This window comes from Acinonyx jubatus, chromosome A3, assembly GCF_027475565.1.
Source record: "Acinonyx jubatus isolate Ajub_Pintada_27869175 chromosome A3, VMU_Ajub_asm_v1.0, whole genome shotgun sequence".
Taxonomy (NCBI): domain Eukaryota; kingdom Metazoa; phylum Chordata; class Mammalia; order Carnivora; family Felidae; genus Acinonyx; species Acinonyx jubatus.
Window position 1 is genome coordinate 54,277,827 of NC_069388.1, and position 288,358 is coordinate 54,566,184.

Genomic DNA, 288,358 nt, shown 5'->3' on the forward strand with positions numbered 1-288,358 from the left:
GTCTTTACCTTCCTGGGACTTACCTTATGGTGGGAAGCAGGATACTAACTAGATAAATTCATTCGGATGGTGAGTTATAATTAAGATGAGGGGGATCTTCTCTAAATTGGGTAAAAGGTGAAAGAAACAAGGGAGGCTTTTCTGAGTAAGTGACATCTGAGTTCAAGGATGAAGAATGCATAAAAGTCATATGCACAAGACATGGAACAAAGAACATTCTGGAAAGCTGGGAAGGGGGCGGGGCAACAGGCACAAAGCTAGAACAGACTAAGCAAGGAGAATAGCACTGAATGAGGTCATCAGGTTGAACAGGGATAAGATCATGCAGGGCTTTGGAAGTTCTGCTAAAAATTTTTTATTTCAGCCAAAGTGAAATGGAAACTTCTGAAAGCGTTTTTTTTTTTAAGTTTATTTTGAGAGAGAGAGAGAGAGAGAGAGCAGGGGAGGGGCAGAGAGAGAGGAAGGCAAAGGATCTCAAGCAGGCTCCACACTGGCAGTGTGGAGCCTGATGTGGTGTTCACACTCACCAACCATGAGATCATGACATGAGCCGAAATCAAGAGTTGGTCTCTTAACTGACTGAGTCAGCAAGGTGCCCCGAAACTTCTGAAAGCTTTTATTTTTATGTGTTTAAAATTTTTTAAATGTTTATTTATTTTTGAGAGAGAGAGACAGACAGAGCATGAATGGGGGAGAGACAGAGAGAGGGAAACACTGAATCAGAAGCAGGCTCCAGGCTCTGAGCTGTCAGCACGGAGCCAGACGAGGGGCTTGAGCTTACGAACCGTGAGATCGTGACGTGAGTGGAGATCATGACCTGAGTGGAAATCAAGAGTGGCTTAACGGACTGAGCCACCCAGGCGCCTGCCCCTTCTGAAAGCTTTTAAATAAGAGAAGGGGGTGATCCAAAGCTCGCTCTGACTGCTTTAATGGAGAATGATTGGAAGGGGACAAGAACAGGCTGATGATGTAGTAATAGGCAAAAGTAATTACACCTGGACTGGGTTGTGGCAGTGGACGCAGACAGATGGCTTAGGGGTGCACGTGTTCCTGCATAACCGACTAGAAGCAAATGAGAAGAGCCGCCCACACCTTGATAACGCCCTGCAGATCTCGTATGATCTGAGGAGGCACGTCCCACCACCGACGTGCTGATCAGAGGAGAGACCGCAGACAGGAGTCCAGTCATCCGAGTGGTGAGTGAGTCAATACAGCTGTCTTCCTTTTTGATGAGCCCATGTTCATGGAGATCATTGTCCCCATGTTCTTTTAGAACAGAAGCACCCGGAGAATGACTGTGATGGGTAGATCCATTTCAACTTGGCACTTTTGAGCCACTCTGCTGGCCTACACCGTCTTCCTCAACACCTTTCCAGGAACCACCCACATTCTAGCCCCACCTTCCAGGCTGGCATAGGCGTGTGTGTGGTTCCCAAGGCTCGGCCCCCTTCCGCTCTCACCGCGCCTCGAGTTTTTCTTTCGGTATTGACCCAGGGAGGTCAAAAAGATTCCACTCTAAGAATTTGGAATTGAAGGCAGGGAGAAGTCAGAGTGAGGCTGTGAAAATACCCTGCTAATAGTAGGAGAAATGTAAATGAAAAACACTTACCAAAAGATGGCTTTTATAGTATCTACATTATTATACTAACAGAAGTAAATTGTATTTTGATTGTGGCCGGTTGAAAACCACATCCTACATGTATGAGGTATATAATCAGCTTAATCAGTTGCTGATCCCAGGACAATTTCATCCCAGTGTATTGGGAGAGTGCAAATAACATAGAGTTTATTCCATTCTTCTTAGTAATTTAAATGTCACTTTGTTAAATGAACTTGAAGACAGATTTGCATTACTTCAATGCAGGGTTTCCAATAATAATGTAACACTTTTCCCCCCCTCTTCCCGTACCAAGGCAATGGCTTAATATAAAAAGCAAGTGATTAAATTCAAAACATTTTCCCAAATGAGTGTCTGTTAGTGTTGTGATTTTTGGGGGTGTGTGGGGGGGTAAGGGATGGCATTCTGGGGTCAACTGTATTTTCGAAGTCTCACTAAATGTGCCAGTTATTAAGCTATTGTTTCTTGATCCATTCTCTAGAACCCACTTGCATAATATTTACGATACCGGGGCTGGGAATCAGCAAATCACACTCTGCCAGTTGGGGGTGCTAGTCGGGGGAGGTGCGCTTTGGAGGTGGAGGGGGTTACTGGTCCTTTTGCGGTTGCCTCCCGCTCCTGTAGCCTTGCCAGGCTCACCTCTCCGCTCACACAAGCAGTGTTCATTTAAATGGTGGCGTTGAACCAAGTCAGTGGCTGTGCCGAGGCTCCCAGGACCAGCTTTGTCCCCCGCAGTGGGCGGTGCCCGCACCTTCTCAGACAATCAGGGCCCAGCTCTGCCCAGCCTCTTCTTCCGGCTTCTAGCTGGGGGAGGGGGCTGCTTCCTGCACCTGCTACCCCTGTCGTATCTTACTGTTTCCCTTTTGCCCTTGCAACTCTCGCTATCTAGCCAACGGTTCTTTATGTTCGATTATCTCTGTGAATGTGAAATGACCTCTGATGTGGTTTCCCTCTCCCAGCTGGACACCGAGGGATGCATACGTATGGTGCCGTAAAGTCACAAAGATGACTACCTCGCGTGGGGCTTTGAGATTTCAGCCTCCTTCTGATGCCCGAGATGACATGGACCAGGACTTGGTGTCGCTGAGATGTGACCTGTGTGGATCTGTGAAGATAGAGACACTGCAGCCTGGTGTGGTTGCTACTGGCTGAGAAACTTTGTTCCCCCCAAACCTTGCTTTATATCGAACAGGTTGAAAAAGTCCGTGCAATACGAGCCCTGTAGGAATAATAGAGATGGGAGCCACAGAGGTGGCATTTGCTGATTTTTTTTTTTTTTTCCAGCTGGGCACTGCTGAGGATTCTTAAATTCTCTGATGATAGAAAAGAATTTTTAGCTCTGGGTTTGAGTGACTGCAGCTCAAAGCCCCAGATTAGCTTTTAGAAGCCGTTACTATACTTCTTGTGGCCAGAGTTGCATCTGCAATTCAGGGAACTATGGTCAGCTGTAAGGTCCTTTCCTTCTTCATTTATAAACACTCTGGCAACAGGACGCTAAAGAGGAGCTTATAAAAAACCCATATAGGGACACCTGGGTGGCTCAGTCGGTTAAGCGGCTGACTCTTGATTTCAGCTCAGGTCATGATCTCATCGTTTTTGAGTTCGAGTCCCACGTCGGGCTCTGTGCTGACAGCGCAGAGCCTGGAGCCTGCTTCCGATTCTGTGTCTGCCTCTCCCCCACTTGTGGTTTACATTTTGCATAGTTGGTTTCACATTCCACTTTGTTTCCAACTGTTCTCCATTTGTTGGCTTCCTCTGGGACATTAGGAAGTTACACTGCAATGTGGTAGAGAGAATGTAATCCTACTGAAGCCTCTCCATCCCAGCAGCGCTGACTGCCCCATTTATATGGGCCGAGACTTTCTGCTTTGGGGGCCACGGGGTTTCCAGCCCTGAGCCTTCTCTAGGCATTTCAGAGATCTCCAAGCCTCCCCATATAACCACGGTGTCACCCAGAAGAGAAACAGGCTTCTGATCTCGTCCACTGATCCCTCCTGATCTCGTCCACTCTTCCCAGAATCAGTGTTTTAAACAAAGCTCAAATGAAATCTCGCTCCTGTTTAAAAGCCTCCCATGATGCCACATTACCTGTAAGGTAATATCTAGGCTACCATCTGATCTTCCGAGATGTCGCCCACGTCGGCCATGTCTCCTGGTAGCCATGCCCTTTTATGGGCCCTTTGGTGCTGAATCTGGGTTGCCAGAAAGCCTTTTTTTGAATTTTTTTTTCAACGTTTATTTATTTTTGGGACAGAGAGAGACAGAGCATAAACGGGGGAGGGGCAGAGAGAGAGGGAGACACAGAATCGGAAACAGGCTCCAGGCTCTGAGCCATCAGCCCTGAGCCTGACGCGGGGCTCGAACTCACGGACCGCGAGATCGTGACCTGGCTGAAGTCGGACGCTTAACCGACTGCGCCACCCAGGCGCCCCAACCAGCAAGCCTTTTAAGGCGAGGTCATAAGAAGCTTTGAAGCTTCTATCTTCTCCTTTTGGGACACCCACTCTGGGGGAAGATAGCTGCCGTGGAAAAAGTCCAACTCCCCTGATGCCACCGTCCTATGAGGAAGGCAAGGGTAGCTGCGTGGAAAGGCCCTGATATTTACAAGGAGAGGGAGAGAGGCCAGCCACCCCCCGTGTTTCTGTCAAGCCTTCGGATGACTCCAGCGCCAGCTACCTACCGACTGCAAGTATAGAGAAATTCCAGCAAGACAAGCAGAATAAGGAGTGGTTGCAGATGGAAGCGTGAGGGACAGAGAGGTGGGGGCACTGGCCAGCATATCTCACTCTTCCTCTCCTCTCAAGTCTGAAGGCCTCCCAATTCACGTGCTTTCTCTAGGAGGGCTACTTTGGGCTTCCTTCAGGCACGGTATCAGCTTTGAACAGCAAGCGACATCAGAGGCAAGCAATGGAAGCTACCAGTTCCTTAAGGCTTGGGAACCGGCCGTGTCACTTTCACCACATTCTCTATCAATCAAGTAGTCCCGGAGCCCATTTTCTTTCTTTTTTTTTTTTTTTTTTTAACGTTTATTTATTTTTGAGACAGAGAGAGACAGAGCATGAACAGGGGAGGGGCAGAGAGAGAGGGAGACACAGAATCTGAAACAGGCTCCAGGATCTGAGCTGTCAGCACAGAGCCCGACGCGGGGCTCGAACTCACGGACCGTGAGATCATGACCTGAGCTGAAGTCGGACGCTTAACCGACCAAGCCACCCAGGCGCCCCTGGGAGCCCATTTTCAAGGGCAGGAGACACAGACATCTGCTCTCACTGAAAGGAGTCTCAGGATTCAGGGCCACATTTACAGACTGCCACAGTCTGACCCGTAGCTGCAAGTTATTTCTGTTTCTCTTGTGCCCAAAATACTTTCCCCCTTCTCTCTTTTGCACACACCCTACCCTCGTCGCAAGCTTTTATTTATTTATTTTTTTAATTTTTTTTTTTTAACGTCTATTTTATCCTTGAGACAGAGAGAGACAGAGCATGAACGGGGGAGAGGCAGAGAGAGAGGGAGACACAGAATCAGAAGCAGGCTCCAGGCTCTGAGCCATCAGCCCAGAGCCCGACACGGGGCTCAAACTCACGGACCGCGAGATCGTGACCTGAGCCGAAGTCGGACGCTTAACCGACTGAGCCACCCAGGCGCCCCGCGTCACAAGCTTTTAATTAGTGGTTTACGTGTTCGCCTGCCCTCCGAACTTTCTTCAAGGCAGATAAGGTGTCTAATTCATCTCTGGATCCCTTGTGGCCGCTATGCTTATTACCCAGCATATAATCTATATCCAGTAAAGGTTGAACCATCATAAATTACTTGTCCACACATACAGTAAGTGGATTGCAATCAACATAAATTGAGAAAGGAGAATATCAGCTAATGGTTAGATTAAGTCCTGCATTTATTTACATATTTCCCAAACAGGTATCTCCTTCTTTTCAACTCGTTATGATCATCTTGAAAACGAAAAGTAAATTTGAAAAACTTGGGGAGTATAAACGAAGCTACAGAAGGCTGTTCGTAAGTCTTGCTAGGGGAATGAATAATTATCTTAATATTCACCATCGTGTTCTTACTGCTCATGCTTTATCTTTATTTTTGCCTTCCTCTCCTACTGAGCAAGGTCAAGGAAAGGGCAAGAGTCAGAACGGTCCAACCACCTGGTGTGACTTTACTCAGTAGGCAGGTAATTCACCAGCTCCTTCAACCTCTCCCATCAAAAGCACTTCGATCTAACATATCAGAAGTACACTGAAGTCAGCAGGTCAGTCCTGGCTCTGAGCCATTGTGGACAAGGGGCAGGAAAGGAATGAGGGAGTAGAAGTGGGGTTGGGGGAGAAGCTTTGATTTAGATTAAAAAAAGTCAAACCAAACCTAACCCAGGAGGATGTCCCCATTGGCAATGTGTCTTCTCTAAATGGGTAGCAAAGGGGACTCAGGGAGAAGTTTTGCTCTCCAAATGTTGTGATGTCCGCCCCACATCTGCATTCTGGAATTTCTTAACCAGTCAATGCAGAACCTGGTGCAGGATTGAGTTTCCAGGAGGACCCTGGAAGGGGATAAGGGTTCAATGATGAGGGCAAGGAGATAGCCAGGAGGGAGCCATTATTCATTCATTCATTTTGTCACAAACAAGTATCGTTGTGCAGCCCTATTCTGTGCCAGGCACCGAGCCAGGCTCTAGGAATAAGATAGAGCCCAAGACAGTCAGGGTTTCCAGCATTGAAGAGCTTGAGCTCCAGTGAGGGAGACACACGATAAGGGTTAAGTTAAAAATCCATGCACTGCTTGTGTTGTGGTGAGTTCCGTAAAGGAAATCAACAAGGGGATATTCTGGACAGCAAGCGGAGGGGGTGGTATTTTAGGCAAGAGAGTCGAGAGAGATCCTTCTGAAGAGGAAACATTTCAGTTAACATATGAGGGGCAAGAAGGAATCCTCCATACACAGCTCTGGGGAAGGAGACCCTGAAGCTAGAAAGAGTCCTGTGGGTTCTAGGAACTGACAGAGGTGGGCAGGGCCAGATCCTGCTGCCCTCGTAAGCCAGGCTAGAGAGTGTGGGGTTTATTTTTCTTTTTCTTTTTTATTTTTTTTAAATGTTTTTACTTATTTTTGAGACGGAGAGAGACAGAGCATGAGCAGGGGAGGGGCAGAGAGAGAGGGAGACACAGGATCTGAAGCAGGCTCCAGGCTCTGAGCTGTCAGCCCAGAGCCTGACACGGGGCTCGAACTCACAGACTGTGAGATCATGACCTGAGCTGAAGTCGGACGCTTAACCGACTGAGCCACCCAGGTGCCTCTGGGGTTTATTTTTAAATGCAATAAGTAATCATCATAGGATTTTAAGCTGGGGAGTAAAATAATTATGTTTTAATAACATCAGCCTGGATGCCATATGAATAGACTTGGAGAGGCCAGTTGTCAGACGATTCCAATGGTCCAGACAGGATACGAAGGTGGCTTAGTCACAAGTGTGACAATAGGGATGGAGAGAAATGAATGGATTTAAGGACTTCAGAACTGTGTGGCCCTTTCTTGAGAGCCAGTTTGGGTGGGATCATCTTACAATCCATATGGAAATGTCCAGGCAGGGGGACCTGGGTGGTTAGGTCAGTTGAGCGTCCGATTTAAGCTCAGGTCATGATCTCATGGTTCATGGGTTCAAGTCCCAGGTCAGGGTCTGTGCTGGCAGCTGATAACCTGTAGACTGCTTCGGATTCTGAGTCTCCCCTCTCTCTCTCTGTCCCTCCCCAGCTTGTGATTGTCTCTCTCTGAAAAAGAAATAAATAAAACTTAAAAAAATTTTTTTTAAAAAAGAAATGTCCGGGCAATGGTTAGATAATAAGCCTGGAGCACAGAAGAGAGTTCTGGAGATACCAACACAGAGGTTTAAATGCACAAAATCAGGGGCGCCTGGGTGGCTCAGTCGGTTAAGCGTCCGACTTCAGCTCAGGCCACAATCTCGCGGTCTGTGAATTCGAGCCCCGCGTCAGGCTCTGGGCTGATGGCTCGGAGCCTGGAACCTGCTTCCGATTCTGTGTCTCCCTCTCTCTCTGCCCCTCCCCCGTTCATGCGCTGTCTCTCTCTGTCTCAAAAATAAATAAACATTAAAAAAATTATAAAAAAAAGTAAATAAATGCACAAAATCAGATGAGCTTACTGATGAGAATATGTGATAGAGGAGAGAAGAAAACTCAAGACCCAGGCCCAAGGTCCAAAAGCCTCCAATGTTTGGAGGTTATAAAAGATAAGGACCAGGGATAGGTTGGCTGAGGCAAATCTTTGTCTTTGTTCATACTGTTCCCTTGGTCCGGAATGCCCTTGTCTCCTTTCTTTGCCTGGTAAAATCCCGAGTACCTTTCAAGACCCAATGAAAATGTCACCACCTCTGAGAGCCTTTTCTGACTCCCTATCCCCAGCCCCACCATGGCAGAATTGGTTGCTCTCTTTCCTGTCCCCCCACTGCTCTTTGTTCCTGGGCTCTCTGGGTGCTAAGAACACTGTGCTCCAGGCAATTGTCGACTTTTCCGTTTCTTGAAGAGAGTTGGAGCTCTTTGGGGCACATACCGTGGCTTTATTAATTCTTATAAATAAGTACCGTTCCAGTACCTAGCTAGCCACAAATATTTGTCAAGTGAGTAAACGAGTGGAAGAATGGTCTACATAGTGTACTTTAAAACAATATCTACAATCACCTGGTGGCTCTGGGCTACTTGAAGAGATTGCCTAATGTAGGTTAGAAAGAACGTACTGAGAGAAAGCTCATTCATCTGTTGATGAATGCTCACCGCTGAGTCATTGACCTCACGTAAGAGCTCTAAGGTGTCTTGTAGAAGTCCGCGCAGAGGCACTGGAGAGTCCTGTTGAACGTGAGGCAGTCAATGATGTGCCAACCTCCAACAGAGATCCAGATTCTAGAATGTAAAGATGCAGAAGGATGCCGGAAGAGGCTGTCTTTCCCTGGCCTGCAGATCCTTTCCACTGAGCTGACTTCCCGCAGGCAGGTGATTGCTGGTGGCCGGGAACCCACCCTCCCAGGAAGAGGGAGAAAGAGTTTTGCCAAAGAGGGCTCGAACAGGTCATGCAAAAGCAGCAACAGATCGTGGTTCTGCTCACTCTTAAGTTGTTGCTGTTCTCTGCACTTCCTGCAAAACTGGGTCCCCCCCCCCCCCCCCATGAACTCACTGTTGCTGTCCCACTGAAACAGCTTTGAGGCAGGAATGGACCGGCCTGACCATAGCAGTGTGTATGCACACCTCCTGGTGACACGTGTCCAGGCTGATTTTTCTTGTTAGCACCGTGGCACGGTGCAGAGGCAGGGGGTCGTGGCCCTCTGCTCAGCCTGCAATCACTGCCATCCACTGACTCCCACAGGGGGGTCATCTTGCCCTTTCTGTTTCATCACAAGCCAGGAGATTGCCTTACCAACTCCTCTAAGACTTCATCCTGCAAGCAAAGAAACAAAAAACCAAGTTTATTGACAGTGGTTAGCACGGAGCCGTAAGAATCCCGTGTAATGGCACATCCAGAATTGAGCAACGGAGCGGAGCTTAATAAAAGGATTCTTTACCACCGCGCGGGCAAAGTTTAGGAAAAGCAATAAGAGCCGGTGCAGTATCTGTGGCTACGAACAGCCGGAGCTTCACCACACCTGAACTTGACCAGGGGCACGGGGAAGGAATGGTTGTCAGATGTGTGTGTATGCATGCGTCCATGTGTGTGTGTGTGTGTGTGTGTGTGTGTGTGTGTGTGTGTGATGGGGGCGCATAGGAAGTATGGGTGTGAGTTGGTTGAATGGAGTATGCTGGGAGAAGTTGTGGCCTTTCTCAGAAGACAGGGACTTCGGGAAGCTATTGAGGGAATAAATGCCTTTCTTCCATGCTCTGCCTTCCCTCTGACCTCCTACCAGCATCCTCTCGTGGCTGAACCAACCAGAAGCCAGAAGCCAATGGGGCCCGTGGGTACAGTCCATACAGGTGAACCTCCCTGGCCGTGGGGCAGGTTGAAGAAGGAGGAGCAGCGAATTTGGAGGGGCACGTGGAAGATTTCCCAGCCCAGACCTAGCCGAATGCTTTGTCACATTTGCCAGGAATTTCACAGACCAATCCCATACATGTTCTCGCCGTAAGGATTTCAGGGTGAAAAGCTGTCTGCTCTAGTCAACGTCCAGGACTTTAAGGCTGAGAGAGAGGCACTTGTAAGTGTCGGTGCCTTCATGGTTGGTCCTCTGGCAAATAGGCCTCCGTTGCATTTACCTGTTCTGATGGAGGTAATACTGATCCTTGCCCTTTTTCTTGCTAGGGCCCAATGACCTTGATCTTACCTTTCCCCTGGACCTTGTCTTAAGATTATTCTTGTAAGGATTTGGCTCCCTCTAGTTGGTCATTTGAGTCGTTAGCCCCTTCCTGCATCCCTTCTGCCACTGAACTTTGGCTGCTGTCTTGCTCTCCTGGTGTCTGACATGGGCACTCTCATGTCTACCCCCCTAAATCGCTTGACTCTACTAAACAGGGAGACAGGAACTTTCTATCCATAGACTTCATGCTCGGGGAGGCTTGACTCATCCCAGGCCTCACCCGTTCCTACACTGACCGCCTTTTGTAGGTCACGCTGGGCCCGGACCCCGGAAAGCAAGGCCGTTTTCTTGGGTGTCCAAGATAATCACACTGGGGTCAGGTAAAATCGATTTCAATCTTAGAGCCGCTTCCTCATCTTTTCTGGGCCTCCATCTGTTAACCCCATTCACCGTATCTCCCGGGACCACACATGAACCCTTTCCTCTTTTTCAAGACATCTTGGATGATGGGTCCTACGTTCGGTCTTTGATTTGATTTGCTCCGGGGATGCTGGGGTCGGCTTTTGTGCTTCATCTATGGAGCCAAGGCCTGGTTCCTACCCCCACATTTTTCCCTCCATTTTTTTTACATTCACGTCCACAACTCTATCCTGGTTTGACTCTTTCTCTTCAGGTGGATGAGGTCCCTCCCGGCACGGAGACGAATTGTAATGTTTTCTGCTAGGTGACAGTTTCCGGTACACCACTGTATCCAGCCTGGCCTCTCAGACTGAGGCCCCGTAATAGTATTTTGGAGGTCTAAGCATTTCCTGAAGCGCTTTTAGTGCCATTCTCTTCCATTCTCCCAAGTACACAATTTTACATCGCAATCTAAGATGAGGGGATGTCGTGTATACGTCAGATGCAAGCTTTTGTGTAGACAGGGTATTTCTGGGACTTAAAGACATCTTCTAGAAGATACGGTATTTTGTGTTCTAAAAAGAAATGTTTTTCAAATGAGAAAGGCATTGTACATTCTAAAGTACCTTTGGCAGTGTCTTATGAGCTGTGGGTGGGAAGTCACAATATGGGGAAGTCATCTAGCAGTTTCCTAAGGTGCAGCTGAAGTTAATGCTTCGGGTAAAGTTATTACCCTTCAAAGAGACTTCAAGATTTAAAGATTAGAGAGGATACCCAATTCAAGAAGGACCACGAAGTCATTCGCGGATACCATTTCCCGGCGTGGAAATCAGTCCTGACATCTTTTACCTAGGAATTATGCGTATGTCATTTCTGGAAGTCTCTCTGCTTAAAATTATACTAGCATTTTGTACAGGGCTTTATACAGAATCCATATACAGTCAGTGTTGACTAACATTGAGTGTTTACACGCTTAAATTCTACTCCACACCTCTAATACTCACTTCTGCTCGGTGCTTTTCTTACACTGCTATATTCACCACCATCACCGCCATGGTCATTCCTGACCTTCTTTACTAGCTAGGATGATTTTTCGTTGCAACAGAAACTCCAACTCAAACTGGCCATCAACAATGCATATGCTATGTCTCCTCAGGAGATTCTGCAGATGGCTGGCAGGGTTGACTGACTCAGCAAATTAATAGTGTCGCCAAGGATCCAGGCGCTCACCATCTCTCCTCAGGGGGGTCGCAAATAACGGCACCCATTCCAGGTGACATTCCAGATATGACGTTGTTTAGGGGAGAAAAAGAGCTACTGTCTCTGCCTGTGGCTCCATCTGAGAAGAAAGGACCTTTCCCCAGAGCTTCTTGGGATGCTTCTCCTCACGACTCATCCATAGGGTGGAGTCACAAGCCCCTTCCCAAGTCAGTGACCAGCATGACTATTGTTTATGCTTCCTCTAAAGTGGAATGGCTCTTGGGGGGATCAGCCATGTCTACCACACATTTGTATAGTGACTTCTGTTTACCTCATGCTTCATGTATCTACCCGATAGCATCTCTGTGAGGTAGGTAAAGCGGGTATTATTGTCCTCACTTTACATATATATAGATGCTCATAGAATAGTAACTTGTTTTTAAAAAATGTCTTTTCTGGGGCGCCTGGGTGGCTCAGTCGGTTGGGCATCCGACTTCTGCTCAGGTCATGATCTCGCGGTCCGTGGGTTCAAGCCCCACGTTGGGCTCTGTGCTGACAGCTCAGAGCCTGGAGCCTGCTTCGGATTCTGTGTCTCCCTCTCGATCTCCCTGCCCCTCCCCTGCTCACGGTCTGTCTCTGTCTCAAAAATAAGTAATCATTAAAAAAAAATTTTTTTTAAATGTCTTTCACAAGAAATGGCAGAAACAAAATATCACTATTTTAAAACCCCAGATAAAAGAATGGATCTAGCTAATTGATCGCTAATGGTGGCTAAATCACTAGGTCAATAGCTGGTGACAAACATTCCAATGGACAGATCAGTTTGACGATGCCTGGACCTATTAATCGCTCTTAATATCACAAAAAAAAGAGAGACAGCCAGATATCATCGCCTCCTGATGTGACGTAATAGGAAGTACACAGCATGAACCTGAGTCTCACCAAGCCTCCAGTTCGGTTAATGGGAGATACAGGAGACAGAAGACTACATTGAAGATCCCATTGGAATGCAACGAAAACCCAAAATGTGGGCAACTCTACGAAACAACCAACATGTTTTCTTCAAGAGATACAGTGTATTAAAAGAAATTTAGGAGACGCATCAGCTAAATGCAGATCGGATCATGTTTCAATCTTAAACAGAGGGTTTTTTTTTTTAAGTTAAATGTTTTATTTATTGTTTTCCTTTTTAAATTACTAACTATCAGGGTTACATTAGTGTCAGGTGTACAATATAGGGATTCAATAATTCTATACATTTTATAACATTACATACACAAAATTTTAATAAAAATTATGAGACCATGTGGGAAACCATAATGGTGATTGAGAATTTGATAGTATAAAGGAGTTTTTGTTAATTTAGTTGCATATAATAATAATAATAGGGTCATATTCTGAAATATTTATGGATACAATTATACAATGTCTGGAATTTGCTTTCAAATAATCCAGTGCAGGTTGAGGAGTGGTGAGTGAGTGGGAAGCAGATGTTTGGCTTTGGGTAAATAACCATCAAGCCTGGGTGATGTGCACGTTGGGGGCTATTTTTTCTACTTTTGTATATATTTAGATATTCTCATAATAAAAAGTAGACTTATAAAAAGAAAAGAAACATTCTCCTGCAAATATTCTTCTACCCACTGTCAACAAGGCAGGTTTACTGCAAGTTTGTTTTTCTCTCAATGGCATTTGCAGATCTGAATTTATGAATTGACTGGCCTAGAAAGGGTATGGCCCTTCTTTTATTCTAAAAAATTTTTGAATGTTTTTGTTTATTTTTGAGACAGAGAGAGAGACAGAGCATGAGCAGGGGAGGGGCAAAGAGAGAGGGAGACACAGAATCCGAAACAGGCTCCAGGCTCTGAGCTGTCAGCACAGAGCCCGACGCGGGGCTCAAACTCACGGAGTGTGAGATCATGACCTGACCTGAAGTCAGGTGCTTAACTGACTGAGCCACCCAGGCACCCCAGGGTATAGCCCTTCTAATAGTGTTTTTCTTTGTGTGACTTATTTGATTGACATGTAGATTTCATCATTTTTACCCCTCCGTTCATTTGTAGACTTACGTTCACTTATGAAATAAATATTTACTGAGTCTCTCCTCTGTTCCAGTTAAAAACTAATCACTGGGCATACAGTAGTGAGGTAAATATGCAAGAGTGAGCCCTCTTAAAATCTACAGTCCCAATCCTGAAGCAGTGGGTGGGTGAGAAGGACATAGCAGGGCCCAGTGTAGTGCTGGGAAGTTTGTATTTCACCAGTCTCCTGAAACAGGCCCCTGATTTGTCTTCCTACGCATAGCCCAATCTCAACTCAAATACCAGATGGGAATTGACGATCAGACCTGAGTTTGCTGAAATCACGCATCTATTGAGGATTAGAGAGTAGATGATATAAAAATGTCCTTTTACAAATGGTCCAGATGTTTTCCCATTTATAATCCCTCACCAGAGGCTGTAGGTTAACTCCTATAACATAAGAAAAGTTGTATATTTTGCTAAAAGTTGTATCACATGCTAATGTGCCAGGAGGTTTTAACAATTTGATCAGAGTAAGACCCGGAAATTCAATTACTGGCTTGTATTTCGTGGAGGGAGAATAACAGAACTGAAGTCTGGGATGTTCTGTTGATAAAACAAAATCAAAATACCAAACTCTATAACCTCGCTTATTATAGTAGCATTGAGGGGCGCCTGGGTGGCGCAGTCGGTTAAGCGTCCGACTTCAGCCAGGTCACGATCTCGCGGTCCGGGAGTTCGAGCCCCGCGTCGGGCTCTGGGCTGATGGCTCGGAGCCTGGAGCCTGTTTCCGATTCTGTGTCTCCCTCTCTCTCTGCCCCTCCCCCGTTCATGCTCTGTCTCTCTCTGTCCCAAAAATAAATAAACGTTGGAAAAAAAAAATTTATTAGTAGCATTGTTTACAACAACGGATCATTTCATTAATGTTCCATGTCTTGTGTTACACATGTATTCAAGTCTTTGCCACCAGATTCATTTATCTATATATCTATCTTTAGGCTAGGGACTCGTTTTTTTGTTGACTACATAAGTTTCTCTCTGTTCTTTTTCTCCCCACCTGGCCACTTGTCGCTTCCCATGTGGAACGATCTCTCAGAAAGTTTTGGTAGGAGGGGCAACTGAGTAGCTCAGTCAGTTAAGCATCTGACTCTTGATTTCAGCTCAGGTCATGATTTCTTTGTTCATGGGATTGAGCCCGCCTTGGGCTCTGCACTGACAACATGGAATCTGCCTGGGATTTTCTCTTTCCTTCTCTCTCTCAAAATAAATAAACTTAAAAAAAAAAGTTTCGGTAAGGAATTCTTGTGAATTTGGGGTATAAGGATCTTCAGAAACAGGAACCACAGGAGAGAAGGGGGTCAACGGTGATGAAATTGGAGGGAGCTCATCAGCAGCAAAAGATCAAACATCCGTCTTGTTTCCCTTCTTCCCACATTCCTCTCTTCCCTGTCCCCAAGTGTCCAAAGCCTGTGGTCCCCATTCATGAGCCCTTCTGCAATGTGAGGCCTGAGCTGTACAGGCAGTTGTCCCAGAACATCGGGTTGTGCAGTGGATTAAATAGATGACATAACGCTCGGAGGGGTTTTCTGTTTTAACACTGGAGCCCTCTGATAGGTCTCTAGAGAGCCCGCCTGGGGATGACTTGGGATCTCATGAGCTTGCTAATGACGAACTGATTTCGTCACCCACCTGAACACATCCTATTCCAGGATGGTTTTGACCACTGCGCAGATTTAATTTTTATTCTTAGTCGCACAGTATGTTGTTTAAACTTGTATTTGGCTGTTTGATGAGACAGAGAAACTTAATAGACATTGACATTGCAAAATGGTTACTAATAAGAAGCATAAAATGGCAATGAGTCTGCAAATTCTCTTAATATTACCCACAGAATGTCTTATATTGCACACAATTATGTCACTAGAGTTTCAAAATTCAATGTTAAAAAGATAAAATATATCCAATTGGGCTTTTAACTTACTGGGAATTAAAAATGTAAAATTATTTAATCAATGTGTGGTTTACAAAGTTTTTACAAATGTTAGTGTGAGATGTTCTCCCTTATCTTATCATGGATAGGAAAAAAAGTGAAAATCATAAACACAAGCCAGTTATTTTTTTTTAATTTTTTAAGCTTTATTTATTTTTGAGAGAGAGAGAGAGAGAGAGAGAGAGAGAGAGAGAGAGAGGAGTGTGAGTGGGGGAGGAGCAGAGAGAGGGAGACACAGAATCTGAAGCAGGATCCAGGCTCCGAGCTGTCAGCACAGAGCCCAATGCGGGGCTCGAACTCATGAACCTCAAGATCATGACCTGAGCCGAAGCTGGACGCCCAACCGACTGAGCCATCCAGGTGCCCCAAGCCAGTTAATTTTTTAAGAGCAATATGCAAGATTTCAAAATATCAGACCATGGACTAGATTCTTAGTCCTTTCGACACAATAACGTGTTGTTAAATTTCAACCTGCATTTTAATATACATTCAGTCTCCAAGGATGGGAAAATGCATCATTTAAAAATTAACTTGGGATGCCTGGGTGGCTCAGTCGGTTAAATGACCGACTTCAGCTCAGGTCATGATCTCACAGTTCGTGGGTTCGAGCCCTGCATTGGGCTCTGTGCTGACAGCTCAGAACTTGAAGCCTGCTTCGGATTCTGTGTCTCTCCCTCACCTCTGCCCCTCCCCGCCTCATGCTCTGTCTGCCTCTGTCTCTCAGAAATAAATAAACGTTAAAAAAATTTAAAAAAGAATTCATCAACAAAATGAATTCATCAATCGGTTCTTATTTATAGTGAAACATCCTACGTCATTCACCTCTTGAAAAAAATCAAAATGTGATCTATTTCATAGGTAATAAGATGTAAAGATTATAAAATATGAACCCTAAGGTAACACTGATCTAAAATATTTTAACGGAAAAATCACACAACAGTGGAATTATTTGGAAGGATAATTCCAGGATATAAGGGATTATATATTACTGTTAAAGGAGTGTGCAGGAAAAAGGCAAAAGCCAAGAACCCCTGCTTGGTAAGAACCCCACCAAATGCCCCCTCTTTGAATATCATTGTGTTACTACCCTTCGAGATTTTCCCTGGGAGTCTGAAGACCCCTTCTGGTACTTCAGAGCCAGAATTGATTAATTGCTAGTGAATTAACAGCTGCTCCTTGGAGCCACCTTTCTGGCCCTCTCAACGCTCTAAGAATGGCTGAACAGAAACCTGTCCTCCTCAGACGTTCCAGGAAGGATGTAGGGTGCACGTGTTTGCCTGAGCAAACAGGTTTGCTCAGCTTTATGGGGAGCACACTTTGCACCCCGATCAACCCAGAGGTGAAGCAGGGCCATCAGTTTGCAAACTGGAATCACGGATGACATTCGCTGGTGGTGAAAATTTACCCAAATCAGTTAGGGGTGGCCCATCTTTTTCCAAATGCATCAAGCGACATTACCGGAAACACTGGGAGGTCCGAATGAAGTCTACCGTTTGGGTGACAGGAAGTGTACTAAGTTTAATATGTAACGTGTTAACATTAGGGGAAGTTGGTGAAGGGTACGTGGAGGTTCTCTGCGGTACTTTCCTGTAAATGTAAAACCACGTAAAAATATAAGGTTAAAAAAATAAGTACGGTCCTGAAAAGATCCCTTTTACGAGAGCGCAAGAGGACAGAGATTCTGACGCCACAGGGAGAGTGTCTGCTTTCCCAGCTCCAATAACAGCGCCTCACCCGAAAAATATTTTGAGAAGCGCGCTGAACAATGCGTTTCGGATGCCGAGCGCACACAGTTCATTCTTCTGGAGCATTCTCCGTCCTGCAGATCAGTCTGAGTGTTCTATTGTAGTCTGTTTGCACCTGGAGTTGGGGAGGCAGGGCCCCCGCTCAGGCGTTTATGTCCTTATAATGCTGCCTTTCCGGCCACCCATTGAATGGGGCCCCTAGTGCATTTCACACTTGGATTAACTCAATCATGCAAATTATGTCCAGCCTAAAAGAAATCAGGCTGTGGGCAAATAAGAAATGCTAATAAACATTGAAAATGTGGCTCATAGCCGCGATGCTCCTTTATGGCCCAGCTGTCCATGGTCCTTGGATGCCCAGGCTCTGGCCACGAGGGAAACGGAGGGGCAAACAGGTTTGAGTTATAACAATAAATAAGAACCACAGGGTGCATTCAGTTCCCCGAATCTTGATTCACCTCTTTGGGTGGAATAAACTGGTTCCGACCAGATTCGCAGGATAAAGCTTCCCATGCGAAGCATTGCTTGAAATGTCTTCGTTTGTCCTCAGGAAGGAAGAGTTCCAGAAGACATTTTGCAGGCTTCCTAATGTCGTTCCTGTATAAACACCCTCACGTCTTGGCCCCAGGCTTCTGCTCTGCCAGTCCCTCTTCTTGGAACGCCCTCTTACAGACACCTGTATTACACTGTCCAATCCTAATCGTCCCTCCCAAGGCCCAGCTAAAACAAAACCTCTCGATTCAGAACGTTTTCGTGACTTCGAGACAGGCTCCCTCTCTGCTCTGTCCTGTTTTGCTGGCTCCCATGAGTCCACGGACATTTGCTGTTTCACGATGTACCCTTCTGTGTATAGGAGGCTCCTTTCTGCCTGGAATGCAGGTTCCCCAGTGGAGGAGCCATACCGTCTGGGTGTCTCCCGCCAGATGGGGCACCATAGTTTTTACTCACCATCCTGGGTGTTCAGTAACTATTTTTGGAAGGATCTGTTTGGTATTTGGGCGATAGATGAAGGAAGTACCACAGTGAAATGGGTGATGAGAGCTTCTAACTTCTAGGTCAGACTTGCTCCTTGCTCAGACGATTTGGTTTCAATTCGCTATTGGCAGAGAATATGAGCCGAAGAGGGGGACCCACCGTGTACATTTCTAAACAAAAGCCAAATTTACAAAGAACCAGGAACACACAAGGAGGTGCTGGGCCCTACTGGAAACCCTTGAGTGCGTGATTCCAGCTTGTCCTTAGCTCCTAGGGGGTGAACCCAAATGAGTAGCAGGTGCTAGGTTTGACCCCCTGCTCCCTCCGGAATTCTTGCCCCGCTTCGCACTGGGCTCCCTTCAGGGGCTTCATCCTACTTTGCTTTCAAGCTATTGACTTAAGATCGCCTGCACAGAAAACTTCCTGTACCCACGAACATGGATTAGATTTAAGTTTATTGAATGCAGAAACTATATTTAAAACTTCTCTGTACAGTTCGCAGCACCTAAGTCAGAGCAGAGTTCAAAATGATTAGTTTCGTAATCGCCCCCGCCGGTAGAGTGAGTTGACCTAGTGGGACCTTTCTCCGACCTCACCCTTCTCCCCTGTCCCCTACTCTTGACAGGTTGCTTGGGAATGTGGGGTGGGGAAAGCGCAGCGGGGTCCATGCTGGTGATGATGGTGTCACCGTCGTTAATTTCAAGAACAACTTTCACTGAGTGCTCCCTATGAGCCAGGTGTTGGCGTTAAAGGGCCTACACTCACGATCTCATTTAATTTTTCCTTTTTGAAAGCCTCTGGGGTGGATGCCCAATTATTGCCCTTATATACCTTTCACACACAAGGGATCTCAGGCTTTGGGAGATTCAGAACCCAAGCCCCAAATCAGTGGGAAAAGCAGTATTCTCCTGCGCCGGTGGCCTTTCTCTGCTAAGGATACACCAGGCACAGAGAGAAGGCTGTGAAACACACATTTTCTTACAAATGATCATTGTTCTCAACAGAAGGGCTGCTGGTTTTTTCTTCCGGGTTGCTGTAAACAGTCTGGACTGACCCATCTAATGTCCATGTCCAGCAGGGAGGCTGATGCCTGGAGGTAAGTTCTTAGAAGACTGTATTTCCATGGCCATATGCATGTAGGAGTCTGCAAAGTTCCCCCGACAATCTCTCTCCACAACCTGCTCTTTTTATAAAAGAGCCGTAATGTTAGACCTTCATCCCACATTCACTTCTACATTTCTGCTTTCCCTGGAGACAGCTTGGTGACAAATATTGGCAGTAAAATTATCCACCATGATCATTTTTCTCTTTAACCAACTCGCTTATATTTAATGTTCACCAAACCAGGTGGGTTAAAAATAAGCTCCGCTTTTCTCCCCTTCGAGGTGATTGGCATCTCCTTTTCCATTCAAAATTAGAGACAGCAACCCATGCTCAGCCACGATTTTACTCCTGGAGGCTTGTTGGAAGTCCACACACACACCCCTGACAGATAAAACAGGGATTAATGGGCCATGGCCAGAAGTTTGATTTTTCTGTCAAGTGCTCCCATCCGTTTTTAATAAACAGAAGAACAACATAAACTCCACTGCCTGCTCGCCACAGCTTAGACCAAGCCGGTTGCCCCTGGTCCATGAGTGTTGAGCTGAGTTATGATTCTAAAACGACTGACAAATGCTTTTACGAGTCCCTTCGGAAGGCTACTCTGGCGACTGGCTTTGCTCCTCTGTTCCCTCGTTCTGCTTCTCTCTCCAGTATGGGCCGCTCGGTGCTTTGCCAGGGGAAACCGTCAAGTGTAATATCACATTTACAACTAAATGGCTTCCATTTATTGTCACTGGTGTAAAAATGCCAAAATACCCACTGTTTTCCCTTTAAGCCACGCTGGGTGCTCTTTTGCAGAAGGCTGTCCCCTGCAAGGACTAGAAGTTGAGCCAAGGTACGGAGGAGTTATAGTAGCAGATGGCCAGAACCAGGTACGATCGCAGAACTCCGCCTCACATCATGGCCCTCGTCTTCTGTTCGGATGAAGCTGTATTGTGTTTCCGTGGATTATCGATCCTTCCCCCAAATACCGATTACCGGGACGTGCCTGGTCCCCGTTCAATGGGAAATCGGGTTGCTCAAAAGATGATGAAGGCTACAAATGTCTCTTGTCTTTTCTGTTTGATTTCGCAAAACACAGTAGGATTTATGTGGGACGACGTTTGCTTCTCTATTCCTGGAGACAGTCGCTGTCTTAAACCGAGCTGACCACAGGATGTCACCAGTGTTCCATGAAAATCCCCTTGAAAGGGCATTTACCTGGTCATGCAAAACCGGTTTCTTAAAGAAGAAAGGTCAGCGCACATACATGCGGTCACACCTACGACTTCAAATAAAATCTGGTTTTGCAGAGGCAGCCCTGGCTTTATCACGCACAATCAAAGCAGATCGGAACTGAAGTTGTCCTTGAAGAAAAGGTGCCATCGACAAGTAAAGCCACTAAACTTAACAGCCCAGCGCTGCTATTTAATTGCCCCTGAAGAGAAGTCACCCTGAGGTGGAGTTAATAACCAATACCAGATCTTTTTTTTTTTTTCCGCTTTAATTTTCTTTGAAAGGTTCATGCTCAAGCCATGTGGTGACCAATATCTAACGGAATGATATGCTGCTCAACTACCTTCCTTGCATGGACATATTTAGCAAATCCCAAAAGGAGAGACTAAAAAGATAAAGGGGGCATGAGCAGACATCTAAACCTACTGAGGGAAAGAAGTTTTAAAACAGAAATTGGTGGGGCACCTGGGTGGCTCAGTCCGTTAGGCGTCCGACTTCAGCTCAGGTGGTGATCTCCAAGGTCTGTGGGTTCGAGCCCCACGTCGGGCTCTGTGCTGACAGCTCAGAGCCCGGAGCCTGCTTCAGATTCTGCGTCTCCCTCTCTCTCTCGCTGCCTCTCCCCCACTCCTGCTCTGTCTCTCTCTCAAAAATAAGCATTAAAGAAATTAAAAATAAAATACAATAAAATTTTAAAAATAAACAAAACAGAAATTAGTTAGATAATGAGCCCGGTCCCCTCTTGCACTATGACAGGGGCTCCCACAGCCATGGTACAAAAGAGAGACTGTGGACAAAGTGTTTAAGGGGCCATTCCCAGGGGAGAACACGGCCGGAAGCCAAGGGCCCATCAGTCACCGACAATTATGGAGGCGAAGTTGCAGACTGCGTTTGTAAAACATTTCTTCGGTCTCTTCATAAATTGATAGGCTGCAAAGTTCTCTATGAAAAAAAAAACAGAGTGACTTTTCAAAGTTCTCTATGAAAAATACGTAGGTCAAGCCAGCCAAAGAGCAAGGCAGCTTGACAGCTTCCTTCCTGGCCTGGGTGAACCCCGTTCCAGAAGATTCCAGTTGGTTTATGTTATCAAAGCTTCACGAGTTGAGACAAGAAGCGTACTGCTTTCATCAGCCCCTGGTGTTATCCGAGCCCTCGCCTTTGCGGAAACCTATTCGTTATAGGCAAACAGTCAGAGAGCCCACACTGGTTCGTCTTCGGGACAGTGTCTCAAGGGAGTTTGGATGGAGGCCGTTTGCCCATTCTTTCATTTGTCCATCCGTGTGTACAAATCCGAACTTCTGTTATTTTTAAAAACTTAAGGCAAACAATGCTTTTGAAGATATGGAGGCCGATGTGTGCTGAATTGCCCCTCCCATATGTTGAATTTCTAACCCCCGGTGTCTTGGAATATGACGGTATTTGGAGAGGGAGTCTTTCAAAAGGAAATTAAGTTCAAATGAGGTCATATGGATGGGCCCTAATCCAGTATGACTAGTGTCCTGATATGAAGAGGAGATTGGGACCCAGACACGTGTGGAGGGAAGGAAGACTGTGTGACCACACAGGGAGAGAACGGCTATCTGCAGCGGAGGAGAGAATCTTCAGAAGAAACCAACCCGACCCACACCTCGATCTCGAACTTCCAGCCTCCAGGGTTTGTAGGAAAATAAATTTCTGTTGTTCAAGCCACCCAGTCTGTGGTTCTTTGTTATGGGAGCCCTAGCACAGTAGTACAGAGGCTAAAATATCTCAGCTTGGCAATACAAGTCATGTAATACTAATCACTCTCTTGGGTTAAACACTGTCTTAAATAATAACAGCTGACACCAACTGAGAACTTGCTGAGTATGAGTCGGCTCAGTGACTGGAGAATCACCCCAACATTGGTGAACAGAGAATCTCTGATTCTCTAATTCACACAGAATCAGAGAACTGGGGGGATGGATGGGCCTCATAAACCCTCTGGCCCATCTAATTTAACTCATGACTCCGTTAGACTCATAGTAGTCTGGACCGATGGAGCATGTGGGTCCCCACCACCTCAGAGGGAGATTCCCCGCAGTGCCCTCAGGGCTCACTCTGCTCAGCAAGCCCGAGGTGCTCCCCAGGAGTGTGGGAACTACTTCGGCGGCTTGGAAACTCTCCCCAGTGCTTTGTACTTGAGTTTGTAACTTGCCACGTTTATGCCGTTAGTGGCTGGACCAACCTAGAGGCTAGCTTGCCTCAGTCCAGGGTTCTTTCCACTACGACGCACTGACTCCTACAAACGCCTGATCTATTTAAAAAAGAAAAGAAAAGAAAAGAAAAAGAAAAGAAAAAAGAAAGACTGAAAGATGATTGTTCTCCCCACAAAAGTATTTACAACCCTAAGAAAAGATTCATCGTGGAGACTCCATTAAATGGGAAGGCCCCCTCATATATTGGAAATATGATTGACTTTATAGAAATCCAACTGACAGCTCTTTAAAACTCACCTATTTTGCAAAATGAAAGGGAGCACACAAGGACTCAGAACATACCAAGGGCAGTCAACAATCACACCCCAGGAAGGTCAGCTAAGGGTAGGTGAGGAAGGGATAACGCTTCACTACCCAAGCACTGCGTGAAACACTCCATGTGCATGATGCCACTGAATCCTTTTCTCAACCTTGTGAGGTAGGCATGATGTTTCTCCCCATTTCCCAGGTCAAGAAACGGAGGCACAGGAAGATTAAGTAACTTGCTCAAGGTTGGGTTCCTCCCTGAAACAGGGGACGTTAGCATCACAAGAAAACAGGGACGTTAGCTTGAACCTGAACTGGAAATGAAAAAATAAAAACCAGAAGCTAGACATTCACTGACTCAAAAATAGAGCACACATATTGACCTTCTGGTTTTGAAATCGTTTAATAACTGGAAACTAGTTTCAAACTTGAGTTTGGCACACAGTTTTGAGGGGTCAGTTGAGAGGAATACAAGGCTTATTTTAAAAAGGGAGTTGCTACATTTTCAAGGCAATGCTTTCAGCCTGAGTGGGGAGGAAATAGGTATGAAGGAGGTGTAGTTTCAACACTTTATAACCAACGTACGTATACAGGAAAATATAAAAGACAATCCTTATAGCTTGACGAGTGTACAACGTTAAAAACATCCTTTGTTAAGGATTAGGGAAAATCTTCAGGTCGTTATTTGTTCAACTCAACCATTTAATTACGTGAATGTCTTTTTCAAAATACCCTACTACAGTCTCAGAGGATACGTGTGAATGTTCCATGCCATGTGTTCCTTACAATAATAATAAGCAAAAAGTAAATACAATTTGGTGTTTAAATAGCGTTCCTCTTTTCTTTGGCCACCCGGGTCTTCATTTCGTTTAATTAATCTGTTCATTGCTGGTGCGTACGACCGCTTTGCAATGCTTTGGGAAGCTTTGAAATCCTGGCGTAGAAAGGAACGATCCGTGTGGTTTGATACTGGGTGGTGTGGTTGCACGTGGGTCTGCGCGCATTCTGGAAACACTCTTCCCCGGGCTTGTGTGATAAGAGATTTCAAGAGCTGTTAGGGGCTTCCGCCCGGGGGAAGCGGCCGCGGTGTATTTCTTTCCATGCTGGATTCACCGGCTTAGGGAGACAGCACAAAGCACAATGCGAGGTAACCCCGCTGGATGTCCGGCCCCCTTTTGCGCTTACGGGATGTCAACTTCTGTAAGTGAATATTTAAGTCTGGTCGCTTGCTCGGTTTTCTGTGCTGGTTTTAATACACAGGGCCGCTACCACTCAGTAAGCCCTTGCCCCTCTGTGTGCGTGCGTGTGTATGTGTGCGCGCGCGCGCGCATGTGTGTGTGTGTGTGTCCACGTTTCCCTCCACGGCTGCCCCCGCATCAGTGCACTCCTTGGCCATCCCCTGGTAGAGGAATCGTAGGGCTGGGGGGAGAGGGGTGGAGGATGGGGGGGGCCCAGGCAGGAATGACTCCCCACCTTTGATGCTTTTTCCAGAGCGATGCTCCGACTAATCAGCAGCGGCCACTAATGAAGAGCCAGGCTGGGTCTCTCCTTTTCCAGAGACTGAGCCCATTACCCTCTTGGTTCCCACTAGCCTGCGGGCGCCCAGCCTGCTTCCCGAATGGATGACTTCTGGCTCACTGTGCGGCTCCCAGCCCTGGTGCCAGTGGCCGTGAATAACCTTGCTTTGGTGCCTATTTATTTTATTTCGAATTTCTCCACCCGGGTTCTTTCCACCTCCACCAGCACCCCCCTTCACCGGCCCCATGTGGTGATGTTTCTTGAAATGTTAGATTCTTTCTTCCTCTGTCCCCCCTCCAGCTCTGGAAGCATTTTGTTTCTGTGCTGCTTTGTGAGGCTGGTGCTGAGTCCAGATCCTTGGGGCTTTAAAGTTGAATTAATTATTAAACAGGAAGGGAGCGGTACTTTCAGCAGGCGCCAAGTAACTATACTTAAACTACAACCTGGCACTGTTTTTCCCACCCTGGTGCTGTGGTTTGCTGAAGGCAACTGGAGATTTTTATTCTAGTTTTAATCAAGCATCTCTGTAAGTTTTCAGGCAGTTAAGATTTGGCAGCGAATGGCTGGGAAGTCAGTCTTCATCACCTCCTGACCATTTTGGCCAAAAAAAAAAAAAAAAAAAAATTTTTTTTTTTTTTCAAATCAGAAGTACTTTGCCAGTTCATAAATCAACCTGAAATTGCCCGCTCCCTACAGTTCACCTTTCCTGAGAACAGGGTGGGCTTTTCTCTCAAATGCGTGTGTGTGCGCGCGCATACGAGACTTCTATCAATTAGTTCCCATTTGTACAGAGTGATGCTTTTCAGAGAAAACCACCAGAACATTGACCTTGTTGCCTTGTGATTATTATATTCATTGCTTTAATCTGGGGGCTAAGTTGATATCAAACCGCGTATTGAAAACTGCCAATGAAGACGTGCCGTGGGATTTCTTAATTTCCTGAATCCAGACGTTGATACTTTTGAGAAATCCACAGCCCGCCGGAGTTGCTGGGCCCACTTGGCCCAGACACTGGGCATGGGTGTTCTGTCCCAGCTACGTGAGTGAGGCAGTGCCAATGTTTTCTAGAGAAACCGAAGCCTATATCAAAGGTATCAAAGTAACAGCCTGAAAGGGCCAGCTGACCCCATGCCGGGCTCCCCGTTTGATTTCCACGGGGCTTCTGGAGTGTGGTGGCCGCCCTTTCCCGGTCTCAGCTGACTGGCTTTCCACAGGAAGCTGGATAGGAAGTGTGATCAGTCTGCTCCATTAAGTCTCCCCTGTGGCTTGAGCAGCGGTGAGGGCTGCGGGGTGGGAGAGAGGAAGAGCTCTCTGGGTGTAGCTGGGTGCGTAGGCAGGAGCGTGAAGCATCCTCAAGAGGCAGGGGAACAAAGATTTGGTTGAAAATGTAGATTCATGCATATACATTTGGAACAGGGCAGAAAAACCATAAGCCCAACACATACAACCCTCCTGCTCTCCTCCGCGCCGGCTTGGGACGAGTGTGCACGTTCACGACTGAGCAAGGTAGAGCCTTCCCACCCTTCGTGGTGTGGGGGGAAACCTTCACCATGCACGTCCTTTCTACCTAAGAACTCGGTAAAAATGACGGATGTTCTGTGAGGCTTGCTATCCAGTATTCTTTTTAAATGCTGATTTCCCTTTAGAGATGTTTACCTACATACTTATTTATTTGGGCTAACAATTCTTATTTTAAAAAACACAGAAAATTCCCACCTCGTGTATATTGTCTACCTCGTGACTGTATACTTTCCCTCAGCCATTCAGTTACCAAATTGAATTACGGTAAGCAAAAATTATGGTCCATGGACTTAATTCAAACGATTAGTTAGAAGAAGCCAGAGAAATTCACACTTCCAAGAATTTTTTTTTTAATATGAAATTTATGGCCAAATTGGTTTCCATACAACACCCAGTGCTCATCCCAACAGGTGCCCTCCTCAATGCCCATGACCCTCTTTCCCCTCCCTCCCACCCCCCATCAACTCTCAGTTTATCCTCAGTGTTTAAGAGTCTCTTATGGTTTGCCTGCCTCCCTCTCTAACATTTTTTTTCTCCTTCCCCTCCCCCATGGTCTTCTGTTAAGTTTCTCAGGATCCACATAACACACTTCCAAGAATTTAAGTAAACTCAAAATCTCAGAAGCTTTCCTATATTTCCCCGAGTCGCCACCTTTCCCACGGACCGACCTTTCCTTGCTATGTCACCTCGTGACACCCCCGTGCGCACGCTGCCGTCAGGTTCCCTCTCTCGTGTTGGGTCCTGTTGTTTAGGATCCTATAAATGGCCACACTGTAATCATCAGGCTTCTAAGTCCAGTAATTAATTGAAAACCTAGATGAAAAATGACGTGCTCCTCATTGCACAATATTTGGAAAATATACTTAATAAACAGATGACTTTGCACAATTTTGAACTGTTCTTCATCTCTCTCTCTCTCTCTCTCTCTCTCTCCCTCTCTTTTCCCCAGAAAACATCATGAGCCGATTTTAAAATTAAATGATCAGGTTTCTGGTCTTTGACGAAGCAAAGATCATAGTCCTTTTTTGCTTGAAAATGGGTTGATACTCTCCTCCCTCACCCGTGGAGAGTTTGCAATACAAAAATTTCAAAAATACTTCATTTAAAATAACCTCTCAGGGGCTGCCCTAAGTCTTTGCCATTTACACATTACAGCCCACTCGAAAAAGTGCGTTCGCTTAGTTCGAAAGGAAAACTGGCCAACGATAATAACAAGACCGTACCAACGATAATAACAAGACCGTAAACGAAAACAATAGAAAGAGTACGGAGGATACAAAACACGCACGCATTGCTTTTTAAACACCTTTTATTCCCCGTCGCTTTGAAGATAACTCTAAAAATAATGTAAACACCGATAGTCTCCCCACGACGTTCTCCCCTGACTGCCAAAAAGAAATAGCTAGGAAATGTTGTGTTTCTGTCTGATTTGTGTCAACTCTGCTCCCAGAGAATAATGAGCCATTCCTGTCGTTATGAGGAAGATTTACTTTGAAAGGGGTCGCCTGGGCATTCGTCACCCGTCCTTACTTGCTATTAGGAACTGCCAGCGCCTGGCGGGGCGGGCTTCTCCGCCGAGTGACGGGCTCCGGTTCGTGGGGGAGTCCAGCCGCCTGCCACGTGGTGGGGGATCTCTGCAGGTGTATGGGCCGCAGCCCTAGGCAAGGCTGTCCCGGCCTTCCCCCAAAGGTCTCGGAGCCCTTCTGCAGTCCAGATGGTTCCAATTTGAGGCCTACACTCGGTGCTGGAGCTGTATTGAGTTTCTTCCCCGAAACCAACAAAACCTGCTTCAGCATTTTGCTTGGATTAAAATATTTGTCCCTTTTTTCACAGGGCAGAAGGAGGACTCCTGAAACCTCCCGAAGGAAGGAAATCATTACAGGGCCCTACAGAAGTAGGTCATGTGCTACAGCTGCTCATAGTTTAAGAGGAAGAAACATAGGACCTCAAACCTGGAACGCAACTCTTTCAAAATGCTTGAGAACAGCCCAAGAAAAACATCCTCCCGAGGCTTATCTAATAACCATGATCTATAATCGTCTCAATGTGTGCTCGCGTTTCCTTCGAAGTTTGCGACCACTTCCCAGAGCTAACGAGACGCTGAAACCGAACACAGAAAAATTTAATGAAAGGGATTTAATAGTTTGTGTTACAGCTAATATGGTCCATTAGAAGCTGTCATTTTCATAAACAATGAAGATATGTTACCCTCTCCTCTGGTGTAAAGTCATTCCCAGCCGGACCTGTAAACACTCGGTAATGATCTGTAGAACATGCATGAAAGACAATTAAGGTGCCACTTGAAAAGTCTCTTTTCCTCACATATTTGGTTTCTTGCTAAATAAACTCATAAAGATCATACATGTGCGAGCGTCCGCTTACATTATACAAAACAGCCCGTGTGTGCGTTGCGTTGAAAACAAAGACGAGACGTCTTCTAGGTGTTGTGGGGTTCTATAAGCTTGGGAAATATCAGAAGCGGTTAGTGAAATTAGGATCACAGTTTCTGTTCTTGAGTTCATACTACGAGAAGAGAAAACCACTAGCTTAGGGAACTTAAAATTAACAGTTCACAATGCCATTAAAGGCACAATGACAACCTTTAAAAGCTGTAAATAAAAAAGTTTCTGTGTTTCTTGCAAAGATGGTATGTTCTGCTACGATCCAGATTCTTTTTCGGAATTGATTTTTTAATTGCGGCAGGCACCGGGCAGGGACAGGGTTTCAGCAGTTGTATACTTTTCTGAGACTAACTGAATGTACTTGAGAAAATGAAATCTACTTGACTCTCTCTGACTTCGTAAATAGAATTTGCTCCCTAGCTCTCCCTTTTCTTTTAAAGACAAATGACTCCTTTTTATAGGTTTTAGGTTTGGCAGAATTTAATGAAAAATTCTTCCAACTCCTTTACATTTCCTTCTGTGGACCAGGGGGAGAGGTGGGGGGCGGGGGGGGGGGGAGTGGGGAGGTCCAGATTAAAATTATTCTAGTTATTCACATAGGCTTGAAAGCTCCGGTGAAGAGTTTTGAGAAGTAGCCTCAGGCAGAATTTGCTATCAATGAAGGCCGGGAACAAAAAACATTTAAAAGCAGATTACAAATCCCTCCTAACAAAGCAAAATCAAATCACTGATCGATAAGTGCAGCTGGGTTTAAATTGTTTCCTTAAAAAGGCTTTAAAAACTTTTTTGAATGATAGGCTGGAGGCTGAACCTTTTATGCTTTGGAGCAAGTTCCTTCTGGAAAAGTCTTTCCTCTCTCTTCCAGGGAGGCCTCTCCTGGGACAAGCCAGAGTTACTCTCTTCTTGCTAAACATGGCCCTGTAGCTGGAAAAGGCTGGCAATGTGGTTTCCAAGAAAGGGATCGACGTTCTTTGGTGTTTGTCAAGTGCTGTAAGATATTTTAGCTACTGGTCCCAACAGCATAGCTGGATTCCCCACTGTCATCTCTGAACTATTCGTAAAATGCCCAAACTGGGGTGCCTACCCCCCCTTTTTTTTTAACACAAAAGGGCCCCAGACACTCGGTCACTTAAGCCACAAAAAACGTGCTGGGTAGATTCCGACTTGCTGTCTAGATCAACACCACGTGGGAGATGTTGAAACACAACCTCCCAGATCCATACTTAACTCAGATGCCTCGCTCTTTTGATGACTGAATTCAAACAGGGTTTTTAAAAACAAGAGGAGAGAGAAAAGAAAGGAAACCAAGGAGCAAGTGATGTTCAGTTTAATCACCTATGCTCCAAATGGCACAGAGATAAGCAAAAAGGGTTCCTGGTACATGTTTTAATGATTTCATTATCACCAGACAAGAATTGAAAGATTGTCCAGATGCTATTGGGAAGATAGAAACATGAGATTAAAATTAAAAAAAAATAATAATAATAATAATACCACCAATGGGTCCCTGCTGCTAGAAACAGCCAGGGCAGACCTGATGTGAACTTTGAAGTTCGGCCTCCGTTGCAAAATCAGTTTATAAAAAAAGGAAGGTGGGAGATCGGGTAGAAAATTTTGATTTGGGCCTGGGCTCTCCCTTTTCCTCCATGAGCATCATTTGACTGGGGTGGGTTGTAACTGGATAAGTGGGGCAGAAAGGTAGAAGGGGGCTCCCTTCACACGGGCCTGGCCAGCCTGGGCGGTGGGCGGGTGGAGGGCCGCCTGGCCAGTGGCCTCAGACAGCCTGTGTCACACACACATACCACGGCGGCGGAGGACAGGAATCACCCGCTGTGAGAGCCAGGGATCACAGACCTACTCCTCCCCTTTCCCTGGGCTCCTCCTGTCCCAGAATAGTCACCTTGAAACAACGCATCCCACACTATTACCTGAGTGGCCTGGCCACTCTCACCTGAACAAAGCTCTCCCTTCTCTAAGGGCTCCTCTGCTGCTGGTGTGGAAATGACTTACTGCCTAGCAAATGGATTTATCATCTCTCGGTGGGGTCGAGTGTCGTCTAAGACGATTGTAAGCTCCCTGCAGGTGCGGACTAGAGTCTTTTTATTCCTGCTTGGGGCTGTGATGGCCCAGCTGCTCAGTAAAAAATCGCTCTGTTACAGGCCGTTGATAAGGAAGCCAAAAAAAGATGACCCATTAACATACCCAGGGAAAGTACGTGAAGGTTAAAAATCTTATCCAGGGACTCGAAGCCTGTTTCGTGGTGAGATTTTTGCAAGGCTCGCTCAAAGCAGCCTCTAGAAGTGGAAGGATGGAAGCAGAATCCTCTTAGGAGAGGAAGCCTCCCTTTGACTGCACGCAGATCCCCAGACGCCCTCCCCCAGAAATCTGAGAGCAACGACTTTGACTCCCGGGGCCCGAATCCAGGCAAGACTGCCCGCCCTGCTGCCCTTTTATTCCATTTATCCCATTTCGCTAACACCTTCCATCACCCCACCGAAGGAGCAATAGACTCTGACGTCGCTGAAAATATTTGCGTTGTCCACTCAGGCTGGCCCACTGCTATCTTCTCGTGGTATGACAGTTACCTTCGGCCGCTCCGCTTTTCTTTGCTCTGCATGCCCCATGCTGAAGGACGCATTTGTCTCATGGCTAAAGCGCTATCTGACCTACTTGCAACCCCAGGAAAATTTCTCGGGCAACAAGAGCTGTTTTCCAAATTTGGAAGTAACCTCTCCCTGCAAAACGTGACACGGAGGCAATAAAATTCAGGATGGCTATCTTTTGTAGTTGAAACATTTTCGAGAATCCAGTAAAACCTCGGACTGTGAGTAACTTGTCCTGCGAGTGTTCCGAGTGCTCCGCAAGACGAGCAAACATTTCTGATACTTTTTAACTTGATAAACAAGTGATGTCTTGTAACTGGAATAGTACATGATGCCAAACGTCACGTGATCATGACTGAGCCCAGGGGTCTTGAAATCTGCTTTGAGGTATGAGTGCTTTGGATCACAAGTGTGTTTCCGGAATGAATTATGCTCGCAAACCAAGGTTTGACTGTACTTGTAAATGAGATTCTCAAAATTCTAAGAATGTCTATTTGTCTTTTTTGCTTATAATTTTTAAAATTTTTTAAAATTTTATTTTTCGGTAATCTCTACATCCAACGTGGACTTGAACTCACAACCCTGAGATCAAGAGTCACCTGCTCCACCAACTGAGCCAGCCAGGCACCACTAGAATTCTTTTTTTAAAGATTTTTAAATGTTTGTTTATTTTTGAGAGAGACAGAGAGAGAGAGGGAGGGGCAGAGACAGAGGGAGACACAGAATTCGAAACAGGCTCCAGGCTCTGAGCTGTCAGCACAAAGCCTGATGCGGGGCTCGAACTCACAAGCCGTGAGATCATGACCTGAGCCGAAGTTGCCTGCTTAACCAATTGAGCCACCCAGGCATCCCTAGAATTCTTGAATTTTTAACAAAGGCACCTATTTCTTGTTTCTGGGAATGGAAAAAAACAATATATAGAAGTGTGGGGGCGCCTGGGTGGCTCAGTCGGTTGAGCGGCCGACTTCGGCTCAGGTCATGATCTCGTGGTCCGTGAGTTCGAGCCCTGCACCGGGCTCTGTGCTGATGGCTCAGAGCCTGAAGCCTGTTTCAGATTCTTTGTCTCCCTCTCTCTGACCCTCCCCCATTCATGCTCTGTCTCAAAAATAAATAAACGTTAAAAAAATTAAAAAAAAAAAAAAGAAGTGTGTTTATCCTGTTAAACGTTGATCCCTGGCCAGGTCTCCCAAAACTTTTGCCTTTGCTCTCAGTGTGGCTTGAAGGATGAGTCTCTTATCCATTAACTGTCTTCCTTAGTTGGTGTGTCACTTACGTTCTTTTTGTGCGCGGTGCAAATCACATTGGAAAGAGCCAAGTTAATCTCTTTAGTTCAAAAACCATTTACTGAGTTCCTCATAGGTACCGATACAGGTGACCGCAAAGCTATACATAGAGCACATTCAGTTGGGAATAGGGTTGTTCAGCTTTTCTTGCTCACGTCGGTAACTGGAAACAGAGTTAGAGGCTCCCGTTTGCACAACTGGGGCGCTATTTCTCTCAGTGGTTCATCAGGTGTTTAAAGGCGAAGTCATCACCAGATGACTGCGGTCTTAGGCAAGCATTCACTACCTGGGGTGGGGGGGATGGGAATTTAAAATGCAAATTAGTGCGTGGGTTTTTAGTCTATATACGTCAGGTGACTGCTTGTTTTCCACCACATTGACCTGCTTTGGGATCCTGGAGGCAGATGTTGAACACCCATCATTATGGTATGTCTCACTTTTACTTATCTGTGGTCGGGTGACCAGCTTAAAGGTGTAAGTGAGAACATACATTAAGGGAGCATGACCAGTGAGGTCTGTTAGTCCCCATGATCCGTTGGAAAAATTCTACATGATATTATATTATATTATTTGTATATTTATTTATTTAGGGGAGAGTGCAAATGGGAGAGGGGCAGAGAGAGAGGGACAGAGGATCCCAAGTGGGTTCTGCGCTGACAGGCTGACAGCCGCGAGCCCAGTGTGGGAATGGAACTCACAAATTGCGAGATCGCGACCTGAGCTGAAGTCGGACGCTCAACCGACTGAGCCACCTGGGTGCCCCTCTACAGGATTCTAAAAAAAAAAAAAAAAAAAAAAAAGTACCCCCTTCTTCCATCAGTGAACTTCATGGAAGGATGTGCCTTATTACCACTCGTTCCAAACAGACGATATGTTTTCATGAACCTCGACATCGTTTTGCTCTTGGACTGGCTCATTCTGGCCTGGAAACTTTCTCTTGGGTCTGTCAGTCACCCTGGAGTCTCCTCAACAGGTAACCTTTTACCTCTTCCAAAACTAACTTTTTAAAGTTTCCATTTAAGTAAAAACTCTAGTAAAGTGCTGGGAAGCGTTGGTCGAATAACCTTTGTGAAGTTAAGGCTGTTCAGTCAAATGTGGGATGACGTCACCTCATGACAAGCTGTTACTTATTTCACTGTGTTTCAAGAAGCTCTCCAGATTCATTCCGGTGTAAATCTGGTCTTTCCGCTTTCTGAGGCCCTCTTGGTTCGTAAATACTCAGCTCTTCAGTTTGGGTCATTTTCATCTACTTGTGTGGAACGCGTGCGTGAACGTGTGCACATGTGCACGTGTTATTTCGGAGCCTATGAATTCCTTCAGGAGGACAGGAGTATGTCCTTTATCATCTTCTTTGTGTTTTTTGTCATGAATCCTATTCTCACTGAGGCCCTACAATCACAGAAGCCCTTCGGTAAGCGTTGCCAACTTACTGGTGATTTTTAAAGACAATATTCTCGTGACTTCAATAAAAACTTTATCTGGGGAAGAAAGCTAGGAGACAGAATGGATCTAATGCTAGACTATCTGTGGACTAGTTCAACTGTATAAAGTACATATTTAGTAAGAAAGCCTAAAAAGAAGAATTAATGGAAAAAAAAAAGAGTAACTCTAAACGCGACTTTTGTTCAACGTTTCTAATTTTAAATAAGATTTGAGATGGATACCAGCACGGCTTGTCCTCAGATAATGTAGTCTGGAGTATAGCTGAAGCATTATTTGTTTGCGCGTGTCCCGTGAAGGTTATTCAACCAATGTTCACCAAAGAGATCACTTGACTCTTTTCTGAATATGGGTAGGATTTTTAAAACTATTTTTTCACTGAAAACTCTCTTGTCTAAGAATTGGACTATCACACCAAAAAAAGGGGGAGGGTGGGGAACACCTCGGTGGCTCTTTCTGTTAAGCGTCTGACTCTTGATCTCGGCTCAGGTCATGATCTCGCAGTTTGTGAGATCAAGCCCTACATCGGGCTCCTGTGCTGACAGCAGGAGCCTGCTTGGGATTCTGTCTCTTCCTCTCTCTGCCCCTCCTTTGCTCTCTTTCTCTCTAAACTGAAAGAGGGGCGCCTGGGTGGCTCAGTCAGCTGAGCGTCTGACTTCGGCTCAGGTCATGATCTCATGGCTCATGAGTTTGAGCCCCACGTCGGGCTCTGTGTTGACAGCTCAGAGTCTGGAGTCTGCTTCGGATTCTGTGTCCCTCTCTCTCTCTGCCCCTCCCTCGCTCATGCTCTGTCTCTCTCTCTCAAGAATAAATAAAAAACATTAATACAAAAAATTAAGTAAACAGAAAGAAAGAAAGAAAGGACACCATCATTTGTCCGACATTCCAGAAAATTTATTTTAATCAGGAAATAAAGAATTTCTGCCTGCATGCATAAGAGATCAGGAAAAAAACCAAAACCCCAAAAACAGTGGAGTTGTCCGTAAGGACATGGTGGACCTAATGTGTTCCCATCAGATATCCTGGGATGGCTTTTGAATTTGATTTTTGCAATTCATTCAGATACACAAAGGCCCAGTAGAGAGTCAATAGACCACTGGGGTTTATCCAGGCAACGGTTCAGTGTCTAGCTTGGGAGGAAAGCAACTTACAAAGTCTGAATGACCTACGGAATGGGTTACCATTAATCCACCAAGAGATTTCTGTAGGGGAATTTCTGCAAGCTTCAGCTCATTATAATGTGGTAGCAAATGCCATTCTTCAGAGATACTTGGTAAAATTCTCCATCAACTAGTAACAAACCCAGCTCCTTGTACATCTGATGCCATTGTATTTACCTAGTAGTCAGCGAAGGAAAAAAACAACAACAATGTACTATTATTTTCCTAAGTAAAAGCGAATGAATGAAAATCTGAATCATCCAAATTGCGCCTTCAAAAGGCACGCTTTGGTAGAGAGTAACAGTGGGAACTGCCTAGTTTGTTGTCTGAATTAAATACAAATTTACACACCCAAATGACTAAAATAACGAAAGTGATAGATTAGCGTATTGATGCATAATCACTGTCTAGAATGCAGAACTTACGAGCAGCCTGATTTCAAGAACAATTATTTGTAATTAAAACTGTGTTGCCTCCAAAAAAAAAAAACCCCAAAAAACAAAAACAACAAAAAACAACGCGCAAAAAACAAAACAAAACAAAAAAACTCCAGAGAAGTCCTTTGTGTCTAACACCAATTAATTACTTCCCCCCCCACCCCCCCAGGGAAGATAGCTCTTAAATATCTGTGCTGCTATTTATATCTGAGCACATTCAGGAGTGATAGTGATATGAAATATGTATCGCCTAGCAGTGTTCTTAGAATATGATTTGCAACTCGTGCTTTTCCGTCAGTTTTCTTCAAACACCTTTATAAAATAATAACCTCCTTAAGACTCTGAGGTAAGAAGGCTATTTAAGATCCCTGCTTTCTTCACAATTAATAAAAACAAATATCTAGACCCAGCTAGACAGTTTGCGAATCAATTTTTCTAGCTATCCGCCCCCCCTCCGCCCCCCACCCCCCCCCCCCCACCACCTGAAGGGTGATTCATGGTAAATGCAATGATACTCCTGTGTGGCAATATTCTTTCCCTTGTAAGCCCACCCCGCTCAAATGACTGTATTTTATTTAGCCTCACCACAGCCCTGTGGTTCAGTGTCAATCTAACATAAAAGGTTGTGGTGATCGCTGTCTGTGTCACCCAGGCCCCCCCAACCCCGCTTCCTTGTCTTTTGGTAATGTGCGGGGGTCAGCCACCTGTGAGGCTGTGGGAGAGGTTCTGCCCTAGGCGTCCAGCCGCCTCCCAGGCTGCCAACCACCTTGTAGGACGGCCCTTATGGGAAGACGATGTGCGGTGACACCTGTCATTTCCCCCTGTACCTTAGTTACCGAGCCAGTTCCGGGTTTTCTAGGAGAGTTCTTCTTTCAGATGAGTGCCCTATGCGGTGGGTAACCAACAGCAGCTGGATTCCTTTCTTATTGGAGAACTTTCTGCATGCCAATACCATCACAAATCAGGCAACTCCACCCGTGCGGGGGGTGGGGGTGGGTGGGAGGGGCAGGTCTATGTCTAGATTTTGAGTTCAGGGGAAAGAGTCCCCGTGGGAAACACCAAAATAAATGAGAATATGGATCTCATTGAGGCGGTGACCTCTGAGGGGGTTTCTTGTATTTTGTCTGTTACCTGAGGTGTCGGTGACATTTCTGGAATGAATGGTGGTCTGTCGCCTTACCAGTGCAAGATGGGAAGTCACCCTGTCCTGGCTTCAGCCCTGACCGCTTGTAAGACTTTAAGAGACGTCTCCAAGGTCTCCATGGGTCCTATCTGAAAAACTACAATACTATCTACTTCATAAGGCTGTTGTAAAGATTAAGTAATAGCCATAAAGGAGGCTTTCCCGTGCCAGATCCGAAAGAATTATAAGTCAGCCTCAGCTGTCGTCATTAATTAGTTGTGTGTAAAAAATTAATAAGAACCCCCACATAAATGATTACTTCATGAGTATTTTACCTCGGATTCTCACAATATCGATCATTCCTTTGGGCTAGGGTATTATGGCAGAACGTCCTTAATAAATATAGACCTGGTTGTGTGCTGAAGACGTTGTTACTAGCAATTTCTTCAGTGGAAAGCATAGGCCAGGAGAGGGAAGAAAAACTCTCCATCACCTTTTACGTGTTTCTGTAGCGTGTGAATGTTTACCGTGTGCAGGTATGTATTTTACTTCACGACAACAGACATTACGCATAAGTGGAAATGCACCTTTCAGGTTCACTGGGACTGCACAGGATTCTGGGGGAGCAGAACCACATCAGTGAGAGGCACTTTGGCCCACTGTACCATGGAGACCCTTGGGGGCCCCACATCCCATCACTGACCTCAGGAAACTCTAGTACAGAGATTCTGGTTCGTATGGTTTGGGCTCAGTCAGACCTGATGTTCAACATCAGGTGACCTGCGTGTCCTTCGGGGAAGTTACTTAATCTCTCCATGCAGCAGTTACCTCACTGGACATAGTTTTAAAAGGAGGATCATAGCGGCGAATTCTCCATTTCTCCGCTTCCACATGTATTGTGAATATTAACAAGCTGGGCCACAGGGTAGGTTGGGAGAAAGCTGGTAAATCCTAGCTTCTTCCTTGCCTCCCCTGATTCCTTTCTACCTGACCCGTGACAACTTTTGTCAAAAATTTAAAAACATGGTATTTTTGCAAGAGGTTGATCCCTATCTCCTTCTCTCTCCTTACCCTCTCATCTCCGTGTGTCTTAAAAAAAGCTACCAATAGGAAACATTCCCGACTTAGTCCAAAATGTTTCTTTGTTTTTAGCCAAAAAAGTACTTTTCATTGGGAAACTCTACCTCGGAGCCGAACCCCATTGTGGTCTAGTTAACGTTCTCTGGTCCTGCCAGAGTGGAGGCTTGGAACAGTTGCTAGAAGTTACTCTTCCCTCTACATCTGAGGAAAGCGTATAGTCTTCTCTCTTTAACCTCTGTTGGAGGCTAAATCATCACAAATCATTTAGCCTTCTTTTGTGGCCTTCCTTTTTGCAGTTTTAAACTGATTTGGGGACTCGGGGGCTTTTCTCGTGTGCCTTCTCTGGGCTCTGCAGGCTCACGGTTAGAGCACCCAATTCTGCATATTCGACAGAGCGTCTGGTCGGTAGGGTCGCATCCTCCCTGCCCTCTTTCGCTTCTATTTTGAAGATTAGAATAGGGTTCAAGTGCAGGGAGCCAGAGGAAGCTTGTGTTCCCTTTCCTTTCTTTAACTTTCAGTCTTTCCGGCACATCCTTCCAACACCCAGGATCAATTCTATGTCTATCCCCATCGAAGACTCTTCTCAGCTTATTATCAGGTAGTCCATCGATACGCAAATCGCCATGTGTTCTCTGATGAAGATATAAAGGCTAACCTGTCCCAGCTCAAACTACCCAACAAAACGAAAATTGGATTGGCCGGTGGAGAAGTTGGTTCTCTCGTTCCTCCAATCTCTTGTACACATGACTACTAAACCCAAAGTGAGAAAAGCCACACTGCTCCAAGGTAGATCAGGAGTAAATATGCACTTTTTCAGAATTACTTTCATATCAAAGGGTTTCATGGGGGAACCCACATATCAAGGTCCTTCCATGCACTTAACATTGCTGGAATACAATACCTCTATGGTGCGAAAGTTGCCATATCTGCAACATTCCTTTTCTTTACACAAGTGTGCTGCACTTAATAGATACACAGGGCTATGTTCACAATATCCTAGGTTTCTGGAAGTGTAGATCTAATCACCTTTTACAAACTGCCAACTTTGGGCATGGATTTTGGAACTGAGTACCATGGGCACCAGGGGCTGCATTTCGTAAGCAAACCGATAGAGTTTATATATACATACACACACACACACACACACACACACACACGTATACATATGTATGTGTATATTGTTGAGATGAGCACAAGGTGATGTATGGAAGGGTTGGATGACTGTATTGTATGCCTGAAACTAATATTACACTGTATGTTAATTAACTGGAATTTGAATAAAAGCTTAAAAAAATCAGACCAACAGATGTGGAACTCCGGGAGAGCAGCAAATCAGTTCAGAGAAAGAGATGGGTGGATCAAAAGAGAGAGAAATGAGGTTATGAAGAATTGGAAGTGGGAAATGAATTGGAGCACTCTTGGTTAAAGATTTGAAAGGGTTTCATATTGTTGAAACGTGGCATTCTGGGAACTGATCTTCCTTTTACCCCGAAGTGATGAGAACAAAGGCATTAGATTGGGTGGGCTGCAGGGAGGGCTTGTCGTAGGCAAATGATCCTTTCTGTGTCCCTTAGAAAAACTTTTTTGGGTATAGTTGACCCATGATATTACATAGTTTCAGGTGTGCAACATAGTGATTCCACTTCTCTATATGTTATGCCCCGCACACCACAAGCAAAGCTGCTGTCACCCATTCAATGCTATTACAGTGACACTGACTATATTCCCTAGGCCGTGCCTTTCGTCCCCATGACTTTTTCATTCCATAACTGGGAGCTTATGTCTCCTACTCCCCTTCACCCATTTTGCCCATCACCCCCTCCCCTCTGGCAACCACCAGTTTGTTCTCTGTATTTATAGGTCTGATTCTGCTTTTTGTTTGTTTATTCATTTGTTTGTTGTTTGTTTTTTTTTTACATTCCACATATGAGTAAAATCGTATGGTATTTGGCTTTCTCAGTCTGACTTATTTCACTTAGCATAATACCCTCTAGATTCATTCATGTTGCCACAAATGGCATGAACTCGTCCTTTTTATGGCTGCATAATATTCCATTACATATATATATATATATATATATATATATATGGCTTCACCATATATGTATATATATATATATATATATATATGGCTTCCACCATATATGTATCAATAAATGAATGGCAACTTAAAAGACGGTCAGTAAACGAATCCATTCATTTATTGACGGACTCTTAAGTTGCTTCCATATCTTGGCTATTGTAAACAATGCTTTAATGAATATACGAGTGCATCTATCTTTTTGAATTAGTGTTTTCATTTTCTTTGGGTTAATACTCAATAGTGGAATTTTTGGATCATACGGTATTTCCATTTTTAATACTTTGGGCCACAGTGGCTGCACCAACTTAACGTTCCCACCAACAGTGCGAGAGGATTCTTTCTTTCTCCACATCCTGGGGCTTCTTGTGTTGTTGATTTTAGCCATTCTCACAGGTGTGAGGTGCTATCTTATTGTGGTTTTGCTTTGTGTTTCCCCGATGATGAGTGATGTCGAACATCCCCTGTGTCTGTTGGCCATCTGGATGTCTTCTTTGGAAAAAGATGTCTCCTTTTCTTTGGAAAAATTCTTTGGACAAAAATGTCTCTTCGGTTCCTTTGCCCATTTTTTAATTGTATTGTTTATAAATAACCGACTGTGTTTGGAGGCAGAAGATTGGGGTTTGAATTTACCCCACCCCCTGTCAACTTTCTCCATAGCAGCCAAAATGCCTTTTTAAAAATTCGATTATGATTATGTCCTTATCCAAGTTCTCATCTAAAAATCCCATATCCATAACACAATCTATACAGAGGAGACCTATGTACAACCTCACCTGGGACAGTCTGGTCTGTGCTTTTATCCCGGTATGATTTTTGGTAGCACAACCTTCACACACACAAGCATCCACTTGGGGCACTAGCTGTCAAACCTGCACCATTGGTCTCCTTTTGTGCCCTCCCCGATCCATCCCAGCTGCATGCTGGAGCAGAGCCTGCTGGTTGCCTCCATGTGTGTTCTCCTCCTCTTTCTCTTAGTAATGGGTCCCCCCAGTTGTTAGACCTCATAGAGTAGAGACAATTTCTCTTCCCTAGCAACTAGGTGGGACCTTGTGATTAAGTGCTTGGCAAAAGGATGTGTGCCTTAGTGATGGATGAAAGGTCCCAGATAAAGTGCTAAAAAGGAGACGGGCGCCTGGATGGCTCAGTCAGTTGAGCGCCCGACTTCAGCTCAGGTCATGATCTCGCAGCTCATGGGTTTGAGCCCCGTGTCGGGCTCTGGGCTGACAGCTCGGAGCCTGGAGCCCACTTCCGATTCTGTGCCTCCCTCTCTCTCTGCCCCTAACCCACTCGCGTTGTGTCTCTGTCTCTCTCAAAAATAAATAAACATTAGGAAACAATTTTTTAAAGTTCTGAAAAGGAGGAAGTGTGTCCATCTTCTTCCCTTTTCCTTATCCTGCTACTTGGAACATGGATGTGGAAGCGAGCCTTCTCGGACCATCGAACCAAGAGACGACGAGACAACTGGGAATGGCCAAAGGGAGCAGAGCCACACAACAGCCTTGGGTCACTTTCCTATGGACAGTTACATGATTGAGAATAAATGTCTACTTAATTTAAGTCACTTTTGTATGGGGTCCCTTTGGCATATAAGCTATACACACAGCACATCCAAATTAAACAGAATTTGGTGCGAGAACTGTCTAAACTATGTGTGTTGGCTTTGTGGTGGAAGCCAGTTCTAAAGACTCAGAAACTGCAGGCTGGTGGGTGGCAGCGACCCTCTTTTTGGCCAGTGCTTGGTGCAACCATCTCTTGCGATAACCTGAGAATGAAGTCACAAATCGGTGAAGCCTTGGCTCTGGGGGAAATGGTGGGGAAACTGAGTGTTCTGGTGGGTATTGGCTGCATCTGTCTCTCTAAGAGAGACAGATGAACTCCAGCTAGAGGTAGTGAGGTGGAAAGCAGTGATGGAGGGGGATTTTGTTCTGCAAATGGCAGGACTCTGTCTGCAGTGAGGAGGAAGGGGGAGAGGAGGGGGAGAGTGAGGGGGAGGAACAGGAGGAAGCGGAGGAAGAAGAAGAGGAGGAGGGGGGGGAGGAGGAGGAAAGGGTGAAGGAGGAGGAGCATGGTGGAGAGGAGGAGGAATGGAAGGAAGAAAAAAAGGGAAAGAGGAGGATGAAGGGAAGGATGAAAAGGAAGGAGAGGAGGAGGAGGAAGGGGAGGAGGGGGGAAGGGGGAAGGAAGAGATTGGGCAGGAGGAGGAGGAGAGGGAGGAGGGGAAGGAGGAAAGAGAGGAGACGAAGGAAAGAGGGAAAATGGCAGTCCAGTGTCAAACACTGAATCGAGAGGGTATGGCCTCCCTCTCAAGCTTATTGTTCCAGAGGATCTCCTATTGGTGCCATTAGGCTGAGCGAAGAATGGGCTAGAACACAGGGCTAGTAAGCAAATCCCAGAGGCCTGGGGCTTAGAAACTGTTGGTAATTGAGGTTGCATGCACATGGCGCTGGCCAGAAGCAAGTCAACCAGGAAATGAGTGGGGTTTTGAGGTAGCTGGGTTGCCAAAGAAGTCAGATGTTTGGCTTGCCAAAACCTGTGACCACTCAACCCCTAAAGCCACCCCTGGGGCCCCGCAATGGCTCAGGCAGGAAGTGGGCTGTGAAAGCCGAGTGGCGGTCAAGAGGGATGGCATCACCAATGCTCATCTCAGATGCTGCCATGGAGGAGAAAGGGTAAGGTGCAGAGGACGGAGCCCGGGAACCCGTGACACCGTGCACGGGGCCCCTCCCGGGAGCGAGAGCAGGCTGCAGACGGATGGGCGACACACGCGCGTGTGCCCCCCTGCACGCGCACACGCGCTCGCTCTACTCCCCGGCCAGGGCAGGTGGCTTTAAAAAATGTCCTACGGGTAAGTGACCACTGGGAACTTCCCATCTTTCTCTTTGCAAGTTTGAGTGGGGGTATAGTGTTATTACGGTTGCTCTGTGTATTTGCTTGCTATGACTGCCTGAAAGGTAGCAAACAGATATTTCCTGTGTCACAGTCCTGGAGGCCAGGAGTCTGTGATCAAGGTGTCCGCGGGATGGGTTCTCTCTGAGAGCTCAGAGGGAAGGCTCCATTCCAGGCTTCTTGCCCAGCCTCTGGTGGTCTGCTGGCAATCTGTGGCTTCCTTGGCATGCAGACTCCCCACCCTGTCTCCGCCTTCATATTCACATGGCATTCTGTGTGTGTGTGTGTGTGTGTGTGTGTGTGTGTATCTATGTCCAAATGTCCTCTTCTTATAAGGACACTAGTCATACTGGGTTAGTGTTCACTATATACCAGGATGTCTATATCTTAATTAATCGTGTCTGCAAGAACTCTGTTTCCAAGTAAGGTCACATTCTGAGGTACTGAGCATTCACACTTCAACATATAAATGTTGGAGGGAACACAATTCATCCCATAAAACCCTACTTCTTTTCCCCCATTGTACAAGAGATGTGTCAAGGACAGATGATTTATCTCTTAGCTCCTGGGTCACCAGAAGTGAAGCTATACGTCTGGACCTACCGGAGGGAACTTAGCGTCACCAAGGGATTTCGGGCTTTCAACTGGATGCAGCATCGGTTAAGATTTTAGGGTGTTATCGCACGGGAAGTGGGATATGTGCAACTCTACAGCCAAAGGAACAGAACGTAGCAGACATTATTGTTATGCTCTCTTAAGAACAGAATCTTCAGGGGCGCCTGGGTGGCTCAGTCGGTTAAGTGGCCGACTTCGGCTCAGGTCACGATCTCGCGGTCCGTGAGTTCGAGCCCCGCGTCGGGCTCTGTGCTGACAGCTCAGAGCCTGGAGCCTGTTTCGGATTCTGTGTCTCCCTCTCTCTGACCCTCCCCCATTCATGCTCTGAATGTCTCAAAAATAAATAAACGTTAAAAAAAAATTAAACAAAGTAAAAAGAACAGAATCTTCAAGTTACACGGCTGTCCAGAAATAAAGCCTCCCTTGTAGCTAGGTGTGTGTGGCCATGTAGCTAAATTTTGGCCAGCGTGCAACTTCTAGGACATATCCCAAAGAGCTGAGTGTGGGCCTTTCTTTTTTCTCTGACTGAATTCCTTAATCCTGTTCCTAGGGAGATGGACGTGGGGCTGATGGTCATGGACTCAGAACAAGGGCACCGCCTTAGCAAGGGAGGAACGAGACCACAGAAGCCCAGCTCCTTGGACACGAGGCACTACCCATCCTGGATGGATTATTCATGTAGCGTTCCCAGAGAGAAAAATAATTCTATGCCACCCAGAGCCAGTGGACGGTTTTATGAAGACATTGACATTCCGTTTAGTTCCTTAGAAAGCCAGGTTTCTTCCCACTTTGGAACCCTTGCACAGACTGTACCCCGCTTTCCCCCCAACTCCCACTCACCCCCAAATTTCATTCAAATATCCCTTCAGAGAAACCTTCCCACTGCTGTGGCTACTTAGGTCCCTTACATATTCCATACTCTTACGTATCCATACTCTTACATATTCCATACTCTTACAACATCCTATGCCTCTCCTTTGTAGCACATAAATCAATTGTAACTAAATGTATGTGGCATCGTCGGTGGAATTTCTTGTACAGTCGTTGTTTCTAGCACCATATTGTAAGCCCCTGCAGGGAAAGCAGTGTATGGTTGCTTTGGCGGGGGGCCTCTGTGACAGCCCCAATGACCCCCAAGGCATGGGTGTTGAGTGTGGGCTGAACCTCCTGACTAACGTTGATGGAACAGGGTAGAGGAAATCAGAGGGCATTTCTGAGATTAAGTAATAAGAAGGTCATGGCTTCTCTCTTGGATGCTTCATCTTCGATCACTCCTTCTGGGGGAAGCGAACTGCCATATTGTGAGGCAGCCTTTCAGAGAGGCTCACCTGGGTGAACCGGGGAGCAGCTCCTTCGGCCCCATTTGTGGTTTACGGTGACGGCAACCTCACAAGAGATTTTCAACCAGAGGCATCCAGGGAAGCCGTGCCTAGTCCCCTGAGCCAGGAAACTGTGGGAAAATTAAAAAAAAAAAAGTTTGTGGTGATAAGTTGCTACATTTTGGACTAATCTAATATCCAGCCCTAAGTGGGCAATACGCTGCCTCACGACGACATCCCGTGTACCTCTCCTGATGTTTGGCTCCGAAGACACTGTCAGTAAATACTAGTTGCATGAATGATGTATAAATTCATGGCTTCTCTAATCAGGGGCTGTCGTAAATCACTCCAGCTCTCTAAATCTTGAGCTCTTCGTTATTAAAAATGAGTTATTCCTCTTAAGACAAGGATTAAATACAGTCTTACACAGGGGTGTCTCATAAACGGTAAGAGAGGGCACAAATGTTGGATTTCTTTAATTATTTGCGTCCCCTGTATGTTCTGGAAATGCCCTAAGGGGACCGATTGCGTGCTTCATGCGATGGCCACCTTGCTGTGGGTGCACACTCTGTCATCTTGCTTGTGTGGCAATTTACGTTAAACACCTCACGATCAACTACACACATTTGCTTTCAATGAAAACCCTATGGTTGCGACTGCCTATTTAGCATTTGAAAGTCCCCACTCAGAAATCCACACCCCAGGGACGATTAGTTATAAGGTGGAGAACTTTTAGCAGGAGCCCACACTCCAGAGGCAAAGGCTTCAAGTATCAGTCCCTGAATCTGCTGGCAAATGTCTGCCAACCAGCACAAGAGATGTTAGAAACACTTTCTCTTGGTTGTTTCTAATGCATGGCGTTTAAGTTTGTGGCTGACTTGAAAAATCTGGGTGCTCTCTGTTGCCCTGTGTCAATAAGGATCTGGAGTGCTTTGGGCCCTCGTCAGCCCCAAACGGAGCACCCTGGGTCCTGAACTGCCCTGGAGGACAAAGGGGCCGCATGGATACTCTGTGTGGGTCGCAGGGTGACCCTTCACTCCGAGTTGAGGACAGAGAGCGGGGACGTCCCTAAGCTTATCGGAACGGGCCTGTAAGATTTTTTTGCAGCTTGTGTTTTAATCATCGTTTGCGTGGCATGATTTGGCCTGGGACTTGCTTTCTGTGTAACAAAGGGTGGTGGGGCAGGAGACAAACAGCCTTTGCCCGCCTTTCATCACGCGACACGACTCAAATGCCCCCAAAGGACCTGACGTTGCCGGACCACTGAAGCGTTCTCGGGCTAGTCCACAAAAACCAGCGTCAGTGTGGCCTGCCTGAACAGTCCGTGTCACTTTGGCCTCACCGTCTGCTACCCGAAACGGGACACTCTGTCAAAACTTGTAAAGACTAATACGATTTGGAGAACGGATGGGTTATTATTTAATTAACCCCACTTGCCCTTGGTTCTCCTCAGGTGGCGAATCCTGGTGGGAATTCATTTGTGAGAAATAACCCGGACTTCCATGGCTCTTGCCTCCGCCTTTATGAAGGACCTCCGCTTACTGGCAATCAGGCCCCTTGGCCGGCTGACCCCCTGGGTATCTCTGCTGTTCGGCACATCCCTCACATCCACTGGCCCCAGGCCACGTCTGCTCCCCCGGGGGCACAGGTTGTGTGGGCGCCTCCCCACGCCCGAAGGGCTCAGGGCTCCACAGAGAGGGGGGGCAAGCTATCCCTTCCCTCAACTCTGTGTCACCCTCTGTCACCCAAGCCCTGAAATGGCAGTGCTTGTACCACAGTCTCAGGGAACCTCTCCCCATTTGCAGCTTGTCTGTAACAGCCATGCTTCTCTCAGGGGTCGGAACTTGTCTTTGGGCAGGAGAAGGGTCAAGAGACAGACATTGTCTTTTGCTCTCCCTTTTCCACTCCCTCCTCCGGACAACCTCACAGCAGAAAAGTCCCTGCACAGCCTGCCTCTCAGTCAGCCTGCCTTCCTTCCGATCACCAGTCTTATCCAGACACACCCATCCCTCACCGTGGACGTGGCCCAGGTTCCTCCCGAAGTCTCTGCTCCTTCCCTGCGCTGACTGGATAGACATTACTTTGAAAACATCAGGTCCAGAAGCGTCCTTGGTTATGCAAAGATAGAGAATTTTTCCCTAGTTTTTCCTCCTAAAAAAAGAAGCTTTACTCCTTGGTCCCTTCTCCTCTCAACTGCCATGGTGTTGGGCTTCTGAAGCTCGGGAAGAAATTATCAGCTCTTGTCATGAATCAACTCAGCACAAGAGTCAGGAAATAGAGTAGAGAAAGTGCTTCAGAAACGTAAATAACACACAGAAATCGTGGCATAAAGATCTGACGTCGAAATTAGCCCTCTGCTGAGTTAACAAGTGGATTAACGCCATTTGCAAGTATGAACCCAAGAATGTGTTGGAAAACAGCCTCTCCAAGATGTATTGGGACAGAGCCGTTACTAACAGATTAACAAATTCTGGCCAACAGGCCAGATATTCTGTTGTTTGACAAACTTAATAAAACAGAGATGCTCGCTGATATTGCTTTCCTACTAAATAGAAATATCCCAAGAACATATGCAGAGAGGATAAATAAGTATGTGGCTTTGACAGAAGACTTGGAAAGAAAGCAGAGTGTGAGGGACAATAGAAAATCCAGCTCGCATTTCTGTACCATAGATAGGTTTCCTAGCTTGAAAAAATGGACATTCACTGTAATGAGACGTCATTCAAAGACAGAGGTTCTGTGCGTGTATATTCAGGAATTCTTATTCTCTGTTAATGATGGATAATCAAAACGTGGCTAGCTTCTGTTTATTTTTGAAGTATATAAAGATCTACTAATCCAAAGAAAAAGAATAAAATAATGATGTGAAAATTTATCAGGCTGTATACTTAAGATACATGTGTATGCATGTGTTTTCTGTAGTATGTCATGCCTCAACTGAAAGGTTTTTTGTAAATTTTTAAAAATATTTACTTATTTTTGAGGGGGGGGAGGGGCAGAGAGAGGGAGACACAGACTCCGAAACAGGCTCCAGGCTCCGAGCTGTCAGCACAGAGCCTGATGTAGGGCTCGAAGCCATGGACCGTGAGATCATGACCTGAGCCGAAGACAGACACCGAAGTGACTGAGCCACCCAGGCGCCCCTGGATTGAAAGTTTTTAAAGAGTGCTAATGTTGAAGATCTCCACTCTCATTTAGACCTTGGTAAGCTAACATTATTCACATCTGCTTTTGTAAAATGCTTTTTCCAGGACTACATCCTGCAGCAGAACTCTTAATGGTTTAATCCCTAGACGGAGTGACTATTTCAGAGCTATCAGGCTAAATGTTCTGATAGTACATGCTTTCCAAACACTACTAGGCATGGAAAAAAGTGACAGTAACATTAATGACAGCCTGGGACTCTATACTTTAAAAAAAAAAAGAAAAGAAAAGAAAACAAGCCCGCCGATGCGCTGCTTGTCACAAAGTCACAGAGCTCTACCTCTGGCCTATGGGAATAAGGCCAAAAAGAGCCTCATTTACACTGCATAGCATCTGGGTTGTTTAAATACCTTTGGGAGGCACATCTTTCTTATCCATTCATCTACTGATGGACACTTGGGCTGTGTCAAATTTTGGAAGCAGCCGAGTGTCCATCAATAGATGAATGAATAAAAAAGATACGAGATGCGCACACACACACACACACACACACACACACACACAGGAATATTACTCAGCCTGAAAAAAGAACGAAATCTTGCCATTTGCAACAACATGGGTGGATCTAGAGAGTATAATGCAAAGTGGAAAACGCCAGTCAGAGAAAGACAAATACCATATGACTTCACTCATATGTGGAATTTAAGAAACACGACAAATGAGCCAAGAAAAAAAGAGACAGAGAGACAAACCAAGAAACAGACTCTTAACTATAGAGAACAAACTGATGGTTACCAGAGGGGAGGCAGGTGGGTGGATGGGGATGAAGGAGAGCACTTGTGATGAGCACTGGGTGATGTACGTAAGTGTTGAATCGCTATATTGTGCACCTGAAACTAATATAACCCTGTGGGTTGGCTATACTGGAATTAAAATAAAATAATAAAAAAAATTCCTTTGAAAGGCCACTCATTAAGCTCTTCAACTCCATTTAGGTAAATGAAATCAAAAAATGAAACTTGGGAGCAATAATTCAAGTATTTGAATACAGTGGGTGAAAAAAGTCTGAAGATGAGTAATGCTTGAACACATTCCAGAATCTTCTATCCAAAGCAAACACAGAGAGTCTGCAAGGTGACGATGGCATTGACACAGTGAATGTCATATACCTCAGAATCAGACGGGAGGCTGACATCATCGCGTCTTTGTCCTCTGGGGCAACGGGACGATCCCTCATGCAGTGTATACTCACTCTGCCGGCAATGATCACTCTCAGCAAAACGGATGGCCTCACGTTTCTGCCCAGGCCTGTGATATTGTGGCTACGACACAGGTTGCGTTCAGTGTTCAGGCCTGGAGTGCCTTGACACCAAAACAAAATCAGATAAGATAAAATAAGAAACTAAACTAAACACACGTCTCGAGTCTTCTTTTCAAATCCTAAAGGGTGGGAAGAAAAACAATCCTTTGGAATCGTGAGGGAGAGGGAGGGTGAGGGTCAAGCTGCCCATGAGCTTGACCTGAGCGGAGGACCCCACTCCACCTGTTAGTGACCCCTATGGAGGTCACCCGCACCACATACTTTTTTTTTAATGTTTATTTACTTTTGAGAGAGAGAGAGAGAGAGAGAGAGCGAGTGGGGGAGGTGCAGAGAGAGAAGGAGACACAGAATCCGAAGCAGGCTCCAGGCTCCGAGCTGCCAGCACAGAGCCCGACGCGGGGCTTGAACTCACGAACCGTGAGATCATGACCTGAGCAGAAGTCGGACGCTCAACTGATTGAACCACCCAGGAGCCCCAGTGAAAGTTAGCTCTTAAATTCTCAATGTAACAATATTATATAACAGCTTACACTTGTATATTAATTTAAACAAAGTCCTGTCCATACTTTTTAATATATTGATTACAGCTTTTCCCTCCCTCCCTTCTTCCCCTCCCTCCGTTTTCCTTCCTTCCTTCCTTCCTTCCTTCCTTCCTTCCTTCCTTCCTCCCTCCCCTCTTTCTCCCTTTCTTCCTTCCTCCTTCTCTCCTTCCTTCCTTCCTTCCTTCCTTCCTTCCTTCCTTCCTTCCTTCTTCCCTCCCCTCTTTCTCCCTTTCTTCCTTCCTCCTTCTCTCCTCCCTTCCTTCCTTCTTCCCTCCCCTCTTTCTCCCTTCCTTCCTTCCTTCTTCTCTCCTCACTTCCTTCCTTCCTTCCTTCCTTCCTTCTTCCCTCCCCTCTTTCTCCCTTTCTTCCTTCCTCCTTCTCTCCTCCCTTCCTTCCTTCTTCCCTCCCCTCTTTCTCCCTTCCTTCCTTCCTTCCTTCCTTCCTTCCTTCCTTCCTTCTTCTCTCCTCCCTTCCTTCCTTCCTTCCTTCCTTCTTCCCTCCCCTCTTTCTCCCTTTCTTCCTTCCTCCTTCTCTCCTTCCTTCCTTCCTTCCTTCCTTCCTCCTTCTCTCCTCCCTTCCCTCCTTCCCTCCTTCCTTCCTTCCTTCCTTCTTCTCTCCTTCCTTCCTTCCTTCCTTCCCCCAAAGTAGGAGAAACCATATTCCCCAAACCTAATGACTGAGCACTCGGCTTGTGGGGCTCTCTGATAAGGCCAGGTTTTCTCAATCAGCTTTGCCTGGATCCAAGCTTGGATTGGCCCCTCTTTATGGTTGCCCTCCCCTTCCTCTTCCACCTTTTTCTGTCCCCTCTCCTCTTGACCTTCAGGTCATGTTACTTGTTTTTGTTTTTAAAGTTTATTTATTTATTTATTTTTGAAAGAGAAAGTGAGAGCACAAGCGGAGGAGGGGCAGAGAGAGAGGGGGAGAGAGAGAGTCCCAGGCAGGCTCTGCACCGTCAGCTCAGAGTCAGTGCAGGACTCGAACCCACGAATCGGGAGATCTTGACCTGAGTGGAAATCAAGAGTCAGATGCTCACCTGACTGCCCTAGCCAGGTGCCTCCCGGCCTTCGTTTTTTTTTTTTTTTTCAACGTTTATTTATTTTTGGGACAGAGAGAGACGGAGCATGAACGGGGGAGGGGCAGAGAGAGAGGGAGACACAGAATCGGAAACAGGCTCCAGGCTCTGAGCCATCAGCCCAGAGCCCGATGCGGGGCTCGAACTCACGGACCGCGAGATCGTGACCTGGCTGAAGTCAGACGCTCAACCGACTGCGCCACCCAGGCGCCCCTCCGGCCTTCGTTTTAAACCTGACTTGAAACACTGGTGGTAAGCTGGAGTTTCCCACTCATTACAGCTAGCTACCACCTGCTGGGAAATGCTCTTTTCACACACTTCCAGGACATGGATCCCACGGTACTCCTCACCCCAAGGCCCCCTCTGCCCCTCTCCACTCCTTGACCATCGTGTAGCACAGGCCCGGCCCCTTCATGGGCTCTCACTGCCAGCAACTCCCTTTCAACATATACGTGACCAGTCAGCATATTTAAATATGTACAGTTGTACTCTTTTTTTTTTTTTTTTAGTGTTTATTATTTATTTTTGAGAGAGAGAGAGAGAGAAAGAGACAGAGTACGGAGCAAGGGAGGGGCAGAGAGAGAGGGAGACACAGAATCTGAAGTGGGCACCAGGCTCCGAGCTGTCAGCACAGAGCCTGACATGGGGCTCGAGCCCACGAACCACGAGATCACGACCTGAGCCGAAGTCAAATGCTTAACCGACTGAGCCACCCAGGCATCCCCAGTTGTACTCTTTCTTAAAGCCAACTGGATCTTATTTTGGTAAAAAAAATAAATAAATAAAATAGAAAATAAAATAGCCATTTGCTAAACTCTGAATATATTCAAAATCCTTCCTCCATTTGGAGAGTTGTATCCTGTCTTTGAAGTGCAATTGTAGGATCAGCTAACGTTTCTGGAATACTGACTGTATTCTGTATTTGGATGTCTACTAAGCATTTCCCTGTCGCACGTGGTGATAAGTAACCTCTCACTTAATCTTCACTTCGGTCCTATGAGGCAGGTACTGTATTTTCAAAGATGAGCGGAGTAAGACCTAGGAAGTGTAAGTGACTTGCCCACATCGCCTGGCTATAAGTGAAAAGGCAGAAGAATGTCTCCCAAGGGCCTGCCGAGCGGGGTGAAGGGAATTTTGAAGGCACTTTTGCTTCCTGCCCACTGCATTCAAACCATTATCCACCCTTGACCTTGACTGAAGCCCCAAAAGAAAGCAGAGGAGCCCAAGGAAGACGAGAGCTTCAGCCTCACGAAGAATCTAGCAGACCCTCTTTACAGCATATTTTTTAGCCTCTAATTCTGTCATAACAATATTAGGATATTGTTCCCTCAGATACTTTATTACCAACAAAACCAAGTTGTTTTGTTCCTAATAATGTATTTTTAGAGCATCCATACAGTAACAAAAATGCATTGTGAAAAATTCAGTCAAGTACTCGGTTGGACCTTTTCTTCTTGTTTATGTAATGTCCAGCAAAGTCAAATCTAATTTTTACGGAATGACCTGAACCGGAGTTCTTCTATTAAAAATAGGATTTTCAGGGAAAATGGGAAATTGACAATTTCCCGGAGAATCTTACATGAAGGAGTACTCTCTTCTAGTTGAATAACGACATGAGATGAAGCACTCCTGTATTCTTTCTTTCCCCTTTATTAATGAATTAGAATACACAATTGATTTCAAATTAAATAAAATTCTCATAAGCATCATTCACGTCTTCATTACTGGTCACTTGTGCTTTGTAAAACTGGATTTCCATTTAAATGGTTTCGTGTCAAAATGGGATTTGGCTGTGGCCTGCCGGGGCCCAGCTGGGAAGCAGCCTGACCCGGCCCAGCCCGCACCAGGGCAGGGAGTGGCCGCGGGGAACTGGCCCCAAGGCGGCTGCAACAAGGTACAGCCATGGCCGAAGGACTAACACAGATCCAGAAGGCCATGGCCAGTCAGGCCAGTGAGAGGGTCAGCCACTTGAGTGACTCTAGATCAAAGGTTCCTGAGACAGTTCATCTATGGCACCTGGCTTCTTGAATTGACTCACACATCAGTCAACTGGTTTCCCAGGCTAGCATCTTTGGGTCATTTTCCACGTGGAAACCATGGACCATGGTTACCCCCTCACCAGGCAGTTTGGAAATTCTCTCTCATGTGGAAGGCAGAAGCCTGGGCTCAGAGTAGGGCTCGGGGCAACCGTTTGAAGGGGGTTTTTTGCCTCGTGATTTACTAGTTGTGTTGAGGATGTGAGAACACAATGTTACATGGTTAATTCTTTTCTAACTCTGATGCTGTTTCCCCAAAGGGACAGATTTCAGAATAACTAAATAATTTCCAGCGTCACTTCTTTTCTCCTAATATTAGTATTACACGTGAAACCTGGTATTTTGAGACTTTCCATCACCCATCCGGTTCTCTAGGAATCTTTAAAAAGTGCAAGCACTAGAAAAGAAAGAGGACAAAAAATGTACTAAGGGATATACTTCTGTCCATTCGGCCAAAGTGTTTTCTAGTATTATCATTAGCCCATAATGAACTAAGCATCATTATCTAGTCTCAGCAATTGAGGAAGTAAGTTAAATATTGTAGCATGACTGATGGCTACAGGCATTGCTTAGATTAGGGATTGATTCTTGCATTCTTTGCTGTAGACCATTGGAAAGTCTTTAGTGAAACCGCATTTAAACTGGATTTGAGCAACCCTGACTGGTTACACTGCAGGGTAAAAGGGAAACCTTCTTCCCTGTTGCTTGATTACATTCAGTCTGAGCTTCCACTCTGTATGTGTACCACCTTTAGCTTATAGAGGATCATGTGATCACAGTGGACCCAGATCACCACTGGGAAAACTATGCCCATGGAGACCACTTGCCATTTCTGTCTCCTTAGACGGGGTGGTCCCATGCACTTAAAAGATCACTCCAGCTTGTCCTCTGCAATCCTGTGCCTTTTCTGTTAAAGAATGATTGTACCTTCTCAGCTTCTGACTCAGAGCCATGTTTTGAAATGAACACACTAATTCAGCAGGGCATTTTATCAACTGTGATCGAACTTTAGGTATTTCGACAAAATTATCAAGTTTTTACCATATTATAAACCTATGTGATGATATGATTCTCAATCCTGGGTTTTTTTTTTTTTCCTTTCTCTATCTTGACTTCACTTCTGGAAATGTTCTTTTTCCAAAGTGCATTCATCAATGACAGCCCTGGAAAGTGAACCGTATACGAGGAACCACCTACATGTATGGGTACTCATGCATATTGCTGCCAAGATTCTGAATAAAATATCAGCAAATAGAAATGGCAGTCTATTTAAAAAAGTCAGGTGGAGACCACTTCAGAATGCAATAGTAATTCAATGTTAAGAAATCTGTTAATATAAATCACTACTTTAATAAATTAATCACCAATCATTGGTTAATCTCAATAAAGGCTAACATGTGTCTTAGAGATAATATCCTATGCTGATTTTTACAAAAGCCTTCCTGTAATGGGCCTAGATTCATACTTCCTTAAAATGATGAAACTACACACACACACACACACACACACATTCATTTCAATGTTAGTATCCTAGTATTGTGGTTTTGGGTAAAGCCCTAAAATAGAAGTGTTTCTGTTAACGTCAATAGCAGGTCAAGGGTCTCTATTATCATCCATATTATTTACAATTATGCCAGAAGTACTAGTCAAAAGAATTAAAACCACAGAATAAGAGGTGCAAATAGTCCACCTAAGAGAGGAGGTGACATTAGTATTATTTGCAGAGGCTATGATTTGACTGTATACCTTGGAAACTCCATGGGAATTAAATAAAATCTTATTTAAAAGCAAAAGAGGGGCACCTGGGTGGCTCAGTCGGTTAAGCATCTGACTTCGGCTCAGGTCATGATGTCACAGTTCGTGGGTTCGAGCCCCGCGTCAGGCTCTGTGCTGACAGCTCCGGAGCCTGGAGCCTGCTTCGGATTCTGCGTCTCCCTCTCTCTCTGCCCCTCCCCTGCTCATGCTCTGTCTCTCTCTGTCTCAAAAATAAATAAAAACATTACAAAAGAATTTTTTTAAATGAAAGCAATAGAAATATGTGGCCACTTACTGAAAAAAAAACAAAAACAAAAACAAAAACAAAAAGCTTTTAACCAGACAGAAGACAGAAGGAAACAAGGGGAGACAACATTCTCTTTATTCAAGACAGTTTTCCTGAGGGGCTCCTTTGCGCCGAGCATTGGGGACCCAGCCCATTTTCCCCAACACCCGCCTGGTAATTTGAGGAGATAAGCAATACACAAACAAGCAAAGACATACGTAGACAAATTGGACTTTTCAGACAGCGGTACGTGCCTGTGAAGGAAGCCAGGACACGGATGGGCTGGGATAACGGAATTAGGGACAGTGGCCGGGATGGTGTCTCCTACGAGGTGGAAGGTGAGCTGGCACATGAAGGAGGAGAAGAAGCCAGTCGTGCAAAGAGCTGGGGGAGGGAATGAAGAAGGAGACGCAAGACGGGGAAGGTGAAAGGAGCTGGAGGCAAAGAGCTTGGCATGTCTGAGAGTGCGGATTCAGCCTGGCGAGGAAGGGGCTCAGAGCAGGAGCACATAGGACAACTTCGAGACACGGAGTGTCTTGTCACTGCAAGAGGACGCCATTGAAGGAAGGGCTTTCAGGGGAATAGCGGTGATGTCATTTAATGTTCCCTTGAGAAGCTGGCTCGGGCTGCTATGTAGAGAATGAATGGCTGGCAGGAAGTAAGGGTGGAAAGAGAATAATCTTCGACCTACATGGGAGGAGATGGTGGCGGGAGGGGGGAGGTAGCGACAGGGAACCGTGCGTAGCTTTGCTATATATTTCCGATGCAGAAAGAATCTCTAGTGCTTGCGAACAGATTGATGTGGAGAATGAGTAGGAGGAGAAATCAGGGTGTAATTCAGAGATCCCATTCACAACAGAAAACAAACAAAACACGAAGCGTCTAAAAATAAATGACACAAGAAATGTCCAAAACCTACGTGAAGAAAACGAAAAAAAATCTGCCGAGGGACTACGGAAGAAAGGGCGGGGGGAAGATGTGCATAAAGGAGAAACAGCTTTTTCCCACAGAGGATATCAGGGCAATCCCAACAGAAGTGGTTTTTTTTTTTTTTTTTTTTCCTTTTTTTAACATGACAAAATGATACCAAAGTTCATCTGAAAGAATAAATGTTTCTCTGGGAATAGCCACGCCATTTGGGGGGAAAAATGGCAGTGGCAGAAAAGAGTCTCTACCAGCTACAAAAAATGTGAATAAAACCACAGTGATTAAAACAGGGAGCTCTTGCAGGTAGAGAGATAGACAAGCACATTAAAGGATCAAATGGACGGTGAAGAAATTGCCCCCAAATATATCTGCACATTTTGTATAGCACAAAAGTGTCATATCCGTGCAGAAAGTTTGGATTATTAAAAACCTATTGTTAGGCTGGTTAACTAAGCCGTTGAAAGAATAAAGCTGCATCTCTATTCTCCTTTTGGCAAAAATAAATTTAAATGGGCCAAAGTTCTATGGGGGAAAAGCGACTATTTCTGTAATCTCAGAGTGAGGAGGACCTTTCCATGGGTGCTGCAATGTTTGAAACCATGCAGGAAATAGTTGTCAACTTAGATGACATAAACATAAAAAGTTGTTTGTAGAAGAAGCAAGAAGGCAAGGGCGCCTGGGTGGCTCAGTCGGTTGAGCATCTGACACTTGGTTTGGGCCCAGGTCGTGATCTCACGGTTTGTGAGTTCGAGCCCGACGACGGGCTCCACTCTGGCAACGTGGAGCCCGCTTGGGATTCTCTCTCTCTTCTTCTCTCTGCCCCTCCCTTGCTCGCTCCCTCTCTTTTTTGAGAGATAAATAGGGGAACCTGGGTAGCTCAGTCGGTTGAGCACCCGACTTCGACTCAGGTCATGATCTCATGGCCTGTGAGTTCGAGCCCCGTGTCGGGCTCTGTGCTGACAGCTCAGAGCCTGGAGCCTGCTTCGGATTCTGTGTCCCTCTCTTGCTCTGCTCCTTCCTCGCTCATGCTCTGTCTCTCTCTCTCTCTCTCAAGAATAAATTTTAAAAAAACATTAAAAAAATTTTTTTAAATAAATTTAAAAAATTAGAAAAAAAAGAAACAAGAAGACCAAGTTAAAGTTTAAAACACAATGGAACTCATTTAGTTCTGTGGGTTTAAATACCACTTATTTTTTTCACGACTTCCAAAGGATATCTCCGGCCAAATGTTTCCACATTGTTGTGGGGTTGAATTGTGTTCCACCAAAAATACATTCAAGCCCTAACCCCAGGAACCTGTGAATGTGACCGTATTTGGAGAGACGGTCTTCGCAGATGTCATCAAGTGAACACGAGGTCCTCCTGGATGAGGGTAGACACTAGTTCGGTGACTGGTGGTGTCCTTTCAAGAGGAGGAAACTGTAGTCCCAAACATCCACGAGAGAAAGACAGCCGTGCAAAAGCAGAGGCAGGAATGGGGTGAAGAAACAACAAACTAAGGAATGCCAAGAATTTCTGGGAGCCTCCAGAAGCTAGGAGAGAGACATGCAACCATCTCTCCTCTAGAACCTCAGGGGACGTGTGGCCCTGCTGACACCTTGATTGCGAACTTCTGGTCTCCAGCACTGCAAGAGAATACATTTCTGCTGTTTTTTTTTTTAAATTTTTTTTTTAACGTTTATTTATTTTTGAGACAGAGAGAGACAGAGCATGAATGGGGGAGGGTCAGAGAGAGAGGGAGACACAGAATCTGAAACAGGCTCCAGGCTCTGAGCCATCAGCACAGAGCCTGACGCAGGGCTTGAACTCACGGACCGCGAGATCATGACCTGAGCCGAAGTTGGACGCTTAACCGACTGAGCCACCCAGGCGCCCCCATTTCTGCTGTTTTAAGGTTTGTAGCAATTTGTTACAGAAGCCCTGGGAAACTGCTACACCCATTAATGTCTAATACCAGGGCATACTGAGCTTTGTGGAAACAAAACTTACCTGCACAAATAAAAAATCTGAAATAACGTGCATCCAGCAGTCACCGTGGTTAACTCTGGAGGGTGAGAAGAATGAGGAGTTTCACTTTATACACACTTGTATGGTCTACTTTACAAGCTGCACGCATGTGTTTTCTTTTTTTTAGTAGGAAGAGATTTTCAAAGAAAGATAATGTACGGGAAAAGCCTGCCATAGTGCCAAGAATGGAATCCAAAAATTCAATTGTGTAAAATGAAAGGTCGTGTTACTGGGGGCTTAATAGACCAGGATGGACGTGAGCTGCTAGCCAGCTAAGAGTTCCAGGTGTTCAGCTGCTCATTCCAAATCCATCTTGGTCCCAGCTGGGCCTTGTTGCCGTGATGGTGGTTGTCTGTATCGCTTAGAAATCCGTGGGGTTGATTTGAGGGCTTGGGCTGGCTGGGATTCCTGGAATCATGGCTCCATTCCTGGAATCTCCCAGTTAGTTAGCACCTGTTTCAGGCACCCAACTGGACAGACTGAGCTTGAGGACCTCGGTGGACACAGAGCTCCAGACTCTCTCTCTCTCCTCCCCAAAGTTCACTTCCTGCCGTTGCCCATTGGCTTGGCTTCCGGATCCCTCCATGCGTCTCCCTGAAACCACGGGTACCACGGCCTTGAGAACTCCAGCCTCTCCTCTTTGGGAACCGGAAATGCATAACAGCAACCAATAGCCAATCTGAATACACATCTGAGTTTGCACTTGTACAGGATATACTAAGGAAGTGTGTGTATTATGTTATATATTGTACCATGAGTTGGATAAGGAATAATGTAAAATAATATTATTGTGTCCCACATGATTCTCAGCCCCAGTCCCACTATCCTAACATTTCAGTATTCTTGTTTTAGACTCACTTTCCACAAATTGTTGGCTATTAACTGGATTAAGTCTACCGGGTTGCCATTTGCCTATATGCTCATTAATACTTTACCATTTGATTTTTTAAAATTTTTTTTTAACATTTATTTATTTTTGAGACAGAGAGAGACAGAGCATGAACGGGGGAGGGGCAGAGAGAGAGGGAGACACAGAATCGGAAGCAGGCTCCAGGCTCTGAGCCATCAGCCCAGAGCCCGACGCGGGGCTCAAACTCACGGACCGCGAGATCATGACCTGAGCCGAAGTCGGACGCTCAACCGACTGAGCCACCCAGGCGCCCCGACCATTTGATTTTTTTTATTAAAAATTTTTTTCTTAATTTGAGAGAGAGAGAGAGAGAGAGAGAGTGCACAAGCAGGGGAGAGGAGCAGAGGGAGCGAGAGAGAAAGGGAGAGAGAATCTTAAGCTCCACACTGGGTGTGGAGCTCGATCCCACAACCCTGGGACCATGACCTGAGCCAAAATGAAGAGCTGGACACTTAACCGACTGAGCCATCCAAGCACCCCTGCCATCTGATTTTTTGGGTCTGTTTTTATATGGAAATACAGTCTTCTGTTTCAGAATTTTCTGTTTATCTAGTTCATTGTGTATGCACCTTACATTGGGCCTGTCAGTGGCATCTGACAGATTATACTCTAATAGGTTTGGATAATTGTGCAACCTACTATTATCAACCTTGAGTAACTGACCCTCCGACAGGGTGTTCTTTTTATGTGCCACGGAAAACACTGAGAATTCCAAGCGCTGGCGACTCACTCTTCTTCTGATGGAAATACCAGTTTTGAAAAGCTCTGCAAATGCTTTGCCACAGTTTCCCACCATGTTTTATGTCACATAGCAGGCCCTCTGGAATCTTCCCCAGCCCCGAGAGCTGAGGTCATTTGTGCTGGTTAATTTTATGTGTCAATTTGACTGGGCTAAGGGATGACCAGATAGCTCGTAAGACATCATTTCTGGATGTGTCTGTGGGGTTGTTTCTGGATGTGATTGGCATTTGAATTAGTGAACTGGGGAAAGCAGATGGCCTTCTCCAGTGTGGGTGGGCATCATGCAATCCACTGAGAGCATGAAGAGACCAAAAAGGTGCAGGGAGAATTCCAGCTCTCTCTCTGTCCGGCACATCGGTCTTCTCCGGCCCTCCGACTGGGACTCACACTGTTGGCTTCCCTAGTTGTCAGGCCTTCAGACTCAGCCTGGAGCTACGTCATTGGCCTTCCTGGGTCTCCAACTTGTAGACGGCAGACCGTGGGACTTCTCGGCCTCCATATTGCACGAGTCCGTTCCTTCTGATACATACGTACCTTCTACTGGGTCTGTTTCTCTGGAGAACCCGGACTCATGCGCCTTCCATAGCTACGGGGCCAAGCCTTCCTAAGGGTTTCAAGGAAGCCTCCTCAGCCTCTCTACAGGGTCCTTGAGCAAGGGGGAGCCTGAAACACTGGCCCCGCCATTCACCAGGCTGAGTTGAGCCTCAAAGCAAAATCAGAGTCACCAAATCATCTCTGGAGGCTGATGCGGGTGCAAGCCAAAGAACCCGCAGAGTCCCCCACAGGCAACTGTTTCTCTAACAGAGAGGTTACAGAAGGGAGAGACTGAATTTATTAGCTGTCTCCTTGGCCTGCTGCTGCCTGACTTCCTTTGGGCTCACCAGACGTAGTCGAGACGCCAGACACATATGCATGCATGCTGCCATTTGTGTGTCTGTGTTAAAGTTGACTTAATTAGGAGGGCTTACCTCAAATAAATGCTTACATGAATTCTCTTAGCGGTGTAACATTTTCGTCGCCTGCCTATCGCGCTGTGCCTTGTGTCTGAAAAAGGACAGGACGTATGAAGAGTGCAGCCGCTATGAAGTCATGTTTACACGCATTGATGTTCCGTAGGAAGAGAAAATGGGAGTGGGGTCGAGCGAACTCCTGTAGGATAAATAGAGATAAATAATTCAGATTCTCATTATAATAGAGGCATATAGCTCTGGTGCATGGGAGCGCCCTGCCTTTGTGCGAATTGGTATGCAGTGCCTGTTCAGAAGCCATAGCATGTAATCTAGCATTAATATTAACATAAATCAGAGGCAGGAATTAGCGATATTTCCAAAGTCTTATAGGATAACTGAATTCACACTATATTGTTTGGTCCTCCTGGGCATTTTAGTAATCGTGTAATAGAAATGTTGAGGTAGTTGAGATACTCTTTATCATACTCTCTGAAAGGATCTTTAACACAAGGTCTTTAGTAGACAGTTTTGATAGAATGCGTCGAACAAAAAGAAATATGCCTATTTTGGTAATATGGGTATGTTTCATTAGCTCAGCCCGCAGCGATATGACATTACATTCTAAAAGGAATACAATTAATAACAATGAGAGATTTTTAGCTCTCAGACTGTAGCTGGAGGAACCGAGCGCGATGCCAGGGCAATTAAGTGGAGACGCTGGGTTACCTTTGTCTGCACACCCTTAACATCACCCTGTCTCAGTGCGTTGAATAGGTATTTCTTTGGTGTAGAATTTGCAATTTATTTTGATGTTTCCTCTAATTCAGGCCACCATGATAAAAACTGGTTTGTTTTTTTTTTTCCTGTCCTTTTTATCCAGGTCAGAAAACAAATCTTTTAAAATAACTAGCTGGTAGAAACGAACGTTTCTCCAGGCGGGCGTAGCTTCCACGTTTCTAAAAGGGAATACGTGACTGCAAGGAAGATGTACACGGCGACTGCCGGGGACTGAACAGGAGGCAACTGCCCTACTGATGCAGGGGGAAACCGTAGCAACACCTGAGAAGCAGGCATAGCCCCTGCCTTACGTAACAGCAATCCAGGGGAAAAAGTTGTACTTTGAGACTATTAAAAGAATCAGCCAGGATATTATTCTATTCAGTGGTAACCTTTATGTTTTATGTTAAATGACAGTGAAGGTTCTGGAACACGGTGATTCCCCAGAGTCTCGGTAGCCGAGATTTCTTTTATTTCTAAAGAGGATTCATTTCACTCTGCAATCCCGAAACTGCTCTTGGCTCCATTCACTGGTCAGTTTTAATAGGCATGGCGAAAGATAAAATGCTTTGAAACATGAAAAACTCTCTGGTTTTTAAAAACAGATGATGAAGAGACTGGTTGAAAATCCCATTTCTGTGCGTCCTGTCTGCTTCAAGCCTTCGGAGTCACAGTTCTGTTTGGGCAGAGGGGGAGGAGGTTGCAGATAATTGGTGCTGAGGAGAGAGTGGCGGGGGAGGGGGAGGCAGAGGGAGAGAGAGAGAGAGAGAGGAGAGAGACCCCCACCAATCATTCCAGCTGCCCCAAATTTACCCTGACGGACTTTTCTTGGCGAACATCTACAGTCTGTAAGCAGGTGTCTAGAAATGTTGCCGTGGAGTGTGAGCCTTGGGGGGATTAATACGCAACTCCATTTCCACTCATGAGTAATGTATTAAAATTTTGTAGCTAATAAATTCTTAATCTGAGAGGCTCCAGGTTATTTCTTACTTACACAGCGACTTGGTTAATGTAACACCAACCCGGCCACGGCTCCGGCTACCTGTTATCCCCTGTGCTGTTTTCCCGAACGCAGCCGGCCGGACCGCCGACTCCCCCTTCCCTGCGACCACTGCTTAGTCCCTGCATATATGCAGCAGCACACGCGTCTTCAGACAATTAAATCACACCAAACTGCTCAGGGACTGCAGACCTGCGAGGGTTATGTGAGCGGGCCCCCTCCCCTGCTAAGTATTATTGACAAATCCATCAAGGGCAGTGATGCATTGGTTTCCACCTTACCTAGAAGGACACTAGGGCAACAGTGACATGCTGTCACCGTGGTAACTGCAGCTGAAGTGAACAGCCTGTTAGGATAGGTGACCTCTGCTGGCGTGGCGCCTGGAGATAGAGGACTCGCCTGGCTGCCATGTCATGGGGACCCCAAGGAGCGGCCCAGTGCCCTCAAATTGATTCATTAGGCCCTAAACGTATCGATCGCTCCAATTTGCAGGAATTTATTATATTGATATTGGACTGATTAACATTTTGTGCCAGACTGGTTCGATATGTGCTTGTAACAGCTTTTAATGATGAATTGACTTTTATGATTCCATCTCAGGGCTGTCAGTGAGCTGTGAACTGTGGGCAGGCTCGCTCCTGGACTGTCTCTCAAGTGGCACAGGGCAGTGATTGAATACCTCGGAAATTAGTGTCCTTGCTGTCTCGTTTTATGAAAGATAAATGCTATGACATTTAATGCAGACCTTAATTTAGAACAGAACTAAGCAGATCATTTTGCAATTTAATCATAAACAGGTAAATATCAAAACTTGTTTAGCATTTTATAAGTAAAGCACACAGAAAACAGAAGCGCACGCGCGCGCGAGAGAGAGCAGGCGGCCGGGGAGCCGGCAAAAGGCAAAATAAAATAATATGGGCTGGAGCTGAGCAGCATTTTAATAATCACGTAATTTATTAGGACCAACGTCCGAGCCCGTTTTTCGGCCCAGAATATACTGCTCTCGTTCAGCGCGTGCTGAGCCCAGGGCGTGCTGTTGGGCACCGGCTGAAAAGTTAGCATTTACCTTCCGGGCCGCAGGCAGCCCCCCGCGATATTGCCTGGTGAGTCGCGGAAAATACATTGAGCGATTTGCCACAAAAGCAAATAGCAGACTAAGGGACCGGCTCCAGTTTAATACGTGCCCCTGACACGTAATAAGGGGGATATCACACTCGGCATGGTTTACGCGTTACCTCAAACAACGGTAAACATTATGAAAAGGCAGCGCGGGCAGACGAGATCTGATTGTGCTCTCTAACAACAGAGAGAGAGGAGGGTGCCGGCTGGGGCTGCCAACTCACACCTTCTCGTATTCATATTTAAAGCGTATTTCCTTCCTTTCATTTTAATTAAAAGACTTAAGTTAGGGAGAAACTGTCTAAACATCACGTCAAATTATTCATGTTTGTACATATAAGGAGTAAAATAAAACGGGTCTCCCGTGCGTGGTTCTTCTCTCTTCTTCACCCAACGCGTGTTTTTCTATCACGTTGCGCACAGAGTAAGGACCCCTTTATCTGCGGTCCGGTTGTCAGTTGCTAATGTGTAACCGCACCTATGCGGTATACATATTTTATGGCCCCGTTCTGAGATACGCTCAAACCACGGCACTGTTATTTCACCCCAGCCCTTCCACTGGTGAAGATCGTGGGGGGGGCGGGGGGGGGGGTCACTGAGCCAGGTGCCTTAGACACCGAAAAGTGCATCTTGTGGCCCTATTCCCTGGTGACAGAGGCCTTGGCCATCCCTTTTCTTGACCTTGCAGGCAGACCACCTGACACCATTCCCACTTGTGTGTGGAGCGATGGTTTTGTTTTCATCATTCTTTCATCTGATGGAAAGCAGAGCTTAATTGGGTTTCTCGATATGTGCCTATCTGTGATCTTTGAATATATGTATTTCTCCTCCGCGGTCTGGAGCGCCTTCCCCTCACTGTCTGTCCCAAATTCTGAGCCTTGCTTGTCATCGGCGGCCGTTGGTTACGCGTGACGTCCTGATCCCCAACCCCCACTGCCCGTTCAGTATCCAAAGCAGAGATGGGGCCAGAGAATGGGAAAACCTCAGAGTGCCTCTCTCCTGTTTGGAAGTTGAGAAAAGCAGAAACATAATTGCTTTTGTTGGATCACAATCCCGAATAGCAAAAGACGTTTTAAACATCTGCCCTTGCTTTGATTGGCTTTACATCTTTTCTCTTTTTGGCCACCGTTCATTATTCTGCATTATATTCATTACCGAGAAATCTCTTCCAAGCCAGTATTTTCGTATGCCGAAGGACGACGTGGATTCGGGGTATTTAACCCGATCCAGCCCCACAGAAACCCATAATAGACTATCACACACCACATATAGATCAATTCTATAGTGAGACCTGTGTTTTTTGTGCTTACGGATCTGGTTCTCGCCATTGTGCCAGAAATACCGTATCCCCAGGCACAGAGTGGGGAAGTGGATCTCTTTCCAGTTTCTCCTTTTAGTGGAAAGGGGAAGAGGAAGAATCTGGGGCTCTCCCCAAGCCCCGCTCTGACTTCATGCTGCTGTGCTCCGCAGCGAAGCCTCCTCTCGGGTGTGTAAACGTACACACTCCGGGCGGGGCACGCACTTCAACCCCTCCGATCCGCCGATTGTGTGGCTTTCACCAATTTTCCTCCATGAGGGAGGGGTTTGTCCTTTTGGTGTCTCATCGGCATCATATGCTCACTATGCTTCTCAGATTAGAACTCAGATTTCTTAACTTGGTCCAAACCCACCGATTTCGTCTGACTTCCATTTGTTCCGCAAGGAGAATTTGCAGGAGTCGCTCACTACGCTCTGGCCTCTTTCCTTCCAATCACTAATCGAATAACTTTCTGTATCTATTTTATCTTCTGTTTCTGCTGTCAGATACCTGTCATACTATTAGCAGGAATTCCATGAAAAATTTAACAGGAAAAAAAAAATGTTGATTTCCCCCACGTGGCCTACTGGAATACAGTCTCTCCGTATCCTGTGGTTACGAGCCTTCAAAATGCATACCTTTTAGTGAGCATTTTCGCTCAGGCAGAGGAAGGTACAAAAAGTGTGGGCCACGGTCTCATGCTACATCTCACACCTAAGGAAAAGATTCAGAAGTAGAAAACACGCAAAGTTTCTTATTAAAAAAATTTTTTTCCTCTGTGTATGTTATTCGTCAGAGCTACCAAAGAATCACTCTGGTATGCTTTACTTCATACATGCAGACAATCCGTATTAGACCGCTTCGTTGTAGTAGAAATCCTAGTACAGAATATTTCACATTTTTGATACTAAAATTTCAACTAGGTATTGACATTTTACTCAACAGTCGTTGCCTTTAAATGGACGGCCTGATCCATCACAATGGTCTGAAGATTTCTTGTTTTACTCTATTTTGTAATCATTCTTGGGGCTCTCTAACCTGAGCAACAATACCTCCAGTAAAAGATGCATATATAGCTTTATCTTCGCTTAGTGTCTCAGTCAGTCTGGGCTGCGCTAATGAAGTACCATAGACTGAGGGGCTTATAAACAGCAGAAATTTCTTTGTCAACAGGACGCTGGAAGTCTGCCGTCAGAGTGCTTGCATGATCGGGTCCTGGTGAGGACCCTCTTCCCAGTTGTAGGTGGCCAACTTCCTGCTCTCCCATGTGGTGGAAAGAGAGTGACGAAGCTCTCCGTCCTCTTCCTGTAAGGGCGCTATCCTAACCACAAAGGCCTCATCCTCATGACCTAATTAATTATGTCCCAAAGCGCCCCCACCTCCAAATACCACCTCATTGGGGATTAGATTTCACTATAGGATTCTGGGGGCAGGGGAGGGGACAGAAACACTCAGACCACAACACGGAGGAAAACATTTTTTTCCTGAGATATTTCAGTAGCCACATGAGTTGGTGTTTTAAACCTGGCTGAGCTTATCTCTGCGACCTTCCTAAGGCCTCCAGGGGGAAGCCATTGTTGGCTTCCATGTTTTTGCTGTGCGAAGGGATACGGAAATGTCAGTACACATCTAGTGTTTCCGAATGTCCACGCGTTCGGTTGAGAGGCATACAGAACATCTAGTTTGAGGCGACGCTTCACTTTTTATCTAAGCGTTTTGGTGGTAGGCAGACAAAAAGGTCCACTTCTGAGACATCACTGACTGACCCACTCTTCCCCTCAAGGCCCAGTGATCTCTTTGCCTGAGGCCCCAGAGCGATTTCGTGACCTCCCTCGTCACCAGGGCAGGGCCATCCCAGCTCTGAGTTCATTCCTGCCTTTCAAGGGCCTTTGCGCTGCTCGCCAAGTGGGTTTGCGGGCTGACCCATGGCACTGGGGGGTCAGTTCGGTGGCTGTGTGGTGGCTTGTCCCCTTGGCTCCCCCCTTCTCCCTCTTCCAGATGGGAAAGCAGGGATGGGGGAGCAAAGGGGGACTTGAAGTGCTCCTTTTGTGCCCCTCTCTCATGTGTGTCTCTACAAAAGTGAAAAATCCTAAGCTTCCTTTCCTCAGCCTTACACTCAAGTCCCATCAGCCCCTAAGTGCTCTGGCAGCCTTGTTGTCCCACTGCTACTCTGGTAGTCAAGCCCTTACTTCCACCTCCATTTCGGGATCATCTGGAGTTTCTGACACAGGGATGCTGAGATTTGAATGGCACGCCTGTAAGGAAAAAGGAGGAAATATTTAGGGCAGGGAGTCAAAAATCCAATACAGATGTAGGTCTGGCCCTAAAAGAAGGGCGGGCTCCAGGAGACCTGACCCTCGTAGGTCCGTTGCATGCCTGCACCCTGGCGAACCAGTCTGGGCACCCAGATTCCGTGGGCCGAGGTAACGCCTGTAGTTTGGGGCGAGACCATCATTATTCTACCCAGGTCCATCTTAGTCAAAACAGGCCTCTTTCCAGGAGCTTCTGGCCACGGGTGGGTGTACAGGCTCCACCCAGGTTCAAGGAGGAGGTGAGGTGGAGAAGGGAAAGGAAGACAGACCAGAGCGTCGAGAGGAGAGTGAGCAGGGGGGACAGGGGAAGAAATGGACATTTACCCAGTCTTGACTGTAAGCTAGAATCTTCTGTGCCACTGACATGATTTCAGTGCCTCTCAACATGTGCTTCTTGTGTCACTGATGGATAAGCTTATAAGGTAATCAAAAAATTAAGTAAACTACAGTTAATACAAAGGTTGGGGGGGCAGGGATAATGAAGGTGTTTTGCAATCGGCTGAACTTTGAGAGCCTTTGGTGTTTTCCCATGTCATTATCAAAGCTGTTGGGGTCCAGGGGTCTTTGACATAGGATCATATGGGGCTCTTCAGTCCAGCTGGAATCTGATCCCATCTGGCCTCGGGCCCACATCCTTTGGACTGCATCCTGCTGCCGGGGCAATCCCCAGGCTGGGAAGAACAAGGGTGGTAAGTGTAGTTGTGCAAGATGGAGACCAGCATTCACACACGACACAGGGCTGAGGAAGCAGAATGAATTCAGGGACTCCCCACCTAGCCATGGTCAGGTCTAACTGGCATGAGGACTGGGGAGGGCCGAGTGACATACACCAGAAAATCCTGAGTCCTTGGGCCACTGATGTCCTGCTTGCTTCCCTGTGGGGCACCTTACTACTTGTTCTCGCCTTGCTCTTAGACTAGACTCTTGCCTCTGCTTTGGGGGTCCTGTTCCCCATTGTCTAGTCTTCCTAATGCTGACTGTTCATCTACCAAGTCTCCCTATGCTGATGGCCAGCGTCCTGGATAATCTGCCAGGAGACACTCAGCTGCCCGCCTGTAGGTCAGGGCTGGCCCCTTGGAGACTGTTCTGGAAGCTTCCTAAAGACACATCCGTATTCCCCAAGATTACCTGGCCTTCAGCCCTGTGTCCTAGGTCAGAAGCTTCACTGCCCTGCTTTTGCCATGGCTGACCCGGTAAACCCTATGTGGCTATGAAAATGCTCAAAACCCCTCAAATGGATAGGCTTTCTCTCCAATGTGTTTATCCAATGGGACCCAACCTTTGCCTCTGAGGTTAAAAGGAAGTGGAATTGACATGAAGAATGAATGGCAGGAGCAGAGTGGCAGAATTTCTCATTTGAGTTTGTTTGTCTCCCGTGGCTCTGCTGCTTTTCCCCGTGTTTGGATATATGGGAAGAAATTCTTCAAATTGCACGTTAATTACCGCCTTTGTGGCTTCCGTAGTATCAGACATTTGCAGGAAATATTACAGTTATAATTTCCAGATTAATAAAACTGAAGACAAAGTTGACCCTGTGGACATAATTTACTGTACTTTGCAGAAGGCTTCTGATAAGGCCCCTCATAAAAGGCTATTAAGGAAAATAAACAACCATAAGGTAGAGAGTAAAATCCTATAAATTACAGCATCCAAAGGAGCTAAACCAAGTGAAGAGATTCAGTGACCCAGTTGTACGTATTGTGTTGTTTACCCAAAAATTCATGGCCAATTGGTAGCGAAGAAATAAAATAAAACCAAACTAAACAAAACAGAAAAACAGCCTTGAATTTCCATCGAGTCTGATTGGCTTTGAAATTGTCAGACCCCGTAGAGAAATAAACAAAACCAAGGCTCTGAGAGTAGCTCTGTGCGGAGGTGCGGCTGCGTGAAGTAAGGAAGATGCCTGAAGGGTGGGGCCAGGGAGAAGGCAACATACACACACACACACACACACACACACACACGCCATGAAACAACAGTAGTCTATTGGAATTTTTTGCTAACACTCTAGATAAAGTCTAGTTAAAGTCACTCAAGAAAATAATGTTAACAAAAAAAAGGAAATAGCATTTTTAGGAGTAAAGATGAGCACAAGCACAGAAAAAAGAAAACCTGAGGCTCAGAAACAGACGAGCGGCCCTGGGGGTTTGTGGGGGCCCCCACACCATTGTTTCTGCACACATCTGGTGAGCCTATAGCTGAGGCGGAGTCTCTAGGACAACACAAGATAAGGCCTGCCCCCCTCTGCTCCTCTACTGTGGCAGGATGTTTGAAACCATATCTCTGTAGATGTTTCAGACAGTCTGTGTCTTACGAAATGGCCAGATGCTGTCATTAAAAGGGCTTTCATTGTCTATATATGTTAATTCTGCCCAGCAACCCAGCCAGCTTCTTGGGGCACCTGAGTCAAGAAGTGACCAAAGAACTGAGGAGGACTAACACCCTTTCCTTGGCCCAGATGGATGCAGATCCAGCGGGTGGCCAACGCAGAGTGCAGGGGGAGGCAGCAGGATCCGCCCTGTGATCTGTGTAACCAGTCAACTCTGTGGAACTCACCATCTTGGATTTTTTTTCACCTGTAAGTGGAAATTCTTGTTCCGTGGATCTCACAAGAGAGACAGGGGGAAAAGTCAATTGATCCTTTCCTAGCAGGATGAGAGATCTCTTTTAAAAGGTAAATCCTTGATTAAAATAATGTGACAGTATGGTAAATGCAGAGAAGGGTGTCTGTGTAGAATTATTCATTGAATAACCATGTCCGACATTTATTGAGTGCTCCCTGTGCACCAGGTACTGCTGGTGTGCTGTATACATCTGATCCCATTAAAACCTCAGAGATTTCCCCCAAATTCCATCGTACACACAAGGATAATGAAGCATAGAAAAGCTGATGAATGGGCCCAAGGCCATGGAGTTAAAATTGGCAGATCCAGAATCCCAGGTCGATAGTCAGATTCTGGAGCCCGCCAGGTAACCCATCATCGTCCACAGCAAACATTTAGCATGATCTATATGCTAATACCTATACCCATGTAATTTCATGTAACATATTATATTATCATATATATAACTATGCCATAAGAGCCAATATTATTTAGGCATTTTTAGTTCACCTACTTGGTGCGTAAATTCCTTTCCATGCACATTGTTCAATCTTCCTGTAACTTAGTGAAGTCAGTGCAATTATCATTATCGAAAGCTGTGTAGACAGGTCCGTTTGGATAATTCTGGCCCAAGGCATTTTCTCTTCCTTAAGTGGAAGGCCAACCATGGCCCTGTGCAGCTTACCCAGGGACTAGTTGATTTCCCCGTGCGGTCATACCCCACCAGCTCTGTTCTGGGCCTGCTCTGTTTTCTGCACAGCCCAAAGAGCCGGTCCGAGAAGCACTCTCTTGAGGTATCGGCCCAGGCCCTTTCAGGGTGAAATCCAGACCCAAGAGCGCATACAAGAACGAGCCACCCCGCTAACCATGGACCCGTCACTGGGGATCACAAGCAGTTTAGGAATACTTCTAACTCCTCTCTGCCAACCTGTGTTTCTTTCGGTTTCAGATAGCGAGTGTGACCGTGGGCACGTGTCACCAAGTATCAGACTCCTGAGCACACTGTTGGGGACTCAGAAGGCCCTAAAATTCAAGCTGCAAGCTCGCACCTGTGCGAGGCGTGTAGCCACTTACACATTTGGAGTTTCCTATGAACAAATGTACCATTTACATGTGACGACGTCGCTCTAACGTCGATGACCAAGTCCTGGATCTACCACAGGGTGAAGATTACGCTTGCCAATAGACTTCTCAAAGACAGTGTCCTCCTCAGCCTTCACTGCCATCTTCCATTTCCTCAGTCAAGATCTTCACAACTGAGAGTACTGAACGCTAAAATGACTTGAAAAACTCAAAAGCTGCAGCCCTTCGCTAATCCTGGCACTGGTGAAACCAACAAGCTGGAGGGAGCCATCTGGCTCAGTGCTATCGGCTCTCCTGGTCACACAGGGAGGTGAACAGGCATTTGTAAGTTCTTGCCCTCTCAGAGAGGCCATCTTCACATAGGGCCTGGTGACAAAATCACAGAGCAAGAACGTTAGAACTCATGACTCGCTCCTCCCAATCTTGCCAGTTGATAGGTGAAGAGTCCACTTGCCCGGAAACGTACAGAAGGCACCGGGCACAGGGGGGCGTCAGGCCCAGGTCCCCATCTCAGCCTCGCAGAGCCCACCAAATGACTACGAACAGAAGTTCAGTGATTGAGAAGATGATCCTTCCTCCCCTACCAGCTGAAGGTTCATTTTCCAAAGTCATGGCCACTGACTCCCGCTTTGGGAATTTGCTCCTAAACCTTTCTTCTGTATTCAGCTGACATCGAGCCCCTTCTACCCCATTTTGGAACAGGCTTTGCAATTGTTGCTACTGTAATTTTGAATAAACAAGCCTGAATATTCTGTCAAAATATTTAAGTCACCGGGGCTGCAAAAAGTAGGCCATTACTGATCTCCGTGCTTTGCATATAATAGACACCCAATATATATTCATTAGGTGTGTATACATTGGATCGATATTAAATATTTACTAATTTTTAACATGCTCCGATATGAACGTATAATTACTTGTGTGGCGTACTATAATACTCGTGCAAATTAATACATGATTAATAATATAAAATACAGTAAATTGAATCCAATTGCATTTCTCAGGGCTAATATAAATGGCTAAGCAAAATGACTCGAAAAGCTCTAAGATCCTCAATGGAATGGAGCCCACATTTACTGACTATAGAAGTAGATGGCTAAGTAGTGCTCAATGCTTCACGAATGATCTCACTTAATCTTCACAAAAACCCAGCGAGGAGAGCCTGCCGTCTCCAGCGTTACTCATCGGGAAACTCAAGGCTCAGAGAGGGGAAGGAACTCACCCAAGACTGCACTGCCCATAGCTGAAGTAGCGTCAAAGTTAGCGTAGGCCGATCTGGATCCAAAGGCCATGTCTTTACGTCCTTAATGCTCCCTTGAACCAACCCTGTCACAGATCTTCCATATTGACTTGTATCCTGCTCTGGGAGGTTTCCGTTAGGCTCCCTGGGCTGGGTGACAAAGCAGGACGTGGAGTGGGCCTCCAGTCTTGCACCTGGGTATTGAGTGTGCCCATGGGCTGGCTGCCCTCTTGCACGATGGCCAACACCCAGCAGGTTGGAACCGATGGGATCCTAACTTTCCAGAGTAATTGAAAAGGTCAGGAATCAGGGGTCACGAGATCCCATCTGGCCAGATGAAGGAACAGTGAAATATCGAAGCATCTTACACCAAATATGACAGACTCAGAAGTCCTCGGGTGGTGGCACTTTTTCTTTTCCACAGGGGTGCTTGCTGTCACTTTCCCCTCTCTTGGGAGACTCAGGCTGTTCCTTAGACAGGGAGCTGGGCTAGTGAAGTCCCTCCCCTCTGACACGTTAGTGTGGCCCTAGAGAGGACAGGGAAGGGAGGAAGGATAAATCTTGAGATGCGAGTCCCCCCAAGAGTCAGCCACTGGTGTAACATGTGCACGGGTGGCACCTCACAAAACGGGGAGGGTGCTCGACACCGTGAGGAAGAGAAGGGCTGAGATCTCCTTGTCACACCTGGACAGGCCACCAAGGTCCAATTTCTTACTTTTCCTTGTGCTCCTAATGGGTCAGTGATTAAAAATCAAAACTCCCAAGAAAACATGATTTAATAATACCATTGACCCTTGAACAAAGTGGGGGCTAGGGGCAATTGAACATTCACATATAACTTTTGACTCCGTGAAAAGTTAACTACGAATACCTATTGTTGACGGTAAACCTTACTGATCGTATAAACGGTTGGTTAACATGCATTTTCTATGTTATGTTATTTCTATGTTATTTTCTATGTTATTCTATGCTGCATTCTCACAGTAAGCTTAGCTAGAGGAAAAAAAATATTATTAAGAAAATCATAAGGGGGGGCGCCTGCGTGTCTCAGTCAGGTGGGCGTCCGACTTCGGCTCAGGTCACCATCTCTCGGTTCGTGAGTTCGAGCCCCGCGTCCGGGCTCTGGGCTGACGGCTCTTAGCCTGGAGCCCGCTTCAGATTCTGCTTCTCCCTCTGTCTGCCCCTCCGCTGCTTGCACTCTGTCTCTCGCATTTTCTCAAAAATAAATAAACATTTAAAAAAATTTAAAAAAAAAGAACATCATAAGGAAGAGAAAATACATTTATGGTTCTGTATTGTATTTACTCGAAAAAAAAATCAGTGTGTAAGTGGACCCATGCAGTTCAAACCCCATGCAGTTCTTGGGTCCACTGTGCATTTGCTATATATTAGAATTACCCATTAGTTAGACATTTCAAACTCCTTCCTTACTACAGACTTCATAGTTTCTGTAAAAGTTGTAAACTAATTTAATTTAGCATGCGTTTCCCTGGCACTTGCTATGTGCCCTCCTGCACACCCCGGTAGAGACAGGAAGGTGAGGAAGATGGGTTACCTGCTGGGCACTTTAACTACAACCGTGCCCCTTTCAATGCGGGTCTCGGGTTCAGAAGTGTGGATCATCTTGTTAGAGGGGAGGCGTGGAAAGGTTCTCAGCTTCCGAGGCACAGACCCTTATGACTAGCTATAAGACCTTGGTCCAGTCACTTAATTTCTTTCTTTTTTTTAATGTTTATTTATTTATTTTTGAGAGAGAGAGAGAGAGAGAGAGCACACGCACACGCATGAGAGGGGGAGGAGCAGAGAGAGAAGGAGAGAGCGAGAGAATCCCAAGCAGGCTCCGTGCTGTCGGCGCGGAACCTGACGCCCGGCTCGATCTCACAAACCGTGAGATCATGACCTGAGCTGAAATCAAGGGTCAGATGCTTAACTGACTGAGCCACCCGGGCGCCCCAATTTCTGACTCTCAATTTTCTCATTTTTAAAGCATACAAATACTATTTCTTTTTTGCACGTGCATTTGAGGATTCAATGAGACCACGGGTGGAAAACATTCAGTAGCAGGCTCTCAGGCTCCTAGTAGGTGCTCTTATTATCACAGCCAAGAAAGGGGGCCCTTGTATGCCAAGTTCCACATGTATCAAACTGAACAAGATTTGAACATATTTACTAGAAGCAGGGTCATCTTGGGGCGCCTGGGTGGCTCAGCTGGTTAAGCGTTGGGCTCCTCGTTTCGCCTTGGGGCATGATCTCACGGTTCGTGGGTTCGAGCCCCGTGTTGGGCTCTGCACTGACAGTGCGAATCCTGCTTGGGTTTCTCTCTCTCCCTCGTTCTGCCCCTCCCCCGCTCACATTGTCTCTGTCTCTCTCAAAAGAAGTAAATAAATAAACTTAAAAAAAAAAAAAAGAAGGTTCGGCTTATTTTACAAGGTGTTATCAGAACTTGATTAAAGGTTACCAACTAGGACAACTGAGCACAAACACGTCAGGCCTTTGCAGTATTGATGCAAAAATTATCCTCTCCCCAACCCCCACCCAGCCCCCCACCTCCCCCGCCTTTTCAGTGGCATAATTTGGGAAGCGCTGACTCAAAAGTGTTTGGATCCGTGAGAGGGAGGGTGGTGTTGGGGGAGAAAAGAGGGAGGTCTCTTAGCCAAGATTTGCAGGTGTTAAATATAAACCCCAAATTGGTTTGTGTGACTGTCCTGAGTTTGGGGAAGGAAGTGCGTGGGTGGACGGGTGGGTAAGGAGTGGCAGAAGCGGCTGGGAACCAAGGAACTCCATATGATGAATCTTAACAGATATTCCTTTCATATTTCCTTCCTTCTCGTGGGGGTGGGATTTACATAAGCATTTTCTTGAGTCCAGACCAAACCATGCCTTAAAAGACGTTTCATTTTCCCTGCCCATGATCGAGGCCAATACCTTCCAAGAGGCAGAAATCCTTGATCAGCAGCAACAAATACACTCTGCTGTGTTCTGAGAGCCTTCCAAACCACAGCACGAGAAAGCATGGCGAGGTGGCAAACCCCACTGCCAGCCTGGCATCCGAGCTGCCCTTGTATCCAGGAGTGTCTGATCTCATCGAGTCTGATCTCACGGTTCATGGGTTCGAGCCCCGTGTTGGGCTCTGCACTGACAGTGCGAATCTTGCTTGGGTTTCTATTCAAAACCCACATCGACTTCTTGATTCCTTGCACGACAGAAAGTGATCTGTTAAGCCTTCCTAATAAACCTTAACCCTTTGAGAAGGGGTTCATGCTTGCCCCCTAAGAGCCTGTAGAGAGATGCCCGTTTTTGCACGCGTAGCAAGGCTGCTGGTGGAAAGGCTGAAGCGTGTGCTTTTCAGATGAACGGTGTCTTTTTCAAGTGCAGCATTGTTACTAAAGGCATATTATACCTGAAATGGATGCACTTTTGGTACATAATGCACGATAGCACGTCCTTATTGTCGGGACCCACTCTCCACTCTTAGGAGAAGCGGGTGCCGTGCCGCTTGGCTGTGATCCTACAAAAGAAAAATTTTAGGCGATTTAAATGCCTAACTGTTCCTAATTGTTATTCAGAATAAAAGGTTGTACTTCTCAAGTGTTCCCCCTTTTAACACTGTTTTGAGTTCCTCCATTTAAAGCCTGAAAATAAAATGCTTTTGCATGTGAATGGAGAGCTGTATGTTCCTGGGTGTCTGTCTTGGTGGTTAGGGGGCAGGTCTGGGGGTCCCCGAATAGTGGGACCCAGGAAGGCTCCGTGGGGGGGGGGTGTGGAGATGTTGGGGGACGGGGGGGGGGGACCAGGCACTTCAAGCCACCTGTCCACATTTACCGGGCACCTATTAAGTGCTGGCTGCTTCGAGGCTCTGCAGGGCACACAAATAACATGAGATGTTCTGCCTTGCCCTCAGGTTTCACTGCTAAGATAATGGTGGAACCAATCCCCTGGTTGTGCCGTCCGATCCGGGCTGGAGCCCAGCAATTCCAGCGTGCATTTCAAGCTCTTGGATGGAAGTTTCCAGAGGCTCTTCGCCCTCACATGGATTCTTCCAGGTGCCTCACCGCGCACCCCTACCCTCAGCCTCTGGAGGGAAAGTGGGCTGAGTCTCTTCAGTCAATATCAACAGGAACTTCACAAAAAAGTGGTTGGGCGGGACGGCAGAGACTAGTCTACCATTTCGGTCACCGGACAGCCAGTTGTTAGTAATACGACATTCACCCTGAATCCCTTATGCTTGATGCTGAGGTCGGCTCTCCTGCCCTAATTAAGGGCAGAAACTCGTGTTTTGTTTCGGTGTGCCTTCTTTCTGCGCCTTGTATTTGTATTGCTGCTCTCCTACCTCTCACGTCTGGCAGTTCTCAGTACAGCCTAGGAATTTAATAAGCGTCATTACGTGCCTTGAACCGCTCAATTTTCAACGATCCCTAGCTTCCTTGTTCTGCAGGAGACAACGTCCTTTTCTGGTTTATTCGCCTCGCTGTGCCTTGGAAAACCTTTCGGTTAGGTCTTTCCTATCCTACTGGAGTTGTGGCTTCCAGAACCGAAGACCCTCCGCAATGAGGTAACGACGAAGACTTCCTACCTGCAGTCCTTTTAATACATCCTGGCATGGGGCTGGATCTTTCTGCCACAATGCGAGGCAGTATGGCCATCTCCCTTTAGCCCTTCCGGATCAGAGGGGAGTTCGTGGTTAGCTTGTGGCACCAAACCCTTGTGGGTTTTTACAGGGATAGACGGTTTTGCCTGATTCAGCTGAGATACGTGTGCCCTGAAATTACCTCCATTAGCTACGGGGTTGGGTATGTGGAAGCTGGGCGGTGCGTTCTGACGTCCTCGGTGAACGGATTTCCAAAATACTTCGAGGGCTGGTTTGAGGCTCACAGAGAAGCTCTCACACGGTCCTCAGTGGGATGCTTGGAAAACAGCAGAGGGGCCGGTTCCCTGGGGTGGAAAGACGTCCTGCTGCCTTCAAGAATCAGGATGAGACACACAGAGAGAAGCTTCCCTCCTGGCCACGTAGACCCGAGAAGGTCTCCTCAAGCAGTTTCTTTTTTTTTTTTTAATTTTTAAAAACTTTTTAAAATTTATTTTTGAGACAGAGCACGAATGGGGGAGGGGCAGAGAGAGAGGGAGACACAGAATCGGAAGCAGGCTCCAGGCTCTGAGCTGTCAGCCCAGAGCCCGACGCGGAACTCACGGACCGCCTCGAACTCACGGACCGCGAGATCGTGGCCTGAGCTGAAGTCGGACGCTTAACCGACTGAGCCACCCAGGCACCCCTCCGCGAGCAGTTTCAAGGTGTGGCGACATTGACTCCCACAAACTCTCACCTGACCTGACCGGGCACTCTCTACCGTTGGGTATTTTCAGCCTCTGGTATTCCCCTGACTTGCCTCCCAGTGGATTTCAGATATCACCTTCAAATAAACGTGTTTGGGTTTTCATCACTGTTCCAAACGAATTTTGAACGTAATCGTATACCGTCTTTTGTATACTCACATTCTTCTCCGTCACCCCTTCCAGAATCCTCTCTCTACTGATCATTCCAGATTGGTGTCATCCCTAACTTAACGAGCGTGATCTCTAGGCCAATCGGCCCCCCCAGGTGAGAGTTCTGCAGCATTGGCAGCAATTTGAAAGGGACCACCGAGGAGTCACCTAGGGAAGCAAGAGCTACAGAAAACGTCCCTTCCACTCTCCTCCCCTTTTCCTGCCTTTTTCTTACCTCTGTCCGTAAGCTGCTGGCAAGCTCAGCGGTGCTGAGGAAGGGTCTCTTTGGGGACCGAGCTCTTTACTAGCCCGAGTATATTCTGACTTCTTATTAGCGGAGAGGCAAGCATCCCCTCACCCGGACCCTCCCTCACCTCCCCCAACAGCGAGAACCCGGACGATCGTCATCCTCCAATGTTTGCAACTTTACAACACAACATGCCGATTTTCTGACAAGAAACACGCGGCCGGTACAGGAGGGTCCGGGAAATATGTTTCCCCTCTGTGCTGGAAGTGGAGGATTGCATTCATTAGAGTCTCCCAGGTGCTAAGAGAAGAGAGCCGGGCTGAGAACGGAGAGCTGGACAGAATCCAAAGCCGCTGTGCTATCTTTCTGACGCTCCTGTGCCAGATCTTCCGCAGGTGATAGGCTCCCACCGAGGGCAGAGCTGCTCCTTCCAGCCCTGCCTAATGACAGACCAACCAGTGTGCATGCCCAATTTGAAGGGAAGAAAAAAAAAAACAACAACACCAACACCAACCCCAGAGCTGTCAGTGTGTGGTTTCTATGGCCCAGAGCTAATCCAGGGTCTTAAACTGTTTCACAAAGCCCCAAGGCCAAGGCTTCAACGGGCCAGGGAAGGTGTTGCGCAAGCACGATGCTGTGTTGCTGGGGCATCACACGCCGGGGGAATTTCACCCCACTAATGGCCCGGGCCCCTGGGGTATGCCTCTCACTGCATGCAGGTCAGAAAACGCAGGCTCTTTTTCTCCACTCCTTCCCCTTAATCCATTTAGGGGTAATCCCTGCCATTCTCCACAGGAAAGACCTGCTTTCCACAAAGAAGTAAAGCTGGTCATCCCCTTCTCTCTGTGAGGGCTTCACCTCGGAAACCGATGTGGGGATAACTTTCCCCCTAGGACCCATCTAGGTACAAAATTACATCTCGAAGGCTCTTATTTTCTGGATAGTCCATCATTCTTGCTGACTACTCCCTGCCATTTCACCTGTTGCTCTGGTATCCAATTCCTCTCTTAATCCGCCTTGCAAAGCCCCCCCCCCCTTTATTCTGGGCTATTTCTTCTTGGTTCTTTCCTAGAGGGAGAAAGTTAAATTAAAATTAAAAAAAAAAAGAAAAGAATCACAGAAGACTGTGTACCCGCCTCCCAAAGCGCTTCGCGTGTGAATTTGTTTCCGAAGTCAGGTTTCCAGTGCTGACATCACACCACGGCAGATGAAGAAGGCGAGATCCACTGGGTTACTCAGGCCATTAGTGAGTAGGATTTCAAAAGTCCGTGAGAACACGTTAGTCCCCACATCCACTCTACAGAGAGATTGCGTGAGGCCGAAGGAAGGAAAGGGTAAACGACACCATGCATGTCTTCTTCCCCGCCAGAAAGATTGTGCTTATTAAGTCAGGCCACTATCTGGAATTTTCAACTCAGAGAAGACTTAAAAAACATACAAACAAACAACCGTTCACTCTGAGACGCCGCATATGTCTTAGAAACCCATTCGCCAGCAGTAGATTTATCCGCTCCAATAAGCTTTTGCTGAGTCAATAGCTCTACCAACGGGACAAGGAGCAAGGTATCGACTTGCTCCCTTATTTCCCTATAAGTGCGGATTTTATTTCTTCGTCTCCCATTTTCCAAGGGGGAAGAGAAGAAAAGCAAGCTTGAGATACAGTGGGGTGGAGGGAACAATGATTATCTAGTGACAAACATCCCAGGCATGAGAACGATCCCACCCAAACCCATAGATTCAGGGGGACCAAGACCAACAGACTGTTCTTTGTTCCTTAGGCGATGGGCATACACCAGCTCAGAGGAACGCGCTGATTCCCGGGAACCACAGGGCCCCTCCCCTTGAACCCTCCCAACAGATCGCTATAGTTCAAATCTATAAACCATGACTATTTTACCGAACTCAGGCAAACGTCTTGGCTTTTACAGACCCACCCAAGGCAATGTCAGAAGAAAGTTAAGGCAACTGGGCGAAGAGCCAGCACGAAATAGAAGTATACGGTGCAATATGTACGTATACAGGGGGATGGGACGCTGAACTTCTGTGTAACCATGTGAAGAAAGAAGATTAGATAGGAACAAAAGATATGTGAATAGCTTCTGTGTGCAGTAAACTCGACGTGTTTCATCTTCGAAAGCTTATAAGAAACTCTTTTCTCCCTATTAATGTAATAAGTGGTTTCCCATACGCACCCTTTGCCTCACTGACTTTTTAGAGCATTTAAGCGTTAAACCGATAAAATTCCACCATCTCTGCACAGGGTAAAGGGGGGACTTGTACCGGTTTATCTAGCGGAACGGGGACCCTCCCCTGCCCAGAACAGATGAATCCTGTCCCAGAGCCTTGGCCGAGGGGAGAGGCAGGTACCCTGCTCACAGGCATCACTCTGGAGCGTGGCGACAGCCACAGCGTTCTCCTGGGACTGGGCCAACCAAATACACTCTGATGTTTAGGAGAAAAGAGGAAAGCAGAGTGTAGAGGTTTTCTTTTGTGGGCTCTGGTCCCCATTTCCTTGGTCTGGAGAGGCGAACAAATCAGAATGGATCTGAGGGCACCGCCTTGAAGAAGCAAGAGTAGACTGATTGGAATACTTATAGGGAGGAAATCCAGGACATCAGCAGAAGATACAAATACAGTAACATATCCATCCAAGGGAGGGCTCTCTCGTCCCAGAACGTTGGAGAGGGCATTGTCATAGACAACGCAGGATGAAGGAGAGAATCTGGCAGGAGGAATCTTTTCCATCCTCCTGGCTGTGGAGTGAACAGGTGGCCCCAAATCTGTGTATGTGGTGGGGGGGGTGGAGGCGGGTGGGGAGAGGATGCATCTGAAAATATAATGTCCTGAAACTGCAATCCGAACCACAGAAAGGAGGGGGAATGTTATAAGGTAGTATTCTCAAAATTTTCCACCAAAATACCACTAATGCCGAAAGGAACTGCATGGGTTTGGATGAGAAGGGGCACGTACGGGTCTGCAGCCACAATCTCCAGCTATAACTTGGTTTTTGGTTTTCGGTTATACGATGACGTTGCGTGCTATTGTGTAATAATAGAACCAGGCTCGTTTTGATAGAAATGCACAGTTTGAGATTATCTATCAGTTAAATTACCGAACTTGCCCCCCAAAGAATCCTACAGTAAACGGATGCTCCAGGAAGACCCACTGAGCTCATCTGTGACTTACTTTCTGTAACCTGGACGCATAGCCTGCACCGCTCGGTAGGTCCGAGTCGAACAAGTGCAGCCACGGAACAGGATTTGTGCTGTGAAAACACAGTACAGGGGCCACGGTGACTGGACAAGGGTACACAGACAGGAGGGCAACACGTGGCTTCTTCCCCAAGGGTTCCTCTCGCTTCGCCATTGCTGCCCTGTTCTGCTCGCCAAAGGACTATCTTTAAATGTCAGGGCCCAAGTGTTTGAGCAACTTCCTTCCAATGATTTCTCTTAGCCTGGCTGAGATGGGTAATTTTTTTTTTTTCAAAAGACTTGAAAACACATGAGAGAACAAATAGGAAATTAAGGATAAGAAACACAGAAAGCCAGCCCTCCCGCCCCTTCTTCATGATGTCACCTGAGGTAACCACACTTCACCTCAGAGGACTGGCAGGGTGTGGCAGCCATTGTGCACCTGTGCCAGCTCACGGCCCCCTTCTCGGACCTGGCCCCCTGGACACACAGACGAGAAGGAACTGGGCCAGAGCTCAAATGTGACTTGAGCCACGTGTGTGTGTGTTATGTGTGTGTGTGTGAGTGTGTGTGTGTGTGTGGTGGGTATGGCACAGGTACACAAATTTGGGGACATGGTGCGGTGAATCTTGAGATCACACAGATGTCAAGCCTACTCTTTGCCACTCATGGAGAACCCTCCCACCTAGTCATGCAATCTGAGAGGTCTATTTTTCATCAGGAGATGGTGGGGGGGGGTGACTGGCAGATTAAAGAATCCCAACTCTTGGGGCGCCTGGGTGGCTCAGCCGGTTAAGCATCCGACTTTGGCTCAGGTCATGATTTCACCGTTTGTGAGTTCGGGCCCCTCAGCGGGCTCTGTGCGAACAGCTCAGAGCCTGGAGCCTGCTTCAGATTCTGTGTCTCCTCTCTCTCTCCCTCCCCGCCCCCATGCTCCTTCAAAAATAAATAAACGTGAAAAAAATAAAAGAAAAAAATAAAAGAATCCCAACCCTTAGATGACAAGTCAACGCCCATATACAGGATCTGCCTCAGCTCTGTATTCTATTTGTAAATGGTACAAGGTTCATGCAATAAATACAGCACTGACATATGAATTCTAACTGTTGCAGAGTAAAAGTGCAGCCTTATTACAAAAGCATAATGCAGAATACAAGCACCCAGTTGCCGTCGAGAATAAGGAGGAGGTTGAGAAGAGTTTGATTTAATTATTTCATTACAGTCTATACTATGGAATATGCGAGTACATAATATTTATATAACAATATCGATGATATTTCTTAGGCTTTTCTTCTAGCACAGTAAAAAAAAAATGGCAGAGAGGAAAAAGAATCCACTTAGTTGGAAATAACTCATTCTTATTTCCAGACCAAACCCTACAATTGAATTCAGTCTCTGAAATTTGGGCAAATTGCATGATTTTGTTTCCACTCTGACCTTTGGAATCTGGCTGATTAAGGCTCAGTCTGCAAGTGCAGCTGGTCTGTCCTTATACTAAACTGATCTACTAGAAGCCAGGCAACCAGCTACTAATCATCCAGTATCTGGTTAATCTTTACTGCTTACGAGTTCCCAGATATTTCAACTGCCTGTATTCAGGTGCTTGAAGGAGCTTTTTCCTTTCGTCTTTGTCCTGAAGCACCAGGACATGAAGGACGGTTTTCTGTGGGAAGGGTCACTGTACAACTTAGAAAAGATTCATTGGCAGCCACTGAGCCCCGGGGCTATGGCCCCCCAGCCAAGCCCCACGCAGAGGGCACACACCAGCTTGTCTCGGTCATAGCTAGATTCTTCTCTCTCCCGTGACTGGAATGGAACCGTAGAAATATGGGTGGCATCACTTCACACACGGTACCATCAGTGGAGAGCCTCATTGTTGACTATAAAAAGACACCACAATGAACCAGGGGGTCCTGTCTGTGGTCTCTGGCTTTATGGGAAGGACATTTTGCAGGGTAACTGTGTGTTAAGGATATACTTTGGCTATCTCCCCTGGCAGGGTCAGTTGGAGGGAGAGCTAATCACACAGTAAACAGAGAGAAGAGAGATGCTTATACTTAATAAGCCATTGCAAATGGAAAAAGCAAGCTCGTACCCAATGCGATTCTCTCTAGAAACAAATGGCTTGGATCCAAACACTACAAAGCCCTTTCAGAATGCTGAGGGGTCTCCTGGTCCCAGCGCCCCCAGGACGTAATCCTTCTGTCTCTTTGCTTTCACATGGAAGTGGCTTTAACAAGGGGAGAGGAAATGATTGTGTGTGCCTGCGTGTGTCACAGTAGTGATTTTTTTTTTCTTTTGTCTTAAGTTACCGAGCTCTTGATGTGCAGCACATCCTTCTCTCTGGGGAGCAGACGCAGCAATTAAAGGGGAGGGCCAGACGAATCCTCGCCTCCTGGAGGTGAGGTGCTGGGAACTGCCTCCCGCAGCACCCTTCCCCAAGGGGCTGCCCAGCCCCCTCCCTGCACTCCCTGAACCCCGGAGAGCAGCAGCACCGGAGAGCTGGGGCTGTTCAGCAAGTGGCAAAGTTGGCCTGGTGGCAGAAGGGAGACCGAGGTCTCTGCCAAGGCTTGCTGCTCTGGTTTCTCTCGTCTCTGTCCTGTGCCAGCCCTCCTGTCAGATGGAAGGAACAGTGTGCTTCAGTGGGCCAAGTCAAGCTCAGGCTAGAAGCCTCGGCCACGACCCAGCCACCGCAGTCTTCACGCAGTATCTTGTGCCCGCTCTAGATATTTCCACTTTAAATGCGGGCAATAAAAACACTAACCTGGGGGCCCCTGGCTGGCTCAGTCGGTAGAGCATGTGACTCTCCATCTAGGGGTGGTGAGTTTGAGCCCCATGTTGGGGGCAGAGTTTACTAAGAAAAAAACAAAAAGAAAACATGAATCTGTTTCCTCGGGCACTACTATATAAAAAAAAAAAAAAGAAGAAAGTATTCTAGAGCATTCTGTAAATACACTACACATACGTACTAAATAAGTTGGCATGAGATCACCGGCAGATCAGGCCGTGGAAGGAAGTGGAGGGATGCTCTGTAAGAGTGAGAGAGCTCCCAAAAAGGGAATTCTGGGAGCAGAAGGGCAGCTGCCCAACACCCCCCCCCCTACTGCTTGCACACTTGCTTCCCCCTCTCCCCCAAGGAGAAAGGATTTCAAAGATTTCCACCAGTCCACATGGCTGATGTCTGGGACCCTAGCATCTCTTTCAGTTGGAAGAAATCAAAGAGTCCAGGAAAAAGACAAGCACCATTTTTTTCCCTCTCTTTCCTTTCTACTTAAGAGAAGGTGAATCTCTGGTCTCCTTAGAATTACCATAGGATCCAGCAATCCCACTTCTAGGTATAGACCCCCAAAGAATCGAACGTGAGATCTAAATGTACACCCATGTTCACAGCAGCATGATTCACGGTAGGCAAAACGTGGACACAACTCAAGTGTCCACTGATGGAAGAATGAAATGAACAAAATGTGGTCTATCCATACCAAGGCTGTTACTCCGCCTTGAAAAGGAAGGAAATTCTAGCACGTGCTACAACATGGATGAACCCTGAGGACAGTAAGTTGAGTGAAATAAGCCAGTCACAAAAGGACACACACTGTATGATTTACGTAAGGTAACTGGAGGGGTCAAACCCATAGGGACAGAAAGTAGAGTGGTTCCCCCAGCACCTGGGTGGAGTGGGGGGGGGGATGGGGAGTTCGTGTTTGATGGGGACAGAGTTTCAGTTCAGAAAGATGAAAAAGTTCTGGACACGGAAGGTGGTGACGACTGTACAGTAATGGGAATGTCCTTAATGCCACTGAACTAATACCCCTAAAAATGGTTAACGTGATCAATTTGTGTGTATTTTATCACAAGAGAAAATATTTGTATGTCTGACATCACGTTCCACCCTCATAATATCCTTGAGGGAGGAACAGGGCTTTCTAATCTCCATTCTCTAAACCCAGGAAGGCAGGGCAGAGGGCTGTCGATGAGATCCATTCCTTCCCCCTGGAATCTGGACTCCAGGACCACCTCTCATCACATCGCCAAGTTCAACCATCCTATCCAAGGCTGTTCTCAGGCCTTCCCTGCCTCTGGCCCTTTGCTTGCAGGCACTGGAGGTAAGTCACCTCCACCGTTAAGTTGCAGGGCATTCGGTCGCTGTGGGATATCAGGAGAGGGTGATTCGGGCCTGCCACCCTTCCTCCTTGTCGTCCTTGTTTCACAGCTGGTCACAGATATCAGCCTCTGCAGATGTCCTGACCTGAAAGGAGTGCGTGCCCCCTGTTTTTATCTCAGGTGACCAAGTTCCTCACAGTGGCTTGGAACCCTCAGGAGGGGCTTAGACCTCCTCAAATTGCCACCCACCTCCTGGGTAGGTGGGTCCCTCTCTTCCACTCTACTTTTTTGCCCTCTTTGGAGACCCTCCCTTCCTGGGCTTCACCACTGGTCAGATTTCTCCCACTTTCCAGGACAGCTCCTCAGAATCCATTCTCTTTCCTCCCTGGGGACATTAAATCTCTCCCGAGGCCATCCCGGACCAAACTGCCCTCAGTTGAGCGCTTCCTTTCTGTTTCATTACCGTTATCCTCTTTCACATCCTTTCCTCAACCCTCTGGAAGCTTCTTTGGCTGCAGACCTCTTCATTATGTGGCTGTTCTTTTGGAAGACAGGTGTGCCCTCCCAGGGCTACTTGGGACTTTCCTTCAGAGCCCAAAAGGAAAAAGAGAGAACTTGAACGACACCAGGGCCCTATCACCTCAGGTGCAAGGCGATCCAACTTCTTCGGTGGCCTGGGGGACCGTGGAAAGGAAGGGAAGAGAGGACAGGGGCGTAGGGGACAGCCCCTGGCGGGCAGGCAGGCCAGACGGGTATCGCTTCCCTCAGAAAGTGGGCTTCAGAGGGGGAATCCGGATTCCGGAGCATGTGTGTACGTGTGTGGCGAGGGTGGGGTGTCTAGCCCCGGAGTGCGAGGAGGGTGGGGGGAGAGAACCCTCCAGGCCAGGCCCCTGCGCCTCTTGGGTCCTAACCTCCACCCAGCGCCAACTTTTTGCTGCTCCCGTTAGATGGCGCTCAAGACTTTTCTAACCACTTGTGAAAGTGAGCCTGGCCCGGAACAAAAAGCACCGCGGGGTGTGAGTGTGAGTGATGGGGAGGGCGCGCGCGAGGCCGGGCACAGGCGCGGGCGTCGCCCCGGCACCACGCGGGGCCCCACGTCGCGGGTCAGCCGGGCTCCGGGTGGAGCGCGCTTCTAGGAGGCCCCTCCGCAGGGCCGGCCGAGAACTTTCGCCATTTCCTTGCCCAAGTGGGAAACCCTCGGGTTCGCTGCTGGGGCCCTGGCGGCGCTCCCCGGGAGCAGACGGGCGCCCGGCCGCGGCCTGGGGAAGCCGGCGCCCGCGGCCCCGGAACGCGGGTGCCGGGTGCGCGGGGAGGGGGAGAGGGGCCGGGGCCGCGCCGCGAACTGGGGCGCAGACACCAGCGTGTCGTGACGCGCTCATTACAACCCCTTCCTCTGTCCCGACTTACCGCCCCAGCTCTCTTTTTAAAAGAAGGGGGCAGGTGGTGGTTTTGTTGTTTTAACCGTTCAAAGGGAACTGTTCGGTGCAAGGCTTAATAAACTTCGTGCGTGCGTGCGTCTCCAACAACCAAGGGCAAACTTTCTTGCTGCCCTTGAGCCCGAGCGGTGCCATATAACAGCCTCCTCTTGAAATAAGCCCCTGGGTACCTTAGGGCGTAAGCTGCGATCGCGAATTTTAAAATAACCCATTAGGGATCCAGGTGGGAGCTTTGTCCCCACACACCAAGTGACTCTCTCCTTCCACGCCCTCCAAGAAGAGTGGCTCGACCAGAGGCGCTCCGGGCCCCCGATCCTCTCCTTAATGCAGTCTGAGTGGGCACTGCGGCGGAGAGGGGATGCGTCGCCCCAACCTCGAGAACACACGGGAGCCGACACCTTCCTTTGTGCCTCCCCTCGGCTCTGAACTTTGCCGCGCGGTCGGTTCTCCTTTAAGAAAGTAGCTATCTCTGAATATGTAACGCCGGCGGCGGCCAGCCGGGCGGAGGGGAGCCCACCGGCCCGGGTCCCCGCGCGCGCCGCGGCCGGGGCGCCCGGAGAGCGCGTCCACACGCGCCGGTCCCGGCGAGAACCCGGGGCTGGGAGGGCGGGGGCTAACGGGAGCACAGGGCTAGGGATCCTGAGCCGGGCGCGGGGTGAGCGGCCCGTCGCGTTCATTTCCATAAGAAAGCTGAAATCGCGGTTGGAGGGAGGATTTCTCGCCCTAACCGCCCTCCCCCTATACCCGGTTTTCGGCAAGAAGCGGGCTCCGGAGCTCAGAGCCCTACGTGTGTGCGCTGGTCTTTGATGGTATTGATAAAATGTGGTTTCAGATGTTGCCCCGACTGAGGCCGGTTTCCTGTCTGTTGTGCGGAGTGGAAGGACCGCGCGGGGTGAGTCCGGGGCGCGGGGGGAGCGGGCAGGAGAGGCAGGGGCAGGGCAGAGGGAGCGCAGCCTGGACCCTCGGAGGAAGTTCTCCGGTGGGGTTCCTAAGAGGACAGCCGGGATGAAACGAAGAGCCCGAGGACAGGAGGGGGGGGGGGGGGCGTGATTTGGGAGGAGGGGTCACGAAGCCCCGAGCCGAGCCGCCTGGCTGGTGGGAAGGTCCGGCCAGCCTTGAAAAGTGCCTCTTCAAACACCCGGGGAAACTTTCCCTCGCCGCCGCAGACCCTCTTCCTGAGAAGGAATAAAGCGAACTTGCTCACACACTCGGTCCCACGGACGGTTCAATTGTTCCTCCTTTCGCCTTGAGCCTCTTTTCGGCTTTCAGTGTGAACAGCAGCCATGTGTCCTCAATTCTATTACATATATATATATATATATATATATATATATATATATTCTCCTAGGTACTTTATGATCCCATCTGGAGAAATTAAAACCCAGATCTGTAATGTTTATTCTTAGTTTACAAAAAGCAGGGCGAAAAATGTGTGAGACACATGTCTGCAAATATAACAAAAGTACTTTCCCTTCTGCTTGAGAAAGTGGCCTGCAAATGGCTTCCCTTTACTGGTTCTGGACCCCTTGTACTTCCCCCAAGAAACTAAATGGGGTCGGGAGGAAAGCACCAATCAGATCAAGCAATTAAATGCCCATTATGACTATTAATGACTTTATTACTAATGGTTGGAGTGAAGGACTCCAAAGCTGCTCGCGGTGATCAAGCTGTTTCCAAATTCTGCTACCTAAGATGTTTACAGCACTCCACCCCAACGGAGGAGGTCAGAAGCTAGAGAGGATGTTTTCAAAGAGTCCATCAGTAGGTATCCCATGCACAGTCAATGCTGAATTTCTCTCTTTCAGTAAAGTTTATTGCTACTCCTGATAAATGAGGGAATCTGTGTTTCTGGGGGGCATCGAGTTATGCGATGAGTTACCAGGCTTGGATGCGGCCCTGGAGTGGGGAGGGTGTGTTCCCTCACCAGTGACTGGGGAAATGCTTAAGCCCTAGAAGATTTTAAGGAACAAGTGTTTGAGATCTTCGGATGGGCTAATGGATATCCAGATGGCTGGGAGGTGAGGAAGTGAGCGATGGTGAACTTGGGGAGCCAAGGAGAAATGAGGAACGGGGCCTACCTTTAAAATTTTTCTTTTTGCTAGTGGGTTGAAATGGTTTCGGCCTGTCAAAAGCTGAGCGACTGCTAACGAAGTAAAAGGTAGCGAGAAGGGTCTGTTGGGGTACTGGCTACTGTGACTGGGTTTGTTTATTAGTGAAGATGGTTTCTCGCTCCTCCCTGCCTCTTTGTGGACACACTTGTGATCCCAGATGGAAAGAACTGACCTGGGAGGACACAAGGGAACCAGCTGCCTGTTGGGATCCCATAGCAAGAAGAGAGGGACGGGGCAACTTGCAGGGGCTCTGGTCAGCCACCATGCAGCAGGGGGAGAAAGGCGGCCAAACCTTTGGAGAGGAGCTAGCAGCTCATTTTGCTGTAGGTCACCTCCGCTCATTGCCCTGGAGTCCAGCCCTTTCTAGTGGCCTCTCAGGCCGCTGGGTGAGTGGGGGGCAATGAATTTCAAGTCTGTCTTGTTTGGGACGTGTCCCCAGCACCCTGGCCCCTGGGTGGAAGCCCAGAGCAGCAGCATACATCTGGTTCTGATGTATTTACCAGGCGGGCATGGAAATGCCCACGCTGCACGGCAGAAACCTGAGCTGCTGGCGACCAGCAGACTCCTCTGCTAAGCAGCGTAAAAGTTTGGATAGTTTCAGAGTGCCGGGTGGCCCCTTGTCTTGACTGGAAGCACATGATCACCCCCTCCCCGTTCTATTTTGTTCGAGTTAATTGCCCAGCAGTGAGGGCATCTCACACCTCAGCCAAGGAATACTGCAGAGAAAGGAGTCCTCCACAGGTAACAGGATAGCGTGGAATCATCTTGGCCACCCGGAGGGTCCCACAACCTCACCTGAATGAAATGGGCCTGGGGTAGTCTCCCTTCACTGGCTCCCAGGGTGCCTGTCTCTCCTTCCTGGCCCTGACTGTTAGCAACCTACATAATACCCTGGGTCCTGAGAGTAAAACTACCATAGCTTCCTTGAGTGGGCAGCCGACCGACCCCAGAGGCAGATCTTCACAGGACAGCTTCATATGTCAACAACAAATTCCCTGCTGACCCTGAGAACATCATGAAAGAGGGGGCAAGAGCTGGCACGAAGCTCCCCTTACTCTCAGCCATTTGTGCCCTGCCTACCACTGAGCCTGGCAGGGGGGAGAAGGGCAGGGCTTGGGAACAGGGCTTAGAAAACCCATTGTTCCCCTGCCTTGGGTCAGCTGCAGACAAGCCTGAGACAACAATACCTATGAGGAGGGGCAGAGGAGGAGGGTGGAGCTGGCCCTCCAGTCCTCTCTGGCTGTACATCAGGACTTCTAGGGGCTCTGTGCTGGGGGGGGGGGGGTGGGGAGGAGGGAAGAAAAGAAAGAAAGAAGGAAAGAAAGAGAAAGAAAAAGAAAGAGAAAGAAAAAGAAAGGAAAGAAAGAAAGAGAAAGAAAGAAAAGGGAAAGAAGGAAGGAAAGAAAAAGAGAAAGAAATAAAGGAAGAAAGAAAGAACGGAAAGAAGGAAAAAGAGAGAGCTCTCCCAAAGCGCCCATGTGAACCACATGAGGTGGCCCTGGGGCAGGACACTGGAGGCTCCTTTGGTCTCTGGGACTCGCCCTGCCCTGCCGTTCTCTCCCTTTACAGGAGGCGTCTATCATCTAGGTCTGACGGGACTTGCTTTCTCAGGAAACCTGGTGGGCGAGTCTGGTCAGAGGTGGAGGCAAGTTTCCGCAACTTACAACTTGCTTTGAAACTGACACAGAAAGAGGGCAGCGAATGCTGTCACCCAGAGAGGGCCTCCACGGCCCTTTTCTCTCCTGGTGGACTCCTGAGACTCCCCCTAAGTGGCCCTTAGACATTCAAGATGTCAGGTAAGCTGGGAGGAGGGTTTGATCTGTCCCCTGCACCCAAGTAAATACAAATACATTTTGCTCCTTGAAAAGAAATGTCACCGCTTTAAACTTTCCCCAGCCAGAGATCCAACTAGTTGCATCAGGGTCTCTTGTCAGCAACCTTAACCCATCCTGCCTCTTGTTTCCTTCTTTGTGGCCTAACGTTGCATTTTAGGGGGGTTTATACAACGCTGCTCATGTCAGCAAACCTCCCTGTCTCCAGCCTCACCCCATCTCCCTGCCCGGAACTGTAGTCGGAAACCACAGACACACAAATTCTCGTTAAAATTTTCTGTTATTCTTCCCGATGGGAAGAGTTGACAAGACATCGACATTAAGTTGCATAAAATACAGTGGACTGATCAGCCAGAATGCATCTCATTTGCACTTGTACGGAGCCAGGGGTAGTGTCACTCCCTCCCTCCAGTTCTCTCTGCCATGCTGGGCTGCCTGGCTGGAATTTCCTAGCCGGCCCCACTCCGGAGGCCATTGGTGAGGTCGGAGCCCCAGCCCAGCCCAGCTCAGGCCAGCCAGGGTTGGGGGGGAGGTGGGAGGGAAGAAGCCTCTGGAGGCCTGGCCCGAGGGTTGAGCCAACTTTGGCAGACCTTCCACTCTGGGCTGCCCCGGGGGGCTGTGAAGCCCTGCTGGGTGGGCGCAGGCGGCTGGAAGCCCCACAGTCTGCAGCTCTTCCGAGGGGCCCCCTCTGGGTTGAATTAAAGGAAGAGGACACCATGAAGGAGAGGGATGGTCACTGAACACAGTTTATACCCACTTCTATCCTTCTTCCCCAATTTTGTTCTCATCACCTCCTTTGTCACCAGTGGAGGGGCACCGCGTCCTGATGGGTTCTTCTCCCTACTCGTCCTCCTGACCTCAGAGTGTGAGGGCTTCTTCCTTTTCTCCCGCCTGGCCCAGCTGCCCTCCTGGGACCCAGAGTTCCCAGAAAAAAAAATGCCTTTCTCATCAACTCTCAAAGGCCCGGGTAGCTGCAAGGGGGAGCCTCGGGAACCCAGTGGGGGCACCAGGGGGAAGTTTGGGGTCTTTATGCTGTTCTGCCTCACCATTCACAATCACTCCCCTGCTGCTTTGGTCTCAACTTTCCCGAACCGGGTGCTGGGGCTTCAACTCCTATCCACCAATACCTACCCAGAGCAGGGGCGCCGGGTCACTGCCAAGGTTTGGTGGTGAAGGGAGGCCTGGGGGCAGCGGTGACAGAAGGGCCAGAGGGTATGGGGGGCTCTGGGAGCCTCAGCGAGGGTGGGGGGAGGACTCGAGTGCCCAAGCTTAGCCTCCTTGAAAGCCTCAAAAGCACGTCCCGGGGCGTCTTTTCCATGGTGTCCTGCTTGCTCTCCTTGCAAAGGCCATGGTGACTCAGACATCCGCCAAACCCAGGAGCTCCCCTTTTCTCCAGCGTTCTTCTTGTCCAGCAGGGAGGCGTGTGGACTGCTTCTGGGCCTCCACTGCCAGGCCTGATCGCAGCCCATGACCTTCGCGGAGGGGTGGGGGGGGGGAGCAACCAAGGGCCAGGGATGTTGCCCAGCAAGACCGCGGCCTCACTGCGCCACCGGAGGAACAGCCACCGACGAGGCCCGGCGGACCCAGGCGCCGCCACCCACCCATGCCCGCGGCGGGCCTGCGGGAGCGCAGGGGCCGAGGCCGTGAAGCCGGGCAGCCAGCCTTGCACCATTGACAGCCTGGGCACGTCTGCGGAGCCCGGGGGAACAATCAACGGACTCTATGTCCCGGGAGCTGGGGACACGCCTGTAAGGTGTGTGATAATTTAAAGATCCTTGGTACTACTTTTGCTTGAATCCTTTGTTACAGCTTTGTCAGCTTGCGCGCCTTCGGCTGCTCCCTCTCCCCGGGCCCGCCCGCCACCGCCACAGCACGCCCCCCCCCCCCAGGCCCCCTCCCCCCAGCCCCGTCCCTCTGCGGAGAGGGCCTGGCGCTGGGGATCTGCCCAGATCAACTGCCCGCTGCAGATCCTCTCCTGCATAATGCTTGTCCCTTGGTTAGGATTTCCCCTTCGCGCTTGGGGCAGAGGAACTCGGTTCGCATCGCCCTTCGCCTTTGGGGGAGGCTCTCCGGGGAAGAACAAGCTTTCTGAATGTGACCTCGGACTGCTGCAGCGGTGGGCTCCTGCTGCTGGCGAATGAGTAGCTCACCTGCCACAGGCCGGGGAGACTGGGGTGGGCACAGCAGGGTGCATGGGGAAGGGGTCACCTGCCCTCCCAGAGTAAGGACGTGAGGATTCCATCAGAAAGAGCAGGTGGGGATAACACAGAGCTTGGAACTAACTTGGCTTCTACTGGCTCCAGGGCCACCGGATCCCAGCCTCCTTGGGTATAATTGTCCTTCCCCCAAACCCCAAATTAGACATGCCTCCTCTTTGGTCAAAGCACACCTCTAGGTAGGGTATTTAAAGGATACTCTGGCACACAAGAGGTGCAGGTAAACTTACATGCTTCGTTGTATAGGGCTATGCATTTCCCCATAGATTTCCTATTTAATTTGTCTTCATTCCTCCTTTCTAGGCCTTTCTGCCTGCTCATAGCCACTGGGAGAAAAATCAAGCGTAAGCACCTCTCCCTATGTTATGTAACACATTCACACAGGGTTCCTCAAGTTACCATTTTGCCACAAATCAGCCGGCACAGGGTTTTCTGGCCTTGGGGTGGGGGTGAGAGTGTCAGGGTGAGGCTAATAGGGGTGGGGGGGGGGTTCCTTCCCTGGAGACTTTTATTCCCCTCCTTGAAGCCCAGTTCAAGGCCCAGGAACAAAGTGGGGAAGTAACTGATCTGTCTTTTGGTCTCTCCCCTCCCTTTCACCCCCTCCCTTGTAGGTCTTCCTCTTTGATAAATAGAGGAAAGCCGGTGGGATCAGGTACATATATAAATAGTGTTGACCTCCTTGGCCCCTCCTCATTGAAAAGCAGAAAGCCCATTACAGGGGCAGGTTGCTCAGTGCCTTTGAGTATCCACCATTACCACCCGGTGGACTTCACTGGACCCCAGACTACTTACTTTGCATCGCCGTCTTGTTGAAAACATCCAGGACAACTATTAAATAGTTCTCGGAAGAATTAAAGACATTCTTCAGGTCTGAAACATTTTTAAAGCCCTGGATGAAATCTTCAAGGAGCACAAAGTATAATCGGTAGGACCACCTGAGGAAGTTTGAAAGCTTTGTCCCCCACCCCTCCCCAAAGTTAATCAAAGATACTGTAGACGTCATTGTGCTCACTAAGGGGTTTTTCCGCATTGTAACCTACAGATTGTCCAGACCAAGCTACCAAGACATTTATTTTCATTTTGTTAGTTTCTGGGCACTACACTTTCTGATTAGACTTGTTTATTTTTAAAAACTCTGCTGGAGAGTTTCCAACCTTGGAGGTGCGAATGAAAACGACTCTCCCTCCCAGGTTCTTACAGGGTGGGGGAGGAGCACAAACCTGTCTGGTCCCAACTCAGACCTGGAGGTTGCCCCGTCTGAACCTGGGTGGAATGAGGGTAGCTGGTTCGGGCACCTTGTATTTCAGTGCTGGCACAAAGCGAGCTCTTTGAAATGAATATCTATTCTATTTCAGTGTGCAATGTTCCGGCCGACTAAATGGGCTTGCCTTCTGCCGAGAGGCAGTCCTGGAGGACACAACTAATGTGCAATCTCCCAGGCAGCTCTTCATCAGAACATCCCTTGTCCTTTTGTTTTTGTTTTCGTATTAAAAGATGTTTTTGCTTTCCTCTCAGTGTCCGTCCTGTTATTTTGTAGCTACAACAATGAAACAGGAACAGTTTATCATTCTTTTTTGTCCTTTGTAACCATGCCTTGTATTGGGATGTCACAAAGCCCCAGATACACCTCAGCGTGCCCTGTGCTTTTGATGTTTACTTGCTACTCCCCGGGTCACCCAGAGACCCACACTTGATTCTGCCTTCTGCCCCTCCCAGATGGTTCTCTCCTCGACAAGGTCCCTCTCCCAGCTTGCAGGGAAAGGGGATTCACTAATTTGCTTCTCAAATTAGAAAAGACCAAACCCAGGTTCTCCAGGTAAGTGATTCTGGCTTATACTGGTGACTAAGATGTTGTGTGGGAGCATCTCCCCAGGATCACGTCTCTCAAGGAGAGAGAACGGCAGGCACGTTTCCACAGACATTTCTAAAACTATGGCAACTAAGTGAGTTTTACGGATAAAATTCTGGTGTATTCCCAGGCAGCTCAAGTTATTTAAATTTTAGTTTTGTTCACATGTATGGGCGCACACAGGCCAACTAGGATTATGTTACCAGCGCATTGCCACTGGACAAGTCTGGTGACAGCAACTCAGATCAACAAACTTATTTTCTGGAGAGTGACAAAGAAAAAAAAAAAGGCTCCCCATACCTTTAAAATTGTTATTTTATACTGTTTAACACCCCCCACAGTCAGGAATTGGCCAGACTTCCCTGCTTCCCTTTCTAGGAACAGGTAACTAACCACTATCCCCTCCTCCAAGACTTGGCTATTTTTAAAAGCTAAAATTTCTCTTTCCAAAGGGAGGAAAAGGAACGAATTCCATTAATGAATTACGTACACGGAATGTGACTTGTCTGGGACAATTGTATTTGTAAATAAATGGCTTCCTGTTGATTATGCACCTTTTACTGAAAAATGAACTCTAATGTCTCTGAGCACTTAACAGAGCACATATTTCAACTTACGGTTTACTTTCCACTTGTTCTTTTTTTTAACTCACTAGAAAGAAATCGGGTAAAAACTGAGTCAGTCGAGGTGTGGGGGTCCTTATCCTTCAGCGTCCATACTGACCTGGGGAAGAGCACTTCTAAAGTTCTCACGTTTGCCAAAGTGTAAGCAAAGGGGGTTGGCTCCCTGGGAATGTTATTGGAACCAATCTGGAGAGTTTCACTTTTGCCCCTGGGTCTTTCTAAAGAGGACCGCGGCCTCCTTTTGCAGCTTCCAAAGCGAAGCCGGCGCGGAATCGTCTCGGCGGGTAGACTGGGCATCGACCGGACGCCTGGCACCCCTGTCTTCCCCTGAGGCCCGCGCTCGCCCACCGCCAGCGCAGTAGCGCCGCGCAGGCCCGGGGCCCGCAGTCTCCAGCCGGGGACTGTGCTCGGGAGGTGACCGTGACGGGGCCGGGCACATGCAGCGTTCCCCGGGCGCTCGAGTTTCCGCCTAGGCGCGGGCCGAGTGCCCAGGGTGACCCAGGCACTCCACTCCCCAGTGCGGCGCGCAGGGCCTGGAGGCCCGAAACTTCACAAAGCCACCAGCCTCCTCCAGCCCTGCTCCCCCCCCCCCCCAACCCGCCTCCCCAGCCTCGGCTTCCTAGATCCAGGCGCGTTCCCAAACAATGCGACCTACCCGCCTGCGTGGCCAGTCCTCTGTGACCCCTACTCCCCCCACATTCGAACTGTAGCCAAGCGTTAGACCCTTATTCTGAGCCAGCGCGCCCCCTTCCAGGCACAGCACCGTTCGGGAATGGACGCAGAGTGCCCCCCTTCTGTAAATCCCAGACTCTGGGCCCTGGGCTGGGCCAGAGTCTTTGAAGACCCAGGGGGTCCAACTCCGTGGTTGCTTTTCCTCCAGGGCTCCAGGGCTTGGGGGCAGCGGGGAGGTGGATCTCGGAGAAAGCCGGGGTCAGCAGGCCCTGAACTCAGGCCCTCTGAACTCTGCGGTCCGCGGAGGGGGAGGCTGCAACCGAATCCCGGGGAGAGGAGGCTGGACCCCAGCACGGAAAATCCGCAAACGTGGAACAGAGGTCGACAGGCATTTCTACCTTTAATTCTCCCAGGCGTTCCAAAAAGTGTTCGTCAGTACCTCTACGACCTCCAGCCGACCCACCTTCCAAGGAAACTTTCGCAAGTTTTCATTTCTCTCTCTCTCCGCAATTTCTTAGGTTTTCTCCAGCCACCGGCCTTGTCGATCGCTCTACCAACTGCCCGTCAGTCCCCAGGGCTCCCAAGGCCTGGGTATTTCCTGAATTATGATAATAATTGTCATTATCAGGCTGGGTACGATCGAAGGATCAGAGAACAGGGGACTGAGGGGGAGAGCAGAGATGTTGATGAAAGGAGATATTTCAACCTTGTGTTTCAAAAAAGTTTCAGTTGACAATTATCAGTAACCCCGATAGACAACTCCATTAAAAAAAAAAAAAGAATTTACTACTGCTCTTGAAAAGCCGTTATTTTTTACATCGCTTTTAGGAAGATAGATGAACAAAACATCGCGTTTCAAGCCATTTTGATCTGTAATTAAATGGCAGGATCGGTTTGTATTCTCCTACGGCTTTTACAGAAGTTGCAGTGATCCAAAGTCGGGTTGCTGTGTCAGAGTGGCATTTTATTAATGAGAATACAAAAAGCTTGCATATTCTTAGCCCTGCTTGAATTTAGTTGCTAAGCAACCGGTGTATGGTAATTCATCCGCGAAATTTAAATCTTTGAGAAAGGATCGTGCGTTTTGCTGAATGGTCGCCACGAGGAAAACAACTTGTGGGACTGGCAGCAGCTGTTACGGCCGGGCCGCGGGCCGGGCCGGGCCAAGCAGGGATCGGGCCACCCCACCGCGACCGCCACCGCCCCACCTCGGCGCCCCGCCTGCCCCGCGTCCCAGAGAGAAACCGGGCTTCTGCCGCCCACTGCCCCGGCGCTACCCTCCTCCGCTTCTCTGATCCCCATTTCCACTTGAGGCAGGCCCTGCACCTGAGCAAGCCATCTGCATCCCCAGGGCTTCGGAGTCCAGGCCGCGAATTTCCGCAGCCCCTCCCCTCACCCGCACCCACAGGCGCGCAGGACACACACACACACACACACACACACTAGCGCACACATCGTGCCGCCGCGAGAATGCCAGTTGCCCTCTTCCCAGACCCCTCTGAGGTCACTTCCAGAGCCAACTCTTCCTTGAGGAAGACCCGACTCATAAAGAACGCAGCCCACAGCCCTCCAGAAGGCCAGGCGGCCGCCGCTGGCCGGCAGTGACATCATAGGCTCCTGCTCGCCACGCTCGCGCCCACATTTTAGGATACAGGAACAAACACGGATGTGAAATCAAGAATGAGAGAGAGAGTAATCTAATTAATAGGCCATGAGCCAGGCTAACAAAATCAAAGAATCTGATTACACAAGTACCCCTCTTGCTATCTCCGCTCCCCCACCCCCACCCATGCCTTCCAGCCTCCGCACTGTTTCCTTTTCTAGACTGGAAAGTTCAGGCAAACCCAGAGCCCTCTGATCTCCTTATTGAAATCAAGATCAAGCCCACGGTGGGGCTCCTGCAGCCGGGAGGTCACGTGGGTGAACTTCAGGCCCTCGGAACAGTCGCCCTGAGGAACTGAGAGGTGACCAAGTGACCTACAGAACCGGAGAGCTGGAGAGGTGGCCCCCACACTTCTGACGCGCATCGCTCTTACCAACATCAGCAACAGCAACACCTGTACTGACTGCTCATGCTGTCTGACCAGGACTAGGAGGGAGAGGTTCTTATCACAGCCATTTTAGGAAGAACTATTTTTAAAAAACAAACATAACACAACTCTTTCTTCCTACATCACCTTGTTTCTGAGTCACTGATAGCCTCGCAGTCTTAACTCAAAACTCTCAACACCTTTCCCCCCAGCATAGATGTCTGAGCACAGCCAGGTATTAGGTTTTATCACCGATACATAGCATCTGTTCTAATCAGTCCGGTCAGCCACGTGCATTTCATGAAAGAAGAGAATTCTTTCGATTCTATCCTTCTGCCTTGAAAAAAACCAGGTCCACCACCTAAATAATTAATTTCAAGTCTGCATCCAGTGCCAATACTTGTTGCATCCATTTTAGAGTTTGATTAATTACCCTGGAACTTGGGCAAACTAAACTCCATGTGGAGAGAATGTTTCTTCCTTCAATTTAGTTCTGAAAGCTACAAGTTATTGATGGCTCTTGCTCTATTTACATACAAATTGGTGCAAATATGCCCATATCCTAAAAAGCATTTTGTATAAATATATAAAAGTGTCATTTTTGATTTAGCTTGAAGAGGTTGATCATTTATTACAAAAATAAACGAATAAATACAACAATATATTGTTGCTTCCAACAGGATAAATACTTTACAAATATATAATTTAAAAAACAAATTTAATTGTTAAAATTATTTAAAATATTACACTTATCGATAAAACTATCAATAGTATATACTGCATTTAATATTAGAACCAATTATTCTCTGAATGTTGAAAACCATTCATACAAAACAGATTATGAGCATGGTAATAAGCGAACACTGGAGGCTACAGGGAAGCAGAGGGAAACTCTAAGATCAATAATGAACAGTTCTATTTTGGAACAAAGAAGTAGTCCTTGGCTAAGTACTTTAAAAAAAAAAAAAAAAGGCAGAGCAACAACAGTAAAGTGACTATTTTAAATACACCTTGAATGATTTATCGCCCAGACTTGCAAGGGAAGATGGTTGGATGGTTGAGGTGACAAGGGCTTGGACAAGTGATCAGGAGCCACAGGACACTGCGAACTATAAATGGGCCTAGCTCAGGATTAGCCAGATTGATGGAACAGAACTTTGTCACTTTCCTTTGGGTTGGAAGGGGAGGAGGGGTGGATTGAAATGGAGGAAACAAATGGGCACTTTACGAAGCACAAGACACTTGCGCTGCAAAGGAACACAATGACCAAATTCATTAAAAAGATCTGGTGATATATAACAATATTTTCATTATTTACATGTGTAACAATATAAGCCTTAGCACAAAACCTCTCAGTTATAGCTGCCCTCTTTTGTTTTTCAAACATGAATTTCATTTTGTAAATACATTCAAAGGGTTGATTTTTTTTTTCAAAAATATGGAGTGCAAGCATGAGCTCACTGTAAAAAATGCAAAATGATGAAATAAAATGGGCTTGCTTTCTCTTCTTCGCCAATGAAAAGTTACTCTGCTACCCTTAAATCTGGGGCTCCTTCCAAAGTAATCAGCAAAAAAGGTTGCTTTTTAATAGAAAACAGTGTGAAATCTAATGTTAGTTCTTTTGTTGTCAGCCAAATCAAGTAAGCAAATACCTCCTAAAATTTTAAATAGACCTATTCTCTGTCTAATCAACCACTACCATTCCTGTAGGGAAAATGGGATTTCATCTCACGTGCCAGTAGTATTCACCAGATAAAAACAACCACACCCAATCCTCAGCTTTCTCATGAGGCCTGTTTTGCTTTTGCTTGCCCCTGCAGACCCTCAGAAAATGATAAAGTTTGTCCCCACCCCCGACCCCCCTCCAGGTTGTAAATTTGCTGGGCAGAGAGATTACAATAGCAAGAGAAGGAGGAGACATGAAGGCAAAGGAAAGTAAATTGTGGTTTCTTGTTTTCATTTTTTCCCTTCTCTCTGTTTAATAAATGTGGCCTTTTTCAGATTTCACAAATCAAAATGATTGTGATTTTTAGTACGATTTGGTGCTTAAAATAATGCAACCCAATACACGGCCATCTGGCTGGGCTTGATTTATGAAAATGACACAGGGTCTGTCTGGAAGAAATAACTGTTCCTGTTGCTCTCACAGTTTTCCGGGTTTTTTAACCCCTGCATCGATATCAGAGGAAGAGAGAGGAAGATGAGAGAAGGCAAAGAGTGAGTGACAGCTAAATGAGATTAGGAGGAAATTAATCCATAAAATCATTGCTGTGTCACTCCCAAATACTTTTTTTAAGTACAAGACGAAGGGACTCAACTGAGCAGAGCCTTTTGCATCGGTAGGACTCACAACCTGAGGCATTACACTTTCATTTTCCCACATGGTAAATATTGATACATTGACTTGATAAATGTGACCACTCTGCATGGTGTATCTGAGGAGTGATCAAAAAAAGCTCAACCCCCCAGCACCAGTAAAGTAGATATGGAATCATACTGGGGAAAGACAGGGACATAGAAAGTCTGAGCTGGTAATCACACTGGGGGTAATGCAGTGTGGACCCTAATCAGGATTTTAGAACTACATTCTTTCAGTACAAGGCAAACAACTAAAACAGAAACAGAAAACCCAAAACAGCTTAATAATTTAAACTGAACTTCATATAGTTATTAATGGGAAGTGATTAATATAAAAATATCTTATAGACTTGTAAGCTATTCTTTACAACTATTAGCCTTCAGAAAAAGAGGAAAGAGACCTAGCAATATGGTGGGAGGAAGGGAGGGAAAAGAGAGGGTGAACTTGGGTGGGTGGGTGGGGGGGGAGCTATGTATTAGCCATTAATAACCAGTTGGCACATTTTTACTGGTGATGTAGTCCAATCTTCTGGTCAAGATGATAAAGGACACAGGTATCTCCGAGAAAAGAACTAGTATTTAGACAATCTCACCTAGAAACACTAAAAACACCCACTAAAACCAAGGGAGAGAAAAATGTTGTGAAATTTATGGATTAACGAGGAGTGACAACTATGTTAAAGTACTAGCAGTTTCTGTCACGTCTGTCCTTTACTCCGTATTTCGTGGAGCAGGCTGTACTTCCTCAGTGCTACCACTTAAGGATTTGCATTAGTAAAAAAATATTTCCTAAAGCACTCTTTTCTTCCCACATAGTGTGTATGCATCAGACACAGACTATTTCATTCTAACAAATTTATTTTCTCGATCAGCTCTTACGGAATCACTACTCAAATTAAATTACAATCAAATGATCACATCAAAAGATACCCTTACTACCTAGCAACTGTCCATATTTTCATTTCATTTTGATTTGTGCTCGTCTGAAAAAAACACGTAATACAAGATCTGGGGAAAAATAAATTACCGTTTTGCAGCAGTTCATAAGTATTCTGAATAAAATATTAAAAGAAGTCATTTAATGAAAATATAAAGCAAATATTTTTAGATCAACAACGGATCTAACAATTCTATATTGCCGTCTTTTGAAAAGTCTGTTTATTAAAACCTACCAAAAACACTGCTTGGAAATGGCAGTATTATATAATCACATCCACAGCACCCATTCAATCAAAGTTGGCAACGGATTGAGGAGAGAAGTCCAGAGGAGTGCAGCGGCTGGTGCTCAGTCCTTCTAAATCTCTTTATCTGAGTCAGTCCAGAAATAAAAAATAAAAATATTAATAAAAAAAATATTCGCGGTGGAATCTTTAGGCCTCATCCACCCGAGTGCCCGCCGTTAAAGCCGGGGCTGGTGGCGGGGCCTTGCTCCTAGCCCAGTCCACCCGCCCTGCCCGACTCAGCCTGGCCTCCCCCACTCCTGGGTAGCCGTCCCCTTCTCCCTCGCCCATCCCTCTGCTCTTTCGTGATGCTTTATTTCCAAGGTTACTTTGAGAAGACTTTTTCTTTTGGCTTTGCTATTCAGTCTGTTAATTTCAAAAGCTGTGAATATTTTCTTTCTTGCTTGCTTTCTTTTTTTTTTTTCCTGAAGACTGTTCTTTGTTTTCTCCTTCCTATTTCATAGTCCATTTGTCCCCAAATGACTTTAACATGGCCAACTAAAACAGGGTGCCTCTGCTTTCTTGCACGTCGCTCCCAGGAAAGAAAGTTTCGGTAGATCACTTTAGTCAGCCCTTTGGATGGGGGGAGTGAAAAGGAGAGCGGGGGCGGAGGGGGGGGGGAGCCGCTTTTTTTTTTTTTTTTTTTTTTTTTTTAAGAGGCGAGGACGAGGCAGGTGCTAGGTGCTGTCCACTGTTGCCATGTAGGACTTCCTAGGGTGGGGAAAACCTCACGAGTGCAGTTTTGGTGCGCTAGGCATCTTCACCCTTCTTTAAAAAGAAAACAGAAAAACAAAAAGGAAACACCACCACAGTATAAACGAGATCTCATGATCGCCTCCTTTTTCTCTTCCGGTTTTGTTTGTTATATATACGTATATAAAACAGTCTGGTTATTTGTTACGCTTTTGTTTTGTGTTTTGCCCCTCCTTCCTTGGACTTCAGAAATGTCTTCTTGGTCCGTCTCTCTCTCTCTCTCTCTCTCTCTCCTCCAAGGGCGGGCATGTTTGTCTTTGGGCGGAGGGGAAGGCGGCGGACTGGCCTGGGCCCGGTGCGGCCCCGGTGCGGGTCGGCGCGGCGGCGGCGGCGGCGGCGGCGGCGGCGGGGGTTGGCGGCGGTGCTGACAGCGGCTGCGGAGGCGGCGGCGGCGGCGGCGGCGGCCCTCTTCGCGCTGCGCCCCTTGCCTTCACTGCACGCTCGTCTGCAGTCCGTGGTGCGGCGGCGGCGTGTCGGCGCTCACGGTGCCCACCTGCGAGTAGACGTCGTCGGGCGTCTGCTGTTGGATCCCGGGCGGCGTCATGCGCTTCTCCTTTTGGCGCCGGTTGCAGAACCAGACCCGCACCACCTCCTTCTCCAGCTGCAGGCTGTCGGCCAGGTTGGTGATCTCCTGCGCGGAGGGCTTGGGGCACTTGAGGAAGTGGCTCTCGAGCGCGCCCTTGACGCTCACCTCTATGGAGGTCCGCTTCTTGCGCTTGCGGCCCTGCGCCGCGATCTTGTCGATGCTCGTGGGGCTGCCGGTGCTCGAGTCCGCCTCCTCCAGCCACTTGTTCAGCAGCGGCTTGAGCTTGCACATGTTCTTGAAGCTCAGCTGCAGGGCCTCGAAGCGGCAGATGGTGGTTTGCGAGAACACGTTGCCGTACAGCGTGCCCAGAGCCAGCCCCACGTCGGCCTGCGTGAAGCCGAGTTTAATGCGCCGCTGCTTGAACTGCTTGGCGAACTGCTCCAGGTCGTCCGACGTCGGTGTGTCCTCGTCCGAGTGCGGGTCGTGACTGTTGAGCCCGGGCCCCGCGCCGCCGCCGCCGTGGTGCGGAGGCCCCTGCGCGTGGTGCGGGTGCGGCGGGTGCGGGTGCCCGTGGTGGTGGTGGTGGTGGTGGTGCTCGGCCAGCTCGGGCGTGTCCCCGCGCACCAGCCCCGGGTGCACCAGGCTCTGGGCGCCGCCGCCCGCGCCGCCGCCGCCGCCGCCCGGGCCCGGGGGCGCGCTCAGCATGCCGTTCACCGTGAAGCCCCCGGGCTGCGAGTAGAGCAGACTCTGCGGCGGCGGCTGCTGGCCCCCGGCCATGGACGGGAGGTGTGCGGCGGCTGCGGCGGCGGCGGCGGCGGCGGCTGCGGCGGCGGCGGCCCCCCAGCCCCCCGGGTGGCCCTGGTGCGGGGGCGGCGGCGGGGGCCCGAGGTGCGGCGGCCCGCGGTGGTGCAGCGCGGTGCCCGCGTGCAGGTCGTCGCGACCCGAGCCGCCCTTCACGTCGGGGCCCTGCGGCGGCGGCGGCGGCGGCTGCGGCGGTTGCTGGGGGCTGCCGGCCATGCCCACGGCGCTGCCGGACCACGGCGAGCTGGCCTCCACGGCGGCGGCGGCAGCGGCGGCGGCGGCGGCGGCGGCGTGGGGTAGGGCCGTGACCCACTGATGCGCGTGGCTTAGCATATGGCCGCCGTTGCTGGCGGCCATGGCCCCCTGCATGAAGTCGCTCTGGACCATCTTGACGGAGGACGGGTCCCCTCGGTAGGCGCCTGAGGTCACGGCGGCGCTGCCGGGCTGCATGCCGCCCCCGCCGCCGCCCGCGCCGCCGCCGCCGCCCCCGCCGCCGCCGCCGCCCCCGCCGCCGCCGGCTCCCGCCGCGTCCGAGTGTACAATGGAGCCGGCCGCCAGCAGGCTGTTCCCCGGCAGGTAGGGGTTAGAAGCCGCCGTGGCCATGCCGCTCCGCTCCCGCCACCCCACCGCCGCCACCACCGCCGCCGCCGCAGCAGCAGCAGCCGCGGCCGCCGCCGCCGCCGCCGCCGCGCCCCCCCGCCTCCCGCCTCCTCCCCCCCCTCCTCCCCCGCCCCCGCCCCGGGCCCCGGCCGGCCCCGCCGCCTTCGCCGCCGCCTCCTCCTCCGCCGCCTCCGCCCCCGCCGCCGCCGCCGCCGCCGCCGCCGCCGCGGCCCCCGGCTGCAGCTGCAAGGCCGCTCGGCAGGGCGCGGGGGTCGCCGGCCGGCCTTGGTCAGCAGCAGCAGCAGCAGCAGCAGGAGCAGCAGGAGCAGCGCTCTAGGGAGGGGGGCTCGCTTCTCGGGGCGCGCTCCGTGGCCGCCCCCTTCAGGGGGGGTCGTGGCCGCCCCCCAGCCCCGGCGCGTTCCGCTCGCTCCAGCGGGGCTCACCGGGCAGGGCGCGGGCCTGCGCTCCGGGCTCTTTGGCGGGGCGCGCCGGCTCCCGCTCCTCTTGCCGTCCTCCGCCGAGCGCGGACTCTGCCCGGGCGCGGGGCTCAGTCCACCTGCTAAGTGAAGATTTCACGGGAGACAACAAAGAAAGCAGCCGTTCCTTTCTTCCTTAACCAAATTGTGGGTGACCAGCAACCGGACCGCTGCTTTCCTTGCCCGCTCTCTTCTCTCCTCCTCAGGAACACATTTCACTCGTTTTCCCTTAGAGTAGTAAAACTTTTTTTCCGTCCTTGAAGGCGTGGTGATGCTGGCTGCTCGCGTGTGCGGAGAGGAGAGGCTGGCTCCTGCTCTCCTCCTCTGGTCCTTTCGTTTCAAGTTTTGTTCTGTCCTAGGAAAACTTCTTGCGATGGTGCATTTCTCTGAAGTTGCTATTGCCGGAGCTCTTGGTTGCCTCTGAAACAAGAGTCCTTTTTCATTCTCCTCGCAACAGTCACAGTCTGATGCGACATCTTTCCTTTTGGGCAGAAATTAGGAAACAAATATAACAAGGAAAAAATTGAACAGGAGAAAAATGAGGTCGAATGGCTCTGTTACCTTGTTGCTGACGGTTGGGGTTGGTGTTTTATTTTTTTCCCAGCAGTTGTCTGGAGGAGGAGGAGGAAGAAGAGTGCATTGGTGGAGGTGGAGGTGTGTGTGTGCATATAGGGGATCCTTGATACACAACCAACTCCAGTGGGCACGTTGCACGGCTCGTAGAGTGCACCGACGGCGCTGGCGCTGGCCGAGCCGGAGCGGAGTTGCAGCGGGAGCTCGCTCTGCGCCCTCGTTCGCGCTCTCTCCCTCTCTCACTTTCCCTCTCCCTCCCTCTCTCTCTCTCTCACTCCCTCTCCCTCGCTCGCCCGCCCGCTCTCGCAGGGATCTGACAGTTCGCTCTCTGTCCCTCCCTCTCAGAGCAGGGACTGTCGAATGTTTACCCTCCGCCGCGAGCGCGCACCCACCACCACACTTTCCCAAATACAAGGAAGTCGAGCACCAGGGCCCCCGCTGATTGGCTACCCGCTGGGTGATTGGCAGGCCCGGAATGACTGGCTCAGGACGCGCGGCCCCCCTTCCGGCCGTTCCGATTGGTTGCTTTTTAATTTAGGCAGAGCGTCGTAGAAGCTGGAAATCTGTCGTCCCCCCGGCCCCCCCCCCGCCTCCCTCCCCCTCGCCACTTTCTCCTCTCCGCCCCTCCCCCGCCACCCCCTCCGCCACATCTTAACTCTTAGTGTCCGGCCGAGGCGCAGGCGTTCCGTCCGCGGCGCTGTGGGTTCGCAACCGGTCTGGGAAGGGGGATGAAAGGGGAGAGAAAAGGGAGGGAGGCATGGAGAAAGGGGGGAGGGGGGGAGTTAGAAGGAATATGAAGAGGGGGAAAAATCATGAAAAATACCAACCTACCCACTTCACCTAGTACTGCGTTGTGTTGCCGCCCTCCCCGCTCCCCACCCCCATGCCAGAAATTTGTAAAGCGCGCGGCAAGAATGCACCATTCACGCTAATACCTATAGGCAGCTGTATCCCCAGTGGTTTCAAAGTTTCCTTTTTCTTTCACCAGCAGGCCCCCATTTCTGTCTCGGCGGGGGTGGAAAGGGAGAGCTCGCATCGCCAAGGGCTCGGGTCGTGGCCACGCTCCTTGGAAATCCGCCACCGCAACTTTCCGCAGCCGCTTTGCGCCGGCGGCGTCCCCCTTTGTTTAAGTTCTCGGATGCCATCATCTGGGAAACCTGCAGCCCAGGACCAGCGCGGTGCCCGCGCGTGCGAGACGGACCGCTCGCTGCCGCTGCTCGCTCGCTCCCCCACCCCCTCTCTGCCTCTCTGCTCTCCCTCCCTTCTTCCCTCCCCCCCCTCCTCTGGGATTCTAGCAAGTAGCGTGCGTGTCCTTGTGTGTTTGGAGGGTGCCGGTCAGCAGAGCCCAGCGATGTATTTGAAAAGCAATCAGTCGACCTTTCCCTATAGATCCAGCGTAAGTGTATTCCACCCCAAAGGCTCTAGGAATTCCCACTGCAGCAGGAGCCGGCCTAAAGAACCAGGATCCACTAGCCGCGCCCTCCACCGCTTACATTGTGCGTGTGTGTGCATATATATGTATTTTTTTCCACTCTGGTTATTAGTGGTGTTCTGCTTGCTCGCTATTCTTAGACACATTGGTGCTTTTTCTTTCTCTTCTGTCTCAGATGGGCTTGCGTAGTGGATGGGTTGGCGGCGACAAACGCTTTCTCAGCCCCAGCCCGGCTGAAAGAGTTAAGGGGGACGGGAGGGGGCGCGCGCAGGGTAGGCGGGAGAAGCGGGGGTGGGGGGACGCGGCCAAGCGGAAACGCTGCACAGAGGAACCTCAGCGAACCAAGAAAAAAGAGAAAGTGGCAACGAAAACAAGGGCAAATTGAACCCTCCTCGGGGATTTCCAATGAACTAACCCAACTCGGACATTCAATAAATACATCGTTCCTAATGAGTGTGCGTGGGCGTGCACCCCGCACCCCTAGCTGTGGGTGCGCCTTCCCTGCGCTCGCGGCCCCCAGCCTGCTCCTGCAGCCGGCAGTCCCGAGTTCCAGCGGCGCCCGCCGCCGAGCGGCGGCCCTGGAGGTAGATGCGGAGCCACCGGTGTGCTCCGACTAAAACGTGAGCGGGGCTGCCCTCTCCCGATGAATAATTCCTCCGGCTGAACGCACTTAGGTGAACTCAGTTAAAGCCAGAGCTCTCCAGCCCAGCCGCAGCTACGCAGCCTTTGCGTGATCTCAAGATTAACAGTAGACGCGTAGGATTTATGTAGGATCTCGTCCAGCTCCTGCTTGCCGGGTGAGAGATACCGTCGTAGGTAGGTTTTAGCAAAGCCATGATTGCTAAGGTATAGATCTGACAGGCATCGGTAACCAAGCCCCAAACAGAATGGATTTTTCCCCCCTCTACGTCCCCCTAAGGTTCCTTTTTATATTTATGTATGTGTATATGTATATGTAAAAGATGGAACACAGATTTCATTGAATAAATCTGAGATCTCCAGGTGCAGACGTCTGAATAGTCGGTGCCAGCACCCCGTGTTTTCCTTTCCTGCCGATTTTGCTTGGATCCGGCTCAAAAACCGAGAGAGTCTCGTGGTTTTGTTTACACTGAATGGGGAGGATAGGAACAGAGCCATGGGGCCGCCTTTCATTAATATACAGTGAGGATTTTGTCTAAATTACTGCTATGAATTTCACAGTACACGCTTTCAAAAGCAGTCTCAGGTGGCCTGATGAAACGTGATAGCGCCTCTGCAAACAGATCCACTTTCTTTCTTTTCAAGGAGGGTGTGTGTGCGTATGGGAAGCCCCCCAAAACGTTGTGCTCCTCGATAACAGAAATACACTTCTGTTCCGAGGTCTGTCCCCTTCGTCCCCCCCCCCCCCTTTCCGCGTACTTAGTTCTGGAGTCGCTCCCCAGCTTCCCCCCACCCGGCCCCACCCCGTCCGCCCCCTCCCTTTGCCGAGTGTGATTGTTTTGTCTGGAAAAAAAATCCAAAGTATATAACAAGGGGAGAACAGTTAGTGCTGATTTTCATTTGCATACATTTTCATATATTTTGGTGAAAATAATAGACTGGTGGAGAGCTGGGTTTAGAGGAGTCAGTGTAAAGGGAAGACTAAGGATGCATCGGTTCTGGGGAGTTGAGAATATGCCTTTCCCCCCACAGGCACCTTTAAAAAATAATAAAACATCTTCTTTTATTTTAAAATCTAACCCTGGAAGTTTGCTGGGTAAGTGTTTTTCATTTTCTTTACCGGCTTTCTCTTTTTCTCCCCCTCTTTTCCGGTTTATTTATGCTCTTATAGGTTTGGAAGCTTATTTTCATTGCTTGGGACAAGAGAGGGTTCACAGAGCAACTGTTTTGAAGGAAGGAAGGAAAAGTGTCTTCGGGGAGAGTAAAAAAAAAAAAACCCAACCCTGCTAAAATATTACATAAAAAGATGGACTCATTCCAAAGCTCCCCACAGTGAGGCATTTCACTTTTGGGGGGGTGGGGGAGGAGAGTCCTATTAATTTTAATTGTTGATTGTGAGGGGGGAAACCCCTAGAAATGCGATTATAAAGCATTCAGTATTATACATATTTCTTGTTTTGTTTTTCCTAGAGAATCAGGACTAGAGGGGAAGGTACCCCCTTTCTGTAGCCAGAGCTGAAGTGGTGACCTGTGTGTGCACGACTGGGATTGTTGGGGGGGGGGAGGATTCCTGCTGGGAACAGGGGGATGGGGGGGGGGCTTGGCAAAGGGAGGGTCCAGAGCTGCGGTGGAAGGAAGCAGGGGAGGAAGAAGAGGCAGGAAGTCAGTGCACCCCTGGTTAATGCGGATTCTGGGGAACAGTCTTAGTTGCTGCCTCCCAGCTCGGTAGTGAAAGTCCATCTGAAAAGAGGGTGATCAATCAAAACTAACCAGGACATCCTACACTTTATTCCCAAAGGAAGCTGGAGCTTTAGCATCGAAAACTTGATTTTACTTTGTTTTCCATTTTGACAGCCGGCCTTGCCCCTCTCCTTGCCACTGTCCCTGGGTTTTGTAAAAATCGAGGGGGAAGTTACTTGCTAGGTGCAGTTAATTAGATAAATATGGCTGGAAGAAATAGCTAGGCCAAGGCCACGCCTGTGCGGGCACCTTACCTTAGTGAAATAGGCTGGAGAGGATTGTAAAAGCTTCTTGGTTTTGTTCTTTTTAAAGGAAGACGCGTCTGGTGTGACGAGGGGGTAGAATCGAAATGGCTGGAATTTCATTGCACTTGTGCATCCAGAACACCTTACAATTTAAAATCTGTAATTTCTTTGGAAACAGTTGATGCCAAATCAGTGAAATGGCTTGTGAGGAGGGAGGCAGAGATTTCAGTTGGGGAGGGGGGTAAGGATCGCCAGTTTTCCACTCCTTGTTTACGTGCTTGGCAGCCTCGCTTTTGACTGGGGTTAACTCTCTGTGCTCCATTGGACCAGATGCCATATAGAGCTGCTCCCTGAAGATCATTTGTTTCCTTGATGGGGAACATTTCTGAGCAGAGCATATTGGTTGCCATAGAGAAAGAAATAAAAGCAAGAACACTAGTCACATTAAGCTATATGTTTGTGCACTGGGCTTTAGATAAAAGGACCTTGGTTCAGCCAAAGAGAAGAAGCCAAACTAGAGATTTCTAGCGCCACTAAAACTAGCTTTATTTTGTTTTGGACTTTTACAGTTGAAACATATAAGCTAATTTTATTGGTTGTTGTTAATTTTATATGACACGGTTTACTGAACAAAATAAACTTTGGAAGTGCTCAGGAGTCGCACTATTGACTTGTCAGCAGGGGGCGCACTGACTCGTCTTAGCAGGTACTGAGTAAAATGTAGCTGTTTCAAAAGCAAATCTGCTCCTCCAAACTTGCCAAAGGAGCAAACACCCCTACCTTTCTATGCATATTCACAATGGGTAGTGAATTCATTGCATAACACAGGGTTTTAAATGTGGGGACAATGACCTCTTCTTCTCCCACTCACCCTCCTCTGTGAAATGGCCCTGGGGGAGGAAATACAGTTAAAAAAAAAAAAAAAAAAGCATTTGTCCATTTCTCTCAGTGAAGTGTATATAAGGCTGGAAAAAAGAAGTGGGATGTGAAGGGAAAAAAATTTTTTTTTAATTATTAAGGGTAAAAGAATAAGTTAAGAAGCTACATTTCAGGTTGTATTTTTTTGGAAGCAGTCAAGAGAGCAAAAATGCCTTCTAAGGTATTATCTGTTAAATAATGAACATTCTTCAACTTGATACATGCTTTGACTTCTAAATAAAACTCAAGCTCTTGGAGATTTAGTCAAGGCTTCCAAGGTCTCTTTTACTCCATTTGATATTTAATGGCTACTTCAATTCTGGGTCCCTCCTATAGTAGATTTTGAATTTACCCTTGAAAGCCTTGTTAGGGAAAAGAAAATACAAAGTAGCCATCGGTGAGAGGTAACTGTGGGATTGAAACTTTTTAGGGCAATTTTACTTGACACAGTTGGAGAAAAGTTGTAACAGAGCACAAGCTCTCCCCCCCAGAGATTTTTAGATACCGCCAAAGAAGACTGAACTTTATTGTGGCAAAAGGATGACAAAGACGTGTGGGAAACTTCCTCAAAGAGTGGAGGGCAAATCCTGACCGGTTCTGAGGAATTAGTCAGTTTGTCACTAACAATTTTCCCAAGGAGATTTAGGGAAGCCATGAGTGACTGCAAGTGAGAAGCTGGCTTCCACGGTTCACTAGTTCAACGCACCTGCGAATGTGTCACAGCGCCTGTTAGGAAGGGGACACATTTCATGAAAGCTCTAATGCCCCTCTGGAAGACGGGGGAGAAAAGATACCTCATTCTTCCTAACTCAACTCCAAGTCAACCAGGTTCCAGCCATGAGAAATTTTTCTCTGCAACTCACTTTAAAAAGTCAAGGTTTGGATTTATAAATGGTATTTCATTCCAGGAGAGTTGAGAGATTATGGGAGTAATATAAGCGAAGCAGATACTCTGAACAACATTTTAAGTCCACGATTTTCACCCGTGAGCTCTCACATTTAGAGTCAGGAAATGTACTGTCAGGTTTGTGCTAATAAAACAAGGTGGAAATTTGAGGAAACTGTGTAATCTGAGTCCAAACATTGCGTTTTCTTCAGCTCTCCGGACTTTTCAGACAAAAGACTTCTGGGTGAGATTCACATGAACTGGACAAATGACTCCAAGCCCTAGTTTACTTTATGCGCCCAGGGTTGCTAAATTCATTTAAAAATTATTACGAAGAAAGGAAACTTTTTCTATTTAGCCAGATAGTTTGAAAAAGGACTAGTTAAGCAAAGATTGTGCACATTTAGTGCATAATTTTTTGGTATCACTTTTTAAGGAGATCTGTGATTGTTACTATCTTTACTGCTACTTCCTTTCCTTTCTTGCAAAGGTACTTAAAGACACACACACACACACACACACACACACACACACAGGCGCGAATGAAAAAGAATGCTTGCTCTTCATAATATCTATAGTCTTAGGTTACCTAAAGTAAAAGAAAAAGAAAATAAGAATTCTGGGTAAAGCAACAAGTCAATTTGAGAACCGACATATTAGAGAAATTGTGTTAGGAGTCTATAATGATTTGGAGGTGGGAACCGATCAAGCTGGGTACGAATTAAGATCCAAAGTGCTGGGCAAAGCTACAGACTTTTAATCGTTGGGGATGGTGAAATTGCTTTTGCCAAAAGAGAGAATGAAGAACATTACCTGGGTCAGACGCATCAGACACAAAATGGGTATTTACTCATTTGCTTCCATTTGCGAATGATGAGGTGCTCTGATACCTTAGTGGCGTAGAAGCACATTTGCCATTAACATTTATAAATTAAAATGTTAAGCACACTCACAACCCATACTGTGTGCCATATACAAAGGAAAGGGCTCTTCAACAGCAGCTTTTGGGTGGAAATCAGTATTTGTTGTCTTGGCAGTGGATGAGTTGTTTCTTGGTCTTGCTAAGTTTTTTGAAGCCTGTGGGTACCCCCCCCCCCAGCCTTGTTCTTTGTATCACTGTGATAACTGATTTATCTGATCTGTAGGAAAGGAGCGAGCATTTACTTTTTAAAGATGGGTTTGGAGGAGCAATTATAAATTCAGACACTATGATTTCTCACCCTAAATCGTAAGAGGCTTTACTTCTGATGCTCATAGGAGCGCTTTAAACTACAGGCCATTTCAGATTGTCGAACGTAAATGAAAAAGGCACGATTAAGTTGGTTATGGAGTGCATGCTTTTAAAACCACCCATTTCCAACAGTTTGCCCACTCTAGCTGTGTGTATGCACCTGACAAGTCCGGTAATGAAAGCTACCAATCGCTAGGGAAGCCTTGGCTGACACAATGTGATGGACTATTCTTGCCTGCCCCCCTCACCTCCCCACTGCACCCCCCAACACAATGGTCTTCTTTGAATTTAAATTCACAGGGCTAGGTAACATAGAACCCAGCTGATTGACCAGAGTGATGATGATGATTTATTAACCAAAACATGTGGATGTGTCCTAGCTAGAAAAATATTCCAAGGTCAACTTGGGTGTGTGTGTGAGAGGGTGCGTGCGCGTGCGCGCACAGGCGTGCGTATGTATTTGTGTCTGTGCTTTTAAAAACAAAACCCAGAAATATTAACTCAGCTTTGCCAGAGGGGTGGTTGGATTTTTCGAGCTCGTGGTTCAAACAGAAGTGAGCTCCTTTCTCCTTTGGGGACACTCTCCATCCAAAATGTCCCCTATACATTATAAATGTCTCCTTTCTGGCTTGGAACTGGGTAGTTTTGTGATGGGGAAGAGTCATTGTGGCACATTAGGAAACAATCCTTTCACTTTGGTGTCTCTGTTTTTTATTATTAGTTTTTTTTTTTTTTTTTTTTTGGCATTTGAACTTTGCTATTGTCTGAGGGGCTGGGTGCAGATTTCAGCTTATCAGGCTGAAGGCTACTCTTTTTGGATATTTCCCCCAAACGGTGCTTACATAGTGTCTCTTCTGTGAATGTGGAAATTCCCACTTGACGTCTGGCTTCCTCCGTAGGCCCAACCTGGACCCGTCAGCCACAGGGGGGTCTTCAAGAAAGTGTGGCTATTTTGTTCACCTTTAAAATAGATTACCAATGTTTATGGATATTTGATACTTCAACTGCTACATGGTTTGCAGCAACATAATTTCAGCGCTAAAATATCTGGCAAAGAGACTTTGATAGTAGATCTAAGTGACCTTGCTCATTGTAGCTTCATGTAACTGGGGTTTGTTAGTCTCAAGTTAGAAGTTGTGTGTCCTCTGTTGCTTCGAAGGCTTCCCTCCTCTCCAATTTTCTGTAGGGAGCCTGCTTACTCAATAAAGCCCAAGGGGGAGGATCCCAGACTTACAGTGATGCTTGACAGCCCTCAAATCTTAATTTAGGGTTCTATCAGGGTGCAAAAATCCCCGTAAGTCACAGCATGTATTGCCCAAATGGCCGAGGGGGTTCCCTTTATTTTTAATTCCCACCTCAAAAACAAACAAGTAAAACTTCACTTGGAAAAACGCTGACTGTTGGAAGTACCTTAAGTTTGAAAACACTGCGATTTCATTGCAGGGGTCTGGCGGGCGATTCCTTGCCAGGGTTATAAAGTCAGACTGGAGCTTCCCCTAGAAACAACGTTTGCCTTGGGGGACACCAACGCTCAAGGTCTCCAACCATTCCACCGCAGCGAGGTCTCACCAACCCCCAGCCGCCCCCCCCCCCGACCCAATTTGTGGCTGTCAGAAGCCACTTCTCCCTAATAGGTGGCAACTTGTGGGGGTCCCAGGGCCAAGCTCCGCTTCCTTAGACTGGATTTTATTTTATTTAGATCACAGTTTGCGTAATAAAAGCAAGACGATCCCATTACTCCCATTCTCCCTAAGCACTGCCCTGTAAGGTCTTTCAAACTGTGGTCTGAGCGCCCACAGCGGCCTTCGGAAGTCAAATTAGCACTGCTTTTCTAAGGCAAACAAAAATGGAAAGAGACTAAAAAAAAAAAAAAAAAAAAAAAAAAGGCAAAGGGAGAAGGAGAAAAGGTAAAAGGAGTAAGGTGGAGAAAAAAGCTGGGAGACTGGGGACAGAAGAGGACAAGAGGGAGGGAGAGAGGGGTGCCGGACAGCGAAGAGGTGAACGCTGCTGAGTCACCCTAACAGGTCACGGGGTACACAAGAGCCAGAGGGTGCAGCCCAGGAAAAACAGGGTGCAAATCCCCCCCACCTTCCAGGCCTCCTTCCCGCTCCGCGGTAGGAGCGCAGACTTGGAGCTCGGCGCCGCCCGCCCGCCTTTGTCACCGGCTCCGTGCGCGGCCGCGGGCTCCCGCGGTGGGCTTTGTTCTGGCGGAGCAGGGCAGGACCCCTTCGCACTGCCGCGTCCCCGCCCTCCCCGAGTTGGGGACGGTGGGGGTGGGGACAGGGCGTAAGGGAAGGGGACCAGAGGAGCATCAGCGGGCGCCTCCGAGCCTGGGATTTCTTTCCTTCGCTTCTTTTCGTAATTGAGCTGTTGTTCTCCCTTCGGAGGGGGGCCAGGGCTGCGCGGGAGGAGGGAGAGCGGGAAGGGGGGCGCGCGTTCTCAACCCGAAGCAAGGGCGAGGTGCAGCCCTCCTTGCCTGCGTCGGAAGATTTGTATTGTATGCATGTATGCATGGATGGATAGACGCATGCATGTATGCATGAGGAGAACCGTTTAATTTGGTCCCACGTTCTAGGTTTATAGCCGAGGTTTTGGCAGCTGCAGGGCACCACAGATCGGTGCCTGGTTATCTCCTAAGATCTGTTCTTGAGGTGCTTTGGGGCCGCGGGTGGGCGCTGTAGACGCGCCCTGGGTCCGGGGACTGCCCACGGAGAGCGCGCAGATCCCTGTGGCGGAGGCCTGTGGCTGGGGACAAAGAGGCAGACACTGGGAGCAAGCAGAGGGCAGGCGCGCACATGCACCCACGCGCGCACCCCATCTGAAGTCCCTCCCTGAGAGCTCCCCGAGCCTCGGAGCCCAGGGCTAAGTCTGGAAAGTTCGCTCCTTACAGAGCCCGCTCCTTTCTCTTACCATTACATTTAGCAAACGGCGTTTGAACGTGTGTCACCCTCTCCCCAGCCACCCCCAAAGGTGTGGGCAGATTGTAAGAGTTACTGCTCTGTTATTGTTTGTCAAACAGGCCCTTTCTCTTGGGAGAAGGGCGAGGGGCATGTGGCGGATCCCGGGCCAGGATTACATTAATCAAAGCATTATTTCCCCAGAGAAGTGGAACACAAATGAGAGTAAATCCTAATAAAATTGGATCGCGGAGAAACGGTACGCTTTAAGTAATCTGTACTGCCTGATAAAAATCTCACATTTATAAGATGTGGGTCTTAAAAAAACAAAAAATCCGCACACCTCTGGCTTTTGCTTGGTTGCTGGGTCCTGATCGGGACGGGGGACAGTCACTACCCAAAGCTCAGATGAACTTCTGCAATGAGAAAGGGACGTGGACACCCCAGGGTTCAAGGTTTCACAAAGTCAGGTCTACTCCAAAGTCACTTTTGGCCCTGGGCGCCCCCGTTGCGGTATGTGTAGAGTCCCTGGGACGGATCAAGTCCCTCTCGGTGGCCAACTCTAACTCTGTTCCTCTGGGAGCGTGGCCCCCACTCTCCGCCTCCAGCGATGCCGTGGGGTGGGCAAGTCCCCGGAGGTGGGGGGAAGGTCTGCGCGACCCGCGAGCTGGGTAGGGGCGGGCGCGGCGCCGGCAGCAGATTCCCGGGTCTCCCGATTCCCCCAGCCCAGGACTCGCCGAATCCGCCCTCGGCCGGGGAAGGGGCAAGCGTTTGAGGGTGACTGCTGGGGATGCCGAGGGCTCAGCTCGCCGGCCTGACTTCTGGTACTTTCGGGTCGTCCCAACCAGGAAGCGAGGCTCGAACTCGATCCGCCTTCGTCCCCCGAGTGGTAGGAAACTTTGCGACGCTTTGCGCGGCTGTGCGCGGAGAGAAAAGAAAGGCTCCCCCTCCTACCCCCAGAGTAAGGATGAAGTCAAACCAAGCCAACCGGCCAGGTGGCAAACTCCCCCTGCCAGCTCGAGGCCTCCTCCAGCCTGCGAGACCGGAGAGCGGGCTGCGACGCCCCTCGGCCTCTCGTTGGTGATCAGCGTGCAAACCCTGACCCAGTCCGGCGGCGGGTGTGCCCGGGCCTCAGGACTCCGCCCGACCCTTATCGGCGATGCGCGGGGGAAACCCGCTGCAAGTAGGGGTCCGCCGGGTCCGTCCTCCGCGTCGGGAGACTGGCGGCTGGGCCCGCCGCGCCCCCCCACCCCCACCCCCACCCCCACCCCCCGGGCACCAACGCGCGGCGCCCCCTGCAGGCTAGCGCCGGGAGGAGCCAGCGCGCCGCTCGCGGGGGCGCCGGGGCCGCGTGGGTTCCCCCGCGCTACCCACGGCCACGCCCACCCGCGCGCGCACACCCACACGCGGCGCCAACGCCTCCTTCGAACGCCGGCTCCCCGCCGCGGAGCAGCGGCGCGGCGGGGCGGGGCGGGAGGAGGTAGCGAGGGCACGCAGGGAGGCGCGGGGAGGGAGGGAGCCGGCGTCACCCCCTCCCCGTCCTGCTCCCCGCCCCCTTCTCCGGTCCGCGCCGGGCAGCCCCCGCTCTCGCCCGCGGCCGCGCGCCTCGTTCCCGGCCCTGCGGGCTCTGGAGCCCCGAGAGCCGGGCGGTGAGCTCGCGGGGGCTGTGCCGCCTCACCTCCGGCGAGCGCGCCTCGGAGGGGCTGCCTCCTCTGCAGTGTGGCGAGCGGAGCGGCTGGGATCGGTGTGCGTGTGCGAGGGTGTGCGTGTGTGAGGGTGTGCGTGTGAGTTGCGGTGCGCGCGCAGGGCAGGGCAGGAGGCGGTACGGGATGCTCCGGTGCAAGCGTAACCTTTTCAGCGTTGAGATCTAAATCTGCAAGCCTGGAGCTCATCCGTCCCCACCCCCCATCCCCCCACTTCTCTACACGTGCGTCTCCTACTTTTGCCTTCGTCCCCGTCTGATTCCCAAAGAGATCCCTCTTGTGGTCTGGGGATATTCATGGACACCCTGACTCACGTGAGCGAGGGTAAGGCTGAAAGGGACAATGTTCGCTGAGTAATGCCACCGGGAGCATTTCCTTCATCCAGCCTGCTCTTTAAACTGGATTTCACCCACCGGGAACCCACGGTTCAGCGGCTTGTGTATCTGCTTCCTCTCTGTCTTGGCCTTAAAAATTGCTTGGAGGTTGTTTTTATTTTTGGACGCTTAGGTAGGAGGTAGCAATCCATTGAAAATCACTTTCTGGCTGTCTGTTTAGCTGAATAGCTGTGCTCCTGTTGTGTGCCACTGTCCTCAGCCCCTTTCCAGTTTACTGGCTCCTTTCCAGTGATGGGCAATTTTGGGGGGAAGTGAAGACACCCACACCTTTTCAGTTCTGAAATAATGACTCCCCTTTCCTCCAGTCTGTGATTTCCATAATTTCATACAAAACAGGGCTGGCTGTCACTTATCTCTCATTTGAGAAGAGAAAAGCAGACTAGCAGAAGAAAACTTGGGCCAGATGTAGAACCTTCTTCCTAAAACATTAACCGGTCCCATCCAGATTGTTCAACTCTCAAAGGGAAGGCAGGGCAGAGAGAAATCAGAAAAAGGCTAAATATTCACGCCATTACTGAGAATATGAACCCAAATGCCAAACTGTATTTTTAGTGACGTGAGAGTCAGAGGACCCTAAAAAGAAACTTTATAAATACTTTCAGTTGTCCTCTTTTTGTCCTCATCTTTGCATCTGAGGCTTTTCAGTAATTTGGAGCTACCAGAGGTACATATTTTTTTTTTATTTCTTGGATTTATTAATATTAGATGTTTTTACTATTAGCCACAATTCTTTATAGGACCTCCTGTCCTGGAGAAAGGCTGTAAGTGAAATTTACTCACGTTCACCCAAGAGACTGAACCAGCTAGTATCTTGATATAATTTCAGTTACTCCTTTTCATAGGATAATTTTTAGGCAGCTAAATTTTAATAAAGAATGCTAATGGTGAGATGTTAATGTTCAACGCGATGAGTTTTTGTTTTTGGAAGACAGAATTTAGCTTTTCTTTGAATTATTTATCAAGCTGCTTGCCCATAGGCTTTCCTAAGAGGAGAGGAAGGTGCAGGGGAGGGTATCACTAATTTACTGAAAGCTTATGTTGACATACGATTATACAACTAGCCGTTTGGAAAACAGTAAATAACTAAACCATGTCTATAAACACCCACCTTTGGGACTGTGAAAAAAAAAAAAAAAGGAAAACCTAATTACTTCCATAGAAAACAGCACTCAGTTAACAGTTAACTAAAATATTGTTTGGCAATCCTTAGAAGCTCCTCCTCCTCCTTCAGTATAGTACCCTTTGGTAATATACACATATTTATACATGATGTAAATATACATATGCACATGGGTAGATGTTTATGTACATAACATAACAACATATATACATACCCCAACTGAATACATTTGCATATAACATGTCCATGTGTAATATAGCAAACTTCTACGATTAACAATACATTCTACAACAGATAGTCTTAAAATAGCTGGGAGAGTGAGTAAAGCATATTCCTATTGAAAAAAAGTTCAAAATTTATTTTGAAATCTGAATTGTGCTAACTGTAGATGACACCACAGAAATCAGTAAATAATACATGCGTAGTATTAATATTTTAAACACACACCCGGTTTAAAAGTACTATGAACTTCAATAACTTGTTTTACGTAAAATAAAAAGGGCATCATACTTTAGAATGCACATGTAAAATATAAATATTCTCTCTAAATTCGGGTATTTTCCCCCCCGCAAATTAAATACTGTTATTTTAGAACAGAAATTAAATTCAATATGCAATGAAAAAGAGCATTAATGTTATTTTCCATTCTACCATAAAGAAAACACTTTTAAGTAATTTTAATTTTATGGGCCTTTATACCATTAAAAGACTTTCAGTTGTCTACTGACAATTCAGAGTATAAACAGGAAATTTGAAGCATAAATTTATACTTGAAATGATTTGTATAACATGTTACCTATTTGCTTCTTGTTAGATAGTATTCTGAATCTTGGCATTTTCAAAGGCTTTTTTTTTTTTTTTTTGATTAAGATAAGAATTACAGTTAGAATGAATACACTGGCAAGAATCCAAATACACTTTTTTGCCGAGCAAACGTAAAGAAATGTCATACCCAGATGTTATACTTTAAAAGCTGTTTGTCCCAGTCGATAAAGGAATCAAAATGATAAAGTTTTAAAACTTTCTTGAAGACTATGATAGGAAGAACTTTCTCACATAATGAGAGTTGCTTCTACTGACATTATAAAATATTATTTTGGCTTCTCTGTATAAATGCGTATCTTTTTACTGAAAAACATAAAAATATTTATGGTGGTATTTCCACACGTAATTTATCACTTATTGATTTCAGAGAGACTATTTCAAAGACTGGTAACTCATTGGTGGTATCTAAATATTAGTGGTGAACCTGTGAAAACAAAAATCAGTTTAGCAAACTGCTTTTTCAGGTTTGTTTCTTAATCTCTTGAAAAGTTTGACGTTAAAATGATGGAAATACCACAAGTGAAAATTTTAAAAGAGGAATATTGCTCGCAAAGAGGTAAAAACATTTTACTCTCGATGGGGTTTTGAAATCGACTGCAAAAATAAATTAGCCTTTTATTTTAGAAAGTTTTCTATGTGATGGCGTGGTGTGATATAAGTAGGCACAGGCTACGTAATGATTTTAAAATGCACAACGTTCATTCAAAAATTTGGACCAAGAGTCATTCACTACAAAAATGTAAAAGAATCTTTTCTGTCGATGTAATTAATGAAGTGGGTGAAGGACTATTTTAGTAGGCTCAAGTTACACATATAGGAAGATTTGTAAGAATAAATACTTTGGCATTCTGTGGCCTAACAGCAGACAGAACTGTAATATAGCAAATGAAACTCCCCAAGAATACAGGCATCCAAGATTCAATTTTTCAAGCCATTTTTCATAGTGAATTACCTTTTCAATACCCTCACATTTAAACACCGACTTCATAGCCTAACCATTTTCTCTCTGCCTCCCTCCTTTCCTTCTCTCTTTCTCCTTTTCAAGTCTGTAAGCAAGCAGTTGGGTGAGGCTAATTTAGTGAAGGTTCAGAGAGGGATTTCAGGTAGCCAGCCCCAATGTTTAGCCACTACCAATGACACACATCGAGGGGAGATGTATCTGTGCTCTCTCAAAACATTTATTTTCTTTCCTCACCCAACTACCAGCGTCTTTTAAAGAGAGAACCAGGCGAGGTCTACTGAAGGCAAAATAAATCAGAGAATTGAATTAATTATCTGGAGAATTCAGGCTGCTCTCCCTTCTGCCTAGCTATTAAGGAACAAAAAAAAAAAAAAAAAAGGAGAGAAGACATAGCGAAATTTCAACAGTCTACAGTCTAGATTGGCTCTCTGTAGTGATTAAATTTGTAAGATTGCAACTAATTCTATGAGATACTGCTTGTGCCTTCAGTCTACCAATGTAATGAGAGATAGCACACACACACCTGAATGGGCACCCCTCTGGTTGAGGTATTTACCAGATTTAAATAAAAAGTGTTGAGGGGCCTGACTTGCCAGGTTTGGCTGGGTACATTGATTGGATAATTGTTCACCTTTCTACTGAGCCCCATGAGAGGAGACACACACACATATTATAAAATATTTTAAATTAACATTAAATAGTCCAACTGGGATCGCTCAAGTTATTTACATCTAGCAATGGATTAAAATGTTAGCATTATACATTTAATGAACTAGATTCTTAGTCTCCTTGTCTGCTCTGACTTGGAAACATTTGCTGAACACATTTTCGAGGGTCTTTTGGGGAGGGCGATTTTCTCAGTGTAATTTGAAAGGGGATCTCCTTTTACTTTCTTCCTTTACTTTCTTGGAGGGTGGAGGGGAACAAAAATCGAGAAAATACGAGAGGGCGGTGTCATGTATTGTAGGTGGTAATCAGGCCCACAGTCTATTTTAAAGTAGTCTTTGGTACAGTGGGCTGAGATAGAGCTTGATTTGGGTTTAATCTAAAGAACACTAGTAAACATTAATTACTGGTAATTTAAAAAAATATTATTTTAAAAATAGCAAGTAAGGATCTCTATGAATAAGCTTTGCTTTCTCAAAAATTTCTGGAAAATTATGTCACTACATTTTGCATTCGTGTAATTAAACATGCTGAAGTATTGTTCTAACACATAAAGCATGAAGACTCCAAGAACAAATACAAATGTAGACTGGATAAAAGGAAAATATTGCTGATTTCATATTTGCATTACCTCGGGGAGGGAGAGGCCAGGTAAAAAATTAGGAGCCAGTAATGCTTTGTATTTATTTATAAAGTTGTATTACCCTGAAACGATATCCTTTGTCTTAATCTTAGGAAAGTGAGATCATCTTCTGAAATTTTTGATGATTCCTATTTCTAAATGCCCCTAAAGGTAGGGATTCGCTCAATAGCTTTCGTGTTCACTTGCACAGAAATTAAACCTATAGAAAGATTCAGTGAGTAAATGAATGACGTTTCATAGCTGGGCCGTTGGACCTCAGATTGTACTTTAGTTGTTTATAGCCCTGAGTCGTCCGACCCTATTTTGTTCCCTTGAGCCTCCAAGAACTTATATCATGTGAAATTATTGCAGAATCACTAATTATTCCTCACCTCAGACCCTTTTCCAAAAAGTGATGCTATCCACCAAAGATTTATGGCCAAACAGAATAATGAACTTATTCTTAGGGAGCTCTCCTGTCATGAGAATTTACAAGATTTTTTGGGACTAGCACCTCTAGGGCCATTTCCTTGGCTGCTTCCCTCTCCCATTTTGGAGCTGGGGCCCAGTTCTCCATGTTGGCCGTGGATCACGGTGGAGGTTGTTTGTGAGGTAGCCATGTAATTTCTTTATCTTTCACCTGCAAATTACACACATTATTTTGCAGCTCAAAATAAGCATTCCCAATGAGTTGCATTCAGTAAATGTCTTTCACAGCATTAGTACAGAACTGAGGTACAAAAGAATATTAATCTAATACATTCCAAAATTCAAATACTTGTGATTAATAAGCATTATTATCTATAAATAAGGCCCTAATGATACTTTGGCAGTGTTGTAAACACAAGAATCAGAGGCAATTATTGTCATTATTGTTCAGCAAGTACTTCCCATGAATACCAAATGGGTTTTGCTGTCCAGCTACTTGGCAAGAAAGGTTCCTATAAAGAAACAGATGTTGGCCAATCAGGACTGGCTACTATTAACGGCCCTTAGCCCAAAATGCAGAATCCTTAAATAAGGAAAAAAAAAAAACAAACCAAAAAACAAAAACCCAAAAAACCTCAAGACATCCAAACAGTTTTGTCATGATTTTTTTTAAATGCCCTTTTATAATGAATATAAACGCATCTTGAAAATAATGCTGTTTTTCCAATACCGACTCTGGTGAATGGGGTGCATTAGCAACCATTGTGTTAGCCGGAAGTAAAGGTCTCATTTGTGCGGCTCTAGACCCCGCGTGATGAGGTGCCCTTGAAGTAAAATCAGTGGCCAACAAAAAATAAATTGCAGCGGCACGAACAAGCCATCAAAGCGCACAGGCATAGCCATGTTTCTCTTTTTTCCCTTCCTCAGGTTACACAGAGCTCGTTCCCTCACTCTTCTGTGTTAAATGGGACCAGCGCACCAGGCCTAGCTCCAGCACTCTGCTCTGTGTGTGTGTGTGTGTGTGTGTGTGTGTGTGTGTGTGTGTGTGTTGGGTGGGGGTGGGGGGGAGCTGCAGCAGTACAAGTGAAAGCAAATTTCTCACGCTCACAGAAAACTCCACACAGGCCCCTTGCCATACATTCATTCTGCACTCTGGGTCCTAGAAGCCCATGCAGGACCAGCTTTAGCTGTGCCAACGAGCTGATTTCAGCTTGCAGTCTTACTAATTCCAATGACACTGGGTAACAGCTAAATTGGTTTTTGGGGAGAAGGGAAAAAAAAGTTCCACATACATTTTCCTAAGGGTAAGTGCATTAAGGATTGAATACAGATTTATTGTCTATTTTTAAGTGTTCCTGTGCCATGCCCTATGCTTTAAAGATGCCATAGGTCTGTACAGCAGGGGTTGAGAAAGCACTGAACTGGTTTCCCACGGTACTGGAGAAACTTTGAGGAGAGTGGAGTGGCTGTGGGGCGGGTGATGTTGTCAAGAAGCAACATGTTTGGCCGCCATTGCTGTTGGCCGCCATTGCTGTGAGCATGTTGTTTATTGAGACTGTATAGTGGGATGGGGCGCTAACCGGCTGGAGGTGAGTGAGATTGTTTTGTATGGACTCTCCTCTCCCCCAGCCTCCCAACAGACACTTCTTTATCATCACTTCCTGTTTGGTGGGATTTTCCCCTCTTGCCCTCAGGAAACTGAAGGGATTCCTCTGTCCTTACAATAAACTGGCTTGGGGAACCAGGGAGAGTGTCAACCTATGAGATTTTCCTCTGCCTCCTACTGAGAATGTTCTTGCCAACCTTAGCCTCCTGGACTTTTGTCGTGGGAGCAAAGTCGCCACGCTCAGGGATGCAATGAGCTGGACTCCAAAGCTGACAGGAGGGGCTGGGCACTGTGTCCTCTCTCTTCTATCTTCAGCTCCTCTAAATGGGCTGGAGGGCGAATGGTCCACAAGAATTGAGCAGCCTGTGCTCAATCTCGGAGTAAAGGGAGATGAGAAAAGATGAGCTCCTCCAAGCAAATTTGTTCTCATTTCCAAGCATAATGACTCAAAAGAGATTTTCCACAGCAGCAACAACAGTGACAGCAATAATAATAACGAGTACATTTTACTAAGGACTTAACACTCACCGAATGTGCATTGTTCCATTTAAGGCTCTAAAAGCCCTTTGAAATACTGCTTGTATTCGGGGTTTGACAGATGAGCTCGCAGAGGCACCTAGGGGCTGAATCACCTGCCCAAAGTCAAGTGCTGGTGGTACCTGGTTTTGGTCCCATCTCTCAGAGACAATGTGTTTTTAACAGCAGTGCTTTACTGCTTTCCAAATTCTGGGGAGACCCTGCTGCTTTCTCCCCTTCTCGGAGTTCCCCAGATGTCCCCGCTGGCAAAGCAGTCCTGTGACATTTGTGAATGCAGCCCCTCCTCCCCCCCCCCCCCCCCCCCCCAGCAGGCTCATGTTAAAACAAGGCTGGTGAAGCCTCCAGGGCCTCCTTCCACAGCACTGCGACCGGCCATCAGCCACGTCTCCCAGCCCTGCGTGGTATGGGCCCAGAATACGGCTCAGGATATTAACCTGGAAGATTCTCACAATTTGGTTTGGATGGTCCATTTACACTGCAGTACAGCAAGTCGTAAGCATCTCAGAAAGTGCATGTGTGTGCATCTGTAAATTCCTGAGCTAGATAACACATAGAGCATCGTGTCAGTTTCTCTGTGTGTGAGCACCCCGGGGAAGAAAAGAACCCATTGATGGGAAGCCCTGTACCCAAACACGATGTTGACTAAGACTTTGGAGATTACCCCTGCTTCCAGGCTGATGGAAGAGCCCATGGGGCTGTTTGGGCTGGTCTTTTTCTCATTGTGCACAGCTCACGAACACCTTCGCAGGGACCGAGTGGATGCCTCGAAGCCACAGGCAGAGCTTCTGTCTTAAGCCTGCTCACTACCCTTGGCATCGTTTGGGAGACAGTGGAGCTGTTTCAGGGAGCCCCGGATAAATCAGTGAGACTGGACTCCATGGCCCCCCAAGGGAGAGCTGTGAATCTGGGCACTGCTCCTCACTACGCTGACTAGGGATCAGAGTGTGCAAATGCCTGTTCCTGGCTGGAGGGAAACGAGTGCTTTCATTCGGGGTCTAAGAGGAAATACAGTTAGCTGTGGAACTTTGAGAAACACTGGTGCTCTACTCACAGTAACAGTGACATAAAGGTTGAAAAAAAACCCTCGATAATAATTGCATTCTAAATGAAATCTTCATTTCTGCCACTGGCCCCCCAAAGGGTAAAATGCTATTTGTAAAGGTCAAAGTGAAAAGGTTACTTGGCTTCTGGAAAATGACTTTCACCAATTAATTAATTAGCTATTAATTAGTTAATATTCTACCTCATTCCAAGAAGGAATTTGATGCGATTCATAAAAACACGTGACAGGAGGGAACTAAAGTTGGAAAAATGAGCCAGGGGAAAGTCAGCATAAACTAATGTATACCCTCAAATGCTGTGCTCTGCTTAGAGATGCTAGAAAAGTCACATAAAATGACACGAGATAGGGTTTACTTTTTCCATAGCGCAAAAAAAAAAAAAAAAAAGAAAAAAAGTTTTACAATAAGCTATCAATCTATGTTAACTTTTATTTGAAGAGACACTGCTTTCAAGATGAACTATCAATTACATATGACTAGAATATATTTCCTAAACAACTTTGATATATTTCACCTCAAAGAAAATGTTCCGAAAGGAATTTACTACGATAGCTTTTGTATTCAAAACAAAAAAAGCACATCTTGAGTCCATTCAAAATTTATATTGAAGAAATAGCACTATGGTACTCTTTGGCAATTTTTAATGTTGGCAATTGGCATTTTACTTCTATATTTACTTCCCATATGATAATTTGACAGTTTGCAAAATATAGATCATATCAGCTTCTTTCCAGTGAGTCTCAGGAAATCAATAAATGATAATATGTTTTACAGCTTTTTCTGTTTTTTTTTTTGTTGTTGTTGTTGCTGTTTGTTTGTTTAGATAGTCAAGAGGCAGACAGTATAAAGAGCTCAATGAAGTTCCTTAGATTTAGGGGTATATAAATTCATGCACTAAGCCACAACTGGTTTAGAGATTTGGTTGCCTCATGTAACTCTTCTGCTTTCTGATTTTTCATCTGTTAAACTAGGGTGAGGGATTTAGTTGGTCTTTGGCTGCCTTCTCGTCATAAAATTCTGTTGTTTTGAATTTTTTGTCATCTAGAGAATCCATTAATGTAAGCATGATTTTTTAAATATCGAGTTATATTTCAATTGCTATAGAACTTGCATGTCAAGAAGAATACAGGACATTCTATTATGCGGTGTAAATCAATAAAATGAAAATGTATCCATTGACAACGTTTGTATTTTCACCTGTTACAGAGCTGTGCCGTCTTTGAATACAATACACTTTTATGCCCCATTAAAGCATGCTTGACATAGCTTTCAACTACTTGCAAATGCTGAGAAGTTGAAAAACATAACATTTACAAAAGATACATCTGGTGCATATTTATATGACTTGGAATAAGGAATCATTTAAATACTGCTGAGCTATCTCCATATTAGGAGAAAAGATATTCCGTCCATATGTGAAATCAGTAGTAAAATACATATAGGTTTAAATTTCTCTTACGCATTTTTTTTTTTTACTTGACGCATGCTAAAAATATGGAAATATTGATTAGGGCTTAATTCATCTATTTGAATTGTTGGAACTGCATTTCCCTTGAATATTGTAGACCACATCATTAAATCTAGTTTACATTCTAGAGGAGATAAGTTTTGAAAGGGGTTAAAAGTAGCACTTTCTACTTAGAAAAGTTGCTTCTTCTGGCACCAGAGTTCCTAATATGGGGATCATGGACAAGTTCAACATCCAAAGATCAACTTCAAAGGCTCTCTGAAACTCCCGAGTTTATACACAAACATTTGTGTGTGTGTGTATATGCACATGATTTTTTTTTTCCTGGTAAAAGCCTAACTTACCACAGTATCTCAAAGAGCTTTATGACTGTGGTGCAGTGGAAAGACTTTAAATGATAAAAAACACTTGGGGTTACTGTCTACTACTGGTTTAACCTACCTTCTGTAGCCACTTGTCTGCTACAGGTCTTATCTGTGAAATAAAAGGGTCGTGCTGGATCATCTCAGATGCCCTTTTCAGCAACCACATTCCGTAGTTCCAGGTGGGAAACTCACCTCCGTTCACCTAAATACTCAGGCCACCAGTGCCGTCAGCATTTGCCGTATCCTGTGCATTTATTTTTAGGTTGTTACTGTGCAGTTTCTGAGTGGAGTAAAGGTGAGTTATGCTGAATAGTGTGCAGGGCTGCATACATATTGAGTTGGGAAAAAAGAACACCTAAATTGTACAGCTTTTCTAGAGTGCCATGTGGTACAGCATATGAAATATAACTTGTACCCTGCAGCTCACACACACTTTAATTAATGTTATGGGCTGTGCTTTAAACGGAGAGAAGTGAGAAAATCAAGGTTAAGGACGCTCTGTTCTTTACTATGTAGAAGGGAAAAAGAGACAGCTATGTAAATTAAGGATTTCGTATCTCCTTGTCAATTTCTTATCTGTTGTCAGTTTGAATGATTTCTAAATCAGAAGAATGCTGAAGATCTGTTTTCCCATCAGTTTTGAGCCTAAGGAATTTGGAGCTGGAGTACTGAGCCAGGAAACAGTCCTGTTTTGAATTCAGAGGCTCTACTGCTGAGCACAGATGCCAGGCTGATGATACATTCCAAAAGGTTCGGCTTGATATTTCAACCCCAGAGGTCAGAGAGAATTCGTGGAGTGGGCTGGTGAAGAGTAGCAAATGTGGCTGGGAATCTGCTGTTGGCGCCCTTGGGAGAAGAGCGCCTCAGCAGGCTCTCTACATTTTCACATATTTGACTCAGTGGACCTCCAACATCTAGAAGGCTTTCTAAAAATTTCACTTCACAGTTAGTTTTTCTGGTGTTTGACAGACCAAACCTCCAAAGCAGATCTGATCTGTTATGCAGAATTTCTTAATTTGAGAGGTATTGACTGGACAGATTGTCCCACATTATTATTATTATTACTACTTTTTTTTGAGCCCATAAGATCAATCAGGTCAGTGGGGCAGCTGGGTGTAGGGGCTAACTCCACGCAAGCTACAAACCAGATTCCAAGCTCAGGCAAGCGCTTGCTCCCAACTTTCCTTCTCTCTTTCCCCAGATATTTTTCTCTGTCGTAGATCTATTAAAACTCTTCCACTAGAGTAAGAAGTGGTAACTTTTTCTGAGTTCAAAGCCGACGGAGACTATTTTTCCGTGAGGATGGCTTTGAAAGGGTCCAGTAGAGCCGAGATGGATGCTGTCGTGAAGTTCATAGGAAGTCTGGCTTGGCTCATATACGATACATGATGATGTATCCTGATGACACTAGGAAACCTGAGATTTATTTATTGTTAATTCATATTTCTAATGGGTGACAGAACTTTTCACGACCAACTGGAATGACAAAAAAGGGCACAATTAAGGATTGAAATATCACAGACCAGATTTTGATGGGGAAGGAAACGAAAATATGCTTTTTTCCCAAAAGACCATAACTCTAATGCCCCGAAACTTGTCAAAACCAGAAATACATCCTGCACTGAATGTTTCCTTAAGCAGTTAAGTCATTGATCTACCTCTTACGGTTATTTATTTACCTTTGTGGAAAGGTGCGTTGATTCCATCTGAGTACTAGGCCACCCCAGGAGGTGGGAAGGAGGTCAGAGTAAATTTGGCTAATGATGTGGCATTTTCATCTTTGGAATGAAGGGAAATAAAAGACCGATGCTTACTATCGATGCCATTTTGTCTCTACTGGAAGAGATCTGAATGACCGAAGCTGTCCTGTGAGAACTCTGTGTTCTGTCCGCTCTGCTTTTCCTGAGTCCTCCCCTGCCCCACCCACCCCTAGCCCCGTGCAGCAATTCTGCGCTTTGACCCATGAGCTTTCTACCTAGGAATGTTCTCCTGCGAACCTCTTTGAGCATATTGGTAAAGCTACCACAATAAGATTGAATGACATGCCATTGGTAACATTAGCTGTTTTAGGTTTAACTGTAGCCCATTCAGTCAACAATGTATGTGTTTATTGCCTGCATATACACGGGGTAAATGGTATTTTACTTCAGTATCGTAAGGACCTTGGAAGATGAAATAAAGTGTGTCAGAAGTACCTAAGGAAAAAAGATGCCTTACAGGTCGAAAGTACTGTTACCTTCACCGTGATTCAGTGTTGCTGTGCAGCGGGAGGTCATAAGACATCCCATGAAATGGAAAGTGACAGAGAAACAAACAAAAAAAGAGAACTCTGGCACTCTTTTGCCACGGACTCTTTCAAGTCCCTTCCCTGAGGTCCCAGTATTCCTGCTGTAATTAACATACATTATTTTGATTTGGAAACACGATTGGTTTATCATGATATTTTTTTTTTCAGTTGGATAGCATTTTCAGGGGGATGGGATTTCATCTTGGAGAGCTTATGGTTTGCAGAGGTGAGAATTGAAATCCTTCAACTCAGATTTCTTAGACTGGTGTCTACCTAGAGAATATTTTCTTATGTCTTTTGAATTGTTATATTCATGTAATTATTTATTTCTGTGAATCACAGGACAGTGTTTTTCTTCTCCCCTCCTCCTTGGTTTTATTAAGAAATAATTGACATGCATCCTTCTCTAAGTTTAAGGCATATAGCATGATGGTTTGATTTACGTACATTGTAAAATGATTACCACATAGGTTCAGCTAACGTACGTTTTATCATATAGATACAGTAAAAAGAAAAGAAAGAAGAAAGAAAAGGAAAAAAAAATATGTTCTTTCCTCCGTGCAATGAGAACTCTTAGGATCTACTCCCTTAACAACCTTTTTTTTTTTTTTTAAGTTTATTTATTTTTGAGAGAGAGCACGAGAGTGTGAGCAGGGGAGAGGCAGAGAGAGTGAGAGAGAGAGAGAGAGATTCTAAAGTAGGCTCTGCACTGTCAGCGGAGAGCCCGATGAAGGGGTTCAGTCTCACGAACTCTGAGATCATGACCGGAGCTGATACCGAGTGGAATGCTTAATCGGCTGAGCCACCCAGGCACCCCAACAACTTTTTTTATACATCGTACAGTGATCATGTTGTGCATTGGACCCCCGGTGAAAGTTTGTGCCCTTTAACCATCTTCCTGCAATTCTCCCTTCCCCTGGTCCCCACCTCCAGTAACCACAAGTCCGATCTCTTTTTCTATGAGGGCTTTTTTTTCTTTTCCTTTTAGATTTCACACTTAACTGAGATCTTAGAGTATTTATCTTTCTCTGACCTACTTCACTTAGCATAATGCCCCCAGGGTCCATCCTTGTTGTCACAAGTGGTAGGATTTCCACGATTTTTATGGCTGAATAATATTCCATTGCTATATACATCCCAGGACTTCTTTATCCATTCATCCCTCAATGGACCTACGTTGTGTCCGTGTCTTGACTATTGTAAATAATGCTGCTATGAACATGGCGGTGCAGGTATCTTTTAGAGTTAGTGTTTTTGTTTACTTTGGATATATTCTTGGAAGTGAAATTGCTGGATCATAGGGTAGTTCTGTTTTTAACTTTTTGAGGTTGCTCCATACTGTCTTCCGTAGTGGCTGCACCAATTTATAATCACACCAGCAGTGCACAGGGGTTTCCTTTTTTCCACATCAATGCTAGCATCTGTCATCTTGTGTCTTTTAGGTGATGGCCATTCTGTGAGTATGAGGTGGTATCTCATTGTGGTTTTAATTTGCACTTCTGTCATGACTAGTGATATTGAACATTTTTAATGTACTTGTTGGGTTTTTATATATCTTCTTGGGAGAAGATCTGAAAATAGTCCTTTGCCCATTTTAATAATTGGTTTTGTTTTTGTTTTTCTTTTTGTTGCTATTGAGTTGTATGAGTTCTTTACATATTGTGGATATTAACCTTTTATCAGATATATGGTTTATCAATATTTTTTCCCATTCCATAATTTGTCTTTTTGCTTTGTTATAGTTTCTTTTGCTGTGCAGAGGCTTTTTAGTTTGATGTAGTCCCACTTGTTTATTTTTGATTTTTTGCTTGTGCTTTTGGTGTTTTATCCCCTAAATCATTACCAAGACCCACGTCAAGGAACTTTATTCCTATGTTTTCTCTTAGGAATTTCAGGACTTAAATTTATGTTTGTAACCCATTTTGAGTAAATTTTTGTGGGTGGTGTAAAATATGGGTCCAGTTTCATTACATGTGAATATTCACTTCTCTGGCCCCATTTATTGAAGAGACTGTCTTTTTTTGTTCCCATTGAGCATTTTTGGCTTGCTTGTCAAATTTTAGTTGACTGTATATGCTTGGGCTTATTTCTGGGCTCTCAATTCTGTTCTCTTGGTCTATTTGGTTTTATGCCAGTATCATACTGTTTTGATGACTATAGCTCTATAGTATAGCTTGAAATTAGGAAGTGTTATGCCTCCTGCTTTGTTTTTCTTTCTCAGAATTTTATTTGCTATCTGGGATCATTCATGGTTCCATATAGATTTTAGGAGTATTTTTTCTACTTCTGTAAAAAATGCCATTAGTATCTTGATAGAGATTGCATTGAATTCATAGATGGCTTTTGATATTACTGACATTTTAACAATATTAATTCTTCCAATCCATGAATATAAGATATGCTTTTTATTTGGGGCGCCTGAGTGGCTCAGTCGGTTAAGCGTCCGACTTTGGCTCAGGTCATGATCTCACAGCTCGTGAGTTCGAGCCCCGTGTCGGGCTTTGTGCTGACAGCTCAGAGCCTGAAGCCTGCTTTGGATTCTGTGTCTCCCTTTCTCTTTCCCTCCACTGCTTGCACTCTGTCTCTTCGCATTGTCTCAAAAATAAATAAACATTAAAAAAATTTAAAAAAAAGATACGCTTTTTATTTATTTGTGTCTTTGATTTCTTTCCTCAATGTCTTTAGAGTTTTCAGAGTAGAAATATTTCACCTTGTCAGTTAAATTTACTCTGAAGTATTTTGTTGTTTTCAATGTTAATGTAAATGGGATTGGTTTCTTTATTTCTCTTTGAGAAAATTCATTGCTAGTGTATAGAAACACTACAGATTTTTGTATGTTAGTTTTATACCCGGCAACTTTACTGACTTCATTGATTCACCCTAACAGTTTTTTGCCTGACTCTAGGATTTTCTCTCTATAAAATTATGTCATCTGTAAATACAGGCAAGTTTACTTCTTCCTTTACAATTACGATATACCTTTTATTTCTTTTTCTTGCATAAGTGCTCTAGGCACTTGAATAGGAGTGGAGGGAGTGGGCATTCTTGTGTTGTTTCTCATCTTAGAAGAACAGCTTTCAATGTTTCACCATTGAGTATGATATTAGCTGTGGGCTTGCCATATATGGCCTTTGGTACTTGAGAGATGTTTCTTTCATACTGAATTTGTTAAGAGGTTTTTTTTTTTTTTATCATGAATGGATGTTGAATTTCGTCAACTGTTTTTTTTTTTTTTGCACCTATTCAGATGAGGATATGATTCTTTTCTTTCATTTTATTAATGTGATGGGTTGCATTAATTGATTTGTGGATGTTGAGCTATCCTTGCACCCAAGGGATAAATTCTACTTGATCATAGTGAATGTGCTGGTGAATTCTGTTTCCTAGTATTTTACTGAGAATTTTGCATTTATATGCATCAGGAATATTGACCACTAATTTTCTTTTGTAGTAGTGTCCTTTTCTGGTTTTGGAATTAGGATCATACTGGCCTATAAAATGACTTTGGGAGTGTTCCTTCCTTTTTGATTTTTTTTTGGGAAAAGACTGAGAAATATTGGTGTTAATTCTTCTTTAAATGTTTGGTAAAATTCACCAGTGAAGCTCCGACCTGGTCCTGGTCCTGGGATATTTTTGATTACTGATTCAATCTCATTACTAGTAATGGGTCTATTCAGATTTCCTATTTCTTTTGATTCAATCTTGGTAAGCTATGTGTTTCTAAGACCTTTTCCATTTCTTCTATGTTGTCAAGTTTGTTGGCATATAATTGTTCATAGCAGGCTTTTATGATCCTTTGAATTTCTGTGGTATCAGTTGTGTTGTCTGCTTTTTCATTTATGATTTTGTTGATTTGGGTCTTTTCTCTCTCGTTCTTTTTTTGGTTAATTTAGCTAAGGACTTGCCAGTTTTGCTTATCTTTTCAAAGAACAAAGTCTTAGTTTGGTTAATCTTTTCTGTTATTTTCCCATTCTCTATGTTATTTATTTCTGCTATAATCTTTATTATTTCCTGTCTTCTGCTAACTCTGGTTTCACTTTGTTTTTCTTTTTCTAGTTCCTTAAGGCATAGAGTTAGGTTACGTATTTGGGGTTTTTCTTGTTTCTCACTGTAGGCGTTTATTGCTATGAATTTCCCTCTTAGAATTGCTTTTGCTGCATCCCTGTTCTGATATGTTGTGATTCCATTTTCATTTGCCTCAAGCAGCTTTTTTATTTCCCCTTTAATTCTTTTTTTGATCCATTGGCCTATCACGGGGTGTTGTTTAATGTCCATCTGTTCATGTATTTTCTAGTTCACCTCTTGTTCTTGGTTTCTAGTTTCACGCCATTGTGGTCAGAGGAGATACTTCGTATGATTTCAGTCTTCACACATTTACTAAGACTTGTTTTGTGGCCTAACACATGGTCTATTCTAGAAAATGTTTCACGTGAGGTTGAGAAAAATGGGTATTGTGCTGTTGTTGTTGGATAGAATATTCTGTACATTTGTTAGGTCCATCTGGTCTATAGCATTGTTCAAATCCTCTGTTTCCTTATTGATTCTCTGTCTAGATGTTCTAGCTATTGTTGAGAATGGGGTATGAAAGTCCCCAACTATTATTGTATTACTGTTTATCTTTACCTTTATTTCTGTTCGTTTTTGCTCCCATGTTGGGTGCATAAAATCTACATGTTTTTTCATATTGTATAGCAATAACGGATTATTGTAGTTATGGTAACTTTTACTACATTTTTTTTTTAACTTTTAAACTGCAGTTGGAAGTGAATGTGTAAGTGAATAATGACCATTGTTACCATATTGCAGAATCTATGACTATATATATATATATATATATATATATATTACATATATATATATATCCCATTACCATGATACTTACAATACCGTTTTATGATTTTATGTTGTTAATTAGTGTTCTTTTACTTCCACCCAAAGAACTCCCTTTAGTGTTTATTTTAAGGGAGATTTGGCGGTGATGAATCCCTTCAGCATTTGTTTGTTTGGAAAAGTCTTTTTCTCTCTTTTGCTTTGATGGCTTTGCCTAGCATAGAATTCTTGGTTGACAATTACTTTATTTCAGTATGTTGGATATGTCATCCCATTCTGTCCTGGTCCAAAAAATTTCTGGTGAGAAACTACTGGGGGTTTCCTTGTATGTAACCTCTCTCTCTCTCTTCTTTATTGTTCTTAAAATTCATTGTTCATCTTTGATTTTGACAATTTACTTATAATGTGTCTTGGTGTAGTCCTATTTAGGTTCAACCTATTTGGGATTCTTTGGGCCTCATGGATCTGGATGTCCATTTCTTTGCCGAGGTTTAGGCAGTTTTTAACCATTATTGGCTAAATTATTCATTCTTTCCCTTTCTCTTTCACTAATCCTTCTGGAATTCCCATAATGGGAATATTGTTTGTTTGTTTGTTTGTTTGTTTCATTATGTTCCATAGTTCATGTAGGCTTTCTTCATTCTTTTTTTATTCTTTTATCTTTTTTCTCTCTCATGGATGCTACCCAAGGTTCTATCCTCCAGATCACTGATTCTTTCTTCTGCAAAGTCAGATCTACTATTGAAACTCTCTATTAAATTCTTTAGTTCAGTTACTATTTCTTTCAACTCTAGGATTTCTTTCTCTCTCTCACTCCCTTTTGATAGTTGCCTTTTCCTTAGGAACTACTTATTTTGTTCATGCTTTGTGTTCCTAACTTAGTTTAATTATATGTCTGTGGTTTATTGTGGTCCACTAAACTTCTTTAAGAGGATTATTCTGAATTCCTTGTCTGGTGGTTCGTAGATCTCCATTTCTTTAGGGTCCGTTATTGGAACTTTATTAGTTTTCTTTGGTGGGATTATTTATGTGATTCCTCATAGTCCTTGATTCCTTATGTTGGTATTTTCACATTTGAGTAATTGTGCTCTTCTTTCGGAGTTTACAGGTTTTGGCACAGATGGTTCTTCACCAATCAGCTCAGGTTGGCTTTTTGGGTGTGTGTGCTGGTAATGTCCTTGGGAAGGTGGGACATGCTAATTATGGTCTGTTTTTGGGTGAGGCAACTGTTGAGGCTGACTCATAGCCCTGCACTGGCAGGGAAGCAGGACCAGACCCAGAGCCTGTCTAATTCATTGTTTGGTCATCCAAAGCAGGTTAGAGTGTTCTCTGGATTCCCTGGGAAGATGAGGCCACCAGTTTTGGTCTGCTGAGAGGGGAGGCCAAGGCTGTGCTTTCTGTTCAAGTGATACTTTTGGTAGGGGTGTTGCACGGGCTCTGAGGCTTCCTGTTGGTTCTGGTTAGGCTCCTTGGTTGGAGGCTGTATTCAGTGATGAGTGGGACCACAAATTGGATTCTCTTCCCCGGGGCAGCAGGAGCAGCACCCTAACACCTTTAAAGCTCATTATTGTTTCAACTCAAGCCAGCCTGCACCCCAAGTTTCCTGACCAAACAGGGTCACTGCAAACAGTTGGCTTTGCCAGGGCCATTTTGCTAAGTAAATATGAAATAGGCATCTGAGTGAAAAAAAAAAAGCAGCACACTGATAGATGTCCTGTTCTCCCCAGTGAAAGCACTGAAACCAGAAATCTAAATGATTCTTTCATAGACGTTATGTAGAAAATATGACCATGACATTGCAGAAATGACCCAGGACAGTTTTGTAAACTATATTTTTATGCTCTAGGCTGGAAAGCATTATCATTTTAAGTATAGAAGCGTTTTCTTTTTTACTATTTGTTTTAAGAATACTATACAGTGTCTTAACTTTCCCCTCACTCTTATATTGTCAACCAGGAAGATTTTTCTGATGGAAAAGATTGCTAAAAGAGATCAGGAAATGTGCTTTTTCGAGGTATAATTCTCCATAAGAAAAGGCATAGACTACTAAATTATCCAAATAAAGTAGCATGGGCTATTAAATTATCCTTTCAATGTTAGGAATTTATGAGTGAACATTCACTATGCAATACTGAATGTTCATATTGTAGATCCAGAATTGTTTAAAAAGCCATTTTGCAAATAATCTGCTGTGAGGAAGCAGTGTAAATTCATTAAAATTGAGGAAAGCACATCATGTGTCTATATCCTTAAATGGCTGGCCTGGTTAGACTGAAATGAGTGATAATTTCACTATAAATTCCAGTTAAGTTGGTGAACCAGTTAACTCAGTAAACAAATTAAGTGGGCTAAATTAAAAAAAAAAAATAGATTGGATGATTAAAATAGATAGATCAAAATTAGAGAATACCATAAAGGAATATTCTCATTTCCTCCAAAATGAGAAATTTCTTGTGCTACCACTCCCAAAGAAATGAAGCAAGAGATTGCGTATTTTTAAATTATTTGAGATGAATGTGTAACTTTTTGGGTATGTAAAGTAGGAAAATAAGTGGAGAAAAGTACTTGAATAAAAATCTGGAGGCTTACAATAACAAAAAAATATATTTTTTAATGTTTATTTTTGAAGGAGAGAGACAGAGCGTGAGCAGGGGAGGGACAGAGAGAGAGGGAGACACAGAATCCGAAGCAGGCTCCAGGCTCTGAGCTGTCAGCCCAGAGCCCGACGCGGGGCTTGAACCCACGAGCTATGAGATCATGACCGGAGCTGAAGTTGGACGCCCAACCGACTGAGCCACCCAGGCACCACCCCTTCGTATATTTTTTTAAATTAAGATACTTTTGTTTATTTTTTAAAAATCTGCCTATGTCTTGAGTATTACAAGATTTTCCTTTCTCTTATTCTTGTTATGCCTTCTCAAATAGCTAATGGATTTATCAGCATTCTTTTTGCTTTTAATGTTTTTTAAAGTTTATTTATTTTGAGAAAGAGAGAGAGAGAGCACAAGAAGGGGAGGGTCAGAGAGAAGTAGAGACAGAATCCCAAGCAGGCTCTGCACCATCAGTGCAGAGCCCAATGCGGGGCTCGAAGCCACGAATTGTGAGATCATGACCTGAGTGGAGATCAAGAGTTGGACACTTGGGGCGCCTGGGTGGCTCAGCTGGTTGAGCGTCCGACTCTGGCTCAGGTCATGATCTCACGGTCCGTGGGTTCGAGCCCTGCACTGGGGTCTATGCTGACAGCTCAGAGCCTGGAGCCTGCTTCTGATTCTGTGTCTCCCTCTCTCTCTGCCCTTCCCCTGCTCAGACTCTGTCTATCTCTCTAAATAAATAAACATTAAAAAAAAAAAAGAGTTGGACACTTCACCGACTATGCCACCCACTCACCCCAGATTAATCGGCATTCTTAACCTGGATCGGATGATTTGGCCCCCTGGTGATTTTTCTAGTGCCTCTGATACCTTTTTCAGCTTGTTTCCTAAGGAGACAGTATGTATTCACTTTTTGCAGAAATAAATTTGGAGCCTTTCAAACTCCTGAGTTCTAGTATTTTTCATTTTGTTTCTTGGATTTTCTTCTATTTTGCTTCCCCCGCCCCTCTTAAAGTTTAAAATTAGCCTCCCAGGGGCACCTGGGTGGCTCAGTTGGTTGTGTCCGGGTTCCGTTCAGGTCATGATTTCACAGGTTTGTGAGTTCAAGCCCCGCATCAGGCTCTGCACTGACGTCTCGGAGCCTGGAGCCTGCTTCGGGTTCTGTGTGTCTCCCTCGCTCTCTGACCCTCCCCCGCTTTACCCTGTGACTCTCTCTGAAAAATAAATAAACATTAAAAAAATTAAAAAAAAAATAAAATTAGTCTCCCGTTCTCACATCTGTTTTTGTTTTTGTTTTGCTTCCCGCTGTGGGTCACTTCTCTCCCAGTGATATTGCTGGGATTTCTTCTCTGTCCCACCATCGAGTTTCAATTTTCTTTTATGCATCTATTGACACTTCTTTAGCTATAGTATCCTTATCTTTCCCTTTTTTGTTTTCTTTTATAGAGATAGCCATGCTGTCTCCTTTCTATGGGGATTTGCCAAGCCAGTGGAAATTTCAAACCAATATATGTTGATGGACAACTAATTTTTCATGCAGTTTTCATTGAATTTCTAATCGACCTTCCTCCCTAATTTCCTTTTTTAAATGTTCATTTATTTATGTTTGGGAGACAGAGACAGAGAGAGAGAGAGAGAGGAGAGGGCATGCACAAGCTGGGGAAGGTGGAGGGGCAGAGAGAGAGGGAGACAGGGAGAGAATCCCAAGCAGGCTCAGCGCCCTGCGCAGAGCCCCGTACGAGGCTCAAACTCACGAACCGTGAGATCAGGACCTGAGTGGAAATCAAGAGTCAGATGCTTAACTGACTGAGCCACCTAGGCGCCCCTCTAATTTCTTGTCCACAGTCGCTCAGCCTTGCCCTCTGTCTTCGTAATGGGTGCAAACCCTGTCTTTTTTACTTGTATGTTTGGACCCTCCCATGTCTGGCCGGCTTTGGTTGCATCTAAGAAACTTTAGGCTGAGAATTCTGCCTAGCCAACTTAACATGGATATTTTATTTTATTTTATTTTTTAGATCACTCTTTTGTTTTAAGTTTTTGTTTTAATTCCAAGTTAACATAGAATGTTATATTAGTTTCAGGTGTACAATAAGCAGGCGTTTTATGCATTCTTCTCATTAGCTATCCAGGTGGCACATCCACACCCATCCTTTCGGGAAGAGACTTGTCTGGAAGGAAAAAGACCCCTTAGATGGCAGGCGGCACCGTGTGCATGTTGAGTCAACCGACAGACAGACAGGGTTCTGACAGGGGCTCTCCACTTACACTGTGTGTGTTCCCCTGCGTCAGCCGCTGAGTTCTGTGCACCCTTCTGCATTCTTGGAGACAATAACGCCCAACTCGCAGGGTTTCAGTGTGCATTTTGTACTTGGAGCATTTCCAGCAGGTTTTAATTCCCTCTGTACTTACCTGTGGTCGAGACGTCCGAAAACTTACAACAGTTAGACACAGCAGACACGGTGGACGTGACAGAAGCTGGGGGTGGTAGAAATAATGCCCTCGCCATGGCACTTTGAACATTTCAGAGCAGTCGTGTTGTCCATTTCACTTAATCTTTACAATGACCCTGAGGTCCGGTGATGACCCCTGGCCCCTCAGCAGGGAAGTGGAGCGTCTCTTTAGGGCACTGCCGCCGTGTGATTAATTTGGGAGGGAAGAAATGCCCCCGAAAAAGCCACGTGGATATCAGGAAGGTAATGGCCAGTAAGAGATCATCCTGGGGGTGGAAAATTGGAGCCATTCAGCCTTGTAGAAAAGAGGAGTTTTATGTTTCATTCCCAAGTTCAGAGAAAAGAAAACCTTTCCTTTTCTTTTCCTCTTTGTTGTTGCTGGCAAGACTCTGTAAGACTGCAACTCACATATAAGACATGCTGGGCCAACTTTTCAAAGAGCCTCTATACTTTGCATGTGTGAGATTTTTCATGCATAGCTACAGCTCTGGGTGGTGGTAGAACTTGTGGGGTGGAGGGGAGGGTGGGCACAGATGGGTTTTTCACATTTGCCACCTCACTTTGAATGTGTAAATGTACTAATTTTGTGAGATTTGGTTTTCTTAAAAGTAAGCGCTCTTGAAGCAGGCTTGTATCTGGGGCAGTGTAGTCTTTAAATGAACAGTTCTGAAAATGATCAGGAATCCGCGCCTGTCTGCCCGGACAGCGGTAAGAAGGTGGTGCATTGTTTGAAACAGAACTCAGTCGGTCGGATGAGAGCTCCAAATTATGTTGCAATTTGTGTGGACGAGACTGGTGACTTTCGTTTGCTTACAGGGCATGTCATGCCTTTTTTCCTAGCACTTTCTGTCTCAATTGGATCTTCACTAGGGAACGATTGAATGTCTCCGAGTTAGTGATTCAATAACAGAAAACCTGGAAGGTTTGGTTGATTCTCAGAAAGACCTACATTCCTTCTTTCTGATGTGACCACCAGTAACTTTAAACTCTCCAGGTTTGGCTATTTGCCATCGATGTTGGTTAGGATAGCGAAGGTTACCTGATAGTAGAAAATACCCATCAAAACCTCAGTGGCTTAAAACTACAAGAGTGTATTTCTTCTTTTTTTTTTTTTCTTTTTTAAGTTTTTTTTTTTTTTAATTTTTTTTTTCAACGTTTTTTATTTATTTTTGGGACAGAGAGAGACAGAGCATGAACGGGGGAGGGGCAGAGAGAGAGGGAGACACAGAATCTGAAACAGGCTCCAGGCTCTGAGCCATCAGCCCAGAGCCCGACGCGGGGCTCGAACCCACGGACCGCGAGATCGTGACCTGGCTGAAGTCGGACGCTTAACCGACTGTGCCACCCAGGCGCCCCTTTAAGTTTTTTTTTAAAGTTTATTTATTTATTTTGAGAGAGGGTGAGCATGAGCAGTGTAGGGGTGTAGACAGAGAGGGAGAGACAGAATCCCAAGTGGGCTCCCTGTGCTGTCAGTGTGGAGCCCGATGAGGGGCTCAATCTCATGAACTGCAGTTCAGTTCTCATGAACTCACAGTTTCAGGTGTACAATATAGTGATCCGACACTTCTATACATTACTTGGTGCTCATCGCAAGTACTCTTTTTAAAAAATTTATTTATATACTTTTTTAATTGAGAGAGAGAGAGAATATCTTAAGCAGGCTCCACACTCAATGTGGAGCCCGAGGCGGGGCTTGATCCCATGACTCTGGGATCATGATCTGAGCTGAGGTCAAGAGTCAGAAGCTCAGCTTGTCTGGGCCACCCAGGTGGCCCATACACCCCTGAACCCCCATTACCTACTTCACCCATCCCCCCACCTGCCTGGAAGTTTACTTCTTGATCCCATTGAGTGTCCAGCATGGGTCACGGAGAGGTGTCCACCAGCTGTAGACAAATAGGGTCTCAGAATGATGGCAGCTCCTCTCTGCACCTGTTTCTGCACTCAACCGCAGCAGGAGGAAGGGGACGTGGGGAAGATCGCCCTGGCTGGAGCTTCAGCCCGAGGTGACACCTGCCATTTCTCACCTGTTATGGGTCAAAAAAGTCACATGACCATGCCGAACTTCAAAGCCCTGGAAGGGACGTCCAACCCTACTCTGAGCCTAGGAAGAGGAGAGAACTTAACAAACTGCTTATGACCACCTCATCATCCACTGAGCGTAATCACACAGGGAAGGAATTCGTCTGTGTTTCTGGGGATTAGCACTGCCAGGGCTAATTTCTCCGCCCCAGCCATTTCTGAGCATTGGTAAAAAAGTGTCGTCGCGTATGTTCCACAGCAGTCCCCAGGAAGCGAATGTTCTGCATCCTTGGGAGCTTATAGTGCAGCAGCTTCAAGGACTATTGATACGTTGAAACGCTTTCAGTGACAATGATCATGATGAAAATAATAGTGAAGAGTGGAAATGTACCCACAGAGAGAACTGTACCCCTTAAGCTGTGCTTTAGCTCTCCTTCTTCCCATTGAAAGTGCCTTGCAAGTTGTAATCAAAAGACAACATCTTCACGATCAACTTAATCAGCATTTGATGGGGAGGGAAGATAAGGCTCTGAGAAGACAGAGGAGACTTTTCAGAATTAGGTAAGATGTTGAGTAATTGAGTTTTCTTTTGTTTTTTTTTTTTTTTTCCCTATACATTTCACAATCTAGGGATTAAAAAAAGGTCACGTAAGAGAATTAGAGACTCAGAACGGCCTTGGGGGCCGGGTTTGGACTAAACTTCTTTCCTCCCCTTCAGTTGGTCTTTTTTTTGGTTTGTTTCCCTTTCAGTTTTCCTCCTGGGGTACTTTTTCTCCTCCTTTAAACTTAAAAGAGAACTGGCGTTAAAAAATTCCATACTCCCTGACTTTCAGGTTCCAGAAAGGGGTGGGGTCTTCCTGTAGCATTGACTTGAACTCTTTTATCACATACACCACTTAGGTATAGCCCTTTGAAGAATGCAGATGTGGCCACGATTTCCAAAGTTGGGGCTACGTTTTTCCTGTCAAAGTCTGCTCAGACACCAGCACCGGGAAACTGGAAGCACCAGTCCGAAGTGAAGTGGGACAATTGCCCAGTGAATCAGGGGGATCTGGCAGAATCAATCGGCAGGTCTCACTTCGCGAATTCACCTGTCTGCTCTGATTTGGATGTGATGCTCCAGGCCCGTGCGGATGGTGTTCAGAGTGGACTTCTTTTGGAGGTGATTCCCATTGACCACTGGACTGTGGAGATCAAGGTTCCGTCTTCCCCCTTGCAGGAAAGGATGGCATCTTGGACCCTTGCCTGTGGCCTGGGTAGTGTTACAACCTTCTGTGAGGCCTCTGGGCATTTGTGTCTGTAAATACTCTTGCTGGCTGAACTAATGATGGAGAGTAGAGATTCTAGCCCAAAGCTAACACCCTAGAGCTTTACTCCTCCCTCACTCCCGTCCCCCCCAAATATTAACAAAACAAGGACGTTATCACATTACCAATCCTGGGTGCAGTTGAATGTTTGCCAAGAATTCCACGCTTCCCCCTCCCATAATACGTTTTATTTTTCTTTTGGGGATTTGTTTTCTGAGTCAGTTTACTTCTTCGTGGTCCAATAATCACCAAATGGAATTCTCTCCATCTTTCATCCTTCATCATTAGGGGGAAAAATACGGTATCATTTTCTGGTGAGGAATAAATATCTCAAAATGAAAGACAATATTTAGTGACCAAAAAAAAAAAAAATCCCTCAAGAGCACTATTTTTTCTGATGAATCAGAGCTGGAAGTGATTAAGGGCTCGGAGCATTAAAACAATGAGCACTCACGTCCATTCCTTCATTTTCATAAGAAAATCAAACATCCTCTTTTAAGGAAGTGGGGAGTTGCTTAACAAATCTTTCAAGTGAGCCATAGATAAGTGCATTGGCGTGGTTTGAGGAAATTAAAAATATTTATTTTATTGAACTAATATTCCCAGCTGGAGATTAAAGTAGCAAATGGAGCCCACAACTGTAAGGTGGATGCTATTCGGCCATTTCGTTTCTATTTACTTAGTTCCTAGCTGTCAACTTGAACTTGAGTGGAAGTTTTCCATTGTAAACATCTTAAGTGCTTATAGGAGTGCTCCTTGTATATAAAATGGGGTCATCTCCGATTATATTTTCGGATAAAAATATGTGGAGTTTGATTTTCTTTGAGCTGGTGAATTTGTTTTTTTTTTAATACACACAGAATTTGAAATTCCTGGGACTCTAAGTTTGACTAAAATTTTGCTGTGGCGTAGAGAATTATGATTTCATGATCGTGCTAGTCGGGAAAGTTTCTGATGCCATTTTATAATGGCTTTCAAAGGAAAACATTTTTGAAGGCGTTATTTAGGAATCGGGGCTCGCTACCTTCATTTCGGGCTGCTCCCTCTTAGCTATTGGATCTGAGCGTATGCTATTCAAGCTTCGTTTGTGGTCCTTTCAGTCATCAGTGTCTTCTTCACGGATGGACAACCGTAGTACTTTTTACTTTGGATTTATAAGGGAAGGGGTCTCTGGAATGCAGACATATCACACTGAGATAGTCATGTTTGCTCAAGAGGCAAGACAGTAGCCGCAACAGGTAAGCTTCCATCAGTAGTTACTGTGTTCCAGGCAATAGACTAAAGAATTTTATGTCCCTTATTTCTTGTGGAGACAGTTACCGTTTTGTAGTAACCATAATTATCATCATTTTACAGGTGAGGAAATTGACCTCTCAGAGCGGATACCTAACTTTCCCACCAGCCCCTAGCTGGCATGAGGCAGAGCTGGGGTTCTCCTGGTACGTGCTTGCTTTCTCCACCAGGCGTTGTGGGGCTTATCTTACAATGACAGAGACCTGGGTGTTTAAAGATGGTCCTAAAGCTCCTGGGGCAAAAGGTGATAAATGCAAAAGCAGGGCTGCGTTTTTCCCATCCCCTTCCAGTTCATAGAATTTCTCCTGCAAAACAACCATGCATTTGCAAGCAGGCTTTTCCATGGAAAAGCTAGCGTGGGCACACATTCAATTCAATTCCCACTGTGCTTTCTCACAGAGGTTCTTCCACAAGATTACAAAGACTGGGAACCTAGCCTATTATTATTAATAATTTTTAAAAGTTATTCTGGCTTCTTTCAAGGCCATATCAGTTTCAAAGATCGCTGTCAGGGTGGGAGCAGCTGAAGTTGAAATGGCCTGAATGCTAAATGTAGCCTGAGAGCGGAAACTTTGTTCTTCAGAGTTGAAAAGTCGGTGGAATATTCATAGAAATGTAATATGAGCACAGGATACCGAGTCAGTGTCAAAACTTTGTTCCAAACCATATTTGCTATTTGTAAAACTGCCTCCTCAGGGAGGAGGCTGGGGGATGAGAGGGCAAAATGGGGTGGATTACAGCATGCCTTGAGACAGGGCTGTGGGTTGGGGGCTCTCTTCCCCACAGAGGGAGGGTCTTTTCTCCACAGGAATTAGAGTTCTAGGGGGGCAAAGGTAGTGGGGTCCAGCCTTTCCAGGAGGACCATCTCTGCCTCGGATATATGGAAACCTTTCCTTCATGTTTCCACCTAACATTTGTGCCTGAGTTTGAAAAAGGAACAATGGAGAGATCTATGTGGAAATCGTTGTGTACGTTTTTTTTTTGCAAGTGCAGACGTGACTCCATTTGCTTTTTCCTTGAAGTTCTCCTGATCAAGATATTGATAAAAAAAAAAAATCATGGCGGTGTAGATCCCAATGAGTATCATCTTCTGACGTTGGGATTGTATCTTAAAACTAACCAAAGGAATCATTTACTGATGACCCAAATTTCCTTTCACAAATTAACAAATTCTCTCTCATTTTTCCCCCCGTGGAACTCTACTCATCTGTAGTTAATCTAAGAATTAACATTTAGCAAATTACTGCCTTCAATGAGGTATGTGCCTAGTGGCTCGGTTGATTAGAACCCTGTGCTAATGAGATCACGAGTTTAGTCCTCAGGAGGGCTGGTTCCCTTCACCATGGTCCCCCTCTGAACCCCAGCCAGGTCTCTAAATGAACACTGCTTACAAGTGGCCTTCTGGGGAAGAATCAACACAGATTTTTCATGATTTGTGGGAAAAACAACAACTCAAAGCAGATGCCTTGAGTATGACAGTGATCCCATGGGGTAACAAAATGGCACCCTAGAGGCTGCAAAGACTTTTTGCAGACTATGGAAGGCTTTCGGGCTGGGAAACAGGTTTGGTATGTGTAGGTGGCTCCAATCCTACAAAGTTAAAGGGGGAGTGTCATCTAGGAACAGTAGGAAGCCGGATGCCAGGGGGCGTCTGTGGGGACAGACTGAGAGGAGCAGACTTCGAGGGACACTTGAGGGGAATTTTGTTGAGTTTTCACTAATCATTTCTTGAAAAGACGGATCATTCTGGGCCTCCCCATTAAGGTCTGTAGTCATGCAACCCATGGGACCATTTCTTCCACAGCCAAGGCCACTCCAGCCTTTTGTCTCAGGCTGGCAGGAGACACAGTAGCTAAGAGCTTGAAGAGCAGGGGTGGCTCTCACTCTCTTGCTTTCTCTCCATTTTCCACTCCCAGAAACCACTTTTTCAGATCCAGGTCCATTTCCAAGGCTAAATCTCTCCCAAGCCTGACTGGGTGCATTTATATCCTCCGAGGCCATTTCTTGGGTTTAGGGAAGAATAATGCGTAATGAGCTCCAGCTGTGCCTGGTGGCATTCCCCCCCGTTGAAACCAGCAGGCTTTACTGGCTTTCTCCCATTTTCCAAGAATATGCTTCTCTAGGCAAGGGACCACCTCCTTTTTTTTTTTTTTTAATTAAAAAAAATTTTTAACCACTGCACCCTTATCACCTAGCAGATTGCTTTGTATTTAGAAGTTCAATTAAGTATTTGTTGAATATTCAGTTATGCAATGGGTTCCACTTGAACAGGGGCAGTTTCTTAAATGTTATAATTTTATTTTTGTCTTTACAAAATTATACGTGCTGATGGGAAAGAAATTAGAAAACAGAGAATAAATATCAGTAGCCTTTCTTGACATTTTGGGGTGCATGATATTTACATCTGTATGCATATCTGTCATCTATACGGGACTCAGACAATACATATTATTGTGTAATCTTGTTTTTACTCCTATAAAAAATCTTTGCATAATATTATATATTGATATTATACACTCTTCCGCTTGTTATCTTTAATTTTTTTTGGAGCACTTTATTGCATGACTGGGCTTCAGCTTAATCAGTCACATATTAAAATCTCCTTGTCGCTTAAACTTTCTACACAGTTTTGTTTATTTCCTTGGGACGAATTCCTACACGAGGAATTGCATGGTTCCGTGGTTTTCTAATTCACTATGTGTTGGCAAGTTATGGGTCAGAGAGGTAGCATCGATATGAACTCCCGCCTGCAACAATCTAGCGAACAACCACTTTGCTCCCTTGAACTTGAACGGTATTATCTTTCTTTTATGTGTTTGCTGATTCACAGGCAAAAGATATCCATGTTCGTATACTTGGCATCTCCTTTATTAGTAGTGGAACCGAGTATTTTTTCATGTGGCCATTTTAATGCCTGCTTTGCAAGTTGACTGTTGACATCTTTGAAGAGCTATGTGTTTTGGGGGCCAGTAGACTTACTGCTCTCTGTTTCACAGGGTTATTGTAAGAATTAGTTGAAGCAATCTATTCGAATAAGCTTAAAACCTACAAAGCGATACAGAGATATGTTGATCAGGTTGGTGACCCGGAAGGGTGAGGGTCAGAGGGAATGGTACCTGCCGACAAATGGGCTGAGTAAATGGGTACCAATGAAGGCCTGCGTGAGCTCTGCCAGAGGAGAGGGCAGGGAGGGACACCTGTGAAGAAAGGGAAAGAAGACCTGGCCTGAAGATCTGTTACCTTGAGAAGGTCACTGGGAATAGACAAGGTCAGAGATAAGACAGGGACCGGCAGCTCCACATGGGAGCCAATTAGAAACAAAAGGGAGCAAGATGGGCCCGGGAGCTATAGGAGACGATAGAGATCGTGCCCCGGGGGTGCTCCGCGGTCTCCCTGGGGGCTGGGGTGCAGGCATCTCCTCAGATGTCCCTAAACCAGCCACGGAAGAGACAAAACATCAGCAGTGCCACTTTTCTGAAGGCTCATCTCCAGTCCAGCGTGACCAGGCCAGGTGTGTTTAGAACACAAAGGGCGGCCGGTGCCACTGCCCACAGATGTCATCTTTTGGCAGGTGCACACCTGTGCTTTCCTGTAAGTCCTGGGAGTAACCACATCTGGGAAAGGGAACAACAGACAGAAATAAGTGGTAATTAGTTAAAGGTAAAATACTGCACTAAAATTGCCCAGCATGTATATTTCCCCAGTTATGTAAAATAATATATATAAATATATGTCCTATGGGGCGCCTGGGTGGCTCAGTCAGTTGGGCGACCGACGTCTGCTCAGGTCATGATCTCACCGTTTGTGAGTTCCAGCCCCGCGTCGGACTCTGTGCTGACAGCTCGGAGCCTGGAGCCTGCTTCGGATTCTGTGTCCCGCTCTCTCTCTGCCCCTCCCTCGCTCATGCTCTGTCTCTCTCTCTCTCTCTCAAGAATAAATAAAACACTAAACAATAAATTAATTAAAATAAATATGTCATATATATAATTATAAATATGTTAATATGTTATATACCTGGTATATATATATATAGTGTGTATGTGTATAGAGTAATATGCAATACATATACTATACATATAGTATGCATATTACTATATATATGATATATATATATATATTTTACCGCATATATAAAATACATAGTTACAGGCATATACATGCATGCCCATGGTCATCTCCAGAGAGTGGTAATGAGGGGAGACAGGGAGGATGAATTATCTTTGCTTTTATTCGCGTTTTTAGGTGTTGCTTCACTGGTTCCAACAGATACGTATTAATTCTCTAATCTGTAAATGATCGAGTAAAGAAAAAAAATTGTTGAGACTAAAAAGACGTCTGCTGTGCGTGTGGCCTGGCCCTGTCACTGCAGCATGGGTGGGGATTTGTTAGGCAGTGGAGCGGGCTGTCACCGGAGTCCCTGCTAACTCGGACAGAGGAACCCCTGGAAGTCCCTGACCGTCACACCTGGGCCCCGCAGAGTGCTGGGCTCATTGGCACGTCACACTTAGATGACAGGGGTAGCCGTGCCTTCTTGGCAGGCAGGACTCTAGCCAACAGGTAAGACCTTTCCAGGCTGGGAGTAAACATAGGCCGCCTTTCCAGATCAGGTGAGCATTGCCACCTGGCAGGGAGGAGGCACGGATTCGTTGCAGGAGAAAGAACTTGAGCTTGGGGCAGGAGGAAAAATGAGAACTTGAGTTCAAGGGCTGCCACTGCCGCCATGAAATGAAGTATCTGACTGGGACTTTTTGTTTTTACATCAGGGAAAGCTGCTTTAAGGCAATCCTGTTTCCTATGTCTTTCATGTTCCACTGTCCTGTGATCTGGGGACAGAGTAGGGGAACAAGATTGAGCTGATCTCTGACTTTCTGGAGCTACACTGGAGTTGGGGAGATGGACGGATGGTACACCATGGACCGAGCAGAGAGAAAGATGGCTCCGAAGGAAACCAAAAAGGGTGGGAAGATCAGGACTGGCCTATTTTGGATCCGGAGGTAATGGGACGTCTTCCTGAGGAGAGGATGCTTTAAAACGAGTCAGGAATGAAGAGAAGGGGCCTGCAGGTGAGTAGTAGCTGGCAGAAGGGGGATCCAGGAGGTGGGACTCGAGCTCAGCCTGTTGGCTGTGTGTCTGGAGAGCAGCAAGTGTGGGGAGCTGGTCAGGATGAGGTTTGAGAGGCCAGCAGGTATCAGGTCACGCCTGGTCCTATATGTGGGCCATATCTGTATGTTTGATTTTATCCTCAGTACAAAGGCAAGGTCAAGCGTGCTTAGAAATCTGACATAATAATGCAACATTAAGTTTCAACTCGGCATGTGTAAAGATTTGCTGAGTGACTGCAAAATAAATAAACGGATTGATGCTCCAGGGTCAGAAAATGTCTTTTATTTTATTTTATTTTATTTTATTTATTTTATTTTATTTTATTTTATTTTATTTTATTTTATTTTATTTTATTTTATTTTATTTTTTATCTATTCTATTCTATTCTATTTTATATTCTATTTTTTTTCTATTTTATTTTATTTTTAAGCTATGGTTTTGACTTCTGTTACATGAAAAATCACTCCCATTTAGATTTATTTCCTCCAGATGAGGAAACCATCCCAGCGAAGTGAGAAAAGACGGGGCCATATCCCTGTGAAACCAGCAGGCACGCGGAAGCTAGCAGGAGGGAGAGAACAAACAGGGGCTTTGAGGTCAGGTAGATCTGGTTTCCAGACCAGCTCTGCACTTACCGATGTGGGGCTTTGGAATAGACACCCTGTAGGTTCTCTGTGAGGCCATTTTCCATCTTTAAAATGGACGTAATACCATTTACCTCCTAATATATCGGTGTGGACTCAAAGGGGAGAATTTAAACATCTGGCACACAAAAGACACTCAAGAAATACTGGTTTCTATGTTCCTTCATCCCCCCACATTTGACCAAGACTTCCCCAAATAGAACATCCTGTAGAGTCTTACCCATTTTTTGTTGTCGTTGATGGGACATCCGAAAGGATGTGAGGGTTTTTTTTTTTTTCTTGTTTGTTTGTTTGGTTTGTGGTAAGCTGACTTTGCACTTTAAAAGGGAAAAGAAGGAAATCTGTAGTACCTCCAACAATGAGCCTTTTTAAAGCCTGCATTGGACTCCAATTTCAAAGAATATTCTTATTAACATACTTTCTTATAAATGGAGCGCTGCTCATCAAATATTTATAAGTAGTAGCCCGAGAAGCCAGCACAGTGCTTGGCAAGCCCGGGGACATTTCCCACGTGCGCTGTGGGATGGCGTAGGCAGGGGAGATCCTTTAATTTTGTGACATGGTTTGGGGGCTCCAGCGTGAGCTAGTCTTGGCAAGGTTTCTCCCTGCTCTTGGCCTGTTCTGGAGCCTTTCAGGACTCCCACGTAGACCGTCCTTGCAGGCAACTCCCTTTGAAGTCCCCGGGAGCTCTTTGAATGGAAAACATACACAACGGGGTGTTGATGCAAGGAAGCATCAGACCTGATATACGTGGAGAATAAAGGTGCTTCTCACCCCCAAATATTAGCTCTTTAGCCCAGAAACTATGGTTTGATCATTAAATAAAAAGGCCACCCCCTCCCCCCCAAAACCCACAATCTACCACCAAAGCACCACCATCCACTCACTCAGGAAACGATAAACCTGCTAATTACCAGAGAGTTTCAATTAAGCAACAGATATAGACAGTGCAGGGCTCTGTTTTTACTTTAGGCATATCAATAAAATAAAATTCCCAATTCCAGGGAAACTTGCTAAATGAAAAAAATAATAAACATTACTGTCTTTTGAGATATCACTCATCGAGTGCGATAATTTAGAAAAATATCTCTATTAGAGATAGTTAGAGATATTTTTTGGTTGCAAATGCAGTCGCCGGTACAGCACCAAGCTGCAATTCGCAGACAGGTTAAGTAAATTAAATCACTCACTGTCTTTTTTTTTTCCAATGGCTTTAAAAGTTAAAGGTAATTTGCAAGGAAAATGCTCCGTTTGAATTGGTTTGTAATATCTGTTAATGATCTTTAAAAAAATCCACTTATTCACAATCCTGTCCCTGAGGGAATTCCAACGTGCTATCAGAAAAATTTCTTAAGTCTGAAATGTCATTAGCTAGTGATTTCTTTGAAGTAAAAAGCCCTGAAAAAATAAATTATATAAGGTATACAAGTGCGCAGGACAATCACTTTGATGAATAATATCTGTGTTTTTCGTACCTAAAAATGCAACAATTGAAATCCAAGCTGCTAAATTATAGAGCTGTCTTCTGAATTACCTCGGTGTAGGTATGCCTGTTCTGTTTATTTCACACGTATATTGAGTTCTTCCATATATTTATAGATTGTTGATGTGAAAACAGTAGTGTTGGGCCAATTTTGATTATGTTCATTGTGTTTACCTTTTGGAAACGCAAGGTGTTGCCTAAATACAGCTCTACAGGTGTTGCCATCCAGAATTAAAACAATAGGCTGTTTCCCTGCAGTATCGTGGATCCCAGGGCAGGCTCCCCAAACGGGGGTGCGAATACCTTCGCAGGCCCGCGAATTGTCCAATATTCGATAACAGAGCTGTGAAATACTACACCAAAGGGGAAATTTTCTTCCTGACCCCAGCTGGCTATCGGTTTTTGCCTGGAAGCAGGGGAGTCTTTGTAATACAATATTAGGCAGTGTAACTGCGGATGCTGCTTTGGCTGCTATAAATAGCTAATCTTTGTGTTTTTTTCTTTTCTTTTTTTTTGAAGGAGGAGTGGGATTTTCTTAAAACCATTGGCTGCAGGTTAATTACACATTTCATAAGAACACATTTCCTTGTAGCCAGCCTAAATTTGTTACCTTTTAATCCTGCTTTATATAAGGCTAGAATTGTATGAGCCTCCAGGAGCACCTTCATTAAGTCTTTATTTTCTACGTTGGACCTTTAACTTTTTTTTTTTCTTCTTCTTACACATCACTTACCTCTTAGCTAAACTGCGAAGGGACCCAGTTTTATTCATTTTCCCTCGAGGAGAAGGCATTCTCTCCTTCCTAGTCCAGCTAGGTGTGATTCTTATTTTCTGCTCTGTAACTGACATCTGGAGAATACACTGACCATAGGTGAGAACAAGCCACTGATTGATTTTAATAAAGATGTTCGATAATATTTAGTGCTTCCATTTACTTCACCGAAGGAATGGAAATCAATATTTGAAATGTTTTGGGGAAGTTTTCTTGGGGTTCCATGTATGGAAGATTACACAGAGCAGGAACATGGGACCCAATATGCTATCCTGGAGGGAACACAACCCATAATCACCTTGCAGGACAAGAAAGAGAATATACAGCCACCGTGTCCGATGGCCCCTAGGATGGGTCTCCCCTTTCCTCCTTAAAGATAACCGCTCTTCTGATGTCTAACACCACAGATTTTTGTTTTGTTTTTGTTTTTCAACTTCAGGTGTATTTATGGGTTGTATCTGTGTTGCTGGGTGCAATCCTATTTTCCTTGTTTCATTTCCTTCGATTGTATCAATACCCATTTCAGCCTTGATGATTATTTTGGTTGTTTTCCGTTTTTGGCTCTCTCAGAGAGTGCTACTGTAAGCTTCTTCATGCACGTCTTTGATGGGTGTGCGTGTGTTTTCTTTGGGTAGATAGACTAAGGGGAAAGTTACTAAGTAGTAGGGCATGGCTGTGCTCAGCTTTAATGATGTCCGTTTTCCAAAGAGGTTGTATCAGTTTCCACTCCCACCAGCAGTGGGCAAGAGATCCGCTGCTCTAATCCTTATTAACATTTGGTATTCTTCCTCTTTTTGATTTTGATCATTCTGGTGGTATGTACTTGAATCTCATTATGGTTTTAATTTCATTTCCCAGATTATTAATAAGTTGAGTATCTTTCCATGTACACTAGCCATTTGGATATTTTGTGAATGGGCTTTTCAAGGGTCTTGGTGATTTTTCCATTGCAATGTTCATCTTTTCTTTTTTTTTTTCAGTGTTTATTTTTGAGAGAGAGACACAGAGTGTGAGTTGTGGGGGGGGGGGGGTTGCAGGGAGAGAGGGAAACACAGAATCTGAAGCAGGCTCCAGACTCCGAGCTGTCAGCACAGAGCCAGAGACGCTGGGCTAGAACTCATGAACCAAAAGATAATAACCTGAGCCAAAGTCAGACACTTAACCGACTGAGCCACCCAGGTGTCCTGTGTTTTTCATCTTTTCTTACTGTTTTGTAGGAGATACTTATATATTCTGGATGTGATCCTTTTTTATTCATATATATTGCAAATATCTTATACCACCCTGAGTTTGATTTTTCACTCTTTTTATGGTATCTTTGGATGGATAGAAGATTTTAATTTTAATGTAGTTTAATTTTTGCAATATTTTCCTTTATAGTTAGTGCTGTCTATGTCTTATTTAAGAGAGCTTTGTTTATCTGAAGGCCATAAAAATATCCTTTTATACTGTCTTCTGGAAGCTTTATTGTTTTACCTTCCACGTTTAGATTTATAATCCACATGGCATTGATTTTTGCCTGTGGTGTGAGGTTGGGATCAAATTTGTTTTTTCCTCCATGATATCTACTTACTCTGTACCATTAATGAAAAAGACTTCGTTGCCCAGTACACCGAAGCAATCTGTTTGTCATAAATTAAGTACTCACTTATTTATAGAATGATCATATGATTTCTTCCTCCCCCCTTTATTCTTTTAGAATGTGAATTATTTAATAAATTTTTGAATGTTAATCCCATTTTGCATTTCTGGACTAAACCCAATGTACTTATGATATATTATTTATTTGAAGTATTGCAGCGTGTTTTGATAATTTTTCCAACAATGAGTATGCCTGAAATTTACCTGTAATTTTCCTTTACCGTAATACCCTTGTCAGGTGCATTATCGAGGTTTAGCTGGTTCATAAAACGAGTTGGAGAGGCGTCCTCTGTATATTCTTTAAAAAAATTAAAACATAAATAAGTCTAATCTAATATAGTTATTTAAAATATATGTAGTTTGTCTTAAGTATATCATTAGGTTCTCCAGAGAAACAGAGCCAGTGTGTGTGTGTGTGTGTGTGTGTGTGTGTGTGTGTGTGTGTGTTTATTATAGGAATTGACAGCACAGTTACAGAGGCCAAGAAGTCCCACAATCTACTGTCTGCAAGCTGGAGAACTGGGAAAGCTGATCATGTAACTCAGCCCAAGTCTGAAGGCCTGAGAATCACAGGGATGTGTGTGGAGGGCAATTGTGTAAGTTCTAGTTGGATTCTGAAGGCTTAAGAACCAGAAGCTCTGATGCCCAAGGGCAGGAGAAGGTGGATGTCCCAGCTGAGGCAAGGAGAAAATTCACCCTTCCTCTGCCTTTCTGTTCTATTCAGGCCCTCAGTGGATTGGATGATGCCTACTGGTGAGGGTGACCTTCTTTACTCATCTACTGGTTGAAACGCTAGTCTCTTCCAGAAACATCCTCACAGACACATCCAGAAGTAATGTTTTACCAGGTATCTGGGCATCTCTTAGCCATGTCAAGTTGATGCATAAAAATAACCAGCACAGTAAGTATTCACCACAATGTTCTTTCATTCCAGGCTTCTGTAGATGTTAACTTAGACTTGCAGCAGGAGACTGGTTTTGTGTGAGTTTGCCTGGGGAAGAAAATGGAGGTTCCACTATCTTCTGGGAGTTTTCCGTGGGCACTGACAGCCTGCTCGTGTGCCCAGGGCCGAAATCTGTTATTCCATCTCAATCCTAGAACCCACGATCACAGCTCATCCTGGGTTTAAAGGAGGGCCTATGAGATGAGAAGCTTTTTGGACATATGACCAACATTCAGATAAAACACCTGCTCCCACCGAGAACCTTCAAAGCCAATTTCATCTGCTTTTGGCCCCTTCAGGTACTGTTCCATGGAGGGTTTTTTTTTTTTTTAATTTTAATCTCCTTCTAAACTGTATATCTCATACCTGACCCCATCTCTCCATTCCTACTTGGCTATTGTCCAAGTTCAAGGCCTTATCACCTCTTGCTTGGACTATGGCACTTGTGGGGCACCTAGTGTCCATTTCATCCCCTTTCCAGCCGTCCAAGTGCTCACTCTAAAATGGGCAGCTGGCCTGTAAGTCCATGTTGAAAATTGCTCCGTGGCTCTCCATTGCTCTATGAGGGGAAGTCCGGGCTCATGAACATGGCACACGACTTCTCCTATGACCTGGCTCTTGCTTGCCTCTCCAGCAGCTCCATTCTCCTCTTCAGTCTTTGCCTCACACTCCGGAGGCTCTGTCTGCTGCAGTTCCCAGTGTTCCCCTAGGGTTCTTTGTGTCCCAGCTTTTGTGTATGCTGATCTTGCCCCAGGGGATGGACTGTCCGTGGCTTTTCCCCGGGCAGTCCATTCTTTAACAATCAACCCAGGCCAGAGACCCTTGATCCCACCCAGCTGGAGCTGCATGGTCTCCTTCTCATCCATGCCTCTGTCTCTGATTAGACTCTGAACTTCCTGAAGGCTGGGTCCAGATTTTAGTTATTCCTACATCTATAACTCACTCTGTGTTGGATGATAGCAGGTGTTCAATAAACACATATAGACTTAAACAGAAGGAACAGCACTTACTAGTTGACTGGTTTGAGTTTCATTCCGTCTTTTTTTTGGAAGCCCCAGATGGAATGAAATGGTCCAAATGCCATGACTAGAAGGGAGGCAGGAAGGCAAAGGTTATGGAAAATCTGCAGATATCAATCTCTTCCTGAATGACTGATTGCGGTTCATCTGATTAAGACTCTTATGATGGAATTCGCTTTTTCTAGAATGGATTGGTAACAAGGATTTTCTATAAAGAGAGATTTTTCCAGAGAACCAAATTTGAACACTTTCCTCCAAGAATTTAAATGAAAAAAAAAAATAATCCTACTTGAAAGGCAAATTGACCAATGTCCTTCCCCTTTTCTCTTATTAATAAAAGAGTTTACACAGAAACTCTATAAGAAATTGTGTAAGAGATTCACAAGGATCATTAAAGTCTCTACTAGACGTTCACTTTCACTTTGCAAAATTGGCTATACCCTCAAAATGGTATCACGTAAAAATGGACTTTCTGGGGCTCTTATATATGAATGGGTTTTAGTTGCACAGTGGGGCCATTCATTTTATTTGGCCCATTTATTGCAAGTACATTCTAAATTTGGCCTTAATTATTTTTCCTTTCACAAAAATATTTTGTGGGATCTTTTTGAACCCTGACTACTTCCTTCTTGCCCCTTAAAACAGAATCCAGGAGTGTTATTTTTGTTCTCTTCTAATTAAAATAATTGCTTGGTTCCTTTTAACTAGATTCATGCAGTTATTAGCCTAATACATGGATGGGTGCCATGGGGTGCTTGAGAAACAAAATGAAAAGTGATCATGTAGCTTCACATGAAAAAGATTCTGTGGTGCCAAGGAGTATTATTCCTTTCAGCCGGCATCTTATAAGGGCCTTTAGTAAACCTTGTCCCCCACCCCCCAGACCCTTACTAAAAGACTATTAAGTGAAAGAGTGCTTCTATTTTCTCTATTAGGTAGACAGTGAACTCGGTACAATTTGAAGAGGGGCACTTGATATGCCGGGTATGGCACAAAGACTGGGGGTCTGGTTTTAATCTCTGCCCCTGCTTTGTCTTACAGAGTAGCTGCAATTGAAGGATAAATGCTCCATGCCAGTTGGTGTTTGTTCAGAGGACACTGGAAGAAGAGGGACAAAGGTGGCCTGGATGTATGTGTTCATCAAGGGTTGTCAGGACCCCGTTTCTAAAAGGAGGTTTTAAAATAATGTTTTTGACATCGAGATGGTTCTGGAAGTTGATGTCGTCCAACAGTTTGGCAAACGAAGGAAGGAGGCCTGCGGGCTAAAGCTGACGTGTTGCCTGTCTTTTGTAAATAAAGATTTATTGAAACACAGGCACGCCCATTTGTTGACGGATTGCCTGTTGCTGCTTTTGCACTAGAACACGGAGTAGTAGCGACAGTGACCACATGGCCTACAGAACCGAAAGAATTGACTGTGGTTCTTTACAGAAAAAGGGTGCTGGCTCTTGATGTAGTCTATCCAATTCGCTGAGTATCTTCTAAATAGCTACTCCATGCTGACAAATGTATTCATAGGCATTCGGATAGCAGCTCTCATCTGATGAAATGCTGAGGGCCTTTGGGAATGTGCTGATGTAACGGGTGTTCAGTACTGGGCGTATGGACAGCAGGAAGTGACGCAGATTTGGGGCCGGAAGTCATGGTTGAGAAAAGACTCTGTCATTATTGTCTCAGTGGCAAGTCACTGATCACGGCTGGGCTCTTCCTTTGTCTGCTACATGGAGGAGAAGGTGCTGAAACTTCTGGCTTGGAGTTCACTTTTATTAACTACTTCAAGACCTTATGGAGGTCAACATTATGGAGGTCTGCCTCCAGGCCAAAAGTTGGGCACCCTTTGCCACTAATGGGTCATTGAGTGGGTCAAGTGAGAGAATGTGAGTCTCTAAACCGTAAGATGCTGTATTTGTGACATAGGAAAACATCAGGGTAAGTGTTATTTCTGTTTGGCTTGTGAAGACGCAAGACAGATAGCCTACCCCAGGTCAAGTGCTAAGCCATTAGAGGAGCTGGAAGCTAGGTTTCCTGATTTAAGTCACCATTCTTTACAGCATACCATATGCTGTTTTAAAAATTTTACTTTATTTGAGAGACAGAGAAAGTGCAAGTCGGGGAGGGGCGGAGAGAGAGGGAGAGAGAGAGAGAACCCCAGGCAGGTTCCTCAAATCAGTGTGGAGCCCAACTCAGAGCTTGAGCCCACGAACCGTGAGATCATGACCTGAGCCGAAGTTGGACGCTTAACTGACTGAGCCTCCCAGACGCCCCCACCATATGCTTCTTTACAGCCTGTTTCTTTCCATGGCTTCAGAAAGGCTCAGTTCTTTCGTTCGTTCATTCATTCATTCATTCATTCACTCGTTCACTACTGAATATTATTTAAAAGCCTGCTATGAATGGAAAAGGAGCTGAATTTTTCAGGGAGAGTGAGGACTATGTAAAGAAAAGTTGGAAGACTCTCAGAATGATTTTGTTCTTAAATCATTGTGATGAGAATCCTCCAGAAGGATACAGATTCTTCTCTCGATTTCCTCTGTCCTGCCCAACGGGCTGGCCCTTAGTTGTGATATGGAGAACAAAAGAGTAGATGGGTTGGAAAAGGAAGAGCAATCCTGTCATTCAACAGCCTGACATGTTCTTTTATGGTGTGTGTGCGTGTGTGCGTGTGTGTGTACTATTTATGTGTGTGTATATACCATGAAAGCAAAGAGAGAGATGCTGAAATGTTGATAGCAGATTGTACCAGCAACTAACGGTTGCAGACCATCTAGGTTTGGAAGATTTGCAAGTTAACATTTTGTATATAAAGTCCAAGGGCCTCCAGATCAGAGGAATTTTCAAATACGAATTGTCCAATTAAGTGACATAAATTAAACATGCCAGATGTGGACTTATTTTACCACACTGTTTAAATACAGCCTTCATTCAGATTGTATTCATTCAATGATGTGTCCTGTAATTTTTGAAATGATGATTATCAAATGTGCCCAGAGGAAGCAGCTTCCACCAAAATACTAAGTTTGCCTTGTCATGGTCAGAGAAGTGAAATTCTTGAAAGTTTCTGTTTTTGATACTTGCTATTTAAACAGGGAAATTTGCCAATATTTTCTTAATATCCAGTGTTGTGGGCTACTTGTATTTTGTTTTTTTTTTCCAGGTTGATCCGCGAGCCTAAGTCTATGGTTCTCTGAAGCAAAGGTGCCAGTGAAGTTGCTTCATAAAAAAAAAAAAAAAAAACAAACCTTCCAGAATCTTCCATTGGAGAATTGTCACCTGTAAAGACCTCTGAGAGGTACAGTAGAAAATTCTGCCTTATTCTCCTCCCCCTCCCATCCCATAAGTCAGTCACAGCCCTGACAACTGAATTTGGGGGGGGTGGTATTTGCTTCTGTAATTCATTAACGAAACCATGTTACTTCTCAGATGGTCCCAGGACCCAGGCTGCTGCTATTTTAAGAAACGTAATTTGGTTCAGCACACAAAAAACATATTCATAGCAGGTCTTAGTAGTGATACAGGTAACACTTTTCAGATAACTGTGAGAAATTTGTAAGCATTAACTAATTTATTTAACTTCCCTGTAATTGAGTGAATTTTCTTCCATTTGCGGCGCGAAAGCCCTTCCTTTTCTAATTCTAATCTTTTAGCAGGTGTTCTCCTGAATAATTGTCATTAGGGTGGAAATGTTTTGTAGAGGGGAAATAAATCTTTCAACACAGTGTAAAATCCCACCAGAATAGATGACCTCCATTTCCTCAGTGTATAGCCTATTTTTAAGTGATTAAACAATGCTCTGGAAAAAAGTCACATTTCCTTGAAAACCATAGGAACCGCTCTCATATTACTACAGCCGCTGTCACTACCACTAATGTGTGCCATGTTCCTGATGGTTTACACGTATTACTTTGAGTTCCCCAGGAAGGGGAACTTGAGGAAGAATTTCATGTGCTGTCTCTTTAGTGGAGAGGTCAGTCCCAGAATGGGACGGGTTTGGGAGAATGGTGGTGAGGCTGAGACGAAAGGAGCAAATACAAGGGTGTGTTATTGATGTGGTCCCAACTTGGTGTGTGGCGTAACTGATTGCTCAGTCCTTGGGAAGGTGGTAGGCTAAATATTGGCCTCCAGAGAAATGTCTTATATCCTAATTCCTAGAACCTGTGAATGTTACCGACTGTGCCAAAGGCTTTGCAGATGTGACTAAGGGTCCTGAGGTGGAGCGATCACCTTGGGTTATCGGGGTAGGTCCTAAATCCGATTGTAAATGTCTTTATAAGATGGCGGCACAGGCAGAGGTAGATCTGACACACGGAGGAGAGGGCAGTGTGATCAGGGAGGCAGGAGTTAGAGTGATGGGGTCACTCTAGAACGATCGCATGTGGGCGGTCACTGGAAGCTGGAATCCATGAGGAAGGGACCCCCCGGTAGGGCCTCTGGAAGCGGCACAGCCTCTACTGGCCCCTCGGCAGTACTGACCGCAGACTTCTGCAATAATCCACGTCTGTTGTTCTGAGCCATCACATTTGTGGCAATTTGTTATAGCAGCCACGGGGACCCAATACAGGGACTGTCCTCCCAGAGCATAAACCATGAGGTCTCAGGATGGACTAATAGAAGGAAGATGACAAAAGAATTTGTTGGCTAGTGCCAACCACCGATTGGTGAACGGTTTTCCTCGTGGAACATTAACACCCCCTTACTTCCCCGTCTTACCTCTGGGCTGAGCATGGCTGGGAGAGGAGTTTCGCTGGAGTTGTCTCATGCTTCATGGGTGATAGGGAAGCTCCGGGAAGGGAGGGCAGAGGCCAGCCAAGGGGACAGAAGAAGAGGCTCCATTGGGTTGCACATGACGAAGTCTGTGGAGTGGAGGCAGGGGGAAGCAAATAGCTGACAGTCCAGAGCAGTGTGGCCAAGTCACCACCTGAAAGGTGGCACACAAGGGGATTTGAAGCAATGTTTTCCTTGGCCCTCCTCACAGGCGCACGAGGCCCGGGTGGTATGATCTCGTCAGCATGCACTCATTCTCCGGTCTTGAATAGCATTAGCTTCTGGAGCTCACTGTCACTCAGGGCTGCACGTGTCACCTTCAAATGCGGTCATGGAAGTCCTTTCCGTCAGTTGGGTCAAAAGCTGCCCTCGCGGACTACTCCACGAGTGGCTCTAGGTTTACTTCTTGATGCACATTAAAATAAGGCTCATTCTTGCATGTGATAGCTCTCTGCAAATATTTGAAGACAGTTTTTATCCTTTTCCCCCCTACCACGCAGAGCTCCTCCCACTTCTTCAACTCGGGCATAGGGGAGGAGCTTTCTCTTTGTGGCTGGTGGCCATGCCCACCCCTCCTCTGGCCAGGTTTCAGTTTGTGTCCCCGTAGGGAAGCTCACAGAATGCCCCAGAACTTCAGGTATGGTCTTCTCGGGCATATGGGGTTCTTCCTTCCTTGGTTCTTTACGTCGTTTAATGTAGCCAGAGATTCTTGTTATTTCATTTTTTGCCAAGCACGACGTTTTTTTTTTTTTTTTGGTTGTACTGAGCATAGTGTTGATCACAGCGCTTCTGACACTTGTTTGTGTACGGATGACCCTGGAAGTGTAGGTTAGTACCAAAGGTGCCCCAAGGGCTCCAAAGAATGAATCACTTTGCAAGTGGTGTTACTGTATGATCAAATCGTGGAGATCAGAGTGTCACCCCACGTCAAGGCACACAAACAGGCACAGTTTTGTGCAGTGTTGAGGTCAGTTGGGGATCCCTACAGGTCAGCACCAATTGGCCACGTGAGATTGAAGGGCTCTCTCAGCCAACCTGCCCTGTTACCGGCCTTCCTCCTCAGAACAAGGAGCCAACCAACCAAATCCAGTTCTGGAGAGGGAGGAAATCTACCCTGATAGAGCAGGCAGCGTTCTACTCGTGGTCCAATCCAAGACCCCAGCACCTTCTTGCAGGAAGATTACCATGGACTAAGAAAGCCAGTGGACAGGTGTTCTACATCCATTATCTGCCATGTTCACAGTAACCCTGCAAGGTAGATATTGCAGTCTTCAGGTTACAGATAGAGAAATTAAGGCTCAGTTCAAAGGAACTTTCCCAAGGTTTGAGCATAGCAGACCTAGGGTTGAGATTCAGGTGGGTCAGTGTTTCTGCTACACCGTGTGGTGGCTAAAGTGATTTTGAAGCTGTAGGAGAGGGAAGGGTGGGGGGGTCTTTGGATCTCTGTAGGTGCACTGAGCCTTGAGCTGACCCTTCCAGGCCTCCCCAAAGGAGCTGGGTAGAACACGGTTGGCATTAAATGGCTAGTCTTTGTAAGTTCTCCCTCAGTGACTGGGTCTTCTAGTGTCATACACGTTAGGAAACATCTCCGCCACATTCTGGCCCAACCTCCACCGTTCACAAATTCGGGACTTTCTTTGGCCCAACACCCATTCGCTAAGTGCCTTCTGGGTCTTTTGCACCAAGCCAAGATAGGGACGGAAGAACAGGGGCCCTTGGTTTAGGTCATGCAGGCTGAGAGTGGAGGAGTTTGGATGAAGGTCTCAACTGTCTAGGTCATTGATTCCAATCCTGCAGAGAAGCCAGTAACATTAGAACTTCCTCTGGGCGTCTACCCAGACCGAGGTGTTCTTGAACCCATGAGGTTGGATAATACTGTGTGAAGCATTATCCAACCTTTTACCTCTATCTAGTTTTTTCTTTTCACTTTCACCTCATTCAAGCAACTAGGCCAGTGCCTATTTTTTTTCAGGGAGGGAAGTGACAGTGAAAAATACGTCTTCCCTGGTGGTGGCAGATTCTTTAGGTTGACACTCTAAATCCCCGCCCTACAGGATAGTTCTGTAACAGAGGCTAGAAAACCAACAGCTCACCTTCCCACCACCCTTCAGATTGGAGTAGGCGGATGCCTCCAGTGCTGGCGAGAAACGTAGGCCATGGTCCATCGTAGCCACTTCCTTCCCAGCCAGCTTTGTCCTGCTCACATGATATGGGATGCCCAGGGGACAGCGGCCATTGTTAAACAGCACTAAACAGGCTGGAGGCTAGGAAGAGCCTGGTTCTTTGACTGCGTCTTTGTTTCGCCCTGTGCCCGATTTTTTTTAAAAGGTTTTATTTTATTTATTTTTGAGAGTGGGGGGCAGGGAGAGAGGGAAGGAGCGAGAATCCCAAGCAGGTTCCGTGCTGTCAGCGCAGAGCCCAACACGGGGCTTGAACCCACGTACCGTGAGATCATGACCTGAGCCGAAACCAAGAGTCGGACGCTTAACTGACCGAGCCACCCAGGTGCCCCGGTGCCCGACTTTTTTGTGTCTCACATTAAATATCTATTTGGTCAAGCCTCTGTTGTTGGGTTTCTGTGATATCCTTCCAGACGCAAGCCTTACGGTTTTGCTACATTCTTGGGGGAACAGAAAGCCTTTAGGGCCCAGCTAAAGCGTGGAGATTACAAAGTCTGTGGGTACATTTCACAGTCTTGATGGTGGGGGAAAGGGCAGGGAGAAGGAGATCTATCCTTGGTCTCTTGACATCTGGTAGGAGCTGTAATTGTGGAGCACGAGGCTGTCCAGAAGCTTGGGCAGAAGGCTTGTGAGGACCAAGGGGGGGGGGGGAGGACTGAGCGACATATCAAAGGTTGCCTGAATAGACACGTGACATCAAACACTGATGGCCTCTCCCTTACCATGTCTTAGAACTAAAGAATCCCCAGAACTTGGCCATGGCTTAGGCACAAGGGAGGCCCCAATTCTGATATATTTCTCTCTCTACATATAAAATATTTATTTTGAGAGACAGAGAGAGGGAGCATGAGCGAACCCAGGGGAGGGGCTGAGGGAGAGGTAGAGAGAGAATCCCAAGCAGGCTCCATGCTGAGCATGGGCTCAATTTCATGACCGTGAGATCATGACCTGAGTTGAAATCAAGAGTCGGATGCTTAACCGACTGAGCCACTCAGGCGCCCCCAGAACTTACATATTTTTAATACCTGAGCTGAGGACTGAGATTAGCACCGGGTCTGTGTTAGAATGGGCAGAACACGTAGAAACCCTCTTTGCAAGGTCGAAATGGATGAGTCACACTGGATGAACCCAGGGGTCTGCCTGCCTCCACTCCTGCGTGGGGGGAGGGGGGGGCGACACCATACCCCTGAGCGGTGGCACGGGGCTGCTGGGGTTCCGAGTGTTTTGGGGGTCTCGAGCTGACCTCTGTGACGGGCTCCTTGTTCTCTCTTGCGATCCCTGAGGTGCTCCTCAGTGTCAGGACTTGTTTCCGTTCAGCGGGTAAATTCAGGATGGAGGCTCAGGGAGGGTGGGCCGAGAGAGGATGTTTGTCTCTCTGTCCTCACAGAAACGTTGCTCAAGACTGCTGAGGTGAAAGGGGGGGAGAATTCAGCAAATTGGTTTTGATTTTGGAGATGATTATAATTAAGCCAAATCGTTTCCTGCCTTCTTTCAAGGCTACCACTTTTCCAACTTTCCGTTCAGTTCGGTTCAGCCGCAGCACTGGGGTTATTTGGTCCTCTCAGAGTTGGATGTCTGGCTGTGGGCGCTTTTCCAGCCCCTGGTAACCGTGTGACCTGGGGCAAGTCACTTTCATGTGTCGCCGTGTCATCTGTAAAACGGAGTGGACGACTGGGCCCCCTCACAGGGTTGGGTGAGGGGTAAAGCCCTGGGAACGGGACTGACACGCAGCACACAGAGCATGCCGTGGGCTACTCATCGGGCTCAGGCTCCCTCACCTGAAGCCCCATCATTCCCTAGGAGACAGGGGGCACTGGCATCACTATGAAAAAGCTACATCATCCGGTGCAAGTCTAATGCTTGCCTTCCGACAAGAGCGGCGAGCTACAAGTTCACGTTTATATCTTTGCCTAGGTGTCTACTGAGTAGCATTGCTTTTCGCGTTTTGTTGGAGAGGAGGTCATTGGCTTCAATTCGCTCCCTTGTGCTTCCTGGAAAAGTGGTGGCTTGATCACCGAAGGGACCCTTCTGCTCCACCCCCATAGGGGCTTCCGAAGATTGCCCGGTTCTATCACGGGGTTGAACTTCCCATCAGGAAGTCAAGTATGGTCGGAATAAATCTTTTAAAATGAAATCCCTGCTTGCATCATTTATGGTTACATCTTCTTTCCTTTGCTCGATCCTAATGGTTGCTCGAGTTTGGATGACGGTCCCTTATTCCTCATCGCAGGAGCAACCCTCCCCGCCCCCACCGGGGGAGAGGGTTCTCCATGAAAGTTGGTTTCACTCTGTTGCTCAGAAGGGCTGTATTCCAATGAGCTCCTTCCCTTCATTCGTTATGCTGAAATCATATTTCTAGAGGACAGAGATGAATGCCTTGTACTTATCTGATGAAAATGCCTGTTGTTTTAAATCTATTCTCACAGACTTTTCCCCTCTGATAGACATTCAGCGACACAACACATTAAAAATTATATCTGTATCCGTGGTTTCCGCTGTTGTGACTGTGGCCTGTGCGCATGTGCTTGGACCGAAGCGAGCGGCGCTAACCGAGGGGTCCCCTGTTCCGAGCGGAATGTATCGGACAATTCTGAAACAGTTGCCGCTTTGAAAAAAGTAAGATTGGGTTATATTTTTTATTGATTGGCTAGAAAAATCGCACAGTTGTGTAAACACCAAATGTAAAAATTACATTACAATGAAAAAGTACAAGGAAACACTATTTACCAAAGGCTTTTTACCCAAGTGGCAGTAACGGAGTGACCCATTGTTATGGGCAATTCGGCAGGTCTCTCTTCTAGGCCATTTTCCAAATGTTTTTGCTGTTCAGCAGGGCCTGGGGATCAGGACTGAGTATAGTTTAGTCCTTGCCCACGGGCGTCATCAAAACCTCCGTTCATCTTTGAGTTCTGTGCTCCCCACTTTACCGAAAGAATAACGCCTCCCCCAGAATTACGCAAAAATCGTCGGCAAAGTTAATTGAAAGCCGGATCTCTTAATGTTTTTCTCTTTCTTAAGTGATGGCTTGCCTTCTGAAAAGTGAGGTTTGAGTCAAAAGACGGCTTTAATTGAAGATGAGTGAATTGGTAGGAGAGAGAAAGTGGAGGTAGAAAATTTTCCAAGAGACTGAAAGATAGTGTTTGCATTTAGGATCTCCTTTCCTTTCAAGTTTTACACTGGGGCTTAAGGAATGTTACCAGATGCGAAGAATGACCACGGCCGCTGCTCCGTTGTCTCCTTCAAGGGCTGGAAATGCTTTGAAGGAGACCGGCCTCTTCCCTTTCCTCCCACGGGGCCAGAGAGAGCATGAGGGGCAAAAGAGAGCAGTGGAGGACTTCCTACCACCAGAAGGAGGTCAGCTTCTTTATTCTAAAGATTCTCCACCTTTCTGATGAGTGAGGTATTCATATCATAGGGATTCAGGCCTGTGATTTGGCTTAATGCCAGCAATACGTGTTATATTTAAAGCAGCTGATAATCTGCAAAGTAAACTCCTTCGCTGGATTCGCATGCCCATTTGGGGAGGCAAACGCAACTGGTATTTTAATCTCTACTTTGTGGGGGAAGACACAGAGACTCCAGTGGATTGGAATTTGTCCAAGATGACCCAACCAGCGAGGGGGACTCGGGTCTTTCGGCTTCTAGGGGAAGAGGTAGGGGGTCAAGGCCCAGGCACTTACCTTGATGGAGCTCCCGATGCCGGGGTAGACAAGGCTCATCGTCAGCCACTAGGGACCCACACGGTGTCCCTATAGTGCCCTCACTTAGTGCCAGTCCTGCCACTGGGCTTTGCAATTCAGAATGCTGTTCTGACTCTCTTTGGTATCTTCCAAAATATTCAGACAAAGAACTCCAAAAGGCATCTGGTCAAGCTTTGCGAGGGGAGAAAACTTATCCTCCGATTCCCGAAGCCCTGAAGTCGGGGATTTGATTATGCTTATCATGATCTCAGCTTCCACCGCTCCAAATGTGATTAGTTTTGTAATTAGTTAATGTCATTACCTGTCATCAAATCCAGACAATGTTGGTCTCTCAAACCTCCCGTGGCACACAAACCCACACCCTGACATCTTTTCACTATTTAACACTGAGTTGCTTTAAGAATCCTGGCAACTGTCCCCTCTTTCCTAGACCACAGGTCTGAGAGTTAGGGGAAAGATGTATTTCTTGTGTTTCTTTAAGGCGATTTAAAATTCTTCGGTCCGCTTCCCAAAACTTTCCTTCACTCCAAGCAAAGCATAAATATAATCTTTTCAGCAAATCTTATACCCCACCGTATTTTCCTTCTTATGTATGTTGGCTATATTTTGCTTTGGGCGGAATGGCCAAAATAAGACCCAGTTTACCGTAGGGAAACACCCTGTTAAGAACTATTTTTACCTTATAGAAAATGCTGCTTGTCTTATTACTTACTTGCTACTAAATACTGGGCAAATGGTTTTCTTCTTTGCTTTGGTTCTACCATCCAACTGATATTCTCTGCATGCCTGTTGGGTGCAGGTACTTGGAATACAGCAGAGAACAGACTGGTGAAATCCCCGTCCTCTGGGAGCTAATGTTCCAGTGGAGAAAGGCAGAGAATAGGAACTGAGTGTTTAAAAGTACAGGACACAGTATGTGGGCTGGACATGTTCCGTTTGTCCCTCCAGACCCCCTCTTTCCCCTTTTCCACCCTGCTCTGTGGAGAATCCTGGGAAAGTAGGTCCCTAGGGGTGACATCAATGGCTTCTTTGCCAATAGGGTCTGGCTGGATCAGGAGCTGGAAACTGAGGCACAGGAGGGTGAGGTCAGGGTGCTGCTGACGGGTTAGTCCTTCCCGCTGGCCCTAGGGGGACACAATTGCTTTTCTGTGTGGCGGGAGTCACCCCCTCCCCAGTGCTGCTTCAAGCCTAGGGGTGATATCTGGTCGCCACAGTTTTGGTTTTCTTAACCCCAGTGACGCCTCTGTAAACAGACCCTTTGCTGGCCTCTCCTGAGTCACCCATTTGAATGAGCCCTCTGTTTCTCACCGGGACCCTGACTGGCACAGTAGGTTAAAAGGCAATGCCATGGAACAATGCCATTTCTTCCAGGCGTTCCCCCCACCCCCCCCCCCCAACCCCATTTGTCGGCTACATCGCTTGCTGTCCTGTGCACACTTTTGGACTAAATGTCATCCGACTTCAGGCTGCAATGCTCCCCTAGGACTCAGTTTCTCATCGATGGAGGCCACGTGATTCGTCCTCATTATACATTGCAAAACAAGGGCACCTCCTCTACATGCTCTGAAGACGGTGATTGTGTTCTGCGACCCTTGGCCAGCCCTCAGCACCTCGTGAAGTGTAAGGGGGCCACACAGACTTGCTCATTCCTAGACGGGTTCAGCAAGCCCCCGCTAACCAACAGGAAAGTGCGGGTGCCTGAGATGTGGTCTTCGAGACCCTTCCCAGCCTTGCTTCCTGCCCCCACAGCCCTACCCCCTGCTCTGTGCCTGTGGGGGCAACTCGTGCATTTCTAGCTCACCATGTACTTTTATTCCTCTGTGATAAAGACCCGATTCAGGAGTCCTCTTAGAAGACTTTGCTGGTTTCATCATTTTACGGAAAGGGAGATGATAGATAGGTTAGACAGATAGATGATAGATAGATAGATAGATAGATATTTAAAAGTTGTAATTTAATTAAATTTCCTAATTATGAAAAAGTTTCATGCTGACCATAGAGAACATAAAATACAAGTTAGGAAAATTCATCTTCCTCTCACGTGTAGGTACCACAGACATTTTGGATATATTCAAGAGGCTTCAACTCTAGCTTTGAGGGGAACACACTTATCCGTTGCCAGGCCATCCCTGTTGACCGACGCCTTCTTGTTTTCTAAAAACTTTTATAGATTCCTGGACTCTTTTGCCTGCCCGGTTCACGCTGGCCTGAACTGCCCACTTAAGCCAAACTAAGTATTTTCCTTGTCTGCATTGAAGCTTATTGCTTAGGTTTGGGGAGCGAATCCAGGCTCTGTGCTTGGTAGTTCATGGCATCCCCTTCTTCTTCAAAACAGGGTCCAAGGTTTCAGATGGCCTGGAGCGCTCCCCATGCTTGTGGGTGGTTTATATACTTATCACCTTCCTTCTGGAAACCCCTGAAGGATGCTGTCCGGTCAAGGAGCTTTTGCTCCTCTGTAACCTCCCCCCGGCTAGAGACTTCAGAGTGTGTTAAGGCCACATTAGGGCTTCCTGTGCAAAACGCCCTTGAAACCTGAAGTTCCCCATTTCTCTTGATAAAAGTGAGGTGGAAAGACGAAAAGCGTAACAGCTTAGTTACCTGATGGCACTTATTAGTTATCTTTCCTCAGAAACAGTCCTGACAGACTTCATGCGGATTTAAAAGTTATACTCTGGGGGAATTTGTCAACTCAAGCCACTGACTGAATGCCATTCATATGTTCCATTTTTGTTTTGTTTTGTTTTGTTTTGTTTTTAGTCTGAAATAGGATAGTGCACTCAAGAATCATTCAATATAAGTTTTAGTTTAAAATTCCCAGTTTCCAGCAGCCTATTCAATACACACACACACACACACACACACACACACACACACACGCACACAGCAGTCTGGCTAAAAAATATCCTCAGGAAACCAGCCTGGAAGAACAGAGGGTGAAACATGAATGAGCTATTTAGCTTTTCTTGGAAAATGGCATAATTCTCAGAGGGACCGAAGCCCAAGCATTCCCCAGATTTTTGTCAGGCACATGTACCAGTCCACAAAATGCTGGAACCCCAAACACAGAATCTGGATTCATTTCAATTTCAGTAATTCAGGTGTTTGTGGCATAGAATAAACACCACCCAGAAGGCAGCAATCCTGAGTTACCAGAAGTTCCAGCGTGCAATATAATTTTAGGCAACATTTTCAGCTTCTTCTACAGAGGGGATAGTTAAGTTAGTCATTCAGTTTGCACAAGCAGAACGTTTTACTATTTGAAAAAGAAATCCCGAGTCAACCAGCGTTTGGGACTAATATGGCTGAATTAATTTATTTTTCTAAGGTCATGTAGATCGAGCTTCAATCTGCTCGTGTCTTTATTTCGGCAAGTCGGTGGAGTGTCCGTTGAGTGGATGTGACAAAGTCCTGTTGTGTTAGACGTTGTGAGCTGGGACTTGACGTGATATCTGCTGCTTCTGGGGGAGCTTGCAATCCAGCCGGCGAGACCAGACAATTCTTATGAAACAATCAGTGGGGAGCGCAAGGCATTAAATAAAAAGTGTGAACAAGTATGGGACAGGAATCGAGAGGAGAGAGGGAGACAGAGTGGACTAGACTGTTTCTGCAAGGCTGGAGGCCACAGGGGATAGGCTGGAGGGATTTGTATAGGTTGAGGGGGAGAGATGGTTTATCGGGCTGGGATTTAGCAAGAGAAAAGCCACTGCTTGCAAGAAACATAAATTGAACATCCACATGCCAGGTATTTCTTAAAAAGAACTAAGATCTTTACGTTCACGAGCTAATTCTAATAATAACCGCAAGACAAGGTGTTTTAGCCCCGATTTTGGGCATGAGCAGGATGACTTTTAAAGATACTAAAAAATTTGCTCAAGATCACCTTGAAGGAAGCTGCTAACCTAGGATTGTCTTGGGTACAGCAAAGAGGTCTGCCTGTTTATTTCCCTGGCTTCAGATTAGAGCAGGAGGCACTCTGGTCAATTGCGTTTTGCACCTCCTGGCACAACGAGTGAAGACATGGATGGGAAAACTTAGGGGTGAAAACAAAACACATCTGGATGTTTGCTGAGCTTCGGAGCCCAAGAAGAAGGGGGAGGATTGCGCATGCTGGATGGAGGTAGCTGCAGTGATGGCCACCCTGGACATCATGCGACCCCCCCACCCCCAACAGCTCCCATGTAGCGGGGGAGCTGGGGGTGGGGAGGAGGGAGGTCTTCTTCCTCCACTCAAAGACAGAGTCTGCACATAGGTTCTGCTGCCCTGGGACAGGCCTCAGAAAGTTTCCTACTCGGAAAGGAGTTGAAAAACATGTGGCAGATGGCAAATTTTCCCTAAATCTGTCCTCCTTTTCTCCCTGGACGTGAAGTCATTCAGCTAGAGACCCTACTTCCCACCCTCCCTTTCTGGACGTCAGACGAAGTTGTTGCCTATGAAATGTGAACAGAAGTGATGTGTGCAACTTCTGTTTTCAGCTCCTAATTGGAACTCATTCTTCCTAGGCTTCCTTTCTTCCTCCCTTCCGGTGGGCTGGAACCCGGATGTGCTGGCCGCCCCATTAAACCAAGCACAGTGCCCTGCAGGATGGGGGGCAACAAGAGGGAAGGATCTGGATCTCTCCATCACTGTGTGAAACAGAACATTCTGCCAGCCTGCACTGTCCAACTCGAGAGTGTGAAAGGGAAAGCAATTCGATCCTGGGAGCCACTGTGTTTTGTTGTCTGTTTCACAGAAGAGCTGAGGTTTTTACCCTGAATAATGCAGAACATTTCGGGGCTGGGAAGCAGAGAATTGATTTCAGGTCATTATCTTGTCTTCCCTCATTTTTTTCCTTCTTTCCTTCATTCCAAAAATATTACCGAGCACCAACTCTGTACCAGCCATGCTAAAGTAACAAAAGAGTCATGCTCCTACCCTGCCGGTGCCTCCCTTCTAGCAGGGAAGAGAGACACAGCAAGTAGACAGACATAAGATTGAAGCACCTGCCGACTGGAGTATGTGTTGTGAAGAACATAAACGTCCAGATGCATGGGCGAGAGAAAGCCACTGTAGCCAGCATCGTCAGAGGAAGCCTCCACTAGGAGGTGATGTTTCAGCCGAGCCCTAAAGGAAGACAAGAAATAGGTGTGCAGAAAGTGGGGACACACCCTTCCAAGCGGACGAGAGCGTGTGCCAAGGCCCCACACGAGGAAGAACTTATTGAGCACAGGGAACTGGAGACAGGAATGAAGAGTGGAGAGAGACACATTCCAATTGGCAATATGGCTGGGGGCTGGTATACCAGTGGCTTTTGAAGGGTTTCAACAAGGGTGTGTTGCGGGAGAGAGAGAGAGAGTGCACTCACTCTGTTATTAAGATCGCTTTTACTACTTTATAGACAAAGTACTGTGAGAATTTCTGCAGCTGGCATAACCTCTAGTGGTCCTAGCAGTGAAGGATGAGATGGGTCATAAAAGTCGCAGGGGCACCTGGGAGGATCAGTCAGTTAAATGTCCAACTTTTGGTTTCGGCTCAGGTCACGATCTCCCAGTTCGCGGGTTCGAGCCCCGCATAGGGCTCTGTGCTGACAGTGTAAAGCCTGCTTGGGATTCTCTCTTTCCCCCTCTCTCTGCCCCTCCCCTACTCTCTCCCTCTCTCTCTCTCTCAAAATAAATAAACTTAAAAAAAAATGTTACATTCACGTAGATGAAAAATGCAGCATAGGGGATATTTTAAAAATCACAGAATTTCTCTATCCATATAATATTTGAATTCAGTTAAAATAAATACAGGGGCACCTGGCTGGCTCAGCCCGTAGAGCATGTGCGTCTTGATTTCAGGGTCATGAGTTGCAGCCCCACGTTAGGTGTGGAGCCTGTTTAAAAAACAAAGTAAGTACAAGCCAGTAGTTTTAAACATGAAGTTGGAAGAGGGTTTTGTAAGCAACGTGTTGTCAACTTCACACAGGCTGCGACATGCTGGTTCAGACTTTAGAGGTGTCCGCATCTTGTCGACATGTGTAGTTTAGGGGTGTGGCTGAAGTTGTTGAAAAAGGGGTCTCCCCAGAGACACTGTGCACTGCCATTTCTGGGGCTTGTAGGGGTTGTTGCCGTGGTGGGGCTTCTGGAAGCTTCTCAGGGCCCTGGCCTTTGGAATTTCTACTCCTGGTTTGGAGACAGTGAAGAAGGAAATGGGCACATTTTCATTTATAAAACTTCTCAGACTATTAAAGCTACCTGTTTTTTTCTCAAGCAAGTGAGGGCTGTATTTAAGACCCATCGTTTCCTTCAAGTATTAATTTTTCTGAGTGAGATTTTGCCTCTTAAAGAGCAATATCCTGACTCCTTTTGAAATAGCTATTCACAGGCACGTTCTTTCAGGAAGGAAATGATACAGTTCCCAGACTTGCAGATGTCAATGCAGTTATTATTGGGGTGTTCTTTCTAAGGTTTTGTGTTTCCCCAGCGTTGCTGAGATGTAACTGACATCTAACGTGGTGTAAATTCAGGTGTCCGGGGCCTGGATTAGACACACTTACATATTGCACATTTCTAATTTTTTAACCGTTGTCTTCAGAAATAGGACATTGTTGTTTATCTTTTTTTTTTTTTTTTTTGGACAGATGAGTGATATCAGGTTCTGAGGTAGACCAAATTAAGGATATTGTGAGATGCTAATTTGTTGGTGATTTTTTTTTTTTTTTTTGCATATCTAAGAAATCTAACAAGAAAAGAAGTCCAAGTTTCAGCTTCTGCACATCAGGAAATGGTTAGTGTGGCCCAGTCTCGCCTTACAGACCTGCTGGGGAGGAAAACCTTCCTTTCTCTTCCCTTCCCCCCATCTCTTTCCGTCTCTTACCCCAAAGGATTCTCCGAGGGAACCGGGGTACGCTTGACTGCCCCTGGAGAATGGCCGCCCTCTGTACAGCTGCTCCCGGGAATCAGCCTTGGAACAGGGCTCTCCTGGGGGCAGGAGGAGGGAAGCGGGGTCAAACATAGCTGGATTTCCTATGGCCAGGCTTCCTTGCATGCTCTTTCTTCCTTTGCTCCAAAAAAAAAAAAAAAAAAAAAAAGCCCCTGGAAGAGGCCTGGGGAGTCAGATCAAATGTACTGGCCCAGAGCCAAAGTTTGACTTGTCCCAGCCTGAGTCTCCGACCAGGGACTCCACGTTCTCAAGTCTTCATTTCTGTCCCGTTGAAACTGATAGGGAAGGTTAATGAGATTAACATGGCCAAACACTGTAGGCTTCTGAGAAGGAGCCAGATACGTGCCGGCCGCTGTGGAAAATACTGGCGGGGCCATTCTTCTTGGGGACATTTTACTGGACTCTCCTCTAGTAAAACTTGATTGTTTTTATCAGACAATTCAAAAGTAGCGTGTATTCAGGGCTAGTCACACCAGTGGCTACTCAGTAAATGCCTGCTGGGTCCACGCATGAGTGAGTGCCTTATTTTATTGTATTTTGCTTCTGACCTTTTCACCAACTTGGCCCATCCCTGGCCACCTTTCCAAATATACAGTGATTAATATTTTCTAGGATAGGTCCTTTTATTCAGAAGAGCCATTGGGTCTGTGATGAAATGTGGTAAAACGAAGAAAGAGTCAAGGACAAACCCCAAACCCTGTATGGGGCCGAAAGAGGAACTCTCTCTGTGGTTGGGGATTTTCTGAATAAAATGTTCCCGAGAAAGGTGGAGAAGATGGAAATGTTTGTGTGTGTGTGTGTGTGTGTGTGTGTGTTTATGAGTATTTTTAAACACGAACTAGAAGCGAAAGGCGGAGAAGGAGGAAGAAATTTTGGTAAATCTATAAAGTCCCCACAATTTATGAGAGTTTAAAAGGCAATTTCTTTTTAAGGGGCAAATTCCTAATTTCCCACATAAAAGTATGGGAATTGAATGGTAAATCCTTCTGTGGCGACAAGACCCCTGAAAAGAGGTATGAAAAAGAGTTACTGTTCCTTTTCCATTCATGTGTCTTGAAAGCCCGTGGATGTGAAACTGCCCTGCCAACACACAGCCCGGGGTTTCAAAGCTGCCCGGATGACTTTTCAGAAATGATCTATTGTGACGCTTTGTTTTGTCCGGGTTGCCCTCGTTTTGTTCTGCTGGGGCTGTATCACCCTTCTGCCGCTGCCATGAATTCACCCTGTCTGCTCCTCCCCATTCAGAGGTATTTTTACTCCCTGCCCCGCAAGGGGAGTCCGGGGACAAGTGGCTGAAAGGCTCAGCATTGCTGCTGTGGAGAGAGGGACCGAGGCCGAGAGGCCAGGGGTGGGGGCGGGGAAGGAGCAGGTGGGTGGGGTGCTGGGTGCAGAGACTCACCTGGGTGGTTAGGGTGCCGGGGAAGAAAAAGGACAGGGAGCTGGGTGGGGGAGGGGGAGGGAGGGGAGCGCGCAACGCAACGTGCACGGGCTTTATCCTCTTCGTGCCGGGAGGCTGAGCACCTTGGAAAAAACCTTTCCTTACTTACACTTGAGCTGAAGGGCTGAGCTGCTTGGGTGCGGCACGGGCACCAGGAATGGGGGCCCCCCCGCATACCCTGCGAATGAAACCCCGCCCTTAATTTTCAGTTTTGAATCTGTTAACTTACCTGCAGTTACATACATGAGCTCCCTGGAGCTCGGGTGTGGTCGGACTGGAATAAAATGACAAACGATACAGTGGTTTGTAAAGCAGACCATTACATCTGAAATTTGTTGTTTGGGGAGTGACTCAGATGTGGTTGCCATCCTCTTGGAAATATCATTGGTTTTCAATTATATTCTAAATAGGGAAGATGCTTCTTTTTTACTTCTCTGTCCTACACATCACTCGCTTTTTTAAGGAGATTTTTTTAAAGTTTATTTTTATTTATTTTGAGGGGGGGTGGGCAGAGGGAGAGGGTGAGAGAGAATCCCAAGCAGTCCCTGTGCTTTCTGCTCTGAGTGACCGCTGCGAGATCACGACCTGAGCTGAGATCAAGAGTCTGATGCTTAATGGACTGAACCACCTAGGTGCCCCGCATCACTTACTTTTTAAAAAAAAATTTTTTCCCAACGTGTATGTTTGAGAGACAGAGGGAGACAGAGCACGAGCAGGGAGGGGCAGAGAGAGAGGGAGACACAGAATCTGAAGCAGGCTCCAGGCTCTGAGCTGTCAGCACAGAGCCGGACGTGGGGCTCGAACCCATGAACTGTGAGATCACGACCTGAGCCAAAGTCCGGACGTTTCACTGACTGAGCCACCCAGCCCCCGCACCCGCATCACTTACTTTTAAGTGCAGGAGGGCTGCTCAAAAGCCCCAAAGGGTCCCGTGATAGGCTGGGTTATAAATTAGTAACAAACATCCGCCGAATACCACAGTAGCTTACCACATTAGTTTTGTTGATCTCTGTACACATCCAGCAGGGGGCAGCAGGGAGCTCTGGTCATCACGGCTGTTCAGGCATGTGGTGCAATAGAGGGTCAGTCTCTGCTTGTGCATCCATGATCTCCGTGGACAGAAGAAGGTACCTCTCAAGGCTCTCACACCGGCAATTAAACGTCTGACCCAGATGGTGCTTTCCCTGACAACTAAGTCCAATGGCTGCACCCTGTTGCTGGGGCCAGGAGGCTCCCTCGCTGGGGTGCAGGAGAAGGTGGAGAACCAGCCATCTGCCGGAACATGTTCTTAGGAATAAGCAGAGGGCTGCATAAAAAGAAAGAAAGAAAGCAAGAAAGAAAGCAAGAAAGAAAAACAAAGAAGGACAGCAAGCCATTTCCAAAACTTTAACCGAATGTCGAAAAACTGAATGGCACATGTTTTGACCACAATATGATTAGCCCTAGCCTCTACTGTCCTTTGAGCTGTGTGACCTCAGGCAGATTACCTAACTTACCAGGCCTCCCTCCATTCCATCACTGATAAAGTGAATCGGTGGGTTTGATCACTGGTTCTCCAACCTGAGTGAGCTTTAGATCACCAGGGTCTTATTAAAGCATTCGTGATGGGACCTCACCCCCCACCGTCTCTGATTCAGCCGGCCCGGGGGTGGGCCCAAGACTTCGGATTACTAACAAGTTGCCCGGCGATGTTGATGCTTCTGGTCCAAGGATCACATTCTGAGCTGGTCTCCAGGTGAACTCTAGAGTCTGATGCAGCTGAGAAATTTAATCTTTCCTATAGGGAACGGGGTAGAATTAGTCGAGGAGTTGCCTAAGAGCTGCAGTAAAGCTTTCATGTTGAAATTTGACCGGAAAAGGATTCACCGGAGCGTCACCAACCCCTAACCTTTTGTGAGAGCACATTTGCATGTTGGGTTGACACATAGAGCTTAAAGACACATCTCAATTACAAGATGTGGTCCAGACAGCTGCCCTTGTGGGGACAGAGGCGGCCACTCAACTCTGAGCAATTACTTAAAATTAGACTTGTCAAATTTGTTTAGGGTGACCAGGCAAGTACACACATTGACCTAATGTCACTCTTCCTAGGGAGACGTTGTAATGATTTTGTATATCAGTCAAACTATTCAAATACTAACGCCGCCTTCATGCCGTAATCAACATTCTGGTCAGATGTCATCTTTAGAAGCCCTTGGGGATTTGCATCGCTTAATTATTCTTCAATACCCAAACCAAGCATTCTTTAATTGGTGTAAATTGAACGGTGTTCCAGTGCAAACAAGGAGAGGGCACACTGATCAATGATTCCGTGCATGTCTATTGGAAAGCCATTGCCATTAGATCAAATCACAAACCTCAACTCCATTTGCTTCAGCGGGAGCACTAGCTCATGGAACCAGCAAATACTATTTCTACTTACGTGGTCACGATTGACACGCACGGGGTCTGTTGTGAATCCGAAAGGTCTCACCTTTCAGGGAAAGGGTTAAAAAATCCATCCCAGAGGTACTTTCTGTTCCAATGTCAAAAACTGCCTTTTGCTGAGAATTCAACTAGAAACAAAGTGTTTCTATCCTCCTATCATTTGGTGTCTGTCTCTTTCTTTCTCTTTCTCTTTCTCCTTCTCTTTCTCTTTCTCTTTCTCAATTGGACATGATATGAAATTTTTGTTAATTTGTCAAGCCATTCTCTCCCATGATAAACTTTGTGTTGTTGTTGCTTCTCCTGAGAGTGTGTGATTCACCCCATCCTACATCGGGCTGTGGCCGGGTAACCGGAAACAGGCGTTCCCTTCTACTTTTACTATGACTGAAAAAAACCTCGAGGGACTGTACATAAGAAGCCCAGGAAAAATCCTCATAAATGTGTCGGGGCCACTTTTCATTCTTGTCCCTTTGTATCAACTCTCTCGAATCATTCTTTGTTGCTGGGGTGGGAAGAAAAGGAAGCCACAGGACCGTCACACGCTCCTGGCTCAGATCTGCCAGTCTCCCGCTCCCTCAGCTCAGAAAACCGCGCTGATACTCGAAGTGTGGTGTCCATGTGAGTTCGTTTCTAGTCTATGTTTTTAGTCTAGTTTTTGACAAAATGTGCTGGTTCTTAGGCGGGGAGTCTTTCAGGTTGATTTAAGTTTGACTTTCAGAGCAGTCCAGGGTTGGATGCTTCCAATGGAGTAGGGTGGGGTGGGGAGTAGAGAGGTGTCAGCTTCCTTGATGATCTTTGTTCAATTGCTTAGATATAAAGAGGGACTTCTGGTGGGTAAGCTTGTTGGGGTAGCGTGTCTCCATGTCGGGTGCTGTCATTTACACGCATCCTGACAGAGAGTATATGGCTTCGTTTCTAGCAATCTAGCCAAAAGTTTTGAGGACCTCGGTGCAGGCGTTATGAGGGTGACTTAGAGTCCGGGGCTTCACCAATCGAGCCCTGCTGGAAGCATGCAGACAGGGTGACATCTGATGGCCATCTTCCTGTGCCTTGGTAGGTGTCACGGACCAGAACATCACCCTTAAAATAAAAGTGCATCTGTGCCGGGAAGCCAGAGGAGATCAGCGTTTCTTTATTTGGATCAGTGTTGAGAGCGAAAGAGCAGACTTGAACATGGGCGGCGGAAGCGATCTACCCCCCAACTGTTTTGAGGGACCCCTCGGAATCTGCCGTGATGTGGTCCCCCCCCCCCGTGTCATTTTTACCACCCTTCCTCCTACAGACACAGTTGCCTGGCTTTCTGCAGCCCTGAGACTGTCAAATATGACCTGAGAGCAAGGTTCCGGTCCTGGCGGCTCCTTCAGAAGATGTGTGACCTTTCTGGGTTTCGATTTCATCACCTGCAGGAAGAGGGGGTCTGACTAGGAGAACTCTAACATCCCTTGGGGATATAACAGCTGAAGAGCTATTTTCTCCGGTACCAACGCCCAATGAAGCCAAGGGAAGGGAGCCCATGCTGCCTTTCTTTGGAGTCCTTGGTCTGGGCTCTCATGCATGGACATGGCCATCAGGTGGCCTGGAATCACATTTACAATGGAGACTCTGGTTCAGTAAGTCCGAGGCGGGGGCTGAGACATTTGCTTTTCTGACAGCTGTCAGATGAGGTAGCAACTTGGGACAGTAAGGCCTCGGGCAGTAGGCTAAGTGGAGCGCCGGGGTTGGTGTGGTTTCTTCAGCGCTGGGTGTCCACACAGCCCGAGTGCGTTGTTGTTCGGTGTTTGAACAAATTCATGCCGGGATGGGGGGGGGGGAGCATTGGAGAGCAGGGTAAGCCATGGTCTCATCGTCACCATCTCCCATATTACTTCATTTTTGTCTTCTTTTTTCTTTTTAAAGATTTTTTGTTGTTGTTGTTTTTAAGCAGTCTCTACATCCAGCGCGGGGGTCGAACTCACAACCCTGAGATCAAGAGTCGCACGCTCTACACTGAGCCAGCCAGGAAGCAGGAGGGAGGCAGAGACTTAGGGCAGGCACGGGGTGGGAAGAAGCAGGTATCTCTGCTTCACGTCTGGCTCCTGATTCATCATTTGGAGACCATAGCTCTCCAGCACATACTCTTTCATGCTTTCTTTCCTCCCCCTGTTGGTTCCTCTTTCATGTCCATTTCAACCACAGCCAATTATTTAGAGGGAGTGCAGGGTTCTGCACAGCGTGACTGTGGCTCAAAACACCACCGTTTTGTGGAGGGAGCGCTGGGCTGGGAGGCAAAATATATGGGTGATATTCTGGCTGGCCCACTGACCAGGGCAGTGAATGACGATCCATCAAATGCTCTGAGCTCTGAAGTAGGAAGGACCCTTCCAGCCTAACTGTTCACAGGACATAATGTTTGTCATTATGTCATACTCCACATGTAGGTTAATGTGAGTTTGAGTTTTTACTCTGCTGTCCCAGGGATAGTCCTCTCTGGGGGCCAGAGATCCTGCCCCAGGCTTCTCTTGCCACCCTGGGCTCTCTTGGGTATGAACTTAGAGAGAAGCAAGTTCTCGCCCGCTTCCCTCTCTGTCTCCCTCCCTGCCTCCCTCCCTCTTTTTCTGCTCTTTTTTTTTTTTATTAAGTTTATTGATTTATTTTGAGAGAGAGAGAGGTCATGAGCGGGGGAGGGACAGAGAGAAAGAAGAAAGAGAATCCCAAGCGGGCTGTGCACTGTCAGTGCAGAGCCTGATGCGGGGCTCGATCTCACGGACCGTGAGATCATGACCTGAGCCGAAGTCGGATACGTAACTGACTGAGCCACCCAGGCGCCCTGGAAATGTTCGCTTTTTGCATGTAATCTATTCTGAGCACACAAATTCCCCGAACTTTACTGATAAGAATCAACTTGGGCTCTTGAGAAGCTCCACCATTTCCAGGCAGTTTCCCTGAGTCAGCAGGTCCCGGAGGGGGCAGGGGGCAGTGAGAATCAATCCTCCCGTCCTGTTCTCCTTTTCTCTGTCTTTTCAAAGACTTCCAATTGGTTCTTATTTTCAGAGAGGTTTAGGAAAGAGTGTTTGGTGCAAGGTTCCTGGTGTGGCTGCATTTTGGGTCACCTGGGAAAAGTCCTGATGTCTGGGTGACACTCCAGATCAGAAAGGCTGGGGATAGGACCCTGCATCAGTAATGTTTAATATCCCCCCAGGGCATTCCCAGGTGAAGTCTGGGTTCAGAAGCTCTGGCTCCATTTCTGACTGACTCACACAGCCCAAGGAAGAAGTCGGGGGAGCCCACCACCTCGTTTGTAGGCCAGTGATTCCCTAACGTGACCACACATTAGAACCGTGCAGGCACCTTTTGAAACTCCTGATGCCTAGGTCACACTTTATACCAATCAAGTCAGAATGTCTGGGGGTGGGAGCCCGGCATCAGGATGTTTTAAAGATCCCGGGTGATCCCCCTGTGCAGCAGAGCCCAGATTCTATGTGGATGCAAGTTTCGGTGATGAACCATGTGGCCCAGGCCTTCAGCTTTGCTGCTACTGAGGATAGGCTGCCTTTCCCCCTTGGTCTTGAAGCACCCCCAAATCTGCTGGGGAGTTCTGTCCCATCTTCACAGGGACTTCCTAGCAGCGGACCCCGTTAGCACCAAGCAGGAGGAGCCTCTGCCTAAGCGTGTAGCATTTCTTCCTCTCCTGTAGACAACCACCTGCTGACCTAGGAGAGGGACTTTTCTTAGTATACAGTGTGCTGCTGAATTAGGGTGAAATTCACATGACGTGGTAAGTTTTCATGGGCACAGCCACTCTAGTTGATTTACCTACTATCTATGCGTGCTTTGGCATTCTAACGCCGTGAGTCGTCATGACAGAACCAAAAGCCTGCAAGGACTAAAACACTCACGATATTTTGGGGAATCTTTGTCATAACCCCGTGTATGGAAATTCTGAAGTTTCAACATAGTTTATTATTTTTTTTTCATGACATAACTTATAAGCTCAGCTAGATGAACGCATAGGATGGAAAAGCTATGAAAATTTGGAAACAGAAGAGTAGGGAGGGGACACTTGCCCTTCCCCTAGTGAGGGAGATAGTACATATGTCATGGAGCTGTATTAACTAAAGGGTGTGGTGCTGGTGCAGATATAAGCAGGTCAATGGAAAAGACCAGAAGTTGAGATTGAGGTGGCGTTTCAGGCCGCTCAGGAGGAGAGAGATTCGTCTGTAGAAGGCGTTAGACACATTTCATTGAGACTGGCCGTGTAGAAATCAGGAAGCTGGGGGGCGCCTGGGTGGCTCAGTCGGTTGAGCGTCCGACTTCGGCTCAGGTCATGATCTCACCGCTTGTGAGTTCGAGACCCGCGTCGGGTTCTGTGCTGACAGCTCAGAGCCTGGAGCCTGCTTCGGATTCTGTGTCTCCCTCTCTCTCAGCCTCACCCCCACTCGTACTCGGTGTCTCTCTCTCTCTCTCTCAAAAATAAACATTAAAAAAAGAAATCATGAAGCTGGATCTCCTTTGAAATACATTCCAGAGGAATAAAATATTTAAATGTATAGAAAAAATAAAAAAGTATCAGAAAAAAAACACATTGGTGACTACCTTAGTAAGTGTGTAGTAGAAAACTTCTTCTAAGCTTAACAGAAAAGAGGCAATAGAAAGCAAAAAACTGATTAACTTGGCTAAAATGTAAAATTTTTATACTAGAAAAGTAATGCAAGAAAAGCTTTAAAGATAGAGCGGAATTAACCTCAGAAAAGTACTTTTTGTTATAGACAAATGGTTAATATCTCTAAGCGTAAAAAAATGGATGAGAAGCTGAAAAGGACAAAATAAATAAGGGGGAAATAAATATACAAACTGGTAATAATGCAGTGAATGCAAATGGCCAGTGAGCATGATACTGTTCACCTTTGCAAATGATTAATGTCAATGCAACGTTAGCTTGAATAAGATATCTTTTTTGTTGTTGTTTCTTTCGTTGACGAAGTTGAAAAAAAAATCAAGATTCCACTGTGATGGTAAGGGTGTGGGGAAAAAGGCTTTGCAATACATTCTTGGGTTCAGTATTTTTGGAGGGAAGCTGATGGTACAGATCACATTTATAGATGCAAATACCTTTTGTAAATACTGTCCTCAACCTGACATCTTGGGCATTTGGTTTATAGAAAACCAACATAAAGATGTTCCTTGTGGACCCCATGAGTAAAAATTAGCGCCGTAAACAACAGAAATAGAAAAAAAAAAAAGATGGTCCCCGCTGCAGTGAAGAGCTGGAAACCGTCTCAGTTCTCATCAGCAGGTTTTAATTTTATTTATTTTATTAAAAAATTTTTAAAGATTTTTATATTAATTCCACTCAGTTAACATATCGTGTAATATTAGCTTCAGGTGCATAATATAGTGATTCAACACTTCCATACATCACCCTGTGCTTATCAAGTAGGTTTTTTTAGCCCATTTTATGGAAGTTGACACGTAAAATCTGTGCATATTTAATGTATACAACTTGGTGAGTTTGAGGATAAATGTAGACCCATGAGACCATCACTGACAGGATCATAGCCACAGCCACCACCTCCCAAAGTTTCTTCCTGCATTATTACCACTACTATTTTATTTTTTTGTGGTAAGATCACTTAGCACGATATCTACCCTCTTAGCAAGTTTTCAGTGTATAATAGCCAAATTCTGGAAAGAGCCTACGTGTCCATCAACTGATGAGTGGATAAAGAAATTGTGGTTTATATATACAATGGAATACTACTTGGCAATGACAAAGAATGAAATCCCGCCGTTTGCAGCAACGTGGATGGAACTGGAGGGTATTATGCTAAGTGAAACGAGTCAGGCAGAGAAAGACAGATACCATATGTTTTCACTCATGTGGATCTTGAGGAGCTTAACAGAAGACCATGGGGGAAGGGAAGGGGTAAAAAAAAGTTACAAACAGAGAGGGAGGGAGGCAAACCATAAGAGACTCTTAAATACAGAGAGCAAACTGAGGGTTGATGGGGGTGGGAGGGAGGGGAGGGTAGGTGATGGGCATTGAGGAGGGCACCTGTTGGGATGAGCACTGGGTGTTGTATGGAAACCAATTTGACAACAAATTATGTATAAAAAAAAGAATTGTTAGCTATAGGGACTGTGTTATACAGTAGATCTCCAGAATTTATGTATCTTGCGGAACTGAAACTTTGCATGCTTAACCGTCATCTCCCCATTCCCTGCCCCCCCCGTACCCCTCCCCCAGTAGGACTTGATACAATAAGTTGTGATGTATCCATATGATGGTTTTCCAAGGAGCCATTGCAAGAGAGGTGGAGTTTTCAACATTGATATAGATTCTAAGTGCTTTGTTTTTTTTAAGCAAGCTTGTAATTATGTTTGTTTTCCTCTTTTATTAACAAACCCATCCTCTAGCTCCATGAAGGTGCACGATAATTCACCTCACTGCCCGCATTGTACAAATGATGGCTGTTCCGTGCCTTTACAAGTTGTGCTTATTCATTTTTACCAGAGATATTACATCTAACATAGAAGACCTGAAACATATAACTCCATGTTTTCGAACCATGGACTTAAGTTTGTGTGTGTGTGTGTGTGTTCACACCTGTGTGTGCACAGACACGTATGTTTGTACGCAGGTACATGTGTGCATGCATGTCTTTGTGCCTATGAGTGTCCAGTCCTTGGACAGCCTGTCGCCTAGCTGAGGATGCCAGCTACCCCACAGCCACACCCCAGCTACCTGGAGAAGTTCTGTTTCTTTTGAAGACAGATTTCGGGCATTAATAAACCAAGTAAAACCATCAGCTGTCTCTCTGAGGATCGAACCTTTCTACCTGTAGGACTCTTTTATCTGCTGAGTGGAGCAGCATGGGATGTGCAAGCCAAGGGAAAGCACAGATGAGTCTGATAAAATTTGCCATTTGGCATGAAGATCCGTAATCGTCACTCAGTCCTTTGAAAATTCTTGCCTTCCTTTTTGAGTTCTTCTGGGGTCTTGGCCACCTCTTCCGGTCCTTTGGAATTCCACCTGGTGACTATGACCCTGTCTGCCCACCTCACTCTCCATTTTGTCTCCCTGCTCCTTCCATCCAGTTGGTCTGGTGTAAAAGGCAACGGTATTTCCAGTTGCATGGAGTTCTCGGTCCTACTTACAGACACAGGAGAGGTTGCTTGAGAGCAGTGACCGCCAATCTTTCCAGTTGCTCATCCTCATCACTAAAATATTTTGAGCATAAACTTCTAATACATGCCTATTGATTGATTGATTGTGCACCTCTACTATTGTCCTCATAGATTGTATACACTACAAAATATACATAAAAGTGAAAATTCAAAATGATGCCATTAATAAAGTATAGACGTTCTGATATTTTCTTGCCATGTAGACCCGAGGGGGAAATGGCTTTGCAAGTCTAACTTTAGGGGCCTCAAGGGCACTGCAAACTCTTGGCCTCTCATCCAGGGCGAGGCTTCCTTCCCTGGTGATCTGCCTGGTCTAAGCTGCCCACTGGGCTGCTGCAGAGCACAGGACACAAGGTGCTGTTGCAAGTGACTTGAACGATTTTGTCTCTTGGAGTTTCTTTCATGCTCTGCCCCCGCCCCCCCCCCCCCCCCCTTGCAGGTTTTCCCCTGCTCTTTAAGCCACACTGTATTCTCTTTCGTGTGCTCGGTTTCTCGGTTAACTCATACTTGGCCAACCCACTCCTAAGCCAAGCAGGCAATTCCAGCCCTGCCCTCCTCTGCCTCGTGGGCAGAGCCCCTATTTGGAAGTACCCTGCTTCCTCAGCCTTCTCGAACTGGGACTTGTTTACCTCCATCTGTACCAACGCTGGCTTGACGTTGCCATGGGTGGATGGTCTCACAGAACTGGTCCAAGGTCTTGAGGAGTTTGAAAAGCAAGGATGCAGAGACGTACAACATGGGCTGGACCTGTGTGACAGAACGGAGCCAACTGATGGGTGCCTCTGAGATGCAAGTCCCATGGGAGCAGAGAGTTTTCCTGAAAGTCCTCTATCCTTAGCAGCTAGAGCAGTGCCCGGCACAGAGGAAAGCCTCGTTGAGTGAATAAATGATACACATTTTATCTTGGAGTGGTACCAATCAGGAAAGCTCTTCCATTGGTTGCTTCAATTTGGGGTCTGAAAAAACAGCTCAATTCGCACGCAGGTTGTTCTTCTTCCAGACTCGGAAAAGGGATGCGGGGAAGCCAAGGTTCAGCTTTTGGGTGTAATCGAGTAGGCAACTAGACTATTGGGTAAGAAAGGCTTTAATGTCATTTCCAGCAGTTTCTGTATCCAGCTGTGCTAGTCCCCATTGAGACTCCTTGCTTCCTCTGAGACTTGATTTCATCATTATGCTTTTTTCCCTTGTATCTCTGGACACATTTTTTTTCCCTGCTGACTTGTGCCCCTCTGCCTCAAAAATCTCTTAGCTCCCCCCTTATTCTGCCCCCCACCCCCTGTCACAGATGAACTTTTGCTCTGGGCTTCCTTTCTATTGCACCCCCCTCCTCCTTCTAAAGGAATTAAAACTTAAGTAAGGTTTTTAAAGTTTATTTTTATTTATTTTGAGAGAGATAGAGAGCAAACGGGGGAGGGGCAGAGAGAAAATGGGAGACAGAATCCTAAGCAGGCTCCACGCTGTCAGCGCAGAGCCCGATATGGGGTTCAAACTCACCACTGCGAGATCATGACCTGAGCAGAAATCAAGAGTTGGACATTTACCTAACTGAGCTACCCAGGCACCCCAAGTACACCCCAAGCACCCCGAGCTACCCAGGCACCCCAAGTACTTTTTAGTGTGGTGGAAAACGTAACGTGAAATTTACCATCTTAACGATTTTTAATCCTTTATCTCGGTAGCTTTAAGTATATTTACATCGTTGTGAAACAGATTTCCAGAACTTGCAAATCTGAAACTCTATACCCATGAAATGATAACTCCACTTTTTCCCCTTACCCAATCCTTGGTAACTGCCATTTTAATTTCTGGGTCCATGAATTTGATTATTTTAGGTACCTCATGTAAGTGGAATCATACAGTATCTGTATTTTTGTGACTGGCTTATTTCACTTAGAGTCGTGTTCTCAGGTTTATCTCTGTTGTAGCCTGTGACAGGATTTTCTCCTTTTTTAAGGTTGAATAATAATACTTCATTGTATGTACAAATGATATTTCCTTTATACATCCATCTTTCAATAGACATTTGGGTCTCTTCCACCTGTTGGCTATTGTGAATAATGGTGCCGTGAACACAGGTGTGCATGTATTTCTTTGAGACCCTGTTTACAGCCTTTCGAATTCATACCTAGAAGTGGGATTGATTGTTAGATCATATGGTAGTTCTATTTTTAATTTTTCGAGGAACTTCCATGTTGTTTTCTTCTATCATGTCTGGACCATTTTACAGTCCCACCAAGAGCACAAGAGTGTTCTTTGCTAACATTTGTTATTTTCTCTTTTTTTGATAGTAGCCTGCCTGATGGGTGTGAGGTGATATCTCATCGTATTTTTAATTTTTTGTGGCACCTCCATACTGGTCTCCACAGTGATCGCTCTGTTCTGCAATCCCACTAAGAGCGCACAAGGGTTCCAATTTCTCCACATCCTCGCCAATCCTTGCTGTTTTCTGTATTTGTTTTTCTTTTGATTTTGTTGTTTTGTCTTGATAGTAGCCATCCTAAGGGGCATGAGGTGATCTCCCATTGTGGTTTTGATTCACATTACTCTGATGATTTGTGACGTGAGCACCTTTTCATATGCTTATAGGCCATTTGCTTGTCTTCTTTGGAGAAATGCTTATTCAAGTCCTTTGTTCACTTTTTATTTGGGTTATTTATTTTTTTAATTTTTAAAACAATTGAAAAGAGTTTTTATTTAACAGCCAGTTAGTTAACTTACAGTGCAGTATTAATTTCAGATGTACAGTAGAGTTGTAGGAGTTCTTTACGTATTTCGCCTATTAGCCCCTTATCAGATATATGATTAATGAATATTTTTTTCTATTCTGTAGATTTCCTTTTCACTCTGTCGATTGTTTCCTTTAATGTGCAGAAGTTTTAAAGTTTGATGTCGTCCCAGTGTTTAATGTAGTCCCAATTGTCTATTTTTGTTTTTGTTACGTGTGTTTCTAGAGCCATGCCAAGAAATCATTGCCAAATTCCATGTCGTAAAGTTTATCCTCTATGTTTTCTTCTGGTAGGTTTATGGTTTGAGGTCTTAAATTGAGGTCTGCGATCCGTCTTGAGCTAATTTTTGTATATGCTGTAAAACAAGGGTCTGACTTCGTAATTTTGCATATGGATATTTAGTTTTCTCATCACAATTTATTGAAGAAACTCTTTTCTGCACTGAGTGATCTTGGCACCCTTGTCAAAAATCATTTGACCGCATACACAAAGTTTATTTCTGGGCTTTTTATTCCATTCCGTTTGTCTATACGTCTGTCTTTATGCCAGTATCACACTATTACTGTAGCTTTGTAATAGTTTGTAATAGCTTTTGTAATAGTTATGAAATTAGGAAGTCTCAACCCACCAGCTCTGTTCTTTTTCAAAATGGTTTTGGCTATTTGAGATCCATTAAGTTTCCATCTGGATTTTAGGATTTCAAAACATTTTTTATATAATGCCTTTGGGATTAGGTAGGAATTGGGTTGAATTGGTAGGTTGTTTTGGGTAGTATTGACCTCTTACCAATGTTATCCTCCAATTCATGAACATGGGATGTTTTTCCATTTTTTTGTGTGTCCTTAATTTCTTTCAGGAATGTTTTGTAGTTTTCAGTGTACGAGTCTTTCACCTCCTTGGTTGGTCTAATTTCTAAGTATTTTACTCTTTCTGATGCTATTATAAAGGGGGTTGTCTTCTTAATTTCCTTTTTGGTTCTTCATTGTTAGTGTATAGAAACACAACTGATTTTTGTGTGTTGATTTTGTATCCCACCACTTTGCTGAATTTGTTCATCAGCTCTAACAGTCTGTGTGTGTGTGTGTGTGTGTGTGTGTGTGTGTGTGTGTATGCAGTCTTTAAGGTTTTCTACATATGAGATCATATCATCTGTGAACAGAGATAATTTTACTGTTCCCTTTCTAATTTATATGCTTTTAATTTTTTTCTTGTCTGATTGCTCTGGCCGGCACTTCCAGTACTATGTGAATAGAAGTGGTAGGATGGGGTATCCTTCTCTTGTTCTTGATTTTAGATGAAATGCTTTCAGTCTTTAACCATTGAGAGATGTGAGCTTTTCACAGACAGTCTTGACTGTTGAGGCAGTTTCCTTCTTTCCTACTTTATTTAATTTTTTGATCGTGAAAGGATGTTGATTTTTTTTTCAAATGCTTTCTCTGCATCAATTGATGATATCATGTAATTTTTGTCCTTTGTTTTGTTAATGTGGTGTATTTATGCCCTTCTTAACGTAGTTCTGGATCCTGTTAAATATCTCTTCTCAATCTTCAGCTCTGTGACAATACTCCAAATCTTCAGTAACACTGTGGGTAAAGCTTTTTGTCAATGTTGTATGTTGTGATACAGTAATTTTAAAGACATATTTGATTCCTCTAGCACTCACTATTCTGAGTTTTGTTTAAGAGAGCGTGACTCTGTTTGGAAATGATCACCCAGCCCTCTATTTACAAAATTTCTCTCTGATTTTTCTTTGGATTCTTCACTACCTTTAATCTCTTCTCAGTTCCCTAAGTAACCTCCTATGTATCCCCTCAAAATATCATTCTGAAATCTTTTCCTTTTTCGTGAAACTGCTCAGTATGGTGACTCATCACTGAGATAATATTAAAACAGTAGTAACTGGAACTTGACATTCCCCTGGATGCCAATACTACCTTCTCATTTTGGGTATTTTCTGAGTCTATGCCACTTAAATGCAGGTGTTAAGCACATCTCTGGTGACTGGTACAAAAGAAAACAAACAAACAAACAATAAAACAAAAGGATAATAAATGGACCTAGCAGATATTTGGTAAGATAGGAATTTTATTTTTAAAATCAGACTGTACTTTCAAACTTAAGGTCACTTTATCCATGCTTTATTTACAGATGTAATCCGTTCCGTTCAGAAAGACATGCCTAAAGAATTAGGTCATGCATGGAGGAAGAAGAGCATGGAACATAATATAAGAACATGAATCAGGAGAACTGTCTTGTCCTCACTGATATTTGTGATCCCCAAGCTCTGTGTGTGTGTGTGTGTGTGTGTGTGTGTGTGTGTGTGTTGGGGGGGGACGTGTGCGTATGTGCTTTTTGTTTGTTTGTGTGCTTTGAGAGGCTGGAAGTAGGTAGAGATGAGGGTGAAACAGAAGGGGAGTAGCACAAGCTCATTCCCAAAATGCTGTCTTATAATTATTTTCTAAATACTGCTATAATCACACTTACCTGCTAGCAGATCAGTGATACTAATGAACATGGCATATCTAAACGGGACAGTTTACATCAAGTTTTCTATCGGAGGCCCATGAAAGCCAGCTAAAAAATTTTTCCTAACTTCAGCTAGGACATTTTTTAATCAGGTAATTGGCAGTTGGGTCTTAATTCACCTTTTTGAGAGTTTTGTTTTTTGTTTTTAAAGATCAGAAACCTTCCTCTCTCATTGGTGTCAAAGAAATAGGTGCCTGCCTAACCCTGTTATTTTATGGGTAAAATAGTTCAGTCTTTATACCACTATTATAAAATTCTGGTGTCAATAATTCAGTTATAGGGCCTACATAGAATTTCCTATGAGAAACCCATACAGACATCCCAGTCAGCTTGCAGTAGATGATTTATCATTGCCTACAGCACTAGAAACCCTTCATCCCTTGAAACCTGGGCTGGAAAACTGAAACAGGCAGGGAACCCCAAATTCCTGTCTTTCCTGAAATTGCCACGCAAGTGGGAATCGCCTGAGTTCTCCGAGGTGTTAGGCTGAACTCGTTCTAATCTCCTGTGCGAACTCGGGTTTTCTGCCCCTCCGATGGGGTTGCCGCAAGCATGATGCTCTTTGTCATGGGGTGATTGTACTCATTGAATGCAGCCGAGCTACAGGAGTGTTGAATTTACCTTCAAAACCTTGGCTTCGTGGCCTCCCCAAACCCCAAACAAGAATTCTTCGGGAAGAGCTCCTTCAAGAATTTTTGCTTGGCTGGTCCAACTCCCAGGGGCTGGTCTGTGGCAGGATAATCTCTTGTAAGGGTGTTAGGTTCTGTCTTATTCCCTGTTACATCCAAGCTCTTTGCTGGGAACAGATTTTGTGTGGGTACAGCCACGGTGATCACCTCCAAGAAACGGATGGGGTTTAACAGTGGTAGGGAAAAGGACAAAGTAAAGTCCTAATTTTGTCCTACTACAAGTGCCAGTATCTGAAGAATTATCATAAGTAATATGGATTTAAAAGATTATTTTGACAACAAATAACACAAGTATGTTGGGCCCCTTGTTACTGACAACCACTGGGCTGTGTTGCTCAGAAAGAGAAAGGGGAGAGTCTTGGCCCACAGAAAGGACCCCCCAAGAGCTCGTCAGGCTCTTGCCCAATTTTTGTTCACTCAGCACCGTCCTTTCAGGATTTCTGTTGACTTAGGGAAGTGGGGGTAATTAGCTCCCTGCTGCTTCAGGAACTCTCCGTCCACGTGTTCTCTGACCATCGCAATTTGGAACAGAGTATAAGCCTGAGAAAAAAGGCTTGATCAATCATTGGTCAATTAACCCAATTCAGGAACCGGTTAAGTGGCCTGGCAGGGTGGCAAGTGACGTCCAGGCGTCTCCCACAGTGGGTGCGACCTTCTCTCTCCTCTCCCTTTCCCTGACAGCTGGGCTTCCAGAATGCAGATGTGGGGCCACCTTTTTGACACACAGTGGTAATTTTGGCTAGAAGGAGAACATCTGGGGAGCTTCCTGTAGCAATCTCGGGAGGCTGAACGAGATAATCAGGCTTAGCAAATTGGGTTGACTAGACAATGAAATATTTATTGTGATTCCTCCTTTTTTTTTTTTTTTTTGAAGTTCAAAAATCCTTGTCATCCCTGGGCTGAAGTCTGTATACATGACAGGAATTCACAATTAGATTAGAAGTGGCCTGCTACCACTTACTGATGACCTCAACCTACACAGGCAGAAGGCAAGTGATTGTGGCTGCATACGGGCTCCGTTTAATGGGTTTTCCCCTAATAAAACAGAAAAGTCCACGAAACAAAAGAACGCAGTTCAGAAAACCAGCCTGTGTGATAGTCTTTCACTAGTTTTTGGTGCATGAAATATTTTCTTATATGGGTAAAAAGAGAGGCAAACAACTTTAACGTTGTTATAAGATAGACTTTTTACATGAATGAGGTTTAGTCTTGAAGATATTTATTTTGGGGGCACCTGGGTGGCTCCGTCGGTTGAGCGTCTGACTTCAGCTCAGGTCGTGATCTCGCTGTCCATGGGTTTGAGCCCCGCATCGGGCTCTGTGCTGACAGCTCAGAGCCTGGAGCCTGCTTTGGATTCTGTGTCTCCCTCTCTCTGTGCCCTTCCCCTCCTCATGCTTCCTCTCTTTCTCTCTCTCTCTCTCTCTCAGAAATAAATATAACATTTTTTTAAAAAAAAAGATATTCATTTTTAAGTTTACCTTGAATGTGTACCAAAAGCATTGTGGGATTACTAGGTGATTCAGACCAAAGTGCTGATTTCCCTTTAAACATTTAGATAATGGAAGAAAAATGTAGCTACATCTGTCTTGTGTGGTTAGTGACCAACTACTCTTTTTGAGTTAGTTGATTAGGTCTTGGCTGCATCCTTGAGCCACGTCGCATAACAGTGGAGAAGCCTTACAGATTTGTCATCAAAGAGGGCTCAGCTTTCTGCCCAGGGTGGACGACTCACACTAATTAGTAATTTGGCACCTAAAAGTTTCAATCAATCAGCAATCAACACTGATTGCAGAGAAAGCTGAAGGTTCCTCATCTGGGCGTAAGATGACATCTGCTTGGGGCCTCCCTTCCTGTCTCGCCCCAGTCCCTGCCACTTCCCAGGGGATCCCATGTTCCCGGGAAATCTTGGCGTTCCCCAAGTTGTCCAGATCGCTTCTTCCTCCGGGACTCGTTGACACCTGACGTGTACTCCTAACTTTGCCCTTTGGGCAACGTCTTGCCTATCTTCTCTTGGAAAGCCCCTGTTTCCATCCTTTCTTCCTCCTCGATACATTTCCGAGCAATCCACCTTCCTACCATATTGTACGCTGAGAAAGGCATCTCTCCTTTGGGGTCCCGTGTCCTCCTCCTCGTGGTTCCAAAATATCACTTTTTCTTCTTACAACACCCCCCAGATATTTATTTAGTGAGAGCCTCCCCTGCGGTAGGCATTCAGGTAGATTACACGCAAGACACGTAAAAAATGATGGTCTGTACCACAGGTTTTTATTTCTATTAAATTGTATGGCATATGATCTTGAGCAAACATTTATAGTCAATATTTGATAAAAAGTCCGATTCAATCAGGTAAATAAAGCATTAGAAAAAATAATTTCTTTCCTTTGCTAAACTAAATCCATTAAGACCCTAACACAAGTAGAACTGAGGACAAAGACTCCTGAAAACAAAACAAAACAGTGAGACCCATTGCACATTTGCATTTTCAAATTAATTGCTGCCCTAATTATTTGTCAGTAGAAGCATAAATTAAGCAAATATAACTTACAGTAAGCTTTTGGACACCCACAGGATTCTCCCCTCAAGAGTAAATTGTCATAAGGGCTCCCTGTGACGGTTTATTTTTGCTGTCTTTCCACGATGGAGAAAAGAGAGACGATTGGAAATGGGGCCGTGTGGAAATGAAACCGGGACTCCAGGTGAAGAGACAGACACAGGTAGGTCATTTTAATTTGCCCCTGTAAGGTGTGAGAAGGTAACAAGCGAGAAAGACTGTTGGGGTCAAAGATACGCTTTGAAAACCTTACTGAAGCTGCTCCTCCGTCCACATTAAGTGCAACTCCCTGACCCCAACATGAAACCAAAAGGTGAAAAATGCAGTTAAGTGTGGCGTTGTCATTCATCGTGCCTTGCATAAATAGGATTGATTGGCTTGAGTATCTGCTCCATCTGCTTTCCCTTACACCATGTCAGTGGAGCTATAGGCATCTAGCACAGCTGGAATATTTTTTCTCTCACACAATCAGGCATACATTGTTGGTGATCTCTCTGAAAAGCTTATGAAACAACACAATGATGTTGAATAACAAACAGCTCCAAATCTCGGCGACTTACGTCAACCGCCATTTTTGCCCACGCTTCCAGGGCTGTGGGTCATCTGTGGCTTGGCTGGACTAGGCTGGGTTCAGGTAGGCAGCTCCCCTCCGCTGTGCTCTGCAGGTGCACGGGCCAGTCGCGACGATTGTTCCATGCTTCAGGTCCAATTCAGTTCTGTCTCACCAGACTCTCCTTCTGTAAGGGTCATCTGGAAATTATCCGGCTCCTGATCTTTTCAAGGTAGAAGGGGAAGTTCTCAGGGGAGTGAGCGTAAACATGCAGTGCCTTGCCACCTAGACTCCAAACTGGCTTATGGTCGTGTCTGCCCACCTTTCATTGGCCAAAGGAAGTCCCACTGTCAAGCTCCACGTCGGTGCGATAAAGTAAATTCTTCCCATGGAGGTCAGCGTGTGCGTGTGTGTGCATGTGTGTGTGTGGGGGGGGGGGCAGGGAAATGAACATATGCCGAACAATAGTTTAATCTACTATATCTCTCCGTATTTAAGGGAAGACCTTCATTGTCTGATTTGGGCCTTCACACGTGAATTATTTAAAGTTTGCCTCCCCCTCCCCCCCCGCCCTGCCATGAGTTTGTTAATTAAAAATATGTTAGGTTAGCCAGAAAGACCTCTCAGAAAGATAACTATATGGAAGATTCAGAAAGAGATGTGAATGAACCTCCAGCAACAGTGGCCGGATGTGACCCAAGTGAGTCTTGCCCTGCTGTTTGAAGAAGGGGGTCCGCTGGATATCGGTGTGCAGGTCTCATTTGGCTTCGAGACCATGCACTGAGCTGCCTGGTGTAGACCAGACAGGCAGAGATTCTGCCTCAGCAGATGTGTGCGTGACTTCACTGCTCTGATTACAGCGTCACCTCTCCCCTGTCACCAACTGGCAACCCACAGCAAAGGATGTTTTCCTGATCATTTTGCACTCATTAAATGCAGCTGTCACAACAGTGGATGCGAGGATGCATGCAAAACTTTTCTGCCACGTCAAAATAAAGCTGAAAAGCTCTTTTAAAAAAGCGCTGAAACCTTTGAAGCCTATTCTCAAGGAATATTGGAAATATTGCCTTTTGTCGGTGACAAATGAAAGGGTTCTGTCGCAACACAAATTAAATCTTGGGCCAGGCTAAAGAAGCACCAGCCATCAAAATTTTGCAGCAGAAAGCATTTGGCCAACCACTGGGGTTCCGTTGTATTACTCCTGGGTCCGAATGCCCTGGAGGGCATTCCCATTGGAGTGGCTGATCCCTGCTGATGGTTTTAATGGGGCACGGTAGTTCCCTGATTCTTGAAGAGATGCTAGCAGAATGAAATAATTGGGTGGCTACTACATACCCTAAGAGAAGACAAGTGGCTTCTGGACCTGTAACGCAAACCTGCTGATTAGACTCTCAGAACGGAGGTGAGGGCCTTCCTTGACTTTGGCTCACTCGTCGGAAGCCATTTCGCCAACACATGGACCCGCAAAATGACTCTACACTCAGTAATGTGCTTCTTGATGTAGCATCTCCTAAACTTTCCTGGTGTTTACTAAGCTCCCTCCTCTATTTTGATCATTGCAGCGACCACCCTGTCCCTGCCATGGCACTGTCTGCTCACAGATCTCCACTAGACCGGGATTTTGAGAGTAAGGACTGGATTTATCATCGTATGTGTGGCCCTAATGGTGTAATGCAGGGTTGGGCGCCCCCCCCCCCCCCCCGCGCCCCGGGATGGTGAAAGGCAGGAGAGAGGAAAGAAGGGAGGAAGGCAGTCAGTGGCATCAGACAGATTCAAGGAGTGGGGAGGCACATCTTGCAGCCAGATGTTGTTGGTGCCCATCAGGCCACAGAGATACAGATGTTTTCGCCTCGTCTCCTCCCCCCACTAGGTGTACCTCACAGGTCCCTGGGCCCGTGGGCAGTAATTATTGATTAAATAATCAGAGACAGCACTTATCCCTGGGATGAGCGTATCAGTCACGGTGCAGTCAGGAGAATCTGCCTCGCTCGATAAGTTTTCCTTTGGACAGAGCCTAGAGGGGGCAAGAGAATGTGTCCCAGCCTCACAGCCATAACGCAGGGAAAGAAAAGCGGGGCTCGGTGACAGGCACGGTGAGGGCCAAGTGGCTGGGCCGTCTGGGGGGGGGGTCCAGATCACTCTTGCATCACAAGATGTGACTCACTTCGGTGACCCAGAGCCTGCCGCACCGGCTGTGGGGTCTGATGACTACAGGCGCCTCCCTCGCCATCTTGTGATAGGGGATGATGCCACGGGAGACTTCAAGGACCGGAACCCAAGGCACTGAGATGCCGTCTTCTGCATGATGCCACATCAGTGAGCAAATCCAAAGACCAGAGAGAAGTGACGGGCGTAAAGGAACTGTGGGTGCGAACCTAGAATTCTCTGGTGGATTGGTTGCTGTCCCGGTACGGGCCCGAGATCTGAAATAAAAGGTAGAGGCAGAGGATGAGCAAGGGCCGAGCCCGGAGTGTGCATTGCTGGCTTGGATGAGCCCGCGAGGGAACAGGAGCCCGTGGGCCACACCACGCCCTGCCTCCTGCGGGAGAGTGGAGAACTCACTTCCTGGTTGCTTTGCCTCTGCACAAGTATATTTCGACCAGGTTTTCTTCCTAATTGGAATGTACTGGATCCAGTGGATAAACAGTGATCAAGAAATCAGGAATCTCTGGTTGCGTGTCTGCGGTGTGCAAGCGACCGCTGGCTACAGAGCGAACTCCTCCCCTTCCTTCTGTGACTCACCTTGAACGTCCCCTCTGCAGAAGCCGTCCTTAAACACCCAGTTCGACCTTGCACTTCTCCATCATTTCCTGCCTTAGGCCCTCGTTGTCTCCCCTGCCCAACGCGGATTAGAATTTATAATTAGTCCGCGTACCCGTTTAGCTGTTTGTCTGCCTCCGCGAGGAGGGCAAGGCCAGCATCTAGATCTTGACGCCCCGTCGCTGGCACGTCTTGGAAATGACAGATGAGCATGACTAAGTAAATGCGCAGAACGTGTAGCATGAAACTAAATGCGATCCAGTCCTTTTTCTCAAAGGCTCCGCGATATCGGGAGGAGACACAGACCCAGAGAAGTAACAAAACGAGGCCTTGCAAGACCGTCCCTTTTTAGAGAGACATGGCAATGAACTCTGATAGAAAGCGCTGCCGGTGATCTTGGCAGTGGTGTAAGGGCTTCGGCTGAGGAGCGGGAGCGGAGCAGAGTGGGTTTGTGGTAGGAACGCGACCGGCATCCCCTGGCTCCCGACCAATGCGCTTTGCGCTCACGGTGGATTTTGACCTCCGGTCAGCGTGTGTGTGCGCGTGTGCGTGTCTGTGGCCTCAGCCTGAATCATCAGGTAGTTTGGGTGTCATGGAGGGTCCAGGCTGTCCAAGGGGACTTGCCCTAGATACCTTCTGGTTTGTCTCATTGTACTTCCATCGCTGTCTCCCCTGTCCCTCCTCTGGGGTGGTCCAGGTGTCGCTGTCATCCTCAGGGGGTGCTGGTAACTTACACCCATTCCGTGGGCGGCAGGCAATATTTAATCATATTATCCAGGCATCTCTTAACAGTGCTTCTCTGCACCTCTCATTTTAATGAGAAAGCGCTCACCATTCGGTATCAATAGAGACAGTTTTGAGTATTTCCTGAGAACTCTTGGGGATAATTCAGAGGCCTCTGGGGTGTGGCGGAACCAAGGCTGGATCTCAGAGGGTTAACAATGCCCCCCTGGAAGGCGACCCCAGACACCGGCAGCTTATGTGGAGGGACCGGCCCAACCCCAGCCCTGAGAATTAGGGAGGGCAACCACCTAGGGTCGGGGGAGTGGGAGGGGGACCACCCGGAACTCGGGGAGGCTTTAGAATTTATATTTTCATTAATGAATGCTTCAGAAAGTGTACTGTCCCTAATTCCCTTCCTTGAAAGATGGAAACTTTAATGTGCAGTTAATTAAATGTTGTGTTGATTTGCAAGCCCTGAGCTCTCAGAGGCCTCCGGGAGGTGGAGGCAAGTTTAGAAATCAAACAACGGGAGGACTGGCTGTCCCCGATCTGACCACAGAGCGAGTGGCACTGTTTGCTCCAGACGCCCGGGAGGCGTGCGAGGCGCCCCTGTGGCCAGGACCTGCGTTCTGGGCCCCGTGGTTCCCGCACGGTCTGTTTACCGTGGAGAGGAGCAGACCAGGGCCGTGTTGCCTTCAGGGGCATTATTATTTTTTTTTTCTTTCCTTTTTTTTTTCCCTGGTGTTCCAGCACTTCTTTGTGCTGAGAGGAGCTGTGTCATACTGGAATTCTTTTCACAACAAACTAAAGAACCCAGCTGTGGCGCTGGATACATCCCGGGAAGCCGCAGGGTTCTGCATGCAGTCGTTGATGGGGAGAGCGGTTCCGCTGCTAAGGTGGGCTCCATGTACATTACAGTGCCAGCCGGCCCGTGTGGGAGGGGGACATCCGAGTGGAACTTGGCCCTCGGAGGAAACCCAGGGCCTGATGGATATCCAGGTACGGAGGATCAGAGGCTGAGCAGGGAAGGGCCACAGGGCTCACCGTCCCTCACTGCCACTGATAGGCGGGGAGATGTGATCAAGAAATTCACTAGCCTGGTTTCGCAAGAGGAAGTCTGGTCTGCTCCAAACAGCGAGCACCTGTTAACAGTGACAACCTTATCATCCATTTGGCCCTGGCTAAAGGCACGACTTATGCAATTACCAAATGACATCTTGCAGGGTTATATGCCACCAGAGCACGCTTTCCTAGACACCACGCCTGGCAAGAACAAAGCGCCGATACCTGATTAAGATACACTTGCATCTCACTCTGGCATCCGCAGTCCTGACTTGTAACTCTTCTGTGCGGTCATCTTGTTGAGGATGCCCCGGAAAGCTGGCAAAGTTTCCAGGATTGACTCTGGAAAGGGTTGGCGGTGCTACTATATTCTTATTATGAATAAAAATTTTAAACCCGAGCTGATAAACATATTTTTTTTCACACTGAATTCATCAGGAATACATTAACATTTTCTAAAAGGTAAAGGCAGAAAAAAAAATGAAAGAATTAAAAGGAGAACAACATTAGGATGTATTTGGCCATTAGGATCCCCGTTTCCATCAGCTCCTGTTTACGAGCCAGAACTTCACCCCGTATAACTAACACTTGGGGAATTAGCCTATGGAATAATTATCACTCCTGATGAACAGAGTAAGAACTTGTTCCCGTGTGTGTGCAGAGCCATTCATCCTAAGGAGGAAATCTGGAGTGAAAGCTCACAGCATATTTTACATAGGTCCTGTAAAAGGATCCAGGCAAAACAGGCTTTGCAACATTAGTTATGATCATATATGGAAAAAGCAGTTACTTTCTGTGGTGACATATGGCTGAGTTGGTACGATGCCCAGGAATCTCAGTGTCCCCCCCCGCCCCGCCGCCCCAAGAAGGGTGAGCCCCGGCCTCATCCTCGGCCCCGTTGTCATCGGGACCAACAGCACAGGCAGCCTGTGGAGACGTCGCCGGTGAAGAAAAACCACATCCAGGTGCACCACGACCAAAGCTGCTGTTGGGCTCTGGCGGTTGGCAGGTGCCACCGTCCCCGTCTGTGAAAATGATTTTTCCTAAATCAGGGAAATTGTGAATGGAGCCCAGGCCCATCTGCTTACAATTCAGGCAGGGGGACCTCCCACAGTAAACAACGATGGCCAAGAACAATGGTAAGAAACACACCGACGCTTTTATTGTAATGGCGACTCTATCCTTCAGCGATGGGAATGTAGACTCTTTCTGCTGTTATTCTATAAGCAGCGTGGTTCCTTCCAAAATGTCTAACATGGCCCGGCAAAGAAATTGAGTTCTGTTATAGGAGAGACGGAGAAATATGACCCCTTGAGAGCATGGCGTTCATTCACCTGCTCCCTCACCGATGTGCCCATTACTTGATTTCAGTTAAGCCTCTGTGAGTGCCAACTCTTGATCTGCAGGGTACCCACTCCCGTGAGAAGGGCAGCAACTCACAAGAAAGCTACCGACTAATTCAGGCTTCGGTTATGAGGATACTTGAAGCGGGTGGGAAACCCCTTCCCCTTGGCCCTGGGGGTGGGGCTAGGAGGGACTAAACCTTCTGTGTGACCCCGGTTGCTGAAGGCAGGTGGGGAGGGCAGTGCCGCTGGGGTCGGCCCATTGGGCTGAGAGTCCTGTTCGGCTGCTTCCTAGCCACCTATGCCCGATGGATATCCCCAAACCTTGGCTTCCTCACTCACAAGACAGAGAAGCAAAGCCTCCTGCCTCCGAGACGTGATGAGGCTTCAGTGGGGAGTTGTATGGAGAGAGCTTTGCAGGACCCTGGTGGTAGAGAGTGCTCAATGGTGGTGGCACTGTGTAGCTGGGGGTGTGGGAGCCGGGCTTGGAGAGGGGTGGGGGTCCCTCTGGGTGACTTCGGGGAAGATGCTCTTAGCAGTGTGTTTCGTGAGGAACACTTTGGAGACATTTTGGTGCGTGGGTTAGGAAAGGGAAGGGTGGAGGGTGTTGAGCTGTGCCCCAAAGATCAGTATGGAGGGTGGAGAGGCTTTGTGAGGGCCCCTCCTGGTGGGGTGGGGGGAGGAGAGGACCCGACTGGGGACATACTTGGAAAGTAAAATAGGAGGGACAGAGGAATGAGACAGAGAGGGAGAGATGGGAGGAGGCGGTTGGGGGTGGGGGGAATGAGAGAGACAGAGACAGAGACATATACAGAGAGATATACAGAGATATACAGAGAGATATAGAGAGATAGAGAAACAGAGGGGGAGACAGAGAAAGAAGGAGAGCTATACAGAGATATCCAGAGAGATATACAGAGAGATATAGAGAGATAGAGAAACAGAGGGGGAGACAGAGAGAGAAAAAAGGAGAGAGGAAAGGAGATGGGAAAATGGGGGGTGGTAAGGGAGGGGGGCCAAGAAAGAGACAGGTACAGGGACAGAGACAGAGTCCGAAAGATAGAGAAACACAGGGAGAGAGGTGGGGAAAGCGAGACAGAGAAAGAAATGGAGAGAGAGAGAGAGAGAGAGACAGCAAGGGGGACATGGGGGGATTTTGGTGATGGAGTTGGGGTTCACGACACCGACTGAGGTTAAGAATACAGCAGGGAGGGGGTGCCTGGCTGGCTCAGTCGGTAGAGCAGGCCACTCTTGATCTCTTGGGGTTATGAGTTTGAGTCCATGTTGGGTGTACAGATTCCTTAAAAAATAACGAACACTTCGGGGCGCCTGGGTGGCTCAGTCGGTTAAGTGTCTGACTTCGGCTCAGGTGGTGATCTCTTGGTTCATGAGTTAGAGCCCCGCTTTGGGTTCTCTGCTGTCAGCACAGAGCCCGCTGTGGCTCCTCTGCTCTTTCTCTGCCCTCCCCCACTCACGCTGTCTCTCTCTCTCTCTCTCAAAAATAAATAAAAACATCTAAAAAATAATAAATACATAAAAATTAAAAAAAAAAAGAACAAGAGTACAGCGGGGAGGAACTGAGTAGAAAGGGTGTGGGGAGGAGAGCCACCCTTTCATCCAGAGCAGAAACTGCCCCCTGACGGTGCCCGAGTGGGTGGAAGGCACTCGGCTTACCCCCAGTCCAGAAAGTCACTGCTGGGGGGGTACCCGTGTGCCTGTTCACGTATTTCCAGCTTGTTTCCGAGCTGTGTGCCCAGATCGGGGCGAGGCTCCGGAGGGTGAGAGCACGCTGCCATCCGTGGAGCCGAGGAGGAACGCTGTGTGGTTTGGGGCTGAATTGAGTCAGGGGACCAGAGCTGAGAAGCAGGTGCTTCTCCAGGCATTCAGACTGCAGGTCTGTTTGGGCACAGCCGCATCCTCAGGCTCCATGTGCCCCCTTCCACCCTCCCCCACCCCCCCAACGCACCTGCTTCGGGGCTTGCAGGCGTCACCACGTTCACACGTTCACACATTCATCAGCACCCCAAGGAGCGCCTCCTCCTGCTGGGCGGGCTCAGTCCAGGACCCCACGGTGATCCAGGCAGACGGGGTCCCCATCCTCTCTGCGCTTCCGGCCGGGAGAGGAGTTTGGTGCTCCAATCCTGTTCGCCACCCGTGGCCCGCTGGGTTGGATCTCTGGCTAGAGAAATTCCAGGCAGGTTGTGATTGGAAAACAAGGGGCTCATCCTCCCGCTTTGAAACCACAGCTGCTCTGCCTTCTGCTAGCGCTTCCCTTGGGCCTTGGCTTCAAAGGCCCCACGGAGCTGTTTTTAGGGGAGCAGCTCCGGGTTCTCCCACAAAAAACATGTTCCTGGGGAAATGCGAAGAGGGTGGCCTCAAAGAAGAAATGAGGATATTGCCTTTTCTTCTGCAGACTGGTGCAGACTCTTTAGCAGTCTAAACCAACGATTTCCTTTTTTTTTTTTTTAAGTTTATTTATTTATTTAGAGTGAGTATGCGCGTGTGTGTGGCGGGGGGGGGGGGTGCAGGGAGGGGCAGAGAGGGAGAGAGAGAAAGAGAATCCCAAGCAGGTTCAGTGCTGTCAGCTCAGAGCCCTACACCGGGCTTTGACTCATGAACCTTGAGATTGTGACCTGAGCTGAAATCAAGGGTCAGATGCTCAACTGACTGAGCCACCCAGGCGCCCCTAAACCGACGATTTCCGTAACGACTGGTGTGGCCTTAGCCGATGTTCCCCAGTGCTTTTGCCAAAAACACTCATGGAGCACTTTGTGCGGGGGCAGGGCCCGGGCTGTCGGTCAAGTGCACCACATCTCCTCTAAGCCCCACCGCCAAGGCCTGTGAGGGCGGGAGGACAGGTGGACCCTTGAATAACACGGGTTTGACCTGGCACGTGGGTTTTTTTCAAATACATGGATTGGAAATCTTCTGGAGACCCACAACAATTTGAAAAAACTCACAGACAAACCGTGTAGCCTAGAAATACCAAATAAAGAAAGCAGGAAAGAGAGAAAAAGGTGTTATTATTGTAAGAACGCAGCATGTAATACACAAAATCTGTGCCAATCGACTCGTTATATGATCAGTAAGGCTTCCTGGCAACAGTAGGCTATTAGTAGTTAAGGTTTGGGGGAGTCAGAGTTTACACATGGATTTTCCACTGCTTGGGGGTCGGTGGCCCTCACCCCGGCACGGTTCAAGGCTCAGCTGTGTTTGAGAGTCTCTGTGGTCTAGGCAGGGGCCACTGGAGTTCAGAGAGGTTAAATAACTGGTTCCCGGTCACACGGCTAGTCACGGCTGGAGACGACTTTTGAACTGTGATCTTTGGAGTCTGAGAACAGAACTCACTGTATTATAGCCTATTGCCTCTTCCATATTTCTTGATTTGCAATGATTTCGTTTTCCGCTCTCGTTGGGCGCTTCAGCAGACTTCGGGGTGGGAGGGGGGAAGTTCAAGGAAGAGGTCCTGGGGGGCGGGAGAGGCTAGTGCTAACTTCACGGGCTATTTGTTAATCAAATGAGCCCTCTTCTCGCCTTCATGTAGCATTCTCCACTGCGCCCTGCACCTGGATTATCGTTCCTCTAAAAAACAGGGATGAGTGGCACGCAGTCCTCAAGCTTCAGCAAGACAACCCTTGATCTAGTAATTTCGGGCACGAAAACTTGCGTTCGGGTTGTTGAGCCCTATTGAACGCACACGCGCTCATTCCGGGGTGAGCTGGCCCTCCAGCTGTGGCCGACCCTGGCAGCTGTAGACGGAGGCTCACCCCAGCGCTGTGACACCTGAGGCCGCGCGTCTGCAGCCAGTGCCCCAGGAAAGAGTCACAGACACACACACAGACTTCTCTCCTTCCCACACACATCCTCGCGGAAGGGTCCAGCGATTTCGTTCCCTTTTCGCTGTTTGAGAAGTAGTGGAGGAGGGGATCCCGGCTAGAAAAAACGTTGTTGGTTTTCCTTCCCTGTGCTGTGAAGGCTTCTTGGGATGCTCTTAAATCCTCACCCAAAGGACAGGTCCGCTGTGTCTCCTCCACTTCCCTAGCAACCAGAAGTCGTGGATCTCTGTCTTGTGTCCCTGCTCTGGGGTTGGACTTTAGTGCTTGTTTCTCTCGAACTTGTTTGTCCCTTAATGGTGACTGAGTGAGAGGTCATTCTTCTCTCAAGTCCTCCTGTCTCTGCTCCTTCTTTACCAGTTCCCAGTGCACAAAAATGTTCAGATTCTGCATTTCGTGCTCCTTTGAACCAAGTTTCCCGTCCTCTGGCCTGCCATCCCCTCCCCCAGCAAAGCAGCCCACATGTCCTTCAGGAATGGGGCAATGGTAAAGGAGCGTGTGAAGCTTGGGCATACTTGTACACACTGAGAAGTATTCGATAGGTGTGTATTTATATATGTAATTCACAAATATATGGAGACTGTCCATGGTCCCTCCCCGCCTCCGAATTGTATTTCATGCAAAAAGAACTTACTGGTGAAGAGAGTCACTTCAAGTGGCCATCGGTTCCTGCAGAAGTTGGTAGGTTGCACGTGGATTCCAGAAACCAACACCTGCCTATGTCCACGGGTTAGGAGGTTTTGGGAGGGCTGCTCCCTCCACCCAAAGTTTGGAGGTGTGTCCCGTGCCTCTTGCCAATGGGAGAAGGTTCTTTGTCATCTCAGGGTCCTGACTTTGTGTGGTTGGAAGGCACCAATGGGTGGGGGGGGGGGGGGGGGGTGGGGACCCTGGTGGTCACCAGGAGCAACCCGGATAGGCTTCTTCCTTGGTTCCATCCCCAAGAGGGCAGAAGCAGGTTTCTTCACCCCCCCTTCATCAGTACCTCTTCTAGATACAATCTTCGCTCTAAGATTATATCCTGAAAAGTACTGTTGGAGAACAAACCCCTGCCACTTTCTACCATTTCTGACAACCTTAGGTTAATTATACGGGCCTGATATTGTCAAGTCAAATTCAAAGGCAAGTCAAAGATGATGAGAGACAGCCAGATACTGTTTTCACTGTGTGCGTGGCTTTCTTCTTGAAGAAATGCTACTGAAGCATTCAACCCCGGGGGGTTGGGCAAGTGCAGCTCATTGATGTGGGTAGGGTGAACGACACTCCAGGGTCCTTGGCTTCCTGCATGACAGACCCTGAGTCTATGGCTGATTGGGGGTCACTGCTCAAATGGACGCCGTGGCCTTTCCTTAATAAGAGCATGGGCTGAGGGAATTGCCATGACTCATGGTCACTTACAATGGGCTTGTGTGGTGCTTTGGCCTCTGCATTGCTTATTTGTACGAGGTAGCACATTTCCTGTATGTGAGAAAAACTGTAATTTAGACTCAAAGACCTGGACACTTTAATATTAGCACCTCTGCAGGTTATCATCCCCTCAGGGGCAGGGATCAGACCTTCAGTCTACATGTCCCATTGCGGCATCTTGTAAGGGCCAACACTCGTAGGAGACTCCACCCTTGGCCCCATTTTCATTCCTACTTTTGCCCTCACCTGAAGCCCAGGATGGATGTCTTAACAATCCTCATTGTCAGGGATCCTTTCTTCCTATTGAGCTTAAATGCTTCTCACTCAAGTCCAAGCCACGAGCTTCTTGCTCCCTACTAGATGGGGGGTGAGGGACAGCTGGTTACAATCTTCTGTGTGTAAATCCACAGTTCTTGGAGAAATGAACACACACACACACACACACACACATACCCCCAAAAGCTCAGATTTCTACCTTTAGGATTATTTTTCCCCCCTCTGGAAAATATTTCCCAGATGAGATATAAATTAACTTTCAATTTCTCAAAAATAGGATTGCCTAGCTGATGTCATTTCTTTACATATATTTTACAGGAAAAGAGTGGATCCTTAAGTTGTGGAGTTTTAGAAGTCTTGCCAATAAACTTTTTCTTTCTTGAGTTTATTTATTTTGAGAGAGAGAGAGAGAGAGAGAATGCGTGTGCATGAGCAGGGGAGGGTCAGAGAGAGGTGAGAGAGAATCCCAAGCAGGCTCTGTGCTGTCAGCCCTGAGCTCGATGTGGGGATTGATCTCCAGAACCCTGAGATCATGACCTGAACCCAAATCAAGAGTTGGGTGCTTAACCGACTGAGCCACCCAGGCACCCCGCCAATAAACTTTTTGAAAATACGGACGAGAAGTCTTCTATGGAAAACCATGTCATAAATAATAAACTCTTGAAAAGAAAGTGTCCATGAACTTAAGGGTGTGTATAATATTGTCTCCCTGAATCTTAAGGCATCAGGAAGTAGGTTTTTAAATTTGGAAAAATGTATGCACCATAGCAGCTTGTGCTGTATCAGAGGATAAGCCTCAGTGCTTGGCTCTGCTCTATTTTTATTTCCATTATGGGTTGAGGAACCAGGACTGTGTAGGTAAAGAGTTGGCTTCCCCTTGGACCATGCCGGAAGCAATGGGTGCGGGATGGGCGGGGGTGAAGAGAGGTGCTGGGAAGGCAGTGGGAGTCTCGGGAAGGAAACAAGACCTTGCCTTCCCTCCTTTCCACTCCTGACACTGTCCTTTATGATCACAGCCCCCCAGCAAAACGCAGAAGCGAGAGGAAACCTTGAAGACCCACGGTGGGTGCGGAATTCTTGTGGGGGAGGGGATTGCTCCTGCTTTTGCCGCAAAGGACAGGAGGTAAGAATGATAAAGAGAAGGAGAGCAGGAAGCGCGCACACAGCTGTCAGTTTCTGGGAAGAGAAGCAGAAAGTAACAGTGACATCTCAAGGTGCAGCAGCCTCGGGGCTGCTAAGAACTTGCTCATTGGATTCAGCCCCTGAACCAGCTGTCGACTCGGGCCCCCACCCCCATGCTGACACCTCGCTCTCCTCCTGGCCACTGGGGGCGGTGTTGGGGTCACCCAGGGAAGCTCCACTTCCCTGTGTCCTTAACAGCTTCTGGAGCTGTTCTCTTTCCATTCCCACCTGGACCGGACTAGCTCAGGACCTCGCTGGCCTTGCCTCCATCTGGCTGCATTCCATGTCTGGCCCCTTTCCCTGAGACCCAACAGCCCCTCCGGGGCACAGCAGTACTCCAAACATTCATGCTTCTGGCCTGCGCCCCCCTCATCAGCTGTCTCTCCCACCACCTGACCTTGAACCCGGTGTTCCTGCCACCCAGAAGTAGTGGCGGGTCCCCCAGGCCAACCAAGAAACGACCAGCACTACAGGAGCTCATGCGAGCGCCAGGCAGGCACTAACCTTTCTCTCTTTGAGGTGGGCACCGGGATTGTATCCGTTTTCCAGGGAAGAAAACTGGAGCTTAGAGAGGTTCACAGAGTCAGGGTCCTCTTGCCTTTTTGGAACAATGTAGTAGATAAGGAGAGAGAGAGAGAGACAGAGAGAGAGAGAGAGAGAGAACTGGCACACATTTCGTACCTACTTGTGTACCAGGGGCCATGCTAGGCGTGGATACGTGTTCCCGATCGAAGACGCTGTGACTCGAGCGCCCAGCTGTCGCAGTTTTCTAGAACAGAGACTTTTGATCTGTGTTTAGTTAGAGGAGAGACAGCCTGTCTTCCGCAGACTTTGTTGGTTTGTTTTTCATCTGGCGTGATAAGGTAAAGGAGTTTCTCTGTCTGCCTCCTTCCTCATTGTCAATCTTTTTTGTTCCTTTGCTTGCAGCTGTTGTCTGTCTTTGAGTCACGCGAACCACTTGCAGGAAGAGCTCTAGAGAATTTGGGAAGTGGGGGGGGGGGGCGGCGGGGTGGCTGGGAAGGAGAGACAAAAGGTGCGTTGTTTTCCGAGAAGCCGGAAGACGCAAGGAAAAGAAAGCTGTTCTCAAGTATGTCGCCTGCAGCCTTGTGAGGTAACATTTCTTTAGATGGCTTCTCTTCCCCTCCCTCGTGCCCAGCTGGCTTTTCATCATTTTTTAAACATCTCTTTGGGGCGCGGGACATGAAAGTGAACGGCAGGTCAAAGTCAGGAGTTCGGGGTTCTGGGGTGGTTTGGTCTGATAGCCTCTCTTCCTCTGTGGCTGTGCCCTTAGTGGGGGCAGGTGAGGCTGGTTCACAATTCTGGTCACATCACCCTCTCCTGGATGACAGCATCGCACCTTCATCCGTCCATTTACATTTCAAACCACCTCCCGCCTGCTCTTGATTAATTATTTAGTGACGCTGGTCACTTGTGAGCATTTCTGAGCTCCCATTTCACGTACAAGGTCCATTCCTTTTTTATCCAAATCTTCTTTCCCTGAATCCTTGTGTAGTTTTCGAAATGAAATGCTACATATTCCCTTTGAGCCCCCGGCACCCATGTATTGGCACCTCTTCTTTGTGGCGGTATACCTGGATATTCGGCGAAGGGGGCGGATTCGCTTGTGGGGCTCCCCCTCTCTGCCTACCCCTGACCTTGATCAATTCCCTTTTGTGGGAGCTCCAGGTTTTAATAAGTCAATACAGGGATTTGGAGTGTGCCGTCTCAAGGTCTCCACTATTTTTAAATGGTGATGGAATCTATGAGAAGTAATAGAGGGACATGGGCTTTAGAACCCAAGGGAATTTGGGGTGTCTCCCCTGGCTCTGGCACTTACCTGCTTATTTGTATGGGACACCTGGTAAGTTAGGTCATCTGCCTGGCTCTCACTTTCTTTTCTTTTTTTTTTTTTTTCAACGTTTATTTATTTTTGGGACAGGGAGAGACAGAGCATGAATGGGGGAGGGGCAGAGAGAGAGGGAGACACAGAATCGGAAACAGGCTCCAGGCTCTGAGCCATCAGCCCAGAGCCTGACGCGGGGCTTGAACTCACGGACCGTGAGATCGTGACCTGGCTGAAGTCGGACGCTTAACCGACTGCGCCACCCAGGCGCCCCCGGCTCTCACTTTCTTTACCTCTACAATGGGTGTGGAGAGATACAGAAGTGGCAAGGGGGTTAAGAGGAATGCACGGAGGGACACTGAGAATGCACCTTGAGTGTGGACCGCGAGGGAGATGGTGCCCTAAGGGTTTAATCTTGACCTTCTCAAACAGGGCGAATAAAATGGTTGGCACGGAATCAACCTTCAAGAACAGTTAGGCAGTTTACTGTGGGGTTGCCTTTACCCCAAGCAAAATTCTTACCCATACCGCCATCCATCGGGTAGTGGGAGAACCTCACTGCAAAACAACCTGTTCTCGGAGTTGGAAACCTGGGGTCTGTTCTCCGGACTTTTGAATTCTGGTTGTAACACTTGTTAGTTGTGTGATGTTGGAAAAATGATTTAATCTTCCCCAACCTCACCTTCATCAACTGCAGAATGGTCCCAAATCCAACCTACCTTAGAGGGGACACTGTGAAAAAATGCAACGCTAAAGATGTAAACACTCAGCACACAGCAAGCATCCAGCTGATGATTTTGCTTTCTTTCGTTTTTTTTTTTTTAAGTTTATTTACTTATTTGAGAGAGAGAGAGAGAGAGAGAGAGAGACAGAGCATGTGTGCACAGGCAAGTTGGAGGTGGGGCAGAGAGAGAGAGGGAGACAGAAAATCCCAAGCAGGCTCTGTGCTGCCAGCATGGAACCCGACCCGGGGCTTGAACTGATGAACTGTGAGATCATGACCTGAGACGACATCAAGAGTCAGGTGCTTAACCAACGGACCCACCCCTGATTTTGCTTTCTTAACCCTGATAAATTAATGTCGGTTCATAAACGAGCTCTGATCATCTCTCAAGGAAAAGAAGGAAAGTTCCGATTTTTCTATTTTGTCACCAAAAGGATCACTAGACTTTACACAAAACAGAGCACATCCTTCACCACATAATAAAACCGAATCTACTGTTTTTTTGTTTTTTGGTTTTTTTTTGGCAAGAAAAAAAAAGCATAAATACAACTGACATCAATTCTCGGTGCATATTGTGTCTCGTCTCCCTGTTTTACAGTTTTCGGAAACCAAAAGTCCATCTGTCTCTGAGACCTTTCTAGTTTCCAGAAAAGCAAACACTGTCTAGATATAGTAGTGCTGTATCATTTGGCTGACTCGCAGCGCCCTTGCACGCTTCCCTTCTGCCGGCGAGCGCGGGACGCCTGGATGCGGATTTCAGGCTGCCGCTGCCCTTGCGGGTTAACCCCTATCACAGGTCACTCTGCTGTGTTAATTTCATCACAGCCTAACCGCCGGCGCTTCAGTGGGGAAATCACAACAGAGAACACGCAGCTCGATGCACATTGCTCATTTCCGCCCGTGTGAAAAGAAGGGCGAAGATGCCCTGGACACCCACGCCCTTCCTGCCGCAGGGTTTATACAGCCCCCCGATCAATCTGAGAGCGACCGATCTAGTACGCCCGTTCGTTAGCCGCGCGCACACTGGACTGCTTGATGGAGAGGCTTGTGCTTGAGAACATTAAAATCTTGACTTCCCCTTTTCTAGTGAGGCTCCTTTGGCACCCCCCTTGACTCATCAGTTCTAAACTCCACACTTCGTGTTTCAGTTCAAATGTCCCCTTCCTGCAAAAGAGACAGAGAGAGAGAGAGAGAGAGAGCCGGATCCTGTTAGCACTCGGACTGCAGTAAAGAACAGCAGCCACAACAAATTGCATCCATTTCCCATCTTCAGTGAAAAAGTGACAAATCGTGGAAGACAGACCTCACTTGGTTCTCAAGTAATGTCCCGGCTCCCACAGGGGGTTGGTGCGTCAAGCCTCTGTCTCTGTCTTGCATAGGGTTGAGTGGCTGCCTGCTGGGGGGAGGCTCCAAGCTCCTGGGGGGAGGTCAGCAGGGACCTAGGTGGGAGGAAGGCAGAGTGGAGGGTGCAGCCTGGGGAAGCCTTTCTCCAGCCCCTTCCCTCCCTGTATTCATGGCAGTACCCAAAGCCCAGCCTCCTGGATGGTCCCCTCAACCCCCGCCCTGGGCGGGTCTCAGAGGTAGCTGGAATCTCCCTGCTCCATGGCGGGTCTTGGGGTGCATAGGGGCGGTTGGCAACTCTCAGGGCCTTATTTCCTCGATTCAAGATACCAAGAACGGGGTTGCCCACGCCTACGAAGCAAAATTTGTTACGAGGATTAAGTGGAATAATACCCAATGATGTTAATACAAGAGCAAAACAGCACAAATACTCAGGGGTTTAAAAAAAAATCCCTGCCAACTGAATAACGGGTGGGTTGGGACCCCAGGGCCAAACTCTGCGTGCCTGGCAGTGGTAGTCAAGGAGGCAGGATGGCGGCTTGACCTGGTCACGTGACTTCCCATCAGTCATGGAGGACAGTGGTGTGTGGGATGTCCAGGGTGCCTGGTGCACCTGGCTGGAGCTGCTTCCTGCCGCTTCCGTTCTCCTCTTCGGGCGTCAGTTGGCATCACCATTCACCGGGCCAGCAGCTGGTGTCTCCAGGACGTGGCGTCTGGGGCGGAGAAGTCGCCGGAATGTGAGGGCTGGGTGCTGCCTACCTACATTCCGCGACCACTCAATAGGAATACGGCTGTACACTGGGGGAGTCCTAGAGGATGCCGAATTCATGATTGCGATGACACTTCTGTATGGAGGGAGGCCAGAAGCCCTTTCGGAACAATAATCGTTTGCGTATAGCCTCCCATGGCTCCCATGCTTCCTCGGGCCAGCTCTAGGCAAAATTGCAAAGCTTTGTCATGGTTCCCATCATTGTTGTTGTTGTTGTTGTTGTTGTGTTAATGAAGTCTGTGAAAATTGTGACAACATCCAGGCACGATGGACAATGGTCAGACTGACACTCCAGCTTCGCTTTGAAGAGCATTTCGATGGGTGTGAGATGATAACACTGGTAAAATAGGATTAAAGGCATCATCAGTGCTCACATCCCTGACCATTGAAGAGCAATAGAATGAATGGCCAAGGTGGGTTACATGGAAATGTCATCAGTGGCCGCACAGGTAGCGAAAGTCACCACCATTGAGGATGAAGTTGGACTGTGCACAAAATGGGATCCGGTGTGACTGTAGCTTCGGCAGGATAGAGTTTACTTTTCTTTTGCACGGAAGTCTGCACGTAGATGGTCAAGGGTTCTGCTAGCCTTGCCCTCCTCTGCTTTGTGTCTCTCCTCTGGAGTGACGATCGCTTCGCTTGTCTAACACGCTACCCTTCAGCGGTGCCTAATTGCCGCTCTTGTTGCTTCTTTCTTGGGCTTGCATGGGCTTCCGTTCCCAAGGACATCTTTTGGTCCAAGATAACTGCTCCAGAGCTGCTCCATCACACCTGCTTTCCTGCCAGCAAGAAAGAGGGATGGGGAAGGTGTGGCAAGGGGCAGACGCCTGCTGTTACCTATGGAAGTTTCCCAGAAGCTCCAACGTAACACCTTCACCTACATCCCCCTGCCCAGCCAGTCTCATGGCCACACCTATCTCTGTCCCATTGCAAAGACCAGGTGCTATGGAAGAAGTGGAGAACATAATGGGGGGGGGCACTCATGGTCTCTGCCAATCAAGTAATTTCAGAGCTTCTGGAAGGTGACTTTTGCCTTCCCTTCCACTTAGCTGATGCCTCAAGTTTCTCAACAGCATTGAGTCTTTCATTAAAACAAAGTGGACTTTCTTATGCTGTGACCTCCAGGTCATTTGTAGGGTTCCCGGCGCTAGTTCCTCCCCCCTCCCCCGTCCCCCAGCAACCCCCAGCCCAGCTGAGCTGGTGTCGTGATAATACCATGTTTTTCTTCTGTGTCCGTATTCATAGAGGGCAGTAGCTATCACAGCAGCCAACGCTTACTGAGGCTTACACCACTCCGGCTCTTACACTCACAGTTAGAGAATCTTTTGCTCATTTAACTACCAGCTAGATAAGGGCTCTTAATGGGAGTGTGGACTTAGAGCCAGGATACCCACTACGGGCATAATTGTACCACTTAGCCCTGGTGCTAACCGTGATGCCACATGGCTTCTCCTTTATCCTGTCTGATTTCCAGGTAGACCCCGGCACTGTGTCGATTCTAGCAGAAGAGGCACATTTTTCTGGGTCCTGGCTCTGAGTGTGCAAGTGCGAGGAGTGGAGGTGAGGTGGGGGAAGCCACGCTAAATACCCAAATGAATGTAAGGCCGTTTGGAAAGTTCCCTAAGAGGTGAAAGCAGGTGTACTTTTGCTGTAGGTATTCAGGAGACGTCATGCTAAGGCCCTAGCAGGGACGCTATAAAACGAGTTAATTGCTTTACTCTGCTGCATTTCCTTCCCTATGGAGTAGCTGGAGGCCCTCACTAGCACACATTCCAGCACAGTTAAGGTCATGTCCCTGTGTGAGCCAGCTGTCAGCGGGGCTCCTGCCCTTGGGGATCTGGTCAGACTTGACTGGAATCCTTATTCCAAGTGTTTTTTTTCATCAAAGGTCACTCTTACACGGACTGTTCTTGAGTTTGGTAGATTTTTCAGGGACTAGAAGGATTTCTAGAGACAGATTATTCTCTCTCCCTTTTTTTTTTTTTAATTTGAATGTTAGTTGGTTAATATACAGTGCAGTATTGGTTTCCGCAGTAGAATTCAGTGATTCATCACTTACATACAACACCCAGTCCTCCTCTCTAGATTTCTAGACAGATGTTATTCTGGGTTGGGATCTTCTCTGGCATCTCCTTCTGCCTTCTCTCTCCCGCCTCCGGAACAACTTTGGTTTTATTTGTGGGACACATGATTCCCTGGCCTTTGGGAGTTGATATCCAATCGCTGACTCAAGTATGTTCCTCACCAAAAGCTGATTCCTTATGCTACGAGAGATTCTGGAGAATTCAAATCTCCTTCTCTTCTTGCTCTTGGTGTTTTGGTGGCTAGATTGATACAGCAGGAATTAGTCTGTATCTTCAGGTAAGAAGTAGATGACCCAGTGCTCCTGGATGGTGGTGATGAAAGAGCCTTGGCCCTTCGTGGCGGCTTGGAAGGCAGGGCCTCAGATCATGGGGAGTTCATTGTCCCCAAAGCAGTGGGACTTGCTGCAGTCTTCAGAGGTGGCAGCCACTGACAATTTTGAGGATGATTGTCATGAAAACATCTGTTCCTTAGTGGATGGGTTCGGTCACTGGTGGAAGCGACCAGAGATGCCTGGTGCTTTCCATATCTAGTCTCCCTTCCACCCTGCGCACACGGGAAGGCTCGGCTGCCCTGAAAGTGGCTGGAGACCGTAGGACTACAGCTGCCCAACGGGCTCGTTCTGAGTGAAGCGACGTGTCATTTTTGGTCTGAGCCAGTTAAGAGTTTTCCATACTCTCTCCTCCCTGGGAGCCATGTGTTGAAATGATAGCCTGGCCAGATGGGAGGAGCCTGGATCCCTGAGACAGTAGGTGGATGAGGGCCCTCCTGACCATCCTTGGACCTGGCATGCACCAGATATAAACTTCTCTCGGGTGATGAGTCTTGAGAGAAACACCAACAGAGAGAAAAGCTCCTGCTCTTTTGGCCTTTGTTACCATAGCATGGCATGGTACGTCCCCAGCACAGGTAATATGGACTTTCTATGGACTGCACTCCGCCCTACCACTGAGATATTCCTGGACGTCTAATAGATTCCAAAGTTTTGATGATCAGGGGATGTTTCAGGATTAGAAGAAAGGAAGGATTTTCTGCATTCCTTATTATTTCTGTTTTTTTTTGTTTTTTTCCCCCTCCCTTAAGTGGCCATCATCTCAAAGAGACCGGGTGAGAAGGTGGCAGGTGCTGAATGGAAACACCAACAGACAGAATTGGAGAGGAGTACTTGGTAGGACGCTTCCTAAAAACCCTGCTTTGCCTCATCGGTATGCTGTTCCGGAACAGTTCTGCCTGACGCGGTGCTCCCGCAGGTTCGTACAAAGGAGGACGTGATGCCGAATCCATCTGTTGCCATCCCCCCTTTCACAGCAGCTGAGAATCCAGGCTCCGTCTCCATTAGTAATCACCCAGCATCACGATTAAACCCCTATCGCACCAGATGAGAAAACCCCAGGAGGGCGCTCCGTGTCCGTTCCATTCAAGTCCGAAACCCGTTGTGCATATTGGCCTAGTGGCACCAGCGGCTCGAGGGGGAGACACCCCCGAAGATGATTAAGGTAGCAGAGAATTTGCACAGTCAACTCCTGGAGTGCCGGATATGGTGCCCGATACGGCACAAAGCGAGTGTTCATTCGCTCGGTGGTGACTCTCAGTGGAGAATGACTGTGTTAATTAGTAGCAGAGATTGTTGAAAAATGCATTCTGCTGTGCAGAAATAGCATGTGACTCCTTGTCCATATTATCTTCTCCAGCACAGAGAAAGGACTCGCACAGCTCAACCTACGTACGGTGTGCGTGACTCCCTGTGATAAGCCAAGTTTAACTCTCCGCCCTCTATTCTCTGATGCTATTCCTGGGGACAGGGACACTCCAGCCACACAGTCACAGCTGGCAATATCAGCAATCCTTCCGTCTAGTATGGAAACCAAACTGTTGGCGTAAGGGCTTGCGAGCAATTCTGCTCATGTGTACTAGCTGTGCAGCTTCTAGAAAACCCCCTTTGGTAGAAGGAGGTGCTGAATTAATGCAGGGCTGCAAGAGGATGTACTGCGCTATAAAGGAAACCTGCTTCTAACTCCCAGACAGAGTCAGAGGTGAGGTTCTGGCTCACTAAACACTTCCTTTCCAATCTGACTTTTGGGGTTTCACCTTAGAAGGTGGAAAAGGGTCTCTTGAGTCTAATAGCTCTCAAAGAGAGAAAGATTTGTCTTGACCCCCTCAATGAGGAGCTTTGGACACTGTCCATGTGTTCGGTGACCTTGTCTCTGATGGTGAATTCTCAAGAGCTCCTACTCTCTAGGTGGGTGGGATGCCAACGTTCACTTGTCGAGAAAGGAGGGGCTGAGCAGGTGAAACCTCTCTGATTTTTTCTTTCCAGGATGCTCTCCAGGAACATTCCGGTTAGCCTACCTCAGAAGAGTAACAGCCTGTGCGTGAACCCGTTACCCTCAAGACTTTGCTCTTCTTTCCACAATACCTTTTGGTGGCCAGTCGACTTCTTCGACTTCCTGTTAGCTTTTCAAATGGTTGATTTAGAAACTCAAGTTATTCTAGCCTTGGTTATGTGGTCTCAGGATTCGCACAACTAGTTTTCCTCGTTATGAATATTGAGAAGAGTTGGTTGGCGTGTTGTATGATGAGGAAGGAGCCCTGGGATGGGAGTCCAAAGGTGTTGTAAACTGGGGCGGGGTACTTCGTCTCTCTGAACCTCAGTCTTGTCAACAAGAGGATGGGTTAAAGTGCTTCTTACTACCAAATCCTAGAAGTCCTAAGAACTGTGCTCCAGAGGAGAAAACACACATTGGCAAATGTGGATTTATTCACTCTTCCGCCATGCGTTTGTAGACTGGTTTGAGACAGTTCTGAATTCACCTAGTAATAACATTAGCTTAATTTCATATGGAAGGACACAGGTTCCACAGCTTAACCATAAAACTTGTACCCTGGTTGACTTCCACCCTTTCCCTAACAAAGTAGATGAATTAATCCAGACAATTACTGTCAGGTGAAGGGGCAAGGTTGGAGATTCTCTGAGAAATCTGATGGTTGTACAGATGATAGGGTTAATTTGCAAGACCTCGTATGGAACACTTTCATTATTTCGGTTGCTATTAGAGTTAGATAGTGCTGGCTGGGTAGAAATCTGTTAACGTTATAAAGTTTGGGTCAATTTACCAATGGAAAGGACAGCACCATTCTAGGTTTCCCCCCTCCCTCTCTTTCTAGAAACCATAGCATTTAGAGAAATTATATGATGATATTGGACAAATATAGCCAAACCCAATCAGCCCAAAAGTAGTGGAAAAGCAAACCATTAAAACCCTCTCCCAAACAGAAGCCTATTGGGAAGCAACGTATAAATAGAGGAAAGCTTATGAAATGAAATAGACAGGATATAAAATTTCCATATCCTCAATCCCGCAACAAGGACTTTTCCTACATATATTGCCATTACCCTGATAAGATTGGGAGTTGACCAGTGGCTCTATGAATTTAAAACAAATGGTGACAATTAGGTCCTCAGGGTATACCCTCATCTTCTTCATTCACTGCATAGCCATTATTTTGGAGTTTTCATTTATATTTTTATGTTTATGGTCCTTGGAGGAGGCTGAATACTACATTTTGACAGTGGAATCTGAAAGAGCTACAATTCTAGATTCTGTAAATACTTCTTGATCATAGAAACGCCTTAGTTTTTGGGGCGCCTGGGTGGCTCAGTCTGTTAAGTGCCCGACTTCAGCTCAGGTCATGATCTCACCGTTTGTGGGTTCAAGCCCCACATCGGGCTCTGTGATGACAGCTCAGAGCCTGGACCCTGCTTTGGATTCTGTGTCTCCCTCTTGCTCTACTCCTCCTCCACTCATGCTCTGTCTCTCTCTCTCTCTCAAAAATAAATAAACATTAAAAAAAATTAAAAAAAGAAATGCCTTAGTTTTAACTTTGAGAGCTGTCTCATTGGTCAAGCTCTTTGGATGGGATATACATTAGGTCAATCCCCCCAATTCACGTTCTTGAGGTATGCTTTTCAGAGGTTCAAACTGTGGGTGGTTTAGTTCATATCCTTTTACCCCAAAATGAAAATTCTGGGATTCTCATTAGCCTTCTCCCAAAGCAAACCTTTAAAGCTTCCCCAACACGTGTAAAAACCAAACTTTATGAGGATCCGAGACCAGCCAGGAAATTTTAACAAAGACTAAATTTTAGAACAGCAGATCTTTAGTTGTGCAAAGGACATTGCTAAACTTCTGGGTTGGAAGGTATCCTGATCTACCTAATTCTATTTATGAAACTGCATATGTGCTTTGAAACTCCATTTAGATCCAACTCTCAGCTAGAGATGGAAACCATATGTGTGTCTAAGGCCCATATGTTAGGGCTTGGAGAGTCTTAGATTTTGTTTTGATTTCCAACTCCGCATCATTTTCAGATTTGGAGGCATCTGGGTATGTCCTTGACCCTCCGTGTCATGTGGCAATATTTTTGTTTTCCCTTCTTCTTCTTCTTCTTCTTCTTCTTCTTCTTCTTCTTCTTCGAAGATTCCCATTTCCATATGCTTGGATAGGTGTTGTGGCCTTTCATTCTCAAAAGATCATTCTAAGGAAAACACAGAATTGAAGCAAATACCTGGCAAAATCAAGTTCACAGTCTTGTATTGGGTGAAAAAGTATTTTGTTTATTGTCTACTGGAATTCATTAGGGCTTCTTTTTTCCTTGATTCCTTGTTTCTTTTGTTTAGTGTGGACTTCTATTTCTGCTGCACACGTACCCAAGGATTATGGACATAGCCCAGCTTAAAGATGGTTGGCTGACCCCCCAAATCTTTTCCCCCATTCTTTCGAGGTAATAAGCTAGTTGTAGCTGGCCATGTGGCCTCTTAGCTAGGGACTATCTTTGAAGCCTCAGTTGTAGGTGCGTGTTGATGAAATGTGAGACATTTCAAGGCCTATATCCTAATACATAGCCTTCCCCTTGGTTGGTACTAAAATATAGAATATTCTAAAACCAGCTTTGAATGCAGATGATAGCAACATCCTGGGCAATGATGGAGAAGCAGAATGGAAAGAACCGAAGTCTTCTAATGTCTGCAAGGATAAGAGTCACCTGCTGACCCATCCTACTGTTGGATTAGGAGATAAAAAGCTTCTTTGTCCAGGGGCCTGGGTGGCTCAGTCGATTAAGCATCCGACTCTTGGTTTTGGCTCAGGTCATGATCTTGTAGCTTCGTGAGTTCAAGCCCCACATTGGGCTCTGTGCTGGCAGCGTGGAGCCTGATGGGGATTTTCTCTCTCTCCCTCTCTCTCTCTGCCGTGTCCCCCTCCCTCTGCTACTTGTGCTGTCTCTGTCTCTTTCACAATAAATAAATTCTTTAAAAATAAAAAAATTAAATCCTTAAAATTAGCTTTTACCCTAAAATTATGTGTAGACCTTGGGGTTCATGCATCATAATTAAAGGAAAAGAATTCCTTTTCTACATAGAACCAAGAGAGATTCTTCGGCTGTGGGGACATGAATTCAACAGGAAATTGATTTTCTGGACAAAAAATGAATAGATCCATTTGGGAAAAAGTAGCCAGTCTGGTTATTTATCCTGACAGTATTTAGAGTTAGAAGAATTCTTTATTCAACATAGGAACTCACTTTTCTTCTTCACCTTTTTAATGTTTGTTTATTTTTGAGAGAGAGACAGAGTGCAAGCAGGGAAGGGGCAGAGAGAGAGGGAGACCCAGAATCCAAAGCTCCAGGCTCTGAGCTGTCAGCACAGAGCCTCACGCGGGGCTTAAACCCACGAACTGTGAGATCATGACCTGAGCTAAAGTCAAACACTTAACCGACTGAGCCACCCAAGTGCCCCTACTCATGCAATTTTAAAAAATTGAGTTAATGACGGGGTAAATGTTGCTTCACAGCATCTTTTTAGTGACCGTGTGCAGACGTGAGAATGCAGTGCAAAGTGCCCAAGATTTTCCTTAGGGAAGAGAGTCAGGTAGCTTTCTCTCCGTAGTTCACCTCCCCAGGGGTAGGCTTTGGTGGGCAGCTCCTGGGCTTCACCAGGTGAAATCCGGCAGGACCTCCATCTATGAGTTTACCTGACTTAACCTCAACTCCCTAAACGACCCAGCTTGTTCACTTTTAGGTTTGGTAGGTATCTCTTATGGTATCTGACCCATGGCAAGTGTTCAATAAACAATGTTCTGAGGTCGAGGGCAGTTCCTCACAGCCTCCCACTGCTGCTGGCGGTTACCTGGTACGGGGTGTGGAGACAAGGACAGAGATCCATGTTTCTGAGAGTGAACACAGAGGGGCTAGACTTCCAGCTTTGCTTCCTTCTGATTTATTTAAGATTTCAAGATGCACCAAGCCTTTTTTAGAGATCTCAAAAAACATTAAGATTTTTTTTAATTGAAAAAATATTTCTAACGTTTATTATTGAGAGACAGAGAGGCCCAGAGCGTGAGCAGGGGAAGGGTAGAGAGAGGGGGAGACACAGAATCCGAAGCAGGCTCCAGGTTCTGAGCTGTCAGCACAGAGCCCGACGTGGGGCTCGAAACCACAAACTGTGAGATCATGACCTGAGCCGGAGTCGGTTGCCTAACCAACTGAGCCACCCAGGCGCCCCCCCCCGCCCAAATTAAGATGTTTTTAAACATAAAAAGCATTTATTGTAGTGTTTCAGGGTTTGTATTTGACTCGATGCATCGTATTTGGTTGACAGAGTGTAATCTGAGGCAATGTTTGAATACACGTACACATCATTCAGTGGGACTTTCAGTAGGGCTTGTGTGATGTTTACAATGGTATTGAGTATTAAAAAAACCAAAAGCGGGGCGCCTGGGTGGCGCAGTCGGTTAAGCGTCCGACTTCAGCCAAGTCACGATCTCGCGGTCCGTGAGTTCGAGCCCCGCGTCAGGCTCTGGGCTGATGGCTCAGAGCCTGGAGCCTGTTTCCGATTCTGTGTCTCCCTCTCTCTCTGCCCCTCCCCTGTTCATGCTCTGTCTCTCTCTGTCCCAAAAATAAATAAACGTTGAAAAAAAAAAAAACCAAAAGCATTGTCTGGGTGTTTTGTAGACAGATGCCATGTTCCTTTTTTTTTTTTTTTTTTTTTTTGCATTGTATGGTTTAATCAGATGGTACAGAGGAGGGCTTTATGCAACACGTGGTAAGTAGTAACAAACAACAGTGTGAGCTCTGATGTAAAGACAGTGAGGGCCGTGATGCAATTTCTATTCAGTCTTCCACGTACTTTGATTCTGAAGACAAATCATCATGACCAGGCTTACGTCTGTCGTAAAGCTGCGTTAGGAGTGGCTTTCCGTGACAGCCTCCAGGCCCGTCTGAGAATCCGGCAATCACACGTTTGGCCTGGAATGATGTCAGGTGTGCTTGCTTGTAGCAAATCCGTTGCTTGAGAAGATTTGGTTATGGCTGAAACGAGCATCCTCAGAACAAAGTGAGCTCAGTGATTGATTTTGGCCGTGAAATGATCAAGGTAGGAAAGTTCATGATTGATTTACTACAGTGATCGGTCCATTAAAGAGTTGAACAATATGAATGAACAGCAGGGCCCGGGTCGTTGGTCGTATGTAGATACTCCTACTTCTGTGGCTGATTGTTCTCGTGAATTTATACGTGAAATCGTTGTGTTTGTATAGAGAAAATAAAGTAGATGGTCGAAGCAGTGTTTCAGAGAATCCAAATTGCCACTTTTTACCAGGCACCTGAGTAATATATATTAAATATTTAGAATATTAAATAACAACTGAGTGCCACAAGGTCTGAGTACAGAAAGAAACACATATGGATTTATAAACCTATAAGGTCACACTGTACAATCAGTGACTGATTTATTCATTGATAAGACTAAGGCAAACGTTGTAGGTCTACCGTCTGTGGAGCAGTTGGGTTCTTTGGCCCTGTACCCAACACCTGATCAGACATCTTGCACATGTTGTCACTGGGCTGCAAGGAAGAACAGGCATGCGAGAGAGGTGTAGACTGGTGGGTCACTGTTATCATTCCAGGTGAGGCAACTCTATACAGCCCTTCTGAGGAAGAGGTACAAACTTCCAGTTACAAAATAAATAAGTCACGGAGATGGGAAGTAGAGCATAAGAAATACAGACAAGATCTGTTGTGTTTCTCAAATTCCACCTATAAGTGAAATTGGATACGTGCCTTTCTCTGGCTGACTTATCTTGCTTAGCATCATACCACCTAGATCCATCCACGTTGTTGCAAATGGCAAGGTTTCATTCTTTTTCATTGCTGAGTAGTATTCCAGCGCGCGCGCGCGCGCGCGTGCGCGCGTGTGTGTGCGTACTACATCTTTTTTATCCATTCATCAGTAGATGGACATTTGGGCTCTTTGCATAATTTGGCTAAACATAGGGGAAGGGAAAGAAAAATAAGTTAAAAACAGAGAGGGAGGCAAAGCATAAGAGACTCTTAAATACAGAGAACAAACTGAGGTTTGGGAGGATGGACAGTAAGGAGAGCATGTTTTGTGATGAGCACTGGGTGTCACATGTAAGAGATGAATCACTGTTCTACTCCTGAAGCCAAGACACCACTGTATGGTCACGAGCTCGAAAAAAAAGGAAATACAGGCAATGGTATTGTAATAACGTTGTATGGTGACAGATGGTGACTACACTTACGGTGAGCCCTGAGTAATGTCTAGAATTGTCAAGTCCCTGTGTTGTGCACCTGAAACTAATATATTGCTGTATGTTAGTTACACTTCAATAAAAAAAAGAATACCACGGACCTTTTGAAGGTGACATCTCTCTGTTTTCCTCCTACATCTCCGGCTGCCCCTTCTGGGGCTCTTGGTCTCTTAAGTGGGGGTTTCTTCACAGCATCTTATGGATCATCGCAATGCTTTCACTTGACTCCTGTCCTGGGAAATCTCGTCCATCCCTATGGTTTCACTCGACTCCTGTCCTGGGAAATCTCACCCATCCCTGTGGTTTCCGTTTCATTTTTACTCCATACCTGCCCCCTCCGGTGCAGAGCTTTCTACTGAACTTCAGATCCATTTTCAGGTTCAATTATTAACATGCCCGTTTGACCGTCTCACGGCCCTTCAAATTCAAAATGGCTGCATTTGACTTTATCACTTCATCTTCACATCTTCCTTCTAACCTTCTGTCTCCCCTGGCTCTCCCTCTCTATCTAGTTGCCCAAGATTCCCCTTCCCTCAACTCCTCTCCACAATCAACACATCACCCCATCACATGGCAGTCAAATCTCCATGTTCCCGGGCATCCCTTTATTCCAGGTCGCCGTCGTTTCCCACCTGGCTTTTCCTTCAAATTTCCCATTTCCTCCCGCTGCCGGATCCTTGCAATCCCCCTGCTCATACTTTTCCTTCGTAGCATTTACCTCGGTTTGCGATCGTATACTCGAGTGACGATGTGTGATGCTCGTCTCTGTCTGTAAATGCGAGCTCCACGAGTGCAGGGACTGGACCCGTTTTGGTTCTCATTGTCTGGTTACTTAGCGCATGGTAGGAGCTTAGCTCACATTTGGTATTTGTTGAATGAATAATTGAATCAGTCTAGCTTCTTGCTATAGCCTGATCACACTCTCCGTCTTTGGCCTTGCTCTTATATCCACGTATCATCTTGCACAACATTTTAAAGCACCTCTAAGCATGCCACGTCCCTGCATGTCATCCTTCAATGAATGATGAAGTCTGACCCTCTCCACACACCTTAGGAGTTCATAATTCATCCCCACCAATGTTTCCCATCTCATTTCTTTGATTTTTGCTGGTTGTCTCCCTCCTGTCTCCCATCCTTATCTTCCTCTGCTCCCAAACCCTCCTAACCTTGCTAACTCCTCCTCATCCTCCGGGTCTCGACTTAGATGTCACCTGTCAGGAATCTTTTGGGGACCCTCCAAGATGCCTCATGAACCTGCTTCGTGCCTCTGCGCTAATTGGCATACGTCACAGCACCTTGAATTACAATACTGATCTGTTATGTGTCTTTCTCCCCAGTGTACCCTTGAGGGTAGAGTCCAGCACCTGGGAAAAAGGAGATGATCAACACATGTTACTATGTGAATGATAGATGGATGTGCAGCTTCGAGCACCAGGATGCATGATTTCATGGCCCAGGGCTGTCTTGGAATGATGGTGAGTTAGGACCAGTGTAGACACATGGCCACCTGGGGTCACTGAGCCCTGCAAACGCTCTTCTCCATCTAACTGGATTCTCCTGATCCTGCCGGGACCCCCACTTCAATAATTAATAAGAGAGAGGGTAAGGAGTGCGAGAACATAATAGGCGTACAACGAGGAAGGAGGAGGGAGGGTGGAGAATGGATAAAAAATATACAGCAACCACACAAAGACAGTGATAAGGAGCTAGTGGTGTTATCGCTCGTTATAGCCTGAGTGATTTGTGATCTAAATTGTTCCGTAGTGACATTACGTGTGATGGGAGTTCTCTGACTTTGTTTTATTGGGGTGTGGTCGCTCTATGGAAACGGCACAATTCTTTGGTACTTTGGGGAATACGGATCTTAATGCCAGTTATTGTTCTAATTATTAATTCTAATTCTGGCCAATCACAGCACTGCCTGTTGTCTCTGTCCTTTTTTTCTTTTTTTCCCTCATACAGCTTAATTACAGTTGGGTTTTCAGTGATACTTGCCCTTTTGGTACCTAGGGTAATTTTTAGAACAGCTTGAGTTCGGTTAATATTTAAAATTTAAAGTAATACGCCGCAGAACTCCTGTTTTCACTTATTGGTAACTTTTAAAAAAATTCCGCCACTTAACTGAAATTTCCATGCTTAGTCACAGCCCAAACAGTTTTTAGGAAATCAACAGTTAATGCATTTCAGATACTTTTCAGTTAAGTTGAAGACATATTTGTGCTTTGTGAATAACGTTTCAGAATTTTTCTAATTATTAGTGAATCAAAACACCTAAATCGAAAAGCCCAGAACTATATAGACATAAAGGTGAGAGAATTTAAAAACAAACACTTAAGAAGAAGCAAATATTGTTAACTTACCACTCGGTCGTTGCTGATTTTCTGTCTACTGAAGATTACCTTTATCTCCAGTTAAGGTTTTGTCTGTCTTTAATTGTGAGGTATGCAGTGAAACCAATAAAAGTAATTTGTATCATTATATTCGCTTCGGTTAAATTCAGCAGTCATTTCTTTTTAAATATATATGTGCATTTCCTAAAATAAAGATTATATATATTTAAGGTGTACGACATGATGATTTGATATACATATACCCTAGTGAAATGAATACTGCAATTAAGCTAATTAACATATTATCTTCTTACACAGTGATCATTGTGTGTGTGTGTGTGTCTGTGTGTGTGTGAGGTCACCTGAAATCTACTCTTGTAGCAAATTTCCAGAATTCAATAAAGCATTAGTAACAATAGCCACCACACTGTCCATTAGATCTCTAGACGTGTTCATCCTACATAACTGCAGATTTGCACCTTTTGGCCAATGTCTCCCCATTTCCCCCACCTTCTTGCCCTGGGTAGCCACTGTTCTACTCTCTGTCTCTACGTATTCGACTTTTTTAGATTCCACCAATAAATGAGATCATGTGGTTTTTTTCCTTTCTGTTTCTGGTGTATTTCAATTAGCATTATGGTTTCCAGGTTCACCCATGTTGTTGCAAATGGCAGGATCTCCTTCTTTTTTAAGGCTGACTAATATCCCATTATATATATATATATATATATATATATACATATATATGTATATATATATATATATATACATATATATGTATATACATATATACATATATACATATATACATATATACATATGTACATATATACATATATGTATATGTATATATGTACATATATACATATATGTACATATACATATATATGTATATACACACATATATATGTATATGTACATATATATGTACATATACTATATATATGTACATATACATATATATGTGTATACATATATATGTATATGTACATATATAATATATATATGTACACACACACACACACCAAAATTTCTTTATTCGTTCATCTGATCTTACAAACCATTCCCAGACCACACAAACTAAAGAACAAGGTGACAAGCACTGTAAGATAAGCCCTGCCAAGCATTGCTATAGAGAAAAAGCCATATGGAAACTTGGCCTTGAAGTAGGAGTTCATGAATTAGAGTCCTGGATGTATAAAGCCATGAAGCCACTTCTCGGTCTGTCTGGAAGGTCTGTCTGTCAGTTGGGTTTGGTGGAAATAAATGTGTGTGTGTGTGTGTGTGTGTGTGTGTGTGTGTCTGTGTGTGTGTATGTGTGTGGGAAGGGGACTGGGGCAGGACTGGGGGTCATGGATGACAGAAGGCCTCATACTGAACAAGGAGAGAATAGTCCTCGGGCTAGATTTGCAGGGCAGGCTAACCTTTGGGGGCTGGTCAGAGAAAGTGTAGGGAGTGAAATCAATCAGAAACACAATATTAGGAGGAGGACACGTTGGTCTCCTGGAACCAAGGATGAAGTTTCCGATCAGCGCAGGTTTGCTGCTGCATTTCTCTCTTTTCTGAGATGGGAATGACGCTTTTTTTTTCTTCTATAAGAATTGTCACGATCGCACTGTGTCGAGCCCCGCGTCGAGCTCCGCACTGAATGTGGAGCCTGCTTGGGATTCTCTCCCTCTCTTCCTCTGCCCCTCTGTGTGGCTCACATGCGGTCTATGGATCTCAAAATAAATAAGCATTAGAAAAAGAGAAATTTTCTCGTAAGAAAGTTTCAAAAGGAATCCAAAGAAAAAAACAAAGCTAATTTATTCTTGGATCCTAAAACCTAGTTTAGACCAACCAATAGCCAGAGCGGGAGCCTGGAGCGCCCCACAAAGGCCCACTTACTCCAAACACTTGCCCTCCCCCCTTCTTCAAATGGTGCTTTGTCCAGGCGGTGCCCAACTCTTGACTTTCTACCATAATTCTAACGGCTTTATCATTATCAAACAGAAGGTGATACATTTTCAGAGATAAGAGAGGCGGCTTCTCTAGAGAGGAAAAAAAAAAAAGAGAGAAGCATTGAGGCAATAGTTTGGATGCTTTAAGAGAACAAAAGTCTAATTTTTCTCAATGACCTGAAGGTTTTTCGATGATTGGAAAACTTTAGATTGGAATTATTCAGAATACTGATCCAGGACCTCAGAGTCCCTGGGTAAGGGCTTCCAGAAATGAGGTCTGCTCTTCCAAATGGTCTGGTCTCACATGCCTGACTAATTGTAGCAGTGAAGGGCATAGATTTGGAGTCAGGCTGCCTGGGCTCACATTCGTGTTCAGCTCCACTCACTGGCTGTGTAATGTTGGTCCGACTGCTGGGCTTCTCCGTGGCACAGTTTCTTCATCTGCAAAATGGGTGTAAGGATAGACTGTCCTGGCCTGAATGTTCCTAGAGGCTGAGTGTGAACAAAGGGGTATCTCTGAGGTGTTTATGTGAGAACGGGACCCCAGACAGCAAGGGGGAGGACAGGGGAAGTATCACAGGGACAGAGGAAGGCCAGTCCAAGGGTGTGGATGTTGGGACAGCCACCGCGGTAGGTGGCAGATTGCTCCAATGCCGGGGACTTCATCTGTCTAGCAAAGACACCACGTGTGGCATGTCAACTGTGGTTGGTTAAGCTTACAGCAGTCCCTGGGCACTTGCCAAGCTCATCTGCTTTTTTGCAGGACCCAGAAATGTGGGTTGAGTGAGGGTATGGTAGAAACCACTACCCTGTCATCTTTAGTCTAGGATGGTGGGACTGATTTTTCAGGTCCCCCCTTGGGTGCAGTATTGCTTCTGGTCGCCTGTCTTGTGCATATGTGTGTGTGTGTGTGTGTGTGTGTGTGTGTGGTGGGGGGTAGTTGCTGGAGTGTCCACCTGCTTTTTTTTTTTTTTTTTTACCACAGTGGCCCTTATTCCACAGTAAGTAACCAAGATCTGTCAGTTGCTAAGGTTTTATATCCCAGTGACATTTTAGCAATCTCGGGAAATGACCGCAGGGTACGGCATTCTCCCAGCGGGAGACGTACTTGGGAATGGACTTGGATCAGATCATCACGGTACAAAGACACCCTAGATGAGATCTTTGCAGATCTTCTGGGAAGAGGAAGGCTGCTTTCCTCTGGCAAGGAGGACATTGCTTCTGCCAGCGCAGAAGCCTGCGGTTCAAGACTCCCAGGCTCAGTGGCCCCAAACCAACCCCCCTTCCCTGACTTAGCTCCAGGAGACCTGCCCTGGCTGTGCGCTCTGTCTCCTCTGTGTTCCTGCACCCCTTAACTTGACCGTGAGTATGGTTCTCAGCGGTCTGCTCGCAGCTTTTTCTCCTGACCTGCTGCCATAAAACGTCTCTTGCTTTGAAGGCTATCTTGAGATAAGAGCTGCCAAATCCAAGTCTACTATTTTCCTCTTATTTGGGACTTTCTCATATTCATTTTTTTTTAAATCAACAGACTTAATTTTTTAAGGCAATTTTATGTTTATGGACAAATGGAGCGGAAACTTGGAAACTGCGGAGAGTTCCCATGAACCCCCTCTACCCACCATCCCGCTCACCCCCCACCCCCCACAGGACTTCCTCAATTAGTAATATTTGCATCAGTGTGGCACAATTGTTACACTTGATGAGCCGATCAACACTGTATCAAAATATCCATCCATCAATAATACCAGTAAAACTATTTAACTACAGTCCCTAGTTTCCATTAGGCTTCACCCTTTGTGTTGTACCTTCTATGGGTTTTGACAAACGCATAATGGCATGTGTTGTTTCTTTTTTCTCAAGATTTCCAAAGCAATGAACAAAACCCCCGCCACCATACTTATAGTCGCCATTGCCCTGCCAGGCGCCATGTAAGTGCCAGGCTATTGCTAACCTGTGCTGCACCTTCCACCTGTCCCTTCTCCCAGGCAGTTGCAGGTGAGAGTCCCAGGGACCGTAATCAGATCACCCCACTCACCCCCGGCGATGACTTATTGCCATCTGAAGGCCATCTGATGGCCATCTGATGGCCAGTGATCCAGCTCCGATGCGTTATTCTGAGTGACTGCTTACTAGAACCGCCCTGTTCCCAAGCATCCCACCCTGGATGGTCCCAAAGCAGAGGCCAAAGACAAGCCTACAGTGTGATAGAACAGGAGTGGGGAACTGGGGGAGAAAGACCTGGAAGGGCGGAGAGCTTGTATCAAGGGGGTTTACTGGGGAGGCCATGGTGCACGGCTGACTGCTCAGTCCTGGGGACCTTCCTTGCGAGACGCGCCTCAGAGTTGTATGCCTTTCACCCCAGAGTGGTCAGCAGCCATGCACTTCATGGATTGTGGGAGTGCTGAGCAGGACTCTGTGGGCCCACCCGCACCATCAGAGGAGCCCGGGAGGGGAGGTAAGAGGTGGAGAGAGCAGAAGACCTGTCACGGTGCACCTGAGCTTGCAACCCACATGGGACCGGTCAGTGCAGCCGTGCGGGGCTGGGACTGCGGTGAGGACAGGAGGGCCTGAGGTAGTCATGCTCCCAGGGTGGGGGGTGTACAGTCAAAACGAAGGCATGAAGTACCCAGAACACTGCTGGTGGATGGTGAGCTCTAAAGATGGGGCGCCTGGGTGGCTCAGTCGGTTAGGTGCCCAGCTCTGGATTTCGACTCAGGTCATGATCTCACGGCTGGTAGAATGGAGCCCTTCTTTGGGCCCTGCGCTGACAACATGGAGGCTGCTTGGGATTCTTTCTCTCCTTCCCTCCCTCCCTCTTTCTCTCAAAATAAATAAATATTTTTAAAAATAAGACATACTGGCTGTGATGGTGACGACGGTGGCATCGATGATGATGATGGTGGTGACACCATTCTCCTTATTACCATCACACGGAGAAAAAAAGAACCAAGCAGCAACCTCGCACCGAGTGTGCTTGTCTCTCTCCCCCCGGGAAGGTGCCATATACTAGAGAACGGTCTTTGATGTTCCCTAACGTCAAGCCAGTTTTCGGCAGCCCGTTGGCTGAATTTGGTCTCCTGCAAAACTCAGATTTTTCAAATACGTGCCTCTGAATGGCTCGGGCCAGGAGCTGCACTGTCCTATCCAGCTACAGCTCCACTGTGCTCTTTAGTTCCCCCCACTGCTTCCTGGGGAAGGGGTGACATCCCCCAGTTGGTCCCGACGTTGGTGGGCCCGGAGTCGTTGCTGGTTGGTGGAGAGGAGTTAAGAGCTTCCGTGGTCTGAGTGTCGCCACCGCTTTATTCTGAGCATGGCACGGTACACGGGGGACCGTCAGAACAATCCTCCTTCTGGAACCGAGTCTGGAGAGAGGGGAGAATAGAGGGCGGGCATAGACTACCTGCACCGGGACCTGAGTCCCATAGGCGAGAGGCAGTTCCTACTCAGCGCTCTAGGTGGCGCCATTCACACCGGGCTCCACGTGGTGGGTGTCCCTGGAAGTGTGTTAACGACCCTCCTGGTCACGTGGCCAGTGGCTCTGCTCCTTGGCTAGGTCACAAGGGAGAGGGGAACTTCCCTGGCTACCTGGGGTCTTGCTCGCGGGACTCAGCGGTATGCTTCTGTTGCGTGCTTCTGTTTTTTTCAAGCGCTTGGCTGAACTCACCGACAGCATTTTGTTCCCTTTGGCTGTGTAAAATCTGGTCTGCTCTGCCACCGCACGCTTGCTTCCGTCAGTTAAAGACCAGATTTGGAAAGCTATACTGTCACCAATAAGAAGAAAAATTTTCGTCGAGTCTTTTTTTTTTTTTTCTTTCTTCTATTTAGAGCGAGAGACAGAGTGAGCAAGGGAGGGGGGGGAGAGAGAAAAAATCTTTTTTTCTTTAATTAAGTTTATTTATTTATTTTGAGAGAGAGAGAGAGAGCACGAGATGGGGAGGGAAAGACAGAGAGGGAGAGAGAGAATCCCAAGCAGGCTCTGGGCTGCATGTGGGGCTTGAACTCACGAACCGTGAGATCATGACCTGAGCCCAAACCGAGAGTCGGACGCTTAACCAACTGAGCCACCCAGATGCCCCTTCATTGAGTCTTTTTATCTTGGCTTCATGACATGTAAAAGGCAGCTTGCTGGTAAAATAAATATTTTTAATGATATTTACAAATACTCCAAATGTTTTCAAATATTTCAAATATTTTCTAATATTCCTATTATTAACTTATGCCAGTTAATAGGTTTTTTTTTTTGTCAAGTTTACAGAGAAATAAAAAGACATCATGGATAAACACCACATTATGGCTAGGTTGGAAACAAATTTCAGGAATTGAAAGATCAAAGACAATTTACAGGGATTTAAGATGTATGTGCTCACAATATGTTCTTAAATACAAGACAGTTTGATTCTAGGTCATATTAAACCTAGATCCATTCAACAGAAATGCTTTTTGCAATAAGTGAATGTTATAACAGTTGCCAAGTTAATAAATACCTTCTACCTATTTCACCAAAATATTGTTTGTTGTTGTTGTCGCTAACAGAACGAAAAATACATTTGTCAGCCGTAATGAGTTTTCAAGAGGTTCTAAAAACTCGGGTGTGCCTCGAATTAAGAAAGCCAGACATTTAAATAGTTGACCTTACAGAGCACATAAATTAGAGGGTAATTACTTAAATGTTCTTCAGTTTGTGAAAGGATTTACAACAGGGTTCCTCTAAATAGCCAACTCTCTAGTGAATTTAAATTGCTGGTGTGTGTATGTGTGTGTTAAAATTAATTCTTTTTTGTTGTTGTTGTTTAAATTTAAAGAAACACACCTGTCGCGTAAAACAGGGTGTGTCTGAATTAGGAAGAGCTGAAGCATTTTTCTCTACGTTAGGCACATTTTTAGATTGCATTATGACTTATACACAGCAAGCTTCCTTTTGGGAGGAAGGACTTTTCAGCAATAACCCACCAAGTCACTGAGGAGCTCGCTACGCTCTAGCTCCTGGGAATCGGGTGGTGTTGCCTCCAGGTTCATCCTTGGAGAGAAGAACTTCCACAGCATTCGATGCAGGCTTGGGACTGAGGGGAAGGTGAATGGTTTGTGGAGCCCAGGGCTGCCCTGGGCGGAACCTTTCTATCTGGGGGTGGGAATGGGGCGGAGGTGATCCCGGGAGGTGGAAAGCAGTAAAGAATAGGAGGAGAAATCATTGCCTCTTACTACCGTTTTAACATGTACCTAATTGTACATCAACTGTTACTTCCCCGTGATTGCAGATCTTGGCCCAAAATATCATCCTACTCCTCTTTCTTTACCCTGCCTCTTTTTGGTCATAAATAATGCACTTAATAGCATTATTAGGCAAGCTATTAGATGGACAAGTATTACAATTTTTAAAACCTAATACCTGGAGTTGCAGATTTATTATTTTTTTAAAAAGCGTTTATTTATTTTTGAGAGATGAGAGAGACAGAGCACGAGGAGGGGGAGGGGCAGAGAGAGAGGGAGACACAGAATCCGAAGCAGGCTCCAGGCTCTGAGCCATCAGCCCAGAGCCCGACGCAGGGCTCGAACCCACGAACCGCGAGATCACGACCTGAGCTGAAGTCAGTTGCTCCACCGACGGAGCCACCCAGGCACCCCAGTTGCAGAAGCTCTATTAATGACACCCCTCCACCCCCTTTTACTGTTAGAACTGTCCAGGTTTGGAGAAGTCCTATGGCCATCCTAGCCACAAGCAAAAAATCCATCAATGTATCTTAGGTTTTTCTCATTTTGCAGTCTTTTTTTTTTTTTTTTTTTTCTGGTGGGGACTAGAGCTCACTTTTCAAGGGTGAATGATGGGATGATTAAACATGCCAATATCTCTTCTGTGCAATAATATTTTCCCTCTTGTTGCCTGTGAGGAGAGACACAAAACTCCCTAGATTCACAGAATTTCTAGGCAAACATGATTCGTCTTCAAAGTGGTGGTCGAGGGTCCGACCGGCACCCGCCTCAACAGTGGTAATCACAGCGATGATAATTAATGAATTTCTTTGCTTCCTTAAGCGCCCAGGGGGATGCAGTGAGGGTGATTCTTACAGGGCAGAAGAGAGGTGTCTCTGAAGGCTGGTGTATGGCTATTGTGCCCCTCCCTCCCCCCTCCCCCTCCCCCCCCCCCATATCCCCAGCATGCCTCAAGGGGACAGGCCTAGAAACCAGTCAGCCTCCTTGTCAGAAGACATGCTTCCTGCAAGGTTTGTTCTCAGACAACCTGGGCAGTGAGCAGGGTCCCACCATGTGGGACCATGTGCGCCGATGTGGACCATTCTGGAAATTAGGGTGGATCTGCTTTCAGCTATCACAGCCTAGAGGGATTCCTCCTGCCCATGGCTTTGATGGCATGGGCAATTAAGCCTCTGTTGGAGAAGGAGTGGGGGAGAGGGGAAAAGAGCACAGGATTTTGAGCCGGACCAATCCGGACTTTGGTTCCCTCTGTAGCACTTATTGGTTACTGACCGTGGCCAGCCCGCTTAACGTCTCTGAGCCTCAGTTTTCTTCGTCTCGTGATCGTGCCAGCTTGCAAGTGTCCTACTGAGGATTAATTAGGACAAGTGTTAGACAGAACACAGGAACAGGTATAATAACAGCCACCTGGCTGGTTGTTGTTGTTTTTTGTTTTTGTATTTGTTTTTGTTTTTTTGCATAATGAACTTGGATGACAAACGTTTCAATGCTGTTTGCCCTCAACTCAGGGTTGCTGCCCCCTTCTGCCTGGAACACCTTTCATCTTCTCTTTATCTCTCTACATCTTATCTCTCTCTCTCTCTTCTCTCCAATCCCTATTGATTTCTCAATCTCTCTCCCTATCTCTCCATCTCTGTCTTTGTTCATGTCTACCTTGAGCTCATCTAGCCTAGAATGTAATGATTCTATACACCACTTGAACCTGTGTCTTCCTCCTCTCCACTCTGCTAGAGTGTTTTTTGAGCATAGGGATCCTGTTTTGGATGTGGTAGGGCTCAGGCTGTATGAAAAACGAGTACGGATTGGTTGTCTTTGAAAGAGGGAGCTCCGAATGTAGAGGAAATGCTTTTATTTCGCGTGGCACCCAAATTCATATGGGCAGTACGGGGAGGGTTGTGCCAGAGAGTTCCCCGATACATCCCGACGGTTGAGTGTTGATTTTTAAAAACCCAAAAATACACAGTCGATGACATTGCTCTTTTCTCCATGTCATAAAAAATTTGGTTGTGAAGCAATGACTAAAGACATCGGGCCCAGGAAGTTTTTAATACCTGAACATGGCAATCAGGCGAAGAAAGGCTTATTTATAGTGGTCCTCTATCCATCAAAAGCATCTGTGGATTTCAGCGTCTCTTGGCTCAGCTCCAGGCATGGCAGGAAATCGAGAATTGTGTGCCATGGAATACAGCAGTGGAGGTGTCAATCAACTGAAAGGAACTTTCTCGAGCCAAGGCACAACAACTGGGCCATGATGCATTGCCGATTGCACCCACATTCGCTCTGTGCCAGCCAAGGAAGCCAACTTTTGAAGTTAGATAAGGTGGAAGTTGGGGGCGGGGTAGAAATAAAATCCAGAGTTATAAAAAGAAAGAGCAAAGATCAGGAAAATATTTAAAAATTCTCTGTGGCCACATCCCTGGATCTAAAATATAGCAGAAGGAAATAATTTAAGACACTTGTCATACGTTACAGTTGAACGGTGACCACCTTCTCATGTCACTGGCAGCATCCTCATGACACAGGAAAGGGGCAAGAAAAGGCGAGAGCCAGGAGAGAGCACCGGTGTAATGAGGACCAACTTTTGACATTAATCATCAACTGGAGCCCCTCCTACTCAATAGAAACTTCTGTAGGGCAGGCCTGTGTCTTTTATATCTTGGTCTTCTTAATGTTTATGGTATACAGTGCCCATTCAATAAATGGCGGTGAAACAAACGATGACCGAAACATGCGCTCTGACTTTATTCCTCTAATTTTTTTTTTACATTTTTTTTACGTTTATTTATTTTTGAGACAGAGAGAGACAGAGCATGAATGGGGGAGGGGCAGAGAGAGAGGGAGACACAGAATCGGAAGCAGGCTCCAGGCTCTAAGCCATCAGCCCAGAACCTGACGCGGGGTTCGAACTCACGGACCACGAGATCGTGACCTGAGCTGAAGTCGGACGCTCAACTGACTGAGCCACCCAGGCGCCCCTATTCCTCTAATTCAAATGATAAAAAATGCATATACTGCTTCTTAGTGGGAAATCTGCCAAAATATACAAAGCACTTTAGAGTCGTCTCTACTGTTCCTTATTCCTTCCCCTCTTCTCCGAGTACGTGAAAACATAATAAGCATCTATGGGAAGTCAAGTACGGAGCTACTTTATGCCTGGGTTGTGTTTCCTTTGAGAAACCCACATTCACTCTAAATTCTAGGTTTTTCTTCTCTGTTGAAAGGTAGGCTATCATTCGGAGGTTTCTGGGGTGACTTTGGTTATGGGGATTGTTCTTGTACATTTATCAGACACCATTGGTTAGAGATTGGGGCTAACTTCAATATTTCTGAATTGGAAAGAGACACCTTTGTGCATGTGCATTTTTGTGCTCTTGCCCATTCATTTGCTTCAGGTAATTCCCTAGAAGAGCATTCTGTGTTACAGAGCATACGTATTCAAGGGGTTTTGACATGTTACCCAAACGTGCCCCTACCACGCGAGCAGTTATTGACCGGTGCCAAGCAACCAAAGCATACCTAGCTAGTTTCAACGAAGCGGAAATTATTCTCAGTTATTGGGTGCTTGCAGTAATCGGAGGGCTGGAGCCGTTCTTAGGTTGAGCCTACAGGGAAACTGCTAGACCCCAGCATTTCGTTACCCATGTTGTCACGAAGAAAGCAGCCGGTGCTGTGGCGGGAAGTCGCAAGATCAGGAGGCTGCTAGAAGTAAGTCCCAACCGCTTCCACTCACATCTGTGCTGTTGAAAGGATGTCTCATCAGGTCCACTGACCATGGTCAACAGGTTTGACTATATCCCCTGTGCTGTTGAGGGTGCATTAGTAAGTGGAGAAATGCAAAATGCCAGCCCAACTCCCCTTCCCTGCGTGCTGGACCAACGCGTTCCAGTGAGAAAGATACCGTGTCACATACTGGTTGCTGGTTCAGAGCGTGTGGTGCGACTATAGGACAGAACCTTCACTTTGCAAGGTCGTTGTGGCACCAACTGAGGCTTCAGTAGGCTATTCTGCCATTCTTTAAGGGTGGCTGCTTCTGGGGGACATAAGGCATGTTAAACTTGGTGAATCCTTTGAGTGCCGGCCCATTGTCTCACTTTCTTTTCTGCAAGGTCAGTTCCTTAATCAGAAGCAGTGGGTTGGATACTCTGGGCAGAGCACATTCAATAAGTCCTGGGGGTTGTTGGTAGAAGGGAGGTGAGAGGCAAAGGAAGCTTCCACTTCCGTATGTCTCCATGCAAGAGAAGACGTTGAAGCCCCTGCCATTTCGGAAGGGGACCAATCATGACTAATCTGCTACCTGGTGGCTGGCCAGACTTTGAGTTATAAGGCCGGCTAGACCAGTCTTGTTGAAGAGAAATCCATGATGATCTCCATCTTTACCACCCTAACTACTTAACTCATGAGTCCATTGCGAAAGCATTGGGGGAGCTGGAGAAGGCGGCTGATGGATGTCCAGAGGGTTCTGTCTTGTTCCTCTGATTACTGAGAACCTCTTTCATGAGGAGAGCTTTTCGTGAGCATTCACACCCCACTCTGAGTCCATTCTAACACATGCGTTCATACACCTATTCTCCAAACCTCCTTGTCACTAATCCTTCACTCTTGGTTTTCCCAAAGTTTTCACCATATGGCCAAACCATTACGCATACACAACTCTAATGAATTAGTGTAGATCTGTACCCCTGCTTGTCTTTGTAGACAAAGTAAACAAAACAAAACAAAAACAAACCAACAAGATGCACTTGAAGTTCTGCCAAAAAAAGAGAGGGTTTTCTTTTTCTGTTGTCTTTCAGGGAGTACTGAGGTGATGTGTGAAAAGTCCACTCGTGACCGTTACCAGTATTATCACATAGGCCAGTCCATTAAGCAGGCTCCATTTTTTCCTTCTTTTTAAGGCAACTGTCCACAGAGAACTCCCCATGAGGCTTGAACTTGACATGCTTGAGTGCTGGGTACATCTGGGTTTATGGCTTGGTCACTCAGATAACACCCAGTTCTGGATGGTCAACTCCGGACACATGGTTACTCATTGTCCCATAGTCAGGTATTCGGTCTACCAGAATCCAGAAGTAACTCAATATCTGTTTACCAACAGGAGAATAATTATATTCTTGGGAACACAACCTTGCTCCAGAGTCTTAGGAGCTTGGATTATTATTGACTTCTTAGGCTCTGCACAGTATCCAGCCCTGCCTCAGACACTTTGAACACAACTTGATCTGTATCTTAAGGTCTAGATGTTTTCAGCTACCAGGGCCATCTGGAAAGCCTTCTTTTGTCCTGGGTCCCCCTAAAAGGTGGTGTCCTTTTGGTTCGTTTGGTAAATGGATCGAATCAACACCAATGAATGTAGTCTATATTGCCTCTGAAATTTAAAGAGGCCACTTTATTACTTACAGAGTTCACGATGTGCCATATCTCTTGAACTTTGAAAAGGCTTTCCTAGTATGTCCCAGACAACTGTAACTGCTGAACTTTTGATGTAGGGCCAAGTCTTTGAATTTTTATCTCCTATTCTGGCACTCCTGTGTCTCACCAAGAAACCTAGGGTTTCCGTTATCAACATTCTGCCTTGTGCAATGTGAGAAGATCAACGCTTCTGTGGGATCGATTATGACAGAGTGAGATAAAAGGGTGAGATAAAGTTTGCTTTCTGGGCAAAAGCAAATTACTTCTAGTGCATTATGGTTATTGGGAAAGAAAAAAATTCACCAGATTCATAGATGTATACCAGTTACCAGAATCTGTTGATTTGCTCCAATAATGAGATTATTTTAGGAACAGCAAGGGCATTTAATATCACAATCTGATAAAATTTTTGAAATTCAAAAATTTTCAAGACCCCCCCTTTTTTTTTTTTTTGCATACACTAAGTGATTGAGTTCAATGGGTTTGGGATTAGAATGAATCATCCTGAATCTTTTAGGTCTTTTAGGTCTTTGATGGTGGCTCTTATCTCCATGATTCTACCTGTGATGTGTGGTATTGCTTTTGGTTTACTATTTTGTGTGAAGATAATGTTAGGGAAATACAGTTCCAAAAATTTCCACTTGGTTCCGCATGCCATGGCTCAGTTTCCAAGCATGTCTTTCCCAGCTACACACTTAGGAAGGAGGCGCCAACCAGGGGACGGATCCACAGATCTCAAACCTTATCTTTCTAACTCTTCACTTGACTGGTGGGCCACAGTGATGTTCTGGTTCCCCTTGAATTTGGATTTGCTCTAACAATCCCTGGAAGAGGTGGGTATTTTCCTTTCATCTCTGATTCTCATTTTCTTCATCGGCGACATGGGGAGAAATATCGTGACTACTAAAAGATTTGTCTTGAGGATTAATGAGAGGGGAAAAGCAAAACTCTCAGAAAAGTATCTGGCACAAGGTTCAGTACGAAAATACCAGTACCACCAGGATTCTTGATGATGAGAATGCTGCTGCTAATGCTGCTGATAATGACGATGGTGATTCTACCTCTTTTGAAGCCATCCAGTAGACTTCTGGATCTTTCGCCATTTAGACGATGAGCACTTCTCATTACATTGGGTTTTTGGCATTTTACCATCTTTGTTGTTACTACTGTCAAGGGGCAAAGAAAATTCCACACTTGGGGAGACATACAACACTAAAAATTTGGCAAGCTGGGTCGTGTCCATTTTTTTTGGTTTGGAAAATTTGAGGTTTGATTTTTCCTGCACTATGAACCCATAAAGTAATGAGGCATGGCAATTCCGTCCAGAGCTTAGCACTCTGGCCAATGGTTTCTTCTACGCCTGACTTCTATACTAGACCACAAGTTTCCTGAGGGCCAGGGACAAGTCCTCGTTCACTACAATAGCCCTACCGTGTGGCTGGCTCTCGTATGTGCTCAATAAGTATTTGTTGCTTGAACAAATAAATGCCTTTACCTATGTATGTCTTTAAAGCATCTTATTTTCTTCTTCCTTCCTACCTTTTCAAGCTTCCAACTACATCAGGCTTCTGGCTCTTCACTAAATACTCCAGGATATTTATTCCTCTATGCCTTTCACATGCTTTTTTTTTTTCTTATTGGTATTATGTCTTTCCACCTGTCTATCAACTGGAAACTGTCATGTAAATGTCCTGCAAGAAACCTTTCTGAAAGATTCATCAACAGTGTGAGCGACTCTCTGACTCAGGCTCTAATAACATTTTACATTTGCTCCTAGCATAATCTTTATTGTTTTGAACCCTATTTACCTGTGCACATATCTGCCTTCCCGTGTAGGCTCTGTCCAGCACAGATTCGGGCACACGGATGTGCAATCAATGTAGAATTAAAGCATGAGGCTCAGTTCTGACCTTCAACTGATGGAGAACAGGGGCAATACATTTTCCTGGTTCAGACGGCACCAAACATTGCCCATATCACTCTTTTGTGATCCCTTCTAGCTGCGAAGCAATCAGGACTCTTTCTGCACAATGAAAACTCTCAGAAAGTTGTTTCTCCCAGTTGGCAATGAGAAGAAAGGACAACACCTGGTTTCTAACCACCATATTGTCTTGTTGAAAAGCCGAAGTTTCAAACAGAACATTTTTAGACATGGCTTAAATATTGAGGAAGTAATTTCTATATTGGAAGAATGTGGACTAGCCATACAAAGGATGAAGTTCTTCAAAAGGAAAGGTGGGTGGATGGAGGAACAAAAAAACCAGGGGTGGCACCAAAGAGTTTACCTGGTAACCCACGTTGTCACTTTCATTTGATGGCATCAGAAGATAAGCATCTTGATGCATGGCATAGAGTCTTCTTTCAAATAAAGTTATGAAAATGAGAATAGCATTTCATTTCCTGAACTACATCAGTGCAGTTTATTTATATAGCTCATGAAGTATATAAGGTTTAAGAGGGCAAGACAATCTAATAAGTGATTTTATTAATTTTAAGACATCCCCTTTTCCAATAGAAGTGGAGGAATGGTTTAAAGAAGTCAATGGAGGGGCGCCTGGGTGGCTCAGTCGGTTGAGTGCCAGGCTTCGGCTCAGGTCATGATCCCTCAGTTCGTGGGTTCAAGCCCTGCGTCGGGCTCTGTGCTGATGGCTCCAAGCCGGGAGCCTGCTTTGGATTCTGTGTCTCCCTCTCTCTCTGCCCCTTCTCGTCTCCCTCTCTCTCTCTCTCTCAAAAATAAATAAATGTTAAAAAAATTTAAATCTGTCAATGGAAAAAAAATCTCAACTGCAAATAATAGGTTATTTTAGAGACATGTGAGAATGAATATAGCAGCGTTCCTCTGAAGAATATTGGAATTGTGAGCTTTGGGGTAAGTTACAAAGGAGACGATCCTTTGGGGCAGGTATTTGGCATGGTTGATGGCAGTATTAAAGAGAAGAAGATGCTGAGAGGGTCTTAGGTTGGCAGAATAATCAAAGTAACAAAGACGGAAGGATAGGAGGGTTTAGAGAAGGTAGATGGAACATGTGAATGGGTTAGTATTCTCAACTTTTACTATTAAGTTTGGACGAATAAGCCCACAAATACATACAAGTGTGGTCTATCGATACATAGTCTTGTACAATGAGGACAGGAGGGGCGCCTGGGTGGCTCTGTTGGTTAACTATCCGACTCTTAGTTTTGGCTCAGGTCACGATCTTGTGGTTTTGTGAGTTCGAGCCCCATGTTGGGCTCTGGGCTACCAGTGTGGAGCTTGCTTGGGATTCTTTGTCTCCCTCTCTCTACCCTTCCCCCACTCGCACTGTCTCTGTCTCTCTCAAAATAAATAAATAAATAAACTTAAAAAAGTGAGGTATGGAAAATAAGCACAAAAATTCATGGCTATTATAACTATTCGGCCACAAAGTACCATGGTTTAAAGCTTACAACATGGAGCCTGGCTGAAAATTTCGAAGCCTGGCCCCCCTCCTTCCTTGGACAAGTTACTGGATCTCTCTTTCTCTCAGTTTTCTCACTGGTGCAATGAGACTGTGAAATCAGGGCTGTAACATGGATTGAATGAGTTAATATTTCTTTAAATTTTTTTAATGTGTATTCATTTTTGAGAGAGAGAGAGAGAAAGACAGAGCACAAGTGGGGGAGGGGCAGAGAGAGAGGGAGAAACAGAATCCGAAGCAGGTTCCAGGCTCTGAGCTCTCAGCACAGAGCCCAAACGGGGCTCAAACTCACCAACCACGAGACCATGACCTGAGCCAAAGTCAGACGCTCAACAGACTGAGCCACCCAGGCACCCCAATGAGTTAATATTTCTAAAGCATTGAGCTTGTATAATTCTGTGATATTCTTCTTTATTTTTAAAGTTTATTCATTTCTTTGTTTATTTATTTATTTATTTATTTAGAGAGAAAGAGAGTGCATGAGTGGGGGAGGGATAGAGAGAAAGGGAGACAGAGAATCCCAATCAGGCCCTTCTCTGTCAGCGTGGAGCCCGATGCTGGGCTCGAACTCACGAACTGTGAGATCATGACCTGAGTCGAGATCAAGAGGTGGGTGCTTAACTGACTGAGACACCCAGGTGCCCCAACTCTTTGCTATTCTTATCATGCAACATGTAGATAACACCTCACTTTTTCCATTAATTTCGTGGTCTGTATCAGTATATAGTTATGATTACCTCAGTGCTTTTTATATATCCAAATGAATTGATACTCTTCCTGTTTTGGTTTTTCCGTGACATTTGGTCACTTGAGATTTAAGTTTCGTTCATGGCTACATGTTGAAAATACAAATTTCACAACAAATTAATAGATGATTTTATTTATTTAATTTAAAAATGGTATCATAGCTGCCTTTATATTCAACAAGCTGTCATTCCACATGGGTTTAGTGAGTGCCAATTGTTGTCAGGCACTGTTCTAGAGAGACAAGGATCCCCGCTGTCCTAAAAGATTTCTGAGAACCAAGCAAAAATTTGGTGCTTCATACTTTTTGTAAGCAATTTATCAGACGTTGGGGTTGACACTGTAAAGGAAGACCCCGGGGAAAAAATGAAATATTTCAAAAAGATATGATGCAAAAATCAGAATTGCATTCTCCCAAATGACACGAAGATGTGCAATAAACAAAAATATGTTGTCGGTTGTGTCATAAAAGTTATCCAGATTTCTAGGTTGTTACCAGATGCTAAGGGTTAGGTTCTTTCACTGTGGAGACGAACTAACAGAAACAGAAGGGAATGAAAACCAGTCAGACAAAAAATAATCCTGGAAGAATAATTAAACCCAACAATTGAAAAAGACAAAAGGCTGAGAATTTATTACAAATTACAAGGAAACACTTTAACGAAGTCTGATTTCTCAGCATAAAAATCAGAGATTACGATCACCAGAAATCAGGAGAGGAGAAAAAAAATAAAACCGTATGTGAGTTTTTAATCTTCTGAGAACTGTCCACAATGAATCTTATTGAGTCTTTATATTCAAGCCTAAGGAGAATTTTATTTTCCTCACTTAGGAGGAGAGGACAGAAGATTTGAAAGGGTGAGTAGCTTTCCCTGGATCACAAGGTTGGAATGCTCTGGAGTGAGGGTTTGAACTTGCCCTATTTGCTTCCAGAGCTGAAACATGTTTTTTAACAAATGGCATTTGGTTTCCATGGGGCTGTCCAAAAATTAGACTTACTTCTTAAAATTATTCAATCTCGGTTTATCATAGTTCCATCTTGTTAATGCAATGGTCTAGCTTAATGAGCACTTTCCCGTTCTGCTCCTGGTACCGACCAGACGAGTAGTGAGCCCACACATGCTTCTTGCACCCATGCATACGTCCTCCAAAGTCCCACCCAACACCATCACATTAGATGCTCATTTCAATTTTAGTGATATTAAGATAAATAAGACAGAATTCCTGTTCTCAAAGGGCTTACAGTATGGTCTAGTCACTAAGAGTCACAACGCTTGAACAAAAGTATTGTGAGAGAGCATATTATGTCAACTGATTATTATTAAGCTTCTTTAATTCAATTCCTTTAAGTTAAGTGCAAAGAATACTTACCAAGTGTTGACCATATGCAAAGAAACTGTAGTTTTAGAGGCTACCATGCTCTGGAAAAGTAGGATGCATCCATATGACATGGCACCATGAGAGGGACATATGAATGCATGCAGACTTAGTATTTTGACAAAGACAAAACTGGCTTACCCAAAACACACTTAGCATAGCATTTTAGGAAAACTCACCTAAGGAATTTGTCTACATAGTTTTTAGCAAGAACAAAATTTCCACCTGAGCTTACCAAAGGCGGATGTGCTCAGGTCGAGAGATCAAGGGAGCTATTTCCAATTAGGACAGAAGCACCATTTGTTTGACTCAACCCCAAATTTTTAGGACATTATAAGTCAAAGTCAAAGTTATGACCCATGTCAAAGTACCTATTGTTCGGCCACAGACTTAGAACATTGGTGTGTCCAATATATATCTAGCATATGCTTCTCTCTAACTATAAGACTTGTCTACAGGCACTAAACAATATTAAAATAGTATTTAGTTATGAATTGATATATCTTTATTTAATCAGGAGACCAAGTAATATCCAGAACTGTTAAATTAGATAATTGCATGCATAGAGTTAAGTATAGCTACTATGAGATTAGTGCTCTAGAATTATGCTCTTTGTTTTTTTTCCTGGAAGGTAAGTCCTTTGCATCTACTGTTTTGTTTTTTATTTTAATTTAGTTTTTAATTGTATTAATCTGTATGTTAAGCATTTAAAATTATCTATAGACTTCCAAGTCACATGTTCCCATATGCTAATCAAAATAAAAATTATAGGGTATGCTATATCTATGGAAAACAGATTTATAAATGTCCTCATATTTTAAGGAAAACAATGTCAAGTGAAAGAAAGCACAAAGTAGAAAGCAATATAAAATAAAAGAAAACAAAGTAGAAACTAAAGCACTTTCTATAGGTTCTGGAGACTTTAATAAAAGGAACTTTTGAAGCCCAGGCAACTCAGTTGTGTCTTCATTTCTGAGACCTTAAATTCTATAGAATTTAAATCTGACACAATTCATTCACATCAGGTTTGTTATCGACACCACCTTGTACCCCGGGACCGTCTGTCCAGTGAAGGGGTTTCCTTCATTAGTCACCAAGCACCCAGCAGGCCAAATCCAAATCTGTGCAGGAAAAGTAATTAGATATTTTAAGCAGTGATAAGAACATCACAAATAATCAATTTCTGTGGCATTACCAGCTACCTAGTCAAGGAAAAGTCTATAAACGCAAGAATTTATTACAGAATATCAGCCAGCCTATCAGGCATTGATTCTCCCGTGTGCACAGATTGCTGGGTTTAAAGGGAGATCCGTAAAGACGCTCACCTCTAATTTCCCCCCTCAAATAAAAAGAAGGCAAGGTGCCCATAAAGCCCTCAGTATAAGTAAATGAGTGTCTTTATGGTTGTAAAGATGTATTGTGAGACTTTTCACAAAGATAGGAAAGCAGCAAACTGCTCAGAGGTAATTAGATACAAACTGATGCCTGCCACTTCATAAAGGGGGCGAGCTCATTACAAGCACAATGCGCTGTGCTTAGAAACATATTTACTGTGTTTATTTCAAAGATGTTTATTTCACCTGAAAGAAAAGAATCACAAAGGCATTTCCGTGTAATCAAAACAAAGATCATCTTGTACCGACCATATTTATTTCAATTTCTAAAGTTCACGGCAGAGCAGACAGTATCTTAATCCCCTTTAACCTCTGGGCTCTTCACGTGTTTAAAACTAACATCGCTTAAGAAAAAAACACATATCCACCTGGGGATTCTCCCCTCTCCCTCCCCCGCCTCCCCCCCACTGGAGACGGAATGAAATACAACAATTTGACACAATACTTTAATCACAGTTTCTCTGAGAAAGAATTCAACACTTACATATTCCTTAAAAGATAAAACATGCAGTTAATCCTCAAAACGGAAATGAACCACAAAGATCCAAAAGAACTTCCCCAGAGCCATTTTGTACACGCTGCCTTCATAATGAAACATGGAATATTCATTACGGCAATTAAAATAACACCAATCAGAACCAAAATGTAAGTTGTGACTTAAAGTAGAAAATGGAGCTGGGTTAATAATATTCCTATTATTCAGGTTGGCTTTGAGTTATTAAGATGGAGAATAAGGCAAGAAACGTCCATCCCATGCCCCACGTTAATTTTCTTTTAATTCTACCTGAAACGTGACTTCTGTGACATACAGAAGATACCTGAAATTAAAGTTTAAGTAGAAAAAGAAGGAAATTGAAAGAGTGAGGGGTAATTGTAAGTTTATAAGAAGTCGGTGGTGATGTATTTCTGTTTTGGGGGGGCATGGCTTATGGAGGGCAGAACCAGGCGGGAGGTGGGTGGTGTGGTCACTATTCTGTGCAAGGAGGGAGAGGCATGAGGACCGAGGTAGGCTCTCGGTAGAGAATCTGTCCCTGGTGGTCCCTGGAACACTGACCACCTGGTGTGTGGAGTTCTTTGTACAACTGGGAGGAGAAATTCCGCAGCAAAGTGCCACAGGACCTGTTTCTGACCTTTCGTGGCCTTCCCTGTGATACAGCCTCCAAAGTATCAGGTGTCTGAATTCGAATCCGCTGCCTGGAGAGGGCAAATCAAGGAACACATATTTACTCTAAAAGTAGAGCTTTCAAAAGATGTAGTTTGGATATATGCTAAGGTTTGGCCTCACACTAGAACCTTCTCTTTGCTGCAAAGATTTGTCAAATGGAATTGAATGCATACACATCAACACACACATGATTTCCAGAGCAGGTTAATTTCAGCATGTCCTTCTGTCTTTTGGAGGAAATGCCAGCAATGTTGAAACGAGATGCTGACCAAAAGTTGTGAGCGCATTACTACTCCAGGCTTCTTCCCACAGATGATTTAAATTTAGAACCCACTGAATTAATATTTTATTTTGAGGCATGGGAAAAAGAAACTGCGTGTCTCGTCAGTAGTCGGGATGCGATTGGATAATATCTCTCAAGTTTATCAATCACTGAATGAAAGGACGGATATAATTGCTCCAAGTTGAAATTCTTAAAGATATAAGTCGACAGACATATTTTTATAACAAAGAGCTACAACAAAGCTTTGGCGGAGTTTACGGCAATGTCAACCTATGCCACAAAGACCCTTTTCAAGACACCGTGAGCCTTGTTAAAATAACAAGCAACATTTTTGCATGTGATTCTTTGGTTTTCTTCAATATTTATATTCTCAAAATGTGAAAAATTGTAGAAGCCACTTTGACAGTATCATTGAGCAGTGAGAAAAATGGTTTTCTGTAGAGCACCAGCTCCACCTAAACCTGCTTTAGGTCGAAACTGGAGACTTGGCAATAAATTGGAATTCAAAGAGCCAGGCCACACTGCTGAAGGGACAGGCTTTACTGGGAAGGGCGCAGTCCCCACCTGGGATACCCAGTGCACGGCGAACACATCCAATGGAGACGCGGACAGGACCACTGACATTAGACTCCAGGTCTGTCACCGAAAGCCACGTAAGTGGTAGGTGCTGTAATGACACACACATGCTTTCTGCCCCTCTCGCTGCACGTTCTCACAGTGAAAATGGCACACGTATAATACGACAACCTTGAGAGAGCACAAACCGCAGGGAAATGCTACCTTCTGTGCTGCAGAGGATTTCATGAGTTTTTACCAGCTGCCTGAATCTGTCCAGACATGTTCCAGTGCTCATCCCGTTAAGACTGGCAATTAAACAGAGTGTTATAGCTCCAAGACCCCAAATTTGATTCCTTCCTCTACGCCTCTTTGCAGAACCCAATTTGATTTTTTCCCCCCACTAAAAAAATGCATCCCCACGTGCCGCTGACACGTGTGTGTGTCTGACGCACCTAAACAAAAGTGAGAATTTGGTAATAAGAAAATATGGATTCCCTGCCACGAAAGGAAATGCATTTTGCACAAGTACAAATTCTCCATGGTTATCTTGAAACAACCGTGTGTTTAAAAACATACCTATTTCGATACCGTCTTTGAACTCTGTCTCATCTTGTCTGCCACTTATATTGGCACAAAAGTTCCCAGTGGGTTTACCACTGAACGCGCAGAGAAATGGGACGTGAGCTTTCAAAGACTCAAAGGGGTAGTAATCTGGAAAGAGGATAAATACAAATAAGTAAATATGAAAGTCTTGCAAGTCTATGACATGCTACAAAGAGGAAATAAAAGAATCGTCTGCGAAGTGTTACCAAAATCTGAAAAGAACCTTCAAAAGGAGCGCACTGTGTGTTTATCCAAGACAACTCTGTGTTTACTGAAATGAAAAATGCGTTTCGTCAAGGGACTTGTAGGATGTACAGATCGTCAGGGGAGCTGAAAATAGACCAAGAATGACCAAAGTTAAGAGACCTAATGACTCGTGACATCTTCCCTTAAAAATAAAACCCCCAAATGGGAAAGGGCTAATAAATTTTAAGATCACTCGCTGATTGGCAACTCAGATTTTGCTTTATTAGTGCGGGCAAGTAAATTTTATGTGATAGTTTGTTGTATTTAAAGACAGTGTAAAACTCTCATTGCAAAACAGTTGTTTACAGTGCGTTTTTCAGCGCCGAGCTGTTTTAAAGCTCAATTGTGCATTTTGCAGATAAAGTGGGAAAACTAACTGAAGGCTGTATTGTAAGCAGTGGTTGCCGTGGAAACCCTAGTTTCAAGAGCTGGTTCTCCATTACCACTTAATTTAGGCTTCCTAATTGCATTCCACTAAATCGGTAGCGACAATATCTGCAGAGCAAAACTGCATGCCCAGTCTAGCGCAAACCTCTTTGAAACAGGCTTTTTGAAAGCCAGGAGCTATAAAAACTCAGCATGACGTGGAGCATATGAGAAACCTGTAGTTCAAATGTACTACTGCCTGCTTTCTCATCCTTGGTAACTTCAGTGCGTTCCACACCAATCTATTAGTTCAGTCTACCTTAAAGATCATAAAGCTCTGCCATGTGGAAACTCATCTGTCCAGCAACACATTGGTGCAAAATAGATTTAATTGTACTCCCAACCCGGTATCATGTCCATCTTATTTTACTACACACCAGCAGGTAGCCATGCACACAGTCCCACTTTCCTTGAACTGCCCTTGCTCCACAATACGAGCAGAACAATACTTTCTCAGCTTAAATTATTTGCCACTGTTGGTCTGAGCGGCGAGCTAGACCGCCCATATGTGACTTGAAGAGAGGCTTGTCAGAACCACTAGACATAAAAGCATTCCAATTATCGACCACACTGCTTTAATAGAGGACGCAACTAATATGATAGTGTAAGTGACAGTGCCAGTAAGGAGCTCTCCGTCACTGTCAGATTAACACTTGAGTTAAACTCTTGTAAATCAGTCACATTATGCTGCTGGTGGAGGAATAAACACAGCCCTATTATGCTTAGGATTCCGGAGGGCTCTCTCGGCAAAAAGGAGCGGCACTGGATGCTCTATTAATCTGAATTTTGTCATGTTTATTATTTCGCAATTACTAATGTGGGTAACGTTGGAAAGATTTAAGTTGCCTGTGCTTGCAATCGGAAACGGAAGCACATGCGTTTGGTGGCAAAGGAGAGAGGGCCAGCCTGGCTCCCCGGCCGGGCGCGGGGGAGTGCGGTGGGCACTCTGGGCAGCGTCCGGCGGGAGAGGAAGCCAGCTCACCCCTGATTGACAAAGGGGTCCCACAATTCACGTTTTCTCTTTTAACAACAAACGCTTTCAAGCAAAATGCCTTGCTGTTTTGGAGTACATGACTTCATGCCAATCCGCGACGAGACTCATCATTTCCTTGCTCAGGTCCTGAGGATTTGGCATCTAGAGTAGAGGCGGAGAGACTCTTTTGCTCCGGAGAGACAAGTAAACAACTGCAGCGTTTTATCCTCTCCCTGGCGTCGGTGCGCGTTGCTAAAGCAGCCCAGAGGCTGCTGCCAAGCACTCCACTATTGTCTTCCACCTCCCAAGGTTTTGAATGCCCTTGCTCTCCCAACTGTGGGTCTTCTGCAGGAATGAATGAGGCATTTTCCAGGACAAGACTTTATGAATGAGACAGACTGTGTATTACAAGGCGAGAGGCTCCGTGAATTTCCTAGATTAAGAAAGCAAATGTTAAGGGAGCCCTGCGTTGCATCTCTGTGCAAAGTAGTATCGCGGAGGGGAAAGAAGGGAAAGAACATCGGCCCGCAAGGCTTGGCCAGAGAGTCTCTCTGCTGAATCACGATATAAAGAGGCCAGGCGTGTAAGGGCCCTGACCCGGATAGATCCTGATGGAGGAACGGGGGCTGTTCCAAGGTGGGGGTGGGGGGAGGAGGGGGGGCTCCCGCTGGGGGACAATTTCAGCCCGTGGAAGATCAGGCCAATGCTGCAGGTATGCTGAGCTGCTGCGCACGGGGACCGCACGTTTCCTTTCCGTGAAATACGCTGCCTTAGGGTTCTGTGACCGAGAACGGGTTATTTTGGAGACCGGGTTCCAGTTCTGGGCTAGTTATCCTCGTTCCCGACGACCTAATCAGAGTAGATTTCCAAATTCCCCAGAGCTTTCTCAAGAAGGCCCGGATATCTACTTGGAGTTGCGAAGGCACTTCTAACATTGATGATGTGCCTGGATGCAAGCGTCTGGGTATCTGTCCACCTGCCTTCGCTTCTTCCTTACCGTGAACAGAGAAGGGTAAACAAGCACGTTTTGTGTAATCACCTTGATGTTGCCATCCTTCGGTGAAACAAAGAAAACCCACTGCCCTCCGCGCCCCCACCCCCTTGCTCCTGTCACCGTGTTCTGGCCTGAGGGGCACTCAGAGGAGCCAGCAGGGACCCGGCTGGAGGAAAAGTAGAGGCAACTTTGTTCAAGCATCAGGTTCCTGCTAATTTCCTCCCGTGCTGCCCTTATGGAAACGTCTCTGATTTTATCTGTGTTCTCCCACTTTGCCCCTACTTATCTCTGATCCACCTCACAAAACTAATAAAATAAGAGACTAATGTTTCCTTCTCATCCTTAACAATTAACGCCAACTCTAAAACTTCTTTGATCTCCTCTCCATTATCCTAAAACTCAACCCCAAATCTTTTGGCTTAAAATTAAGCCTTGTTTCAGTCCGTAGCCCAGGTCTACCCCACGGAAAGAAAATTGCAGCAGCCACAGAAAGTGATTACAGCTGACTTACAAATCACAGAGAGTTGCATAAATAGTTATGAGGGAAAATTGCAGGATAATGCTGCTGATAGAATCAATAGCATCCTTGATAGTAATATACCCAGGGGTTCTATATATTATCTATCCACCGAAATGTCAATATCATGAAACCTACAGAGGAATTTATATCAAGATCCGTTCTGTGTTAATTCCCAAGTGAATAATAAATCAAATTGGATATCTCAAAGATCTTCTCTAATCGACTTGTTTAAGAAACTGGTTGAACTGGCCATCATGCTATTCCAGCTAATGGATGTTAGTTTATGCAGCATTTTAACAGATTGCCCATGACAGTAAAGAACAAAATGAATCTTTTATATTCCATAAGTAATTAGGGCCCATGTAATTATATTTGCCAGGAAATGTTTTATATTTGTATTATTTCTCTTTGAAGCCCAGTGCTTAGCAAGGGATCCAGAAAATAAGGGGGTCCCTACAAAATGCATTTTGAGTAAGCAGATAGACATCGATCGGGTTTTCTTCATCTTTAGCTATCACTGCTCATTTTCCCTTTTCTTGCCATCTAACGTGATTTAAATTAATCACCGTGAATTCCCAAATGTTAGATAGAAACCTATGGACATTTTAGTAAAAAAGTTAAATACACATTTCAAATGGAAGGCTTTCGTGATCCTAGAGTGACCATAAATGACACCTCTATGGGTCTTATTGTCACGTCAGGTATTTTTGAAAGTGGCAAGAAGGCTCCCAGCTCACTAGGGGATTGCCGATTAAGTCTTATTCACACAAACAGAGCTTTCATAAATATATCTTTTAAATTTTCTTAATGTTTATTTATTTTTGAGAGAGAGGGAGAGACAGAGCGTGAGCAGGGGAGGGACAGAGAGAGAGGGAGACAGAATCCGAAGCAGGCTCCAGGCTCTGGGCTGTCAGCCCAGAGCCCCGACGCGGAGCTCGAACTCAGGAACCGCGAGATCGTGACCTGAGCCTAAGTCGGATGCTCAGCCGACTGAGCCACCCAGGTGCCCCCATATATATATCTTTTTAAAAAAGGATTTTGGAGTTTCACATTATGGTCCTATACTGAATCAATATTCAGTGTAATAAAATTCCACAAAAATAATCATTTTTCTTCTTCCTTCCTCCCTCCCTCCCTCCCTTCCTTCCTTTCTTCCTCCTTTCTTCTTCCTCCCTCCCTCCCTCCTTTTCTTCCTCCTTTCTCCTTCCTTCCTTCCTTCCTTCCTTCCTTCCTTCCTTCCTTCCACAAATCTTTGTGCTATGTTTGTTTAGAAAATGTTTGTTCTGATTCAAATGATAAAGCAGTTATTTCCTGTGTTTTAGGCACCAAAAAATGTTATCTAAAGTGGTCACCAGGTACCTATCTGCTCATGGCCTAGTGCTGGCGACTGCATCCAGTGAAGCAGCCAGAGTTTTATCTGGTGGATGTTAGGATCTTTAATAATCTGCCATTGTCCTTACACAAAGCCTAAATTATCAGTTCTATTGGAAACAAAAAGAAAACGAGAAATCTTGTTTCAGTGAGTTTGATTTAATATTTTAATTCTTAGGAGAAAAAAAATAGAATCTGGGAAGGCCTGGCTCTGTCGTTCCCAGGATTCTGAACAAAATAAAATATAGAGCCTTTTGTACAAAAGATAAGAACTGTGAAATGGCAGCAACAGAATGTTGAACCAAGCACGGCCGCTGCTAAGCTCGGCGTCCTGTCTGAATGTGCATGGTTGTTGCCTGAGGTTGGGCCCCAGTGGAATTCAAGTCCCGCTCCCCCTTCACTTTCTGCGTGCCCTTGACCAAGTTAACCTCATTGAGCTCAGGATTTCTGGTCTTTCCAGTGGGGTCTTTAAACACGCTTTCCCTCATACTTGCTGTGAGCCTACCATGGGAAAGGATGTTGCAAATTTTAAAGCATGGCATAAAACTATGTCTTATGTAATTATTTTACTATGCTTGAATTGTGGGCTTGCAATCCGGGCTGGGAATGGACAAGATTATGATGTAACCAAATGCTATCTTCATACTTCCTTCTCTGCCTTACGGTGAAATGACTTGCTAAGCCACATTGGACTTTGAATCCCATGACTACACCATCTGGTTTCCCTATGAAACAAAACCCAACAGCCACCTTCTGCCCACTGTCTCAGGTCCCCACTCTTACCAGTCATTGGGGCCTGAGAGTAAGTTAGTCACCAAGAACTTGTCATCCTGTGTTGGTTATCCTGGGCATAACATAATGAAGTCCCTGGGAACCATTTTTCTGAGGCCTCATGGCATAAATGTCGCACACTCCAGCTGAGTCCTCATTAAATCAGAAGAGCATGGTTCTTCCCTCAGATACAGGCAGGGAAATGCCCCCGTGAGAGGAATGTAGTATTTCCCTTGTTGGAAACCACAGCCACCGCTCCCATGTGAGATGGGTAGCAGTAGGTGGGAAGCAGGTCACCTTGTCAAGTCCCCAGCCTGCTTCTGAAGGTCTCTGAAGAAGCCCCATGACCAGAGGGCTCCCTGAGGATAGAGGTTTCCACTGCACCTAAGGCAAAGGGACGATGCCTGGCCCTCCTTTGGCTGTACACTTCGGGCTGGATTGGCTTATGAAGTAGAGACACAGGAGGCCCGGGGCTGAATCCCTTATCAATTGAATAGCTTAAGTGAGTCTAAGTAGCAGCTTCTCTGCCTTCTCCACAGAATCTTGCTGGCGTGCAGGCTTGTCCTGACGAGGCCCCTTACCATAGGACATCCTCAAAACGTCAGAGGTCATCTCAGAAACCAATGGGGGCAGAACCTACCATACACACATCCAAACGAAAACACTGGCCAACGTATGCGATAAACAGAAAATGCCACTGACAATAAGGAGCTTCGGAAATTTGAGACGAATAATCTGGTGGCAAAATGGGCAAAAGATAGAAGCAGGCAGTTGACAGAAAAAAGGACATTAGTATAATTTGCAGGTAAGACTGTGAGCAAATGGACCCTATCATATATTGCTGGTGAAGAAATAAAATTCCCCTCATCTACAGCGAGGAATTAGGCCACATTTAGGAAAATTACACATGATTTACCCTTTGGTCCAGAAATCTCACTTCTAGGAAGCTATCCCATAGATGCACGCCAAAAATACAGTAAGGAGTATGCATAAAATTGTTCATTGCAACAGGATTAGTCTTAGCAAAAGATTGCAAACAACCCAGGTGTCTCCATTAATCTGGGACTGTGGGACTAAACAACAAAGCATCCAATTTACAAAGAAACCCCGTATGGTTCAAAACATAGGAATGAGAAAGATCTCCATACATGGAGAGAAAGCAGCAAAATACAGAACACAAACCACTTGCATAAAAGAAGCAATATAAATATATTTACCAATTTGCTAATGGTTATTTTCAAAAAGAGACTAGAGAGATACACCAAAAATAAATACAAATCGTTACCTGAAGGAGACAAGAGGGAAAGGAGATTTCTCTGAATCATGTCAACATTTTACAAATTGAAAACAATACACAATTTAAATTTCCAGACCCACTGAAAGGAATGAACCCACTCTGTCGCAGTTTGGTGACATTATCACACAGAGAAAAGAATTATTTCAAGTAAGTTTAGAAGACATCATTTAGCCTGTGCATCTGTGGTGGAATATTTTAGAGGGGTCAATAGAGCTGCAAAACAATGTTCACCTCCATTCAGTAATTTCACTGTTAGTAGTAATATTGGTAATATTACTTTGTGCTTATTTTACATATTTTGTATGATAACTAATTTGGAGCCAGTATTTTCAGAGTAAGAGAAAAGACATACGAGTGTAAAATCAAAGGAGATAAGCAAAACACTTGTAATGTGAACTGAATATTTCAGTATTTACTCAACCAAAAGAAAATCACGGAGCAGGGGGTTGGAGAGCCAAAATTGATGGTGTTTAAGGGTACAGACTTGCAAGGGGTAGAAAATAAGCTAGAGCGATCTAATGCACAGTAGAATGAATTTGAGCATCAAAAAATGATAGCTAATTAATTAAAGTACATGAAATACGAAAAATGCGAACTCTCAGTGATCCCAACAGCAAGTGGCTAAAAACAAAACAAAACAATGCACACGTACATACAAAACAAAACAGAACAATTCGTTAGTGGCCATTCTAGGTAACTGAGATATCAAGCCCTTTGACAGCAGGCAACTAAAGAAAAAGAATCAAACATTTATCCTATTTTTTGTGTACAATGCGGCAGCCCTAGTTGATGAAAGAAAAGTCTCTACACCAAATGTGGAGAATTCAACTCAATTAGAATGTCAGCTTTTTACGGCGTATAATGTATGATCTCACGCAAACACAGGTCATCAATGAAGGAGACCATTAGATGAAAGTGTGGTGGGAACTTCATGGTGGAAAGATCAGGCTGTCACCACGTGATCCATCAAGCCATAATTGTGATTGATTGTGCTTCCAAAGATGGCCCCAATGACATCTCCTATCCCCTTTCCTAGGGTGAGCTGTGTCCGCCCCAGCAAGAGCTGGAGTCTCTTCCCGATCATTTTGATCTAGGTTGGTCTTATGGCTTGTTCTGACCAATGGAATGAGTTGGAAGTCATGCGATGTGTCTTCCAAGGCTGGGTCTTCGGAGATCTGCAACTTCTGGCTTTATCACGTGGAACACACGCTCTTCAAAGCCAGTCGTCTCATAAGACAACCCGGAGACCATTGTGCCATAAGGAAGCCGAAGCTAGCCACGTGAAAGAAGAGGCTGCACGGACGATCAGGAAAAAGTGCCCAAACGATTACAGGTGGAATTGTGAGCAAATAAAATGGTTATTGTCTGAAGCCGTTAAGTTTGGGGGTAGTTTGTTATGTAGTTGCAACAACATAATTAGAAAGTCACTGTTTTGTGACCTATAATGAAGTATCCAATTCAGGCACAGATTGTCAATGAGGAAATCAATGAATGACTTTGGTAGACTTTTTTACATTGGAAAGAGCAGGATGTCACCATCCGAACATCACCAAGGATGGGAGAGCTGGACAGTAGGTACCTCTGAATGTGATGCAAGAGGGAGAACACAGAAAACTCAGAGTTGACCCTGAATCTAATGGATTCTTTTGAGTGAACTACAATTTATAGGAAATACAGATAGAGCTATAAGAAAAAATGAACAGGTGGATCCAGGGAGAGAGATATGTATAAGACAACAGACCTGGCTGATCTTCAAAGAGTCAGTAACATAAACAAATAAACAAACAAACAAGGGGCAACTCTAAAAAAGACTTAAGAGACTATCAGCCAAGGAACATAGGAGTCTTGTTGGGATCCTGATTCATGCAGGCCACGTGACAGGACACAAGCTGAGATACTCAGTGAAATCTGAATATGGAATTGGTGCTACGTGGCACCAATAAATTATTTTTAATTTTTTACGTGTGATAATGACATGGTCGTTATGCGAGAAAATGTCTGTTTTCCTTCCCTTTCCCTTTTCCCTCCCTTCGTCCCTCCATTCCTTCCTTCTCTCTTTTGTTAAAGAGATATGTGCTGGGGCCCCTGGGTGGCTCAGTCAGGTAAGCATCTGACTCTTGATTTCGGTTCTGGTCATGATCCCAGGGTCATGGGATTGAGCCCCGTGTAGGGCTTCCTACTGAGTGTGGAGCCTGCTTAAGATTCTCTCTTTCCCTCTCCCTCTGCTCCTTCCCCACTCTCTATCTCTCTCTTTCTCAAATTAAAAAAAAAGAGAGAGGGCGCCTGGGTGGCGCAGTCAGTTAAGCGTCCGACTTCAGCCAGGTCACGATCTCGCGGTCCGTGAGTTCGAGCCCCGCGTCGGGCTCTGTGCTGACAGCTCAGAGCCTGGAGCCTGTTTCCGATTCTGTGTCTCCCTCTCTCTCTGCCCCTCCCCCGTTCATGCTCTGTCTCTCTCTGTCCCAAAAATAAATAAAAAACGTTGAAAAAAAAATTAAAAAAAAAGAGAGAGAAATAAAGAGAGGTATGCTAACTACATAGAGGTGAAATGACATGAAGGTTAAAATTTATTTTAAAATTCTTTACCAGGTAAAGAAGGAAGGAGAGCAAGCAAGGAAGGAAGAAAGAGAAAAGGGAAAAAATGATGACAAGTCTTGATAATTGTTGAGTCTGGTGAGGAGATTCAGAAACCCACTATATCAAAAGTCCTTCTACTCTTGTTTATGTGTGAAATTTTTCGTAATTAGATTTACATAATGGAAGTTTACCAAATGTGAAAATCGATGTACCTTTTATATTCTGGCTTAACTTGTATCAGTATTTCTTTAAGTCTAGAGCTTTATTGCTCCAAAGAAAAATTTATTTTTATCTACTCCTTATGATCAAGCTAAAATTAGTATACAACATTACACCCGTTTCAGGTGTACAACATAATAATTCCGTCTTTGTATCCACTACAAAGTGGTAAGTCTGGTTACCAACCATCATCATATACCCCTGTATTCATTTCGCCCACCCCCCAACCTTCTTATTCTCTGATAGCCACCGATCCATGCTCTGTGCCTATGAATTTTGTTTTGTTCGTTCATTTGTTTTGGGTTCTTGGATTCCACATATAAGGGAAATCACTTATCTGTCTGACTTCCTTCACTCAGCATAATATCTTCTAGATTCATCCATTTGTTGTAAGTGGCAAGATTTCCTTCTTTTTATGGCGGAGCAGTATTTCTCATACACACACCACATCTTTATCCGTTCCTCTACCAATGGAGACTTGCATTTAAGCCCATCAGAGTCAGGCAGCTCCTAGTTTCGGGCTGATTGGAAGTCAGACCCTCTGACAGCAGCCTTTAAAGTATGCAAACATATACAGTCCTGGGAGACCATAACTGTAATCCTGGCTGGCTTCCAGAGCAGGCTACTTGGAGGTGTCTCTTGGTGACAGTTGCAAAAAATTGGGGCTCCAGATGGGAGCTTGGAGCCTTCTTTCTGGGAAATACCAGTGAGCTGTAGCGAGGCCAAGGGAAAGTGCCAAGATGATGTCCCCTGGTCTAGAGTCCCCGAGAGCTCCTATACAACCTCTAGATGTGTGGTAAGCCTGAAGCTGCCTCTTAGGACAAGTGAATAGGCCTTTTTCCCAGGAAGACAGGGGGTATGTGTCAGTCAGCTGTCTGTGCCATGCCTTGGCGTGTGGGAGCCTTTCAAGAACTATCCCTCCAGTTGTTTCAGTCGCACAGGGCCCAGATACCCAGTACCCCGAGGCCACCAGAGAGAGACACTCAAGGAGTATCCCCTGTGTGGATTGTGCATTTCTGCTGTGTTGCGAGGGCTGTGGGGGAGCCTGGGGTCGGGGCGAACCTGGCAGGCACTCTAAGATTAACTAATTAATCTTCTTCACGTATGATCTAGATCACTGAGTTGGCTTGCAGACCCTTTAAGCGTGGACTTCCCATTCCCTACAACCCATGCTTCTCTTAGATGTAAGCCCTGTTGATTTTCAAAGCCAGGGATTTTTTGCGGCTCATCTCTCTGGTGTGGGTCCCAAGGGTTAGGATGCCTGATATGGGGAATGGATCCCTTGCTCCTCAGGAGATGCTCCGTATTTGTGAGGTCGCTCCTGAGTGTGGGTCTCTGCCCCAGAGGTGGGGTTTTTGGTGAGATCAACCCTCTACCTCTCCTACCCATCTGATGCGGTCCTTTTATCCTTGTGGAGGAGCTGTTCAGCTAGTTGTCAGGTCTTTTCCAGAGGGAATTGATCCATATGTAGCCATAGCTGTGGTGTGTCCATGGGAAGAGGTGACTTCAGGATTTTCCTACACTGCCATCTCGAACCCAACCCTTGTAGAATCCTGACGTTAAACGACCAGTGAAATAACCCAATGTTTCTCCTCAAATATTTGAGTGAAACTGACGTTCCAGAAACACCCGCCACCTCTTACGCTCAGGTAAGAAGCCAAGGCTGCTTATATCTTTGTCCCTTAACACATATTCTCCTATTACTTGGTTCTTGCTCATTCTTGTTTTACTGGTATATGTTATCTATGTAATTATTTAGTAAGTTGTAAGTGCTTCTTGGACATTGATAGGGTAGGGAGAAAGACATTTAATGTAAACATGAGTGTTTGACACTCTGACTCTGCTTGCTTTTAATAACTGGTTCAAAGTACAATGTGATACCTGATGTGGGCACTGGCGTCACTCTTCTTGGGTTCAAATCCTGGCTCCCCAAGGGCCAGTCATGCGACCCTTGGCATGACTTCCTTCTCTGTGTCTGTCCTCCTTTGTAAAATAAAGAGAAAACTATCAGATCCTATTTGTAGACCCAGGTTCATAGCAGCATTATTCGCCATAGCTAAAAGGTAGAAGCAACCCGAATGCTCACTAATAGATGAATGGATAAAATATGGTACCCACACTTAATGGACTATTATTCGGCCTTTACAAGGAATAAAATTCCAACACATCTTACAACTTAGATGAGCCTTGAAGAGATTATGCTCAGGGAAATAAGCCAGTCACACAAACATACAAATCCTGAATGACTTCACCTACATGAGCTACCTAGAAGAGTCAAACTCATAAAGATGGAAAGATGGAAACCCCCAGGTTTGATTGGGGGAGAGGGGGATCAGGAGTTAGTGCTTAAAAGAAAGAGTTTCAGTTTGGGAAGATGAAAAAGTTCTGGAGATGGACAGTGGTGATGGCTGCACAACATCGTGAATGTACTTAATGCCACTGAGCTATATATTTAAACATAGTTGAAATGGTAAATTTTATGTTACATCTGTTTTACTACCATTAACAAAAGAATAATAATAAAAAAAAGCTTAGTAGCTCCTGTGCAGGGTTGTTTTAAGAATCATTTAAGAATCAGGGCGCCTGGGTGGCTCAGTTGGTTGAGCGTCCGACTTCAGCTCGGGTCATGATCTCACAGTCCGTGAGTTTGAGCCCCACATCGGGCTCTGTGCTGACAGCTCAGAGCCTGGGGCCTGTTTCGGATTCTGTGTCTCCCTCTCTCTCTGCCCCTCCCCCGTTCATGCTCTGTCTCTCTCTGTCTCAAAAATAAATAAACGTTAAAAAAATTAAAAATAAAAAATCATTTAAGACTCATTGGAAGCAATCATCGGCAATGTATAGATGAGTGTCTTACCCATAGCGAGCGCTCCGTACGTGGCAATGACGCCATTATGAAGTTTATTACTGTTACTTTCCTTCCACTGCGAAGACAAGGCATTAAGTCAATCCACGAATGCACTATAGGGCTGGGACTTTTGGAGGGTGGGCTCAGACTCATCAGAGAACCTAATGAAAATGAGGAAGCCCTCTCTCTCTCTCTCATGATGCTGCTCCCCACAACCATTCTGCATACATTTGATAGATCCCCCTTCCCTAGTAGAAGTCAGAATACATGGACCCCAGGCTAAGAACCCCTGCTTTCACACATTAGCGACTGCCCACCCACCCGCTGCCCTTGGACAAGTGTTTGTATTATAACGGAGGCCTATTGGAGAAGAAGCCGTAACACAAAGGGATGACATCATGGTGGAATCTTCTTTCTTCCTTTTTTTATAGTGGTAGGATTTACATACCTAATATTTACCATTTTAACCATATTTAAGTGTACAGGTGGGTGGCATTAAGTACCTTCGTGTCGTTGTGTCACCGTCAGCATCACCATTCACACTGGAATTAGTCGACTATCTTGCCAGTCCGAGCTTAGTTTTGCAAAAAAAAAAAAAAAAAAAAAAAGTGCTCATAGAAGTTATGAGCCTTGGAAATGGGATGAATTGACAAGGGGTCCTTGAGACAGCATAGATTGGGAACCACTGTATTCAGAGTTCGTTCAAGACTCTCTAATGACTGCAGAGACTGAGACAGCTTCCCAATGTCACACTTGCTTTCTACATCACGGCTTTTTCACCGTATGCCATGTTTTCTTGGCATTCAATATGCTTACATATATTTCAAGATAATTTTTGGTCTTGAGAGCAAATATTTACTGGGTTATTAGCCAAAGGAAAGGAAAACAAAACATGACCTTCTAGGGCTGAGCCCATATCTGGGACGTGAGTTTAAGGAACATAAACTCCTCCACATGAAAATCAGCATCGGTTGGGTACAGGCCTGAATGTATGAATTCTGTGGGGATTTCCCTGTCTCTCTTTCTACATTGCTAATATTCAAGAAAAACAATGATGTGTGTGGAACCCAATGAGATTAGACTAAACCCCAGAATAAATACGGATTTTGATATCATCCTTTCCTGACTCATGTCTTGCATGTTTTAAATTCTCTTGGCCCCATAAACACATTACAACTAATTATGGCTGAAGCTCAAAAGGCTTGGGGGTTGAGTACATAGTGGATTCCAAGGCATGAAAACCTAGCTCAATTTCTCCATTTTGGCAAGGACATACTCCTACTCAAGGGCCAAAAACACTGGGGAGGTAGGGAAGGAGTTTGCAGCCAAATACAGGAAAGGAGGAAAGAGAAATAGAAACCAATCATCCATCATCGCGTCGTTAAAATCGCTTGGGGTTTTGGTTTTCCTTCAGTTTGTCCATTTATTGTAACAGCTGGAAGAATGAGCTCAGCGGACTTAGAGATATTTTGTAGTACTAACATATTTGGTGACAACTCAGCTGTCGGAAGCTGAGCGAAAGCAGAGAGATTAAAATCATAGCTAGAGATTTGAGAATTCTCTGACGTCATAGAGAAGAAATAGAAGATTTTCTTCTTTGATCTGATACGTGACAGGAGTGTGATCAGTTATCAGTTTTGAAAACTGGGGCATGACAGCAAAGAACAAGGGAGAGTGCTCCTAGGGCATGTGACTTGCCGAGGGCCTCGAACTTTGAGACCAGGACGATCTAAATCACCAAGCGCAGTGGGGGATGGCGTGGGAGGGGGCCCTATGGTCCACGTTGACTTCGGGGGCTCACAAAAATACTTGCATTTCTTCGAAACTCAGACGAAAAAGAGATGCATTTTGGGTCAAAGCAAATGTTTTAATGTATAATAGGAATACATTTGGCTTTATATCAGCACAGTTGGAAGACACCATTTTTAATCTTATTTTTATGGAGGGAAGGTCTCATGAGGGCAAGAGAGTCTGGGGCCCATGAAGATCCAGAACGAGGTTCTGCGTGAAGCATTGGCACGTGGTTCTATGCCATCCATCCCAGCGCCTTCACCGAGGCGGGGAGGGGTCAAAGCCACTAACGCAAAAATTCAATGACTTGCCTTCTAGTTCCGAATTTACCACTTACCAACTGTGCAACGTCGGCCCTTCTGAATTCTATAAAATGGGAATAATCATGGGTGTCCAGGCGGCCTTCTGTAGTTGTTACGGAAATCGAATGGGAATAACACGTGCGAATGTGTTTTGTCGACTTGGGAAGTTTTCTCCCACAGGAGAATCCGTGAGTCACTTCACACATTATGCCTTCACTTCTCTGGAGATAAAGCGAGGAGGGTGGCTCTGGCCTCCAAACGGGATCAGAGGAGGGCTGTGTAGAGAGGACTGGCCAGCATGAGGAAGTGCACCGAAGTCATAAACGCTCCCCGTGATTGTAAGTCATCGCTCAGCGATTACCTTTATCTGTGTATCGTTAGGCAGAAGACAGACTCTGGTTCGAACACCTCAGAAATGTCGCTTGGATCTAAAAACTCAACTCAAGAGCCAAACACGTACCTTTAGCTCATCAGAAGCAGGGTTTTAAATCCACCCTCCCCCCCCCCCCCCCAGTGGGGATGCTGAGATGGCCCCCCGCCCATGGATCTCGATCGACACTGCCCTGGTGCACATGTGCTTTACCTTGTGTGCCCACACACGAGTCCTTCCTCGTTAAAGAGCAACCCCACCCACCCACAGCAGGTGTGATTGTGGAAAGGGCCTGAACTTACTCAGGGCCACTAATTCCTTCTCTGGCTCAGTGGTCGGTGCACTGCCCAGTAACCACTGGAGGGAATTGCAATCCCCACCTGTTAGAAGGGCTCGGCTTCTAACAGGGAGACCTGGCTCCATGATCATTTCACCCTAAGGGAAGTTAGAGCTGAAAACCCAGAGAGGGGGGTAGTCAACAGGGAACAGAACCCATCTCCCAAAGGGTAAGAAGACAGAAGTAGTGGAGTAGGAAGGCGCGTAGGGTCTTCCCTGGATGGAGCCCCATTTAGCACATCTAGAACGCAAGCCCACTGCACAGTCACATCGATCGATAAAGGCGCAAGCTGTGTTCTGATCATCCGGTCAAGCGCACTTTTTTTCCCAAGAGACACAGGCTAAATATGAATAATAATCACATTAGACCATCATCTCTGACTCTTGTTTACTCCCGTGTCTGACAATGGTGTTTATGAGTCCGACCATGAGCCAGTCTGTGCCTGGAGAGGGAATCAAGGAAATACAGCACACATCCTACACATATACAGCAAACGAACTGGTAAATATATCCCCCCCCTCCCCCCCCCCCCCGGCCACACGCTGTGGTTAAGCGGTGTGCCCATGCCTGGATGGCTCAGTGGGTTAATCATCTGACTTCGGCTCAGGGCATGATCTCGTGGTTCGCGGGTTCGAGCCCCACGTCGGGCTCTGTGCCGACAGCTCGGAGCCTGCAGCCTGCTTCGGATTCTGTGTCTCCCTCCCTCTCTCCCTTTCCCCTGCTCACACTCTGTCTCTCTCTCTCGCAAAATTCAATGAACATTAAAAAATTAAAAAAAAAAAAGGTGGTATGCTGAAAACCATCCCTTGCACCCCACCTCCTAGCTCTCTTGTGCTCCCAGTTCGTGGACCCGTGACTTCTCTTCACCTTCTCAAACCCTCTTCCGCCTTGCATCTTCTGTTTGTGTAGCCCCCACTTCTCTGCTCCTTTTCAAAATTATACTTCATAAAGGAACCACCTTCGCTAAGGGCTGGCCACATGAATCTGCAGGGCCTAGAGTAAAATCGAAGTGCAAGACCTAGCCAGGAGTGGGGAAGTCAGTGTCCCCTTCCCAGCGTGGCTGTCTTACCCCTGATGGAAGCTGCCCCTCTGGGGATTGCAGCCCGTGCACCAAGATGCCCCACACACCCGTGTGGAGGTGGGCGAGATGATCCCATTGAAGCACTCACCCAGTGATCCATTGGGTGGATGGCTGTCACTTGCCCTCTCCTGGGACGCCGCAGGTCTGGTGACTGACTGCAACCAGCCCTCATCCTCGCCCAGGCCCCAGTGGGGGTGGAGGGTGACACTGGGATTTGGCTTTCCCCTCCATCGCCAGCGTGATGGAGGCAGGTAGAGGTGAAGAGGCAGAAGTGGGAGGCCTAGGACGCAGGGATGGGGGGCCAGGGCGTGTGCTAGAGACAAGAGGCGGAGATCACATCCCAGAGAGGCGGGAGGAGGTGGGCCAAACCGTCAGCACGTGCCCTACTGTTCTGTTGTCCCATCGGATTTCACTTATGAAACCCAAATTCGTAGATAGAGTTCGTTTCAAGAGAGCGAGCACAGGGCATTAAATTCCAGGTGTGGCTGCACTGGTCGCGTGCTGTCTCCGTTCTTCTTGCCAGCCAGGCTCCTGCTTCCCCTGCACTGGTGGTCTTCTCAGGCCTGCCAAACGCAGGGGCTGCCCTGTCCTCCACTGTCATCTCACCCAACCCAGCTGGGTCAGCAGCCCTGGCCGCTCTAAAAGCTCTTTCCTAGAACTCGTGGTTCTTACCTGGTTCATCCTGGCTGCTCTGGAGTGAACCCAAGCTCCATCTTGCACTTACCCCTGGTCCTCCATGCTCGGTTCACCCCTTGGGGCTCCGTGCTGGGTTCACCCCTGGGGGCTCCGTGCTGGGTTCACCCCTGGGGGCTCCGGGCTGGGTTCACCCCTGGGGGCTCCGTGCTGGGTTCACCCCTGGGGGCTCCGTGCTGGGTTCACCCCTGGGGGTTCCGTGCTGGGTTCACCCCTCGGTTCCATGCTAGGCTCACTTCTCGGGCTCCATACTGGGCTCATGTTTTCTCACTGACATTCTCTCCCATGGATGTTCTCATTCATGCTCCTAGATCAGACACCACTCCACACCCGTGACCCCTACGTTGGCAATTTCCTCTGAAACGCTTTTCATAACTGATTTTAGAATGTTTGGGCTTGCATTTTTGGTCTTCATGCTTGTAAAGCAATAACGTTTCTCTATTCTTGGTACCTGGAATTAAGTCGGATCTTTTCAGGATTTTGCAGTTACAGAAATCACGAGTGCATTCCAGAATTTATATTTCCTGGTGTCCAATATGGTGAAGGTAATGACACACTGACTCTCTTTTGTAAACTGGTTCCTTTAGGAAGCCGGGAGAATGATTTTCGTTGATGATATAGTCAGGAGTCTCGAGATTATATGGCTTAGGGCTGGAAGGCACCAGAAAACCCCTCAGGGTCCCAGAGTTTCCATGAGAGGCCCAGGGGCTGCAACTTGGGGGTCAGAGGGAGGCTGATTGGGTAGTTATTGTCTGTGTTGTAATTCCATATACAGTTTCATCAGAGGAAAGACCACAGCCGTCAAGGGAAGGTAGGTAAATTGGAGGGGCTGTGGAGGGGCCAGGACTAGAGCTTTGATTCCAATCCCAGGTTGTGTATGAGGGGAGGGGTTGAGAATAGTTCCGACTCTACATACATACATAGGTACATACATAGGTACATACACACATGGAGACGTGTTTACACACATAGGGACACTGGACAGTTTCATGGCTTCTTTAAGGGGTGTGGCGTCTGGGGTCCCGGAACTTGCACACAGGATAAGAGCTAGTTCAAAATTCTTTTTGCCAAAAGTGGACCCAAGGTGGGACATGATCTACTGTCCTATCGGAAGCTTGGGGAGTAAAGCCTAGGTTCTTCGAAAACGACATAGCTCTCCTTAAGGAGTCCCAAATCTTTTGATATGTTTTTATTTGTCATCAGGGCCATGTTCCCAAGAAATGTATTTCTTGAGTTTGTTTTGTATTGAAATAAAGCTGCTTTTACATTTCCTAAAATCAATAAAGATGGGCAGTGCAGGTCAATGAGAAGATGTTGAAGTTGGACGCAGATAGGAATCCTGACTTGGGGCATTCGGCTATGTCATTGGTCCGTGTTGCTTTACTTCTTCTGTAATGTGCAGAAATGAATGCCCTTCATATGCTTATGCTAAGAATTAACTTACTCAAGAATATGATGTGAAATATAAAACATGACGGGTATGCAACAAATGGGAAATCTACAAATATAGACCTGTCAATGACCAAAGGAGGAATATTTATTGATTCCCCCCCCCACATATATACTTATAAAATTTTCCATATTATATTAGTTTAAAGGATCCTCACACTATTTGGTGTATACACTTAGAGAAAATAGTTTTACATCATGATGTAACTATTTATTTATCTATTTATTTACTTATTCAATAAATATTTATTGAGCAAGTATCGTGTCTAAAGACACCGTATGCAGCAAAGATAAGAGTCTTTATACTTTGCTTCTAATCTAGTAACAGCACACAATACTTTTATGTAGCCATGCGACGTTTTTATGTATCTTGAAAATTTCAAATGTCAGAAGCAAATTTCTCAGCAAACTAAAAGACAGTTTCTGATGAGTGTTCAGGCATTTTGTCTTGAATTCATATTATCAACTTGATATCTCTGCTGTGTTAAGAGATACTCATGAGACAGCTGAAAGGGATAATATTAAAATAGATTAGGTGATTGTAATTCAGTGTCTATAAAAAGCTATAATCTAAAGGCCTAGAAAGTTTATTTCTATAACTACTAAAATGTAAATGGACATTCAAATGTAGCATTCATATTTTTAGCCAAACATAGCTTTTATCACATATAAACAAACAAGTAATCCAAGATTGTCAAAGAAGTTGTTAGAAGTATAAAATGACTAATTAAAATAAGAAATACCGGTCTTATTACCCTGCAGTGGTCTGGAACTGAATTGAATGCTGTTTGATTTAGGAATTATAGCAATTCATATCTTAAGGGCTCTGGAGTCTTCATCAAACCATGGAAAATATGGTACATTAACTCTGGAGACCATACACAGACATGCTAAGCTAAGGAACATTCTAGCCAATGGAAATTTCTAGAGGGGGAGCCATGCTTTTCTTTCTGCATTCCATGTTTGATCTGCTTAGTTTTGGGTAACCATTGTTCAACACCCAACATTTTCGTCTAGCTTTTTGTTTGTGTGTTTTTCTTTTTCTTTTTCTTTTTTCTGAACAGGTAGAAAATTCTCTTATTTTGGAAAATCACCTGTTCAACAGGCATATTTCCTTGTTCCTCCATACGGGATTTTTGTGGATCTGAAATGGGCGTGGTGACTAAAATCCTATAAAACTCGATAACAGGGCAACCTAACATGCCCAAACCCACTTTTGGGAATTAGGGTTATCGAAGCACAAATTTTATTAGAAAGCAAAGGTCAGTTAGGAAAAATACTTAGTCTGCAATCACTCAATGACAAAAACACTGGAGTGCATTTCTTCTGCAAATTCAAGATTTATATTGGGGTCTTGGAAGTCATTTCTCTCTGCTAGTCCCACTCTCATATGGGACTTTTTAAAGTGTAATTTCGATTTTAAATGACCCATCTTGCATTGGTAAAGAGGTTCTGAGATTCTTTTGGTTAATTCTTTGAATTAACAGCGGATGGAATCTTTCCATGGGTATTCTACTGTAGTGGGCAAGACAAGTGAAAAATGAAAACAAAGTTCAGTACACATCGGCACAATCAATGCTCGCAGGACACTTCCCTTTTTGCTGCTTTCTTTCCTCTGTTGCTACTGTTTCTCTTTTATCTGCCTTCTTTTCTCCCTCCCTTCTTTATTTCCTTCCTTCTTTTGTACTGATATTAATGAATGAATATTTCATTTGTAATATTCTTTTTTACCCCAAGAGAATGGTCATTCTGCCTCTTCTTTCTGAAATATTTTTTGTTAAGTTGACCTTTTATTTTATTTTATTTTATTTATTTAAAAAAAATTTTTTTTAACGTTTATTTAGTTTTGAGACAGAGAGAGACAGAGCATGAACGGCGGAGGGGCAGAGAGAGAAGGAGACACAGAATCGGAAACAGGCTCCAGGCTCTGAGCCATCAGCCCAGAGCCCGACGCGGGGCTCGAACTCATGGACTGTGAGATCATGACCTGAGCAGAAGTCGGACGCGTAACCGACCGAGCCACCCAGGCGCCCCAAGTTGACCTTTTAAAAAACACTTCATTACCTATATGAAATTCTCTCATGGGCTAAAAATCTAGGCTTCTATTGCCAATGTACATCCCCAAATTTCAGATATAATTTGATATGTCTATAGCTACAGAAGAAACGATCAATAATATCAATTTTTGCAAAACAGAGGAAAGCAAAAATAATATATGAGAAAAAAATTTCAAAATCTCCCTTGAAATCTGTGGATAATAATTCCTGCTGGAAATGCTTCTTTATTTGTATGTGACTTGGCATTTGTTTATCAAGTTAATACAATTTATCCAATATTTATTGAGTGCCGACTACGTGATATATGATGAAAAGAAAAAAAAATGTATATCCAAATGAAATTTCTTGGTACATCATTCCAGGAAATGAAATATGTCTTAGTACTGACACTGACCTAGTCTCACTGAAAAATATTAAACTCAAGTTGTAGAAATGGTCTTTTTAAGAGAGTGTCAGTATGTTTTTTGTAGAGCATGCTATCATGTGTCATTGCAAGGAGAGTAGGAAGGAAGGCACCAAGATGCCACTGTGGCCCAGAATCAATGAATCTTGAGTAGATAGCTGATCTCATTTGGTTAGCGATACTCAAGGAGCTACATCCATGGAGAGGATTTGTGGGTATTTTAGCTGCGACTTCAAATTTAGCAGATAGTACGTTTAAGGGGAACTTGGTGGCTCAGTCATTTAAGCGTGTCTGACTCTTGATTTCGGCTCAGGTCATGATCTCACAGTCATGAGATTGAGCTCCATGACAGTTCCACACATGGAGCCTGCATAAGATTCTCTCTCTCTCTCCCTCTTCCCCTCTCTTGCTTGTGCTCCCTCTCTCTCTCAAATAATTTTAAAAAACAATTTTTAGCAGATAGTGCATTAAAAAATAATTTCACTTCTTCCTCAAAGTTTTTTCTTAATTGATTCACAGGCCAAGTTTTACAGTTTCAATTCTTGTATTTTTTTTTAAGATTTATTTATTTATTTTTTTTAGAGAGAGAGAGTGCACGTGCAAGCAGGGGAGAAGGGCAGAGGGGGAAAGAGGGGGAGAATCCTAAGCAAGCTTCATGCCCAGCATGGAGTACGATATGGGGCTCGAACCCATGACCCTGAGATCATGACCTGAGCAGAATCAAGAGTGGGAAGCTCAACTAACTGAGCCACCCAGGCACAACATTTCTTGTATTATTTCAAAAGGATCTGCATATGTTGGAGGGCCTGGGTGGCTTAGTCAGTTAAGCATCCAACTTTGGCTCAGGTCGTGATTTCATGGTTCGTGCGTTCGAGCCCCACGTTGGGCTCTCTGCTGTCAGCACAGGGCCTGCTTTGGCTCCTCTGTCCCCCCCCCCACCCCCTGCCTGTCCCCCAGTTGTGTGCATGCTCTGTCTCTCGTACTGTCTCAAAAATAAACATTAAAAAAATTATCTGCAAATGTTAACGTTTCTCTTACATCCAGGATTCAGTTAAACGACAAATATAAGCAAACATATGTGGACAAGAACGGAGCTGTGAGAATGTCCAGTCTGTGCATTCAACTGCCTGTATCTGTGTCGTGGTCCCATCCCCCAGCAGCTGGGCAACACCAGGTGAGTTATTGACCCTCTCTGTGCCTTTGCAAGACGAGATTGGTAACAGAGCTCACTCGCGGAGTTGTGAGGATTAATGCGTTGAAAACATTTAAAGCAATTCCTGGGACAGAGCAAATGCTCGGTAAATGCTTATTATTGTTATTGTTACCATTATTATATTAAAAGGTATAGATAAATTTAAATCTTAATGAGTATAGTCAAATACAGTCTCGCAGGGACACTTTCTTTTGAGTAAAGAGAATGTATTGCCTATGGGGAAAAATAGCATGGGCTGAATTAATCATAACCAACAGCAATGATATCTAAATGCAGACACTCAGCAGACAACAGATGGAGGGCAATAGTTCTGTCATGATTCGCCTATTTTGTTGGTAATGTTTCTCACTGTGCAGTTACTTCATGACGCTCTGAGGTCCTGTATCTTGAAAGAATCCCTTCTCTCCTTATTGTCAGCATCTTATCCTTTTCCATGAACTTGGCATCTCCTTTGGGGTCTAGGGGAGTCTTCTCCTCACTTCCTCCCCTCTCTCTTGCAGACCTTCTATTGGTACCTTGGTAAGGGAATACTGTTTTGTTCTTTATTTGATGAATTTCATAAACACAGGAATTTTACCTCTTGACAATGTTTGCATTCTACGTACAAGCTGCTTTATGAATCTGAACAATTTTCAACGGTGTAATGAGCACGGTATTAAAGATTGTATTTGAACAGACTCCGAGGACGTAAAGAGATATATTGTCTCAGAGTGGCCTTCGCTGAAGACCACACCGAATTATCTGTGGGGCCGGTCCTTACAGTTTTTGTTGTTCTTTCCCCAAAGTGTAGAGAAACATGTTCAAAACCTCATTTATGCTCAGTGTGATTCGATGCAATGACATGAATGTCATGAGAACGATGATTCAAATTCTTCCCGCCACAGGGGTAAGGGACACCACTCCTAAGATGAATTTGGAAAGAGAACACGGCCACACAAACTTGCCGAGGCCCGCACCCAAAGACTGAAAGTTGATCTGCCCCCGTAAATCAACTATGTGTTGAAGTATACAGATCTCCAAGTGGCGAACACATGTCCCGAGTTGTCCATATACACTTTCTTTTTTTTTTTTTTTTAATTTTTTTTAACGTTTTATTTATTTTTGAGACACGGAGAGACAGAGCATGAACAGGGGAGGGTCAGAGAGAGGGAGACACAGAATCTGAAACAGGCTCCAGGCTCTGAGCTGTCAGCACAGAGCCGGACGCGGGGCTCGAACTCACGGACCGCGAGATCATGACCTGAGCCGAAGTCGGCCACTTAACCGACTGAGCCACCCAGGCGCCCCCATATACACTTTCTTAAAGAAGAAAAAAAACCAAGACTGTGAAAGGTTGGGTGCCCAAAGCAAAAAACGAAAACCTAACCAAAAATTAAATGCTTAGACTACACCCATACTCGGGGAATAGAGCTGCTAGAGGGTGAGCCATAAATACTGTGCCAGAAAAGCTGATTAGAACGATATTAACGGATGGGGGCGCCTGGATGGCTCAGTCCATTGAGCGTCTGACGTTGGCTCAGGTCGTGATCTCACACTCATGGGTTCGGACCCCATGTCGGGCTCTGTGCTGACAGCTCAGAGCCTGGAGCCTGCTTCGGATTCTGTGTCTCCCTCTCTCTGCCCCTCTCCTGCTCATGCTCGGTCTCTCTGTCTCTCAAGAATAAATAAACGTTAAAAAACTTTTTAAATGATATTAACAGAGCCCTACATTTTTCAAGATACCTGTCCTCTGAAAACTGAGCAGTTTGAGAGGGTGTCTGGGTGAAAACAGACTCCACAGCAGTTCTATCAAGATCAGAAAGGAAGAAAGCGATATATGGTAACTGGTAATTAGTGAACTAAAACTCAAAGTGGAACACGTAGTCAATATTGGATACCCTTTATAGTGAAAGCTTCTTTGAACTTGTCTTACCCACAAGCCCAGAGGGAGCCAGGTTCAAATATGACTTCCCTTAGCCCCTCAATATTCCTCCGTCTTGTTTGTGATTGGCCTGGAACCAGAGTTTTTGTCTACCGTTCAACCTCAAAACACAAAGAGGGCAAGGCTACTTGCCGGTCCTTGCTGTGGAAGCCATTTAGTTTCCTCCTTACTTCGTAGTAGGTAGGGAAGCCGCCCAAAATGTATTTTTTTGTTTATTGGTAATGGGTCTTGTTGGCATTACATTACTTAAGAACGTGTCTGCTGCAGTTAAAAGAGGTATAATGTTTATATTAATATTTTAAAGTTTGGTTACTCTTGGAGCGTCAGCTTACATGCGTGTCAATCGGCAATAATGAACATGAGGAAGTATTCCACAGGAAAACTGTAGCTTTCGAGGAAAATGTCAGTGTGCTTAGTCTCCCCAGGACCAGCTGCAGGACAATGTGAGCTATTAGTGTTAAGGTTTCATTTCTGTGCGCCTTAAAGACAATTTCTCCATGAAGTTTTCCCACTTGAAATCTTAGCGAATGTTATCAACTACAGGTTGCTGAAGATCTGACAGTGAAGAAATCGGCTTGGAAATGGTTGTGGGAAAACAAAACGAAGTACTTGGATTTCAATTCTTTGCCAGAAATTTTGATTAAAATCATACTGGTTAGGAGAGGAGCACTCTGGATCCAATAATACATTCCATTCTGCATCCTGGGGGCCCCTCTCTATGAACCGTGGTACGTGCCTATGTTGACTTAGGGCTCAGCGTCCACAGCACTTACTTCTTGTTCTTCTCAGAGACATGGTTATCCCCTAAAACACTACAGGGACCTCTCCCTTCTACCTCCGACTCATTGTCATCTCACTTGTCTTGCTCTCAAGGGACGTCTTACTGTCCCCTTCGACAACACTTGACCTGTCTTCTGGAATCTCTGTGCTCCACAGTGGGCAGAGCCTAAATACCGGAAGCACAACTTGCTTCTCTTCTTTCAACTTCTTAACATGACTGGGCCCTGTCTTTCTCCAAAGGCACTTAATTTCCCACTCATCCTGGGGAGGTCACGTCTTCCACACTCAAGAGCACAGGGACCGAACTAAAGGAAGGAAATAAAACCTCCTGCTCTCCAGGGAGTATTTCCAAATCAATTCAATCAATCCTTGGGGCATGCTTATTATATCCCAGATAGCAGGTGCCATGGGCTGGGGTGGGCAGGGCGAGTAGATCTGGAAATACAAATAAGAGAGTTCCAGCTATTGGCAAGGTTGGTGGAGGAAAGTAATACTCGCACCAATCACTGTGTTAAATAGAATGCAGAACAGAAAAGGGGATTTCAAGGGCCGGGGCTACTGAAGAGGTAACCACATCTTCTCCAGTGGAAGCTGGAGAGAGACTTTTGCCGTGTTGATGGGGCTTGAAATGGGGCTGGGGTTCAGGTGTCAGAGGAAGATGCCAGAGGCGCAAAGACGAAGAGTCAGAAATGAGTGGGATGAGTCACGTGCTGATTTCATGTGTACAGAAGGGAAGGAGAAGGGCAGAGAGGGAAGGGGTGGTGTGAAGGGTGGGGACAATTGCAGTGGACCTGCACAGAGGGTATCATCTCAGACTGGGCCATCAAAGGCTTTTCCGAACATTTCATTTTCTGAGAAAATTTAGAAACTACATAGAAGCATAAGGGAGAAAAATATTCCTCATGACTTTCCTGCCTAGAGGGAAACTACTGCTGGTATTTGGAGACGTCTCTCGTTCACCTCCTCTCTACGAGTTTTAGAAAAACGGTTATAAGTGTTCTGAATTATTTTTATGAAACTTTGCATCAGTGCCCTTGGATTGGCTCTTCAAATTCGATTGGTAACATTTTAATGGCTATATAGTATCCCCAGTTAACAAACGTTTTCCCTTTTTGTCGGGTGACCTCTTGATGGAGTACTAGCATTCAGCATCGAAACTATAAGAAGGGCTTGCACATTGTACATATGAAATCTTTGTTTTCATTAAGACATCATAATTAAACCTCACTTTCCTCCTTTTCATTAGAAATTTCTGCCACTTGATTAAAACTCGAGGCAACCCAGGGCCACGGAGGCCTCCTGGACCACAGCCAGCTTTCTGGAGGATGTCAGAAACTGTGGGTACCTTTTCTCTCCCTCTCCCTGCCTGGCATTCCCAGCGAGTGATATAGGGGCTGTTCTACAGACTTCTCTCTGAGATGTCTGAGCTGCACTCCCCATTGGCCACCAGGCTCCTGCCCAGCACAGGCTCTTCCTCTTGCAAGGCTCTGGAGGGGCCCCTCCGGGACACCGCTGCCCCTCCACTTGCCACAGTATTCGTGGCCAAAATCACGCTGCTGTCTGGGTGACGCTCTGGTGAAATCTACCAATCTTTATCCAGCTTCTCATTTTCCACCCAACAGGCTCACGCACCCACACTCCTGCTTCCTCTACTCAGGCTTCTAGGATTGGGCACCAGAAATGAACGCGACTCACTGGAGCCACAGCTTATGCTAGTGGCTAGTCACTGCCTAGCTGAAGCTACTGGGGACGTTGGCCTGATTTCAGGTGCAAATTCAGGATAGCCTTCTGTCCCCCTGTTCACGTATCCTTTGTCATCTTTCTCAAAGACTTTTTAATAAAAATGTGTATTATGCTGATTTATTTTTGAGAGAGAGACAGAACATGAACAGGGGAAGGGCAGAGAGAGAGGGAGACACAGAATCTGAAGCAGTCTCCGGGCTCTGAGCCATCAGCACAGAGCCCGACGCGGGGCTGGAACTCACGAACCATGAGATCATGACCTGAGTTGAAGTCAGATGCTTAACTGACTGAGTCATCCAGGCACCCCTAAAATTTTTTATTTTAGAGAGAGAAGGGGAGAGAGAGAGAGGGCACTAGCAGGGGAAGAGGGGCAGAGGGAGAGAGAAAGAAAGAGAATCTTAAGCCGGCTCCACACTCAGCGAGGAGCCCGACACGGGGCTTGATCCCACAACCCTGGGATCATGACCTGAGCCAAAATTAAGAGTCGGATGCTCAGCCAACTGAGCCATGCAGGTGCCCCATTTCTCATCTTTATCGCAGTGATGATATTATTTCAGATCTTTTACTCCCCTAAGGCCAATTTTCACGTCTGCCCAACTCATGTGAAACAGCTTAAAACTTTACTTTCTATTAAGAAGTTAAAAACACCTAAAAAGATCTCTTTTTGTATTTTTACTCATCCTTTAATATATCCCTGAATCAATACTTCTCTTGTGCACCCGAAAACACAACATGGAATACCAAAGTGCCCAAATCGATAAAAGACGAAACAAGAGGTTCATTTTCAAACTCGAAATAATTAATGAATTGGTAAAAAACTGAACCAAATCAAAAAGCTGCCTTCTGCATTTAACAAATGAGAAATAGTCAATTCATTTTGGCAAGAATATGCTATTTAATTTCAATCATTAGGGCAACTGCTCTCATTTTGCATACTATTAAAAACCTGTTCAAATCTGGATACAAAAGTCAAATATGTATGGAGAAAATTTGGAGAAATACAAAAATAATATGAAGGGAAACATAACCCCATGGAACAACACAGCGGACAGCATTATGTAGGGCCAACATCATCTGAGAATAAACACTGGCTACTTATTAGCTGAGTGAATTCATGTGATTTAATCTCTCTTTGCTCTGGTTTCATCATTTTTAAAATAGGGATCCAGGGGCGCCTGGGTGGCGCAGTCGGTTAAGCGTCCGACTTCAGCCAGGTCACGATCTCGCGGTCCAGGAGTTCGAGTCCCGCGTCGGGCTCTGGGCTGATGGCTCAGAGCCTGGAGCCTGTTTCAGATTCTGTGTCTCCTCTCTCTCTGCCCCTCCCCCGTTCATGCTCTGTCTCTCTCTGTCCCAAAAATAAATAAACGTTGAAAAAAAAAATTAAAAAAAAATAAAATAAAATAGGGATCCAAACAGTATACATTCTGCGAATCATCTTGGTGACTAAATAAAATAATTAATTAAAATTTTTATGACTAAATAAAATAATTAATTAAAATTTTTATCCCATTCTTTGGGATTTAGGAACCCTCAGCCAGTATAGCTTTCATCCTTTCTCCCAATGTGTATACACACACACAGACACACCCGTAATACCTCTCATATACATGTACAGCTATTTACAAAACTGGGGTCACATTGCATTTAACGTGCTATGGCCTACTTTTTAACTTAACATTGTCTTGTCAGCATTTCCCTGAGCTATTTTGCATTCTTTGAACACATGGTTTTTAATGGCTGAATAGCATTCTGTTCTGTGGATTTACTATAATTTTACTTAACCAAATCTCTATTGTTGGTTAATTAGGCAGCGGCAATTTTTTGCTATTATAAATAGCATTGCAGTGAACATCCTTGCACATAATCCTTTGTTTGTTTCTCTGATAATTTCCTTGGGATAAATTCCAAGAAGTGTAATTATTAGGTCAAAGGACCAGAACATTTGTAAGAATCTTGATCCGTGTAGCCAATCTGCTCTCCAGGAAGTTTGCCCTAATTCGTATTCTCTGCAGCAATGTCGGAGGAGTTTTTACTTCAATCACACCTTGATCATCGGTGGGTAATGCACAATATCCATTTTGGAGACCGCTAGCCTCTTTAGCAACAGGAAACCTTACAACATTATTCATGTGTCAGCTTTGGTGATAGGAGTGGGTTTTTGGTGATGTTAGGAGAGCAGACCTTTAGGGCAGATTTTCTTTTAGGCAATTCCTCCCAGAGTTCTAAAGTGAACTTTGAAGTGTTTAAGATATAAATATGGAAAATTAAATGCAACTTAAGTAACAGTGATCACCATTATTTAATCAATTATCAATAATTCTTTTGCTGATAAATATTATACTTATTTTTAAATGTTTATAAAACTAATGGTATGTATTTGACATTTAATCTGTAGTACTTGACCTCAGCAGTTTTACTGTCCCTGTAACTTGGATGACGGTGCGTCCTCAGGAACTGAAAGTGAGCCGCGGCTTCTCCCAAGTTGAAATCGACTCTGGGTACACGCCATTGGGTACGCCTAAGGGCTTGCTCTTGACATTTAAAGAGGGATCAAAGGGAAGTCTTTTTTATTCATAATACACTGCTTAACGAGAATCCATGGTGGAGAAGTAAGTTGGTGATGGGATTAGGGTGGGATAAATAAATTCAGCAAAGCTGACCCCATCAGAAGCTACTGGAGGTACTACCTTCAGATGCCCCAATATTTTTGAGTCCCTTTTCTCAATGGATCTGTAAGTCAGTAAGGCCAATATAATAAATTACATCTACCACTGTGATGTGAAATGTGGGCGCGTGTCTCTGTGTGTGTGCGCGCGCGCGGCATCTGAGCTATGGGTTTTGTTTGTTTGGAAGAATGCAAACTGTTTAGAAAGGAGGGGACTTACACTTCCCTCCGGGAGGTGGGGGTTGTGGTGTGTGGGCACTGAATAGGGCAAAAGAGAAAGTCTTTCAGTTTGCCTGTGAGTGTGATGGCAATTACCACGTTTGTCTGAACAACCGAGAAGCAGTTTCTCTGCGCTTTGGAGAACCGATTGGAACAAGGCATGCTCAGAGTGGAAAGCGGGTTGGGGGGTGGGAAGTGGGTGTGAGTGAGTACTGCCAGCCCTTGTGTTGGGTCAGAGAGCTGAGAAAAGACTGGAACAGAAAGCAAACTATTCAGGATGGTGAAAATCCATGAAACAACCCATAGCCGAGACGTCGAGAAAAAGGCAGCGCTTATATACAGAGAGCTCAGTAATAAACTGGTTTAACAAAACGGGGGTTTTAAATTAGATTTCACTGGTCTCCTTCATAAACTTGCTTGCTTATCAGGTTGTTTGGGTCACAGGTTTGAGTTTGTTTAGTATGCATATTTTTATTTATTTATTTTTAAAAGGCCCCCGTTAGATGCTGTCTGTTGTATCCACAGGGATTAATTTTAACTCGGATCCTTTGGTGATCGGTGTGCTGTACTTGTAGAGCTTAACAACTGGGGTTTTCATATCACGCTGTCATCACTGAGGTGTAAGGAGTGACTAGATTAACACTGGAATTTTTCTAAGGTTTGGTAGCTTTGTTTAGCCTGTAGATGCGCTGCTTTGCCGAACACACTCTTTGATTTTGATTTAGGCCGGGCTTTGATTCACTGGCTGATTGGGACGGTGGGCGCTGTGAGTACACGGTGGTAGATGAGAGCACAATGTCGAGAAGGTCTGTAACTAGAATAGGCTAGCGAGTCAGTCCAAGTTGGGACTTAGGACTCTGATTTCCTCTCCCCGCCTTGAATTTGTGCTTTTGGCACATGAATCCTTCTTGATTCTTATCTTAGTCTGTAAATAGCACAGAAATTGCACATGGAAAAATGGAACAAATCATACTTTCTTTCAAAGGGCAAATTAAACATTCCATAGAATAAGGGAAGAGTTGTTAGCAGGGGGAAAAAAAAATGCAGCTTTGCTAGGGCCAGTGTGAAAAAAGAACAGAGTCAATTGGACTCAAACGCGACCTTAAAGAAAGTTTTGAGTATTTGCACTTTTTTCTTTAACCACCCTCTTAGCCTTCCTGCCAAATATCAAATCCTGAGTTTTCCGAAGGTTTGAAAATATTCCCATTAATTTTTTCTCTCATAGCCCTGTATTTACCAGGGCTTAAAATGGAAATACTGAAACCTAGTAATAAAGGGCACTATGGTATTCCCGGTCTGTCTGAGGCCAAGCACTCCTGGCACAACCCTTAGGGAGTCCCATTCCTACCAGGCTCCAGGAGAGTTTTCAGTTATAGACGGTTTTGAAAATTCGGGTTCACTTAGAATAAGCAGTTGACTTCAAGAAATGGAGGGAGCTATTCCTTTGACAAAAAAAAAAAAAAAAAATCAATCAATCAATTCGTGGATGAAAACTCAGAAGTATTTTCCTAAAAGGGGGGAAGAGACAAAGGAGCCGTCCGTGACAATGACCTCGGAACGGCAGGCTCTTTTCTCATCGTTGCGCAGGGGACACTGGCTGCGGCCACGACGGTTTGGTCAGAGTTCACGAACGCACACGGACTGCCGCGCACCCGTGCCATCTGAGAGCGCCGCCTTTCTGCAGTCCACGGGCCTTCGAGAGACATCCATTCAAGATGCCGGCGGGGGCGGGGTGGGGGGTGTTCTGACTCACTGCGCCTGCCCGGCACCCAGCCCGGTGCGCGGCCCACAGCGGACACTTGGGCTGTTCCCTGGGTGGCTGGGCAGATTTGAATGAGGGAAAGAAGAGTGTGCTTGGGGAGAGAGCGCCTGGCCCGAGCGCTGAAGGAGCCACAGTGCGGGGAAGCCCGGTCTTGACCAGATGCGCATAGCTGGTTAGTGGTCGGGTTAGGCCCAGAGACCAGACACCTGCCCCCCATTCTGCATCTGCTCAAGCAACCACGCCAGCTCAAGCCTTTCCTAAAGAGGTGGCTGCCCCCTCCCCCCCTTACCCGTGGCTCACCTCATCCTGGCCCTTAATTTTAAAGGCATCCCCTCTCCTGGTCCACTTTTTCATTTATAACAGCAGCACCGCTGGGGTTTGAACCCTGATCCACACCCTGCAACCCCGCATCTCTTTGCCTTGGGCAGACATTTCTGCTGCTTCCTCACGCTGGGCCTGTAAGCAGAGTATCTTCACTCCTCTGTCCTTTCGATCTCCAGGAGGGGCAGCTCTCCTTTCTGGAGGGGATACTTTCAGCCAGGGTGTCGCGCCCATCTGCCCCCTCCCCCCCTACTCTCCTCCCCTCCCCCCCCTCCGCCCGCCCCAGTTTCTGGGCCCTGAGCCATTCTCAGGATAAGCTGTATTCCCACCTGAGGCTGGGGCTGCTTAGGCCTCCACTCCACTGCACTGAGAACTCTTCTGGAACTTTCTTCCCCTTTTGCTTGCTGCTCGTGGACATTTGCTCTTAAAAAATTGTTTTTTAATGTTCTTTTTTTTTTTGTTTTTTAGAGAGAGGGAGAGAGAGAGAGAGCACGAGCAGGGAGGGGCAGAGAGAGATTGGGGGACACAGAATCCGAAGCAGGCTCTAGGCTCCGAGCTGTCAGCACAGAACCCGATGCGGGGCTCAAACTCACAGTGAGATCATGACCTGAGCCGGAGTTGGAGGCTTAACCAACTGAGCCACCCAGGCGCCCCTGCACATTTGCTCTTAATATGTAAATTAGTACTTCAAGAAAAAGGTCATTTCAGAAACTATGGGAAAATAAATCATACAATAAAACAACAATCACCATAAGTCTATATGTCATTTTGGCTAGTTTCATTTTTTTCCTAGGTACTTTTTTTTTTTTTTTAAATTTTTAGAGAGATAGAGTGCATATGAGGGACTGAAAGGGGCAGAAGCTTAAGTAGGCTCCACATTCACTGAGGAGCCTGACGTGGGGCTGGATCCCATAACCCTGGGATTGTAAACTGAGCCGAAATCAAGAGTTGAATGCTCAACCGACTGAGTCGCCCAGGCACCTCTTCAGGCATTTTAAAAACAAACTCATAAGTGTATATGCTATTTATTTGATTAAAAAAAAGTGTGCTTTTTGTAGAATATGGGCAAAATGTAGAAAAGCCAAGAGGGGGAAAAAAACGGTCCTACAATTTCACCCTGCATTTCAGTGTACTTCCTTAGAACCTTTTTTCCCCATGCATATCTAAAGAACATACTGTATGTGCAATTTTTAAATCAGATCGTGACCTGAGCCGAAATCAAGAGCAGGTTGCTGAACCAACTGAGCCACCCAGGTGCCCCGATGTATGTGCAAAATTTTGAGACTCACCTGGCACAGGTCCTGTGTTGAAGAGTATGTGGAGGGGAGCTCAACTACAGGTTCCAGTTGCCCTGGGTGCCTTAGGAGTCTTTATTGATTAGAAGAAAAAAAAATCCCACTTGGTTTGAGTCATTCTTGTAAAGATGCAATAAATCATTACTCAAGTTTCTGGCAATAAAAATGCCCACTACATTATTTACAGATTTCATGGAAGAAAAAAAAAAGCTTTTTAATGTAATAGTTCTAGTGTCTCAATTGTGTAATAAGTTTAAGCTGGAACAGAACTGGCTCATTTATTGGGCCGAGAGGCAGCACAGTTTCGTGGCTGAACGTAGGATGCCCTTGGCTTTATGGCCCAGCTCTACGACTTACTCGCTGTCACTTATTAGTTGGTGATAGGGTCAAAATTCTTATCTTCTCTGACTCCTTAGTTGTCTTAGGGAAAAGCTGGATGAATCAATGTTAATAGCCACCGCTAGCCAAATGCCTGGTGGTGTTTCCTCTTTCAGAATTCTCTCCCGCTTCCCCAATCTGCACCCTACTGCGGTAAAATTAATTTCTCCCTTTTTTGTGCTTTTATAGAATAGGCACTCAAGTCTATCATAATATTTATTTCAATGTGCATTCTAGTTATTTAAGTGGCCGTTGTCTCTCCTTCTCTACCTGCCAATACTGTGAGAACGTGAGCTGGTTAAATATGAGGATTTAAAAAAAAAATCTTTGTGTTATCAGAACCCAGCCTGGGGGCGGCTGGGTGGCTCAGTAGTTTGGGTGTCTGACTTTGGCTCAGGTCACGATCTCGTGGTTCGTCGGTTTGAGCCTTGCGTCGGGTTCTGTGTCGTCAGCTCAGAGCCTGGAGCCTGCTTTGAGTTCTGTGTCTCCCTTTCTCTCTCTGCCCCTCCCCTACTTGCTTTCTCTCTCTCTCTCAAAAATAAATAAACATTAAAAAGGGGGGGGGCACCTGAGTGGCTTAGTTGGTTAAGCGTCTGACTTTGGCCCAGGTCATGATCTCATGGCTCGTGGTTTCCAGCCCTGTGTCTTTGGGCTCTGTGCTGACAGCTCAGAGCCTGGAGCCTGCTTCAGATTCTCTGTCTCCCACTCTCTCTGCCCCTCCCTTGCTGGTGCGCTCTCTCTCTCTCAAAAATAAATAAACATTAAAAAAGAAAAAAAAAAGAACCCAGCTTGGACACAGTGGGTGCTTAATAAAAGTGCCTGTCAAATGTATAAACCCTCCACTTCTGGCACCGATTTTCAAACTTAAGTGCATGGCTTCATGTTTATTCCTTCTGCATTTTACCTTTTGGGCCTCACCTTCTCAGTGGTGTTTATTGTTACTTTGTTGGAAGATATAGCCAGAAAAAAGTCACACCAAAACAAAACCGTGCATCGATAAGAGTGCAGTGACACAGCTTGCTTGTACAAAAATTACTCATGTTAGCAAGTGAGGTGCGGTAGAATCCACAAGAGTGATAAAGACCCAATAACAATGAAGTTACTACTTATTATGATTTGTTCACGTTTTACAAATGAGCAAACTGAGGCTCAGAAATGCTTACTGATTAAGGACAGCACAGAGACTTAATGGCAGAGCTAAGCCTACTACACATTATACGGTGGAAATAAACGAGGTTCTTGAGATGCGGTGATAAAGAGAAAATGTTAGGTGAGGAAACCGTAGAGAGCGGGCATATCATGAGCTGTATGTTATAGTGAACACACTAGAAAATAGAGAGAATTTCAGGGCACGGAACCATAGTAACTAAGAACGGCCAGGCTCAAGCATCGATGGAGACGGAGACATTCGAGGGTGACCAGATGTATAGCACAGAGCCATTTTTCTTATGTGGCTTATAATTCCTTCTTCCCCAAAAGTCAGCAATTGGCCCGTGTATCTGAACAGCCTACAGTTTTACTCACTGTGTCTGAAATCCCTATTGCCATCCTTGTTCACCTGCAAATTCAGAAGGACAAGAATATAATTGAAAGAGTAGTAGAAGTGACATAGGCAGTCAGCAGAGAAATCCGGTTACCTGTAGGTACTATGATCTGAGCTTTAACAATTCATAATTAGGTTAATGTACGTTGGTGCAGAAACGTGAAACATTGGTTTAACTATTTGTACAAGGCCTGAAAATAATTGTTTACCGACGTAATCACTTTAAGCTGTTTCTTGCAGAGGTATTTAGCATACTTGACACGATAGAAACTTCTGACTTTTCAATGAGAGAGAATATGGCAAGATAAAGGTTTCGCTAAGGATGCAAAACTACACATTATCAAAAAGTTTCTAAGTTAAGATAACACAAGGAATGTAAAGAACCTTCAAAAGTGCAGATGAAGAAACCTTTAAGGTTTGTGTCACAATTGGGCACGTGGTGGGTTTTCCCAGGCATACATGAGCCACAGTGTGTTATAAACTTTACACAAACTCTGAAGGCTTTTGCCTCCGTAATGTGGTTTCTTTCCTTCTTATTTTTTTTTAATTTTTTAAAATTAAAATTTTTTTTTTTTTTTTTTTTTTAGAGAAAGAGAGTGAGAGCAGGGCAGGAGGGGGCAGAGAAGAGAGAATCTCGAGCAGGCTCTACGCTCAGCACAGAGCCCAATGCAGGGCTCGATCCCACGACCCTGGGATCGTGACCTGAGCTCAAGAGTTGGACGCTCACTGACTGAGCCACCCACCCAGCTGCCCCCCTGATGTGGTTTCTAAGTGCTATCAATTAATAAAATGTATGCCATGGCAAACATTTGGTAAACATTTGCTATAATTACTGAATGGTACTTACCTCGACGTTTTGATTTCTTTTTTCTTTCACTTCTGAAAAAGCATGTTATGGATTGCCGTGGAAGCTGGCCACCACACAGATGTCGAAGTGTGACTTTGGGATGTTTGCAGGTTGTGAATCTTGAATGTGAGTTTAACATTGCAACCTTACACAGTTGGAGAAATTTTGCGATAGCAACAATTTCACATTTGCATAAACAGCTTTATTATAGTCGGAGTAATATATAGAAAGAACACAAATTACTCTGACCAGAGTGAAACCTATAAAGCAATCACATTTGAATGAGGATTTTACTTAAAATCATAGACTCATCAACTTTAAAGTGCTTTTATCTTTCACAAGAGACAAATTTAGCCTGTTATGAATAAAATCCCTTAATATCTGCATTTTTCTGGCTGGCATATGTGTATTGCCTCAATGGAACTTTAAAATAAGACCGCACACACCAAAAAAGTAAAAAAGAGGCAGAGAACCAAAACATTCGACAAGAAAATTCTATTTTTCATTCTAAATAGTAAAATAATGGAATTTAAAGTGTTTATTTTAATTGAACTTTGAGCCTATAATCCCTTTGCATACTTGATTTCACTCTGAGGGTTCGGAGGGTACAGAAACAGCTAGAATCTTTTGAAATGTATCCTTCTCTTACCTTCTGTTGGTGTTGGCACCATTTTTCACTCTTGGTTTGGGTGGTGCAGTTTTACAAGTATTTTGTTAAAATATTCAGGGAATTGGGTAGCTACGTTCCGCATGTCACAAATTACCAGGTGTTCTTCTTGATTAATCAGAATACTTGATAATACCTTTCTAAGCCTAAGGTTGAAAACAATTTGTATGTCACCATCAAAGCATGATATTCATTTGAAGAATTAGGTCAGTTAATTCAGCATTTTGGATAAATGTTGGATTAATTATTTGGCTCCTAGGAAATTTCACTCAGGCATGTCTTAGTTGCCTACAGTTTGAAAATAAAAAGCAATTGAACTGAGAAATACAAACATAGTATTGCGTGATATTGGTATTTTTATTGTAACTCTAAAGTCGGTTTTATATAGCAAAACTCCGAACGTGAATGGAGGAAACCTTTATAGTTTTTAATACGTTTTAACTCAACTGGTTATTAACTCCATCTCTTAAAAATATTAATTTGTAAATTTGAAGGGAACAAGACAAAATTGGGTAATCATTCGAAAACCGGCAAAACCATTTGAAATGAAAGCACTCATCTACAGAATTTCATTTTCCCAGTCTCATTCAAATTGATGTTAACTTGTCAAAGCCATTTTAATTTTTATATATTTTCCTCACTCTTAAAACACGGAATGGTGCTTTGGTTCCTTAAATTCAGAAGTGGAGTGCTGAATTCAGGAGACGGAGCTGCGGAAATGTGAAGGTGTTTGTATTGTTCTCCTGACAAGCCAGTGGCTTGTGCAGATGTAAAGGGGGAAGAATCGTGTTTCCAAATTGGAGATCTTTGGAGGGAAGGGCTGAGCAAAGACGAAGGGAATTCTGCTAATGCTTCTCCAAAGATCAGCTGCAGAGTGGAGTACAGCTCAGCTGATTTTCATCTTTATGGTAAATTAGAAAACGGAAATCAAGTAGCAGATTCTAGCTGGGTGGTCACTTCTTTGCACATCTGGATTTTTACTCACAACCTTGCGAAATAAATACAGATATGGCCCCCATTTTACAGATGGACTAATGGAAGAAAAGAGCGGTTGTGCGACCTGTCAGAGCTTGTACAGCTAGCAATTTGAACCTGGGCAGCCTGCGTCTAGAGCGCACAATATGTTATCTTGCCTTCCTGTAGCTGAAATCAGTATGACTGCGTATTGCTTTGAGCTCCGAGCAAAGGGTGTGGCAAGAGATTTTGAATACCAATAATTTCTTCAAAAAAGATTTGTTTTGATGTTTATTTATTTTTTGAGAGAGAGGTAGACTCGAGCAGGGGGGGGTCAGAGGGAGGCAGACACAGAATCCGAAGCAGGCTCCGGGCTCTGAGCTGTCAGCACAGAGCCCGACGCGGGGCTCGAACTCACGGACCGCGAGATCGTGACCTGAGCTGAAGTCGGACGCTTAACGGGGAGCCACCCAGGCGCCCCCAGATGTCATTAGTTTCTTGCAAATGACTTGACAACAAAAACAAGCGAAGAGAAGGAATTTGAAATCACGTGGGATCCCATTAGGAAGCGATGAAGATGACAGAGCTTTTGGAATATGGAATTCGAGGTGTGTCCAAGAAGTATGGATGTATCCGCACACAAACACACATTTGCTGACCCCTCAGCTTTTCTTAGAAGAACAGTATCCAGGAATCGGCCAATCCTTGTTGCTTCTCATCTCGGGGCATACTACATAGAATTGCACAGTCAAGGGCACCTCACCAGCCAACCCAAATGTCATCTCTGCAAGTGTCTGCTCGTGTGTGCGTGTGTATTATGACTTTCTTTCCCCTTCAAATTGTTGCCGGTCTTTTTTTCTTTCTCTGCATATAGTGTCTTAATAAATGTAGCATTTTCCCCCTCTGGCAGCTGGTATAGGGCTATTCTCATAACTTTTTTAGTTGCACTGGAGGCTGACTGCTCAGATCGGTGGAGGGACTCCCAAGGGATTCCAAGTAAATTTTCTCATAGCAAGTAGCCTGTATTTAACGCAGATGCTCTCAAATGTACTCTTCAGCATTTGCGATTTTTTTCCTCTCTCTCTCTTTCTCCCTTTCTGTGGCACATATTAGGACTACTCACCAAGTATTTCCAGTTGGCGGCCTCCTGGATACACAGTAGGACTGCGTTCTCTGACTTCCTGTGACTCTGTGGGGTCATGTGACTGAGTCTAGCCAATGAGGTGCAGCATAGGTTGGTGGTCCAACACCCTCTAGAACGCCGTGGCTCCACAAAGGTAAGCCACATACGCGATTTCAAATGTTCCTGTAGCTGCATTAAAAAAAAGTAAGAGAAACAGGTGAAGTGAAGTTTCACAAGCGATTTGCTTTAACCTAAGACACTCAAAACAGATTCAGCATGTACTCGACATAGATTTATCGAGATATTTTTGCAATCTTTTGTTATTTCTACAAAGTCTTTGAACTTTGGTGCGTATTTTATTTATTTACTTATTTAATTTTTTTAATGTTTATTTATTTCTGAGACAGAGACAGAGCATGAGTGGGGGAGGGGCAGAGAGAGAGGGGGACACAGAATCCGAAGCAGGCTCCAGGCTCTGAGGTGTCAGCACAGAGCCCGACGCGGGGCTCGAGCTCACAGACTGTGAGATCATGACCTGAGCCGAAGCCGGACGCTCAACTGACTGAGCCACCCAGGTGCCCCGAACTTTGGTGCGTATTTTAGACTTAGAAGCGTCTCAATTCACATGGGCGCCGTTTCACGTTCCCAAAGCTGCCTGTGGCTGGCTGGTGGCTGTCGTAGTGGAACTCTTTCCCTCCGCCACGGTGACGGGCCATGCTTCTCATGGTGGCTGCTTCACTCCGAATCAGGCACTGAGGACTTGTGGAGCAGAGCCCGCACTTGCCCCGAGAGGATCCTGAAATCCGAGTGTGGATTAAACCTTTGTTGTTATAGACCACTGAAACCCTGCAATATTTGCAATATTGCAGCCTAAATAGCCCGTCCTGCCAATTCTTCTTCCTTCTTTCCTCAAAATAGGGTCACACCCTTAAATTTTTCCTCACCTCCTTTTGTATCTAGATATCTCTCTGCTTAGTATGCATTCGTAGCCCCCACGGCATCTTTTCTCCTAGTTAGAATGCGTTTTATGCACGGACCCAGTTTATTGAACCGGTTGTCCCACTGCTGTGTATTTAGTGTTATTTGCAATTATGCACTGTAACCAGCAACGCTGTCCTCATCATCCTTCCGGTTAAGACTTAGGGTACAATCATGAGTTGGTTTTGTTTGTTTGTTTTGTTTGTTTTTTTTTTTTTGAACACAAAGTTCTCGAAGTCAAGTAGCTAGGGTAGAGAGCACGGCACTTTTTATAGCGTTTAATAATTGCTTGTGGTTATTTCCCCGGGAAGTATTAGCGGATTCTCTACTGCCTGCAGTATGGCACAGAGTATTTTAACTTTACTTTCTTATTGTGGTTAAACACTCCTCTGTGAGTTGGAGAACTGTATTTATTATTTTGCTAATTGCTTGTTCATATCAATGCTCCTTTTTTCCTGTGTTGTTCATTTTTTTTTTATTGATTTGTAATTCTTCTGCCTGTATGCACGCTATTAACCTTTTGTTACCATAAATACTCCCTTTGTTCCTTCCTTGTTTTTCTCCACGTTTGAGATTTTATAAAAATAGAAAAATATGACTTCAGGTGCTGTTTTGATTTATTTTTTATTTTTATTTTTTAGTGCGTTTTAAAACATAACTGCCTTGAAATCCGGTAAATGTTGTTCTTTAGAAGCAAACGAAATAAAGCATTACTGAACATTTAGTTAATCATTACATATCTGCCAGCCTCTTGAAAAGCCACCTATAAAACCCTCCTTGATCACAGAGCAAGACACATGTAATAAATAGTAAACCTCTGAGTTGTGTCTATGTAAATAAATCCCCTCTCCACGTTGTGTATCTAAGTTGTATAACATCTATATTTCTACGACTTTAGATGAACCCTCCTAAGCGCATCCTTTGGTTTGTTAACACCCAAATCACTTTTGCCAAAATTTATATGAAAAAAATGAGAGTTGAATCTCCTTTCCCGCTTTTCCCATTTTGGTCCAGTGACTCATCATGAATTCTTCCTAAAGGATTCCTCTTGGTTATAATCTGCTCGGTGGTCCCTGTTACCGTTCTGTGATTGCAACACCCTCGCGTTGTTCCCGGAAAAGTGTGCTGTGAACTACAAGCTCATATGCTATTTCTCAGCCCTTGTATGTCATTCTTAACACACACAAGATGATTTGCATTCATTTGTAATCATTGTTCTTTGCAAAATACTGGTAAGAGGGTCATTATAATAACCACCATTTTGCCCAGAGGGAAACTGAGACCCAGAAAGGTTAAGTGACTTACCCAAAGGCATACTGTGAATTGAAGGCAGAGCCAGGATTATAGGCGAGGATCCTTAGAGGTTGTCTGTTGTTCAGAACACTCAGCAACAGGGCCTCTTGGCTGTGTTTCCTTTCTTCCACGTGTCACGTTTTATTATTCCTTCACCAGATGAACAATTCTTTACGAACACGTGACATGCTTATAATACAGGGTTGGAATAATAATCTCTCTTAGTCCATTTGGTCTTTCTCTTTTTACATGTATTATTTCAGGAACCTGGAGGTAGGTGGGAAATGGAGAAATCATTCAAGATTTTTCCATGCAACAACTGAATGGAATCGTTGAAGAATCCAGAAGTTCAGCTTATCCCCTCCGGTTTATTTTCCATTCAACCTTTTTTTTTTTTTTTTTCACCACTCCAGGTAAGAGCAACACCATAAAAGTTTCAAAAACAGCACACCGTTAGTGGACAAAGATTTTTCAGCTTCAGGTCTCATGGAATAGACCTCTTTGCAATGTCCTGCTAAAGTGTAGATTTAGTACTGTTTTCAACACAAGATTCTGGGAACAGGTAGGGGATTCTTCACTTGGGTGTGCTTCTGAGAATCAGTATTGTATTCATAAAGAACAGCGGGCTGTAACTTAGAAATGACCATCTCCCATTCCCCCAGAGCCCGCTGTCTATTTCAAAGAAAATTTGTGTTTGTCTTATTTGGAATACTGTTTGGGACTAGTTTTTCCACAGTTGGAAAGATAATGCTTCTGGCTTCTCTTTCTAGATAAATTATGAGAAAATGTGATTTTAAAAGGCATCTTTGGAAAGCACCTGAAGAATGTAAACAAAATTGTTGCCCAACTTAATTTAGGCCCCTAATTTAGAACATACATTTTGGTTTTTGCCTCCAAATGGTTTTTCAGTAACTCTCTGCCCCAAGAAGTTATCAATTATTAGCCACCCTCAGGAAGCAAGCCATGTATTCCCGGGTAATCCGATTAAGAGGGAAACTCAATCCGATTTACTTTAGAAGTAAGTTTTCCTTTTCAAACTTTCAGGAATAACACTTAAATACATATTTATCTAATTCTGTGGTTCTGTATGAAGAATGTCGGGTCACAGTGCTTCCTGGAGAGGCTACTCGGACCTACCCTTCCTTTCTCCTTCTTCCACAGTGCTCCTCCTATATCAGGAAAAATTAGGTAAGAAGAAAAACTCACCCCCTTTTAGGCAAGTTTAGGCTTTAGGTTTCAGAGAATAATAAAGCAGAGTATCAGTCAATCGAACCAAAGGTGGCTTTTATACAAAAGTGTAACTACCTTCTCTCTTGCTGTCACCCCATCTCCTCTCTGCCTTTCTACCCACCACCTCCAGTTTAGGGTGGCCACACCCCCTCTCGACTCATGGAGGCAGGGAGGCTGAGAGATGCTGTTCCCAGTGGGCTTCCTGGATTCTGGGGTGCGGGGTGGGGGGTTGGGGGCGGGGCAGGTGGCTCAGATAACACTCCTGCTTCTCCTCTCCATTTCTAGTCTCTGAGAGGGGTGCCTGCAGCTGCGTGCAGGGGAGGCTCTGACACTGGGCCTCCCTCACCCTGCCCTGGGGCAGCAGCAACCCATGGGTCCTGGCTCAAGGGAGACTTGGGATTGCAGTTTTTGCACACTCATTATTTTATCTATCATCTATCTATCTATCTATCTATCTAGCAGCATAGCTTGGGCCTTGCACAATCCCTTCTGGGATGTGAGTTAGACTTTTAAAGAAGGAAGATGGGGGCTGTGGCAGGCAGGGTTGGAGAGGGGGGGGCGGTGGGGCCACGAAGTGCTGGGCCAGATGCCTTCTCACTCAGGATACAGTTAAAGTACAGGTCATTGCCTGCTGGGTTCTCAACTGACCCTTGGTCTCCCAAAGGGTCATAGTCTCATCTTCAAAAAGAAGGAAGAAAAAGAGGGAAACCTTGACAAGCACAGAGCGTGCAAACACAACTTCAGAGGTAAATAGTTAGGGTACCCTGTCTAGAAATCGTGGGTTTGTTTAATTGAAATTTTTGAGTTTGGGGATGTCATGATTGGTGCAGGATTTTGGCAGCCCAAGGCCCACAAAAGACCGAAACTCCTGAATCATCCCATTAAAACCAGATATCTGGCCACATTTGTTGATGTTAGTTTGGCAAACATTTTTTTTTTTAAATTCATGTTTTCAAGTTAAAAGCTCACTTAATCCTAATATAAGCTTCCCCATCCTTCTGTTTTTTCTCTATCTGCTCCTTGGAGAGATTAAAAAGAAAAAAAACCCATACTGACGCTAAATAAAAACCAGAAAGAGCATCCTGATGCCATTTATTTCTCTGAGATTGAACAGAAGTTATTTTTTTTTTCTTAGAAAACTTTTGATTAAAAAAAAACCACTTCAAAAGGTACTTTGCATTATATGTATATCTTCCGTGGGAAAAAAAAAAAAAGAGCCCACATCTAGTGATTTTCTTATCTTGTCCTCATCTGGTAAGATCTGTGCTAAAATATCTTTCAAAAAAGAAAGAAAAAAACCAAAAAGGAAAAAAAAGAAAGCCCTTTGTGAGCAGCAGAAACGTCTTCTTCAGTGTGGGCCATTCCTTTCTCTGGGATGGAGGGGGGAAGGGGGCTTTCTGGGCCAGGCCGGCCCCGCGACCTTCGGACTCCGGGGCCCCTGTGGGCCCCAAGACTTCAGCGCCCACCCCATTCATTCTGCTCGACCTGGGAGCCCGGGTTCAGCGCCCCCCCGCCGGAGTTCACCCTTGGACCCCGCTATTGTCCTTCTCGTCTGACCTCTGCTACTCTAAGTTCCAACAAGGTGATCTGGAAAAAACACCACTGGCTCCCTGGCGGGCTCCCGGACTCGTCTTTTCGCGCTGCCGGCGGCGGCTCTTTCCTCCCGGGGACCACCAAGCGCTCAGCTTTGCACGGCCAATTTATGGCGCTGTCAGGGGCTCGGGCGCCGCGCCCATTGTGCGGGGCGCCGGGCCTGACCCCGCCGGCAGCTCCGGGGAGCCCGATTGTTCCCTCATTAGGGCGGCCGGGAGCGGCGGAAAGGCTGGCGGCCCTTTCCCACAATCGGC

General features: G+C 45.8%; 1 protein-coding gene and 2 long non-coding RNA genes across 18 annotated transcripts; 2 read left to right on the forward strand and 1 right to left on the reverse strand.

Annotated features, from left to right (window-relative positions):
• The first annotated feature begins 85,695 nt into the window (after nucleotides 1–85,695).
• On the forward strand, nucleotides 85,696–93,750 carry LOC113602433 (uncharacterized). Of its 5 annotated transcripts, none has more exons than XR_008289243.1 (6): nucleotides 85,696–86,738; nucleotides 86,916–88,101; nucleotides 89,764–91,779; nucleotides 92,546–92,586; nucleotides 92,854–93,167; nucleotides 93,598–93,750. It is a non-coding gene; the product is annotated as an uncharacterized LOC113602433 (long non-coding RNA). The 5 variants fall into 5 exon arrangements; XR_003423852.2 differs by having other exon boundaries at nucleotides 85,700–86,975; nucleotides 87,723–88,101; XR_008289245.1 differs by having other exon boundaries at nucleotides 85,700–86,975; nucleotides 87,776–88,101.
• Nucleotides 93,751–100,614: 6,864 nt separating this feature from the next.
• On the reverse strand, nucleotides 100,615–103,748 carry POU3F3 (POU class 3 homeobox 3). The gene has a single exon (XM_027070292.2). The coding sequence runs from the start codon at nucleotides 103,675–103,677 to the stop codon at nucleotides 102,178–102,180; it is 1,500 nt and encodes a 499-aa protein (XP_026926093.2). The 5' UTR covers nucleotides 103,678–103,748; the 3' UTR covers nucleotides 100,615–102,177.
• A 3,946-nt stretch (nucleotides 103,749–107,694) lies between these two features.
• On the forward strand, nucleotides 107,695–215,642 carry LOC106977962 (uncharacterized). 12 transcript variants are annotated; one of them, XR_008289246.1, is made up of 10 exons: nucleotides 107,695–107,890; nucleotides 148,013–148,312; nucleotides 153,617–153,739; nucleotides 153,827–154,134; nucleotides 155,896–155,983; nucleotides 158,009–158,143; nucleotides 191,935–192,080; nucleotides 211,202–211,287; nucleotides 212,893–213,059; nucleotides 214,127–215,642. It is a non-coding gene; the product is annotated as an uncharacterized LOC106977962 (long non-coding RNA). The 12 variants fall into 12 exon arrangements; XR_008289251.1 differs by lacking the exon at nucleotides 107,695–107,890 and adding an exon at nucleotides 145,372–147,806; XR_008289247.1 differs by lacking the exon at nucleotides 107,695–107,890 and having other exon boundaries at nucleotides 147,813–148,312; nucleotides 155,896–156,783.
• Nucleotides 215,643–288,358: the final 72,716 nt, after the last annotated feature.

Coding starts and splice junctions, on each gene's coding strand:
- POU3F3 (XM_027070292.2), bottom strand. CDS start 103,677: ATGGCCACGGCGGCTTCTAACCCCTACCTGCCGGGGAACAGCCTGCTG.